The 270,433-nt window shown below is 41.8% G+C and overlaps 4 protein-coding genes, 2 long non-coding RNA genes and 1 other non-coding gene across 13 annotated transcripts in view; 3 read left to right on the forward strand and 4 right to left on the reverse strand.

Annotated features, from left to right (window-relative positions):
- UTRN (utrophin) overlaps positions 1–54,076 on the reverse strand; it is a 344,046-nt gene extending 289,970 nt beyond the window's left edge. For 3 of the 6 annotated variants that reach the window (XM_048937878.1, XM_048937880.1, XM_048937876.1), the window contains exons 1-2: positions 23,065–23,195; positions 784–845 (exon numbers count right to left, since the gene is read on the reverse strand). In XM_048937878.1, the coding sequence (XP_048793835.1) occupies positions 784–845; positions 23,065–23,158 (156 nt within the window). In that variant the 5' untranslated portion in view covers positions 23,159–23,195. Of the gene's footprint in view, positions 1–783; positions 846–9,349; positions 9,604–23,064; positions 23,196–36,635; positions 36,664–53,484; positions 53,640–53,865 lie in introns of those variants that run through there. The other 3 variants (XM_048937877.1, XM_048937879.1, XM_048937881.1) reach the window with 3 other exon arrangements.
- Positions 54,077–72,462: 18,386 nt separating this feature from the next.
- TRNAL-UAA (transfer RNA leucine (anticodon UAA)) lies at positions 72,463–72,545 on the reverse strand. The gene has a single exon. It is a non-coding gene; the product is annotated as a tRNA-Leu (tRNA).
- Positions 72,546–76,220: 3,675 nt separating this feature from the next.
- Positions 76,221–92,927, reverse strand: STX11 (syntaxin 11). 2 transcript variants are annotated; one of them, XM_048935877.1, is made up of 3 exons: positions 92,857–92,927; positions 82,237–82,426; positions 76,221–79,301 (listed from the first exon to the last, which is right to left on the reverse strand). In XM_048935877.1, exon 3 carries the CDS (start codon positions 79,294–79,296, stop codon positions 78,430–78,432), a length of 867 nt encoding a protein of 288 aa, XP_048791834.1. In that variant the 5' UTR covers positions 79,297–79,301; positions 82,237–82,426; positions 92,857–92,927; the 3' UTR covers positions 76,221–78,429. The 2 variants fall into 2 exon arrangements, with proteins under 2 accessions (XP_048791834.1, XP_048791836.1); XM_048935879.1 differs by lacking the exon at positions 92,857–92,927 and adding an exon at positions 92,668–92,803.
- Positions 92,928–112,228: 19,301 nt separating this feature from the next.
- Positions 112,229–113,423, forward strand: SF3B5 (splicing factor 3b subunit 5). Its single transcript, XM_048937193.1, has one exon. It carries the CDS (start codon positions 112,283–112,285, stop codon positions 112,541–112,543), a length of 261 nt encoding a protein of 86 aa, XP_048793150.1. The 5' UTR covers positions 112,229–112,282; the 3' UTR covers positions 112,544–113,423.
- A 17,614-nt stretch (positions 113,424–131,037) lies between these two features.
- Positions 131,038–196,414, forward strand: FNDC1 (fibronectin type III domain containing 1). The gene is made up of 20 exons (XM_048936315.1): positions 131,038–131,139; positions 155,879–156,082; positions 157,883–157,981; positions 159,099–159,213; positions 159,529–159,716; positions 160,006–160,113; positions 162,109–162,297; positions 163,082–164,887; positions 165,620–165,735; positions 167,543–167,654; positions 169,889–170,260; positions 174,790–174,858; positions 176,711–176,863; positions 179,524–179,754; positions 181,004–181,112; positions 187,885–187,964; positions 189,846–189,875; positions 192,083–192,244; positions 193,103–193,225; positions 194,511–196,414. The coding sequence occupies exons 1-20, from the start codon at positions 131,049–131,051 to the stop codon at positions 194,624–194,626; spliced, it is 4,473 nt and encodes a 1,490-aa protein (XP_048792272.1). The 5' UTR covers positions 131,038–131,048; the 3' UTR covers positions 194,627–196,414.
- A 10,664-nt stretch (positions 196,415–207,078) lies between these two features.
- Positions 207,079–224,076, forward strand: LOC125689196 (uncharacterized). Its single transcript, XR_007375112.1, has 4 exons — positions 207,079–207,159; positions 215,721–215,995; positions 221,964–222,013; positions 222,246–224,076. It is a non-coding gene; the product is annotated as an uncharacterized LOC125689196 (long non-coding RNA).
- A 36,450-nt stretch (positions 224,077–260,526) lies between these two features.
- On the reverse strand, positions 260,527–269,615 carry LOC125689747 (uncharacterized). Its single transcript, XR_007375413.1, has 3 exons — positions 269,566–269,615; positions 262,528–262,588; positions 260,527–260,811 (listed from the first exon to the last, which is right to left on the reverse strand). It is a non-coding gene; the product is annotated as an uncharacterized LOC125689747 (long non-coding RNA).
- Between the last annotated feature and the right edge of the window lie 818 nt (positions 269,616–270,433).

Below are 270,433 nucleotides of genomic sequence, written 5' to 3' on the forward strand. Positions count from 1 at the left end.
AGAAAATAAGAAAAAAAAAAAACAAAAAAAAACATGGTTGTTCTCTGATTGTAACCCATGTTCCTTTGCACTTCCTAACTGTAAACCAGAGAAATCTCCCACAGGCACCACACTCTTGGGCAATGCTTTTTTTTCCACTATTAAAATGGCATTAAAAGTGGGCTTTAAATAGCATCCCAAAGCAACCACCGCTTCCCTTCTCATCCTGAAATATAAAACAAGAACCTCAGTAAGTGTCAAGTCAATACAGAGAATTAAAACGAGAAATGTACAGCATGAGAGCCAGAGAGAATTCGAAATGAGCAAGCAATTAAACAAAATTTCAGTCAATACTTAAAGTGGCAACACCAGGTGGCCTCAGATAGAGGTTTCCAGAGTGTTTTAGATGTGCAAAGCTGACACAGCAGCACAGAGTAAACACAGTGACTGCTGCTCAGAATCTACTTTAATACACTCAGAAAACTGCATGCAAAATAAACTGTTTAAAGATGACTAAAAACTAGACACCACCATGCAGATAATGGTGTATTTTAACAACAACAAATAGAATCTATCATTCTGAGATCTTAAACAAGGCATGCAGTATGTTGGTTTTGTGGAAAATGCTTATGTGTGTGGTGAAAATGAAGAAATAAACACTGTTTTGCCTAGCAGATGTATGCTTTCATTAAATATTTTGACACATTTTACTAGGCACATTCTACAAAAGAGCCAAGTATATTTAATCAATACTGTTCTAAGCAATGAATAAAAAAGAATAAAGTGTTTTCAAACCAGTGTTACCTTGGAAAACCGAGCATTGATCCATTTCGTAAACGTCTTTTTCTGTACATCATTGTGTTCATCTGGAGAGAGACAAGAAAGCCAAGAGTGAGAATGTATTGTTCTTCATCTTAGCTTGTTAAAAACGAGTAAAACTAAACACCACCTAAACTCAATAGCAGAAATATCTTCATCTGTAGAAGCCTACACAAAACTCTGGTGTAGTTTCAGCTTTGATGGAAATTGTGTCTCTTTCGCGTTAAGCTCAGCTCTGCAGTGCTCCCCCGCTCTGAGATGGACAACAACACACATACCAAAATCACAAACTTCCAACCTGGTGAAGAGCAGCAGCCTACGAAACCACAGCCTTCTAATCAACAGTCTGTCAACACTTCTTTACTCTGATGCATTACTTCACAAGCTGCTAAGGTCCTTACTGAAGCTTTTGATGCAGATAATAGCCTCCTTCAGCTGCAAAGCTGCTGGGACAACCCTGGAAGCACTCACGTGCTTACCCACCTCCAGCTTGGTTTTACAGCTGAATCACAAACGAGGTGAATGAACTAAGCCGTGTGTGAAAGGGCTGGGCAGCCAGGCAGGCATCTACTGGTGCAGCAGCAGCACACCTCAACCTGGGACCCAGCGGGATGAACAGGAAGGAGAGAATCTACAGGTCAAAGCACAGGGAGGAGCTGCAGCCTGCAACTCAGCAAAGAGAAGACTGCTTTCCAGCCTGTTTTTAACAATGTCATTTGGCAGTCAGCTGTAATTTTAGACATAGTCTCTTATGAGGTGCGTGCTTGACACAGAATATCAGAATCAAGATTTAAACTCCATATATGTTAAACATTTTGATTTTTTTCCTGCTCCAAGTTGGTGTTGTGGGTTTATTTGTTGTTTGTTTGTTTTTTTCTTTGAGACAGGACCAATCTGTATTATTCACTGATATTGGTAGACCAAAAAATTAGCCTTATACAAAGTTCAGTCCCAAATTCTGTCCACCTACTAATAATGCTTCCCATTCACATTAATTGCAAGTACTATCTGTATCAAACACACTGAGATGTAAAAATGTCAATCTCTTTTTAAACATCAGTCAGTAAGTTTCATCCTTCTACTGAACCCCTCCTCCCCTCCAAGAACAGTACATGGGAAGTCTCTTACTCCCCAGCATTATATTAGCTTCAGCTGGCCAGGCCATGCTCCTGCACCTGTCCCCCAGCTCTGGCTTCCAAAGCTCAGGCTCACTTCAATTTATGTGCTTAGACTGTCCATTGCCGTAGTATGTGTGACATTTACTAAAAATCCAGCCCCTTTTTCCCCCATTTCAAGAAAAAGCTTCCTAGGGAGAGAGAGAGAAACAAACAAAAATCCCACAACTGTCACAAATTAACTTGATGTGCAATGAAGGCAGAAGTGATATGGATTTATGGATCCCATTATCTCTCAGTGTCCTTTCCAGTTGAGCAAAGAAGGAGAGTGCTCACTACCCTCATCTCTCCAAAGCATTCTTGCTCAGCAATAAAACCAACAGGAGATGCTTTCCCACTTAAACTACACTTCCACATTTGCGTTATAAAAACCCTCTGAAACTAGGGTTTTTGTAATTGGCCATTATAGCTAGGGTCATGTCAAGCTTTCTGCTATAAATCACTGGAAAACAATCTGAAACCAATATAGTGCTGCTTAGTTAACAACAGCGACAAGTTATTTTATCCCTCAAATTAATTTTCTTTAGATTCCTATGAGTCTGTGAAGTTAATCCCTGGAGGCTGACATAAGGATTCCAATAACAAATTAGTCAAAAAACAGTTATTACCATTCAGTGAAGCACATGGTACTACACGCCATTTTTCACACAAGACATTAAAAATGTCAGCAAGTTGTAGCTGAGTGAAAAACAAATTTACCAAGTTGCTGAAACACTTGTGTTTCCTTTCACACTGCTGTAGCCTCACACTGAATAGAACTGCATAACAGCAAAGGACAGAGTGTGGGCCAACTTTTACTTCATCATCCTACCAATTGTTTCCTCTGAAAAAAATATGGCTCTGCATGCCCTCCAGTCACTTAATGGGCTTTTAACAGTCAATGTCAGAACAGTTTGTTCCTTTAAGAGGAAGTAAAAAGAAACCAACACGCACACAAAATTAAACTCTTGTGATGACAACAGAAGGAAAAAGCTTCCTATTCTGGATGTTGCCTTCTGTTATACAACATGATGCACATCTATGCAACAGAGGTACTCCCAAAACAAACAGCTCATGTGAGCTAACGCCCTAACTCTCTCCAACTCTGGCAGTTGATCACCCACAGTAGTCACGTTTACAGTCTTACATACCTCCTCCACTCTGAGCACTGTCCCTTAATTCCACTGAGACAGCCGAATGTGCAGTTCAGGTTCAAGCTGTTACCTTACAAATATGTTCAGGAGCAAAAAGGAATCCCAGTGAACTAAACACAGAGAGATAAAAAACAAAAACCTCACTGGATTCTGCTTTGCCCTTTATTTAACCTCTGCTTCATACTGAGAGCCAGCTCCATTATTCCCCCAAAATGCATTATGTGGTTACATGACGAAACCATGCTATTCAGTTTTTGAAAGACAAAAGTTTTCGCACCCAAAGTAGCTGGCAGAGCAGCACTATGATGAAAGTGCCCTGGAGAAATGAACAGACTGAACTAGGTAAATCCTGTATCTCACCTGCCAACCAGTTCAAAACAAGTTGCCAATGGCCAGCTCACATTTTAAGACTTAAGTTTGCCTTCCTCACTTCTTTAAGTTCTCACTTCAGTGTAGAGAAGGAATTTAGAAATAAAAGAAGGAATTAGCCTGTGGCTTCCAGTTAAGGCTCTAGGAATGTAACAAAGTCAGAAGCAACTCTTTGCCTATACCTCTGGGCAGGCAAGAGTATCTATCACAGGGACAGCCCCACCCAGGACTAGCACATCTGACAACCTCGTACTAGCATAAGGAATAGGTGCTCCTATTCTTGTGTGCAGGATTTTTTTGACTGAAAAGCAATCTTGAAAGTAACCATCCTTTTGTCAAAGCAACTCAGACTAATTCACATCTAAAGACACACAACTAAGCATTGAAAATTTGAAGCTGGAAACCAGAGCAGTTTTTATCTCCGCTAGAAGCAAAGCCAAGCAAACTACAAAGCACTGGAGTTCACAACCACATGGCTTAAAGAAGAACTTCCAACAGTCAGCGGTGTATACTGGGTCCTGACTTCATTAAAACAGAACAAGCTTCATAAGCAGCTCTTTCCTGTGTTGTCAATGCTTTAAAAAAAAAAAAAAAAAAAAAAAAAGCAAAACTTAGGGTTGTTGTGCAGATCCCTTTCTCTTGCACTACCATTAGAAACCAATGGCTGCAGCAGCAAGCTGTTCACTCTAAGTTTCTGCCTTCCCACTGCATCTTCAGTCCCCACCATCAGTGGCCAGCACAACGGTTTTCTTCATTCATTTCAGCAAATTTCAGCAGCTGGGCAAGAACTCAGCTGTAACAACAGTTCTTCTAACAAAAGAGTAATGGCACCTGCCTACGGCAACAAAACGCAGTTGCCCAATTCATAAATTCTCTGTAGAGACCAAACTATGAAATAAGCACTACTAAAAGAAACACAGATCAAAAAAAACCTTATATCTCAACTCCCTGGTGTTTCCCAAACACCAGCCGAAACAAAGCGCTACAGAGTAGTAACGAAGAACCCCTGTGGTTTTCACTCAAGTGTGCTGTGAGTATAAGCTAAATTGGATTTACTTCACAATAAAAAAAATCCCCCAGCAACTGATAACTAAGAAGAAGGAATCCTCACAGCTGAAGCAATATTAAAATAGTCGTTCCCATACCTCCCAGCAAAAACAATCCAACGCTCCATGCTGCTGGCCTCAGCACATTGGAATGGTATTTAAAGAGAGCACAAAGCTCTCAGACAGAAATAATGCTGTAACACCACACCACAGGCCTGCTCAAACTCCCACACTCACCCGCCAGCCACCTGACTGCTTCCATGTCATGATTCTGCAGAACCAAGGCTTCCAGGCAAAGCACCCCCAGTACGCACACAGGGCTGCTCTGGAGGGCGCATGACAGCTTTCTATTCTCAATGGGACAAAAGAGAGTGACAGGAGGCCAGGGCGTAGGTGGAAACGGGTTGAAGGAACACACCTTAGGCCCAGTCCCTTCCCAACCAGGCCTCACAGGTCAGCCCCAAGCTGACCCAGTTTTGGCAAGTTGTGGATGCTGACAGTGGTAAGCCAGCTACAAATGAGAAAACAGAGACACTAGAGTGACAGCAAGTTCTATGCTCAGAAGAAAACTCCTGATCCTTCAGGCAGAGCTTTCCAATGACACATTCCCCATTCCGGTCCAACAGAACCTGAATTTGTGGTCAAGCTAACCAGCACTACCTCTCAGTGGAAGATTGCCCTACAATATCTTTGGATGTGATACAAATGCATTTTGATACACACTTCACAAACAGTCAGTGATCACATATCTGAAATTGAAGTTGGAAAAGTTTCCAATAAAAGCTTAACATTTTAAAGCAAGTTTCTGAAATTTTCTTACAGCAATTTGTTAGAGTAAATCGTATGTCAGAGCAAAGGGTTTCAGCTACCAGCAAAGAGCACTGCAGGGGGAAAAAAAGAATAAAATAAAGGTATCTCAAATACCTTTATAATGACAGCAATTGCCTTGGATAATATGTGCCTTGTAGATATCTTAGGACAAGCTTCACCCATAGAGACAGAAAGATGAAGTTCCTCTTATCACCATGACTCAAAGTGGTCACGACAGGGAAGGCAACTGATGTTATCTACCTGGATATATGCAAGGCCTTTGACATGGTCCCTAACCACATCCTCATCTCTAAATCAGAGAGATTTGTCCAGTGGAAGCCGGTAACAAGCAGCATCCTCTAGGGGTCCATGGTGGGTCCAGCACTTCTTAACATCTTTATCAGTGAAACAGATGGTAGGATTGAGTACACCCTCAGCAAGTTTGCTGATGACACCGAGCTGAGCAGTGTGGCTGATACAGCAGAAGGAAGGGATGCCAACTAGAGGGACACCGATAAACTCAAAAGATGGGCCCTTGTGAACCTAATGAGGTTCAACAAAGCAAAGTGCAAGGTTTTGCACTAGGGTCAAGGTAATCCTAGGTATGTAAACAAACTGGGAAAATAACTTCTTGACAGTAGCCATACTGAGAAGGACTTAGGGATCCCAGTTGACGAATAACTTAACATGATCCATCACTGTGTGCTTGCAGCCTGGAAAGCCAACAGTATCCCAGGTTCCATTCAAAGAGGACTGGCCAGCAGGGCAAGGGAAATGATTATCCCCCTCTACTCTGTCCTTCTGAATCCCCAGATGGAGAACTGCATCCAAGTCTGGGGCTCCCAACACAGGAAAGATGTGGAGCTTTTGGAGAGGGTCCAGAGGAGGACCATAAAGATGATCCAAGGGCTGAAGCATCTCTCCTGCAAAGATAGGCTGAAGGAAATGGCCTTTCAGCTTGTTAAAGAGAAGACTTCAGGAAGACCTCATTGCAGCCTTCCCGTATTTAAAGGGAGCTTATGAGCATGCACGAAATCCACTTCTTACAAGAGTAGATTGTGATAGGACAAGGGTAGTAGATTTAAACTAAAGGAAGAGAGATTTAGATGAGATTTCAGGGGGAAAGTTTTTTCTGTTTTGTTTTGTTTTTTATTTATTTGTTTTTTGTTTTTGTTTGTTTGTTTGTTTTGTTTTGTTTTTTACAGAGAGAGCGGTAAAGTGCTGGAACAGGTTGCCCAGAGACCTTGTGGAAATTCCATCCTTGGAGGTGTTTCAGGCCAGGTTGGAAGGGGCCCTGAGTAATCTGATCAAGTACTTGATCTAGTTGTTGGCAACCCTGCCTGTGATAGGGGTGTTGGAACTTGATCCTTGGGTTCCTTCCAAGTCAAGCCATTCATGATTCTATGATCCTAGCCAGCATGTCTGGCACATGCGAAGAAGAGGGAAAGGGGAATAAATTCCTGACCAAAATTTGGCAATTTAGATGTTTCCAAGCAAACAGGATGGCATTGAAAGAGGTGCAGTAAATCAGAAGGCATAAATAAGAGAGTAGTGAATACAAACTACATTTACTACAGCTCATTTTATTAGGAACACAAATTAGGTCTTCATATTTCTGAGTGGTTACAAACAAAATAGAATTACTTTCTACAAGTTCATGTTAGCCATCTGCTCTTTCTTCTCCGTCCAAATTAGAACTATTATTAGGCTCGCTTGCATTTGTGGAGGTGATTCACAGGATATAAGGTCATAGGGATCATTGTGAACATCTAGTACAATCTCCTGCATAACACAGGAGCCATTCCCACAAAAGATCCATCTGCATACCAGAAGGCATCAGACACATGACAGACTAAAGATCCTGCACAAACCTAACCAAGCAGCACTGCCATGGCAGAGAAGCAAGCCAAGCCACAAACTGTATGCAGATCTCCCTGCTACTTACAGCAGTTTCAGAATGAAACAACATCCCAAACAACCTTTTTTAATGGTCATGATACAGAAGACTTAGTATGATTTTCCCATTATGTCATACCCTATGACAAAATTTCTTAAAAAGAATAACAATCTTGCACGTAAGAAAAAAATATTTTTTCAGAAGTTTTAATAATTGACTGAAAAAAAAAATATATCTGATGTGGCAGAAGAAAATGTAGAAATATCCAGAGACAACTTCTGAGAAGTACTATCAGAGCTGCAATATACTCCATGTGCTGTTCTTCACACTCCTGGAGCTCTGCCCAGAACCCACATCATTTGCGCCAAGCCAAGAAAGCTGACTTGCTGTTAGCTTCAGATGACAAAAAAATAGCAGCTGGATAGATTATGTTTTTTCTTTGACAGGCAGATAAGGACAAAAGCACATTGCAAAATTCTCATTTGAAACAGGGAACCTTCTATTCCCTCATAGTCCAGAGACTTTTATCCCAACACCGTTAAACCAGACATTTTCCTATCCTCCTTTTTCTAATTTTAAAGGCTGCAATTTCCAATTCCCCTCCTCTTCTATTCTGTCTTCTCACAACCTTCTCTTCAGAGACATCAATCTTTTTCCCAGGCTTTCCCATCCATCTCTCCCTACCAAAATCTCCTACCACCAGAGCCCTTCATCTTTCCTGTTATGAGCCTCTGTTGGTCAACAGCTTTTCGTAGACAGATAGAAATCAATTCCTGAGAAGTAAACTGATAGTAACCAGCTCAGACGTACCATGCTCCAAATTCTTAAGCAGACAAGCCTCCTGCAGATGACTATGGGGAGCCTCACCATTGTCAGCTATTCCTCATTCCTCTGTCCTCTCTCTGCAAGCTCCCATCCACTTCTTGCACACACCAGGTTCTGACAGCACATGGTTGGGTATGCGCTAGATTGTACCCCCTCTACACACAGGCCCCTCCACACAAGGCAAGAGAAAATACATCTACATGTTTCAAAAAGGGAAAAAAAAAAAAACCCTTAGAAGACATGTTGCAGTCACTTCATCAGCACTGCGGATCTTTGCTGGACACTCTTTCCAGTATAACCATATTTCTTTTATACTGGGGAGTTCAGAACTGGACTTAGCACTCTAGGCATGGCCTCACCAGTGCTGAGAAAAGAGGAACATGTCCAAGAACACATAACATGCTTATGGTAAAGAATAAAAAGAAAGCAAGTTCCTCACAGACTGAGCATTGCTTCTGCCAAGTACACTGCACGACCTTCTTTCATAAACCTGCCAGCATCCACCTTAAAGCTCATCAAGTCACTTGCTGGAAAGCTGCTCATTTACACAGTTTCACCAAACTGGTAAGAGTACAGGAAAGCTTCTACATTCTTCTGTAGCTAACTTGTAACACTTGCAACACAACTACACATTCAGGACTTACACCAAACCATATTACTCCAACTAATCCTCAGTGCAAGTAATGCTTGAAGACAAAATACAGACAGAAAGCTCCAAATATGAGGCGTTCCTCAACTCAAACTACTGCACACTGACCTCAACAACACAGCTGAACTTAGACGTTGCAAAAAATCAAAATAAACAATCTATACTTTATTCCTCTACTTGCTTTCAGATATTTTAAGTTTGAGCTTCATTAGCTATTCCATTATTTTGTCAAGGAACAGAACCATGCTGATGCCTGTAAATTATTTACCTCAGCCTATTAACCTTTGTAATTACTAAGAGGAAATCTGAAACGCAGAAGGCTTAGAGGAAGTTCATAAAATCTATGCGGTGTTCTAAACTTAAAGGAGAAGCAGATGAAAAAAATGAATTGGATAACTGAAGAATCAAAGTCCAAAATCTGTTAGAGCAAGCCATACCAAGTATTCTCTCATTCCTGCTCCTAAAATGCTACAGCAATTCACTACAGAAACAGGGACCATTAGTACACCCGTTCCTGTATTTGTGTGATCTACCAAAAATAAATTCAGTGTTGTTCTGTCACCTGTACTACTAAGAAAGAAGAAGCGAAAATATGTCTACGTCTCGAGATAAATTATTTCATTTCACAACCACATTCTTTTGCTTACCAAGGAAAAGTGATACTGCGTCACTGGGGATTAGGAAGTCTTTCTGCAGAAAACATGATCCAGTGCAGAGCTTTGAACAGTCTGCTTGGAAGAAAATAACTGTTCAGCTTCAGAAAAAAAGAAGTACCTCAGTCAAAGGTGTCTTATCCAATTTATGTATTTACTGAGACATCTTAATGTGGAAAAAACAAAAGATAAAGCAGAATGAAGTATTATGAATGGTCTTTTCTTACAGCTTCTAGCAAATCTGTGGTTTTATCAGTCCACCAGAAGGCTGAGGCACTGCTAGTTCTGCATCCAATTAAACTCCAACTTTCTTCTCTGGCTTAGTTATTAATTAGCCCCCAGAGTTGAACCCCTTCCTGATTAACTGCTTTGAAAGTACATGAATTGTTTAACAATTGCAGGATGAGTATCGGAATGCAGTACAATAGTACTTATGCAAAGAAACAAGACAGTGATCTTCAGTATGAGCCTACGTAAGATTTCTCACTTCATTTCAGAAAGCTCTTGTGGGACACACCATTCCAAATGCGGTACCCAAAACTGAGAAGATTCAGAAACACAAGAGCAGAGCAACCTAAGCTCAAAGTTTGTCAGGCTTTGGTAGAATCTGAGCCAAGGAACGTCAATAGCCAGCTGTTTAAGTAAAGGATTATGTGTGTACTTAGTCCCAATCTCCATGCTTTTATTATTTAATGGCCAGCTTTTAGGAAGACTGTGTTGAAACCTGTAATAATGTGGATTTTGAGCACTGTCATCAGAAGGTTTTGTGAGGGCATGTAAAATCTGGAACAGATGTTTCACCGTTACCTACCTAGAAACAGACTATATAGAAAGCAAGCTCACCTAATGAAAGCAGGCAATTACAAATCAGATTATTACCACTGCCTCCAGCAACAACTCCAATAGATCAGTTATACTCACAGGCGTTACCCTCTTCTTGGTGCATTTTCCAGAAGGGTTTTGCACACCTTTCTGGGTGTTAAGCAGTCATATACCATGCAGGCTCAGGTTCAGACCTCACCTGTAGACAGCTGCCAAGCAGATCCAACTCCAGAGCTCAGCATCCCCAGCTCTCTCTTTCACCCACTGACAAAAATTACTGCAGCAGAGAGTTCCCTTGACTCAGCAAGGCTTAAGTTTGCAGCCTCAGTACCAAAATTAATGACAATAAAGACCAGTGAAAGCAACACAAATGAGGGCACTGATATAAATGAGCTAAAAAAGCTACAAGATAAGCTTGTGGAATTAAGAGTCCACAGAAAGGTGGTTATAATTTATGAAGAAACGCAAACCACTGAGAAGTAAGGTATATAAGAGGAAGCACTGCTGAAGATTTAATTACGGAAGAAGTATAAGCATGTGGCATCTATCTGTGGACATTACTACAGGTACCACATTGGGCTGAAGGGGGCTTCTGCTGCACCTAGAACAGTGCTCCTTCCAGGAACACTGTCCCTTGACCAGCTCAAGGGACATCTAAATTCAACAGGAATAGTGAATCAGAGCCCATGGTTCGAAGAGATGCAAGTAGAACAAATAGTCCCATCGCACCAATTTCAATCTTCAAACTGCCGGCAGAAGATTATTATGAGACTACTTTGATAAGCAGTCAAGACCTTTTAAAAACATACCTGCAATGTAATTTGCTACCTAACCTAGACAGGAACTCTACCTAGGAATTTTCCTAAAGAAGGAATTATTTCTACAAAAACCTTGTACCTCTGATGACCTCTGCAATGAAAATTAGCTTTCAATATAGGAAGAAACACTTTTTTTTAAGCACTAATGGGGCATAAGTCAGCATCCAAGCACTGACGTACACTGCTAAGTTTTGGTGGCACCACTACTTTGGTTTGATTTATGGAAAACACACATGGATGTCAGTAATAACAAACCTCTAATATAGCCAAATCTGCGTCAAGGAAAAAGAGCTTTGACTGGCTTAATTCATTTATTTTGAGGAGAAAAATACAACTGCATAGCAAATTAACTCTTACGTTCAGGGAGAAAGGGAGGCTCTACAGCAGAGTAGAAATAAAACACAAAATGCAACCTCTGTAGCTGACAAAAGCACTGACATAACCTAAAATGGTAATTTGCTCAATTCAGAAGTTCATCTTGAAATTCAGAGCATTTCACCTAAGATATTTTAACCCATACAAAATGTTTCTGCTTTTCCAGAGTAGTACTGGATTAAAAACAAGATCGGTACTTCAAAAAAAAAAAAATGAAAAGAAGCCAGGATGGCATTACCATTGCTGACTCGCATAATGCAAGGGAGAATTTCCTCAGAAGCTTTCACACCACCACCCTCACTCTACCACCCCCCTAAAAAAAACATTATTTGCAAGTAGCAACAAATAAAATTTCTTACTACAAATAGTACTGGGAAGTATATATATACATATATTTTATATATATATATCTCTCTCCAGAAAACACCGTGGGAGCACTCCTCAGCAACAAACAGCAGTGGTGAAGCAAAGCTAGATCACGTTTGAGCAGGTTGTGAGGGGTTTGGATTAATGTTTATTCATCCAGAGGCGAAGGGGAAAATAAGAAAGGGAGAAGACATGGAGAAAGCAGGCATACAATCTCAGAAGCATGCAAAAGGATTGGCTCTTTATCAAAGTAGGGAGAATCACTTTTACGTGGTTTCCGAATGAGGAAGACTTTCTATTTAACTGCTTTCCATTTAACATGTATTTACACTTCCCTGAATGAGAAAGCTACTGCAACAAATTAACTTCACAGATATTTACAACATTTTTAAATTTCAAAGTCTCAACAAAATGATGCACTTAACCTATGACAAACTGCAAAGCACAGTATTAAGAATATCTGGCTACTTGGTGATTGCCAAGGATTTATGACTCTTAACAGTGTTATAAAGACTACAGCTAGTTGGATTCTATTTTTCACCTACATAGCTCTTTTGAATTGTTCCATTTTACCATATTATCTTAAATACAATATGAATACAATTGAAAGCTTTGAATGCCTTAACTCTAAACAGGCATTCCAAAATTTTTCTTCAGCTGTTTGTTATTTCAGAAAACAGTCCAAAAAGGAATCACAATCCGCTGAATCCAGAATCCAGTGTTTGGAGCTTTCTTTTTCATGATTTTTTTTTATTTTGTTTGAAAAAAACATACATGCATACAGTTTGTCTACAACACAACGTAACCCACACACCACAAAGCAGATCTTCACATCTGAAGATTCTGTAATTGAGTGCCATCCACCACTTCTGATTTTCCACACTACTGCTATGCTAGGGTACTCCTGAAAGTGAAAATATTTTGTTAACCATAGCACACAAGCAAAGCTGCTGAACAGTCATAATGACTTACAGTAGAGCATGTGAACTCATGCACACAGCTGTCTGAAACATCACAGAGCACGCCGCTGTACACTGCTCATATTTCCCTGCTGACAGATACGACCAATCTGGGGCAGAAGCAGAATTGTTTAGAAGACCCAAACATTCATGAAGCTTATCACCTAAAAGAGGCTAGGAAGGCATTCCTGCAGCTACACATTCAGTCTGTGCGTTGGCAGAGCAGGACCAAGGGCCCTTGGAATACTCACAGTGACCTGCTTGCTATTTGCTCAGATAGCACAAGAAACATCACCACCGTTCATAATGTTTGCAAACTGAAATTCTCTCTTGTAGGGTAAATCAAGTGATCAGAAGCAATACAGTCTTCCCTTTGTTATACAGCTATATTACTAAATGCTTCTATCATTCCCCCTCAAAATTATGCAGCTCAACTATGGGCTGGCAAGACTAGCTTCAGAAGAACACTTTTGCAAACTTCTGTTTATTCAGATAAACAACTCCCAAATGTTTCAGGTAACAAGTGAAAAATCGACTGAAAGACTGAAAAGGATCACCTGGATGTCAAAGAGAAGAGCTCCAAAGAGACTAAGACAAGGACTACATAGCAAGAATTTTGCTCTCAAAAGAATTAGTGCAACTAAGCACTGACTTTGCAAGCTATTATGTCAGTTTGAATTTTGGTGCGTTTAATTACAGCCCTCTATATGCAAGAGGCTTCTCTGTAGTCCTGCAGAGATAAGTATACAATAAAAAAAAAATAACTTGCCAAAGCATAATAAGTAAAAACTCAGAAGCTCTAGTCTTGTCTATAATCAGAGTCACATTGTTCCACTATTTCTATTCATGTCATGCTTCTCTATTATTCCTCAAGTCTTTATACAGCTGTAGAAAGAAAGGAACAGCAACGAAGGGTGACTACAGCCCTTCTGCCCTCCAAATGCACAATGTAATTTGGGATCAGTAAGGGAGCATTAGAAGATGACAAAGAACTCCAGCTGCCAAGCTATGCTATCTAGGGAAGGAGGGAAAATAGGGTCTTTCCAGAACAGAATGAATTCTACTGCTAGCAGAGTGAAAGAGACCCATACAAGAAAGTACCAGGTGAGAACACCCATTAGGGATGCAGAGGGATTTACAGAACTTTAAGAGTGGGTACAGATGAAACAAGATGTTGTACGCATCATCTCCAGCCAAGTTCAAGTCCATCACCCAGCTCCCAGATTACGTCAATTTCCAAACCACAGAACAGTAGAAAGGAATACAGGAAGGGATAAGACAGAAACAAATTAAAATGCACTATTTTATGGAGTTAAGAAATAAATACAGAAATATAATTTTACAGTATGAGGAAAGAGTGGATGAAATGAGAACCTGAGAAACTGAGGATGTTTATTGAAGAGATTCAAAGAGATACTTCAATGTAACTGAACAGGAGGAAAAATAGAGATGACAGGAAAAAAACACCATACCCAGCTGTTAGCAGTGTCACTATTGAGGAAAAGTTTTTTAAAGACATCACTTACACCAAGGAGCTTTTCCACTCAAGGATATTTCTTTGATAACATAAGTCACCAACTTGGAACTGTTTCAACTCTTCCTCCATCTTATATTTGGTTTGTGTTTCTCACAAAGGTAAAGGCTAGCACGTAAATACCACAGGTGAATGAATAAAGAGATGGAGAAAAAATAAGATTTCCAAGATTTATTAAGAGAGTATTCTTCCATTTCCAATAACAAAATAAGTCCATCAGACGATCTAGCTGTTTCGAAAGTTTTCATGAGTACTGCTAAAACAATAAATCTTTTCCCATAAAACCTGTTGCTTTCTAGGCTGAACCATTTTAAAAGAACTTCTACCAACTCCAGCCACAACTCTGATGTGCTCCCACAGACTACACTATGAAAAAGATGGCAAATCCAGATTTATTCATATTGCAACATCCAATTTGTGATTGAATTGGGATACGTGACTGAGGCAGGACTGCATGCTAAACTACAGATCTGCTGAGGAAAATTTAGTTACCTAAAATTTTTCTAGACTCCAATAATTTGTGTACACAGATGAATACGCGTGCCTTTTGTTTTATTTTTAATAGCTACAGTCAATTTTTTTAGGCTAGCCAAATGTCTCCTATCTTACAGAAAAAGAGTGCTTTAACACTGTCAAAACAATAGCTAATTATTTGCCAGTGAAGACTCCGCTGCGTATAATGTTCAAGAATATTTGCTGGGACAACACTATCATATGAATACAAAAGTTCTGTCACTGTGACCTGACTCACCCCACATCGCCCTGGAAAGGACCAGCTTCAGAGCTCATAATTTTGCACACTGCAATAGGGATCAGAGAGAGGGCAGAGAGAAGGAAATAAGACATACCATGAGACTTCAGCAAGAGGGCTGGAAAGCATCTGCTTGTCCTGTATATCCTTGGATGCAAACCAGTCCTACTGCTCCTGCAGGCTACTTCATTTGAAGCCATTAAAAATAATAGTACCGTGATTAAACACAGCACAGCGTAACATTTCAGCTTAGCAGCTGATCACTACTGCTTCAAATACTGCCAAATATTTAACACTAGTCTGCTTGCCTCTAAATAGGTCCAGTTTTTGTTATTTTTTTAGAATCATACACCATAAAGGAAGTTAGATGAAAACATTAAGTATCAGCTAAACCTTATTCCCACCAGTATTAATATATTTGTTGAATCACATTTTGAATTATTTTCCAATCTACTTAAACTTATTTGAGAATAAGAGCCAAATTTTTACCATCTGGAAATTTTTGGACAACAGGTTTTAAGCTAATGCTCTTGCTAAGGGTTAGCTGTACACACCTGCCAAGAAAAGCTAGCTTTTCTCATAAATAAAAACCAACTCCATTTAAAGACAATTTAAATACACAGGCTTTTTCATTCCCACTGATCTTCAAATTCCCATAATATATTAAAAGACTAACTCCTAAAACCTCTACTATCAAGATACACCAAGTAAGCCGAGGTCAGTGCAGAAGGGGGACAGGAGGTGCTCTAGACACCAAGTGGAAGCTTTCCTGCAGCTCATGAAAAAGACTGGTGGAAGATGCTGTCCCCCTCAGCAAAAAGACTCCACAGGGAACACAGTGACTATGCCCTGAACGACTGCATCCCATGGAATAAATGCCTGCTGGAGCAGGAAATTGTGAAGATTAGGAAGAAGTGGCAGAGAGGAGCTGCTTGGGGGATCACATCCCCATTCCTCATCACCCTGCAGTGTTCAAAGGGTAGAATAGTCAGGAGGGAAGGAGTGCAGCACAGTTGGAAAAAGGAGTGAGGTATAGAGAGGCATTCCAAGTTTTGTTTCTCACTATCCAACTCTAATTCATTTCATTGCTAATGAAAATACTTTTCCTCAAATCAAGTCTGCTTTGCTTACAATGGTAAGTGGCAAGCAAACTCCTCGTCCATATTTCAAGTCACAAACTTTTCTATCCTTTTTCTTCCCTCTGTCCTGCTGAAGACTGGGGAATGAGAGTGCAGCTGGGAGAGCACCCGACAGCCAGCCAGGTCAACCCCACACAGGGGGTGAACAACAAAGCTGTTCTGCATTTTAAAAAAGATATTATCAACTGCCATAAAGCATTCTTTCTGCCTTTCATACAGAAAAATGCTTTTCCATAGCTCAAGGAAGAATGTCAGATAAGACAGCATAACAGTTTACCTGGCCATAAAATAATTCCAGCTCAACTCTTGAGAATACCACTCCTGAAGCTATTTTTATTGCTAAGAAATTTAAGAAAAATATCCCAGAGAGATGAATGTTCTACACACAAAAGAAGTGCACTCTTGTATTGCACGCTATCATTCATATAAATCATTTGATGCTAACATTGAATTTAAACATCACTGTTTTCTGATATTCATCTGTCACCAAAGTGAAATATCACAGGACTGCAAATTGTGGTTGACCTACAGTTTTTGGGTTTCTCTTTCAATTGCAAAAACAGCAAAAGAGACTTGGTTAAAATCTCGAGTAAGTTACTCAAAAATTAATAAATTTCCAATAGGAGGTTGGCGCTGTACATTGGGAAAATAAATAACAATTCCCAAGAGTACACTGCTTGATTTTACCAAAGACAGCAATGAAACCACATCAGCCACCTAAAACCATAGGAGAGATACTATAAATGGTTCTATTCTGCATTAGTATTACCTGCAGCTCTCGCTGCTAACATTAACTTTCGCACAATCAGCTCTGTCTACGGGCAGGGGAGTTTAAAAAAAAAAAAACACTTCACTTCTATTTAACTGTCAAACAAAGTACACTGCCAGCAAGTCATCATTCAAGTTTAAGTTCATCAATAACATTTTCTCTCACTTTTATTAAACCATCAAATGAGCTTGGTCACTGTGGATGACTCAAGGTTGCCAAAGAATAGATTGAAGGAAAGTTATCTGTGAAAGTCCCAACGCTTACTGGGAAGTTTCTTTTTTTCCCCCCTAAAGCCATTTATTTCTTGTAGATTAGATAACACTGACATGAGATTTTAAGAACACAGATACAGGAATGATGGTGAGACATCAACGGACAGTATTTTCCACTTTTCTTTTGCAAAGTACTAAGAAGATGAAAGCATAATTTTGAATCTCAATTTGTCATAAACAAAATGAATTTTAAAACACATTAATTGAAAAGTACTAAAGAATTCATAGCAAGTTATAAACAGTTCAAGACCTCCATAACAGAAAATCAGAATAACTAAAATGGATGTTAATTAGCTTCACAGATTTGTTTTCAAATATTCAATTCCAGGTTTTCATTTCAGCTACTAGAAAGACCACAATCTCATTTACTTGCTCTCTGAGTTAGAAATGGAGAAGCAGCAACTAATGTTTTACAAAGCGGTATATCTGACAGATTTGACAAAAATTTGCATAGACACTGCTGCTATCAGTGGTAATATAATTTCATCAGTTCTTTATTTAGGGGGACTTGTTCTCCTTTCAGAAAGTACAGACTTTGTTATCGCTTCGCTACCTTGAAAACTGCAATGAAAAAAAATATTTTCCTTTATATATAAAGAGACTTAGGTCATATAGGTCAAGTAAATATTAGTTTTATTACAGCTTGGGGCAGAAATTGATTTCAGTAGTCTGGACTGTGTGTTTTGTGAATTGCTTTAAAAGTATTCTGTGTTGCAGCATACTAAACCAGCTAAGAACCTTTTAAAACAATCTGAAGCTTAAAGTGATTGAGTGATACCTTTCCTGCACTAGAACAGCACATATGAAAGAAAATAAGTGATATTACAGGTTCTGCTCCACAAAACCATGAAACATGGCATGACTTTCTCTCCATCCAAGGAAGGTAGATGATGGGTGTGAGGATGGACACACAGCTCAGACTCGATCCTCCAAAGTGCCAGGTTCAAACCAGCCACCAGCACAAGCAGGGACACATAGGGACAGGACCTGTCAGATCATCCCACCACATGTTGTATCCTTATGAAGTTATCCTTAACTAAAAACTCGGTATTTTCCCCTTTTAGAGAGTTTACTAGCACAATGGAAAGCATACAATCTTCTACTAAGATGATCAGTCATAGTTCCAGTATCTGCCCAGCCCACTTTGCATTCCAGCCATAAAACATAACATTGCATCTACATGCTGTAAATTAGCACATCTCAGGCTCTAATTTCAAGTTGATCACACCCAGAACAGCTAAGTAAGCCTGAATAATATTTTATAGCAATGAAAAAGGAAAGGTTTCTTAGGCTCATTATGAAACCCACAATTAGAAAAAGACAGCTAAAACCCTCCTGCTGTAATCCATAGAGATGATAGTGAATGTCAAATACTACGTGAAGTCATCAGTGAGCACTGCTCCATGCCAGGCTTGGTCTGGGTAGATAGGAAAGCTGCGGGCTGTTGCTCCACTCTGCAGAGGCTCAGCCACCACCCCTCTGCTTCTGAATTTCAGAAGAGAGCCTTTTAACTGTTCTTTTTGCTGCTCCTCTGAACGCAGCTCACAATTCCTCTTCACCCTCATAGAACAAGTGCACGTTCCTCTGCTGGAAGGGTCGGTGAGGGAACTGCTCGGGCTCACATTCTCAGCCGCCTGCTTGCTGACAATCACAATGCACTCCACCCAGACGCCGCACAAATTAGGTCACATAGCAGAGCATATTCTTGCCAATTCCTGCCTATTCATAAGGGACCACAACAGGAAGCATACGGAGCCCTCCAGTTAAGGGTCAGAACATTTCAGTGAAAACATAAAAGTGAACCAACATCAGATTATTCACATTTTCTCCATACGGCAAGAGTGAGTCATGGGCACCGCCGCATCCGACAATGCAAAGGGGCACAGACTTCATCCAACTGCAAAAACCTCCCCCATGGCCTGGAGAAGTGACTGGGTTACAGGAAAACAGAAAATGTTACCCACTTTTTCAGCGTACATATGCATGCAGTAACTCAATGTACATGGGAAGAAGAGAGCTAAAAAAAAGTCCTTAAAAACAGTTCATGGGGAGACTCAAAATATAACTAGGTAATTTGAAAATGATCTGTTCTTGTGTGCTTCATCTATAACTACACTGTATTTCAAAATGCATTTAGCATCATCTGTTGCCAAGAAAGAAATATACAGTTTCCATGTGTTCAAGAGCCAGAGTTGTTTTAAATGAAACAAATTTGATCCTTCAGCATAACTCTGCTAAGCAAACTGACCAACCCAGGGCTTTGCAACTGTTCACGGTAACATGAGCAATACAGTAAATATTATTTTTACTATTGTTGCAGCTTATGGCCTCATGATAAAACAATTTCAAGCTGCCATCAGTGCAAGTATCTTGTGAGATCACAGATAAATTCCTTCCCACCTGACAGGAAGTTATTAATTCATAATCTAGCATTCCTAGGATTTCCAAAGGGAGGCTGTGGGAGCAAGAAGGAATACCCAACTGTTAACAGAAGACAAATGCACAATTAAAAACAAAAAAAAAAAAAAAAAAAGAAAAAAGAAAAAGAAAAAGAAAAACCCACCACCAAGCACTGTTGAACTATTATTAAACTCTTAGGAAAAGATAACAGAGTGGGGGGTACTGAACAACTGTTAGCTCACACAAAGTGTAAACTGATCTCTTTTACTTCTGTTCACATCTTTATGAACAAGGAGTAACAAAGGTTATCACCTATTGCACAGTGCTACATGAGTTGGCATTTTATGGAAGCTGAGCCACGAGGCGATCCCTTTAGAAGGCTTCCAATAACCAGCAACTTTTCTCTACCTCCTTAATGTGGGGTAAGGAACCCCCCTTCAAGTGGCAGGGTGACATTCACCCAGATAATGAGGCAATTAAGGTAGGAAAAAATAAAAACTTTAAAAGAAAAATGATTGAAAATGCTGCTAGGTAAGGCATGTATACATAAATATGAACAGAGCATAGCCCAGTAGCTTTCCAGGAACAGTTTCAGAAGTTTTCCTGAAAGAACATAAATCCTTTTCCATGGTATGGAACAGCAAAGAACAGTAGAGCCGTGCTCATGCCCCCTCAGGTGGAGATCCAGCTCTGGTGTAGCTGGGCACCACACAGACTACAATTGCTTCCACATTCACAGCACTGACCTGTGAGCTTTCCTGGTTTTTAGGAGATTGAACCTCCATACACAAATAAGGACATCCCAGGACACGAGCTAAAATAGTATTTAGTGTGTTTCCAACTCAAACATAACATGCTCATTTTAAAGATTTGATGCTACAGTTTTCACTACAGGCTTCCCTGCACTGTTTTCCAAAGCATTTAACACTACTTCACAAGTAAGAGGCCACATCAGAAGTACTTCTGGTTTTGACAAATTCCAAGATGAAGCAAGTCACTCACATTCAAAGGACAAGAGCAGACAGCCTTATGACAATCTCAGTTTGGATAAGCAATGCTTACATAAACAAGGGGACAGGAGAACGGTAGACAGTTGTTGATACTGTCCATGCAACCAAGAAATGTCGAGCAGGTTCAAGACTACTCAAAGAAATGAAACTCTCTTTTGCATGTCAGGTTTGGAGCAGAGGAAGAAAGCCTCCCCCAACCTTTTTTTTTTTTTTTTTCCTATGGCATTCAGACTTGAGAGGATGGAAAATTTTTATCCAGTGAGGCTTCACCTCAACTAACTCATCTACATGCACACGTTTTTCCAGATATGAACTCCCATCTCCCTGCTCCCAGCCCCCACCACCTCTCACACAGCTGTGTTTCTTGCCATTCAGGAAATCCAGAGCATTTGAACAAACAAACCAACAAGACCAGAGCTGCACCTCTGCCAACACTGCAAACTTTACAAGCTAATAAATAACCCCTAAACCTTCTGGCCAAAGAGCTGCCTGCACACAAGGTGTGCATAAACTTCTCTAAACGTCTCCCTGTTTACATTCTGGATTTATGTGAATGCTGATGAGTGTGAAGAAGAAACAGATACACCACTAACAACTTTTTTTTTTTTTTTTTTTTTTTTTTTAACCTCCCCCCCCCCCATTTCTAGTACTGAATTACTAAAAATTCACTCTTCTCTTATTTGGAGAAAGATCTCTTCTTGATCCTGCACAGAGACTTCACCTTTCACTTTCGGTTTTTTCTTCTCTAGTCTTCTCTTCCATGACTCTCTCCTTCTACCTTTTCTTTGCTTACTTCTCAATTATCTAAAGTCACAAGTCTGTCAAAGCCTCATAATACGTAGCAGAAAAAAAAAATGTTTAAGAGTGAACAGACAATAGTGAATTTGAAAACATCAGTCTCTCAGAAAGCAAGTTTACAGCCCTCCACTTTATGAAAAGTTTACAACATTGCAGTACAGGAAGTTTCTTAGAAAAAGTCCTGATGTTTGATGACAAAACAACTCCAGTTGCAATATACCAGCCATGACATATATGCTTTTAAAAACAATGGGCTCTCAGCTCATAGGGAGCTATGCTGGCCTTAAGAAACAGTCACTAAGCAATTTCTGCTCAAGCATATAGAGCACATCAACAAATGAGTAGCTGCTCTTAACACTGAAAGTTTCACACACCAGCCTAGCCCCAGTTAGGACAGGAACCACCCAAGAAATCCAACATGCACAAAAGCATCACTTTATCTTATCTGCATACAAAAGAAACCAACTGAAGTTAAACCTCTTTAGCAGATGAATACACAGATTTTAAGAACACCAGGTATCTGAACAGCAATGTAACAAGTTGTCCAGAGTCACTACGAAAAGCCAGCTTACTCACTTTACACAGTTTTCTCAACATTTTCAACAGTTCTAACAGTTCAGTTTGGGCCATAAAGGAAAAGTTTCTGATCTCAGCTCAGCTGGCATAAATCCAAACACGCTTCGTTGTTATAAAAGCTAAGACCTCACGTAAGACCAGAGACTCAGCCCATCATTTTATTTATCTAAAATTAGCCATTTTGTCACTACATCTCAAGATGTTTTTCTTTTCTAGCTGTAAAAAAAACAAAACAACACACCATACTAGTCTCAGTTTTTGTACAACTACATATATCACATCAGAATTCAAGATAATGAAACTGACCAAAGTGGGTTGGTCAGTTCTACATCAGCACAGTCCTAATATCAATTCAGAAAATAACCAGCCCTCATCTGACAACTACTCTCTCTAAAATGCATACTTTCAAGTATTAAGAATCCCCAAATTCACTTCTACCATGCCAGCCTAGTTACAGAATAATGCAATAGTTAACCCACGAAATTTCAGTAGGGATGGGTGGGACAGGATGGCCGAAAGAAAAGGAAAGGGAAACACTCCCAAATTCTTCTCCTCTTTGGCATCATGGCCCAAAAAATATTCCTTCTATGTTGCAGGAAATCTTGCTTCCTTGAAATACCATCAAAATTAAAAGAAAAAAAACCTCAGGGTTGAAGGAAGTGTTGTAAGTACGTAGCATCAAAAGTCCCAGAATACACATTAAGCAGAACTACACAGAATAAAAGCATAATCAATACTGCAATCACCATAACAATGCATAGTTTAAGAAAAGTGCAGGCAAGTCTTCCACGTAAGGAGCTGAATTGGCTGAAGAAATCACATTTCATACATGAAAGGAAAAGCTGTGACAAGCATTAAGGAGCAGGTCCTGCAGCAGTAGCTGTTGAACAGCCATGGTTCTCAGTGCTTGCAGCAAAGCAGCATCCAAAACTAAAAGAGACTATTAAAAGTCTTTCCCTTGAACTGCTTCCTGCCATACCTTCAACTACCTGTTCCTGCTATATCCAGTGAACCTGAAGAAAGTCAGTAAAAGCAGCTTCTACAGAAGATAATAACAGATCCATGCAGCTGGTGCTTTTACCCAGTACAGCTGTGAAAATACATTTAAGCAGGCTCTTACCTAGCGGAGGATAACAGCTCTGCATGGCACTGTCCCATGGCACAGCAACCTTGTACTTTTTCCACACGGCTTTTTTGGCTGTTTGAACGCTCATGATGAAGCTCGCTCTTTGAATAACAGGAAAGTGAAGATGGAGAGGAAGCGCACACTAATACCCGCAACAAGAACAGCATGCCGGGATCTGAGGGGGAGGGAAGCATTGGTTTTCCTCAGAGGGTTTGACACGTTCAGTTACACAGCGACTGACAAATCAAACAGGAAACAAACCTTTAAAAAAAAAAAAAAACTGTGCACAAACGAGTAACAACTTTCAACCAAATTAAAGTTTTTCCTATTTAAAAACAAACAAACAGTGCTTTGCTGCTCCTTATGAAAACAGAAGAACACTCGAGCTTTCAAGCACTGGCAAGTTACAGCCTACATTCAGAAAACAGGAAAGAAGGTGGCAACTTTTTCTGTTCAAATCAAACTGACTGGTCAAATAGCACATTTATTTGACAAATCCTGAAAGTTCTAGCATTTGCTTTGCAAAAAACTTGCAACATTACCTTTGCACTTTTTCCACATGCTTGATAGAATGTGGAACCACAACCAACCTGCAAGGTGAGTAGTTATCATTCAACTGTACTCCAAAATGGCGCAAGAAAATTTTGTCACAAGACTTCAGCATAAAAACTCTACACAAACCTCCATATCAAGGCCAAAAAAAACCCACAAACTTTGAGTAGTATGCAGGTACCACTGTCCAGTAATTCCAAATAAGTAAAAGCAGGAGGTTAATAAAGTAAGGCTATGACAGAAGAGTTATTTTACAAAGGGCCTTTAAACTATGTTTATCATCAGTACAGAAGGGGAATCTAATCCATCGACCTTCAACATCCTGCTGTCAATGTTATAATCAAATGGAGAGAACTTGCAATTCTATAGTTTTGAAAACCACGCCATTCTAACCTACACGTTAGGATACTGAGCTGTACAGGATCCCAGCAGTCACAAAAAAGTAATGCAAGAGAAGACCACACATAACACAAAAGCACAGGTATCACATTCAAAGAGAAGCTATCCATGAATGAATTGGTTTCTGCAGCAGAAAAGCAGATGCTATTTTATTTGCATGTATTTGTGTATTATGCAATAAGAACAGTTCTCACAAGCAGCTTGTGTGACACAGTTCACCGTATCGCATACCTGACAGACACAACTGGGGGACAGGGGAAGAAAACACATAAAAGGAAAAATCTTGATTTTTATTTACTGGGGTTAGGAGTCAATCTTGCTTTGTTTTGTGGGATGTTTGGTTGGGTTTTTTTTCCCCTTTTCCTCCAATTTTAAGAATTCCTCCAAATTGAAGACTGAAAAATGCACACAAAAAGAGTTTTGTTCCCATGAATAAAGACAATCATACATTCATGGGGCTAAATTGGGCTTTTGTGTCCAACCGTTCCCATGGAACATGCAAGCAAAGACAACCACGAAAACATTGCTTTAAATCTAGAATTCCTATTTTTGAGACAAAACAAAAATAATTTATTTTGCCATAGCAAATACAAATCTAAACTTTATATCGTACTTTAAAAGCACAAGACAGAGACACTACCAATTCTACCAAGTATACAATTAGCAGCCAGCCATGCATGCATGCTAGAAGCATTACCAACCCAACAGCCCCGCATTCCCTAGGAGAGCCCTCCTGTCAATCCAATACATCATCTCACTACTGCAGACTGTCTCTGCCTCTCCCCTCACAAGGCCCATAACCCAAATTAAGACCTCCTCCATCAGGCACATGAAGGATATGCTAAGTAGCAGAACGGTCAATTCCTGAAGCAACACTTCAAGCTTTCCCATTCCTTAACAAAGGAGTGCAGCCTGTGAGGGCAGTTAGACCCACACCATGCCTGAGCCTCTATCTCTTTAACTTCAGCATTAAGATATTAGAGGTATTGAGGGAAACTATTAACTCAAGCCGCTTTCTGGAGCTTTGACTGCCACTGCCAATTACATACCACATATAGGATAAATTGGTTTTTTGTCTAATTGCAAATCTTACTCCAAAAACCAAATATTCCAATAAAAACATTCAAGAAATAAGAATATTTATTACCTTAATGAAGTATTGAGGGTGACGAGTTTTGGAAGGGACAGTTTCTCTGCAATTTTAAAACAAAATGTGTCTTGCCTAGATGAAAAAAGAACTAACAATATGAATTTTCATATCAGATACAATCTACAAAGAAGTTAGCTTTAGGAAGTTTTTTTTTTAATGCTGAATTTTAGAAAGTGAGGGTATGACTTCTGCCAAAATCTGCAATATTGGGTGTGAAATTTGTGCATTAATCACAAAAGCTGATAAGCAAGAAAGAAATGCGAGCTCTAGAAGAAAGCAACTGAAGAAGGCAAAAGAGATTATTTCAAAAAAACCTCAAGAGTTCTACACACTTGCACACATTATCCATAAACACTTCATTCATTAGAAGGTCTATTCCTACTACTACTGAATTCAATAGGCCATTTGTTTCGCAGCTCCCTGCCTAGAGTACATGCTCTCTTTTATTCACATTGGTGTTGACAGCAGTAATCAAATTTTGTACATACCACCAACTCTATTATAGTTCAGCAGTAGATGGCTGCCTGCCTAGTCTTCTTATCATCGTGTAAGATAAAAAAAGACCAACCAAACAGACCAGCTGAAACTGCAGTAAGCAGCAAAAAGTAGAGTCAAGCCTATGTAAAAATATCTCATCAGTAGAAACCACACACTTACTTACCCATGCATATACCCATTACACACCTGCTTACCCACGTATTACAGATCATGAAGAACAAGGCTATGCTCAACACAAGAACACTTTTAACAGTTTTCAGGACTGCAGCTTAGAGGGCAACTCAGATCTTAGAGAAGGCCTGAATGCCACACTTCCTACACAAAGTACTACACAGGAATTGGGAAGAGAGAAAGCACAGCATTGGGAAAAGAAGAGAGGAAAGAAAAAAAAAAAAGATAATTCATCCATTCATTTGAAGATGAACTCAGAAATACCTAAGACCACTTCTCTATCCCATCTGAGAACAACACGAGCACTAGGTTCAAAGTGAAATTAAAGCTGCAAGCAATAATTAGAACAGAGGGTAACATCCTTTAATTACAAACAAATCCCCTTTAAGCAATGAAACCATCTACAGTGAGATGGGTTTCCACTTCTTTGCCATCTGGTTCCGGGAGCATTTCAAGAGCCCCAAATGCTTTCACTTGGAGAAGAGGAAATAAGCTTCTTTTTCACTGCATCCATACTTCCAGCTGTGTTCCAAATAGGCAAAAGGAGAAGAAAAACAACCAAAACTGAGACTGTTTCTTACCAAGGGAAGACAAAAGAGATAAGGACTTCCTTATTCTTCCTAGAGAAGGAGCAAGCTTCTGCAGGGTTTCTGCACTACCTCTCTAGCTAGGCCCCTCCTAACACTGCTACAGCGAGCTTCTAATTAAGTGCTATTCATGCTGTATGACACTAACACCCCATAATTTTATTCAGGATTTTTAATTTCACCACAACAACATGACAGGCTATTTTTCCACTGCCCTGACAAGCCAGTGCTTTGAGTTAGCAGGTGATCCAAAGCTGGACCTTCACCAAGGAAACAGAGAGATTAGAGGACAACAATAAAGAGAAGGATGCTGAAAAGGCAACGACAAACTCAAACAGAAACTAATTTTTTGAGTCAATTTTGACAGAAACTGTTATTAGTTTAAGCTCTACTCCCTAGAACCCAAAGCAACAGCAACTTCAGACTGAAACAAAGAGTTTTTAGCATCTCCATTGCAACCTTCTTTCACACAGCAGGTTCATATCAGCAAAAAGCACTCTCTGAAAAGGGAATAGGGATACAGGAAGTAGCACTGCCCTCACTACTGTAGGAAAGAAAGATGGGTTTGAGTATTGCAGCTGTGGTACAGAGAGCATACAGACACCATCACAGTTCTCACACACTGAGGGCTTCAACACCAACCACTTCCAGCACACAGCATTTTAGTTACATGAGGTTTGACATATGTGGACAGCTCTTGTAAAATAGTACTTACATGGCTGTTGCAACTAATAAACAGGATTATCCCAGAGGATGAAATATCAAGATTTACAGATAAAATGTGACACCCTCGAGAGTAACTGAAAATACAGAGACTCTTTATCTTCAAAATGGGGCTGTAGGGGGAGGTCTCTTTTTTTCCTCTTGTACAGACCCCAAAGGGAGCATTTAAAATGTAAACTCAAGGCAAACTTTCAGAGCACATTAGTCTGTCAGATTTATTTACGTTGCAGTCATACCTGGGAAACACAACCAGCACCACCCTTTCCACAAAGCACCCTGAGTCACCAGTTTCCAGCAGCACCAGAGCAGCCAGAGCAGCTCAACAGGAGGCGCAGGTGCCTTCTGCATTTTGTTTCTCATTCAAAATGCTGAGCACTCCTACTGAAAAGAAGGTTCCTTCCTATTTACAGGCACCTTTATAAAAAGAATCACAGCCCCTGCCACACAGCTCAGTACTTGCACTCCAGTCAGTGTACAACATGTATTTCAGTGGGAGCCTTGTGCTTGCATGGAATAGTCACCCACTTTCTAAATGCCGGTTTCCGCCTCCAAAACTGAAACATCTCAAAACTTTCTTCGGAATTTCATACAGATTTTTCATCAGAAAATGTCTTTGGATACATTCTTTTATATCTACATAGAAAACATTGGCTGGAAGAACAGCAAGCCTGTAAAATTTTATTCTTAATTGCAGTTAATGCAAGTTGATTTTATTTTGAGTAGACTTCCACAGGTATCTCATTCTAGTCCACTTCAACTAAATGGTTTTACGACAACAAATGCTGGCCAAGGTGTGCATACCTGCAGAACAGTCCCAACAACAGTGTGAGAGCAAACAAGTACTCTGAAGTCTATAGGCTGATGGAAGGAGCCTACTCCTTTCCTCTCTATCAGTTACAGCAGCAGTACCAACCAGCTTCTACCTTTTGGTTCCACATGCTGAGATGGATGAGTGGCTGAAAGCCATAGGTACAGCATACGTACATATGCACACTATATATATATATATATATATATATATATATATATATATATGCACTCCAAACAGCAGTAGACCTTACTAAGCCAAGAGCTGTTCCATGCCTGTCAGTGTTCAAGAGGCATTTGCATAATGCACTCAATACCATGCTTTACCTTTTGCTTAGCTCTGAGGCTGTCAGGCAGTTGGACTACATGACTACTGAAGGTCCCTTCCAACTGCATTCTATAAACACGAACAAGCTCTACCCAGGAAGGCAGGCAAGGCTGTGCTGAGATGATGGGTTCAGCCTCGAGGCAGCAGAGAAGAGAAGGGCAGAGAAAGAAGCCCTTCTGGAACAGCACATGGCCCTCAGCTTGCCAAGGCCTTCGGGCCTCAACTAAGGAAGCTTCCATCATCCAACTCTGCTTTCATCCTGAAAGCACAACCACACTCCTTGATCTCCTACTGTTGGGAAAAAGGGAAGGAGATGACTGGGTTTAAATTTATCCCAGGCACATTTCCACAGCAGTATTGGTCACAGTGATGATTGAGGGGATGGCAGTTAGCAGAGTGCAAGGAGTAACTGCACCATCAAACATCCCGAAGGTTGTTGGTTTTATTTTTATGCCCTTCGAGGACACTTGAGTGATCAGACAGTGCCCTGCAGGATGTTAACTTTTCAATCATACCATTTAGAGCACATAATATTTATTTTTCCATTGCCACTGAGCGAGCATAAGTACACATTTTATTACCAGTCTTCGTAAAATTAGCATTAAATTCCTTGCACCCAGACAGTCTACTTCCCTCCCCATTTGTAACAACGTATTTCATTCATTCTCTTCCAAAAAGCAAAGCCATGCAGAAAGGACAGCATTTTGCAGAGTCGTTCCGTCCGCTGCAGCACCTTTACCAAAGTGCTTAAGACTTCTACAATAGCGACACAGTGGACAAATGGTTTAATTAACCTGGAAAAAAGGGAATTGCAGAAAGCCACTAGGACTTCCTGGCCACTCCAAACCTTCCCTGAGCAGCAGAAATATTGTAAAGAGCTCCTCTCCCCAGAAGATAAACCTGTCTCCTGACAAGGACTTAGCAAAAGCATCTCTTTCCAAAATAGCACTGACTTTATCAGAGTCAAAAGAAAGACAAAAAAATAGCATGCCAACTCAGCTCAGAGCAGAAAGGCAGTGCTGGATGCACAGGAGCTGGCACAACTACACAGCACAAAATAGAAGGCTTTCCTTTCATGAAAGACTCCTTTACCACAAAAGCACATCACCAATGTATGTTCCAGCTCGAATCTCACTAAAGCCTTCAGCTAACTACAGGCTTACTGTACCTCTTGCTAATTTGCCCTCGTAAAGGCCACTCACTGCTCAAAGCTTACACACCATCTCAGAGCCTTAGCCTCTGATCTCCTTTTAACAACTACTAACCACAAATCACTGTGTTTAAGGTTGCCAAGATTGCAACAAGGCCAGAGAGTACACTTCAATAGATAACTCAGCATCAGACGTTTTGCTTGGTATAGCACAGTACAAAGATTTGTGATAAAATATTGTTGCAGTGAAGTTGTCAGATACTAGAAGTGTGACATTAAAAGGACCATTAAAATGCATGGCCTTTGTTTTCCTCTCCTTCATACAACTACAGCTGCAAAAAAAAGTGAGGTGAAACCATGTCCTTCATTAAACAACGGACCTATTGGAACCTACAAAGTAGCAGCTTGTTAGGTTAGCCCATGATCAAGGTCACATTATGGAGGGCCATCACACAGCCACTGTGCCATGCCACTACTTGGCCACGAGGTCAGATGGGAGCAAAAAGAAAAACAACAAAAGCCGTTAGTCTGCCTCATAGCCAAAGAGCAGAGAACTGAAGCTTCTGTAGGGCGCCCTAAGTATATTGTTTCTGCATGCACTAGGAAAGGAGACGAGGGTGGAAACAAGTACATGAAGTAGTTACCTAGAGGGGAAACAAAACAAAACAATCCTCTCTAAAAGTTACTGCGCACACAAAGCCGTGGGCAGAGATCCAGCAGCAGTGAGGACAGCCACACATCCTTTCCAAGCATAGTGCATCATCTCAAGCCACTCACCCCAGCTCCCAGCCAGCTCAGAGATCAGCCCATCCCACAGTGCATGACAACCAGGCCAGCTGACACCTCACCAAATAGAAAAGCTCAGGCACACTGCACCAACTGCAGAAACGTGGTGGGAAGCAGCCACAGGACAATGAGGGATTCAATTCCGCAAGCCAGCAAAAGGCTGTGTGTTTACACTCTCACTTGTTTTCAAGGACTACCAGCAAGCTCTTTTGTGCATATCTTTTGCAGCCTTCTGTCAGGTCAGATGGAAAACACTGGGCTCAGTTATTCAAGCTCAAGTGTGTGGAGGAGTAATTACCAAAGCTTCACTGGACAGAAGGATTGCATTCTTTTATTCTCTGCATGCCACCACCCACTAAGAAATCATAATAAAATTCCCTAGTAACCTCCTAAGCAAAGTCAGCATAACCACGCAGGAGTTCACCTACCATCACTCAGTATCAGTCTCAAGAACTCTACTTAGAACCTCTCACAAGTATAATGATGCTGGGACACACACTGCTACTGTGATACCAGTGTGGCTTGTGTCACAAGCAGAACCAAGCATTAGTTGAATTTGAAGATTAAATCACATGCAAAAAGTGGAATACAGCCAAAGATACCATAAACTTCACGAGTCTTCCTGGCCAAGACAGTCATACACAGACATTTGGGAATGTGTGTGATTCCTGGCCAAACCTGAAACATGAAGCTCTGAAATTATTTCTGCTTCAAAATTACTGATACAGCACAGCACTCTCATAAAAATGTCATGTAAAAAAATATAAGTTTACCTGGACTTAAACCACTTCAACGGTTGAAAAAGATGCATGCACTATATTGACAATATTATCAGTCATTTTGCAAAGCACTGCACCTTAAACTCAAAGAGTAAACAGGCACAAGTTTTCAATGGTCTAAACATCACCTTTTCTGCTAATTCATTCCCTCCCTCTAGTCCATCTAGTAGCATTTATCATGAAACCACATGATATTTTCTGGAACAACCTTAAAACAAGCAAAATAAAATTTTACATTAAAATGTTTCTGTAGAAGTAAAGGAATGAAGCCATTAAATTCAGGAAAGAAAAAAAAAAAGGAAATTATATACAAAGCTTTAATGTACTTTACAGTATGTATTTAGCAAGTATATTTATACTTACAATTATGAGTTCATGAGTATGCAACACATAAGTAACTGATGAAAGGTCTTACACCAAAGTGGATGCAATTACAGTTCTGAAATACCACACACGACCTCTTGTGCTGGGGATCCTCATTCCACTCAGCTGATGGGAATTCCCAGCACCACAATCTCCATAGCACCACAAAAAGCACTCTGAGTGGCACACCATGGCCAATTTATTCCTTACTTTGTCTAGTCTTTCCTTCCATCTTAACTGCTCTTGCTGCTTCAAGCAATCACTGAGTAGGTGTTTTCAGGAGGATATTTCATTACTACAACAATTTACTCTTGAGGGGCAATGGCTGCTGCCACAAAGCAGTTCTGCTTTTTCTGAAAGACTGTCAACACATGGGCAACTGCCACGTTGAACCAACAAAGCTATTAGTGAGGCAACTTGCATTAAGGCTGTTCAAACATGTACTTTCAGCAGTCTTTTCCTTTCTCTCCTCCAGTATCCGAGAAAAAGCAGAACACCAAAGCAAGCTGTATTTATGCAAGTGAGTTGCAGCTGGCATACAAGTGTGCAACCCTCCCATTTCTGTTATTCTGCCTTCAGATCACCCAACATTTGAGTATTTCTGTATCATACCTAAATTCAATCTGACATCAGTGTTCATTACATAATTTGTAACTGTACTATTCCCATATACCTTCATATAAACTGTTATACTGCTTGTGTATCATTTAAGACAGTTATACAAATGATGCTCTGTAAAATATCACTGCTGCTTTTTTTTTTTTTCCTTTATATCACTATCACAAAACTAAACTTCTTGTTGCTTGTAGGTGCTTCTTCGGGGTTGCATTCTAAAATCACTGTTAGCTCTGACATACTCCACTCCTTGTTTTAGAAGTTTGACTCAGCGTCACTTCCTATCACAGAAGTACTTCAGATCAGCCACAGGAGGAGGCAGGAAAACAAACAAACCAATCCTCCTTTGGCATACAGCACTCCTAAACATGGAAGGACATACATCTCCATAATAAAGACTTTAAGAGCTTAGTTTGCAAGACAAGCACAGTAATTTAGGAGAAGTTAGGCTAAGCTTGTGGTAAATTAGAAATAGAACTCCATTAAATCGGTTTGGTTTTTTTGTTGTTTTTTTTTTTAATTGAGAAGTACCTCAGTACTAACTACCATTAGTAAAACTTGTACTACTGAGTGTACACGAGGTCAAAGGTCACTGAAAAGCAGCTCTGGTTTAGATACAGTCAAATGACTAGAGTCACACAGAGATGCATTACTCCACAGCTTAAGAAGTCTGTTTTGATTAAATTCTCTCCGTACAACTAACAATCCCCATCCACCATCATCCTTCTCACCACTTTTCTCCATACACTCAGTTACTCCTGCAAAAAATAAAAAAATAAGATAAACCACCTCTCTAGTATTTAAAAAAAAAAAAAAAATCAGCTCACAAAACAAATCACAAGAGAGTTAATTGACTCTTCCCACTCCCACGTGACCATCAGGACCTATTACACTAACAAGGTTGTTCCTCCCATTCCAGCATCATTAACATGGAAACGTCCAGAGCTCCTCTCAGTTGCTATGATGGCCATCCAGTTTCCCACACCCTCAACAACCAGTTCCAGCCAAAACCACCCAGGGCACTACTGATGTAAGTTGGCTTGACATTTGTTCCACTGCTTCAGCAAACCAACCTCAACAGCAGCCTGCTTCCAAAAAGGCTGCACAAGATAAAAACCACTGCTCCAACAAGGAAGCATGCTTGGAAGTCCTGCCAGAGCAGCAGTGACATCAGAAGGGGAGTCCCAAAATGCCACTTCTGAGTCATAGCCAATCCTATGGCCCACACACCCCAAGGAGCCCAAGGATGGGACACAGAACAGACCCTGCGAGCAGAAAACAAGGTTTATTCAGACATTTTTGCTTCATCTGAATCCCACTTTCTGTCACAGAATAGCCAAGATTTGGGAGGTACAAGTCATGGTCACATTTAGGCTGTTTCTGATAGGGAGCAAAAAGGCTTAAGCTGCAGCAATCTCAAAGCTTGCAGGGCTTGGGAGGTAGAAATCAAGCAGACAGTGAGCACTTTCAACACAGTCCACTACTAATAAAAATTACATGGGGAAAATAGGGAGCTTCACAGCTCCAGTCAAGCTTTTTTTCTGAAGATAAAAAAAAAAAAGACTGTAATAAAACTGCACAACTAAAACTGCTATAAGAATAAGGAGGTATCCATTTCATTTGCTTCAACTTGCACTGCCCTGAGAGCACCCATTGCATCACACTGGCAGTAGCATACAGTCACAGTAAGTCCAACGCTGCTCCTGTGCACCTCAGCTGCAACAGGGATTAACTGTGATCTATAAAAAAACTGACACATTTTAAGTCCATGCCAAAGAGTGCTTTATTAGCAAAAAAAGACCTACATATTGGAAAAATGTTAGAAAAGCTTTGTGGACATCCTAAGTAGAAAGTAATGATCTCATCCACAAGAACTTCACACAAATGCAACAGAAGTATTCCAAGCAGTCAGCTTGAGATGCTCTCCAAAATGGTTTTGTCATAACCCAAAACCTTTTTACAAAGCGCAGGCGACAAAGCCTGCACTGCAGAGACCAGCTTCACCAAAAGATCTTCCAGTGCACTGTCACTAGACTCCCAGTGCCTGCCAATAAAGCACTGCTTTACTGAGCTCAGCTATGCAGTCAGTTCTCCTTCCCTTCTGGCACTGAGCAGTGCAAAAGGCAGCAAGTGATAGACAAGGGAGGAGGGGATGGGAGCATCAGCACACATATAAATCCCATGTTTTTATATATAATCTATTGCAAAAGCATAAGCCAGGCAGACTACAGCAACTGTATGCCTCTTGTTTGGATTAGCAAGTTATCGTGAGACCTTTGTTTAGGATTTACGAAAAACGCATGCAGGAAATGGAAGCAAAAAAAATCATAAAACAATTCCCTTGTTCAAAAAGCCGGGTGCACAAGAGAGGTGGTAACTTGCAACATTGTACAAACAAGAAGCAATTGGAAGTTAAATCCATGATGCTTAAACGCTGAACCAGCTTTCAATTTCTACAAATACAACCTTAGAGGCACAAGCCTGGCACAGCCACCACAGCACGGCACATCATCCCAGCAGCAAGAGACCTCTTGCTAAAAGTAAAGCTAGGATTTTCCAGCCACAGTCCATGAAACCACCCCTCATCCTTGCTCATTTGGTTGAGCAGTCACCATTTACACACTTGCAAGTAAGAAAGTGTGCTGAAAAGGAAGGAGACAGCAATATACAGAAACTAAAACTCAAAAGTAGGTCCACCAAAAAAACAAAAGGACTTCAGGACTGCGTACACTACTTTTTAATTTTACATTTCAGTCACCAAGTTTATATTAACTGCTATCGTTCACAGATTCCATCAGTCCCACTCCCTCCATCCCCACAGCCCAGAAGCCTGCTACACAGTCTGAACGAAGCAAGGAGGTAAATCCATTCCCTTGGACAGGTCACAAGAACTCATATCCAGCGAGTGACAGACAAAGCATCAACAACAGATCTGCCCAAACAGAGAACTGGAAACACCCAGTTACAGGCTTTTGACCGAAATCTCAAATCCACGCACTGCTGTATGATTACTCTCAACTTGAAAGGAATGCAATTTCTCAGGAATTTCACTACTTCCAAACAGAATTCTTAGAAGGGACACGTGAATGTATATGCGTATGTACATACATGTGCACACAAAGCCCATACATACAGCTCCCTCACCTTTAAACACGCTGCAGTGATGATCTAAAAATGCCACTGCTTCAGGCTGCATTACTTGAAAACAGTATCTGACTCTCTGATTGGAATGGGTTTTTTAAAATACATTACAAAGAAACCTCCAGACCAAATACGTGTAAATATATTTTTTGTTATTTTACCATTAGTTTTGGTGCAGGGGAAGGGGAGGAACAAGAGCTTTCTAAACATGTCACTCCTTTCAGGGCTAAAACCCACGCTGTTTTGGTTTGGTTTTTTTTTTCAGAAACGATCTTTTCTACCCTGAAGCTCTCCCATCTCCATTCTCCTATCTCTACGACAAAGCCAATTATTTTGCCTATCCTGGACTGACACATATAATACACTGTGATTTGGGCCAGTTGTGCAAGGCAGCAGCAATCTTCTTGCCCTTCTCTCAAAATCCCTATCCTGGAAACATTTCTACATCCAATTACTGCTTATATGAAAATAAAAGTAACTATAAGATTACATTCTTACAGTCTTTAAAACCTGTCTTCTTTCCATCATGGAAGGTCTAGTCCACATTTGCAGTGATAAAAGAGAAAGGAGCAGGAAGTCGTGGCAAGCTTTTTTGTTTGCTTTCTTTTATGATTTGTTTGTTTTCTTAACTAAAACTAGGCTGCAGTGTAAAAGGTAAAGGCTGATCTTCCTGGACGTCATTGATGTTTCCCTGGACAAAGATGCAGATCTAAGTTACAAATAACCTAAACATCATATGCATCTGTCAAGCTCTATGACTACTGAAAGCACAGAAAAGAGGCACAGAGGAGATTCATTTTATGGCTTTTCTTTTTGATTGCTAGAGGGAAGAAAACAACACCACTATTCAGCAGAATAAGCACGCCTCGTTTGCAAGGAAACCAGTACCTTGAAAATCAGTAAGTGTTGTGATAGTGTTCCAAAACAACAATGATAACATAAAGAGGTCTTCAGCACTTCAAATTTCAGCTGCATATGCATTCTGAAGTACAGTCTTCCTTTCCAGCATAAAAAGATCATCTTGATAAGAAGGTTCTGACACTAAGAGCTGCACAGGTTGAAGAAGACAGTCAAGAATAAGTTTTATCCTATGAAGTGGGATCACTCTGGTTCGTTCACTTTAAGGAACCAAAGACCTGCAGTCAGATTACAAAGAAGCAAACAATTGCCAGCAGCCAACTATACTGACAGATCACATCCAACTTAAATTAAAAGGTTTTAAAAGCAATTTACTGGTCTAAGAAGCTCCACCAATAAGGAACCAAATTCAGGAAAACTACACACAGACAGTCCCAGTTGTTTCAGTGCCATCTTCTCAGAGTTATTTCTGTTGATAAATTACAAAGGGAAAAAAGGGACAGAGTAGGATGAAAGAAGGACACACAAACCTATCCATATTAAAATTCAGTGTCTAGATCAGGTTTAACCATTTGGAAAATGAGAGGGTTCCTAAAATGAGTAAGTGGATCCAAACTCAATAATAAGTGTTTTAAACAGACAAGCACACAGTCCATACCAAGCAGCTGCATTGCCGATCCAGTACCTGCTGGACACAACTGCATATAAACTTGATATAACAGATGTAGAAAATGCTTTTCTTTTTTCCAGTTTTCTGTTCTCTTAAGCTGGAAGAGTTTTCAGAAGCTTTTCAAGCACGTTCACTTACTCCCCATTTTTATGCATCAACACTGATCCTTCCAAACTAGAAGGCTCACAGAGAAGTCCTCACTTGGGGTTAAATTTTAAACAGACCAGGTTTCATTTGCATAGGTCTGGTTAATGAAGAAAAGACTGGCAGTGGGTACAACATCCTTCCTTCTGTTCTGAATTTTAAGTGCCAATAGTTGGCTGACCTTAGCCCAGCCTTCCCACCTGAGAAGACCTGCATGGATAACTTCTCCTTCAACTGCACGCCAAGGAGTCCACATTCACTTTTTCTCCTGACTGTTGTATCTCCATCGCTTTTCTAGATTTGCCAAGCTTCATTCTCAGATGTGAGCTTCCCCTCACCCGTTCCGCAGGCTCCCCTCAGTCTGGGCAGGATGCCACAGGAGAACAAGGCCATTTGAAGAAGAAAGTCAACTTGAAAAAATTAAGAAAAGGAAGCAAGCACTCCTCAAATGTCTCCACAAAATGAAGAATTTCACTTGAATTGGAAAGAGAAAATCCTTCCTTCTCCAGCACATTAATATCACAGACAACACAGAACAAACCACAGGAGATATATCACTGTTGCAACCAAGTGGCAATTTATAGAAACTTTTAATGAATGCTTTTTTATCTTAAAGAGAGTCTACAATATGACTATTTGAATTTCAGTGAAACGTAGATATCCACTGGAGAAGGTACGAAGCTTTTCCCCTGCGTAAGCAGTTTAGAAACTGCAGATCTGACAGAATAAATGACAATCCATAACACAAGATGCATTTACAAAATCAAACATTGCCAGATTCAACTTCAGACATCCTTATTCAGCTAATTTTGTATGTGCTTTTTTTTTTTTATTTTTGAATATAAGCTTTTGCAAGGAAACCGCAAACTTTGCATAGAGCAGCTTGCAAGATACTGCAAAAATCTCCTGCCAAAGCTCTGTGACACCATGTTGTAATCCACCATATAAATATTCAAATATATTCATGAGTAACCTCTCTAAGGCAGTACGTGTGGTTATACAGCTACAGGACCACATCCACACTTTGCTCACTGCAGTACTGCTCCTCCCTGGGATGGAAACGCACAGTCAGGTTGTAAGAATTTTTCTGAGAATTCATCAAAGTTCCACTGAAACAGGGTGGGGAAACCACCAATAAAAAGCACATTGGCCAGCCCAGGGTACTCTCAAGCCAAGTTATATAGCTATCTTGAGTAAAGCAGCAACATCCAATTTTCCTTGCAGATAGAGCGTATATAAAAACTCCATTTGGAACAGGGTAAGCTACTGCTTCCAGACTTCTACCCAACAATGAATCAAAAGCAGACCTGAACAATTCCTGTCAGAATGAAATTCCACATATTTGCAGTGCGATAGAAGAAAAGTCGACCACTCTGTCTACCAAGCATCCCTTAAGTACTAACAAAACTACCAAAAGACTATCGTGAGAGCTTAGAGGATCACATCACAGCTAAACATGGAAGCTCAAAGAGGCTAAAGATAGCCATCTGCATCCTCCACAGCTGATCACCAGGTCAAGAACTACACAGGCAGCAGAGCAAAGCTAAAATAAGTTTGGGAACAGACAGGCTTGTTTTATACTAACACAGAGTCTGGGACTCTGGCTTAAGCATAAAGGAAAAATGTAAGATCAGATGTCATTTTTTTTTTTTTTTCCACATTTTTCATCCATGGTGAAGAGCCAAATGTCATTTTAGGAAGAAAAAAAAAAGCAAAAGAACTCAGGGCCAAGAAGGTATTTTTTACTATTATTTCACCTAGCTGTACATTTTATATATATATCTTCCTCAAAGCTGACATTTTAAAAATTAGTCACTCTTGCATATATATATATATATATATTCTTACTCAAGAATTTAAAGTAAATTATCTTTTCCAAAATTAAATACGTGGTTATTCATATTGAATTTAGTTGTTTATTTTACAGAAGGAAATTTGAAAGAGGACTTTAAGAAGCTACTTAAAGCTGAAAGGACTTGCTTAACTAGTTCTGCTTATTATGAAAAGGAAATTACAATCACCGAATCAGCTTTTGTTTAATTTTCAGCAGAGAAAAACCACACACCTCGATTTAATGCACAACCTTTTATTATAGAGATGCAATTAAAGTTGCTTCCTCTTACTTAGAAAAAAAATGACACTTTTTTTTTTTTTTTAAACACACACTGGGATTTCATAGCAGAAGGTTACATATTTATTTAAATAAACAGTAGATGATTATTTGTTATGAGCTGGATGACTTTCAAAGATGTGATCTGGCTGACCCACCCAGGCTTCTCAGCCCTATTCTCGTCTCTCTAAATTCTGCAAAGGAGGGTTAGAGAAAGAGTCTGAAGGTTGTTGTATGGATTTTTTATGCAGTAAAAACATTTCTTGTCCCCCTTGCTTAAGGCTGCATTATTTGAAATAGTAATTTAACCAAAAATTCTTTGTTCTTGCTTCGTGCACTAATTGAATAATTGTGTAGGAAAACAGTCAGACAAGTAGGTTTTATAACACTTTTAAGCTATATCCAACCTTACGTAGCAGGAGAAAATGGTATATTCTCACTGAAATCAGATTGCACAATTTGACAGACTTTGAGAAAATCTTTCATGATACCTTGCAGATTCCAAACTGCAGCAGAGTTCAATTTATTCATCCGATGACGATGATGGACGATGACGAAAAGACGATGGAAAAGGAATTTTAAAAGAAAAAAAAGAGGATATGTTCTCTAAGTATGCAGTAATACAGAGATACAAAGCAGAGGAGAGTCCCACACAATTCACACACATTATTTCTTCACTTGCAACATTGCATCCCAGAGAACAGATGCAGATTAAAATCCATCACAACAGCCATAGATTCTCACCAAGATCAAATATAATTCATTCAATTGCTTTTTAAAGACTTTCCGTAATGTAAGTTTCGATAATCACAATTCACCCACTCTGTCAGCTGATAACCTTTTGGCTCTGCTAAATTCTGGGCAGCCAAGACTCCATTCTTTGCTTCTCTTCATTGTGCTGTAGATGAGAGCTGAGCCCCAGATGCCTGCAGCCTCTTCACATTTTTCTGGCAGCACAAGAGGCTCCAAATAGGATAGCAAGTTAAGATCCTTTCAGAGTGCTGGAACAACATGAAAGGAGCCTCAATGCAAGTGGGAATACCAGGCAGAAATAATATCTTGTAAAGAACAAAACTTCTTTTTCTGCCCTCTGTCTTCCAACCCCAAAAAGGAAAAAAAAAAACGATTGTGTGCATTTTTACACAAAGGTAGAAAAAAATCAGCAGTTCAGTAGACATAAGAACCCAAAACAAGAAAAAAGATAAGTTACACAAAACAACAACGTAACATTGCACAATTTCCCTCCTCCTTCCCACACAAATTATGCAGAACACTTTCACCAGCAGGTTGCCCCATTCCAGGCCATGTAAGTTAATTCAGACGACTGCTACAGTATGTTAGCATCTTTCAGCCATGTATTCCATCGCAGAAATTCATATCTTTCATACCTTTTTCTCTTTCCCCAGGGAGACTAAATAGACTTCCAATTTCAAGAATTTTTATTATGTGGGCACATAACTACAAATTAAAACCAGAGACAAGGCCAAAATAAGATCGTGTAACAAAAGGTGGCAAGACGCAGAGTGGAAAACAAATATATCAGCAAAGCATTTCTCAGCAGTTAGTCATTCTACCTGGGTACTACATACACTTCGTCACCACCGCCTGATTATGCCCCTTCCCTGACAGCAGTAGGGGCAGCGCTACAGGGAAAAGGATGCACCAGGACTTCCCAGGTAAAAGCTGGCAGTAAATTCTATTATTTCATTTTTAATTCCCAAATCACGCTAAACCCAGAACTTCTACAAAAACAGATCATGCAGTGTGAATTACTCATGCTTCTTCCTAGCCAGCTCCAGTGGTACGATTTGCAATGGCTCCTATCTCCTCCAAGGGACTGTTCAACACATTTGTATTAGCTCAGAAAAGCCTTCACAGTCAAGCACAGGCTTCATCGTGAAATTAAATTTAATCACCTAAACTTGAATCCTTTAAGGATGAATCTAAGAAGGCACAGAATTTCTTGAAGTTCATATCGGAAGGAGGTGAAGGACAATAACAAATCTGATGTGTAAAATAGATCAAGGTTTCTAGGACCTTCCATTACTCTCATTCTAGCTTTCTCAGTTCCAAAGGCATTATATCCAGCCCATAGACAAACCAACCACCACATCCCATGTGACACTTCATCCTGGGAAAAAAAAAAACACACATAAAAAAAAAAGCCCACTGAACTATATTTTTATAAAGCTAGAAGCATCAGGATCCGCTAGGTATTATATGCAACTCTTCGATCACATTTTCTCCTGAAGAAAATGCATTCTGCCTTAGAAATAAGGATTATATGCTAGAGTTGGCCCCAATATAACCCAATAACCGCTCGCTTCGGGTATAGCATCAAACAAACAAGAAGAAAAAAAACAGTTTCAAGAGAAGCACTGAAGTAGAAGCAAAAACCAGAAGCTGCTGCAATGGGAGCGTGCCCTGGAGCAGACGTTCCACTCGCACATTCCTCTGTGAGGCTGGGACCTTCTTAGCTGCACTGACATGCAACGCACCCTAACATGCGACTCCTGGGGGAATTCAGAAGCCCCAAACAGCAACCTCACCAAGCAAGTCACCAAAAATCAGACCTCAACTGCACTAACTGTAGCATGTCATGTTGTTCAAGCGACTGACCACATCATACAGATCCAACTAGGAGCGCACCTGCCAGATCAGTGCTACAACTCCCATCCTCAACGTAACAAGCTCCGCACCACGCAGCACCAGAGCTCAACACTCACTGGCCAGCATCATCCATTATTTTTTTTTTTCCTCCTACATTGGGTTTCTGTTCAAAAATGTTATCAGAACTGTTCCTGTGTGTAGGCTAGTCATTCCACAATACAAGGGCTGATATCACGGTAATGCTGAGTTCTTTCGCGGCCATCAACCACTGCAGTGGCCAGATGGTTGCTAATGCCAGCAACACAAGGATTTGTTTGGGTTGTTTTATTTTTGTGGGGGGAGGGGAGACCAACGTTCCTTTTCTCTACTTCTTGATTTATGACCTTGCAATGCCTTTCTCCTGGGAAAAAATATCATAGGTTGCTACAAGTCCACCCTTCAGGTCAGATGAGCAACTTTCAGCATCGAATTTTAGTACAGAGGTCTCAATGTAAGCTTCAGCACACAGGCAAGCTTCTTAAATCCTCTTTGGCTTTAAATCTTGGACACAGTCATCAAGCAGTACAGCTCTCTACTGCAAAAATATATACAAAAACCTCTCCCCAGAACATGTTTGGATTTTGTGCTTGACTTAGTAAGAACACCCTGAATGTTCTCTAGCCTCTTCTGGCCCATTTTCACAGTGCAACACAAGAACACACTACAGCTCACCCTACACTCCCACCTGATGCTTGGGGCAACGGTCAGTGGTTGGAAGCCATTTGAAAATTTGGACTGGCATTTCAAGAGTGACAAGTCAACACAAGGGCTCTAATTAAGAGGCAATTACAAGAAAGATGGGCACCACCCCAAACTCCCCCCACCCACCTGTGACTACTTCGGAAAAAAATAACACCTGCATGTTTGTTATCATCTCTGACAGCTGGGGCCTTAAGACGTCAGGAACAGGGACACCGCACAGGCTTCAGGCAAGACAGAACTCCCTCAGCATTCCTGTAACAATACTGTAATAAACTGGTAGCAAAGTTCAGGAGCAAACAATAGCCTTTCAATCAAAGTTATAAGGACGACACTTTAAAACAGTCAGGTTCTGCATAGATAGCTAAGGACTCTTCCCTACTCATGGCTCTTGAAGCACCAGGTCTATAATTTCTCATTAGATACCCGAAAGGTTTTTTAGTCTAGGCCTACATGATAACTGTCCTCAGCTCTTTCTGCACCAAGCTTTCTCTGTATGAACATTTACAGCAGCATCTCAGCAAGTAACTCAAGTCTTCATCGGAGTTATCTCCCACAAAGATAGCAGCTAAATCCTTTTTCTTCTCCCTGCAGATGCCTTCTGGATAAGGGAGCTGAAAAGAGAGAGAGGCAGCGGAGTGAAGCGTGAAAGCTGTATCATGACTTCCTGCATCTAATTCACTAGATTTTTAGACTGGCTCACTGAGCTGTTTTCTATCCACACTGCAGATGAGATGGTACCTAGAACACAGGAGCAAAGATGTCCCCAGTCACAGCTCTGACATAGCTGCAGGGGCACAGTCACAAGGCCACATCCCAGAGCAGCAGAACCCAGTGCTATTGCATCCATCTTTCACTCACATAAGATTGAGGATAGTATGGAAAAATGCTTCTCCAGTTGTGTTAGTCTTCCTCACATACACCATGCGCTAGTCATGGCCTCATTCACAGTAGCCCTCCTCCAGCCGAAAGGAAAAATATGGAGCTAAGGAAGATACATACAAGGGGAGCAGAGCACACAGAAAAAGAGCAACTGCTGGGAAGAACGGAAGTTATGACTTTCAAAAAGCAAAGTTTGGAGATACTTGGTTTGTTTTGGGTAATTATTTTTAACTGCATATCATGTTCAGAAATCATCTCTCTGGTACTTGGAACTCGACAGGACATCTATTTTTAAATATTATTCATTCCATAACCAATCATCTAGAGAGACGAGACAACTGGTAATAAATCAGGGCCACAAACAACTACAAAATGCCCTTGCTGGAAATCAGCTCAGCTGGCCATTCTCTGCTGTCATCACCTTTCACATGAACCTTCCAGCTCCTGGCTCCTATGTGCCACAACACCTGTCCTGTATAAAACAGGCTGCATCACATCAGATTCAGGATAATACATCTTAACTCCAGCTACTCCAGAACACATCTTAAAAATACAGATTGTGCCGGCTCAGACAGATACATACAGAAAGGCAGGCTTAGATACTTAGAAAAAAAAGTGCTATTGTACTTTGCAGTTGTAACATTGAGCCTAAGATGCATCAGTGTCACAGCTTCATTACTAGTGCTCATAGGAAATGGGTGGGAAAAGTTTGCTTATGTCTAACACATATTCACAATTCAGCCCATCTATTCTGGAAGCTGTTTTACAGCATGCAACACAAAGACAGCACACACAGCCTCCAAGTCTTCCTGCTACATGACTCAGCTTGGCCAGACCAAAGAACCTCACTTTTCTCTCCATGTTTCTAGCATAGTTTAGTTTCTCTGAGAGGGAACAGAACTCCTACTTAATTTTGACTGCAGACAATCTGGAAGCTATCATCACCCAAAAACCACCCATTTCATGAGACAGCAGCAAACCATTCCATCTCCTCACTTATAGGATGCAAAACTTTTTGTTTAAAGATCAATCCTTCTTCCTTTCTTCTCAATTATGGCACCTTAAGACATGCAAAGAGCTCTGTCACACCTCAACCGCACTGAACGCATCGCTCAAAATTCAGTGATCTTTCAAACAAAAGGATTTGGAGATTTACAGGTTTGTTTTGTTTTTTTTAAACATTAAAAAAAGTGGGTTATGACTATTTTTCAACCCTTTGAAAGAGTGGATAATAGCAGGACAAGGGGAAATGGTTTTAAGATGAAGGAGGGAAGATTTAGGTTGGATGTCAGGGGGAAGTTCTTTACTATGAGAGTAGTAAGGTACTGGAACAGGCTGCCCAGAGATGCTGGGGATGCCCCATCCCTAGAGGTGTTCAAGGCCAAGTCGGATGGGGCTTTGGGCAACCCGGTCTAGTATTAAATGTGGGGGCTGGTGGTTCTGCTTGTGGCAGCAGGTCTGGGACTTGATGATCTTTGAGGTCTCTACCAACCCAAGCCATTTATGATTCTATGATTTTCTTCACGGAGATGAATACACACAGTACTGCCAGCATGTAAACGTTGTTTATAGACTGTACTATCATGCTGAAGTTTTTAATACTGTCTAGTGAGAAGAGTAGGTAATTACCACAGAGAGACAGGAAACCTCCAGCAATTCACAGGTAGAGGAAAAGGCCTCCAAGAACAGTCAGGATTTTATTTATTTATTTTTTGCTCTGAAAGAGTAGGAAAAACAAATAGCCTTCATGACCTACTACGGAAGTTATTTCCCCTCTTAAAGCAAACACAAACAAAAACATACAATTCACATGGAATTCATTAACATCAAGTTTCCTGAACTTTAGAACCACTTACTTTATTACAGACTAAATGAAAACATTTCAGAAGAGCTACAAAAAAAGATTCTGAGAAATCAGTCCAGAGGCCTTGTGGTAAGACCTCACACTCTCCCTGCCACACACACAAACACGGAACAAGATGCAGACAGTGTACTAATCCTTTTGGCATAAAATGCATTTTGTCCAGCTCTGAAAAGGTGCCACTTAGAAGCTCTGCTGTAGGACAGCAGTGACACCTCAAGTGACTCTGTAGTTACTCCTCCCTGACACCTCAACAGCCCTGGATGTTTTGACAGATTTGGTTTTCTCCAGATCAGAGAGTACTGAGAAAAGCATCCACGTGGAAAAATACTGCAGATAGTTGCCATCAGTTTCCCAATATCCATAAGCAGAAGAAAAAGGGGAATGAAGTACCCTGGCACCTGAAGCAGTCTCACTAGAACTGGAGCACAGTTGCGAAAACTGCACCTCTGTTCAACATTTCATGTGGGGAAAAAGGATCAGGGAAGCAGGAGCTTATTAAGGCACAGAACACCAGGATAAGAGCCCAGCACCCATTACATGTCTGTAAAGCAGCCCAGTAAAGTCATGGAAAGTGAAGAACCTCCATTCCTTTAATACTTTTTTTTTTCCCCTTTAACTGACAATGAACTTTCAGTTAATATTCAGAGGGTAGGGCAAAAGTGAACTTCAATTAGATTTCAATTGCGTAGAAAAACAAAAGAGGGAACTGAGGGAACAAACCCAAAGTGGCATGACGTGTGACAGAGGAGCAACCCCATCTGAGCTTTTCCTTTCTCTTTCCTATGTTCAATTTTGAAACTGCTGGTTGTGCAGTCCAGTACAGAACTCACTTCCACATTGATACTACATTCAACATTTGATTTCTCTTACCAAGAGAGCAACGTGACCTTCCTGAACCTATGGTATGCTTCACAGCTTCAGTAAATCTTCAAATGGCCAATGAATCTAGAACAGCATTTGCTTAGGTTTTTTTTGGGTTGTTACCACCTAAAGGGTCCTTTTGCCTTGAATTTTCTCGGTGTTCAAACAGTAGAGCTCAAGTTGTTAAAAAAAAGAAAAAGCTACAGATGAACTCCCTGAAATGCAGCCTCTTCTGAGGCATCAGTCAGAATGAAGAAGCACAGTCCCAAGGATGCGATGGTGCTGTGGACCTAAACCAAAGGGAGCTTGTAGCAGTCTGGAGATTTTCCTCCTGTCCTCAGCATGCCAGGAGCAAGCTGTGTCCCTGTCTGCCTCTACCTGGGCATCGCATTTATCAGATGCCACACCAGACACACTACTCTACACACAGATGACAAAACATGTAAGCATTTTCTTGGGGAGAAAGGTCAAAGCAAACATTTCACATCTGTACTGTGACTTTTAACAACTCTCAGATTGCATTCAATAAACACTGTTCCTACTGATCAGTGCATTAAATTACCTAAAAATATATTAAAATCGTATTTCAAAAGAGCTGAGAAAAATAAACCAGGAAGCTCTGAAGTGGGCACTACAGCCAGGTCCAACAGAAACATTCCTGAACACATAGGAGAAGCATCCAAAACAGAAGGATTACACACCCAGACGGCAAAACAATATTCAGAAAAAGTCTGCTAGACTTTGAACTTCCACAAAGTCTTTTCTCAAGAAAGAGGCACCACATCAACAAAATGCATTCCCATGAAGCTCTACAATAAATGTCACCCAAGAACAAGATGTACGTGTGGAAACAGAAGAGAGTGAGAGCAATGAACTCTGAAAATTATTTATGCTGATCATAGCTGTTGTTCATTATTAAGTCATAACAGAAGTTAAAGGCTAGAAAGAGAAAGGTCTTGGTCTACCAGCATTTAAATACTACTTTACTTATTCTCTTAATGTAATCATATTTTATATTGTAACAATTAAAGTAACATAGATACCAAAAGGCTCTGGCCTATACCAAGCCTGATCCCATAAATTTTCAAATAAATCTTCTCTGTATGTAATTAATACACAGAGAGTTCTTTGTTCATCCAGGATACTGTGGTAATTCAATAACAATTAAAAAAAAAAAATCTAGCAAAGCACTTCAGAACTTACACATCACATCACTTTCTCCAATCAATAATTTGTAACATTATGTCAGGAGCATATTCCACCTTCAATCCTCTGCCGTGATCCAAATTGGGAAGGGAGCAAAAACGACATTTGATGCTAGATAATAAAAGCAGAGTACAAAAGAATTAACTGAAGTTATTTGTGAAATGAATTACACAGACCCATCAAATAATGCTGTTTTACAGCTTAAGTGCATGTTTCTCCACAGCTAAATGCATGAGCCAGAGACTGTTCATAATGATGCTGAATTCTTCTACAGAGGATTAGGAAACAGTTTTTGGATGGTGGACACTAATTCCGTTTTCCACTAGGCAAGAGGGAAAGCTGTCAAAGTCCAGAAGGGATCTTTGTTGCCAATAATTTCTGGCTGCTGACTCCCTAAAGTTAATCACTGAAGTAACACTAAGAAAACACATCTACCTAATCTCTGACATTCAGCCACATCTTTCCCTAATAATGTGTATCCAATATTTCTGAGACAGAAGTTACTCCTCTACCAAAACAGGGAGCCACCCTAGCTCCCACAGATGAAGACAGCAGTGCTTCACCACTTCTCTCCATAATCACTGGGAAACACCCACTCCTGAAAAGCAGCCAGATCACCAGAGAAAGCTTCATTTTGACAGGAGTAGTGCGTTTAAACTTCAAGAGAAATCTACAGATGAGCCTAAACAGTGCTGACAAACAGGGCCCACTGCATCCCTGGATTCCCACACAGGGCTGACGGTCAGAGGGAAGACATAGCCTGAACACACCCAGACAGCCTTACACCTGCTGTGGGCTCCCCGTGAGCCAGGCAGGAGGAACCACAACTGCCTGCATGCTCCCTGCTGCAGCCAGCCCCTCCTGGCATATCACAGCACACCAGGCCTGAGCAACTGCAGAAGGCAAAGGCAAGTGTTTGTGTGCTGCTTGGGGTCCTTCTTGTGCCACTGCGCAACACGCTCAGCTCAGTTACCATGATCAAAATGATTTGTTCTTCTCACTTCCTCACTCCAAACAGATCATGAGATGTACTGGTAGTCTCTTCGAAGAAAAGGGCCCCAAATGTCACATTCTAATAAATAAACAGCAATTTCTGACTTTTCTTTTTTTGAAAACAGATGTTTCACCAACTTTGCAGCTGTGTCTATTTACAAGGCAGTCAACTTTGGCTTCACTTCCAAAACTACAGCTTGCAACAAAACCATATTGTTGCCTTCTGTCAAACCTGAAGATGCTAGAGGGTTCTTCTATTTACTTAGCCTGTTATTTTTGTCACTACCTTCAAAGTCCCAGTTTTCTTCTGAACGTACACTGTCACTTTTGGAAATTATAGCTCAGCTCACTTCCTCATTTAGTTCCAGAAACATGAGAGAGGGAAGGAAGACATAAAGCAGACTTCTGCCAAACTACGGAACACTAAAACTTAATCTTTCATCAACACAATAAGAAGTCAGACAATGGAACTCCTCCCTCCCACCTCACCACGTTTAAACCCTATTATTCATTCCTCAGGCTGTTATTTAGTCATCCAAACTAGATACAGTTCTCCCCAACTTTGGGTAACAAACATCTCTGCTCCCAAGACTGGTGTGGACAGCTGTGGGCTTCTCACGGGGAATTTTCCTTCAGAGAAAAGTCATTGCATCACAAAAACAGTACGTTTTGCAGGCTCTGAGCACACTAATCCATACAGCTACCTGGCAGCAGCTGCACTTTCCCAAAACAAAACTGGCTCACTTGGAGTATAACTTCAATGCCTTCCCCACATGCTGCCACGCATACACTGAATTACATATGCCAGTCCATCCCCCCATTTCTTCACATACTGAAGGCACGAATACAAATACTGCCTTACTCTTTCCTGCTCACAACAGTCATCATACAGAGGTGATTCTGTCAGGAGAAACATCCAAGGAGAGGCAAGAAAGTGACAAGCCATTGTGGAGAGATGGCTAAATCTTTGTTAAACTGGCCAATGTTGTGAACTTGGACTTTTTCTTTACACACACGCACATTGCTTTCTTTAGACTTCTTGATAGTCTTCCATCTTTGTCAGACTCCAGGACTGAGGGGGAGGCAGTGGAGGAATACTGCAGGTCTCCAGATCTGCTGCTTCCTGTCCACCCCTCCCCCCACAGTCATACTTGACACTGGGGGTCTTGCACAGCAGCAGCCACTTCTCCCCACTGCAACTTCAGACCCCTTCAGAGGCATTCAAAGTGCAACAGGCAGCGAGTGCCTTGTGCATCAGCTCCTGCCCAGGGTTATTTCTTCATTTCCTGGCAGAGCACACACAGATCAATGGGCTGCTTTTATGGTTTGGGTTTTTTTCTTTCCCTGAGGAGCCTTGCTTTCTATTCCCAGGCAAAGTCGTGCTTCAAGCACATGGTATGGCATATGTTATTTCTTTAGCTACCAATCAAGAGACAAGAGGAAACTAGTCTGGTATATATATATTTGCCATTTCATGAAAGCTATAGCATCACCCTAGAACTGTCTTCATCGCAGTACCCCATCTGTCCACACAGGACAAGGCAGCAATAGCTGACAGAAAGGAGCCAGCCTAAAGCAACCTTGAGGTTTATTTTTGACAACTCCGTTTTAGCAGCTAGAAATAAGAAGCTGTGGAATTTACCACTCGTCCGTGTCACCTCACCGGTACATGCTCTGTATGAACACCCCTGGAAAGATCACATGATGCAAAAGCAGCTGTGCCCATCCTGCATGCACCAGACAGATCTGAAGAAGGGCATGCCTGCAGCCATTTCACACAGATGAAACCGAAGTGACAGATGAGAAATGGCCACATAGGGCTGGGCTGAACAAACTGTCTCCAGAGGCAAAGCTGTCCCGGGGCAGGGAGGTCCCAAGGCAGGGCAGCTGGAGGCATCACTTCGTGAGGACAAGCAGTCCTTCTCAGAAGAGTTGCTCAAGAACTACAAAAATAAGTTACAGTTTCTCAAAGCAGTCTTTCACCAAAATGTATTAAATGCAATTAAAAATGTAAGTCAGATGAGAATTAAGTTCCTTTCCATTTAGACAGGAACTCATATCTTTAAATGCACCAGAGGTATACAGTAATCTTCTAGAAATGTTTTTCCTGTCATGTCTTACTGTTTAATTACATATTGCCATTCCAAACTACCACGACAGATTTTAAGCAAGTTCTTTTTTTCCATAATTAATCATAGCAAAGATTCATCTGTTCTTCAAGCACAGTGATGACAGCACTGCTTTCACTACTGCAAGGCAATCAGCCCCCAGCACTCCTTCCCATAAAGCAAAAAGGGAAGATCACCTATTTGTATGAGAGACTGTTCGAAGATACAAACTGGCTTTGTACGTGTTACTTCATAGCACAGGGAAGCAGGACAGAAAAACTGCTTTTCCTCAGCAAGCAGCCATATAGAGGCACAGGCATAACACAGACTACACACATGCTGAATATCCAACCTACAAACTCAGCAAAGCCACCCAGGAGCAAGCACACCGCCAAGCGAGTCTCCAGCCCTGGCTCCCAGGAAGGGAGGCAAACATGAGGCAACCTCCCTTTGGATTATCACAGCAACACAGCTATTTTAGAGACAGCTTTAGTTGCTGCTGCAGTCTATTCTAAGTGCAGAAGATGTCTCATCAAAACCAGCTTGTATCTGCTGCACTGAAACTGTCTGGTCAAAGAACAGCCACATCCAGGGCAGAAAATAAAGGCTAACTGTACAAGAGAAAAGTCCTACTCTCTTTCCTTAGTGTCACAAATTACAGAAGTGAGACCATTGGATAAACCCAATGCTTTTCCTTTCCATAGTCAAGCATTTATCATTTGCAACAGCTACAGCATATAGCACTCTCTCAAGTTTCCTTCTGGAACACTGAAGGAGAAAGTATTTTCAACATAATCAATAACATACAAGGATCTCTGTTCAGAAGCACAATTTCTTCATCCTCTGTTTGGGGATGAATTAGATAACCTGCAATATTACTTCTTCTATCTGTGAAATCTTGTGATACAGGATTGCACAAGTAATATACACAAAATCCCAACCCTCTGTTAATTTATTTTGATTGCTCTACAGAAAAATCATGATTTGCTGCAACACTCTTCTAGTCCTCTCGTGATCTGCTGGCAGCTTTCCCACGGCAAGTCATTAAGAAAGAAGTTACGCAGCCCATTCCTCTCATAAGAATGGGTGCAGATGGGCACCATGCAATCCAGGGCAGCAGCAGCAGAACTTCACAAGTCTTAACTGCATTCTCACAAGAGCAGCATTAGATCCACACTCAGGTTTTCAGTCAACCACCACTGTGTTCCTGCCATTTTTATGACTTCAGATGCTCCCCAGTCCCCCTACGCAAGACAACTGAAGCACAATGACTACAAAATACAACAGTATTTTGAGTCTGATATGTTGCCAAAGTTTAAGATTACACATATATTTAAATATAAATACATTTATAAATATTCTTACCAGTTAATGGCCTATCTTTGGAAAACACTTCAATTGCAAATGATTCTTTTTCCTCCAAATTAAAACAAAATAATTTAAATGCATTTTTGCTTGCTTTCTTGATTCACTGCTAGATATGGCCCACATTACTGGTTATGAGCTTACAGAACTGTAGAATCATTAAGGTTGGCAAAGACCTCTAAGATCATCTAGCCCAACCACTGACCCATCACCAGAATGCCTACTAACCCACCTCCCTTGCTGCCACCTCTAAATGTTTCTTGAACATCTCCAAGGACGGAACACCACTCGTCTTCTATTACAAAAGAAAGTAAAGCAGAAACAATAAACCTTAGCTGACCCTGTGCTCCGTGTCCTCAAACAGAGGCAGACTCCAGAGACCTCAAATAGCAGCAAGTTATAAGGTAACGCTCCTACTGTTCTCCTGTGACACAGTGAAGGCCATCCCACACTGGAGAAATCAGACCAGCAATGAACAACTCTGTTTATTTTGACACTTTAAAAGGAAGAACTCCCTCCTTTCCACGTACCTAAGAAAAATGGAAGCAGATACAGCAATATTTTCCCCAGTCCTGACAACTGGCCTTTAATTTGCTGCCAAGGGTACTGCAGTGAACTTCAGCCCTTTCATTAAGGAATTCCTACCATGGGTTCACTTGATGGGAAAGGTTCAGACCCAGTCATGCTGTATAGTGATTAGCTTCACAAGCTCACACACCCAGATCCAAGTCAGAGAATCATTTTTGTAAAAAGATCAATTATTTAAGAGCAATCTCTGCTCACAATTTTTAGTCCAAGTCTAAGAACGTACATAATTTTCTCATTGAGAGAGAAAACCTACAGTGATTTTAATGGGACAGCTACAATTGGCCTCCCAAACCCAAACAACAGCAGTCAACTGCACCATCCATGCATCCAAGGAAAACCTCAAACACAGCTATGCTTCCATGGATGCACCATGGATAAATAGCACATGTTGCACACAGGCACACAAACTGCCTGCATGCTGTTCCCAAACCCAGAGCACTGACAGGTTCTTCCTACATGCCTATAGTCAAGTAAAGTGACATCCAAAGCTTTAAAAGTAACAGAAGAGAACGTACACAAGCACTACAGCATTCAAAGCTTCAAGCCACAAGCAACTGTTTCCTAAACTGCACTTTCGGAAGTTAAGAGACAGACTCCATCCACCACAGCTCTCATAACAGAAACGTCTGGGAACTGTCTATGCATCCAGTTTCAAATCCATCTATGTTCCATCTGACAGATCAAGTCACAGTCGGTGGAGGACTTACAGTTTTTAAATGTAAAGAATTTCATTATTTTTTTTTAGAAAGTGTGTTTTAAAAGTTACATATATAGAATAAAACTCTTCCTCTGACGCAGGTGGCACCTAGCACTTTAGAAAGCAAAGAGCCTTTGAGGCTAAAGCTGTGGGCACCAGACCCCGGACACACACAGCTCTCCATCAACGTGTAAGCGACACATTTCTGCACCTGCTGAGTCTCCACTGCTGATAAGAGGGTGGTCCCTCAACTCTCCGGATCCCACCAGAGCCTCAGAAAGACTGACACGTACCAAAACAAAGCACAGTCCTCGTTAATCTTCGTATCTGCCAGAGGAAGTACCCGAGCCGGGAGACTCAGATGGCTGCTTTACGTGGAGAGGGAAACGCACCGGTTTACTGCCCGGGCACCACCGGGGCACGCTGCACGACATCGCTGCTTCGTGCTGGGGTAAGAGCTGCCAACGGCAGGTTGCATAAGAACACTGTAAGCACACGGTTATTTACAAAAGCAGAGGTAATTACAACGCGGGAGGTGGATCGCAAACAGACTTGACTAACGATTTAAAAAAAAAAAAAGAGAGGGAGAAAGAGACGCACAACTCCTGCTACTCAGCGGCGAGACAGCCGCGGGACACTTAGCGCTCAGGACTCCGCCGAAAGCCGCTTACCGGAGCGGGACTTAATGATGTCTCCGAACTCTCCGTGAGTCGCGGCGGCCCCCTCCTCGGGCGGGGCGACGCGGGCCATGCCGCCGCGCTGCGGCTCCGCTGCCGGCACTGCTAAGCCCTCCGCCCGGAGGCTCCCATGGGTCCCGACTCAGCACCTGGGGGCGAGCAAAGAGGCGGCGTGACGCGGCCGCCACACCCCCGCCGTGACTCGGCCCGGAAGGGGGTGCCGGGGGCGGCCGGCTGGAGGCCCGCCCGCCCCGGCGCTTCCCGCCCCGCTTCCCCGCGGCGGGGCCCCTTCTCCGGCGGGGATCTGGGAACGAACTCGGCCCCGTCCGCCCCCGTCCCGCCCCGCCCCGCGCCTCCCGCCCCAACGCCGCTCACCGCTCGGACTCGGCGGCGGGAGCGGCTCCGCTTCCCTCCGCACGGCTCCTCCCGTCCCGCGGCGCCGCCGAAGCCACAACTTTCCTGCCAGCCACCGCCCCTCCTCCGGCCCTCGCGGCTCCTCCCCCGGTCCCCTTTGTTAGCCGGGCAACGCGGCGGCTGCGGGAGAGCGCCCAGGGCTCGCACCGAGGGGCGGGGCGGCGCCCGCCGCGGGACACGGCCGGGACGGGGCGGGGCGGGGCGCGGCTCCTCCTCCGGCCCCCGCGGCCCCGAGGCCGGGGCTCCCGCGGGGCGGGCGCGGCTCGGCGTGGTCAGCGCGGCCCCGCCCACGGCGCTTCCCCGGCCGCACCTGAGCGCCGCCCGGCCCCGCCCCACGCCTCAGCAGGCGCGCGGGGAGAGCGGCAGTTTGCGCTGGGGTCTGCCGCCGTCCTGCTTTGGGGGCGTCGAGGACGAGTCGGACGGGGCCCTGGACTGCCTGACCCGGTGGGTGGGTTGGATTTGGGTGAGCTTTAAGGTCCCTTCCAACCCAAGGGCTCTTTGAAACAAGGATGAGATAGATGTATTTTAGCCCGAGCTGTGATACTTAGCCACATTTTCCCGTTTCCCGTAAGGGAAGAAAAAAAAGCAAAAAAGCAGTCCCGGCAGGAGCACGGAGCGGCACGAGCGGCTGGCGTCCCGCCGAGGCTGCGCCAGACAGCGGCACCCTGCGATCCACGGGCTGCGGGAGGGAGCTGCCGTGTCCCACTGCCAACCTCTGCGTCTAAGCCCAGGGTCGTGATTTTTATAAGCTCGCTCTGAAAGCACCTACAAATTATTTGGAAGTACGTTGCAGTTTAACCTGGTAGCGTTTCCTTTTTCTGCTTTAGACAGAAGCAGCGTCACTTTCTCCTTTGAGCTGCGCAAAGGGAATCGAACGAGGCTGAACGCATTTTCCTGGTGCGCTTCAGACATACCTCTTTCCACAGCAGTGCTCACTCGGCTGCTGATCAAAGTCTGAGCTTTCCGAGCTAGTTACTGAGGCTGACGGCTTCTAAGTTGCAAGGGCTGTAATTTCTATATTCGGGTCTTTAGGCACAAAGTCTATCGAGGAAATAAAGAAAAAAGATGAGGTGGAAAAAAAGGCACCCAAATCTTTAATACCCTGTACACGTGCACCTACAACCATCCTGGTTGCTGCAGACCATTAATATCATCTGTATTGTGTGCCACGGTTTACCTTTCTGCATAATGCAGAATAAATTAGGAAAATAAAGGAAAAGCCCCTGAAGCCCTCAGAAGACATTAAGAAGGCAAAGACAAGCAGAATGCAGAAAGAGAAACTGAGAAGAAATGTGCTGATGTGGAGCCCTTGAACTCTGACCCGAGAGTCAATAACACCTCATTCCATAATGCATGGAAACAAGAGAGTCGCAAGACCGAGCGCGCCTTGCCTCGGCTCCTTGTCTTTGCTCTCAGCATTTCTATTTTTGGAAAACACCCACAACTGATAGGACTGCTACAACCAAGAATTCTGTGTATCTCATTACCTGGAGATTGACTGCTGTAATAATGCCTGTCCTCATTGATCTATGTTTCGTCATGATTTCAGAAAACCATTCTATATTCGGGAAGAGAGGAGATACCAAACAGATTGCTGTGTCAGGAGACTGTCCCTTACGTCCCACCCCACGTACCCCGGTGTGCCATCACTCCCAGGTACCAGGCTCAGCACGCTGTTGCTCTGCAGACATTTCTTGCACAACTTGCATCCCAATCGACATAACAGCGCCTTGGTGATTCTCTGTCACACCAGCTGCTCAGAACAAGTCCCTCCCTGTTTCCATTTCCTCTCATCTGAAGGAAAAACTATAGAAAAAATATATATTAATTAGAAATTCTCTCTGTATGTTTCCTCTGTGAGCAAAATTGTCAGGTTTTTACAAAAGCTTGGGTTGGTTCTATGACTTCTCTGGCAGCAGCTTCCACAGATCTTAGTTAGTATACCAGAGAGCCATCCTTTGCGTGTTCCTTCTCCTTTCTTTTCCTGTAATCTAAGTGCCTGAGAATCTCTTTATTGTTCAATTAATTATCTGAAATATTGAAAATCAGTCCTAGCACTTGTTTTTTTAAAGGTGGGCACAGTACTTTCTACCCTCTCTTGCTCAGTTGGGGACCTGATTTTAACATTAGGTTGCTTGTTTTTATTTGAAGTTTGGCTGCCTTTGTGTATAAACTCCCTCAGAACTCCTCTACATCACTCGTCTTATTAATATTTAATGTACTTGTGTTCCATCACTTTTTCCGCTACTCCTGCTCACCACTGTTACCAGGAACTGCCAGGGACATGGACATGGAGCAGTCCTGGGCATCCACCTCTCTTCTGAGCCCCACAGCAGCAAGCCTGGCCCCACTGCCTCACTCCCAGCTGCAGTGAGGAAGGCACCCGACTCCTCTATTTGCATGGGAGATGCTGCAGACATGACCCCTTGCTTATAGCCCCCATCCAGCAGCACCCAGTCATACTTCGTGATGAAATTCAGAATTGTTTTGCCACAGAGAGCAAACCACGCATCAGGAAGTGTGTGTCAGAAAGCTGCTGGTACAGAAAGCAAGGCGGTGGACCCACAGCCCAAAAAACAGACCAGGTCGGGGGTAGAGCACCCTTCAAGCAAAGTGCCCATCACCTTCACCATCACATTGCCCTCTGGTCATCCCCGCACTGTTCACGTGACTATATTTCCACATCCACAAGTCGGGATGTGAAATCTTCAGAGGTTCTCTCAACTCTGTTTTTATCATCTCATTAGATTTGATACATCACAGAATCACAGAATTGTAGGGGTTGGAAGGGACCTCCAGAGATCATGGAGTCCAACCCCCCTGCCAAAGCAGGTTCCCTACACCAGGTCACACAAGTAGGTGTCCAGGTGGGTCTTCAGTATCTCCAGAGAAGGAAACTCCACAACCTCCCTGGGCAGCCTGTTCCAGTGCTCTGTCACCCTCACCATAAAGAAGTTCTTGCGCATGTTTGTGCGGAACTTCCTATGCTGCAGTCTTCTTTCCTCCAGGCTGAACAGACCCAGTTCACTCAGCCTTTCTTCATAGGAGAGATGCTCCAGGCCTTTCCCTATCTTTGTGGCCCTCTACTGGACTCTTTCCAAGAGATCCCTGTTTTTCTTGTACTGGGGAACCCAGAACTGGACACAGTACTCCAGATGAGGCCTTACCAGGGCAAAGTAGAGGGGGAGGATCACCTCCCTCATCTATTCATTAGATCAGAATCAAGGCAATATTGTGTGCATAAAGTACACTGGAACTTTGTATCTTAAGTTTCAGCCATTTTTAATAGCTTCGTTATAAAACCCCCCAAAATTACCCTATATTAATAGAAATGCTGACATCCTTTTAACTGCAGTGACATTAATTGCAGCTACCATAATTTATCATCATTCTGAAGAATATAACCCTAGAAGTACATTAAACAAGAGTGCATTAATGAACAATTACAGTAATCAATTTAACCTCCCAACATAACTCTAAGCTGGAGCAGAAAACCACCATCATCAAAAAGATAGAAACCTTTGGTCAACATTGTGCTGCCACAGCCTGCAAGGGCAGGTGAAAGCTGTGAGTCAAAGTCACTCCTGGTACAAACTGTTTTCTGTTTTGGGTAGGTTTTGTTATTGTTGTTTTTTGTTTGTTTGTTTGTTGTTTGTTTTTGTGATGCTTCACCCTCCTTTAACCAGCAGTGCTATGAATCAGCACAGGTTTGTTTAGTAGCTAAATGAATACATGCAGCTTTGACAATGGCAGCATTTATCGGTTAGTGGTTAGAATAGGAAGCAGGGTTCTTGTGTTAATACAACATATAAACTTAGGGAACTTGCCTCATTCCTGTAGCAACTTGGCTCACTCTTGGTTCACAAATAACATTTTCCATTGTAGCTGCATCAGTTTTTCAATTAAATCATACATTAGTCAGAGAGGCAGTTTGGAAACATTTTCAAAAGGAAAGCACTCAGCACTCTGCAAAAATTGGTGGAAATGCAGACGGGGTGTTTGTACACCTTTTTATTTCAAAGGCAGGCAGTAGAAGAAGATGAAATTTATTCTTACAAAACATGAAAAGTAACTCTACTATTCTGTGAATCTTCTCAATATACAATACATACAAACCAATTTAAACAACCACAAAAAAAGCAAGTGAAACAAATATACTTTTCCATAAATGACCATTATTTTTTTTACTTTTGTCTTACATTAGACCAGGCAATCCAGTATGTGTTACTATTTCTTCACTGTATCCTGTTAAATGATCATAGCAGATGTTTTGTACTTGCCCCCTTAAGAAGTTCCCCGACCAGAAGAATAATTTAAGATCTTACATATGAGATCGCTCAAGTGTTAATAAAAGTTCTTTCTGCTACAGAACACGGTTCATTAACTTCCATATCAGGACGATGGCACAGCCCTTCCCACCAAAAGCAGCAGCAAGAAGCTAGTGCTGTGGATGGCATGCTACCAAGCACTTCCTATCAGATCCAACCCTTGCACAGACTGCACTGGGTAGACGGTGGCTTTTACCCTCCTGAATCATGCAAGGACACGGGTGGTTACCAAAGTGGACAAGAGCCAGCCTAGAAATTCCTTGGCATTGATCTCTGCAGCTGCAGTCCAGAAGCTGTGTAGCTGCTCTCACAGCCCTGAACAGATGTTCACAGATTTGGCCTCCAGCAAGGAGAAGTCTGACCAGGATGTGCCATGCCTACCAATGCAGCCCTTCAGAAATCCCCACTTTAGTGGTTCAGTCTGGGTTCACACGACTACCATAGGTATCGTATTTTCAAATACAGTCAGTATCAGTTTCAAATACTCAGTCACCTTGCTTTGCACCGCTTCACACTTTCATGCTTGCTTCAAGAAAAGCTGGCCTGAGTAAAGTCAGTGACCACCAGATGTAGTTACAGCTACTCCAGTCAGTAGTTTAAGACTGAGGTTTGAACCTAGTGAGCGCTGAGGGTTTTGCAGTGGGACAAACACGCTGATTTACACTGTTACGAGTTGCATGGAAGGAGCACATGGCATGGCCTGCAGAAGCAATGCCACCTGGGGCACACCTGGGGCAATGATGATGCTCTGAGTAGCAGCCTGCGAAAACAACACTGGCTCTTCCCATGCTCTGCACGCATGAGTGCAGCAGGAGCTGTGCGCTCAGTTCCAGCAGAAGGGTTTGGCTCCAAATCTGCAGTTCTTCAGGGCGCAGGAGTGCTTCTAAGAGATGTTTGTGTCAGTTCCTAGTTAAATAACTGCTGTGTTAAAATCTCTGTAGGCAGTAATTACTGTTCCATTTTCTTCTATTAGGCAGTCCTGAACGGAGCCGTGAAAATTGCTTTGAAATCACAGCAGACAAAGAAGAAACTTCTGGACATCATTTATTTCAGGATGTTCCAAACCAAAGCTATCTTTGAAATCAAAAAAGAAGCCCAACCCTGCCAAGTCCCTAATCACTGAAACGAAGAAAGAGACCACGAAACTGAATGAGAAGATGATTTAAACAATTTTCCTACTCTGAAAAAAAGCCTTTTTTGGAATTACTGTCAAAAGAAAATGAGGGAACAACAAAAAACCTTAATGCATCAGTGCTGTATCTAACTGGAGGTGGCATGCAGTGGCCAAGAGCTTGAGAAGGGAACAATGCTACTTTGAAGGGAAGAACTCAAACTTTCTATCTCAGAAAATAAAATCTTACTGGTACATTTAAAGAATTTTCCAAGCACGTTAGACCAAGATTTTTCTTACAGTGTCCACTATACCGTGCCATTACAACATAATTGTAACATAATACCCAAGCACTTACACTTGAAGCACTTACAGACTAATCTTAAAAACACTTACCAGATACATCAGAGCCAGATTATTTATAGCACAGTAGTACCAAAGGGTTCTGCCAGGATGAGCTGCCGATGTGAGAGACAAAATGTAAACATGGAGCAGCAAAGTGCCTTACCCAGAAAGAGTGTGTCTGGGCTGGGGCAGAGGTGTTGCAAAACTCTGCCCATGTCATCTAGCAAATTCAGCTACTGCTGGAACAAATGCATGTTTAAAATACAAATGCACTGAAGGAGTTTAAATCTAGTCTGAAATATGAGGCTGTGAACGTGAGAAAAAAAAAAGAAAACTGTACAATTAGTAAAGATAGTTCAGGAAAAAAAACAATTTTATCAAATCTTGTGAAACATTTGTTATGAAATATAAAATCCTCTGCCCTTGCCCTGAGGTAGCAATCATCAGCTGGCAGCGCTTTGCCAGCACAGAATAGAAATGGTCCTGACAAGGGGTGTGAAGGGTGCAGAGGGAGGTGCAGATGGAAAAAAAAAATAATGGTTCAAGGGAGTCTACAGTGTGCTCTGGTCGCAAATGTCTGCGGGAGAATTTCACTGGGGTTACCAATTGCAACAGCCCAGTTCTCAGCAGGGAGCCCTATGAGTTCAGCCCCACCTCGTCGTTACTGTCCCTTGAAGCTCGCCCTCGCTGTAGTGTACACGGTACTGAAGTCCACACAGTGCTATTCAGCAGTGTTTCTTCCCTCAGGAACTGGGAATGTACTTTTCCATAGAAAGAGCCATGCTATTTTGAGTGTGGAATGAGGTGTGTGACTGCTCCTGTTCGTCCTGCTCTTAAAAAGAGAGGCAAAGGCCTGGATGCCTTTTCCATGCAGCGCTGAGCCCGAAAGGGTCTTCTTTGCCAAAAACAACCAGCGAAGCCTCAATTAAGTGTTAATGGAACACAGAGAGAGCTATTAAAATTCCCCAGTTAAGAATGCCACAGTAGGCCCCCAGATGGATGCTACAAGGTGGCCAGAGCCTGCCATGCTCACAACTATTGGTGCAGAGGTTCTTTAAACGAGACTGCCTCCAGCACTGTCTGCCAAGCCCCACAGGAGCAGAAATGGCCTTCAGAGGCCAGCAGATACAGCCAGACAACTAGATTCATCAGCAGCTCCTCACCTCCTGATATCTTCTGGGTCTCTGTTACTGCTGCTGGTCAGCCAGGCTCCTCCTATGTGTACTCTTTGTACCTGCATGGACACAAATTCTAACTACAGCAGGTCAAAACTACAAACCCAACTTTTAAAGTTCACGACTCTGAATTCATACACCACTAAAATATTCTGCCCACTTCAAAGAACAAACGATTTGTGAAAACTAATGATTTATTTATAAAATATTGCACGTGCCTAAGTGTGCTGACATCTCAGAGCAACAGAGTGAAATAAGCAGAATGTTATAAAATCCTCCATCGAGGCCAGCAGAAGATAAAGCATGCAGCAGGGGGATAAATACCACGGGCAGAATGTCCTGAGCCTCACAACAATGCGGGTAAGAACTTTTTTGGCCTCCACTATTTTTGATACAAATAAACCAATTGAATAGTTCTTTTTAAAATAGCTGTTGGCCTTGTTTGTAATGTTATTAAATGCCACAAATCATCCAAAAGGCTTTCTGCTGTTTCTCTACTCCACATCTTTTTCCCATGAAAATCTAAGCCTGGGTTGTTTTTTTTTTAGGAACAGCAACCCATAAACAGAGCACGGGAGCACTAGCAACGGGAAAGGATCGTTACCAAATTAGAAGATGAAAAATGAAGGAAAACAATGACTGAGGAAGCCTACAGTCCTGGAGCTGATGTAGAAATCCTGTAAATCCAAGGATTGCTTTTCGCCTTTAGGATATACTTTCAAATTCAGCCAAAGCTATCACTAATAATTAAGGTAATAATTTTTGGGTGCTCCCCCCTATATACATTCATGATTACATCATTTCAGCATGAGCTTTATGATTAAACAACACTTTATCTGCAGAGCATTTCAGTGGGTGGTGAAGTGATTCAGTCGCTCTCCTCATTTCCCTCACAGAGCCTCCCCTCCTGAAGTTCCATGATCAGCTTGGCTTTGGTGCTGAGTTCAGATTTTCTTCTGATCATCACTTGGTGCAGCAAGAAAAGAACAACCAGTGAGGATCCCTGCATCACCACTCTGCAGCCTGACAGCAGTAGAAGCACCCATGTGTCCCTCAGACAGCATAGGCTCAGTGGGATGGCACCACTCCAAGCCTCAGCTTTATCAGGTTTGACCCCAACCCATCATTAAGGCTGTTATGAGAGTGAAGTCCCTACTTTTTCTTCCTTAGCAGGAATTTTCCATCAAGTGTTTCACCTGGAAACCCTCCTGAACCAGGACAGGCAGAAAAAGCAATCTGGGAGAAAGCCCCAAAAACTACATCAGGCTCTGTATGTGTCAGACACCCCAGTAACGTAGCTGGTCTCCCTCAGCTGCAGAGTACAGGAAAGCCAAACCAGCTGGCAGTGGTGTTCCTGCTGGCACCCACAGCTCCATCCACACTGGCACAAAGAAGCTTTTCACAGAGGCCTTGATGGCCTTCAGAGCCTTCTCCCTTATTTACAGGAAAGCTCTTAGGTTTATTCTGGGGAGGTCTACAGATTGCAAGGGAGCTTCAGGGGAGTAATTTTTTTTTTTCTCAGAAAACATATGTTTGCAAGGCATTCTCAAGAGAGCTTTCTGGTGCATTTCTGAATTATTTAATCTTCCCTAGAAACTTCACTGCCTTGACTCCCTTGACTGTGGAAGCTTTATATTCACCTTTGTAATCCATATTGTTCCTCAACAACTTGATTGTTTTGGATCTGTAGAGACAAAGAACTGGCACCTTGCAAGGCCAGGCAGGTGTCCAGACAAGCAGCTCCATGACACGGCTGAGCCAGACAGCAGCTGCCAGCCAAATAGATGCTCCCTCTCTTCTCACCTGCATGTTTCCACTGGATCTGCTTCTCCAGCACAGCTGTTCAGCTGACTCCAAAGCAAACTGAATCAGCACTGAGAGCAGCAGTGGGAGAGTGATGCCAAGGGCAGAGATGGAAAAAGCATTATCCTTCTGGCCTCCATTTAAACCCACTCAACCATTAAACTGCACCATGGAAAAAGCAGAATCAAAGGATCATAGAATCATGGCAAAGACCTCCAAGATCATCCAGTCCAACCATCAGCCCATCACCACCACAGCCACGTCTCTCAGTGCCACATCTATGCATTTCTTGAACACCTCCAGGGATGGCGACTCCACCACCTCCCTGGGCAGCCTGTTGCAATGCCTCACGACTCTTTCTGAGAAGAAATTTTTCCTCATATCCAACCTGAAAAGTATAATGACATTTGAAGAGACTGCAAGTAGATTTTATTGGACCAACTAATACACTCAGAAAAGTGTATTATAAAACTTTTCAGGCACAAAAAAAAAAAAAAAAAAAAAAAAAAAAACCACCACAAAATCAAGAAGCAGTCGCTTCTATGACAGAACAGCATCTGGTACAAAATGCTGGCAGTAGCAGTATGGAAATGAAAGGGAAAAGCATTACGGAAGAAATCATCCGAAGATTCTCATCGAATAAAAAAATTCTTACATTATCATGGTGGGATAACCTGGGACACTTCTGAATTTTGCAAGCCCTGCACATGCCATGATGAAATTGCTTCTGTTTTAAAACAGTCTTGCGTTATAGCAGGATGGGCTGAATTTCTAGAAAGATTTCTAGTCTTAAATTATAGTGTAGATAGAACTGCAGCATTAAGATTTCATTTTAATGAAACTGCCATTAATGTTTTACCTAACGTAAGCCAATTTTCTATTTCACTTAGGAAAATGTATCCTGTCATACTCTGTATTTTATTCGATTGAACTAAGAGAATTCTATATCCCCCTTTCAAGGCAACTCAGTGGTGCATTTCTTTAATGAAACAGATAAAACACTTGTCTTTTTTTTTTTTTTAATATAACTACATGATTGTATTTTTATTAAGAGTAAAATTAAGGCAGCTCTGTACTAACTTAATTGGAGGAAATCCCTTTAAATCAGAGAGACAGTAACATACAGCTCCACTACTTCATGGATTAGAAGTCATTCTCAAACTGAGGTTACACTGGGTGGGACAGCATTACAAGTGTTTAAAAACATGAGAACAGCATTCTTCATATGGCTGTTTGCAGCTAACACAGTGGGTGGGATTCCCAGAGGAAACTATCAAATACTGTTACCATATGTTAAAATAACATCAATTGGAAGTCCCAAAAGCTATAATCACTTATAGGACTCTGCCTGAACAACTGAAATGCTGAGAAGCAATTGTTTTAATGGCAAAATCTTCACAAAGCAGGCATCAAATGCTCACATAATCAATTAAAAAAAAGAAAAAAAAAAGAGTGAAAAAGGCTTCATAATAAGTAGAAAACAAAAATAAAGGTAAACTGAAGAATGAAAACAACTACAATGCACAGTACTTTTGAAAATTACATTCTGACTATCCTTTCCAAGGAGCTATCAGGCTTTTACCCATTCCTCCTTTCTTATCTTTAGAGACTGGATGTGCATGGAATGCACCATGTTTTATCTAAAAGTGCCAAATCACTTAAAACACCAGACCTTTGATCTCTCTGACCTGAAGTGAGAATAACAGAACTTCAGCATTCTGCAGAACACCATTAACTATGGCTCACTTGCAGTAACAAATGCATGTGTATTGCAACTCTGAATGACTCAAAAAGTTATTCAAATGTGAGGCCAGGTTTGAGGACTAAGTCATATGGAATCAAGTTTTTTATAAAGAAAAACACGCAAGAAAGGTGTTTCTTTTAGTAGCTATATCATACATTAACTATGAAGTTAAACAAAGTGCTGTGTATCTGTATTTAAGATGCCACCTATGGATATTATTTAGTCAGGAGTCCTGAAAAGATTTCCCTTTAAGTACAGCATTTGACTAAGTTACAGAGTATATACACAAAAATCTTGACAGCTTTGTCACATGTGCTGAGGCACCATCCCGGCCCATTAGGCATATGAGAACTGGATACAGGTAGGCATCACAAGCCATAACAAAACACCCGCTGCACATGCACTTGCTTCCATGAACCCTACTACCACCTGCCTCAGCTTGTATAGAAGGCAATCCTCTGTGGATTGTGGCAAGGGAGGAAGAAACCAGGAGGCAGAATCAACTGAACCAGAGTGTCTTCAATCTGATCGGGGTGGTGGTCAGCCATCCTTAAAGCTGCTGGTCACCTATCAGAAGCCACCAACACTCAGTGAGTGAGATGGTTTTCAGTATGATAAAAGAGGGCTACAAGCCAGGAACAGACATTCCTCTGGGAAAACAGCTGATTTGAAAACCTGGGAAAGATATTTAACTGCAAAGTGATAGGGCTCAGAGGCTGAGTGAACAAGAGGCAACAGCCTTGAGTCACAAGAGAAAACAGCCAACTTCCATAAATAGTTCCACTTCTAATGGAGTCTGACTGGTTTGCTGTGCCCCAGGGCTGCCCCCTGCTTCTGTGTAATGCAGGATACGCCAGAAGCCACACGCATTTCCCAGACTTTGTGCCAGTATTCTTAATACACAGGCAGCCTTCAGACCCCCTGAATTGTGATCACAGACCCCTAAATCAAGACAATTACGCAGGTATCAGATTCCCACTGCAAATCGCACTCTGCTTCCTTCTACCGTGAAGGAACTAGAAAGCAGAAATTGGCCAGTAGGTCTGAAAGCTGGATGGTAATTTTTACTAATGACCAAGGCCCTGACTGGCCATCCTTCCAGCTTTCTGGGGACATTCACGCCGACCAGAAAACTGGTGGACCATCAGAAACTTCTCTGGGCAAAAAGAAGGGTAGATCAGCACAAAAGCACCATTCAAGGAGTGAATTATCCTACTGACTGTGGCAAGAGAATCATACAAATAGCATGGGACTGATACAAAACACATTAGGATTTTAATTGCACCTCTCTCACTAACCTGCACGGAAAACTCACCTCAGACATGGTAGCTATGCCATGGAATTTGTTTCCATACTCAAAACCCTGAGAGAAACACACTTCTGCCACCTAACAGAGAAACAGTGCAACGGTTCAGTAATTGAGCCATACTGACATGTAAGTGAGGAGTCGTGTCACCCAGCCTGCCGGCCCCTGGCCAGCTCTTATGGCCTTTCTGTAGCAGAAATGGCTGCATGTGTGAAAGGGGCAGAACTGCTGCCTGCAAGGCAATTCATCAGGAACTGTTTGCACCCCACAGACTAAATCTGGAATTCAGTAAAACACATCAGAAAGGATAAATCAAGAACTGAAAGAAAGACAAGTGGCACAGAACGCATGTTCAGAGCCTGACCTGTCCTGCTAACAGTCACCTGAAATGCATCAGGGCTTCTGTGTAAAACACAGAGGAAAGAATCCAAGTGTTTTTTTCCAAAAGTCATCCAGCTCAACCTTGTTAATGTTAACTGGGCCTTTATTTTTCAAACAGTCAAGATTAATAGTTGTATTTCATTTCTGTCTTACACAAAGTTAAGGCCAGTCTATTCTTTGCAACTCTAGAAATTCCCAAAAATTCATTATTTAAACGACCTGGTGGTATGGGAGAAGGGCTTTCCAAAGAGCTTACAACCTATGACTCTTTTTTTCTGCAGAGGCTAACTGCTTATGCATATTTCTTGTTTTTCCATGTAGATTTATGTCTCCTTGCATCTCATAATACTATAATGCCTCTTAAAAATTCCTGTGAGATAGAGAAAACATTGTAAACCTGCTTTTGCAGAGAAACTGCCAAACCCCATACTCTTTAAGGGCCATGATGGAATTTTGCTGGAGCTGCTTACGTTTTCAATTTCATTTCGTGCTGGTTTGAAGATCAATAGAGGGAGGTGATGTTGAGGCACAGTCATTTTAAGAATATAACCACTGTGCAGACACCACAACTTTCATTACATAAGCAGGCTTCTGTGCCTGTCCAAAACTTCAGCGATAAACAATCTGCTTACATAGACTGTCACAGCATTAGCGTTCTTGAATTTATATCCATAAACACTGGCTGCAGCAACAGAACTAATAAAGTATATCCTCAGAAGTGCCTCACATGAGTACCTCCCTGTGGGAAGTCAGCTATCTGGTTAAGAACTAACCGAGTTATATTTTTACATGGATATTGATACGAATGAAATAAAAGTCTTTAAATTGCTTTCACGAGCACACGGTTACAAAAATAAGTTGTACATAAGTACAAATAAGTACAAAAATACAGAGGTTTTTTTTTTAGGCAAAGTAATGACCTATGCACATGGACCAGAGCAGATACCTGTATGTATTGCAATGGTCAGGCATGCTGATTCAGAAATACACAACCAGAAGTACTGGTTTACAGATAAACAGCAGTCAGTAACTCCTCGATTAGTTCCCAATGTCTCCCTTCAGAGATATTATCTCTGAGGTTTTGTCTGCAAAGGAAGCTGAATGCTTTAATTATACCAGAACACACTTACGACCTGGGAAGTAGTAATGCCAACATCATTAATGACAAACAGTAGATTAAAGGAACAATGTAAAACACATTACTAAGTGTACATATCCCAACCTGACAGCATCTTAATTCTGTAGTAATTCTGTTTTGTTTTTTTTTAAAAAAACAGCATTCTGACATAGTTAACATTAAGATTCATTCTTGGTTGTGAAGACAAGTCTGCTAAGCATTGTCAGATGTCCAAAAGGCATTCTCAAACAGGCTCAAGAGGACCTTTAGAGGCTGCTTTTCGGGGGTGTGAGTACCACCACCATGCATGTTAATATCAGTTAAAGCATTCTCTGCAGTTCTCAACCTAAAATAGGTGTGCTCCGAAACTCTACTGAAATCCCTCTTGGAGACAACCTACCAAGAAAAGTAATAGAAGCAGGCATAGGAAAAGATTTTCTGACCACAATAAAAAGCTCTAAAAGAAACTGACTACAATTCTGAGATGCTCCATTCCACTCCACTACAAGTGCTAATGGATGAGTTCTCTCCCTAATTCTTTTCTACAGAAAACTGACTTTATCACATGCGTGATGTTTCTATGTTTCATAGACTGGGAGGCATTAACTACTTTCTCCTCTCACAGGAATCTGGCTCATGCATTCATACCATATCATTCTTATCCTATCCAATCATCCTTTGTAGAAAAATATTTTGTTTGGAAGGGCTGGACATAATTTTATATATATATATATATATATATATATACACACAAAAACAGATAAATAAATAGATATAATAAAAAATAACTAAATAACCCTGAATCCACTTGCTTTCAGTATCTCTTCTTTACTGATGTGTCAAGTGTCTTCTGGGGCAGGTCATCAGCATGAATGCAGTACAACAGGTTAGACATGTTTTTTCAGTTACAGAACACCATAGGATTTGTTAACTGGCATAGATATATCTTGCACTGTTACAGTGCTATCAAAATATACATTGTGAAAATCATTGCTATTAAATTAGCTGAATAAAAATTAAATGTACATTTCATCAATAAATCAGCTACTCTCATAGCAACGCAATCTACAAAACCATAACAAAAAGATAAAAATACTATGACAAAAGAAGTCAGTACTAAATACAATTATTTGTGTTCCAAATATAGGAACAAAGAAAATAGCACGGGATGAAGGTGAGAGCTACCAGCAGTGTCACCTTCCCTCAACTCGGTGGACAGACATAGCTTGTTAATACTACAGCTGTGACACCACTTTAAAGAACTCAGACTAAATTACAGTAACTTAACTATGCAGATGACAAAGCTGAATTCTGACACCAGAAAGGTCTGATGAGTAATGTTCTAACAGGCATCTGGATTTCAATAGGCTAAAGCCAGACTTGAGTACTCACCCCTTAAAGGAAGCAAACTGTACATATCTGCCAACAAAATAATGCACTTGTCTTGATGCAAATAAAATTATGTGAAGAATGGCTTTCAATACCTAAAGCTAAGCTCCTGCTTAGATCTTTGCAGGGTTTTGTATTGTGTTTTTTTTTTTATTCAATAGAGGTCTCAGTAAAATGCCACAGCAATAAACCATATATCCAGTGTATGTCCTAACATCTATGGTGCCATGAGTAGCTCCTTCATTTTACCTTGGGGTGTTTACGAACACAAATCTAAGCACTGAGAAAATACACAATCATGTGAAGTTTACAAGCAAGCAGATCAAAGATCTGTAAGTTTGAGATAAGCTTCAGTATAAGAAAATGCTTTAAACACAAGAAAATACTGTATTCTTTATAACATATAAGAAAACTCCTTTGTTTTTAAACATGAGGGTGGTCAAACACTAGCACAGGTTCACCAGAAAGTCTCAATTCCTGGAGATATTCAAAACAACTGGGCATGACTCTGGCCAACCTACATGAACCCACCCTGCTCTGAGCTGGGAGCTGGACTAGAGGATCTCCAGGGTGGCCCTCCAGCCCCTGCCATCCTGCAGGGAAGAAAACCTGCTAACTGATATCTACTGCCTATGCTTAGGAGCCCAAAACACAAGAAATTATCTCATTTTAAGAACTTTCCTGTGAAGAAATGAGGAATTGCAGGCAATCTCAGCAGTTAATTTTAGATCCAAGCAATGGGAAACTGACAACAGAAGACTGAGGGAAACAGTGAGAAGGTACAGTACAGACAGGGCAGGGGAGAGACAGCATCTCTGCCTTGTTCTGCAGCAGCTAGCTGCTAGACCAGCTGATCTGCTCCTTGATGCGCTCATAAAAAGCTAACAGTGGGGGCAGAAAATAGCAACAGATACAAAACTGGACACGTGAAACATATGCATGACAATCATTAAATATGGATTTAGCCAGCAAACAGAGTTCACTAATGCAAACTACACTTCCCACCAGCGGCACCACACCGATGCAAGTTTACAATGAATAATGAGAAAGCAAGAGACGGGCATCAGAAACTCACCAAATCACATATTCAGGGAGTATTCTCCAGCCAAGAACTGCATGAACAGCCTTAGCCAACACTCAGGAAAAAAAAGGTGAGGCAGAGGAGGTCAGAAGGAGAGAGGATGAAGCACTTCCAACCCAGAAAAGCAGTCATGGTTAGGCACAGACAGCGAAGGAAAAACAACTGAGGAAAATGAAGAAACCTGGTGAGTGCATTCCCTTCCTAAGTTCGATAGGGAGATTAAGGCATTTTTCTAATTGCAAATGTAAGATCACCACCACTACCGTTATGTAAATTTTCTGTGCTCTTCAGACAAAAGCTCCTCCATCCTTGAGAGAAAAAAAATCAATTCATTCGGATTATTTTAACGCAATTAAAAATCCCAGAAGAAGGCATGTTAGTATGCTTTATACAGCATCATACAGGAGATCAAGAACTTCATAGTTTTTTTATATCCTCTTCTTCAACTTGAGGTACTGATCACCTGGAATGATGGAAAATGGTTTAACTAAAGTAACAAAAGATACACTCCGAAATGTAACTGAAGAAAGTGATGGCCACTCAACATTTTTAAAATGGAACAAGCTATACTGAAACAATCTCAAAGACTGCTTCCCCAGCAGGTTGCCTTCTTAATGATTTGGTCTCCCGATTATGAAGTGAGAAATAATTTTTACTTAAATTATGCCTTGCTGTTTCCCTATAAAAAAACACACTTTGTTCAGCACTTATCACATTGGGCTTGCTGGTTAACCAGTTCTTCCATACTTCACAAGACTTTTATAGCCCAAAGTGTGGCTCCTAGTCCTATTTATTTCATATTATTTTCTGAATTAACTGATGTTCCATTCATGGGCTTTTCTAACATAACTGGATTACTGAAGTGTCTGAACTCTCTTCACAAAAAAAAAAAAAATGAATATACTTCAGAGCAAACCACTTTGTAGACAGTAAATCTCTGCTATCTCTACATTACATTGGAAAAATGAGGTATAGGAAGATCAGCGTCAAATAACTTCAGTAACTTGACTGCTCACTCAGAGACACATAATATGCATTTTTTCAGATAATGCTTAAAATACAGCTGACCGTTGGCTTCACCTGTGCTCATGAAAGTTCCACATTTCTGCAAATCAAGACGGAGGCTCTCAAGATGCATACCATGAAATGAGGAACATTAAAATGAGTGATTGCTTGTGGAAGATCTGTTTTAATCTACTGATTCCTCTTCTGACGGCAAATATGCAGTGGCCAAATACCTAATTCTGTAGAGTAGCACTCAACTGTCTTCATAAGCTGCTCTTTTCTTATTCCAGTTTTTAGCATTAGCTACTATAAATTTTCATTCAAATTCTTCATAAAATGATGCAAGGATCCTATAGATTATGATCTTTCTAGAAAAGCAACTTATTCACAGAACAGAATCCAATGGAAAGCAGTACCATTTTAACTAAAGGCCAGAGCACATAAGACTGTCAAATTACAAAGGCAGCAACCAATAATTCATGAAATTTTAACAAGGCAACTAATGAAGAATAAAGAAAAAAACTAGTTGCTTGATAAAATAAAAACCTTAAATGAGAATCAGTCAGCTCCACAGCTGAAAGCCATATTCACATTGCACCATTCTGTCACTTCACTTAAAATAGAGGCCAATAAAGCAGCAGATTATCCTTTTCTACATGGAAACGTGAAGGATGGGATTGGGACAGGTATTGGGAAGGATGGGATTGGGATAGTAGATTTCAAGGTTATTTCATGAGAGTAGGAAAGGGTAAAGAACCCCAGATTGGTATGTGCTCCAGCAAGTCATGGCAGAAAGCAGGGAACACAGCTTCACCACAAGACCAAGTAAAGCTCCCTGCAAAAGAAATCTCTTACAGGAAGGACTGGGCCTGTAGCGGAATTTGCAGTCTGGAACTCTGGGTCTTCTGTATCTCTTTAACATGAAGACTGTTGTGTTGTTTTGTTGTTTGTTTGTTTGTTTGTTTGTCTTGTAAAAAAACCTGCAATTACTTTTACTTTTCATTTCCCTTTCTTTAAACGTTGAATAGTGGCCACTAACCCATCCTGTAGCTGACACAGTCGGACTTTTCATCACAGCCGGTGCTGCATCAGCAACGTTTACCTGAGGATTTGCAGTTTGCACAAGCAGGCCGGTAGGTAAGCACACAGACAGAATTACCCCATTTGTATGCAAACATGTGGGTTTTCAAGGGCAGCCATTTTCCATCACAACGTTAAAAGTAAAAAGTGCATTCAAACACAGGCCCATTTTTACTAATTTGTTCCTGAATGCGTAATAGGAATGAAGGTTTACTGAATAAAACAACCCAACAGTTCTGCTTTTCAATGAACAGTTCTAGAAGGGGATGTTTGGCATTTAGAATTGCGGAAACAGTTAAATAGGTAAATAGTAAAAAAAAAAGAAAAAAAAAAAAAAAAAAAGACAATGTGCCAGCCCCTGTACTGTGTGATACATTGGGACTGAAAGCTCAGAAGCATTTTTTCAGCTGCAATTACAGCCAGCGGGGGGGCTCTACAAAAATAAGCCGTGAGACCAACTTTAAGATGGTTACGGAGTTTAAAGCAAAACAAAACAAAAACAAAACAAAACGAAAAACCGGCCGCAGCAGAGCGTTCAGCCTGGCCGGCCTCAGCACCACTCGCGCAGGCCCCGGCCGGCGCCCGGTGCCCGGCACAGCCCCGCTACTCGCAGCCCGCTGCCGGGACACGCTTCCGCCTCGGCCCGCGCCCTCCCTGGCAAATTCGCAGCGCTCCCGAAAAAAAATCGTTATTTACCAGGAGTGGGGTTCGAACCCACGCGGACATACGTCCATTGGATCTTAAGTCCAACGCCTTAACCACTCGGCCATCCTGGTGCACATACAGGAACCGCCCGCAGACGCTCCTACATACAAGGCCGCGCTCCCCTCCTGTCCCGCACCCCGCCGACCCTCAGGCAGCCGCTGCCGCGCTCCCCCCCCCGCCTTCATTGCCAGCGCCGGAGGGCGCAGAGCGAGCAATGTGCCGCGCGCGGGCGGCCCCGTTCGGCTGCTTCAGGAGAGGCGGGCCAGGCCCGGCGGATGGGGGGGGGGGAGGGCAAGTGGAGCCCGTCACCGCCTCGGGCCTGCGCCCCTCGCGTAGCCGGGACCTGGCGGCCGCCTCACCCCTACGCCGTGCCTTTAGCGGGCGCCGGGGCCCGAGCGGAAGGGGGAAGCGGAGAGGCCGCGAAGCGGGAGGGTTTGGAGGCGCGGGGCCGGGGCGGGGCCGCGCCTGAGGGGAGAGCGCAGGGCCGTCGGCATCCAACGCGGGCGCGGGTCGCATTGCTCCGCTGTCGGGGCACGGGGAAAGCGGCCGGGCGGCTGCCAGGCGCCGCGCAGGCAGGGGGAACCGGCGGGGCGCGGAGCCGGCCAGCAGCCGGGCTGAGCCAAGCGGCACCACCCCGGCCGTGGTTTCTTTTCCTAGACGGCTCTGCCTGTTGGAATGCCAGCTGGCAGGTGCTCCTGGGAAGAGTCGGTGCTATATAGCGACGTTGTAGTTATCCTAATCGGGTGCTTGCTGGGCAGGTGGCCGGACTGAGATCTGCCACTCTTCCAGACTGAGAAGATTTGGAAACATTCCCTGTATCCATCCTTCCCCGGGCTCCCGCTCTTGCCGTGCTTACTTTTCCTCTGCAAAATTGACATCCCCCTTGCCACACCACCAAACCTGGTCACATTTGAGCCAGCCCAAAGGGGTATGGGATGTGGAGGTTGTGGATGCCCCGTCCCTGGAGCCAGATTGGATGGGGCCCTGGGCAGACTGGTCTAGTATTAAATGGGGAGGTTGGTGGCCTTGCATGTGGCAGGGGGGTTGGAGATTCGTGATCCTTGAGGTCCCTTCCAACCCTGGCCATTCTGTGATTCTGTGTGACGTGCATGGAGAGCTAATGTAAAGCACACAGCCTCTTTTTCCCTAATTTTATCATTCATGAACTGATGTCCATAGATGAAAGAACAACTCCTTGACTGGCATTTACCATGCTGTGTTACTTGCTAGTGGTGTTCCACATTCAGAGTGGTGGCGTGTCTCAGCAAATGCCTTCAAGAAACATAGTCTAGGTTATTTTCTTTCCTGCTCATGTGTGAAATTATTTCAGAGACAAAATAAAATGTTAGTTTTTCCTGTGAAGGTTTTGCGCATGCCTTCCTTGGTCAAGAGGAAGAGGATCCAGATTCTCTTAATGTGTCAGGCTGTGCTTTGGTGACTGATTACTCTAAAATATACCCAGAAGTATCCTCTGTCAGAATAGATTCTACTTTGCAGATCAGATGCTCTTCAGATAGCGACTGCACTGAAAATGGTAACCTCTTCTGGGCCAGGCCAAGGTCATTTCTCAACCTCGTGTCAAGGCATATGGTATGTTTGAGGTAACTGAAAAGTGGAGGGATGCATTAGTGAAGGCAAGTTTCTACAAAGAGAACAAATAATAGCCTGCAACATACCCTCTTTCACTTAAGAGATTCTTAAATCAGAGCCAAGAAAAGCTTTCTAACAACAACAGAAATTATGACTGGCAATGTGTTACCCAGTAAAGTTACAGGATCCTGATCATTAGGAAATTGCAGGAAGCAACAGTTCGATAAATGGTAGGGTGATCCTGACACACAGGTCCTGGCGTGGTATTGACCAAGGAGCAAAAAAAAAACCCAAAAAAACAACACCCTCATAAGGTAGGCACTGTAAGATAAGGTATGACAGAACAGGATCTGTCCACTGTTACAGGCTTCAACTCAGCTATTCGGAAAACACTATGTATTATGATATAAAAATGGAAGAAGATGCACCTGTTAGTGCATTCTTACATATGAGAGAAACAAATATATTGGCTTCATGTAAAAATCATATTACTTCTGATTAACTGTAATCACCACGTACAGTATCTTAAAAGACAGTTTCCTGCTTTAATCACATGTGGCATTGTTGTAGATACAAACACAATCATGTGTAGCTCTTTTTCAGATCTATTTCAAACATCTGCCATGGCCCAAAACTCTAGAGAACTTATTTTGTTTTCAAGAAATTAGAAAACACAGCTGAGGGCATGCTTTCAACAATTCTTGATGAAGGCTGGCCTCCACAGATTTGGATTACAATAACAGCAGTTCAGATGCTCAGCTCACCCTCAGGTTTTCTCCTCTTAAATAATAATAATACCTGTATCTTAAAGTAGGTGCTGTACCCTTACTTCCAGAAGTTTCTCCCAAGACACTTGCCAGAGAGGTGCCTTCCCACTGGGGTAACAGGCTTCTCAACTTCTCTAAAATTAAACTTGTGTTTCAAAATAAAATAAGACTAAAAAAAAAAAATTAAAAAATTAAAATGCCACAAGATGAAATGGAAACTCATACGCTAAAAGTTCAGTGTTGTTTACCATATATTACGTTTTGCCATTGGGGATGTTTTTTTCTTTCATTTTTATACAATTCTCTCTCACATTTTAATAAAGAACAATGGAAACCTGTCTGTCAGTCCTCCTTTCTCCTCAGAAAGATCTGAAATGAAAACTACCAGCAATCCTAAAAGCTAAAGTAGTTCATCTCACTTTTTCCTAAACCCCCTCAGACCCAGCTATAGGGTTTTTCACATCTTGGAAAGGAAAAAAAGTTCCATAAGTTATACTACTTGCATCTCCGTAAGAGTTGTGCTGACTTTGAGAAGGCAGCTCTCCTTAGCAAACATGAAGTCGTCCATCTGCAGCTTCTTTTAGCAGTATGTTAACACAGTATCAGGCTTTTACTTTTATCACCTTCTTCCACTCATCCTGTGTGACATTATTCTTCACAACTGTACTGTAATCAGTGTGGTGTGTTGTTTCTGTTTTTTTTCTGAAGCCTGTTTGGCTGTTCATGGAGTTCTTACACAACAACAGAAAAGAAAAAAAACAAACAAACACCTTTTGTATTAAGCTGTATTAAGCGATGAACAAGTGTGAAAGGAAAATAATTATTTCTTTAGTTACTGGAAGTAGCTTTTCAAATGCCTCTAATTCACAATGCAACTGAGAGATAGTTTTATGGGTACCAAGCTGATTCCAGTGACTCTTAGTTTCTTCCCCACAGCAACAGCCTGAGGTCACGTCAAGGACTCTAATTACCTTTTTCCTCATGCTTTTGCTCTCTTCCCCTGTGCCTCAAATCAGACTGAAGATTTGAAAATAAGCTTTGTATTTCCAATAACAAAATCATCAAGATCTTTCAGAACTGTCAGAATAAATTTGTATTTTTTCTTGCAGTAGAGAATTGTCTTAGAATGTATGAAACTCATACTTAATGTTTTTTATAGGAAAAATTATGATAAGTCTATCTCAATACAAAATATATTTGATTTACTGTGGCAAGAAATATTCTGAGGACATTCTTTTAGACATTAATCTTCTTTCACTAATTTACAGTTTAGTCCAGAAGCTTTTCAACAAAACTTTGACTACGTGAGCAACTATTCAGATCTGTTGACTCAACACACAACACTCCACATTTTCAGTTTTTCTTATTAAGTATTTTATTGCTTTTGTGAACATACACATGTGCAAAAAAGAAACCATAGGTACTTTTTTTTTTTTTTAAATCAAAAGCAGGTACATATTTTTATCAAAAGCATTGTTAAGTGCTAAGAATATGTGGATAAAATGAAATACGTATTTTAATTCCATACGTATTTTAATTCCCACTGATTTACATCCATATTCTGACTGTTGGTTCTTTAGGATATTTCTCTACAAACACAGTTCCACTGACTTGAATGTCAATACCTGTGGAGCAAATGACTTTTGTCTTCTTGAGTAGCACCAAAGCAGTAAATCAACGGTGCCAGCTCAACCTCCACTCTTTCTTCTCCCACTTCAAGCCTGAATATTGGGTTGTTTGAGAGAGTCTCAGGCAAATGTAATACTGATATCGTCAAGACATCCCTGAATATCAAAATATCTTCTAGTCTAGAAGACCAGTGCTCTTCATGCTTCCATGTTACCACAGACAGGTGCTTTAGCTAAAGAGATTTTCCGTTCCTGAAAATTGTTATCTATTTAGCTTCTATTTGTGTAAAAAGTCTATCTGGCAAAGGAGCATTTCCCACAAGGATATAAAAGCTTGGAAGCTGAATTTCTTTCGTTGTTTTGTTATATATCAATATAAATAGTACGAAATGTGAGGGTATTTTTTTAAAAACATATAAAATTAGTGTGCAAAAGTTCAGAAGGAAAAAAATTCATTGTGATTGGCAAGGGAAGATGGCTATGCACATTTAGGCAAAAATCTAAATACAAAAAACTTGAAATGTTTAAATATATTTGTTAAAATAGCTATAAATATGACAAGAATTTTAAAAAAAGTCACTAACTTCTGAAAAAATGTCCTGCATTAATTCAAAGGATACCAATAAATCACAGTGTAACAGGAAGCCACCTAGAAAATATCAGAGTTGGAAAACTTCCAGTAGTAGGAGCTATAATCACTCCCCAGACCTTGTGAATATATCTTTCACTGACAATGCTCAGTGGTTTCCAGGGCTGCAGTGTTCTATTCCCTCCTCATGTGTCAAAACCAACTACGGGCAGACTCCTCTTACACAAAAGGAAAGATTATTTTTAAGCTTGAAAAGGGTACTGAAATGACATAAAAATGTTTATTCTTCACGTGCACTGAAGAATACATCTGAATTTTTCTTTCCCCAGAGGAGATTTTCTAATGATGAGAGAAAAGCCTTAACTTTTGTGAACCAGTAAAACTGAATGTCAATAAATGTAATTCTTCATGCTATTAAAAATATATATAAAATTTCCAAATTAAAATCAATGCTCATTAAAAGTGTGTTGATAGGGTAATCCTTCCACTAAGACTCTTGTGTGCATGTACCAGCACAGGAGACTAAAATGCTTTCTTTGCCTCCCAGCTGTTGTCTTCTTATGCATGCTTCTACAGAGGGCCACTGCACACATCTCTTTTGCAGTCTGTCAACTGGCAGAATCATGTATTTGAAACCTAAAAGCATGGCAGTTTTTAAATCAACATTTTCAGTATTTCAATTTAAAAGAGTCGGTGCGATGCCTCCATATTGCAGTTGTGGGTACTGAAATGGAGAAAAACAATCACCTGAACACAAACAGCAAAACATGCCTATTATGCTTTAAGGTACAGCTTACTTCTGTTAAAACCAGTAACAGATGGAAATAAAGTTGAAACAGAAACTAGTTTTGCATCCTGCTCTTGGTAACAGGCTCAGTATTTTGTTGCACAAGCAGAGCAAAAAATCTCTTCAAGTATTTGCATCAAGCAGGCTCCAAACTAGTTAGAATTCCAACCTCCTGATTTGTGTTGTATTCTGTCACCGCAGGCATTAAGCATGCGCTGCCTGCAGACCACTTTGACTCTTAAACAACAAAAGAACTTTCTGAAATTTGTTCTTTTCCCTAGGCTTTTAGCCTATCCTTCATTCCTCTTTCTTGACTGGAACAAGTATCATTGCACAGAGATTTTCTGAGTACTTGCACCTCCAGTTACAGTAAGAGAGTAGTTGAAAATAGTTTTATCAACACTTCTATTAGGCCATAAATAGAATGATTTTTCAGCACATTTAGGAACACATTACCAAACAAAAACTGCGCAACAGCTCCCACACTTGTAGGGGTTGTCATTAAGGAAAAATCATTGAAAATAATATCTTTATATAAAATAATATGATTTTGAAAACATTCCATGTCGGTCCATGTTGGCTTCAGTAGAATAGTCACCTTCTGCAAAATGAAAAGCAGCAGCAGAGGATTGTCATGAGAGGGTGTTTTCTTCTGTATTCCAATGCTTTCTTTATTTGCTCTTTGGATTCTCCTACATAGTCCTCGACATTTTGCACATTTATCTCAATGACGTCAAAGGTGTCTGCCTGTTCTTCCACTAGCAGGGCTACCTGCAGAAAGAGCTCATGAACCTCCTTAATACGACCTTCTAATTTCACCAGCTCCTTGTGACGTGTCTCTAACTCATTCAGGGCTGAGCGAGCTCCCTTCACATCCGACAAGAGATTCTCAGAGAATACATCCCACCTGCCTTGCTCAATCATCTCCTCAATCTGGTTGCTAGAAACATCTTTGCCCATGATTTCTAGCTGACGCTGAATTCGGATCTTGCAGTTCTCCCGTTGGTTCATCTCTGTTGCATTGTATTCAAACATAGCTTCCTGAAAGGCGTGCATGAGGTCAACATAATGGTTCTTTGCTACCCTGGCAATCACAGACATAACTCCATATTTTGTTATTGCATCTTCGCAGAAATCTCTCATTATTTGGAGTTTCCTGTGGATGCTTTCTCCACGGGCCTTGATGTCTCTGGCAATACCATTAGTATCTCGTTTAATGCTACTAAGACGGCGCATGGAAGTAAGGAAGCGGCTGTTTTGCTTTTTTAGTCGCTTGACATCCTCTTTTAGGAGGTTATTTTCAGTCCGGATGTTCTCTATGTCCTTATGAAGATTTTCCAAGGCATAATCAGTCTCATAAAGGAGAACGTCACGGGGTGAATTTTCATCATCCTCACTATAAGAAAACTCTTGGTTGTGCAACCTGGCAAGTTCACGCATCTCATTTAGCCGGTCTTTCATCCTGCCTGTAAAACAGAGGAAAAGTAGGAAAAAAAAAATCACAGTAAGTGAAGTATTGCTTTACAAGTTCATAACTAATGATACATTAAAGATAAACCAACATATTGCAGATCCTCTATTGTTCTAAACTTGCTTTTCATGGAAGGAGAGCAGAAAAGCATACAGCTTTAAGCAATATTGTTGGGAAAGAAAAGCTTTGAGGAGCAATGTGAAAAGAAGCAAGAATACACATATATACATACATATATTCTTTTTTAAATTATTTTTTAAGGAAAAAAAAAAAAAGGAAGAAAAAAGCAAGTTTAGGGTCTTCAGATGCTATTATTAATCATATTGCACCAGGCATTAAAAAAAACAAAAAACCAAAACCCAGCAACAGCTCCATTTTCTAAGTAAAATCAACCAACTCAAGCCTCATTTGTTTTAGTGTAATGGAAGCATCTTACAGAAAGAATAAAGTAACAATATTGTTACAGGTCAGAATCTGTTCTTTTTGCCTCAGACTTACTTAACTATAAATTTCACTAAAGCACTAGTTAAGTGGTAACAAGACATAAGTCTCCTCTAAGTATGTTATTCACTTGAAATTCTAGAGCTAAAATCTTTGCAGAAAGTAAGACTGAAAGCTTCAGTGAGAACCCTGTACTAAATATTGCAGCAAGCAGGAAGCTGAAAATTTCCCATCAAAAAACCGTATCTCCCATGACATCATTTAAGTTAATAAGAAAGAGAACCAAATTAAGAAGTAATAACAAGCACGACATCGCCAAATCTCTGTGTCTAAAAGAATCATCTTTGTTTTTCCAGGAATTAGAGCACTTTCACAAGCATTTACAAACATGGTATCTGTTCTGGACACATCCCTTTGTAGGTTTATCAGTTACTCTAAAATTAAAGTCCCATGTGAACATACTCAGGATAACAGGCCTGACTCCATTGTGAATTAAGACTTCCATTTTGATAGCCAATTTCATGGGATTGTTGGATATGTTAAAGGTGTTGGGGAGGAGAAGGAAGATTCCACCACAGACACAGCCTCTTCAGCTCAGTGAGACTATATGCTGATCTCGAGAAGCATCCTGATTATAATCTTGTTTACACTGGTACAAAAAAGGTTTGTCAACCTAAACTAATTCTGTTCCAAGCAACATAAAATGAACAAACAAAAAAGTCTAGGAATACAGTGAAAAAGCGAGCTTTCAGTCAGGAATCTACATTTGTAACAACTGTTTGAATTTAAACCAGAACCCACATATGTGCAATTAAATTACACAGGGAAAGCTTTCAGATATCAAAGGTTTTCCACCACCTCCCACAGCAATAACAAAATCAAGACCTACACCTCATGCCACAGCACTGAGATGAAAAAATCCCCACCTACAAGGAAAACAAAGTCACATAGGGCAGCTTTAATGTCTGGTTTACTTGACTTGAAAAGTGTACGGCCAAGATTTCCTACAGGAACCGTAGCTACAATAACTGCTGTTATTTGGAAATGGTTATTGTGGAAATGGTTATTGGAATCTAGACAGCATGGTGGAAAGAGAAAGAAGAGCCATCTTACAATCTCTTCTAGTAACCAACTGTTTCTGAGTTTTTCACCTGAAATGTAGATGTGGGACTGAAAAGTAGTCACATTGCTAGTCTGACTGCATTCCTGACTGTTAGTGGCTGCCCCAGAGTTTAAAATCCTCCCACTTTTAGCTTCCACCCTTTAACTGGCATGTGCTGTGCTCAGCGATTTATTCATTTTGTGTTTAACATCTGCATTTGGAAACAATAATTTTTATTTTCCAAACCTCAAAGTGATGATCTATTTTATGCAGATGGCATCTCACTTCTGTGTGTCATGTGTGTGCAGGCTTACATCACCCCTGTGCTGGAAGGAATGGCTCTTTGACTTGAGGAAAAGTAAATTTCAGTGGACTTCCTAAAGAAATCCTCACAGCAAGCAGTCTGACAAGTGGCTCAACAATAATTACTTTTGTGTGTGTGTATGCACATGCTTAATAAGGTTGGTGAGCTTCTCTGGAAAAATAAGAATAGCTCAATCTATTAGCCACTACACTGTGTTCTTCCAGGCTTTGAGGAACATAGGCATCTACCTATCATTTTAATCCAGAGATGCTCTCAAGTATGCACACAAAACATGAGTTTGGTATGAATAATAACTGGTTTTTGTTTGTTCAAAACTTAAGCAAGAGTTCTAAGACTGAGGAAAGTTTACATTTAAACAGAGAACTACACTGAATAAGAACACTTGCACAATAACTTGCAAATAACTTTTCCTTCCTCTACCCTCGAGGATGCACTTTGCAATTTGTCTTTCTTATTTACCACTATTTTAAAGCATTAGATAAAACAAAAATAAGAACAAATGGAGAAGTAGAAACACAGTATATTCATAGCATGATGATTACTAATGCTGTAATAAATTTACATTGATATGAACTCTGCAGCATCTCTGTAAAAGTACTGGTCTTTTTGTTTGTTCATTTAATACAAAGTACATGAAAAGTTAGAAAGCACCAAAATAAGAGCAAAGACCTCCCAAGTATAGCCTCAGATTGCACTGTAACATTGTCTATACACAGAATGATTGTGGCATTAAACACTGGCCTACATCCTACTACTTCCACCATGTCTGTCTACAATCTATATGTGCTGAAAAAAAATGTTCTACAACCTAAAATTGAACACTCATAATTCAACTCACGGTCAGATATCTCATTTACTGTGTTACTACAGCTCATTTCTTCAGGTTTTTTTCCTGTGATACCCCCAGAATGCTCTATACATTCTTCAGAATCCTTTGGGGAAGGGCAATTCTAACAGCCCAGTCCACAGACATAGATTTCAGCAGAGTGATTATGGACAACAGTATCATTCTTGATGAGTTACAATGCCAACTTAAGACACTTGAAGCACACTGCTCCATACCTTGTAGATTTGGAAGTCAGTGCCTGACTTCAACCACTGCAGCTGGTTTCAAGCACTTCACCACGTAAGATCCCAAAGTAACAAGCTGGACACTGGCGAACAAACACATGGGTCTAGGCCACTCACGAGTTCATCTCCAAAGACACATGCAGCATCTCCTACGATCTCCGTAATCCAGTAGAATCCAATTCTAAATATGAACAAAAGGATCAAATTAATATTTTGTAGACAATCTTCAGCCTGGATTCCTACTTTCTTATTGCTTTGCTCTAAAAGCCTACATTCCAGCCCTTCAGGGAATTTAGTCAACAAAATCCCCAGGGAATCTGTCTTCAAGGACAAGGGAGCTGAACAGAGCTAGCAGACCTTTAAAGAAGCTTTCCCTAGAGCACAAGAGCTCTCCATGCCCCAAAAGTACGAAGTCACAAAAGAAAGGCAAGAGACAAGCGTGGCTGAACCAGGACTGCTGGTCAATATGGAGAGCAAGAAGAAAATACATAGGCAGTAGAAGCAGGGACAGGTAACCTGTGAGAAGTATAGGGATGCTGCTAAGCTGTGTAGGGTTGGAGTCAGGAAGGTTGGAACTGATCTTGGCAAGGGGTGCAAAGAAGGATAAGAAAGGCTTCTATAGATACAGCAACCAGAAAATGAAAGTCCCAGAGTCCGTAGTGAGTAACTACAGGCAAGGAAAAGGCCAAGTAATTCAACAACTTCTTTGCCTCAGTCTTCACTAGCAGTGGCTCTACACACAACCCTTGGAGAGGATGGTTCAGAACGTGGGGACTGGGGGAGCAATTCCCCTCCCACTGTAAAGTGAAGATCAGGTCTGTGGCTGCCTGAGGAACATGAACATCTGTAAATCTATGGGTCCCAATAAAATGCACACTAGAGTCCTGAAGGAATTGGCTGAATTAATCACCAAGCCACTCTGTGATATCTGACTAGTCATGGTGGTCAAATGAAGTCCTTGCTGACTGGAAAAACAGTAATCACAGAACAGCTTGGATTGGAAGGACCCCAAGGATCATCAAGTTCCACAGGTAGGGCCACCAACCTCTAAATCTGGTACTATACCAGGTTGCCCAGTGCCCCAACCAACCTGGTCTTGAACACCTCCAGGGGCAGTCAATCAAACTGATCATTCTGAGTTGTTATATTCCCTTTAGAACAGTTTTGCTCCAAAGATTCCTGAGCTTGACAGGTATTATCTTCCCCATTTCACAGATAAGGAAGCTGATGTCAGCAGGGTTATGTAACTCACTCAGGTCACCTGTCACCCTGTCACAGCTAAGTGACAATATAAGGCTTTAAGGTCATATCTCCTTGAACTCCTGATTTTTTAACACTGCTGCTTCGGGCAGGAGGCGGAGCATGCCTTATCCAATACAAGCAGAGATGGAATTTAGAAAGGCCATTGCAATGGTACATGTCAAAATATGGTAAATGAAGCAACTATACCTTCTGGAAAAACATGACGGTACGTTTAATCACCAGAGGTAAATAATGTTAGCATTACTCTTTAAAGTCACAGTTCTACAGATGCCATGGCTGGGTACATCATTTCTTCTACTTCATGCAAATGAAATTTGCTTGATTAATACAGCACCCATTTTTAAGAAGGGTAGAAAGGACGACTCAGGGAACTACTGACCTGTCAGCCTTACCTTGGTACAAGGGAAGATCATGGAGCAGATCCTCCTGGAAGCTATACTAAGGCATATAGTAGAGAGGGAGGCAACATACAATAACCAGCATGGCTTCATCAAGGGCAGGTCCTGCCAGATCAACCTTGTCACTTTTTGTGAAGGTGTAACTGCGTCAGTGGACAAGCAAAGGGCCACTGATATCTCTATCAGGAGTTCTGTAAGGCTTTTGACACATTCCCCCACTACTGTACCCAGAGTGGCATTCAATGACTTGATGTCCAATGGAGATCAGTGATGAATGGCGTCCCTCAGGTCAGTACTGGTACTGACACTCCTTAACATCTTCATCAATGATACTGACAGTGGGATCAAGTGCTCTCTCAGCAAGATTGTGATTAATGTCAACCTGTGTGGTGCGGTTGACGTGGTTGAGGAATGTGATGCCATTCAAAGAAACCTAGACAGGCTTCAGCAGTGGGCTCAGGTGAACCTCATGAGGTTCAACAAATCCAAATGTTGGGGGATGTAAGGATGGAACACAGTCATCCTTAAGGACTTGGGGTACTGGTGGATGGCAAGCTGCACATAAGCCAGCAATGTCCTCATAGCCCAAAAACCAACTGTATAAGCTTCAGTCTTCTGACAAAACAGTGAACCCATCTGGAACATCTGCAAACTGCTATTTTGACAGATCCACAGTTCAGTGAAATTTTAGGAGATTCTCATAAGAAAAACAGCAAACTCAAATACAATGGCATTACAGAAGTTTTTCCCCCATTTCAAACAAAGGGGAAGAGATCTTCCCAGGAGAGGCTAATAACTTCCAAGTATTCCTTTGATAGAATCAGTGACAGAATTGACAAAAAAGAGCTGAAACAAACAAACAACAATGGGAAAGCAGAGGGAACCAGCCATTTGAAAAATGGGAACTTAACTGACCAGTATTTAGAGAAGTTGACCTCCTTTATCAGTTGCTGCTGTTACTCAGGACAGTGTAGTTACACTTACTTACATGTTGGTAGCACTGTTTGTAATTAAAATAGACATATGTTAACATGTGATATATAGTACAATTTGTTAGGGATAGCCTCAGCAATCTCTTCTTTTATATAGAGCCCCATGCAGCAGGAGAAACTGAGCCTCTCTGGCTGGAAAGCATCTTTGCAAAGAGAACTTTGGGGTTCTGGTGGACACCAACTTGAACATAAATCAGCTCTGAACCCTTGTGGCACATGACACCAGCAACATCGTTGACAGGAACAGCAGAAAAGGTCGAGGGGAATGATCCCTCCCATCTGACACCTGAGAGTCTGTATCTGGAGTGCTCAATCTGTGGCATTGCAAGAGATATGAACACCATGGAGCGAGCCCCACAGAGGCCACCAACTTGGTTTGTGGTGTTGGGTCCCTGCTGTGTGAGGAGAGTCCAGGAGAACTGGAATTGTTCAGCCTAGAAACAGAAAGTTCTGGGGACATCCTACTGCTGGCAGCATCTATCAAATGTGATGTGGACTGCTGCCCCTGCTGTTGTACAAAGTGGGAACCAGAAAATAGAGGAAACAGGCAATACCACAAAAAAAAACAAAACAAAACAAAACAAAAAAAAAAACCTATAAACTCACAAATATTGGAATGGGTTCCCAAAGAAGTTTTGGAATTTACTCAGCCAGGGCCTTCAGCAACCTGATCTACCCATGTGTGGTTTGAGCGTGGCTGGGTTAGACAACCTCCAGAATTTCTCTCCAGTGTAATTTTGTTGTATTACACAGGCTCAGGTCTGAAGTCTGATAATTTGAATGAGGTATAAATACTACGCTACTTGCACAAGTTTATTTAAGATATGTTTAACACATTATTGTATTGAGAACCAGCTACTCTGCACCTCGGAATAACTGCCCCAAGTATATAAATAACTTCATTCTACAAATACTGTTTTAATAGATAAGCTGCTGGTTTGATTTTATTTCAAAATACTGTCCGTGTTCTCAAAGTGCAACATGTACCTTCCTGTTCGCATTTTTGGGGTAGATAAATCTGTCCTTGTAAAAATTAAGTTCCTTTTGCAACTCATCGTGGTGTATACACCCAAACACACGCACACAGGAAATACAGGCTAGGTAATGACTGCAAAGTTTACTGCTTTGAAGCCAAATACCCACCAAGCACAGTCAGGGGGGATGTGTTTAGCATTCACCTCTTCATGTTAGCACACTGCTTCTTGGTGTTAATCACTATGACTAACTTTCCCATGATGCATGAGAAATTTGCAAGCTATTCTGTCGCAATAAGAGTTCATGACATGGGATTTCAGACAGAAAAGGAAATCCACTCTGAAAGTTAAAAGCTGCACAAAACCTGCTTCCCAAAAGCCCCATGTACAGACAAGAAGTCCTGAATTACTGGTAAAATAAAATGCCTAATAAAATAAGCTATTTGTAGTAACAAATGCTGGCTGTAAGAGCAAGTAATGCACAGCAGCACTACAAGCATGTATTTCCACTACTGTGCTAATGTTTTGCTTCTAAATAGAAATAAGAAAGGATGGAAAGAAATATATAAAAGCAAACAAGTTGCACACCTTTATTTGTCTCAGCATTAACATTTGTATATCCACATCACTGGGCTTGGTGACAAGCAGTGAAATAAACCAGAAGGTTCAACACAGCATCCACATTTGCATCACAAGCAGCTAGGAAGGAAGCCAGTGTGCATTTTTTCTTTTTACATCATTCCCAGAAGGCAGCTGCTAGCTAGAAGCAGTTTGTAGGTTAACAAAAGTCTAGTCAGAAATTGTTTCATCCTTGAATAAGACCTTAAAAGATGAAAGTCCTACTTCAATTCAAGTGGCCTATTTGAGGAACAACAGCTACTTCAAAACAAGCCATTTAAAACCATTTCTATCTGCAGTTCTTCACTGGTTGGAAGGTAAAAGTCACTAGCTGCTTCAGTATGAGTGCCTATGGCTCAACTGGCCCGGTATCCTACTCCTGAATGCCACGTGCTATTGCTTGTATGACACACCACAGACATGACACAAGAAACAAGTGGTGAACAACTGGAAAACAATCTACTCCTAGGCATAATTACTTACTAGCCTGCTGTGTATCAGCACATTCCAGTGACTTTCCATGCTTTTTATGGACCATACAGTATTGACAGAAACTCATACGGACTGTTGGCATCTAAAATACTCAATTGTGAGGCAAATAATGTGCTACACAAAACTGAATAATTTATAGTAAAAAAAAAAAAAAAAAAAAAAAAAAAAAAACCAACAATAAAAACCCAAAGTCTTTCTTTTCAGAGTTAGAGTGTCAGATTTAACAATTATATTTCTGTTTTAGGGCAGATTCAGTCATTTTTTCTGGTATCTATTCTCAAGTAACAGGTTAGACAATAGTAACTCAGACAACAGACTATTGTTTGCAATAGGATTTCCTCTATTAAAAAAGAAAAAAAAACAAAAAAAAAAACTTCAAATTGAATCAGAGCATAATGCAAAACATATTTCAAGACTAAATTCCCTGACATCTAAATCATCTCCATCACTGGTGACTGGTGGAATGGCTTCTCTTTTTCTTGCTCCTCGTCTGTGAAAGCTTGAAGAAAGACCAAAAAATCATCATCTAGCAATGAGGACACTGCACCTTCTGGAGCTGTTTAAGATCACATACATATATTCTGCTCCACTATTAACAAACACAATAGAGGTCAGCATGTTGAAATTTTTTTGTAGCCTCACTGAGAGGAAGTTATCATTTTCTCTGGAGTTTCTTATATTTGGTAATGTTTTAAAATACACCAAATGTGTTCAGGATTGAAACTAACACAGAACACAGGCCATAAAAAAATACAGAAATCCATCACAAAATTGAAAATTTACCCAGAGAATATTAGACACAACTACTTTGTATTGTAGTCAACACTCGTTCACAGCAGAATACTCCCTTCCTATTTCCAGTCACATTAGTGAGATGCACGACACTGCAGGTGTCTCAGGGCAGGTTTGTTTCAGATCATACATGTAGTGTTGACTTCTGTTTACATCACATGAAGTTGTTTATTACAAACTGGTATATTCAGGGAGAACTCCTTCTCCGTAGACTATGCAGTTATCTTAATCTCCATGTCTCCCTTGCTTTCTTTCATACCACAAAGGCTAGTAAGAAAGGCATAGTGTGAAAAAAAAAAATAACATTCAAATAGGTTGTTTCCTCTAACTCAAAGTAATAAGGCATAACTGCTTAACTGCTGATAGCTTTTGAGCTTCTTTGATTTACCTAGATTTCTTCTACGGTATTCAGCACAAAGCAATACTCAGTTTTTGCACCAGAGCATATTATAAATCCAGAGATCTAGAACATGTCTCCTACTTCCCAGATGTATTCAGCAGAATTAACTATTTTAGCATTTCCTACAGGCTGGTTATCAGGTTCTCCCAGACACCAACATGGGAAGTTGCCACACACATAACATGCATACCATTTTTCAGATTTTTATGAAGAAGCTGGCAAAAAAAAAAAAAAAATCTGAAGTTTTACCTTGCTACTACAGTTTACATGGTAATTAAACATCATCCTGGCATCAGAGAGAACAGCCTGTTGAGTGTATACCTGCTGTTACTATTTATTGGACAGTCTACACTTCTGCTAGGGAGCTGTGGATCACTACTGACAAGTCTTCTGTCCTGCACAGACAGTAAGATGGATTCTCAGCATCTTCTCTGGGCACTTTTCTCACAAGCACTGCTACTACACAATTATAACCAGCTTTGGTTTTGCCTGGTTGTAAGGGGGGGGCTACACCAGCACTATAGACAAAAAGGTTTCTCCATCTTCATGACATGGCTCATTAAAAAATGTTAGTCTTCACACGCATTATTTGAACTCTAATGTGTTGTCTAAGTCTAATTGCTAACTCCCTCTAACAGTCATCATATATGAAAGGAACGAAAACAGAGAAGTTTAAAATACACCCCAAATTTAACCTCTTTTTCCCCCCCTAAGGACTCTAGAAACCCTATGATTATCAGCCTCAGGCTCTGAAACTAGGTACAACTGCTAGAACCCTTACAGCCTGTGAGCTGTGAACATGCCCAGCTTTCTGAAAGGGGAGTGCCACTACAAGGAGCTGCTTGTGCTTGAGAATGTATTTTATCACAGAGAAAAAAAAATCCCACCATTGCTCTCCTTTAAGTCCTTCTCATGTGGTATATTATAGGCTAACTACTGCAGCATGTTCTGTCTTCCTGTGACAGGCAAATCTCAAGTCTTCAGTTAAAATAGGATGGGGGACAAGGGAGTATAGGCTATGCCTCCCCAGGCTTTGCAAATAGTCATACAGAAACATAAACAGTGAGATGGCCATCCATGCATTTCTGGCAATTACTGCAGCTGAACAGCATGATGAGTCACGGCACATGGAAATCTGTGATGCCATCACTGTGTGCTGCAGGTGGATCCTGCTCTGGTGAATCACCTCAGCAAACCTGACACAGGTCTGCCTAGCAAAACAACTGGGTACAGGCTGCACGTAACTACCACTGCTACTACCAGATGGTATTTAAGCACAATTAAGACATTAGGCTGGCATCTGCGTGGAAATACGAGGTTGCATGTGATCATCAGTCAGAAGCAAAGTGTTCTACAGGTATTTGTAAATTAGCACAACAGATTTTTTTTTTCTTTTTTGAGTATACATACATTTAGAGCTTACAGTTTTAACAATCTGATACCAAGTATTCAACTTAAAGAAAAAAAAATCCCTTTATGTTTTAATATGAGGTGTCTTATTGGTGTTTGCTCACAGGGGCCAGTACAGAAGGCTGAGTTCTGGGTCCTCCTGCAAAACCTATACACTTCAAACTGGACCAAAGAGGTTCAGCCAGGAAGCAACCCTCACACACACACGCACAGGCAAAGTCTCAGCCCCAGGACATGCTGGCCAGCAGTACAGCACTTCGGGCGCCTATAGGTGTTCACAGGCCTCTTCAAAGTACCAGGGACACTGAGACAAGGTACGGATGTAACTGGGGGAACAGTGCCACCACTACTTGGGGAATCTTTCCCCAGCTTTTGTTGATACAAGTTAATCAAGAATAATCTTACACCACATCGGTTAGATTTGCTTCCCTGTTTACTGCTCAGCAGATAGAAAAGCTGCTGCACACATGATTAGCCTCACAAAGTCAGGTCCTGTGATACCATGATTAACTACAGAAACAGGGTCTAAATGAGATGCGCTGAGCACTGTGTGCAGAAGGCTAGATGAGATAGCAGGATGGTGACACAACCAGCAGAAGATATCAAAACAGCAGAGCAAAAAAGGCAGAAGCTGAACCACACTGCTGGCTTCCCAGCAGCCCTCCTGCCAGCAGCGTGGCATGGCCACAGAGCATGGGCATGGTCAGGCCTGGAGCTGTGCCCCCAGAAATGGCTTCCTCTGCAAGGCTGCGTCAACCGGCATGTGGGGCTGAGGTAAATTTATCAGGTTAAATTAGCGTTATCTCTCAGATTTCTGCACTGTGTCTTGTCACCTCTGCACTGCAAGGATGAGCGAGGAATCAAAGGCTTTGATAGGCCAGCTGAAATATAAGGGAGGCTGTATTTGGTCAAGCACCTTCACGTTTGGTAGTCACCTTCTGTCATAACTGTTTTCAAATATGCCAACATTATGATGGCCTTCCATCAGTCTAGGAAGTTACCCATAATTTCAATCAGCAACTTGGACAATGGAGCCAGATGCGAGCCTTCACAGCCCCCAGACAATACTGAACTTGGAGGGGGCAGAGGCAAGCATTTGATGGCTGAGGTGAGGACAAAGAATTAGAATGTAGGATGAGCCTGGCAAGTCACAGCAAGTGCTGCCAAAAATAAAAAGAAATTCAGAGTATGACACTTCTAGAACAAATTATTTGCACAGATAGAGAATAGGGCATACCTGGGTTAAAAGCAGGAAAGCATCAATGGGGTTATAGTAGATTACAAGCTAAAATGCAAGTTCACATTATAAAGCCACTGCAAACAAAACAAAACAAAAAATCCCACACATCACTTATATGAGAGGTGGCATGGGAAGCACCAATTGTACCCTACTTGGTATCAGTAAGGCCTTGGTTGGAATATTGCATCCAGCACCTATTACCAAGCTAGGAAAGTCTAGGATACTGAACAGTGTCTCCAAATGGTTTAGAAAGCAGGAGCTTGAAGGAAGAGGAGAGGGACACAAGTTTGTTCTTTGCAGATCAGTGAGAAATCACAGAATGGCTTGGGTTGGAAAGGACATTAAAACCCATTCACATCCAATCCTTAGCCAAAGGCAGGGCTGCCATCTACCAGGCCCTGGGGCCTTCAGTGCCTCAAGGGATGGGGCATAAAGCCACCACACTCTAATGCACAAAAGGAGTTCATAAAAAGAAATGGTTATTTGTTTATTTCCAATGTCATCCATTTGACTTACATGTGAGCTACACTGAACAAGCTGTGATAGAATAAAATGGGATCAGTTCTCCACAGGAACACCAGGGAGCCCTCTTTCTCAAAGGTCACCACCAGGCTACAGGAATACCCTGCAGGCCTGCTTTGGGGGCACCACTCTGCCATTCCAGAATGGATTGGGCCGTGCCTTTAAATCTCTCCATGACTCTATCTGTCCACGGTCTGCCAGCTCCCTTGCAGCCACCTGGTGGTTCTTGCCACCCAGAAAGTCTCTTCCCTTTCTATTATCACCAAGCACCTCTCCTTTGAAGCAGATCTAGGTTAGTTATGTTAGCATCGTGTCTTTCCTCACAGAAGGCTCTCTTGCTTCCCTCTCCAAAAACTGCATACACAGTACAACACAAGGTGTCAGATACAGAGCCTAAGCCTGCACCACCCCACATCTTCAAGACTGTGGGGCAGCATGCAGTGGCATTTTAATGTGTTGAGAGATTACCATACTTATTTTCTGGATAAAGATCATTTACGACAACAGAGGTTAACTTGTGGCTTTAACCTCAGCCAAAACACCATATGCATGTGCCTTATGGCTCAGCATGCAGCGTCAGTTTCAGAGCAGTGGTCATACAAGGCAGGCAGTGAGAAACATGAGGTAAGAAAATGGTCTTCAGAAGTGCTGAGCATCTAAAGCATCCTTTTGTAAGGATGAGTGTCACCCTGTTTTTCTTTAGGCTGTTAAACCTTTTGTCTGCTCTCTTGAACAAGGTTGTGCTCTTCCAGTAGCCTCACCACACCCAGAGAACAACATTAAAACAGCAAGGAGCACCATTAACAGAAAGCCAACATCCTCCAAATTGCATTCTCATCTAAGGTTCCAAAAATATCACCTGAAGCAGAAGAACAAGAAGCATCACTGTGCGCTGTAGGCCAGCAATACTCTCCCAGTCATTTCCTTCCCCAGTACTGGCTGCCACTGCTATCTCAGACACACATAACACTAACGCTCCTCCATAGGACAAGAAACTAACGTCAGTTTAATAGGAAGCAAAGAGCTGCCCCGCTAACAGACCTGGCCACAAGGATGCCCGAGGAAAACGGGAACACCACAAGCTGTTACCCCTCGCGTACGAAGCCAAGCGCATTCAGCCCGCTCGGCAGCCCCCAGCAGCACCACGAGGCAGGAGGACAGGCGAGGCAGACTGCAGCGCTGAGACCTGACCAGGAGGTTTTGAGAACGCCCTCGTTTCTCTGATTGTGCCAGAAACCCAGCGATGCCCTCTGCCCCATACAGGTGACCACAGTCACAGATGGAAATGAGCCTCCAGCCCACTCCCTGCTGCCGAACTCACACTTTCCTCTCGACTCACACGGGGCCGTTTCCTTTACTCTCAGGCAAAACCAAACTGCAGCATGCTCCTCACACTCCACGGATCCGACGCTGAGCGAGACACCGGCACTTGTAGCCAACGGCGACACCGAGAACCCAGCTCGGCAGCGCGGAAGACGCCGACCCTCCTCCCGCCCCGCGCAGCGCTCACCTCCAGCACCAAACGCACCGCCCCTGAAGCCGCAATCGCCGTCGGGCAGCCCGCGCCGTCGAAGCCAGTGCTGGTCCTGATGGAACGCCCCGCCCCGCGGCTCAGCTCACCGCCCATTGGTGCTGGGGACGGCGATTTGCATAGCAGCGCCCGCCCCCGCCCGTCGTGGGGCGGATCTGTACGGGAAACGTGGGCGAGCGCGGGGCGGCAGTCGGTCCCGTGGGCACCGGCGGCCCCTTCTTACCGGCTTCGGATGTGGGTGCGGAAATATCGGGGTGGACCGGCTACTGGGGGCACAGATCAAACCGCTGCTTCTGTTCAGTGTGTGAGAGGAGGTGAGCTCCGCGCAGTGCTGCAATAAGGGCTGCACTTAGCCCGTTCTTGAGTGGTGACTTGGTGTCTTTCTGGAAAAAAAAATAAAACGAAAAACATCCTTCTACAGCATTCTTTAAATTAAAAGTCTTTCTTTTAATTAAAACAGCAACAAACCCTTTAGCCACACAGTTATCAATACAAACCATGAGCTAAATAGCAAGCTGCACCATTAGTTATAAAGGCTGTTCGCATCCTGATGTGATCTGGAGTTTTTATTTCTGTACCCACTTTTTTCCTCCCTTTCACCAGAAAACCAAGAAATGTGAGTCTGGTAATTCCAAAACACAGACTTTTTGTTCCTGATGATGATACCAAGTAATGGCAGGAAGAACATCTGCGCTTTCCAAAGCTGCTCTCATTTCCATTGAAGCCCCCAGACCTCTTTCGCACTGCATGCATTCCTGTCTTGGAGCAGTCTGTTGCAAAGCCATGCAGAGCTTCCCATCTCTCTGTTTTCCCTGCTGCTGTAATTTAAAGAAGAAACACCTCAGCAGTAGGTAAATACTTGAGGTTTCATGGTTAACAACCAGTTAAAATTGTGTCTGACAGAGTGGCTGTGTCTGCCTGAGGGAAAAGGCAAAACATCCAAGACTGCACTCCTTGCCTCTTCCCACATGGAGTCTTTGGCCTCCAGGATGGTGGTATTAAATACAGGTGGAGCTGAAAATGAAGCTGCATGTTACTGTAACTGCGTGGGTAAAGACTGCTTAGAGTCACAGAATCATTAAGGTTGGAAAATACCATTAAGATCACCAGTCCAGCTGCCAGCCCATCCACACCATACCACTGGCCATGTCCCTCAGTGCCACATCCACATGGTTCTTGAACACCTCCGTGGACAGTGACTCCACCACCTCCCTGGGCAGCCTGTGCCACTGCCTCACCACTTTTCTAAGAAGAAATTATTCCTAATATCCAAGCTGAACCTCCCCTGGTGCAATTTAAGGCCATGACAGAACAGCAATGGCAAACTGAGCTGTGGTGTTCCAGCAAAAGCAATGCTATTGGATCAGTGATGGGCCTGGCAAGCTGTTCAGGAAGATAACGCTCATACAGAAACTCTGGGATCTTCCATACAGTTTGTGAGGAGAGTACCAAATGGAAGAAGACCAAATGGATGAACAGTGAGTATCCTTTCTTTAGAAGAGGCCTGTTTGGATGTGGTGTTCAGGGACATGATTTAGTGGAGGTTTGTTAGGGTGGTATGGTTAAGTTGTGGTTGGACTCAATGATCTTTAAGGTCTTTTCCAACCTGAACGATTCTATGATTCTATGACTCTGTATCTCTAGTATCTGACTAGTGGCAAGATACTATTATAGTTAAATTACTACTAACCCTCTGAGAGGGGAAATGGTAAGTATAGTTTCTGTAAATTCTGTCACTTAACTTAGTCAAGGCTCAAGAAATAGCTAGCTAATTAGGCTACATCAGTAAGTAATTAAAAAATGACCACTGGTGAACAAAGCCCCTGAAGTATTTGACCACATTGTATTACTGGATCCTACAAAAGGTGTCCATTTGCACAATGGTAAGAGGAACAAAACCAGGTATGCCATGTGTAAAGATTGTCTGTGTCATGAGCAGGAAACTTTCAGTGTTCATTTCTTATGAACGTTATTATTATGAGTACTTATTATGCTCATTTCTGTAATTTTTGAAATAATGGAAGTGACTAGACAAAGCGATTTACCCATAAATGAGATTGAGAGTTTTCATCCCTGTCAATTTATTTTTTTCCAAGTCCTGAGAAGCATTATTTGCAAAGCTACAAAAGTGACAAAGTAGGTTTTTTCCCACTATATACCATTTCTCATTATATGAGAGACATTCTGTGAAGGTTTTGTGAAAGGAAGTACTCTGTTCACATAGCTAAAGGCAAAATTGACTACTGTGGTGATACCCACTGTTTTTTTTAATAGGGGTTGGGCAACACAAGAGACAGTATCTCTGGGGACACGTAGCCTTGCTACCTGCTAAGGAGTTAATGTTGTTGATTAATAATGGATACTCGTGAAATTTTTTTAGTTCAGTTCTGCATTACAGAACCCATTCTCAGACACCAAAAATTTATGTTTGCTTTTGTGAGTGAGCCAAATAAGCCTCTTTTAAGCTAGAATTAGGTCTGATGTAACTCTGCACACTCTGGATTAATTGAATTACTGCTTCATGGTCCTGAACAGATAACTTGATATTAATGTCAACCTTTTTCTTTTCAAACTCATGGATTGTTAAGCAGTCCCAAAATCAAATGAGTTAAGAGTTTCCAAGATGAGTGCAGGAAGACTGAGACTGATGCTAGGAAATCCTCTCATTATATGCCTTCACTGGGGAGTCTCCAGCTGCAACACTCCCACCTCAAGCAATGCCCCTCAAGCAATTCTCCACTGAGCCATTCACAATCCTTGCAGCCTCTGGCAAAAGCAGGGAACTTCATAGAACAGCTTCTTCACTAAACATCAGTGATGCAGTGAGATCCTGCTCATTTGCATGAGGAATGGGCTGCTGACAAGAATTCAGAAGTCAAGGCTCTCCCCAGCTAGCTAAATCCAGCTTAATTTTTTGCTGAAGATCACAGAGTTGTTTGGATTTGCAAGGGATAGCAAAGAGCAGCATTGACCTCTGCAGCTCTTTTCCTTTTAGCTTTCCTTTTCTCTCCTTGACTGGGAACGAAGAAGGATGTTAGAAAAGGAAGGGCTGCTGAAAGCTGTGCAGACAGAGGCACGCTCAGAGGTGAAGGATGCCCCCATGACAGGGCTGTTCCTCTCAGTCCTTTGGGAAAGAAGTTAACATTCTCCAGTTATGCCAGCAAGGCATGTGGAGCAAGCCCTCAGCTTAATGCCCCTGAATTCCTTCTGAACCACAGCTTGGCTCTCATGCATGGATCTGAAAGTTCATTATACATTCACAAGTGCTTAAGGCACTGCAAATCTAGTTAAGATTGTATTAAATGCCAGATTGGATGGAGAGGGAATAGCCCTGTCTCTTATGTTGACTCTGGAGGTGATGGCATCTTCATTACTGAGCTATTAATTGATAAATGAGCATAGTTAAAGTATTTTCTCATGTGGACATAGAAAAAAAAATAGTTAACTGAAACCAGTGGAGCAAAACTGATTTCCATGAGCTGAAGGCTTGGTTTGTTATCAAGTAAACCACTGGCTGTCAATGTTCCTGTCATAGCTTTTGAATGCAAGAGTACAGTCCTACATATTCAGCATAGCAAGGATCCTATCACAGCTGTTGGCCTAACAAAAAGTGTTTCCTAACTCTGCTTCTGCGTTCTGTAAAGACATGTTCTGACACCTGTTATAAGATAGTGAGGTATCTTCTTTACACTTAACACACCCTTCGATTAACAGCAGGTTCAGCAACAGAGGAGCACTTTGTTACCTGGCAGAGCAGAGGCGAGGAAGTCTTTGTGACATGACTGACTGAAAAGCCCCGATGGGAAGCACATAGTAGGAGCTCAGATTTGGGTGTGAGGCCAGTAACAGTAAATGGTTCTAGGGCGGGTTCCCATTGCCAAAATGTATTTCTTCATTTTCCTCTCAACAGTGTTCTCTGAAAATGGGCAGGCTGTAAATTAGGAGTGAAGGAAGAAGTACCTGGGGGGCTAGGGAGAGCCAGGGGCTGAGAGCCTGGTAAGAGCATGACAGAGGCTAAACAGACATTCACAAAGAGAGCCATCAGAAAATGAGAATATATCCAGTTTGTGCGGAGCATCCATTTCAAATAATTAGTCAGAGAAAACAGGCTGTTTTCTTACAACCAGAAAGTTTCAATGCATAAAAACATCTCTGTGCTAGAACAGCTTGGTTTCACATTGCCTGAATCACCTAACCCATGCTGCCAGTACTTTTCAACAAGCAAGATACTCATATTCTTCCAGAAAGAGATGGTACAGTGTGCTTCTTCACCATGCAGGCTCTGAAAGTATGCTGCACAAATAGCTTTGTGGCTAGATCTAAATGCTCTGCAGTAGACCTACCCAAGATTAGCATGGTGGCGATGTGTGACAGATCTAAGGTGAAAAGATGCTTTTTAGTGAGCTGAAGGCAAAGGAAGAATTGCTTGGGATCCTCTCTAGCTTAGAATACGCAGCCCAAAGGCAATACATTTCATAGCACAAATTGATATCCAGAGGTCTCACCCAGTGGAGAATCTATAGACAAGTCAAAAGTGACACGCAATAGCATGACAGATTTCCATGCAATGAAACAAAGTCATTTTTACAGTTATACTTTACAGGGGAGTGTTTTAGCTGGGAAAAGTTAAAAATTAATGACGTGTCAAGGTGGAGAGGTATTTGTCAGATAACTGCAAAACCTATCTGAGGAAAGTGAAGGCATATATTTTATCTTTCAAACCTGTCTATAGATGTTGCAAGTGTTTCAGGTTTCCAGGATGCCGTTGTTGTCAGCCTTCAAGTCTTACAGTTAAGAAATGCAAAGACAGTAGATACTGTGGGCACCAAACAGCTTATACAAATGCCACTGGAGCTCATAGATTTGATTACTCCAGTCAAAGAGTATCTCTGTTTATAGATGCAGCATCTATACATGAAGGTGGGTATGGCAGAAGGGCATCTTAATGACAGCTTTTATTTGTTTGTTTGTTTTTGTGAATGACTGTTTTTTGATAGATGTATCTACCTTGGTGGTAGCTTAGAGAAAGATGAAACCTGACCAAATCTACTGGGGTCTTGTGTGGCTGCCAGATCCTGCTGGCCTCTCACCTGGCTCTGAGTTCAGAAAGCATTGCAAATAAGAGAGGTTCTGTAGGAGCCAAAGCATATGGTTATAGATTCCTAGAAAGCAACTATTAGTTTCCTGTTAATTGACTGTGCATATCTGCACCAGGATAGATCTGGACATTGGCACTGTTATGTACATCCTTTTACTCCCAGATCTTTGAAAGCATTGGACACTGGCCTTTTTGTTGGCTCAGTTCACAGCTGAGTGAGCAAATGTGTGGAGAAGTCCCAACAGATGAATCAGAACCAGAGCACAGATCCTCTACTCCAATATGTCTGTCTAGAGAATTATATGGTCTGGAAAGCATGTTATATACTTAAATACGTGTCTTACAAGTAGCATCTTTGCATAGGTTGTGTGCTGCCACAGCAGAAGAGGACTGTGCTGTGCATACATATTCCATTCTTATCCCTTCCTTGTACTTTCACCTTCAGTGAGCAACCTATCCTGGCTGTGGGACTTTTTTTTAAGCTAGGTAAATATCTGGTAGGAATAATTCAGGTATCATAGAATCATTTTGGTTGGAAGGGATCCTTAAATGCCATCTAGTCCAACTCCCCTGCAACGAACAGAGACACATACAGCTTGATCACGTTGCTCAGAGCCCTGTCCAGCCTGACCGTGAATGTCTCTAGGAATGAAGCATCCATCACTTCTCTGGGCAACTTATTCCAGTGCGTCACTAAACTTGTCATAAAAATGACTTTTCTTTATATAGAGAGCTGACTTTAAGTGGAGATGGTTAGTGGATTGTATGAATTCTTGAATTTTATTTTCTCAATCTTATTAAAATGTGTTAAGATGTACTTAAATACTTACAAAAATACAAAATATTAAAATACATTAAAACATAGGGCTAAGGCCTCAGATAGGTTAAATCAGTTCTCCGGAATTCAAATCAAAGGTTGAAAGTGCATATATCATTTTAAGCCAGTGAACAGTCACAATAACATTGTAAAGTTTTGAGAAATTACATAAAATCTGTTATTTGCATTAGATTTCAAAATATAGTAACTTCATACAGTCTAGGAAGCTGTATTTTTCATTCCAAGAAGTGAGTTCACAAATCTTTTTACTGAAATAAAATTATTTCTGAGAAGATATATCATCTAATACATATTTGTATAATGTCTAATAAAATAAACTCTCCTCCTTGGCTGAGGAGACAATTCCCCTAAGAGAAAAAGTACACTGAAAAGGAATATACACAGAAAATGATAGTGCAATTATACTGCATGACCATTGGTTTTATGGCAAAGCTGATAGATAATACTGGCAGTGCGAGAAGTGTACTGATAAGAAGGATGTTAAATATGTTTTCCATCTCACAGAATAAATCTTTTACAACACAGTAAGTTAAAGAAAGCAAGAGAAGATCCCCCATAAACAGTAATTGACAATACTGTTCACATTTAATATTAACTGTACATCATCTCAATTGCTGTAATAGTAATTTGGTGCAGACCTAAAATGAAATATAACTTAACAAAAGCATTCAGCATCAGATAAACACAATTAATCTCCTGAAATATCCAACAGCAAATTTATTTAAAGTTCACCAATAGTCAGTACTCTGTGTACACGCAGAGAAGCAAATCTATACTTCATTCCCATTCCAAATAACACACCAAATACCTGCATATCAAGTTTTATGTGCGTGCTATGTAAAGATGACAGGAGATAGACACATCAATTTGTGATGACAAATGTTTCTTTCATATGACAAGAAAATTTTCCAAGTGATATTTGAAATCTTGCCATATCTGCAGGTATACTGACAGTTAAATTAATTACATGGAAGACAATCCTTCTTTACAGAGGTTTTTTCTCCCCTTTCATTTCTCTATTTCTCCGCCTGCCCATTGTGCTGTGCAACCCCCTTCTTTAAATCCTCTAGCAGCAGATATGGAGAGATGCACAGGGAAGACAAATTCCCTACATTTCCATCTCCAGATATCTCAGAATATACAGTTTCCTTAAGGTCATTTCCTTACCTACACAGCTCTGCTTTAGTAACTGTCTTTTTGCTGTCTTACATTTTGTTTACTCTTAGGAAAGAGCAAGTAGATAAATAACCTTCCCTATTGCTATGGAGCTACATGAGCCAGGCTTCAAAACTAGTGCCTGCTACTGCGTGAATGTTGGCTCAGGCAGGCTATTGAGCTGGTACAGCAAGGCCTACTGGTCCTTAGTCAGCATTCTCACTGCAACACATACACATTTCATTTCGATCTCAGTTACCAATCTATTGAGCTTATTTTTCTAAGGTTTGTTGTTCTGATCATACACATCTCCAGTTTAAGAGTTCATAGCTTTCTTTGAAAGCAACTCTGTCTTCATCTAGGCGTCTGAGTGGAGCAACCTATCTGCCCTCTGTCTATCATGGCAAGACATAAAATGGTGACCTGGCTGCATATGTTACAAAATGGCTGAGGTGCATCCATGATGCATCCACATCTTGGTCAAAGAATATTAACAGGCAGCTTAAAAGTTTAACGAATGTTTCCATACAATACAAATCATAAAGACAGATTGAACAACAGGTGCTTCCTACCTGTGGCAGACTGGGAGGGCTTGTAAAGGACTCGCCACCATGGCCATGAGGTTTTCTTATTTCCTTCCAACAAGCACTCTCCAGTTTACCTGACACTCGGAGTAATATGCCCATCAGCCTTCAAAGCTGTACTACGTGGGAATTTTCAGATCCTTGTTCTCTGAAGATGAAAGGAGATAGACATGCCAGTTCTTGAATGCAACACTTTCACTTGCAAGGTGATTGCTAAGTAATCTTAGAAGCCTTGCCATACATGTGACATTGGTGACAAATTAAGTTGATGGAATAAAGTAGATTTTCAATTAATGTGATAACAAATATCATATTGCATTTTTTAACCATGTTCCACTTCAGGCTCTCTAAAGCAATTTGCAAGCAATTACTTTAAAAATACTTTCTATGTATATGGTTACCCATATATTATAGATGGGAAAGAAATCACAGAAAGCGTCAGAATGCCTGCAGGAGTACAGAAAGCCTTAATCTAACTGGAAGTTTCATCCAAATTCCCCCGAGTGCTAGACTCCTCCTTTCGCAAAAAGATTACATGTCTTTTCACATCTGTGCCTTTTTTCTTGTAGAAGTATTCTTCTCATCAGGCTTATGCCTCCATACAGTCATTTTTCTACTCCTCTCAATTTCTTAGATAAGAATACTATGCTGTTGGCATAGAAAATACTGTGTTACTTAATAAGAAACCGGTGCCAGTAAAAATTAATTGCCCAAACTCTCTTTCAGTGAAGTCAGTGGAAGCTTGACCATCAAAGGAGACAGAGTCAGGCCCAATATAAAAAAATACAGGAAGTTTCATGTGGAGGATAAGCTGTTGCCTATACTTACACTGCTATAAAGGAGAATAAAAACACAGCAGTTGTGTCCCGGTGAGTAAAGAGACTGTGCATTTCCTCTAGTCAAAGCCCTTAAGACAAAAGCCAGAAAGAAAACTCAAATTAATTATTCAAATGCTCTGGCAGCTGGCTTTGGCACTTCCAACATATATTTTTGATGAAATGCCTTCCAGATCCTAGAGACAAGCCTGAACTATCACCTGGAATTCACATACTTGCACATGGCAAATCACGACCTGACTTGTGACTGTTCCACCTTTCTGGGGGCTGACCCAGGCTGCCCCAAACTTTGAGAAGGTTTTGAGAAGGCTCACACCCAGAGATGGGGTAGCAATCCATCCCACTTCCACCCATCTATCACAGATATTTTATACCTGAGTGCCTTCATTCCTTAGAAAAGAGTGCTATCAAAGGCCTTTCTAAGCCTCAAGTTTGTTACTTTCACAAGCTGTTACCAACTTTCAGGAGAAAACTAAGAAACTGGTTGAACAACGCAGCTTTTTTCTTGAGACGGTCCACTGCAAAGACCTGCACATGCAAGGTGTTGTTTGTCTGGAGCACATTGGTAGAAGCACTTTGAAAGCATAGTCAGAGGCAACCCACTCCTTGGCCCACACCAACAGAGTTGTGTTTTGATTTGAGTAAGACAGCAACAATTATCAGATTTGCTATAAAGGTGATAGAACTCAGTGGCATTAAACCCAGGACTCTTCATGCAAATCAATGTGGGGATCTCAGAGAAGCTCAGCTTGCAGTGTGAGCAGGGTGAGAAATGTGTCAGCATGCATGCGGGCTCAGCAGACTCCACTGAAGAACGAGGGTGGAAACAGAAACTTAACTGACAATGAAATTTTCCAACTTAGCCCAAACGAACCGCCACATGTCTCACTTACATGCAATGTACTGAGTCAGGGAAGATATGCCAGGAGTGGTGGGCTGCAGTAAGGTGCTGAGCACTTGTGGGCCTGCAAGAGCCCTGCCCTGCTGCCATGGCACGCCTGGCAAGCAGTGTCACTGTGGCTTATGTCAGCTTCTAGCCTGTTCATTGCTCTAGCTTTATTTCCTTTCCTTGCGCAGCTATCAAGAATTAGTGCTTGTAGGACACAATAAAGATCCCAGATGAACGACTATTACACTTCCTAATCCGTTTTATAAAGGAAACAGTGACATCTGTAAAGTAGATGACTGTCCTCAACGCTATTTTTTCCCTAGATGTATAGTTCACTTTCTCTTAAGGCACAGTTACATGTTTCTGTTTCTTTGGTTGACAGAGCATTGGACAATCTCTCATTGCAGAGTGCTTTCTGATTCTTCTCAAGCATCAGGTCTGAGCTGGAAGGCCAACATTTTCTCCTTCCTCAAAGCAGTAGAAAGAAATACATTTATCTGCAAAAAAATTTTTGGCTTATGATTTCTGTGCCACCATTTCTGAATATTACAAATGCACAGAAGATTCATCCTCTTTTCTAAACCTAATGTACCACGGAAAGCAGCTTATTATTAAGCTCTTTAAATAGGGTGGTAATTGTTTCTTTAAAAAGTTGTGAAGTACAAATGCTGGTTTTTTTTGTTTTATTTTGTTTTGTTTTGTTTTCCCTTTTAGCTCTACTTGAGGATCAGTGAGGAAACTGTTGTTGATTGGTTTTAGATGTAAAGGAAAACATGAATTTATTTCCCTGGGGTTGAGTATTAAGTGTGCAGCTGGATGCCAAGGATTATGGAACAGAAATTGAGCAGAAGAGTGCTTCTGAAGGAGAAATTCCATGGGTGCCACTGAAATTATTCAAACTGTAATTACCTGTCCTCGCTATTTCAGAATACAGGTGCATGTGCATGTGGGAATGAGTATGGTATCAAATTGCAAATTGAGTCACTCAACAAACTTGTTTCACCCTTCCAATTATGCAGGCAAGTTTGTGACTCAGCATCTCCGCGGCTCTTCTCCACTGAGGAGACCAATCCATCCTGCAGCAGTCAGTCGAAGCAGCCCTTCCCTGTGATAAATTTAGCCTTTATTCTGCATGTCCTTACCTACGTGAGATAGAATAAATACATTTTAAAGTAGAATAATGTTCAGCTCATCTCCACACAAGAAACTAACTACATGAGGGAACAAAAAGCTGTCATGGGATTACACTGAGTGGTGCTCACAGTCCTGTATTAAAAGAGATTAGATTTTCTTTCCCATAGTGTTTTCTGTTGCTACTGGTGTATGTGCATCCCTTGTTCATAAAAATCAACTGGAAACTTGTAATTGCTACTGTAGTCTAGGATTAAATACATCACTATCTTTACCTTTTTTTTTTTTTCCAAGGGTTGGAAATAATTTCCTATATTTTATTGTCACATGGATTGAGTTATCATGCCAGTTAAAGGCAATCACAAACACATGCACATTGGCATGGGAATTGCTCCTCCATCCTCATCTTGGAGGGAGGACTTTTTTATTGGCACATCTAAGTTAACGATCTTTCCTTACCTGTGTATCCTTACCTCTCACATTTGATCCTTTTGAGGTGCCAGGTATGAATGATTGTTGCCAATTGTCTTCACATTTGAAATATCTGATCCTTAATGCCTAGTGTAGAGAAAGTTAGGCTTTATTTGGAGATGTAAGCAAAGAACAAAGTGGGTAGATTGCACTTCCCCCCCCCCCCCCCTTAGAGAATACTTATCTTTAAGTTTAATACTTATCTTTACTTTTGTTCAAAAAAAGGTATCTTCACACTCATGTCCAGAGGCAAACTTCACCAGCAGCAACATTAATTGTTATAATAATCCCACAACAAGGCTGTGAACGAGGCCCCAATGGGTGAATTACAGTGCAAACGCTGTGAGAATGTCTTACCCTAAAGGAGTACATTGTCAAGCTACATGAGGCTGAAGGAGATAGGAAAAAGGGATCAGAGATTTATGGTTGCAAACGTTGTAATTTCACGCAAGAGGCTTTTCCAAGACATCAAAAATGAGTTTCAATACACAGGTGGATGCAGTACCTGCAGTACGGGAGTATCAAAATGCTGTTCTTCATGACTGCTGTATCAGCAGTCCTCTGTATGACTGATGCACGTCCTGTTGAGTCCCAGATCGTACCCCCAGTGCTGACAGATTTCACAATGACTGCCACTTTTCTTAGAGCCTCTGTCCCCGCAGTCACTTGAACACAAGAAAAGTAAGGTTTTAGTTCTCTAAAACTAAGTACTTTCAAACATCATGTAAATAAACACTTTCTAACAGGGAGAAAAGCAAATACAAACTATGTGAAATACAGAAGCTAAAAATGCAACAAAACAAAACAACAACAAAACAAAGCAAACAAGCAAACAAACAAACAAAAAAACCCACAAACAAACATAATCCCCAACAGTTTTAAAAGCTCACTTAAAAGTTTGCAGGTTCAGGTGATTTCTAAGGGCCTGGATTTGACAGTATTTTGTTCAGCAGTTGCTTGGATTTTGTCCAGTTCAAGGTTTCTCAGTCTGCATGATGCTGAGGTGCAGAGAATGACTACATCTAAAACAGATAAAATCTTTCTGCTGCACTCCTTGCATATGTTTGCTTTCCAAAATCAACAATTCTCTCTCATGCTCTTAAATCACATGCCAAAATGTATGGGTGTGATGGCTATCGTCATACATTATGAATCTTGCCCAATCTTGATAACTCTCTTCCTTTCAGTGGCTTATTTCTTGCCAAGTCTTAACAATCTGAATTTTCTTTTTTTATATTCTCAGGGTCTGGTGCATTCCAGACTGTTCAGCTTCTGACAAAGAAGATATTCCCAGGAAATAAACCTGCGAGCAGGCAGACATTTATCTTATGTTCTTTGAACACGTGCGTTTTTTCATGGTGAAAAGTCTGTTCTATATGCCTTAAATTTAATTAAAAGCAATATTTTAATAAAGCTGAAAGTGGGATGAATTACATTACATTATTAGTGACAACTGAAGCTATTCTTTTGTACTAAATGCAAGAGGGTCGTGCCCATTTCTTCTTTCATGCAAGGAAGTTGAGAAACGAGTGGTTAGCTGACAGTTACTGGCTTGCCTCTTCCTAGAGATACAAGGAAGGAACAGTTAAATTCTTTCTTCTGTAATAGCATTAATTTCCCAAACAGCCACTACTGCTTCCCCTCCCCCCTCTCCTTTGCTATCTACTGCATGAGCAACCCACAGACTGGCATCTTTTAGCATGAACTACTGCAGTACCCTCTGCCAGCATCAGACAGATTAGTGGATGACTCCACGATGCCACTGTCTCCACGCTTCTCCTGCTGTTATTTTTCACCTTTAGAAACTCTTAGCTGTATATTAGCAGATGACCTTTACCCTTGCACACATGCTGGAGTTCTGTCGAGACAAGGTTTATGACATTGATGTTCTCCATGCTTATGCAGTGGTGAAATGTATGCATGTGTGCAGGGGGAGCTGGAATAGGAAAAAAAAAAACTAGTTACAGACAGGCTTCTTCACAGAGAAGTACTGTTAAGTACTGTTCTGTACTGAAGAAATCCATGTATTTAAAACATGATATTTACATAGTAAATAAAAAAAATTAAAAAAAATAAGAGATTCACTAATCAGCATCAAGAGTCAACCTTAGAAAAGGAAAATCACCTGTGTCCTTAATTCTACCCTGCACGTTGGAAGAAGATAGTAATATGTTACACAGAGCTACTCAATAGTCAAATCAGTTTCTTCTAATTTAAGCTCATATGAATTTCTGGTATCTTCTCTAAGGCTTATTTAAAGATTTGTCTTTCATCACTTCTACTCTTGCATACCTTATTGAACACAATTATTAATTGCGTGAGCTGTGACAATTTATGTGGAGTGAATGAAGCAAAGACAGAGGAAAATTTGGTCCGAGTACAGCTGCATCTTGGATAGTCTTGCAGTCTTTTCTAGTTTTGTTGCATTTACTATTATCAATTCATTTTATTTCAAAATGCATGGAAAGAACAATCCTTCCCCACAAAAAATGCATATGGAAAGAAGCAATTTCAATTCACTACGACAATTCCAACACACTACGAGCTCTGTATTCAGTTTGAAAGGGGCTCATATTAGTGGAGGGATTTTTATCTTCTTAAGTAACAGCTTTGGAAAACAAATTTTCCCTCTAAAATAGCAAATGACCACTGACTGTCACAGAGCCCGGATGTGCTCCTGGTAGCAGTGCTCCACATTTCTCAGCTTGTGATGTTTCAGAATCACACCTGTAAGTACTGTGCTAGTGACCCCTACTGTGACTCTACTTTTAAGGTGCTCCTTCACCATACTAGGAAATGGCTTTTAATTTCTAAATTCAGCTAATTGAACTGTAGAACAGACCAAAGGCATGTAGCTGTTACTCAGATGTATGCAGAAGGAGTACAGTGATATGCTAACATTCACAAGCAAGCAATGCAGTGCTGAAGCTACTAGACAGACCCTCTGCATTCTGTCAGCTACTCTGAAGGCAGGTCACACATCTGCTCAGTTTGATAGCAAAGGGTCTCATGCAGCATCAGGTCACATTATCAAGACTTTTAGACTCCATCCTCAATGTGCTGTAGAGCGTAGTATTTCAGAAATACTTCACGGAGTTTTGCATAAGGATATAACGCAATGAAAACAAAACAAAAATAATCTAAAAGTTCTGAAACTGACACTAACAGAAGTTTAGGATCTTCATTTCTACATTTAATTTTTAATAAGTTGCAAACCACTCAGTGCAGAAGCCTCCTGTCGCAACTGTAGACAAAACACATCAAAGACTGAGCATGGTGCTGCCCAGTACTAAATGCTACTTCTCCTGAGCCTCAGGACAAGATGGTTTTTCAGCAGTGAATTTTGTATCTGACAAAAGAAAGAAATGTTGCAGGCCGATTTAAAATATGATTTTCTTCTCCAGAACACTGACGCACAGTTTGAAGTGTATGCTTGAATGGCAGGATACACAGTATTGCTTCTTTTCCTATTGGCTATTTCCTGTTCTTCTTGGCTAGGAATCAGCAGCACAACTCTAAAAGCAGCTTTCAGATATTTGGGTATATCCACACTGTAAATTTATGCTTTCAAAACAATAGCAAAACACATTTTCTAGTGTTTGGTCTAGAGGTGAATGTTTAAAATTCAACAGTGCTTCCAGTGACTGCATTTCCCCCATCTCAGGATCACTCCCAAAGCCTGCAGGTCTTAGGACAGCATTAAGGCATTACTGTTGCACTGGAGCAGAACCACAGTTATGACAGTGAGGGGAATAAATTAGAGGAGCTTACGCAAGACAGTGTGAAGAAAGATACGTGCTTATGAAAAAGGTTTTTCACAGGACCTCTGAGAAAAAACAGTGAAAAGATCTTCCACCTGTTTCAGGGCCAAAAGAAGCATTACCTGAGGCTGTTTATGTTTGTAGGCTATGACAACACTTGACAAACTGCATACACTACAGAAAAGATTTCACGGCATATGTGATGTCACAGGAAATCTGAGAAAAAAAAATACATGCACACAAAAAGAACATGCAACCTATGATAGATAATTTCTGCAGCCTAAAATTGCTAATTTGTAATGTGACTTCTGCAAGTAAGGATTTAAGAATCCTGTTACAGTAGAAGCAACATATTTCAGAAGAAATGTCATTTCCCACATAAATACATTAATTTATTGCCCTTACTTAATTTCTACCACAAGAAATCTTCATTCTTTCTAGGCTACCAACAACTTCTTTGCTCTGAAATTTTATTTGCAGGGTAAATTGATACAGTGAAGAATAGGGGAATTTCTCAAAAAATTTATTACATCATTTGCTCCATTTCATCACCTCTGTGGGCATTTGTTGCATTTATCTTTTAAAGTAATCTTTTCCCCTTTTTGGAGGGGCAAAAGTCTTTACTCCTTCATCCAAAGAGTCTGAAGGAAATGTGAAAACCCGGTTACCGGTTACTGGTACCTTGAAGGGGACAGTCACTACCAGCCTCTGTTGGTGCATCCGCCTCACCTACTCCATTCCTTTTGATTTTGCAGGGGAAACTCGCAGCTCCCGTGCAATGAGTACTGAGTTGCTGCAGGTACAGCTCTGACACCCAGCGGCCACTTCACTCACGACCTGCTCCTGGATTCCAGACCGTTCCAAACTTGGCTTCATTTATCGCTCAAAAGATAATTTCTGCTTTAAAACCAATGCCTTTCAGTGATTTCCATAGGTAAGCTTCTGTTGTTTAGAACTCTAAAATATTTATTAACACTACAACAGGGGGCCAGGCAATTGCAAAATATTTTTATTTTGATAATTATATTTAATAGTATTCAGTATGAAAACTTTCAAACCTCCTTGAATGCTGAATTGTTCAGAAATGCCAACCACACAAGCACATTAGAACTCTGTAATAATTCTCACTTTATAACTCCACATCTGTGCATGCATATATGGAGAATTGCATATAAATACTTGTTACTTGCCTGTTGACTAATCATTTTACCTATTTTTTTTCTTCCTGGTTCTGGTTAGCTTGTCTTGTATTCACAGAGATGTTTTTTATCACAGCGAATACAGTGACATTTCTGTGCATATTTTCCCAGAGTTCTGGGTGTTTGAATTCAGTGTCTTATTCTGTCCCACTTTCAAGCTTGATGAAAAATTCAGTTTTAGACTTCCAGGATATATTTTTTTAAACTGGAATTCTAATGTTTATTTTATTAAATGCAGTTACTGATTCTACGAACGCCTGCAAAAGATGGATAAGCTCCTGGGCATCTTTCTATTAAAAAAAATGGATTCTTTTCATGAATACATCTCCTAGCTTGTTCTCAAGGTGACAATTTGAAAGCAACACAGAGGTCAGTCCTATATGTCATTGTGTTGTCTCTGAACATCTATCAAATGGTAGTCTCCTTCATAAAGTCCCACTCTTTATAAAGATACAATTTTAAAAAGAAACAAAAGTTTTCCCAAATTTTAAGTAGATTTTTTCCATTTCCTTATGTATCTCAGCACATAGTACATCCTTTCACCACAAAACAGTTGGCTCTCAAGCATCTCAGTGATGTTTATTCTAGTAAAATAAACCTTTATGGCTTTTCCTTTATGGAGGTCATCTCTGTTCACCCTACTCTCAGCAACTACATATGCAGTCTCTGAGATGTTCACCATGTTAAACTGCACCTCTTGTAGGACTAAGGTTGGAAGGCTGAGCCTGTAGTGAGAAAGAAGACATTATGGATAGTAATAGGGCAAGGGAGAATGGTTTTAAACTAAGACAGGGAGGTTTAAATTAGATATTAGGAGGAAATTTTTTACTCAGAGGGTGGAACAGGTTGCTCAAGGAGGTTGTGGATGCCCCATCCCTGGAGGCATTGAAGGCCAGGCTGGATGTGGCTCTGGGCAGCCTGGTCTGGTGGTTGGTGATCCTGCACATAGCAGGAAGATTGAAACTAAATGATCTTTGTGGTCCTTTTCAACTCAGGCCATTCTATGATTCTGCAATTCTAAGCTATAAACCAGAGTCATGTACAAACAATTCCAAGATGAAACAAGAGGCCACTAATATTAGAAAGCTTGGAGTAGATTTCTGAAAGATACTTTCCTTAGATTACCTCTCTAAAGTCCTGCTGAATACCTACAGTGCTCAGTCTCCCTATCATAGTCAGCATCTCAAGTGCTTAATGTGACATTTTTACATTTGTTTAACTTTTTTTTTTCTTCAGGAGAATAAACCCAACTTGCACTCTCTCTCATCTGACACAGGCTAGCCCCTAAGAATGTACCTCACTTCTTTGTTACATTGGTGAGTTTCCTTCCTGATAGTCTCCGGGCCAGATTTTTAAAATATATAAAATCACAGACAGCTTTTTCAAAGTTCCAGAAGGGGGATACCTCTGCCTTTTTCTGCAGGAGCGGTGTTTTACTTTTTTTTTTTCCCCCTTGGTCTCTCTGGAAGCAACTATAGAATGCAATTGCTGTATCCAGCTGTGTAAAACTGCTTCCTGCTAAGTAAGCCTTGATAATGACTCTACAGATCCTCATAAAGACAAAGCAAAACAAAAATTATAGTCCTCATTTAGTTCACTGCAATAAAACAGTTTAGGATATTGCTTTATTGCTTTGACACGGCTTTCCATGGCCTTGGCTTCATAAGCTGCTCATTTGTAAAGAAGAGGCCTTGAATCATCTGGATTCAATTTCTGTGGATTTCTTTGGACTACTCAGCATTTAGAAGGAAAGCAAGAAATAGCTTGAAGTGTCCTATCAGAAAATTTCTGGCTATGTGTCTTTCCTATTTTAAAGCAAGTAATTTAAGTCAGTGCTCCCATATGAAAGCATGTATAGTTCCACACCTTTTGTATTTAACATGAATTTTTAAATAGGTCTCTTGAAGAGAGTTAGAAAGACTACTTATTTGATGAATAATAGAATTTATTTCAGTCTCAACTTTGACCAAGTTAGATAGGTGATACAAATTATAATTTATGATTTTTATATCTACTCATGAGTTTAATATCCACATGAAATACTACGTGCATCAACAAAAGGAAAAAACAAATCTTTTCCAATGATAACATTTGATTTTGACTTAAATGTATCCCTTGTGCCTGCTTAGCTGCAAAGTCTGACTGAGGAAAAATAGGAGTTATGCTTATCATAATGGAAACAGGATGGGAAGTGTTAAGTAACCTTAACACTTACTGGAGCTGCACTGCCCTTACCAAAATATTTCTTTTGAGGGGACCCTCAAATTCAGTGCACTATTTTAGCATTTCTCAGTAAGGAGCTCCTGCAATGAAGTTATCACAGAAATGCACTCCCCTTTAAGCAAAGAGCTAATGACAGCGTTAGCACCTCACGGCTATTTTTGTTAGAGCTCTCTTCCTCCAGAGTCAGACTTCCTGTGTTACTTGTTTAAAAGCAAAATAAGACATAATCTGTACAGAGACAATGCCAGGAGCAGGGAAACATGAGCTTTAGGAGATGCTCCATTAATTTTGCTTTCTGGCATTTCCTGTTAAATGGAGATGTTCTGGTTTTGTTCCCAAAGCCTCATTATAGAGTTACAGGATCATTAAGGTTGGAAAAGACCACTAAGATCAAGTCCAGCCATCAGCCCATCCCTGCTATATCACTGTGTCCCTCAGTGCCACATCCACACAGTTCTCAAACACCTCCACGAGCAGTGACTCCACCACCTCACTGGGCAGCCTCTGCCCACTGCCTCACCACTCTTTTGGAGATTTTTTTCCTAATATCTACATAACTTACATGGATACTAAAATAATATCTAGGTAGCTTGTGGCCAGATGTGCTAGCAAATGCTCACGTGATCCTCAGATGGGTGAATTCAGCAGAATTTATAACACTTAAGCTGTGCTTTTCCTTTAGGAATTAACCTGAGGCTTTGGTGCTGGCTTCAGGGAGATTCAGCCTTGTTTCTGGCTTGGGAATACCAGGTCCTCAAGCACACCTTTAACAATAACGAGTAGTACAGACATTGGCCTGTAGTCATATCCTCGCCTGCCTCACTACTAGATTGCTCAGACATAGTAATGAATAAGAAGTTAATTCAGTTCATATGGTATTAATACTAATTACTCTAAGAGAGACTGACAGCAGACTCCGAGGGCTCCCCTAATGGGACAGCTGTTTAGTCTGTCGCGTTGCTCCGCAGCCGGGGCGCTAGCCGGGCTCTGGGTCCCTCGCAGCCCGCAGAAGCAGCCGGCACAAGACACTCGGCTCCACCCCAGCGCCACCCAGGACTACACCTCCCAGCACGCCTTTACAGGCGCGCATGCGCGCTGCGTCCCAGCCGGCCGATATGGTCGGCGAAACCCCTTCCGCTCTCGGTTTAGGGGAGCGGAAGTGGCGCATGCCGTCCGGTGATGTCACTTCCGTCCGCCATTTGACTTGACGGGGCGGCGCCATGACGGACCGCTACACCATCCACAGCCAGTTGGAGCATCTCCAGTCCAAGTACATCGGGACGGGCCACGCCGACACCACCAAGTGGGAGTGGCTGGTGAACCAGCACCGCGACTCGTACTGCTCTTACATGGGCCACTTCGACTTGCTCAACTACTTCGCCATCGCCGAGAATGAGAGCAAGGCGCGCGTCCGCTTCAACCTCATGGAGAAGATGCTGCAGCCCTGCGGGCCGCCCGCCGACAAGCCCGACGAGTCCTAACCCTGCGCCCTGCCCACCGGCACCGGCCTCGCTGTGACTCTGCACGCCGCGGGGAGATGGAGGGAGTCGCCTCGTCCTCTTGCCCGCGTCCTGTGTTCGGCGAAGGGTGTTGGAGGGAGAAGGAAGCTCTGTAAAACGCCCGCTCTTGGACACTTTGGTTTCTCTTAGTTGCACAGATGTTTGCCCTTTGTTTTTTTAATGGGAAATAAAATCTACTGGGCATTTCTAACGTGTTGTGTGGTAATCTGCTGATAAGAGCTCTTGGTTCGAAAGGGAATACTGATATATTAATTTTTTCAGTGCAGCTGTCCAAATGCTTAACAGATAACATGATAGTACCTTGCCAGCCCTGCTAGCTGGTGCTCAGTTGCCAGCATTGTTTGTTGGGAGGGAGAAGCAGAAGTCTGTTGGCACTGAAAGGCTTTGATTTATTGTTAGCATTTCTTGAATTGAGTGATCTGTGACTAAATACAGGCCAATTACTTAAGGGCCCTTAAACTCCAGAGTGACTTTTCTTCATGGACTGTTCTATGCTTTGTCTTCCTTTTCCCTGTATGTTGCATTTTCCAAATACTTATTGTATCTATTCCAGCTTAGTTTCTTTTTTACTTATGTTTGTAGCCATCCAGTGATTAAAAATGTTTCCGTGATTCGCTGCACAAGTGAGTATGAATGTGGGGCTTAGGCACTGTAAATAAGAGTGATGTGGAGACAAAGGAAAAACTAAGCCATTTGCCAAATGACTTCTCAACATTTCTTCCTGTAAGAGAGAAAAAAAATGAGTTTGTTACTACTTTGAAGTAAAATGCCTAGAAACTCCCATGAAGTGACTTTCACTTCAGTTATATTCAGGCTGCAAACAAGATGGATGTTAGATTTGTCACCTAAAATAGGCTTTCTCTTATTGTAGTAAAAATAAAATTTGATTTCTAATAGAAAACATCAAAGTAAAACATGGCTAAAGTTGTACGCAAATTTACCAATGGCATTTTTGAAGTTGGTGATCTCAGAACTTCTGAGCAATAGATGCCTCATACTTTTTACCGAGCCTTATAAACTAAGCTGTTCAAAATGCTGCAGTAAGAACAAGAGCATTCACTCCTGAGGTCACGTTCAAGCCACAGTATCCATCTGAAGAACTCAGAAGCTCAGAAATAGCTTTTTGTTGCTGTTACACGTACTACACTGAAGGCAAAGATGAAACGATCTTGAATAAATGTAACTTGTCAGATCTGTGGGGGACTACTGCAGTTTTCAAGAAAGTAGTTTGTAGGAGTAATTTTTAGAAAATGCCTCTTCTGCACTTTTCACTGCAATTCATCTTTAAAATTGGTGTTTTCTGAAGGGTTGTGTTGTACTTCAAAATTGGTGTAGCAGAACAGCTTGAAATAGATGTGCAAGCTGGTGTAGGTAATTGAAAGAGAATCAGTTCCTTACCAACGAAGAAATATGGCTGGAATATTTTCCTTGAATGAGATCAGATACTTCAAAGTAGACATGAGATACAGTTTTGCAAAAATCAAGCAAAACTCATAAATAAAGCAAGCTTTCTCGTTGCTGTTCTAAAGCAAAGCTTAGAAACTTGTCTTTTCTGTATATGAATAGTCAGTATGCTTGATGGAAGAGAACAGAATGGGAAAATTCTGTTTCTCTTGCGATACATACATCATACCAACTCTTACATTCTTACTCTTATACTCTCTTTGGGGGCTGGGAGGAGAACAAACAAGCCAGGAACTTGAGCCTCAGTGCAGTGACTAAGGAAAGAGTGAGAGTATGGAGGCTTCTTGAATGGATTGGAAAATGGATTTGCAATTTTTCGTTAGAAGGAATACATGGATGGAAAACCATAAGCTATGCAACTGAACCCTGCAAAAAATTAGACTGAAATACATTTCAAGGCAATTTTCTTTCAGACTAAACTGCTAACAGCTCTGTCCACGGATACTCAGTACTCACAGAATATTTAAAAATGTGAGCAAGAAGGGTCGGGCACGTGGGTGGAGCTGAACACCTCCCTCCCACAGGCCATCTCTTCATGATATAAGCCATGCTGCTTTCAGGGAGAAGTCTGAGTTACACGGTGAATTAACCTGTTTGCTGGTTCTGCTGCATACATACATACATTGGGATCTCAGTTAAGCACGTGTGTCTTTTTGTGCAGTTGGGAAAAGCTTTTTGAGAGGCTATATTAAGTTCTGATTGTGAAACATTACAAACACTTTCTTAGGAACTGCAGTAACCTGAAGGGAAGTTAGTATTCCTAAGTATTCCAGTCAGACTTGGATAAAACTGGGAGAAACTGAAGAGCTTGTTTCCAGCCTTTGGCACTTCCTAAGTCTCAAACCATTTTCACAACCATTCAGGGAAGGCAGTGAACTCTCCCATTTGATACTGTAAAACTGAAAAGAGTGGAGTTAGCTGCCAAACCCATTGGGATGCACTTTTTTTTTTTTTTTTCCTCAATCCTGATTTAAAGATGAAAGATAGATAGCATTTATCTATTAAATGGCTTAGTGCTTTGCATTCTGTTCTTCTATCCAAGCAGTATGCCTTTGATTTGGCTTTCCTTTGTGTGATCTCCATCTCATTTTCCTAAATTTATGTAGCTTAATATTAGATAAAGTGAAGTGTGAGAAATATAATTTGTTTCTAATGCAGATATGCCTTGTGTTTGGCACAAAGGAATTTCACCTGTTCCTGTTCTGCCAACTATCCTGTCTTTGTAAGTTCTCTGTGGAGTAGAATGTATACATTCTATTCTGTTGATATTGATATTGATATTGATATGCTATTCTATTGATATTTTTAATTTAAAATTCTAATAGATGTTATATGGTATTTAATAACTATTTAGGTAAGAATACAATACCAAAATGACTTAGGTAAGATTTCTAAATAAAGTGAGAGCTCTGAGGATGGCAGGTGTAAGTGAGGAGAAAAGCCTGCTCACAGTGCTTTAATTATGGATTATTCAAGAGAAGGAGAATCAAACTTGGCTCTTACAGAAGAAGGATGCAAAGCTTTGAGCTGAGAGGGTTCATTTTGCTTACAAATCGGATATACTCGATACAGGGAACATTACTATAGAAGTGCACTACTACCTTCATTTTTAATTCTGTTTCTTACTGTTCTCTTGGTAATGTGTATGCCTTACATATCAAATAGAAGTGTGAGGATTAATGAGTTATCCTGGGAATTAAGAAATCTTAACAGTTTGCTCAATTTATGTATTCCCAATTTCCAATAAAAGTGAATTTTCTTTTTTATGACACCAGAGGGCAGCAAATGACAGTACTGTTCAAATGAGGGCATGCCATTACTTGAAATAAATAGAATTGTGCGTTATCTTCCAAAGTTCCTCTGAAAGAAATAGATGGGTACTTTAAAAAATTGCTAAAACTTACCAGTAAGCAGAAATGCTGAGCTTTTTCCTATGGGACTGTTCTAAGGTTCAGAACATATATCATACCTTTTATTCTGAATAGGTAAATAGAGCAATATGGAAAACCTGGTACAGTACTACAGCTCTATCATTTCGAGTACCTTCCCTTCCCTTCCCTTCCCTTCCCTTCCCTTCCCTTCCCTTCCCTTCCCTTCCCTTCCCCTTTCTTATTTATTGGAATGACAGCAGTGCCTTAGTTAACACTTGCATGGTGAAGCAATTGCACTAGTGAGTTATTTCCTGCACACAATCCAACTGAAGTAACTTCTTTCACTTTAGTTAAATTCAGCATAAAACTCGAATTTGTTTTTTAAGATCATTTAAAGAAATATTCATGAGTAATAACGGTTTGTAAACATCACACAAAGTCAGGAGGTGGTGTTTAAACAGGCTTAAAGCCTGACTGCACATGATGTTGACATAGCTGAATCACGTGAGCTGCTGTCAACAGGCTGAGATTAAGCAACTGGAAGCAAAAACAACTGAAAGTCACTTTTGCTAAAGGAAGAAAACATAATATGTTTTATATTCCGAGCCAGAAATTTTTACAGTCTGTGTGGAAAGTTTGGAGTAACAGCCTGCAGACTGCTGTGCAATTGGATGCATGCATTGCTAAGCTCACATGTGTAAGGCCTGGAAAACCAGAGCACTGCTACTAAACGGTGATTGCAGTGGTCACATGCCATGGGCAGGCTTCTGGTGGCACAGGCAACCAAGCCTTGCTGTGTCTGGTGCTTAAGTAAAATCTAGGTACTGTTCTTGTAATATCAATTAAAAGTGTTTTGTTTTGTTTTGTTTTCAAAAGGGAAAATTACCCTAATATTTTCACTCTAATAATTTTCCCAGCATTTATCAGCAACTAGGGTTAATCCCTGCAGTTGTAGTATGCATTGCGCTTATTGTGCTTGCTGTTTGATCTGCAGCATTAATGAAGAAGTGTTATATAAAGGAGGTGGAAGTGCTATTGTTAAATGTAGTTTATCCAGAGCAATGATCTCCCAATGTCATGTTCAATATCTAGATAAAATTAGTTGCATTTTAAGCATCTTTTTTTTTCCTATCCCACCTTTTCCAGAGATAGCATGCGTCCAGTCCTTAAATATCCCTTATGAAGTTACTAGTCAGACAAAATTTCCTGGAGGAATTTTTCAAAAGAAATATTTTGATGCTGTACTAAGGGATATGGTTGTGTGGGGGGTTATTAGTAGTAGGTGGACAGTTGGACTAGACGATCTTGGAGATCTTCTCCAACCTTAGCAATTCTATGATTCTTCCTCGCTGAAATTATTCTGAGAGCTAACTCAGATAGAGGGGTACAAGCAGATTACAGATCCCAAGCTGCAGTTTTCTGAAGTGTCTTGTTTCTGTAGCATTTGCATCTGCTAAGACAGTGTTGCAAGTAAAACATTCAGGCTGTAGCTTTCTGAACTAGGTTTTGAAGAATGACTAGAGCATGAAATAATCAAACAAGGAGAAGAAGATCAAGAACAGAGCATCTGGTCCATTTTGCCCCTTAATTTTGCAAAAAGTCTTCACATTAGTCAGTGTTTGAGAATAGGCCCTTATTCAATCTCTATAGAGTAGTAAAAGCTGTAATAACTAGAGGGAAATGTTTCTTTAGTATTGTTTCCTTCTGTTAAGTCTGTAAAGCATCAGACTTATGAAAAACAAACTGTGAGACATCACTGGCTGGACCTATGGAGCTGGACCTCCACCAGCTGCCCTGAGAGTCTGCCCACAGGCTGGGAAAGTAGCTTACAGCCACACCAAGGCTTTGTGGCATTGCTGAGTAGATGCAGCAGGCCTTCACACAAGTGGCACTAAAGCCCGTTGTTTAAGGAGCCATATGCAGCTTTTCACTGCTTGTTAAAATGTTTTTCTTCTAAGCAATCAGTTCTGAAGCAGCTATGTGCAGACAGATCTGTGAGCAATTTAACTTGTTGTGTTGCAGAGCTAACTCCAGCTGTCCTGGGATGACCTGGGAGAGCTAGAGTGAGCCCTTTGGCAGACAGCTCCTTCCAGACTCTGCTTTATGATTGCATTCCCAGTATTCTGACCAGTTGTTTATGAAGAGGCTTTAAGAGAAAGAAATGATCCATATGCTCATCAAGCAAGCCCCAGAAAGCAACAAGGCCTGTGGTATCCCAGCAGCAGCACAGGATGACTGACTTGGAGGAATGTCAAGACATGGGGCAATGCAAGGCTACAGGCCTTGTAACACTGCTTACTTTCAGGCTAGGACTTCCCAACCTGAGCATGGCACTTGGGTGTTCAATATATTGGGCATCTGGGTCTGGATCTTATTCAGCTTTTGACATCTCACCTGGAGCTTCCCACTGAATTCTAGAGAGAGTTTCAAGTCCTCATCATCACTCTGGGTTAGATCTTTGTCTGGCCTCTCATCTCTGCTCATGAAGTCTTGTATCCCGCTGTTGAGTCCCAGCCTGTGGCACCTGGAAGACCATGGTTGATCTTGTAAATTTTTGTGGTTGGGAGGACCTTCACACTTCAGAGGGCAGCTGCAGCTTTTGCTGGCCTGTTTCTTTCCCCTGCCAGCTGAGCCCTCTCTGATTTGCCTCCTGCTGAGGTACTACTGGGTGCACAAGGTAAGTCAAATGACTGACTGTTTTTTCTCCACATTTCCTTCTTTCTGCTTTTCCTGGGGACAATTCTCATGTGACCCCTTCTCTTACTCTGTCTTTTGCCTGTGTTTTTCCTCTCACTTTTTTCTGTTAGCAGACAGCATAGCATTCCAAGCATTAGCAGTGTTATGCTACTGCTTGATGTCTCAGCCTAGCAACAGCTCCTGGTGCTGATACCACTGTTTCTGTCTTTCAGTGATGTTAGAAGAGAAAGGAAAAAAAAAACAAACTTACTTTGGCCAAGCCTGTTAACCTATGACTAATTGCTCTAATTTGAGCTGTCAGCAAGCAACTGGTTTGTATCAGATGCCCCGAGGAATAATCTGGGGAAGACTGCAGTTCCAGATAAATTCCATATATATATTTTGAGATACACATGCACAAGAATCACAGAATCAGGCTGGAGACTCTCCAGAGCTGAATTTTCCTCCATAGTCACTTGATGAACAATGTGCAGCTCTAATTGCTTTTTGTGCTTGTGGTGTCCCAGGAGATCATCCCAAATCCTCCAGTCAGACCCCAGTCCCACAGAGCTAAATGCAAATTCCACAACGGCAGGACCATCTGTCAGCTCCTCCCAGAATCATGGCTCATTTGCTCACATCTCCCAGCTTCTCCAACAAGGAAAGCATGATTTTACAGAGAAAGGTGGCCTTCAGAAACTGGAGCAGTTAGAAGATGTCAGTGTGAAAGCTAGAAGGAAGTATTTCCCCTCCTCATGGGTCTTCTGTGGCTGGGAGAGGGAGCACTAAGAGAAGGAGAGGAGTGGTGAGGGCAAAGCCCATTCCCATGGCACCAGGCTATGCAGCCTGCAGCCTGTGTGCTGTAATGGAAGACAGGCTCAATGTCCCAAAGGATGACTGGATCCAGCCCTTCTCCTACCTTCCCAAAAAACACATCCAAATTGCTCTTAGAAACAGTTTAATTTTCATTATTTTCTCTCTTGCAGCATAAAAAACCACAAAAAAAAAAAAAAAAAAAAACAAAAAACAAAAAAACAACCAGAGAGCCCTTGGCCTTTGAGCAGCAGTGGAAGAAAACTTCATGATGGACTGACACTGTGTGTATATACGTGTACATTATACGCAGACTGGGCCAACAGTTGGATAATGTATTTTTAAGTGCTACTGCTTCCAAGCACATCTTGGCACACCTCAGATATTTATCTTTCATTTGCTAACTGAACGGAAAACTGGTTTGTCTTGAAAATCTGTTTTCTAGACACTGTAAATTGTGGCTCACAAAAACATGCTGTTCCCAAGGATGCAACTTTGTTTTCATTTCACACTGTGTGGATGTTCTGTGGATGTGAATAGCCTACAAACAACTCCCCTCACCTTCTTTAAGAGCACTGCAGCAACTTCTTGGATGTGCCAGGAATAAGCATGTGCCAGAAACCAAACTTGAAAAGGACAAGGATCAGCACTGCAGACAGCAGAACTCAAGCACTCATAAGCAACCGTAGCTCTTGTCATGTTGATTTTTAACCTTGTTTTCCAACTAGCCAATATAACGCATTAAGATTGTTGTACCCACTGGGAAGGCTACTCTTCCATTGTGATTTCTCCTTTGTTGTCCTGTCACCTAGAGGAAAACCCTGTCATATTAATATCTCCTTTCAGATTCCAATCCTTCCTTAAAATATTCACTGGTAATAATGTGAAAAAGAGCTGCCACAGTTCCTGCTTTTCCCACCTTTCTTCCCAGTACAAGTGCATAGCTCCCTTCTGAGACCTGTGGAGTAAGATCACCTCACTGATGTTTACTGTTTGTTTGCTGATGAGCCAGGGAACACCACATCAGTAACATCTGCTGGGGCTGCATCTATTGCAGTGTGCAGAAAAGAGAAGTGGTTGACAGTGAGCAACATGAGACTTAAGGCTATGGGGTGTTGCCTGGGAAGCATTCTCGGTCCTTGGAGAAACTTTAACATTTCAATGTGTGTTTTTATTCGCTTTAACAAAATAAAAAGAAAAAATGCTGAAAGGTTTTGTGCAGCAGGGCATTTCAAATTGTTTTGTTTAAAATAGCTGAAACATAAAGTTTATTTAATAGCATGACAGTTTATACCAAGTGATGAACACGGAATGTAAGACATTAAAACCTCTTGAAATAAAACACGATGATGTTTTTTAAAACCTTCTTGTTGATATTTTGGTGGAAATCAGTGTATTTACTAAAATACTTAAGTATACTTAAGGCATTTTACTAATTGAATACCACTGTCTTGTAAAAATTCTCCAATTTTATTTAACCTAGAGCCATATCTCATCCTGCTATTTAGCCATTCACCAGAAGGTGGGGCTTAATGTCTTGTAAATGTACTACAATTATAATAGTTTTTACTAAGTCTTTTGGATTTGAGGGCTTGAAATCTGTCTTCTCTCCACCAGTTTTGCAGAGGAAATCCTTATGGATGATCATTTCACTGGACCATTAAACCTCAGACTCAGGAGTGTTAAATAGCTTGTCTAATCCCAGAACGATCTAATAAAGCAAAAATATTATCAACTAAGATATATTGAAGTCCGGAACATTTGTACCAACAGCACAAACAATTGTGTCACAGGAGATGCTACCAATTTTTTTCAAGTTTACTGGGAAATTAATGAATGGAAAGAGAGGAGTTTTGCCTCATGTTTGTGCCCCAGTGTTAGCAGGCTCTGGGCACACTGTGGATCTGTGGGTCACAAAGCAGCTGGCCTGATCCCCACATGGCCAACTGTGATGTTTGTGTGAATCTTGGTATCACACGAACTCTCCAGAAAGCCCTGTCTGATGCTCACTGCTGACTAGCAATGGGAAGAGCTCCTGTACCAAGGCATTAACTCATCAACTTCAATCATACTGCAGCAGTGGAAAGTCCATTGGATGGCATGGATCCAGATCCCACCGTGCCTCAGGAATAAGTGTCTCAGATATTGAATGTGAATCAGTTCTCTGTGGGGCTGTCAGGAGGATGGGTGAGTGTATCTACAGTGACCCGTGTTACTAGGATGCTGCACAGCAGCAGTCTGTACAAGAAGGAGCTTTCTCAGTGCTTTCTCCTTAGATGCACAGTGCTGCTTGAATCTATTCATGTTCATGTTAGATCATGCTTAGGTAGGTAACTGGAAGTTGGCAATCTTTAGCTAGTTACTTTATATATGTGCTTCGGAATAAGTCTTCATCCTGATCAGTACTTGACTAAAGCCAGAGCATATCCCTCAGCTTCCTCAGTGGTAGTTTGGGTGGAAGGAAAGCTTTCCTCTTTGGATGATGCAGGGGTTGAGTCAGAATAGCGTTTGTTCATCACCCTTTTTACAAACCAGAAAGATGCAATTTGGATTCAGATATTTTTGGGGCAAGTTCATTTAGACAATTTTCCTGGAGGACATGGGTGAGATGAGGCACAGATTCTTTCCCTGTCTGCATATTTACAACAAAATACTTTCAACTGAAATTGGGTGACCAGAGTAGCTACTCTGCTTAGCTGGAACTTACATCACAGCCATAGAAAAGTCTGGTTTGAATCACACACTAATTTTACTAGGCTAGTGTCTGATTTTTGGCAATGGCCAAAGACAGAACCTAGACAAGAGGACAGAAAATAAAGCCAGTATAGAGTGATTGTTTCCTGCACTACTCATCTGAGCAGCAGTGATCTCCAGCTAAGGGATTCACCAAACAAGATGTGACATCTTTATATTTGATTGACCTCTTAGAGATTTTTAGCACCTCAGGTGGCAGTTTTCTTGGTTCCTCTTTGTCCCATGTCTGAATTCCCACCACTTCAATTTAGAAACACTGTGAAAAATGTTTGGCTCTAATGAACACACTGGAAATCAACTTAGCATTAATTACAACAGATTCCTTTTGTTAACCACCTAGGTACTGGCTAAATTGATTAGTAAAGATCTAGTTCTTCCAGTTTTCATCATTCATCAACCATTCACTTAAGCAGTTAAAAAGCCAGAAATTCAATATATTGAATCAGAATCAATGCTTCAGTGTCCTCTTCTGAAAAAGAAAAGAGCAATCATTTTCTGTACTTCCAAACATTCCATCATTCCAAAAGCTCTTGTCTACAACAGTTTTATCTCCATTACAACTAGTGTGTAGTTGTTTAAATGTGAAATCCCATTGGATATTTAAAACATTGCTGTTTTTCAGCAATCAATAAACTCCTAGCAGTACTGGCATTGAGCTGAAGTTAACCACAACTGAGAGTGAGGTTAACACATCAAACTAACTTGCTCAGGAAGTTCTTGAGACAAATCTGAAATGCAGTGTTCCTGTCTGGCAGCAGAGGACAAATTAAGCATTTTTCTTTGCTTTTAAAATGCATTTAATTGCCAGCATTCTCATGGGGGAAATGGGTTTATGAGAAGAATTTCCATCAAAATTATCTTTGTACCTATTTCCCTAGAAAAGAGTTGATTGTCCTTTATTTTCATAACTTCTGTGCCAAACATCCCAAGTATGAGGAAATATTGAGTTTTGCATCCCTATTGCAACAGCAGTTTCCCTTCAGGCAATCTCTTCTACCAGAAAATTCATGCCAATTGCCTTTGCAGTGCTGTTTAGATGGAGCACTGCCACCCAGTTCTGGTGCTGCCAGTGCTGTACTGAGAGTGAGGCTGTGTTCTTCTGGCTGTTGTACAGCAGGAGAAATGAGATGAACCCTGCCAAGAGGTGCCTACAGGAGAAAAGAGAAAGACATACAATAGCTGGGCACCAGAAACTGCTAAGAATCAACCATGATGTGGTCTTTTTATTTTTAAACTTGGATGCATGCAGAAGTAATTTAGATTACCTGGAAGTATAAATGTTACGTGGATTACTTAAATCCTGTCTCCATCCATCTGCACAGGTGTTCTCCATTAAGGTGAGAATGACTTAGCTGTTGTTATCAAGACAGTTTCACTTCACTGACCATAGTACAACTCTTTCCCAAGCTGGTGCTGCAGGTGGGAAGTCATTCTGCTTTAGACAGGGTGTGAAATCAGGGAGCTGAGTCCCTTCTTTAAGAGATGAGACAGGAAACAGCCCTTCATGGCAAATTTTCACATGCAGAAGTTTTATATGGTAGAAAGCAAGGAAATGCCAAAGGCTGAGGGATGACAGATGCTAAAAATGGCCATCGAGGAGAGAGTCTGAAAGGTGAAAAGAGGAGCTAGTAGGTGCTGGGAAGCAAAAGGGTAGAAATGAAGAGAAAATGATTTAGAGTAGCATTCTGAAGGGAGTATGCACAAGAGCAATCAAAACTGGGAAAGAGAAAGGCTGTGAAATGATGTGAGTTAAGGAAGATTTTAGAGAGACTGCAGAAGGTGAAGAAAACTGAGACATAGAAGCAGTTTCATCCAGCAGTAGAAGCACTCCTTTCATGTAAAGGAGTGAGGGGAATTAGTGGAATCTTTTACTGACTTGCCAGACACAGGAGACAGTGCTAAAGTGGATGCCATCATCACATCCAAGCAGATCAATAGCAAAGTAGTCCATGGCAAAAGCAAGATCTGTTTCAGGGAGTCTGAAACATGCAGATGCTGGGCAAATCAAAGGAAAAGGGCAAAGATGACAGGTAATCAAATGGACATCAGTGAGGAGGTGAGAGTTGGAGAGTTAGGAGGTAATGAGGTAAAGGAAAGTCAAAGCTTGAGAGAGAACATCAAAAGGTTATCAGGGGACAGCAGTGCCAGGATGGGGCCGGAAGAAGCACTGGATGAGTGGTGATTATGGGAAAAGAGTGAGGAAGAGCGGGTAAGCTCTGGAATCAGTTATAATGAGAAGAAAAGTCCAGCAGCTTCTGTCTCCCTGGCGCAGAGGACTGGACCTGGTTGCTGAGAAACATGTAAGAGGGAAAAGGAAGAAGTAGAAGGAAACAGTGATATAGTATCATCTGAGAAGGAGGGATGAAAACTGAAAAGTGAGAAAATTTGACTGGGCAAAGGGAAAATGAGATATGACAAAACCACAGTGCTGGAGAAGAAAAGGGCAGTGGGTACAGCAGGAGGAGAGCTTCTGAAACTGCAGTGTCATCACTGACTTCTGTGGCCAGGCTGAACTTCAACTCCCTTCACAGTACCTGGATACCAATAGTTTGTAGTCCACACTCCCAGGCCAGGTATCTTAATAAAAGTACCTAATCCCTGAGGCAGAGAAATAATTTAATCCGTACAAAGCTGGAAGATAAAGCACCCTGAGTAAGATAAATGCTGCGGAAGAGTTTTGCCAGGGTGGCCTTGTGCCCTGTTTCCAAACCAGCCCTTAAATCATGTGGAGATATTGCTTGTTGGGAATATCTTTCTCCAAAGACAGTAACAGCAGGGCTGTCTCCTCTGAGCTCAGGGAACTTCACGTGCCAGCCAAGCATCCCTCTTCTTTCTGTGCCATGGGCAGAGCTGGAGCCTGTAGCAGGGCTCTCCAGCCCCACCGTGCAGCTCCAGCTGTGCCTGTGGGGTGTGCTGCCCTCCCAGCTGTGGATCCAACGGTGACACCACCTTTTGGCCAAGGAAAACTTAATAGGTGCTGAGCTCTAACAGCTGAACGCCAGCAGTGCTTGCTGCCTAGCACTTTAGCAGAAACATCCAGCTATTGCAGGGTGGTAGCCAGGGCTGGGGGTGGGGATCTGGCCTTCCTCATGGCCCTGGTGACAGAGAAACCATTCATGAAGAAATTGGGCACAACTTGTCAATGTTTGGGGGGTTGGCTTATGCAATAGCAGCATTGTTTCCAGTCTCTAGGCTGACACAGAGATTTAGGCAATGGAGCTCCTTATTGTTTGCCCAGGGGGACTCTTTCTGAAGAATAAAGGAAAGCACAAGCATCTTAGTGCTGCAGAAGATTTGCCTGAATTGTGTGAAGAACCAGGGGCACTGTGGCTGAGTCCCATGCACAAACTGTGTGGAAGTGAATAGCCCTGGTCAGGATCCCCCTTTAAAACTAGTGATACTCAGCCTGTGCTGTGCATAGGATAATAGGTCTGAATCATACTTTTTTCCTTATGGTTACCATGTAACATGATTTGAAGCTCCTCTGGAAATGTTGAATTGAAAATATATACAACATCAGAATTTTTTTTTAATTTTTTTTATTTTTTTTTTTTATTTTTTTTTTTTTATGGAAGGGGAGGGAAGAGAACATTATAGTTTTGTGAAGGGCTCTTAACTTAGAAAAAAGTTTTCCTGTCTATGTATTTAATGAGAAGTTGTGTCCGGTATTGTTGTAAAAAATAGGGGTTTTGTACTCCAGAGTTTCCAGGAAAATGAGTTTTTTAGAGGGTGCCTATCAAGAGTGGGCTTGTCACTTGCTTCCTAGTGGGGTGGAGGGGGACAGTTAGGGAAAATGAGCATGGACAAATTGCTAAATTAACAGAATTTACATGGGTCATGTAGACTTTTATGGGCATTGGGAGATAAGTCCTCTGAGACTTTCAGTTCCACAAAGCATCGCTAATCTTCACAAAATCCCTACAAATATGGAGCCTGAAGAGATGGAGAGAACAATCCCCATGAGTTCCAAGCCTGGAAAAAGCCCATTCCTCACAAGAGTGGAGCTCCTTGTCTCTGGGCTGGCTCCCTCTGAGTTGCTGGCCCTGAAAAGAGTGGTGAATATGGGCAGCTCCTTCTGTGTCCTCAGTGCTTCCAATTTCTGGCAGAATGCATAGCTCCTTCTACAGGACTTAGGGGGAGCTCCCTTGGAGCTGTGATGGAAACCAATTTATTTTGGCAAAGTGGCTAAAGTTGGGGTTTTGTGTAGAGCCCTAAACTCTGTCCCTCCTTGAGACTGTTCTTCAGTGTTGTCTCGATGTCACCACCAGCTTCATTGTGGAGATATGAAAGACAATCAAGAACAACAGCCTTGAAACTTGGAGGGCCTCTCCAATTAACTGATCTTCTGTTGCTGAGGGTTCAGTGCAGAAGTACAAGGCATCTTTCCCCATTTTAGCAGCAGCTACCATTGTGTTTAATTTGGAAGAACATAGAGTAAGAGTGGCCAAGGTGACACATTTTTTGTTAGACTGCTGCTTGCCAAGACAATGCTTACTGGACTCAATGCTGACTGTGAGTTTCAGCAGTTGAAATAACCTTAAACCCAGTTAGTCAAGTTTGACTCTCTCATGATGCCTGTCATTGGATTTCAAGTCAGTCAGTTTTTCTCCTGATAGTCCCCAAGGTGTGAACATTCCTCTCCAGGCATCACTCTGGCATAGGTCCTATACCTCTGATTACTGTATGCTCCAGGCAGGCAACAGCAACACTTGGGTTTGTTAAACTTTAGGGTTTGCTGCATTTACCCACCTAATTTTTGACTGAGCTGTCAATCCCAGAGCTAGACTTGGGTTTTGTGAAACCTTGCTAGAGCAAAGGAATCGTGTTCTTGAGGCTTTAAGCATAAATTTTGTGAACACTTTCAGAAACAGATCTTGCGTATTTTACTGCTGACTATAGTGCTGAAAGGTGTCTGGTGAAGTAGTAAAGATTATAACTCTATATGGTTGAATTATATCAACACAATCTTGTAAAGAAAATCACCAAGAGATGAGGAATGGGGAACCATGTCATCACATGCTCACTGTCATGACAAATCACATTTTAGAATAATACAGTGCTATCTCTATATCAATAAACATTCAAAGGTAATCATTCATTTATTCTAGGAGCAGAAGCTGTTTAATAAAGGGGAGCAGCATGCTCTTACTACCACTCACTCTCATTGTGTTGGATGAGTCTCTGTACAGATGAAGCACTGGGAGGAAAAGGAGGAGAATTGGGATTTGGAGGCAGCTGCAGCAGTAACTGAGACACACCTCCATAGATGGATTGATAAAAAAGAGAGAAAAAGAACCAAATGAAAGAAGCTTAGAATAAACAAACTGATATAATGAACTTCAGGAAATACACTGAAGGCAGAGTTGTTATTTTAGATCTGTGACTGGAGTTTGGGTTGGGCCTATGGCAGTAACTAATTTTTCAGTGTCTTTGTCAATACAGTGAATTGGAATTTGTTCAGATCAGCTACAGAGAATACTTTTTGGATCTTTCTTCCCTGGAAGAAAAAGCCAAAAAAGACTGAAAGGAGATGCTGCAGGAAAGTGCTTCAGGAAGGCAAGAGGAGTGTCAGGGTAGGGCTGTGAGCTATGGGAAGGAGGAACATCCAATGGAGCACAATGGCAGCAGTGCCAGGCATTTGGGTCCTGCATCAAAACATCAGGGTTTCTGTGATCAGGACAGCATGGAGAAGACGTAGTTGCAGACACGAACAACTCAAAAAGCAAGAAATGCCAGCTCCACTGCTGTCTGAAAAACCATGAGCACTGTGTGTCCACATGCAGACATTGTTTGACACAACCGCCTATTCTTTCATCTCTGCTTAAATGAATCTATGAGATGGGAACAGGAACCTAGACTACATTGACATTCCACCAAACAACTCACTTTAACATTTTACTTTTCAGAGGCCTGTGCCTCTACCACCTGTGTGTACACTGATGCTGAAGGAGGACAATCTGCAAGGAAGGGGGTGCTTACCAGGTGCTCACAGGAGTGTTAAGTGGCTAGAAGGCAATACCTGGCTCTCTTTCATCCTGTTTCTCTCCTCTGCAGCTGCTAGCCTCCAACAGGACTGTGCTCTTCAACTCAAAAGCATTAAGTGATTGACATCAGTTTTCTGTTCATCTTGAAGTGAGATAGGTGCTAAGGCTTAATAAGTACAGGTAATTCTTGCACTCCTCTCAGGTTTCAAACAAATTTCTTAATGCTGTGATGAAAACCATTAGAATAACTGCTCAGAAAGTCCTTTAATATAGCAGTCATATTTTCAGGTGTGTAAGTAAAGGAAACATTACTGTAGTTCATGAAAGCTGCTGTGTTCTCACTTGCATCCAGAATGAGACTGCAGCTTGTGTGGAAGCCAGCTCTCAGACAATTGCCAGGTGCCCATCCTACAGCCCACACTGCCACCTCCAAAACCACACCAATGCTGGGGCTGAAACCTGCTTGGTTCTGTCCAAGTCCATGCTCCGGATTGCACAGGATATAAACTGTCCAGAACCCTTGAGGTTTCCAGTAAATATCTGGGCAATTTTGCTCATTAAAGTTTTTCTTTAATGTGCCTCTGTCTGTCTTCTGCTTCTAAACCTGCCTTTGTGATCCCGTGGGATTACCACTCTTACCCAAAGATGCTGCAGATATCTTTCTTTTGCGCTGCTGACAAAAATTCTGGAAATCAGCAGTGAAGAAATTTGTCTGCCAAATGCACAAAGCTGTTTCATTACCTCATAATTAGCGGAGCGCAAAAGGGGATCAAAGGAGATGAGACAAGAAGCTCTGCTAGAAGCTAAGCTCTGCCAGCAAAGGATCTGCTCCAGTGAGTTTTTCAGAAATTCAAAAAGCAGGCTCCCAGTGCTGCATCTTCACTGCTCTGGGGCTTTCATTGATAATTTGCCTGGCTGCACATAGCTTGGAAGAAAAATGTTTGCATAAAGAAGAGAGGAAGAATCAGCAGTTCCAAATATCCCTTGTCTTGGTTTGGGCTATATGTTAATCCCAGAACTTACAGAGATGTCAGTTGGGCTAATGGATAATTACAGCAAACACCTTTACTGCAGAAAAACAAATTCCACATTACCATAGGAACAAATCCCTACTCATCAAAACGTGTCACCCTGCTTGATTCGTAAGTTATTCACCATCTCAGTGCAGTTCTGCCTTTCCAATGAAAGACCTCACTGATGTGCTGCACATGCAGGTGGGCTGGGAGGGCACTTCCATCGGGACAGATGGCCGCGCTGCTGCCCTCTACCTGTGCTGGATGCACTTGCATTGGGCAGGCGGTGAAGAAAGATGAAAGAGAAATGCGAAGCCTTTCAGTGGGTATGTGGGTGCTTGAGGAAGTGCTGAGTCTGTATGCCTGCCTTGCCAGCTACCGAGCATCACGTTTGCTCTTGAGGGCAAGTATCTGCCCGTCCATCCCACCCATATCCCTCGATCTGTGGAGCCGTGGCATTCATAATGAGTCCTCTGCTAGGGGAAATCAGGAAAAAAGTAACCCGTCCAAAAGGAAAATGGAAGTGAGGGGTGTGGGTATCACAGTCCTTGTCTGCTAAGCACAAACCAAAGCAAAACAAACGTCCAGCTCTGTGCACCAATCCAGCAGGTGCAACTCCCAGATGACTGCCTTGTCCGACACCTTCACAAACAAACATCTTTGCTGCAGGTATCAGGCAGGATTTGGTCTTTTCCAATCCTGAGATCCCGGACGCTGGGATCTGGATCGGAGGTGGTACTTGTGCCCTACCTCCAGCTGCCAGAACCCTGTCATCTGGAGGCTCCTTTCCTGCTTGGTAGGCAGCTTTGCTTCTAAAAGTCTCTTCTGTGATGTAGCAGTGAGGTTCTGGAGGAAATACTCCAGGAGTATTGAAAGGAGTTTTTCTGAAGACCCCCCACAGCCAAGGGCTGGGATCAGGTCCCTTGGCTGGTCAGTACTGCTGTGCCCATCTAACACACAGTCTGGGACTCCAGCTCACTCTTCAGCTACAGCTGCCACTTAACCATGGCCACATCAGGGCACAGGAGTCACTTTGCTGGGAAGCAAACTGGTACGGTTCTTTGGGGGGATGCCCCCAAACTGAGCAAGGACTAGTGGGCACCACCCCCAGTATAGCAGTGCAGTGTCCCCAGGGCATACAGCTCGCAGCGTTCTGCCATAAAACCACAAGCTGCTGTCTGTACTTAATTTCTGGCACCTGAGGCTTGAGAGGAACCGAGCACTGCTGTCGGCAGCACAGATCGCGCCGCGGCGCTCCCTTGAGCAAAGGCTGCGAGCAGCTCGGCACTGAGCAGCAAGCAGAGCGGGGCCCTGGAGCAGTACCCCAGACAGCAGAGGTGCGGGTGCGGTTTGGCAGCGCGGCCCCCGCAGCTGCCTCCAAGCCCATCCTGCACACGCTGCAGTAGCACTCAGGGCGGGTGTCTGCATAGGGCAGGTGCGAAGCAGGGCGTTTGCTTTGCTTTGCTTTGCTTTCTGCTTAGCAGGCAAGGACTGTGATATCCGCACCCCTCTCAACCATTTTCGTTTTGGTTGTTTTTGTTTTTTTTCTTTTCTTCCTTAGTTCCCCCTAGCAGATGAGCTATTAACGATTGCTACGGCACTGCGGATCTCGTCTGGGTGCAGGCGGGAGGGATGAGCACCAACCTGCGGATGGGAGAAGGAGGTGTCGGACAGCCCGCACGCCCCGGGGCGGGACGGGACGGACCGAGGGCCAGGGCTAGGGCCGGCGGGGGGCGGAGGGCAGAAGCCCGCCTCCGCGGGGCCGCCCCGCTGCAGTGTCCCGGCAGCCCGGGAGGAGGAGACGGCGGGGCGCGCAGGAAGGAGCGGGGCAACCCCGCGGAGACGGACGCCGGGCGGGCGGCAGCTCCGCGCCCCGCCGCTCCCCGGCCCCATGGCGGCGCCCCCCGCGGCCCCGCCGCAGCCCCGGGCCGCGCTACTGCCGATGCTGCTGCTGCTCGCCGCGCTGCTCCCCGCCGCCGCAGGTAGGCAGCACCCAGGCACGGGCGAGTCAATACCCCGCGTGGGGCCGCACCTGTCGCCGCCCCGCGTCTCTGTCGCTCCTCAGCCCGGGCGCGTTCTCGCAGTCCCGTAACTGCGCGAGGGGCTGCGGGTGGGCAGCCCCGCGCCGAACGTCCCTCCGGGAGGAGAGCCGAAAGGAACGCGGTGCGTTCCCTCGGCCCCGCGGGTCGCACCCTTGCACCCTCGGGCAGTGAGCGTGGCTGGGAGCGCTGCCGCGACCCGGTGTGTGACTGATGGCGCTCCGGAGGTGCGCGCTGCGGATCCCCTCCAGCCTTCCCTCGGAGGTGCGCACAGCGCTGCGGCTCTGCCGGCACCGTCGGCCCCGCGGAGCTGCTTCAGCCCCTCATCCCGTTCCCGAGACTCCTGAACGTGAGGAGAAGGGAATGGGGCGGGGAGTTGGTGTGCTTGGGGCATGGGCAGTGTCTGTGAGCAGTGTCACAGCCCGGGAGGGGAGACAGCCAGATGCCGAACGCTGCCTTCTGCTCGTCCGACTGCAACGTATGAAGTGGTTCTGGGGGAGGCTGAAGCCTGTGGGAGTAAATCCATCCCTGTTCCCCTTCCCTCGCTTTGGTGCTCCCCTGCTGGGAACCGGTCCCAAATTCACTCCGCGTTTGGGAGCCGTTGCCTTGAACTGTGCCCGGGGGGCGGGGAGGCTGCCTGAGCTCCGCGAGGGGGGACCGTGGCAAAGGGAGGGAAGGAGCCCTGCATTTTTGTCTGGAAAGAAAGAAAAGGCTTTCTCATCTGGCCTTGCACTGGCGCCGCAGACGAATTCGGGCAGCCCCTTGGGCCAAGGAGGCGACAGAGAGGGGCGTCGCGGCAGAGCCGGGCTGCGGGAGATGTGGCTGTGCGCTGCCCAGAGAGACCCTCGCTGCCCGCTGCCAAATCCCGCATGTGGAAAGGTGCCGAGCTCTTACTGACAGGCAGATGGAGAGCTGTCCTTCTGTGGGAACAACCCCTTCTTGGTTGCTCTCATACAAAGAACGCTGAAGCACCTTCCGTGGTGGACGGCGAGAGAAAATTGGGAGGAACGTTACGAAGCTGAGTTCAGACGGAGAGCCTTATTGACAGCAGAAGCTGCTCTCGTGCTCCCTCCATGTCCAGACTGTGTGACATACACACAGAGAGCTGTGAGGTCTCAAAGGGAACTTTCCACTTCATTTGACTGTATGCAGTGTATCTTCTCAGCTATTGAGGATGATGCTGTAATGGTCTTAACTGTGTAGCTCTGCACTAGCCTCTGGGTGTGCAGAAGTGTGAAAGCCCTGGTGCTGCTCAAGTGTGTAATTCCAGCGCTGCAGGCAGCACAAAGACCATGGCTGTCTTGATGTGTGGTTAAGGAGATACTTGTAGAAGCTGGGCTACGGAGGAGTAGATCATGGCACAGAAAAAGGACATGATGTACACTGTGCCTGCAGAAGGAACGGGATCCTGTCTGTATGATCCGGTGTACTGAGTGTGCATTCATATAGACAGCTCCCCCTCATGTACGTGCAGTGCCTGACGTTGGCATTTCTCATGCAGGGCACTGAAGTGGTAAACGTGGCTTCTGAGCTCCTGCTGCCTGCAGGTTCTCTGCTGTCTTCACAACACTGAAGCAGAGCAGTATTCTTACCAGGCTCCATTCCTGGTGTATTGGGGCTGTGGCTTTTCTGGCTGACAGCTGGTCCCAATGTCACCCAGCTCTCACTATCACTGGAGATAGGAGTGTGGCTGAGATGTCATGAGGATATGCTGCTACCAGGTGCTGTGTCCCTTAAGTTGGCACTGGTGCAGTTCCCTCCCTGGAAGTCCCACTCATCTCTTCTGCTTTCAGTGCTGTGAAGCAGCAGCTGTTTTGCTGATGTTACACCACAAAGTGCTTTTACTCCCCTGAGGAGGAGTGTGGCTCATGTCTTCAGAGCTGGAAAGGAGCAGTGGGGCTCCTGAAGCAACAGGAGGTGGCCTGGGAGGTTGTCTGCTGTGCATGACCAGCGTGAAGCCGCTGATCTCAGGTTTACATTTTTGTCTATGTGTTTGCTATACTTTCTCCGTGCTGTTGGCTCAGAAAGCCTGCAGCTTGTGTTGAGTGTTCGCAGTCTGCAGTGCCAAGATAAGCATTGCCAAGATCAAGACAGTGGCTTAGAAAGCCCAAGATTTAAAATTGAGAAGGGCTGAGATGTTTTGTTTTGCTGTCTGTTCTCTGGGTCTCAGGGACACACGTTCCTAAGCTTTTCTCCACGCCCTTGAATATTTGGGATCTAGAGGGTTGGCAGCTTAGCCTGCATCTCCACAGCCTGCCTCTGCACTAAAGGGGCACTTACACCAGCAAGGGGTTTTGCACTGGCTTGGTGTCTGTCTGAATTCCAGGAAGCTCTGATCCCAGCCCCGATTTATTTCCAACTGCAGCACTTGCTGGTTGCACCCTCTCATGGGATAGTAGCACTCAGGTGCTCTGGAGACTAACAGGCACCTGGGGAGTATCAGATTTCGTGGGTAACTTCAGAGAAGCCTATAATAAATAGGATTGTGTGCCTGAGCACTCAGCTGCTATCAAGGACAACATCAAAGGTGTTTTCATGGTGACTCCTTTGTTTTGTGGTGTTGGCAGCCTGGGGAGTGGGGAGGTTGTGGTGACTGCCACCATATCCCCAGCGGGACCTTTGATGTCATCTGAGTATCCTCTACCCCTCCATGCTGTGGGTCCTTTTCTCTCTGCTACTCACATCTCTGTGGACCTCTCCTCCCACATCCCTCTCTCCCATGGCGGGCAGCTGCTGGCTCTCTGATTCATGCAGCTCAGCCAACTTCAGTTCCTCTTCACCAGCTTCCAGGGTGTGCTCTCAGGGGTGTAACACAGGGCCCTCTCTCTGCTGCTCCTCCAAGCTTCTGCAAAATTTGCACATTTTATACAGCCCAGGATGGTGCTATGGCTTGTTACAGGGATAACAACAATTGTGTCAGTGACAAGGGTTCTCCAGTGCTTGTGTAGTGGCAACAGGACATAAACAGCTACCACAAATGAAGGGAAATGATCTATAAAAGCCAGAGCCTTTAGGATACCTGTAGGCCCTGGATTTCCTGGTTCTCCAAGTCCTTGTGGTAAAGGAGCCTGTGCAACTGCATTGTCTCTGCAATCGGTTTGTGTATGTAGCTCTGTTTCAGTGCAGGGCTTGCGTTTGGCAGTATTGGTTTATACTGGGAACAGGCAGCAGCAGCCCTGAATAGTGGAGAAAGTTAACAAAGATGAAGGAATGACCCTAGTCATGTAGAAATTGTATGCCTTAAGTAAAGAGCTTGTGCTAAACTAATGGATTATTATTGATTACCGCAGAGGAAATACTGAAATGGTGCTATAAGGAAGTTAATCCAAGCTTCTCCTTGCTGTGGAAGGAAACCTAACATGTGCATCCAAATTACATATGAACCTCTTAGAATGGGGTCTGGAGAAGTGAGCATTTTACATCACCCCAATTCAATGAGTAACTCGATCATCAAATCAGCTCTTCATTAAACAGAACAAATTACCCTTTGAGGACTATGGAGTGTGTTCCTACTACATCATTCCAGCATAGCTATTTCACTGTTACTCATCAAGTCTTTTTGGGCATCTCGCATCAGTCTCTGTTCCAGCAAATCTTTCCGACTGCTGTATTCTTTTGGCGTTATACTGATTATTTTTCCAGTAAAGGAGTCAGTCATTCTTAATATATATGTCTGCTGTAAAGTAAGAGGCAACTCTTCAAATGGATATTTGTCGTCATGTTTACTGTATAGTTGGCTGCAATATTTTTGGCTGAAATTCTTGTTTGGAAGAAAGTATGGAATTGCTGGAGCTGGAATGTTGGTTTTACCATTCGTTTGTCTCAAAAAAAAAAAAAAAAAAAAAGACAAAAGAAAGAGAAACTGAATAGTCAACATCATTTACCTGGGTGTTCTGTAAGGGCATGCTCCATCCCTCTATTCAGGCAGATGGAAGGCCAGATTTGGATGCTGCTATTCCTGCTGGATAGTGTCTTGCTTTATGTGGCAGCTCCACTGAAACACATCACAGCACCAGTATCATGCCCTGCATGAACAACTTAGCTGCGTTTTCGCATAGTCTGAATGTCTTTCCCTTTCATCACCTTTTGAAGCTGTGCTGAGTTTGGTGACATAATTGTGTGGGGTTTTTAGTGCTGGATCCTTTGCAGATGGCCCCTCAGCTCAAGAACAGAAGGGCTGCAGCAGCTTGAAGCCAGCTTGGCAGAGGGCACTCAGCATTTGCAGAAGTAGGTGCTCTGGGTTATGTGTTTGCTGTGCTGTGATCAGTGTCAGACAAGCTCTGTATCAGCTTCTCTCAGAACTGTGCCATCAACTTACTGTTACTGGTCTCCCAAAGTGAATGTATTATAAACAATTAAAGAGCAAATGGAAGTGATAGAAAGGCTCCATCTGGCTCAGATGGACTGGGGCTTTAATGTGATTTTGGGCTGTATATGTTTTTTATATATGCATTTGCTAAATGTCTGAGATCTTATCTCAGGGGCAGAAGGCTGGAGATAGCAGACTTGGTTGTATTTATGTCAGAGTCATCCAAACTTTCAGGGTGATAGCTCATATTTCCTTAGCTCCACTTTATCTGTTCTAAAGACCCAGTGCCTGAGTGATGCCCAGCCTCACCCTCTGTTCTCTTCCACTTGGAACTCTCCCTGGAGGACAATAGTGCAGGGATTGAGGTTCCCCTCTGTGTTAGGAAGCAGATTGTGATTTTTGTCCCAAATGTAGACTCCCTCTGTTTGATGCTATGATTTACTCAGTGCTTGCACACCTGCTTATCTGCTGAAGTGGTGGTCCTAGGCACAGGTGAAAGAAAAGGATCTGGTTGCAAGTTTGTATCCAGAGAGTGGTGGTCAACTGCTCAGTGTCTGGATGGAGATGAGTGATGAGTGGTATCTCTCGGGGATCAGACCTAGGACCAGTGTTACTAAACATCTTTATAGTGACATCAACATTGGGATTGAGTGCACCCTCCTCACCTTTGCAGATGACACCAAGCTATGTAGTGTGGTCAACACAGTGATGCTATCAGGAAGGGATCTAGACAAGCTTGAGGAGTGAGGCCAGGTGAAACTCACAAAGTTCAACAAAGCCAAGTGCAAGGTCTTGAACCTGGGTCATGGCAACCCCCACTACCAATACAAGCTGGGGGATGAAAGGATCGAGCACAGGACTTGGGGTGGATGGGAAGCTGGACATGAGCCAGCAATGTGCCCTTGCAGCCTGAAAAGCCAACCATACCCTGGGCTGCATCAAAAGAAACGTGACCAGCAGGTCAAGGGAGCTGATCCTGCTCTTCTGCTCTGTGTTGGTGAGGCCACATTCCAGAGATGTCCAGATGTGGAGTCCTCAGAACAGGAGACATGGACCTGTTGGTGCAGAGGAGGGCCACAGAAATTATCCAAGGTTTGGAACATCTCCCCTATGAGGACAGGCTGAGAGAGCTGGGGCTGTCCAGCCTGGAAAAGAGAAGGCTCTGGGAGGGCCCCTAATTTGTTTGGTTTGTGAGATGGTTTACTGTTGATCTAGGTACTGGTGGTATTGTAGGGTCTTAAAGATCTCTGTGATGCTAGAGCCCTCTCCTCAGTTACAGAGTGAATATAGAGCCCTCTCCTCAGTTACATTGTGCCAGAGGAGAAAGGAAGAGCTGCACTTGCTACGCGTGGTGTGAGGACCTGAATATCTTCACCTCTGTGGTGGGTCCACCAAGGAGGTCCTGAATGGCATCCCCCCTTCAAGAAATGGGTCAGTTCCCCCAGAAAAGAACAGAAAATGAAATGCAACAGAAAAAGTAGGCTCTTCTCTGGCTGCACAGCTACAGCAGTGAAAACCTAGAAAGTGTGAACAATCTTAGGAAGCCAAATATTCTCATTAGCTGTGCAAAGCAATGTAGTGTTTTGTTTGCAGTGCGGTGTTGCCCATGGCAGAGCTCTGGGCTCCTGCTGTTTGCTCCTCCTGGCTGCCATCACTTGAGGCAGCCCTGGGATATGCCACGTCAGGAATGCAGTGGGCATGGCGTGCATCTCAGTGTCAGCCTTTCCAGACCAGCATGTGAGTGGCTGTGCTGATGGTGTAAGGTAGGTGGGAATGAATGTGAAACCTTGGAGAAGTGTAAATAAATTTTTAAATCGCCACTATAGCAAAGCTAAAGGAGAAATGGCTTTGTATTTCTCACATCCCTCCCTGGGATGACAAGGGGGCTGTCCCACACTGTGCTGGCACAGGAAGGCTGCCTTGGACATGGCAGCGTCTGCACAGCCATGCACTAAGAGAGCTTCCAGGAGAGTATGTACTCTATGCTCTTCATTGGACTGAAGGAAGCAACACCCATATTTGTGTCAGGGCAAGAGGGAGTGAAAGAGAAAAGAAAACAAGTTTTTCTCCAGGATCAGCAGTGGGATGGGAGCATACTGATAGTGGATAATACAAGGAGAAGGTTGCATGCAGAGAAACTGAATGAATGAGTCCAGCTAACTGGCTTGGTTGGCTGTGATGGGAAGAGGTTTTGGGGTAGCTTTGTTTAGGATTCTTGTTGGTCTATGATCAGAGAGGATAGGAGGGAAGCAGAAAAGCAGTTCCTAAATTAGGGTGTGTGATAGATACGGGTATTCTGAGCAAACGCATGCGGAGAGCAAAGTGTGTTGATGTCTCAGTACAGTAAGAGATTTTTGTGGATCTTAAGAGTGCACTTGTTTTGAGAGCTGGCACCATGGAGAAATGGCCTTATTGGGAGCACTGCAGGGCACTTGTCTATTTGGGCTCAGCTGACTTGCCTAAAGGAGAGGGGAGATCTCTTGAGCATACATTTTAAGACAAAGAAGGAAAAAGGATGATTTTTGAACAAAAAAAAGTTTGGCATTGGTACTAATATTTGCATTCTGATAGCTTTTGTAGTGCTGTCTCTTTTTTTTCTCATCGGGAGTCAGGATTGTCATTTCCTGGAGATGCTCTGTGATTAGGTGGGTTTAGATTCTTTTGGGGTGTTTGTTCCCCAATGCAAAGATATCCTGGGTGGGAGAATGGCTCTGAGCTGGGCTTCCATCAGGACTTTTTGGTAAGAAGGGTGAGAATCTTTTTATTTTTTGATTCAGGCAGGCAACACAACTGCATACAAGCATCTTCATAGACAGTCATACACAAACCATGGGCTCATTTCTGAGCATCCAGAAGTAAGGATGTCAGTGCAGTGAGGAGTGCTGGAGTGAGAATTCAGACATTCAGCTCCTGTTGAAAGACCTCCTGATGCTTTCCTGGTGAGGACAAGCATCAGAGTAGCTGCTAAGTAGCATCATGTTTCTGAAAGACAGGATGCCTGAAGATAGTGGTGGGTCATGTTAGCACATTGCCACCATTCAACCTGTTGCTGTCCTTGGAGAGAAAGGAGACTTCTTCCTAAGGCCAGTGTCTTGCAGAACATGCTGCTAATAATTGCAATAAGGGTGGCAGAAACAGACTGTAATCAAAATCTAAGAGCTCCCATGAAATTAGCCAAAGGGTTTGCAAGATTTTGAGCACTGATAAAGGACCTGTTTGGTTCTTAGTGGGCCCCCAGAATTTATATCTTAAGCTGTTTGTTCTGTATTGATATTTTTAGGTTTTATTTTCTTACTTTTAAAACGTTTATTACTTCTACAAGCATTCCCTGTAAAAATGGAGAGGGCAAATATTAAAACTGAACTGTCTGCATGAGCCTTTAAGTATTTCAGGCTGTGAGAACTGTGTTTTCAAGGAGCTTCACTTCTTTAACAAAACGTTTGTGCTTCTGAATGGTAGCAGATGGCAAACCCAGATGACAGTCGCAAATTGCTTAAGCTGTGTGTAGAGCAGTGCAAACTTTGTTGCCTTGCCAGTAGGATGCAGCCTTGGTTAGAGGGACCCAAGGTAGGGTTTGCTGTCCCAGTAGAGCTGCTTCCTCAGTGTTGAGCATACAGAACTTCACAATCCAGGCTGCCTGTAACTATGTTGAACAGCATCTTGTGTATCATGCAGGTATAGTCAAAGCCCTGTGATGGTGGATTTTCCTGACATAGAGTTTTGGGGATGGTTTTCAGCAGGAGCTCATTTTGTTTTCTAGCTTGACACTGGGGTAAGAGCAGCTATTAATTACCATTTTATTTTTTCTGAGTTTTCTGACCACAGTTGTTCCTTTCCCTCTTCCTTACTCCTTTTGTTCAGTTTTTCTTTTCCAGAATCATGGCTCGGATTGTCCTGCCTTAGGGTGATTTTATTTAACCAACAATTACTGAAGTACTCCTTGAAGACCACAGCATAAGTTCACAAACAGAAACAGGGAGCAAAGAGCAGATTCTACTACATTTGCTCATGCATATTATTGTTACTCTGTTAGTAGATTTCCTGAAGCTAATGCTGGTACATGCGACAGGACACAGTCTTACTATCACTGAGTGGATATAATCTGAAACCAGATATAAAAATGGTGCAGAGCTCTATGATTAATTATCTTCTGGAATATTTAAAACTCCCTGTGTCTTTGGAAAGTCTAAAACCCCCATGGGAAGGCTGCTGTAGTATCCTAAAAGCCAACTTCTGCCCTACTTCCCTTCCAAGCAGCGTGGCCAGTGACTGTTTTGCTGAGGACAATGGCAGGAAATTGTGCTGTAGGCAAGATCTTGCTGGACGTTGTTACAGAGCCACAGCATTTCTGTGCTTAGGATGCAGTGATGCTGTCACAGCTCTATGTCCTGGAAATAGAAAACAGCTGATGCTGGCTGGCAGACCTGTTGGTGGTGATTACTGCCATGAATGGAGAGGACTTTCTTCATTATAAAAGCAAATACAAAAGAAGATTTTTATGAAGGGTATTCATGTCAAGAAAAAAAAAAGTATCTTCTGTCCTGTACCTCTACTTTCTTCTTTGTAGCATCAGTAACTCCTTTCCTTCCACTCCTTCTGCCAAATCTTCCACATTGGCTGCAATAGGGGTGCAATAATAACAGCAGGCCACTCTGCAGACTGATAACGTAGCAGTCTACAAATGGCTTTGTAGGACTCTGTATATAGAGTTGTAGATATTTCTAGGCTAAGCCAGGGGAGATGTCAATGGATTCTCTTTCACAAACTTGCAGAGATGTGTGTCTTTTCACTACATTCAGCTGCTCTTCAAGGGTTTTAATTGGGTAAAATCCCTGCTGAGTCACCCCAGCTAATAGTTGGCAGACCACAGTATGTAAAGTGATGTGACTGCAGGGGGCTGTGGCCGTTTGCCTTGACAGTATGTGCTCGGATGTTATAGGACTGGATATAGAGAAATGTGGAGTACAACCCTGGGCTTTGCACGAAGACATTACTTTGGATCTCACTGATGGTGTTTTCTTTCTGAAAATGAAATGAAATAGGAAGGTTGTTTATCACTAAGGAAAGTCTGTGCTTATCTGTTTCTTCTCTGAGTCCAACCTAGTGTAGAGTTCAGAAAGACAATGGTAAAATTATTCTGCATTTTTTTCCAGTATTTATGAGTTTCAAATTTTTGGAGACTTGGATTATGTGCAGCCAGTTTCCTGCTTCAGGGTACAAACCTGTGCATGTATTTTTTGAAAGGGCTTTTGCAATAAATAATGTGTAATAAAGTTATTTAGAAGAATCAGAGCTGGTATTAATTCAAGAGGTGAATTGTGAGCAGTTGTATATTACAGGTCATTAAATAATGTTTTAATGCTTTTTATTTATATTTCTTTTGTGAATGGGAAGAAGCAAGTTTAATTGTGTTATTTTAGGATGTACTTTTTCCAATCTTTTTGAAGAAACTTAATCTCTAAAAGCTTCTAATGAAAGAGCAGAGATTAGTGCAGAGGCAGTGTTTTGTTCTTAGCAAGCCTGTGCTTTGGAAAACTCAAACTTTTCTGATTTATGAAAGGTTTGTAATGTGGAGAATATGTGGAGAGTTTTAACTTATTTTCCTTCAGTGCATGATGAAGCTTGAATTCCTACTTTCTGACTTTGCGAGCTTGAGGAATTTTTGGCAATTTCTAGTGGAAAGTTAAACGTACATTTCAGCTAGAGATGGAATGGAAAAACTTTACATAAACATGTGAATCTCTGGTAGATTAAAAAATCTATGCTACTTTACAGGGTAAGGGAGCAGGTTTAGCATGTATTGTGGTGGGTTTAGGGAGAGGAGTAAATCAGCCCTTCTATATATGCAAGTTCTCCAGAGCTTACAGGGAGGGAAATTTTGGTGAAGTCTGTGATTTACATAAAGAAATGAGACAAAACCAGAGCCACACCATCCAAATTGACAAGACTTTGGGTCCAAAACTAGTCTTTGCTTCAGAAGTGCCTCACTGATTGTTTTTTTTGGGGGGGTGGGGTGGGATCAATATTATGGTGTAGGTACCTGAAGAACAGTTGAAGCTATGAGTTTTTGGCTAGTTACAGCTTAGCACTTAGTATTGTTTCCACAAGTGACTAGGGTAATTCATTTAGTGGGCATTAAGGTACCTAAGATGAACTCTTTCTTCAAAGGTTTTGGATAATGACATAAAGAGATGAATGTGGAAGAGAGGTGTTGATTCCCACTTAACATGGAATCCCAAACCAGTGCAAGAGGAGCAGCATTCGTCTCCTGCTTTGTGGATCTGCCATAAAACATCCCAGCAGCCAAGAGCTGAACAAAGTTTGGAAGGAAATTGTTTGAATGGGTGTATTTCATTGAATGAAACTAAGCGTAGAAAATGAGTAATGTGAACTGATGGTATAAAACCTTGAGCTTTATGAGTGTGAGTAACCACTACTTGGTGGGGATGGAGTGAAAGCTGGTGTAGGCTGGTGTACCACCTGCTGTGAGTTTCCATAAGCCTTGTCCATATTTCCCATCAAGATAATTATGTGCAATGTTTCCTTCAGCCTTTGAAGGAGCAGGAGCATGTTCTTTACTCCACTGCCTCTGTAATGTGCCAGTGATTTTAATGAAATGGCACTGATGTGAAAACAGAGCAATGGAATGGAGATTTAAGTTCATGAGAAATGATCCAGGTGTACAGCACAAAGATGCTTCTATGGTTTAGCTGGCCTCTTAATGAGCAGTGCAATTTTCATGGGTGTGTTTTACTGCTTGGAGATCGATGGCCATGGCTGCAGGCAGCAGGATGGGGGTTTGACTCATGAAATTACATGCTCAAGCTCTGTCCAACCTACTTCAAAGCTAACTGTGGGGATGTGGCATGGAGAGGGAATGCATGACAGCCTAGAAACAATAACCTCTCTCTTTTGTTACCTGGCCTGCAGGTATTTTTGGAGGCCTACTCCAGAGAAAGAGGCTGACTCACCTGCAGACAGGGATAAAGACTTGTGGACAGGCTGTGATGAAATGATGCCCAGATGAAGGTCCAGACTGGGCAGAACAGCATCGTGCAGGCATCAGTGCTGGAGAGAGCATCTATGTAGTTGTAGGATTGTTAGCTCTATGGCAGTATTTGCTTTCTTGGCAGAGTTTTTGAGGTTTCTGATGGGTGTAGCCACAGAGTGGATAACGGCTCTATGTCTCGGGCTGCATGGAGGAGAAAAGACTCTGGGAGGACCTTATAGCAGCCTTCCATTACCCGAAGGGGGCCTATGGGAAAGCTCAGGAGGGACTTTTTATACAAGCATGTAGTGACAGAACAAGGGGAAATGGCCTTAAACAGCAAAAGGGTAGATTTGGACTAGATATGAGGAAGAAATTCTTTACTGTGAGGGCAGTGAGACACTGGAATAGGTTGCCCAGAGAGGTTTTGGATGCTCCCACCCTGGAGGCCTTCAAAGCCAGGCTGGATGGAGCTTTGAGCAACCTGGTCTAGTGGGAGGTGTCCCTGCAATTGCAGGGGGATTGGAACTAGATCATCTTAAAGATCCCTTCCAACCCAAACCAGTCTATGATTCTATGGAGTACTTATTAAGGACAACCCTGCAAAGAAGAACTTAGAGGTCTTGATGGATGAAAAGCTAGACATGAGCCAGTAGTGTGCTATTGCAGCCTGGAAGGAAGGCCATCAGTATCCTGGGTAGTATCAACAGACAGGTGGCTAGCAGGGAGAGGAAGGTGATTGTCCCTCTCTACTCTGCCTTTTTGAGGCCCCATCTGGAGCACTGTGTCCTTGCCTGCAGCCCAAGTATAGGAGAGATGCGGAGCTGTTGGAGTGGGTCCAGAGGAGGTTCACAGAGATAATCAAAGGGCTGGAGTACCTCTCCTATGAAGAAAAGTTGAGGGCATTGCGCTTGTTTAACTTGGGTAAGAGAAAGCTTTGGGGACACCTCATAGGCAGCCTTCCAGTAGTTTAAGGGAGCCTTCAAGCAGGAGGGGAACGAATTTTTTTTACGCAGTCTGATAGTGATAGAACAAAGGAGAATGGCTTTAAGCTAATGAGGGAAGATTTAGGTTAGATGTTAGGAGAAAATTCTTTACTCAGAGGGTGGTGAGGTGCTGGAACAGGTTGCCCAGAGAAGATGTGGATGCCCCATCTCTGGAGGCGTTCAGGGCCAGGTTGGATGGGTCCCTGGGCAGCCTGATCCAGTGAGTGGCAGCCCCACCTATGGCAGGGGGTTGGAACTAGGAGATCTTTAAGGTCCTTTCCAAATTAAGCCATTCTATGATACTTCATTTTAGACTATTTAGATATTGAAGTTAATGTACTCTCAGGTTTGAGTGACAGGGGAATATGATTATGAAAACCACCATGGATCAGATGTGAAAATAATATGCAGACAAGAGTCATATCCACAGTGTCAAATGACACAAGCTTTGAAGGAGCTCTTTTTGTTCCAGACAATGTCCTGCAATGGCATGAGGAGCTTGATGTGGATTCATGTTCTGATTTCCTCCAGGACATCTCCTGGCTGTCAATGAATTCTGACTAGAGCTAGGAAACAGCTTGTGAGAAGAGAATCTAGAGGAAAACAAACTCTATTATCTTTATTCTTTGCTTCTGACGTGTTTCTGGTGCTGTCAGATTAAATTCAGACCTCACCACTTAGGGCACCTTTGGGCTCTAATTTATCGCAGAAACAGAGCTTGTAAGTTGATATTTGTGCTCTTTCTGTAGTTGGATGTACACTGAAGCTTAGAAGTGTGAATTTCTTGCCCATCTGGTTGGATTTGAGAGTCATCAGAGCCCCCAGCTGAAGCAGCCAGGAGTCTTGAGGAGCAGTACAGGGTCAGCACTGGGAAACCTTGGGTGCATGGCAGATGAGAAGCACCAAATTCCTTCCTTTGGAAGGATGGGCAACTGAAAGGATGTGCTTGGGAGAATAAGATGAAATTGATGGCTTTATCAGGTCCATTGACAACTTTTCTTTTAATCAGTGAGTTCCGCTTTTTGCAAACCTAATTTCCTGTGACAGGTGTGTTAAAAGGAGAGGTTTCCTCCCTGAGGTCAGGGAATATCAAGTCAGACTTGGAGTACCACAGAGTTCAGAAACTCCTTACCTGCTTCTCTTTTAAAGCCTAAAAAAGGTTAAACAAAGTCAGTAAATAAAGATTAAAAGGATACTTGCATATACAATTGAAAGTTGCTTGGCTACTAGAGATTTGAAATTTAATTGCTATCAAAAACTCGATGGTCGTAAGCCTAATTCTGTTGATGGTAACACCTAATAGATTTGTGCTCTTTGATGGTTCGCCACACTCGCAAACAGTTGATGTTGAATTTGTGGCTTTGTCCTCTGTGGGGAGAAGGAATTCTTACCTTCTTAGTCATTCTGATAGTGCTTCTGGCTGATATGGTTGAACCATATCTAAGAGAATGATATAGTAGAAATAAAGATTACTTTTGCCAAGTGAAGAACTTCAAATGTAAGCAAGCTAATAATATTACAACCATGAAGCATGCATTGAAGAGAATCCATACTCGAACTTAGAAAGGTTCTAGCATGGAAAACAGAATAACACTAATGTGCATTAAACAGCAGGTGGAGGAGATGCATCTGGACAAAGAAATGACTTGAGTGGTGGATTTAAAAGCCACTTTCCGGTACTGCTTTTGAAGTTGGTTTTGAAGCTGGTTTTAAAAACACTTCTGAAATGGTTTTGCCAAATGTTCAGCTTTTTCCATTTCTTGTCTGTTAGGGAGTTGAGAATAATTAAAGTTTTTATGACATACATTATTCTCTAAACATTGCTCCATTTTCTTTTCACAATTGAAGATTTTACTGTAGGTGAGTTACAGTTCTACATATCATGTCTAATTTTATAGTCTGTGCTGCACCCATCTCCATCTCATGATCAGCACCTGGAAGTTTTCATTAGGCCTGGTATTGGAAATGGTTTCATGTTTTATAATCCCAGACATGGCTGCTGAGTCAAGCAGGTTGCCATAGTTCTCCAGGAACTGAAACAGTGGCTTGATGTAAACCATATGCTCTGGAGCCCAGGCAGCCCGCTTTGTGTGGGTTGCAGCAGGGAGCCCTGGGGCCTGAGCCGTGCAGCCAAGAGAGGCCAGGACTCTCCTGCTCAGCTTTGCTGGACTGCTGGAGTGAGTTTTTTTTCATCTGCACCATGAATGGGAAGTAGCAATGATTTGCTGCCTCCTCCTCTCCCTCCAGAGTGGGAGTACCTTACAAAATAAACTGTGTGCTACCAAGGTCTCAGCTTGAAGAGCGCTGAAGAGCTTTGGATGAAGTCTTGAATGAAAGAATTCAAAGAGAGATACTTTTAAGTGCTTGTCAGACTGCCAGCTGCCATGTTTTTACCCCATTGCCTTGGTTGTTTCTGAGATGTTGTCAGTGCCTTTTGTAATTGTTATTCTTCAGGTAATCAGAGCTGAGCTTTAATCCATCCCTGCATTTCTTTGCTTGGTATAACATTGGTCTTGTCTTGGGATCTTTGTAGACAATCTCTTCCCAAAGGGTACACTCCAGATGGCAACTGAAGCTTCTCCATCTTCTGTGTTGACAGTTCAAGCCATCTGGTTAGAACTACCTATTTATCTGTGGATCTTGTTATCTGTAGATAATAGGGAATCAAACAATTGAGAAGGAAACATATTTTTGCATCCGTTAAAAAAAAACAAAAACAAGAACAAAAAAACCCACAACCTCCCTGAATATATTGCATTGACTTAAAAAAATAAAATCTAATAGAGTGTTGTATTGAATAGGGAACTATTGATTATTCCTCAGAAAATACTGATGTTCAATAGGAAGTGCCCCTTGTGGAGGTTTTGCAAGTGTTCCTTATGGGAATTCCAACTGCAATTTGGCCCTTTATTTTCAGAGACAGAACTTAGTGCCTCAGTCCCCAGCCACTGTGATGTTTTTTGTTTCTTCTAGTTCTGAGGTCATGTTTTAGATCTCTTAATGTCTTTATGTTTCTTTGGTGGACCTGTATCCTTCTTAAAACATAGTGACTGGCTGTAGAACACAGTTCTTACAGCAGCAAGGCTTCATTGCACTGCAGGTTAGAATAATCTCCAACCAATACAGCCAGTGTTACACTGATTTTTATTTATTTTATGGTTTTGTGTTGTCACTTTGGTCAATATGGGAGCAATGACAATGCTGCTGCTTTGCATGGCATTCTTCATTTCATGTTTACTTCTTTGTGATGTCTTTTTTAATCTTCCAGTGTATATTATAAATTTTGTCAGTGCATATAGATATATCTGCAATTTATATCCATGTATATATAACCACAGGGAAATGTTACACTTGCAAACACACACTTATTGAATGTCTTTATTATTATATGTGTACCTCATTTTTCATGAATGTTGGTGTTGAAAGCTTTGAATTCATGAAACTCCAAGTTAAAGTTGCAGTCTTATCTGCACAGCGGTGCTGAAGTCTTTCCTAGAGGAGCTGAGAGTGTTGAGTCTTCATCCTATATCAGAACAGCTTAGCACTGCTCTCACGGAGAACTTGTGGAAGTCTGCTTATGTGGTTAGTTCAGTAAAAAGTCAACTCAGAATAAATGTTAATAATACGATTTATGGACTTGGCTCTTTTTCACAGTCTGGAACAGCATTTGGAATTGTTTTAGCTGGTGGATGCTACCATAGTAAAAGTATGTACATCTGTCATTTTGGATTCCTTGGAAAAAGCAGGAATGATTCTGTCATCTGCGTGGATGTCATGGTCACACAGAGTTGTGCCACTCACAAATCTTCTGCCTTTTCTTCCAAACTTACTGATTGATAGCCAAGAAGAGAATGTCTCGCTGTAGTGCATCTTTTTGGTAAGAGAGATGTGAAGCTTGCAGAGCTGGACACAGATTGTGACTTTGAACACGATTGCTCACATAAGTGAATGGATCTAATGGTAAGGATGTGGAAAGGGGATCCAAAATGGAAAGTATTTTGAAATAAACTTGCAGACCCTTTTCTTTCCTTCTTCAATGGTAGATGTGCTTCTCATTCTCTTAAACCCCTCTGCTCTGAATGCACTGTGAGGTGTGTGTGCACATTTCCCCTTTCCTCCCAAACCTTCCCTCTGCTCTTCCAGCCCTCACTCCTGGGGCTGCTGGGGAAGTGGCCCTGCCTGGTGGGCACCTGCAGACCATGGCAAGGCTGTGGTGTGATTTTGCAACCCCTACAACGTTTTGGGGTTTTACCAGAGGAAGTTGGCCTTGGTGATTTGGTCACTGGAGATGCCTCAACTGAAGCCTTCAGTAACTTGCTCTCTGCTGTTCTTAAGTTGTAATTTGTCTGTTAAACACATAGAAGTATGTTGTTGAGTTTGCAAATTGCAAAGTCCTACTTTACTTGGCATTCAGAGGGCTCTTCTGAGAGTGCCCTGGAAACTTCTGTTAATGCTGTCAATTTAAGGAATGTCTCCTGGATGCTAGGTAACTCTTCTACGGATGTATAATAAATAGCTCTGTGTAAATCAAACATTACCGTTGGATAATGGTCCTCTGTCCAAAACTCCTTGCTGGAGCCTGGTGAATTATGGCACACTTTCTATTGTGCTTTGCAGGAACTAAAGTGTTCCAGTTCCTGCTTTCCATGGCCAAGCCCAAGTGTGTGGATACGGGTTGAATGAATTTTCTTTGTGAAACAAAGGATTTGTGTGTCACTTGCCTCTGCTACTTTAACTGTTTGGCTTATTTCCAGGAGGAGATCTGATGCCGAGCATATGAATTAGCGGCATTAAATAAGCCAATCAGTCCATGCAGGGTCAAGGTTGATGGTGCCTACTTCCCAGTAAGCCTGAGGCTGGATTTTGGCTCCCATTTCAATCCTATTTTCTCTAATTGGATAATTCCACTTTTCCACGCGTTAAGTACCTCAATGCAAGGAAGAGCCCTGCTAGAGTTAGTGCCACACTGTGTGATGTGGCTGAGCTAAAGTAAGTCAAGGACAAGGTCTTGTGCAGTTGGAGCAGGCAGTGCATCTCAATTCAGAGGGCCACATCAGCACTGCAAGAGCTGGCTCACCGACTGCAGGAAATATCTTTGAGGAGTGAACTCCGCTCAGGATGGCCTCAGTCCAGCCCTCGATGAAGCTAGTGGAATTGCTCCCATTTTCTCAATGAACCTTGGATCAAGCTATCAGCTCAAGAAAAAAAAAAAAAAGAAGAAAAAAAGGAAAAATCCACTAGTATTCTGCCAAAGTGACACGGTGCATTAATTTTTGGGTAGGAAACAAATGTCTTCCTGTATTATTTTGTCTGTTCTTTTCTGCTGATGTGGCTTTGGGATAGCTGTGTGAAGATAAGTAACACTGAGAGCATGTGAAAGCAGGGAACAAAGCAGCCGCCCCTGCACGGATTGCTGGATGAGGAAGGTAGTAGTGCTTTCTATGCTGCCACTCAGTGATGGTAAAATGTGGCTTTTCTTTTGCTGCTGGATAGAAAGCCTTGAGCTACACAAAGAATTGCAGAACTTTAGATGCTTGGCTCTGCTACTGAAGTTTTGCTCTCTCCTTTTTCAGATTCATACTCTATTTCAAATTGGATGGAAAAATTAAATGATGTATCCAAATTGTCCCAACCCTTAAAACCCATGCATTAAGTGGTTTACCTGCTGGAGGACTATGGAGAGCCATGAGGAAAACAACACCCATTGCGGGCATGAAATGATAGGAGATCATGTTGCAAAGCATTTTTGAAAACAATAAGCTCTTTTCCTGGCAGAGGTTTGGCTGTGATACAGGCCTTGGTGCATGAACACACTTTGGCTTTCCTGGTGCCTTCTGTGGCTGCGTTTGCCACACATTACAGACTTAAGTGTCACCAAATGTACATTTCTCAGCAGCTGCATTTAGGGGAGATTGATATAATAAGCTATAGAGTGTTGATGTTTTATGAAGAGTCTTGCCTCACAAATGGAATTCATTTTAGAGCTGCCAACTAAAGAATCAAAATATAGTGCCTTTCTTTTCTGTTTGTTTTCTGTCAATTTTTTTTAATACAACTACAACTGATACATTTATGTCTTCTCCTCACAATGGCAGGACTTGAACACTTAAGAGCGCATGGTATCCAACAGCATTATATCCTAAAGAATTATCTCAGAGATGTAGTAACCATAGCTGGTTTCTAGCATTGGTGATGGGTCTTGGGAGGGAAGCTGTAGGGCGTTGATAAACTGAATTGCTGAGCTCTGAAACTGGATAGCTCTTGCAATTTGGCAGTGGTGCAATGTTATTATCTCAGAGGACAATTGGTTGCGCTCAGGGAGCAGTTAAGGACTTCTTAAGACAAGGATCCACTCTTTCAGGAGGGTGAATGAACTGGGCAGTTTGGCACATTTTATTTAGTCTTCCTTGTTTTATTTTTTATTTTTTGGTAAAGGAGCACTGGTCTCAAATCCGGAGTACAGAATCGATCAGCCTTATCTGAAAACCTAACATATTAAATATCTTTCTATCTATAAGAAATTCCACCAGCTTACTGTTACAGTGCAGACATGATGATTTTTAGCAGAGCTGTCCATGTCAGGATTTCCTTCCCACCTGGCATTTTTGGTCTTTGCTAATACGTGCGTTTGATCACTTTCTGATGAGCTTGTTATCTCCAAGCAATGTCTCTTTTCAATCTGTTAGTTTGCTAGTTTGTGTCACTGTGCTTAGCCTCACAAACTTCTGCCTGGAATGAAGAGATTGGTAGATGTTTATAGACTGTATGAATGTTGTCTACCATCTCTGCCAAATACGTGTTCTCTCTGCAGCGGAACACATTTTATAGGTCCAGTTTTCCAGGGCTGAAAGTAATGACATATGGGGAGAAAATGCAGAAAAGTTCTTGCTGACTGCGAAAGGCAAAAGCAAACATTTTGCGCTTAGATTTGTGGTGGTAAATTAACAGCGCCCAATTTTTTTTTATTTTTTTATTTTTTTGGTGGATTCAGATTTCAGCTACTTTTTACATTCATATTCTAATTGGTTTGAATTGCTTGGGATATTTTTTCCCCACAGTTACAGATTGATTACTAGGGGTCAGTACTTTCCTTTTCATCTGGAGCTAATCTGTTTTTCCATTGCTCGATAATTGATGAGGCCTTCTGAAGAATCTGTGTGATTTGGCAAGTGCAAGCTGCCTCCTTGTGTGGTTGTTTAGAGGATGTTTTATCCTCAGCTTAGACCTCAGACTCTGGGCTTACATCATTTCTAAAACGTTCTCCCACAGTCCTGACACACACAGAAACTTTGGCAAAAGTAGCGAATGCTTCAACTATGATAAATCAGTACCAGCGCTTTAATCAGCCCTGCATTTTTGGGTCCAAGATACAATATACAAATTCCTGCAGCCGTAGCTAATATTTCTACACTGAAGACAGCACAGGGGAGTCACTCATTCTTATTTTCTTGAATGTAGAAAAGGACTTGATTTTGTTTTAATTGCAGATAGAACTTTAGATGAGGTCTTAAGATGGTTAGTAGTTAATCTTTGTAGTTTGCTCAGAATGGAGGTCCACAAAACTGTTGAATCGGTTTTCAGGCAATAAGCCTGGTCGTATTTGCAGGCACAAGTATTGGGGAGATGGACAAGTATAAGTTTTCAGTTCAGTCAATTGCTTGGTGGTCGATCCCAAAAATTATTAGAAAATAATGGTCAGGAGTGAATGCATTTGCAGTGTTAGTCTTTTCATTGCTATGCTTTTGGAACCTCATCAAGAGTTTGCTGAAATCCAGTTGAATTCCTGGTGTGCCGGAGTAGGTATAAACTGGGGAACAATAACTGCAGGCTTGTGTGCTTTTATAAATGTCAGATCTACTGTGTCTCATAGGAGAAGTCACAGGCACTGTCATAGCTGTCAGTTGTTCAGTTTTCACATTGATCTGAAGTATGTATCTTGTATTTGGACCTTTTGAAGTTATCTTTCACTGAGGATTCAAGCAACTTGCCTACATTTAGACCACTGCAAAAGACAAGGAGAGATGCCTGGCTGGATCAGCCTATAGGCAATCCAAGGAAGTGGTGGAAATGCCCCCACTCTCAGAGACCCTAAAACTGACTGCTCTCACTGTCCATTTTAGGAACTCCATTTTGAAAAGCCCATTTATCTGAGAATGACTCACCAGGCCTGGATGGAGCTGTAGTATTAATGTTGGGAGTGAGCAACAGTGCAAAGCATCCATCCATCCATCCTATGGGGGTATGTTATGCCAGGTAGCGAGCAAGAAATGGGAGTTTCTGTGTGTTTGGATCTCCTGTTGGTAAATGTACTACTTTCTGTATCACTGGAAATGAAAACTCCCAGTTGTAATCCAATGCATCTTTCCTCCCATTTGCAGAAAGAGGTTTAATTTACTGATCTCTTTACCATTTGTTGTTGTACTTGCATAACTGTTGGATTTTTGTGTTTAAGTGAACCAGTTCTTATTGTCACATTAACCTGTTTGGAAGAAACTAGAGAATTTGTACAAAGTCTGGTTGAACGTAGATGAAGCCCAGCATCACCCCAATGGATCCATTTTATAGTCGTCCATCTCTCATTTCCATCCATACTTCTCTCTTGTCCTTTTCTCAATTTCAGCACTGTTTCTTCTCAGTTTACACCAAATTTCCATTTGTATTCATATTTCCATGTTGTCTTTAGTATTACTATAATATCTAATATTGTTGCTATCAAGCAGTTACTTCCCTGGTTCTTCATCATTTCAGCCTCTCCTCTTCAAACCCCATTTCTTGCACCTGTTCTTGTCTCTCTTAGTCTATGACTGAAAACAATGCCTTATTTTTTTTTCCCAAGAGATTTTGCTTTCTTTTGTTTTCTTTAGCTCAGCAAGGCAAATAAACAAACTGCATACTCTCATAAATCCAAGTCCTGACATTTCCACGTGCACATCCAGCACCTGAACCCTAGAGACAGAAGAAGGTCATGGGATTTGACCTTCGTAGTGCTTTGACCTTTCTTTTTTCATGAACTGTGGGCTGTTTAGGACTCTTGTTCCCGAGGAGTTTGGGCTCCCCACAGGAATCACTGCTTTGGGAACTGAATTACTTTGAATGATGCTCCAGATTTATTTCTTCCTCCTACCTGATGTTTAGGAAAATGTTATTATTCAAGTATTTGGGTTTTTTTAATTTTGTGTGTTGGTTGTTTTTTGTGTTTTTTTTTTTTTTTTGATTGCTTGTTTGTTTTTTAAGACAAATGAGCCTGGCCAGCAGGACCAGGCTATGCTCCATAGGGCTAAGTTAGCTTTGCTTGTTCCTCAGCCACTGCAGTCTCTGCATTACTGTTCCCATGGAAATCCATGCTTCTTGCTGGGGCCAATGTGAGAGGAGAGACCAGAGCAGGAGAGTGCACAGATACAGGGGATGTGACAGCAGAAAGCAGTGACTTGCTGTCTATGGGGACTCACTGAGTGGGAAATGTCCTGACTGGTGGAGAGTGGAGAGTCCAGCTTTGTGGTGCAATTGAGCCCTTTGGGACAGCAAGTTTGCAGGTGCTTATATAAGATGAAGCAGTCTTTTTCTGTGTCCAAGGTCAGAGCCATCCGCCATATTCTGGATGAGGTTGATGGCTCCCAGGCCATGGGCTGCAGCAGCATGGACAAGTTTCATTCTGCTGCTCTTTGTTCTTAATGAGAAAGAACTTCCTTGCCTAGCTGGACACGTGCTTCACATAAAAATAGTGTTTTTGGTGGTTCCACGTTTACCATCAGAACTATCTAAACTGTTCTTTGATAGCTCTGCCCTGGATGCTTTCCTGTTGGTCAAACTGTAATGAGAGAAGAATAATAGGAGTGAAGCTAACTAGAAAAATAGAAGCAATGGGCAATAAATGTTGTGCTACAATGAGGAAAATAACTGAACCCTTAGGAAGCACTGGTTTTAAAACCTCAGCTGATCTCCTTCACTCAGCATCAGTGCCGGTAAAATTCTCTTTGCTTAAAGCCACATTTGTTTTAAATTGAATTCTTGCCATATGGCTTTCTGGCTAGGCTAGTTTATTTTGAATCCTTTGTCACTTACAGTTCTCTGTTTTAATTCCAGTTGGAAGCCATGGCTTTTGACTGGTGAAGCAGAGCTGATGCACTGCAGTGTTGCTTCCTGCTCTCCACACCAGCAGGCTCTCAGTTCTCAGCAGTGTACAGGACTGCTGAGAAGAAACCTGGGCTTTTATTACTGCCTTCTGGCCAGAGCTGGACAGCCACAATGGTTGTCCAATGGGACCCAGCTCGTGGAATCATAGAATGGCTTAGGTTGGAAGGGACCTTAAAGATCATTATGCTCCAACTGCCTGCCATGGACAGGGCTGTGACCTACCAGATCAGGCTGTCCAGGGTCCCATCCAGCCTGGGCTTGAATACTTCCAAGGATGGGGCTCAGGAGGGATGCTGAGATGTGAAGAGGTTATGGCTGCCAGCTGCACATGGACTGCTATTAGAAGCTGTGAGAGTGGGGCTTGCCTGGTCTGGCCAAGAGGAAGGTGGAGAATATCCCACAGCAGCCAGCCACTGCTTGAACCAGGACTACAAGAAAGCTGCTGTTTGGTGCTGTTAGGCTGTGTGAGCAGCCACAAGTTGCGGTTCGAGTGGGACATTTGGGAAAACTTTCCCTCTAGGCAGCTGGTGCAGCACAGGAGTGGGCCCAAAGGGAGACTCTGTGAACTCTGCCCATGGGGTTTTGAAGACTAGCTGGCCTTGCTCATTGTTGGAGGTGGTCTGGCTCCTGTCAGACAGGCCACCTCTAGGGCTTCCTTCCAACTTGGATTTTGCTGTCTTTTGTTTCTCCATGGTGATGCTGTGATTGAAGATTTCTGCCTGCATGATCCATGACTGGTGAACTTCCGAAATCTGTGCTCAACAACTGCTCAGGAGAGCAAGAAGAATAAACTCTGTGGGAGCAGGTGTTTAACAGCATGTGTGGCTGAACATTCCTTGAAAAGTGACTGGGGAGCCTCATGAAAGCAGTTATCTTTATTGTACTGATTTAATTGGCTGATTAATCTGGGTTTATAGCTGCTTCGTTTTGTTGGACTGGTGAGAAGCGGCTACCAGGGAGGCACAGTTAAGTCTGTGTGTTTAAAATGATGATCTTGTCTTTCTGTAGGTGAAATAAAAGTTTCAGCAAAGTTTACTGTGCTGAGCTGCTGCCGTTTTTCAGTGCAATGGCATAGATCCCTGGGAGTGTGCTGTTCTCTGCATGTGTTGTATACCTGTTTAGCACTGAAATCTTGCATTTCTCAGAGATTGCAAAGAGAGCTCTGCAAACAGCTTTGGGAGTCACTGTGGTCCTTTCCAAAGAATAAATTAATAGAATAAAAATTTATTGATAGATTGTGAGAAGTTGAAACTTTGTCAGCAGATCAGGACCCAGTGAAAAGCTCGGTTATAGATGTGTCACTGAGCAGGAACATCGCAAAGAATCTGCTTTTGGTGTATGTGGGGACATGGGGGCATTGATACACAGTTCAGGTAACATAACTGGAAATAAGTAGGAGCTCTCAAGCTGGTGCAGGAAAGAGAATTTCACTGCTGCTCTGGCAGGAGGTACTTCAGTGCACTGATGTCTGCCCAGGTCTCTGCAACTGGCTGCTGGTACAGTCCCAGGCTCTCGTTCTGACATTTCTGTAGTTACAGTAGCTGGCTTAGCCAATGGGTTAGAGGGTTTTAGTACAAGCAAACTAGCTGCTTGAGGAATCCTTGCCTTATAGCTTCTTAAAAGAGCACTGCTAACTTGCCAAATGGCTTGCATGAAGTACCTGTTACAGTACAGAATGCTCAAGTGTCATGTAGTGGGAGTTTGTGAAGTCAAGTGGAGGCATTTGTAGAACAGACCTGTTAAATGCAAGGCTGTCAGTGAGCAGAACCATTAGGGAAGGATTTAGGAGAAGAGAACCTGCTTTTAATGTAGATTAGTTTCTAAAAGTTTAAAAATAGTGAAATTGCTCTGTGCTTCATTTTACACTGACCTTTAGCACTTGCCAGAAAAATAATGTTCTTGTGTGCCTGAACTATGGAAAGGGGATTTATAAAAAATGGGGAAAGATTAAACAGGAAAGCTGCAAGACAATCCTGGTTTCTGGCAGCAGTTCTTGTACTACAGTGTGTTTTCACTTTGGGTGTGCTGTACCACTCTGTCTGAAATGCCTGAGAAAAGACATTGTGGAGTATTGTCTATCCTTCTAGGAAAGCTTCTTTCTGCATTTGGGTTTTAGAGCAAAATTAAAAAACTATAAAATTATATTCTTTGTTCTGATGTTATTTAATATGTGTGCTTCCAACAGATGTATGTGGGCTGCTATATATGTCATATGCTTTATAATAACTGTGGTGATGTTTGTGTGTGTTTGCTTACTTTCTGAAGAGAAGGACATGCCAAGCAGACCCCTGAGAGCTCGTGCCCAGTCTCCAGATGGCAGGTTTTCTTTTCGGTGGAGGCCACCTTATGGAGCAGGCTTCAGGGGTCCACGCAGCAGATCGCAGATCCGTGGGTATGGAGAGAGCAGCCGAAGGATGAGCTACGCTCCGCTGCCACAAGAACGGCAAAACCAGGAAGCAAGAAAACTTGGTAAGCCAGATTTTTATGATACCATCTGGGGGAGAACTGCTGCCAGACTGCCCTTGGCAGTGACCCCATCAATTCGTTCTGTCTTTGGTTTCTCTTGCTACATCCGACAAGGCTTTTCTCCTGGCAAAAAAACAATCTTTTGTAATTGCCTGTTGCTGCTACGTGGCCGTAGATGATGTTATTGTAGCCATCAGAATTATTTCCTCTTATAAATGAAAATGTTTGCTGTGTGTTTGGTGTTACATGAAAATGTGATTACCAAGCTGGAAAGCATAGTAAAATATATTAAAAAGAGGCCATGTGTAAGTTACCTGTGTGAATAGCAGAGGAAGGGCAGAGAAGAGGCATAGCTCAGAGTCTCCTCACATGGTGGGGGGGCACCTCTCAAATCCACTGTTTCTTCTTCTCTTCTTAAAAATTGTCCCTGCATTATTTCAGACCAGTGGATAAAAAACACTCACATGTTACCATGTTACCCTCATATGCCCATGTCCTCAGTAATTTCTTAGGGAGGTTCTGACCACTATCGTTGTATGTGTCAGATTGGTCTCTGCTGTGCTTCCTGTCCTGTCCTGCCATACTGTGATGATTTGCATTCCTTCATTAGATCACATGCTCTTGACCTAAAGGACTTCCAGCTAGCTGTAACAGTGGCGTTTGCAGCAATCTTGTTTCTCTATAGGCAGAGCATCTCTTTTTGGGTTGTGTCATTCTCCTACCCGTCTTTGTCCTGTATGCTCTCTACCTTGAGTGGGCTCAAGGTCTGCATTCATGGCTTTCATTTTAACCTTCTTCTTGGAAGTTTTAGCTGCTCTTTACTGCTTGGATGCATTTGCTTAAGGTTAAAATTCTTAGTCTCTCCTGTATATTGGAAGCCTGTCCCACAGACAGTTTGGTTTTGGATTACAAGACTGGTGATGGTTCAGAAATCACATATGACTGCCAGAATTCCTGGCGTTGTAATCTAAATATCTATTTCCTCTTTTATTTTGTTGGCTTAGTACAAAAAGAACATATTTATCTTGGTTTATCCAAGGAGAGAGAACTTCTAGGTCACCTTTATCAGTTATTCCAGGGTTTCACAGCCTTTCCTAGCTGGGATCTCCTAATTATTCTCATCCCTTCTCTTCACTTTTCATCTTTCTGCCAAGACCAGCTCTGGAAAGAGACTCACTGTAGCTGGAAGTTCTTCCACATCTGTACAAATGTTGTGTTGGCAATCCAGTTCTCTTCTGGTCCGAGTTTCTCTGTAGTCCTTGGCTGCTGTGTTTGCTGCTCCTGCTTCTGTTTCTTACGCTTTCATCCTTACTCTAAGTTTCTTCAGGCTGAGGTTGTCTCTAGGTGTTACGTACTGTGGGTTTTTGTTTTATCTTTTTTCTTTGGTCGTGATTTTAGAGGGAATTTGGTATCATAGTGCATCTTGATGAGAAATTCTTTGTAACGTGGTTTTAACCATCTTCTTGTTTTCGTTCTTGTATATTACAGTTTTTTCAAGATGGAGAACAAATGTTTTTTAAATAATCAAATTCTCAGGAGAGGAACTCAAGGCTTGAGCATAGAAATCTTGTAATGTGTTTTTTTCATGTTAATCATTTGCTTTCCTGCTTCTAGTACCAACTTTATTGTTCTTACCATATGCATTCTGAAACTTATGAAATAAATTATATGAATCCAAATAAATTACGTATCCTTTCGTATCTTAAAAAAGAATAAAATGGATTTTTGCCTGTAAAGTGTTTGTTGGTTTTTTTTACAATTATCAAGTTTACAGAAAAATCTGTTTTTCCCTCCCATGTACAGCCTCTGAATCAGTTCATGTGGTTTCTTTGCCATCACGGAGTACCCAAGGACGCAGTCAACCTGTCTATAGGTCATCTTTAACTAAAAGGAAAGTCATAGGTATGTTTCTTTCACATCAACTGTCAATTCCTGGAGACTTTTGAATTGAGATAGCTTTGTGTTTCTTGACTGCAAATGCTAGAGATAGGTTTCTCTATGTGGGTTAAAGTGCTTGGTGGTTGTCTTTGCTTCTGTGTCTCAAGCAGTATTAATAAAAAAACAGAATCCCATAATATGGTTGAGTTTTTGTTTTTTTTCTTCTTTATTTTTTAATCTCCTCTGCTGTAGCTATTGGCAAACATTATGAACTGCAATAACCCTATGAGAAGGCTTGATTAAATGGAAGCCAGCACCTCCACAACTAGATGCCTTCTTGTCACACCTCTGCCCTGTTTTCTGCAGGGTTGATTTCCAGTCAGCCCAGACAGCAAAGTCATAGGAAAGTGTTCACTTTCCTTTGGAGGGAAAGTGTTACATATACTGTAGATGGGATCAAAAAGGATGAGTGAATTTCTGAGTCATCTCCTTGCCTATGCCACCTTCTTGCTCCCTCGCATTATGATTAGAACAGTGTAGTGTGGATGGATTTGTTTCAAGTATTTTGATGGTGATAGAAAATGCCTTTGTCAGAACTGGGAGCTATGTCTTATTAAAATCCCATCTTCTCTATGGAGGTGTTGCCATCCACTACTCATGCTTACTTTCACTTTTCGCATGCTCCCATTGCAAGCAACCACTTTCAGGACAAAGGCAGAGATTTCCACTTCTGTGGCTTGTTTATGAGACACTGCTATCATGAGAGGTAATGAAAAATGTGTGTTCTTTGTGGATAGGTCCTCTAATCCACTTTTCAGTAGTAGATAAGAACTCTTTGCCAGTGTGCAGGAGAGTTTGTTTACAATGGAAAATCTTGTATTATCTACATTAATAGCCCATTTGAAAGAAGTGTGCTTTGCAGCTGCTTGCTTGAGCAAAATATTAAAGGACTACAGAATATATGAGTACTTAAGTCCTGTAAGCAAATGCATGTGCTTTTCCACTACTACTGTCTTTGCTATGCATCCATGCTGTCTGCCTATTATAGCATGAACTACTAGGGTTTTCGTTTTGTTTTGTTTTTTAAATGGGATCTCCACTATTCTTATTATTGATGTGCCATTTTATTTTCTCATTTCAGAGGAGGAAGAGGTGGAGGTGGTGCAGGACATAACTGTTCGAGTGATGTCCTCTCAGTCTGTGCTCGTTGCTTGGACAGACCAACAGTATGAAAGGCAGAAGGCTGCAGCAAATAGGTAGTTAGCCCGTGTGTCTTTGTCTGAATAGACACTGGAGGTGAAATGCTGACAGTGCAGCAATGATTAGTTCTGCATTTATTTAATAACAGTTGGTAGCGGGAGCAGTTTCACTTAGGGCACAGGAATGTGCATGTCTCTGTGACAGTGGCTGGTAGGGGGTGCTTCACCATCTGGAGGTAAAAGTAAGCAGAGAAACCACGGTGGGATGGTGACTAGGCAGCAACATGGGGCTGGGACCTCGGGGGCTGTTGCTTTCACTCTGCTAATGTGCTTTGTGTTTGAACTTTTGTTTCCTTGTGTGTCTGATCCCAGACAGTACAATGTTCGTTATCGAGAAAAGGGAGAATCAGCAAGGTGGGATTACAAGCAGGTGTCCAACCGGCGGGCGCTGGTGGAGAACTTGGCACCAGACACCATGTATGAGTTTGCTGTCCAAATCTTGGAGGGAGAAAAGGAAGGCAAATGGAGTGTGTCTGTCTTCCAACGAACCCCAGAGGCGGGTATGTATGGAGAAGAACTAGTGCTGCTGCAGTGAGATGAGACTGGGAGAGGTGATTTGGGTATATTAGAGGAACAGCACTGCAGCTTGGACTTGCCTCTTCCTTTGGATGCATCAGCCTGACAGAGATGCAATAGGGGCATGCATGGACATGAGCTCTGTATGTACTTTGCGTTTGTCTTTGAAATGACCATATAGGCATTTCTGCCACGAGAAGAAGAAGCAAAAAGCAAGTGCCACGTAGCTCATGCTTTCTTAATTGCCTTTTCTATTGTTTGTCTGTTTCACAGCTCCTACAAGTGCACCTGAAAATTTAGATGTTTGGCCCTTGAAGGGTAAACCAACTTCTGTAGCAGCATCCTGGGATGCTCTCCCAGAGAGTGAAGGAAAAGTCAAAGGTAAGTCGTCATTCTCAGTTTGTAACTCTGAATTGGATCTGGTCTTCTCAAAAGCAGATTGCCACTATGCAGCAAGCTGAAACTGCTGACTCTGCTGGGACTTCTTTAGATGTTAGTGGCTCACACCTGAGCAAGATTTCCTTGTTTCCAGCCCAGATTTTCTACTGCACTGCTGGGAAGCCATCACCTTGTTCCGAGGATATCACAGAGCTTCCTGAGATGTCACACATGCATACTTACCTCTTCTTCATCATTAAGCAGGTTGAAATGGAGCTCAGGAAGGGTTTTTCCCAAAGGATTTGTAATTGGATTGTTAGGCAAAACAAACAAACAAAAAAACTAAGGAAGCGTTGAGTGGCTGCCAAGAATGTGAGTGAGTTTGTACTGTGTTTTATTTGTAGATTACTGTGGAAGGAAAGCCTCTGCTTATAAAGCAAGCACAAATAGAGATTTCAACAGATTTCACACATAAGGCTTGTGCAGTGTAGCAGTGTCATACGTGGGTGGAAAGCTCATTTGTCAGTGAGTGGCCATTAACTTGCATGGGATGTTTAAAAAAAAAAATGCTTTCTTGGATTTTTTTCCCCTTTTTCCCTCCAAAAAGAAATAGGCAGGATTTTTGGATTCTCTCATTCCCACTGATTGATGGGATTGTGTTCTCCAGTTACACAGGTTTCTGGAAGTGCCTTATCAGCGCTGTAGCATTTCAGGATTTAAAAAGTCCCAGTCCTGGAGGGAAGTGTGCTGTGTCCCTGTAAAAGATTTGCTATATGCATTCTTCATTCTTCCAGGCAATGCTGGAATTCTTTCCTCTTTGAACTCAGAAGGAGTTTTGCCAATTACTTCAATAGAACTGCAATTCTGACTAAGAATTATTATTTTAAAAATATGGTCATGCAGGGACATTATCTGAAATTTAAAATCTGCTTGTAATTTTGAGCAGTCTGTAACCCTTCTTCCATATTTGGCTGCTGATCTTTAGACAGTTCATCTAGATGAACTATTTTAAAGATACCTGTGGGCTGAACACTTACATGCACATTTTGCTTGGCTATGAAGTGTTACATGAAGTGTTACGCTATGAAGTGTTATTTAAACTAAATAAACAGCATACATAATATATACACTAGCTAAGTGAAATCACTGAATTAGCACTTCTTAGTCATTTTGATAGCACGTGATAATCTGGGATTTTTGTCTTTCTGTCCTTTTGTTTTGCAGTCTTTCCTTTTTATGTGTTTATACCATATATTAAAGAACTGCCTTCTGGTAGCCATTTGAAAGCTACCAGAGTAACACCAGTTTTTCTGTAATTAAAACATCTCCTCTGCATTCTAAAACAAACAAAATCTAATTCAAAGTTCATAATACCTTCCAATACCATGTGGTGTTTGTTTTGTCTAAGCAGCAAATGCATTTCCATATTCATGACTTTTTTTTTTTTGTTTTGATGACATGTGCTTGGATTATTTCTTAATGCACTGAATACAATCTCATTTTTAGAAAAAAAATAATTTTCATGTTCTTAGTAGTGTCAGAGTTTTAGAGTTTTTCACTCATTCATTTGGAATTTATTCTCAGAATCCTGTTGTGGCCTCTTATAGAGGCTTCAAAAAACAAGGAAATCTACATGTGGCTAAGCTCCTCTTCATGCCCACAGTTATCCCTTCCTACAGACAACTAGCAGGGTGCATGTGTACCACTGTAGTCCTAATCTGAAAGACGAGAACAAGACAAATTTCTTAAATCATCTCAGTCATTAGATCATTGAAATGATTTGTTTTTATCTTTCTATAAAGATGAACAAATATTTATTTAACTTACCGATCTGTAGATATATCATTTCTTTGTACTCCAGCTGTTGACTCGACGTGCATTGCTAGTGTATTAATTTTAGTAATGCACGTTCTAATTCATCCTACCCATACAGTCTGTCCGCTGGAAACAGGACTGTTTTCAGTTTCCTCCTTCCAACCGTCTGCCAAATCATTTCAGAATACATTCTTTCATACGCCCCTGCTCTCAAGCCTTTTGGAGCAAAGTCCATCACCTACTCTGGAGCTACAACATCAGCCATAATAGATGGTCTGCAGGCTGGGGAGCGCTATATTTTCAAAATTCGTGCAGCAAACAGGAGGGGACCCGGTCCTCAGTCTAAAGCCTTCAGTGTCGCCATCCCTGCAGGTAAGCAGCAAGCCAGTCACTAATTGCTTAGTCTGTCTTTTCTTGCCTAGGTTCCAGTTACATTCATTCTCTGACTTTCCTTAGCTTCTCCTGTGCTCCCTCTATCTAACCTGGGGGATTTTACTTCTTCAACACTGTTTCTGCTAGCTCTTTTCATCATTATATTGTCCGAAGAGATGCTTATGGATAAGCATATAAGCTTATAGTAGATAAGCATATAAATGAACATTCATTGCTCTACCACATGTAATATTATGAACACTGTAATACTTTAAATAAAGGCACATCATACTTTATTTCCTGGTATGCTGCATGAATATATGCGCTTTTGTTACGCAAAGGCCAAATAAAACCATACTTGGTTCTTTGGTTGCACTATTCTTGACAACAACTGCTCTTTAAAGTCAGCTAAATTGGCCTACTTTCATACAACTCTGTGTTTGCCTCCTTGCCAAAGAGGTGCTGTTGTGGGATTTTGCTGAATCCTAAATTAAAAATGTGTCCTGTCTCAGACAGAACAGTGCAGCATGCTGTCATAAACGTGACTAAGTTCTGCTAAAGATCTGGTTCTGCTGACCGAATGTTGCAGGCCCCACTTTTAGATATTTGATTTTAATTGCCTGAAGTTTTACTCAAGTTACCAAAAAATCCACATAAGTGGATTAGCACACAAATAAATACTGTCTCATGTTCTCCTAAGTAGTCTTGTTCTTGCTACCTGACTGGTTTCTCTTCTTGTATTTTGTTCTGCTATTGTTATGAATAAACACTTTTTTTTTTTCAGCTCCTAATGAGGATTCAGTTGCTCAGCAACAAAGAAAGATTCAAGACAATTCAGGGGTTAAAAAACCTGTGAATGCTGGTTCATCTCCTTCTCAGAGTTCCTCTGTTTCTTCACAAGTGCAGATGTCACTTTCCTCTAAGCAGTCATCTGTTCATTCACCTGGTGTTGGTGATAAAAACAGTCTTCTTTCTGAATATAAGAATAAAGTCTTGACTCGAGGAGGTGTTCCAAGTAAATCCCAGTTACCCTCCAGAAAGACAGGAGAGCTGGAACTTGATCTCCAGTCTACTGAAGTGACAGAGGATCATAATTCATCTGAAGAAGCTCCAGTGACACTGCCAAAAGCCCAGGATCACAGGAGGACTGTTAGACCCCTGTCTTCTAGTCGGACAGTCCACCCTGTTCTTGCCTCAGGGAGGACCCCTGTTCGAACCCACACACCAGAGGCATCACGGCAGACTAGCGCAGAGAAACATGAGCCATCAGCATTGTCACCATCCTCAGCACAACGCTCTTCTGCCTCATCTGTTCCTACGTACTCAGATAACGAAACAAAGCAACTGAGGCAAAGTAATACTAATGTGCCTTCTCCTAAAGCCTCTTCCCATTCTCTGCCAGCTAAAAATAATGATCTCTCTGGCAATGTGGAAGAAAAGCCAAATCCCTTGCTGGTGAAAGTGCCTTCTAAAACTTCAGAGCCTGGACTCAGGGGTTTGCCATCAAATCGGCAGTCTGTTGTAACTCATGAGGTGAACCCAAGCCATCCAAGTGTGTCTTTGCCTAAAAAGACATTCTCTTCTCATCTTCCATTAAAAAAGACCCAGAAGACCTCCCGTTCGGAACCTCTGCAGAAGGTACAAACCAGTCCTTCCTTACTGCATTCCAGGGGCAGGCGGCTACCATCTCCTGTCTCATCCCAGAGTAATGAGGAATTGCAGGAAGATAATGATGAGGATGTAACAGAAGACAGTGACAGAGCCAGCAGTCGCTCTGTGTTTCCTAAGGAAGTGTCCACTTCTAGGGGATTACCTACATCTTTCTCTCAGGGAAGCTCAAGTTTGTCTCTATCAAAGCAACAGCAGCCAGGTTCTCAGGTACCTTCCCATAAATCAAAACTTAATCAGCCAGACTCTAGTTCTGCCAGTGATAAAGCAAAAGACAACCAGTATAATTCAAAGTTATCATCCTCTTCTTCAAGACAAACTCGTCCCTCATTATCTAGTCAATCAAGGGCTGCTACAAGAATAGTGTCCCATACAGAGAAAAAATATGACCTGTTACCATCTAAAATGTCCCAAACTGAACTTCCTCGAAAAGTTCCTTCCTTTTCCTCTTCTAAATCTCGTCAGTCCGTTTCTGATGAAGAGGATGATTATAACAGTGAGTATGATCAGAATGAGATGGAAGAGAAACCTACATCTTTGGCAGCAAAGTGGTCCCCTTCTCTTTCTAGAGGTAATAAAAACACATATGACACTGCTAGCAATAAGAGGAAATCTATGGACACTCTTCTACCTCACAAACTAGGATCCGAAGAGGAAGAGAAGGAAGAAACTCCAACATTAAAAATATCTTCTCCTGAATCTCCAGGCAGCTCTGCTGTGGCGTCACGAATTATTCATTCCTCTAACAAACATACCCCTTCTAAACCAAGCTTCATCTGGCCACGTTATTCTCAATCTACCACGACACACACTGTTCCTCCAACTGTCTCCTCTTCCACTTTGTCCCCTCGCCAGCGACTACTGAACTCCAGGCTACGGAGCCCTTCCCAGCGGCAGTTTGTTAGACCTCCTTATAGGCAAGGTATCTTGTTTTTGTTCTACTAATGTTACTGAATTGAGGTTTTCATAAGTTCAGCAATCCTTGAAAAGTTCTCTATCAGAATGCAAACTCAGTTGTTTAGTATAACATTCTACTTTTTTATTTCGGATGTTCTCAGGGAGCCCAGTTTTTGAGGACACTGTCTAATCCATGTGTGCCCTAGGCCTTTGGTCCCAAAGTCTGATCTGCTCAGGCTCCCATCATCCATAGTGATTTCCGGGTCTTCAGTTTTGTGTAAGGATAGATTAGGAAAGTTGTTCTGTTTAATAAGATTTCTTCTCTCAACACACACCCCAAATGTTTACAAAGTTCAAAAGTGTCTTGATGGCCATGTTTCCACCTCTGCTGCAATGCATGGCAGCCCAAATGGGCAGCTGAATAGGGTTTTGTACGGCTTCTCAGATCCAGCAATGATGTTACACATTGGTTCAGTTGCTCACTTTTTGAATATTGATTACAGATTTTGAGATGTATCATGAGAAAGTCCTGAATATCTGCATCTGTTAAACAAAGCTAAGGGTTGCTAGTGGGAGTCATCTTAGAACCTTCACCAGTAAAACACTTACACAAGATTTGCATTTAACAGTATATTCTTAAGAGGTTTTGTATTCCTTTGCATTTTAAACTGCATTTTAAACTATGTTATAAACTACTATGCTTTGTAGTATGCACAATTTTCTTCTAAACCACTGTTATTTCCTTCTCTTATTTCAGGTTACAATGGCCGACCTAACCTTACAACAAAGAATGGAAATGGAAAAATATTAACTGGTAATAATGGAAAACCAAGTGGACAGAGAGTAATCAATGGCCCACAAGGAACAAAGTGGGTAGGGTGACCTCTGCAAATTCGAGATGCTTTGGCCTTTTGTTTTACTTACTTTTTCTTTGAGAATAGAGGAGAAACAGTACCCCTAGTCAAAGAAGCTGTAAAATTAGGTGGTTTAATGATGTAATTCCACTGTTTTGTTTAAATCTAAATACTCCATTTCATTATTCAAACATTTCAAACATTTGATTTAAAACTTCGAATGCTTAACTGCATCAGTACTCCCATAGACTTAGCAAAACTTTTTTGTCACGGTCAGTGGAACTTATGCTCCCCAGTGACTCAGGATGCTGCTGCACAGTGTGAATGGAAATTGTCCAGAGCAGTTCCCATGAAAGATGAGCTCTGTGATGATGCTTCTTCCAGATGCATCTCCAGAGAGAGGCTCTTGAACAAGACTGTCAACATGAGAAGTTGCTCCATAAATGGCATGTTGCTCTAAAACCAAATATGTCACAGTAGGTTTTATGGGGTGACAGGCCTCAAAATGATACTTTTGAGTGTTTTGTGTTTCAGTCTAATTTCTAGTGATCTCACGCACTATTAATAGCAAGTCCTACTAGGTGCCTAAATACTTGACTTTTAAAATCCTTTCCAGTCAGTTTATGACCAACCATTGTAGTGAAGAAAATAATGTTTCATGCATGCCTGTTCAAACACTGGGTAGTGTAAGGCTCTGACCAGCTTCAGTGATGTCAGTAGAGCTGCTCATAGAGTAGAACACCACATGATACAAGTAAAAGAAGGGGCATAAAACCAATTATTCTATGGTCATTTCAGTCTTCTTTATTGCAATAGAGGAGCACAGAAAAGTGCATCAGGTAACTCACGTTCAAGGAAGGCGTTTTGAAAAGCAAGTCCAAGATTCTTCAGATAGACCTCAGAAAGTGGGCTAGAAAGGTCCTAGGGAAGCTGTGGGGCATCTGTCCCTGCTGCAGGAGAGGGAGACATTGCTGCAAGTAGAACGTTCTAAACATCTTGTAAAGCAAGAGGACCTGTGTCGTCATCTGTCATCATCTGGGGCCTGAAGGCCTCCAGAGTCTGCCTGACCTCTGCAAATCTCATGATTTACTGTTCCTACTGCTACAGTCTTTTCTGCAACACCAAATTCAAGCTTTTCTTGCCAACTTGAAAGTGCTGCTCTTGTCCTCTTCCCAGTTCTCGTCAGCTAGCAGCTTTTGTATTTTTGTGCTCTATGCCACAGCATGTAATAACCCAGGTTAAAACAGCACACAATTCAGCTGTTTTGGGTTGAAATAGCAATGAGGACTGGATTTTAATTGAAGTAACCTCTTAAATTCAGTCCAGGCTCTCAGACAGATTTGTTTTATGAGACAGAGGCTTTTCTTCAGTCTCCTACCTCAATTAAAATCTTAGTAACTTTGTTTTCACTGCTACTTCAATCTAAATTAGCTAGTTTAATATTTTTCTTTTTTTGATTAGCAGATGTACTTTTAAATACTGTTTTTAAAAGGACTTGGAGTCATACTCAAATAAGCGTTACATGAATCCACCTTAGGAGTAGTGCAGCCCAAAAAACTCAGTGCAGCAAGTCAAGGGAGTAGCTCCTGTACATGCCCGCATTATAGAGGTCAATATGAATATGGTTCTGATGCAACACTGAAGCTTCACTCCTGGGGATTTGCCTTCTTCAGCAGTAATTTATCAGTGATTCCTATACTCACTTTTAAAAGTCTGTCTGGAGGTGTTGTACCTATTCTTCATCACACTTACCATCAGAATTTCCCCAGGATTTCTTTTCGCATTCTCTCACACTAGCTAAATTTGAGTCCATCTATTGCTTTTAGATTGTAGATCTTGACCGAGGACTAGTGTTAAATGTTGAAGGAAAATACCTCCAAGATTCCCAAGGCAACCCACTTCGAGTGAAATTAGGAGGGGACGGACGTACAATTGTTGGTAAGTTGCTTCCATTTTACAGAAAAAAATTTAAAGTTTTTTGCACATGGTACAAATCTTTGAGCTGTTTGGTGCTCCAAGCATTCTTAGGTCCTGCACAAGCTATTTAGGATTACTGTACTTCAGGTCACCATCAGACAGTCACAGAATCACAGAATGGCCAGGGTTGGAAGGGACCTCAAGGATTGTGAATCTCCGACCCCCCTGCCACATGCAGGGCCACCAACCTCCCCATTTAATACTAGACCAGGCTGCCCAGGGTCCCATCCAATCTGGCCTTGAACACCTCCAGGGACGGCGCATCCACAGCCTCTCTGGGCAGCCTGTTCTGGCACCTCACCAGTCTCTCTGTAAAGAACTTCCCCCTGATCCAACATAAATCTCCCCTCCCTCAACTTAAAACCATTTCCCCTTGTCCTGCAGTTATCAACCCTTTCAAAGAGTTGATTCCCCTCCTGTCTGTAGGCTCCCTTTAGGTACTGAAAGGCTGCAATGAGGTCACCCTGCAGCCTTCTTTTCTCCAGGCTGAACAAGCCCAGCTCCCTCAGCTGTCTTCGTAGGGAAGGTGCTCCAGTCCCCTGATCATTGTGGCTCTCCTCTGGACCCTCTCCAGCAGCTCTCCACTGGGGGATGCCACTCATCACCAGCCTCCACCTGGACATAGAGCCATTGATGATCACCCTGTCTGCGGCCTTTCAACCAATCTCTTATGCATCCATCAAATCCACCCATCAAATCCACATCCCTCCAATTTGGATGTGGTGGGGGACCATGTCGAAGGCCTTACTCAAGTCCAGGTAAATGACATCGGTCACCTTTCCCTTGTCCACTGATGCCATCATTCCATCATAGAGGGCCACCAAATTGGTTAAGCATGACCTTCCTCTGGTGAAGCTGTGCTGGCTGTCATGGATCACACGCCCATTCCTCATGTGATCAAGCATGTCATCCAGTATGACCTGTTCCATGATCTTCCCAGGAACAGAGGTGAGACTCACTGGCTTGTACTTCCTGGGGTCCTCCTTGTTCCCTTTCTTGTAAATGGGAGTGACGTGACCCTTTCTCCAGTCATCCGGGACCTCACCTGACACAACTTTTCAAATATGGTGGAGAGCGGCTCAGCAACCACCTCAGCCAGCTCCTTCAAGACCGTGGGATGCACGCCATCCGGCCCCATAGACTTGTACACATTCAGTCTCATGAGGCGGTCTCAGACCTGCTCTGTCCTCACAGCGGGGGGGGATTTACCACCCCAGTCCCCACCTGGAGGTTTAGGGATGCAGGGCTCACGGACATGAGAAGTACTGGAATCCTGGCTGCCAGTGAAGGCCGAGGCAAAGAACTCACTCAGTACCTCAGCCTTCTCTTCATCCATTGAAGCCAGTTCTCCTTTTACATTTACCAAAGGAGATAACATTGCAAAGGAGGTAACATCACAGGATCTGGGGATGCCTGAGGGCACACTGCAAAGGTTCCCGAGCATGGGGCAGAAAGAATAACCCAAGTCTGTCTCACTTGTATCAGTATTAGAAGGGACTGCAGAAGTGAGCCAGAATAGAGATCAATACTTTTTTATTTCTGTACATAAAAATAATTATTCTTCTACTTGCACAGTGCCAGTCATAGATATGTGATGGTTTTTGTTTGTTTTCTGAAACTGACTACAGATAGCAAAAAACCCTGTGTATGATTTGTGAAAACACTGCTGGCTGAACATCACTCCATCTGAATAGATCTCTTGAATGCAGATTTAGTGCCTGCAGTTGTACTGGTGATCGTGAATACTTGCAGTATCTGGGACTTGGCACAAAAGTGGCAGTGACAGCACCTCACAAGTTCATTCCAGTCTTTCCTTGTGCATATTTGATAGGGAACAGAATATGGATTCATCCTACTTTTCATCAGTTAAAAGACTGATTAAATGTGGGTAAAGTCTGCATATTGTGATTCTGAAAGGAAATCTCCCTCTGCTCTTCCCAATAAACCCGATAAACATTCATCAGACAGCTGGTATCACTGAACAGTATTGTGATCTACCTAGAGATTCTTATGAACTTTTTAGTGATTTTCTAAGCCATGTGTCTTTTCTGGATAACAACATCCTTTTTGGCCAAATTAATTACAGCAGGTTGTTATTGCTTTCAGCGTTCATGTGCTTTTTACTGTTGCTAAGTACCATACTATAAGTCTGCAACAGATAATGAATGAGATATTTTGATTTTGTTCTCTCCTAGATGAAAAGGGTGCCCCAATGGTGAGTCCTGATGGAATACCTTTGTTTGGACATGGCAGATTTAGTAAGCCTGTAGCAAGTGCACAAGATAAACCTATAATAAGCCTTGGAGGGAAACCTCTGATTGGTCTTGAAATGATTAAGAAAACAACCACTCCCTCCACTACAACTACAACAACACTCCCACCAACCACTACAACAACTACTACAACTACCACAACAACTACTACAACTACCACTCCTGAGCCAACTACAACTGAACCTCCCACTGAGAAACCACCCCCAACCTGTCCTCCAGGCACCTATGCACAGTATGATGACGAAGGCAACTTACTATTAGGGTTCGATGGCCTGCCAGAGTGCAATGCAGAAGGTAAATTCTTTTTTTGCTATTTGAACTTGTTTGGTCATGCTTTTTGTACACCACACTTGCATAAATGTAAAGCAGAAAAGAATCTGCCTCTGAAGATTTTGGTCCTAATGATCAAGTAAGGAGCTGAGATTAGAGAAGCTAGAGAAGGGTTTGCGTATTAAATGGTTTTCCACTAAAATGCTAGCTTGCCCCAAAGCTGAAGTTTATCATGGAAATATGTTGATTTCAGAAAAACACTCATCTTCTTTTGAATCCAGTCTTTTCACATATGTTCGTGCACATATGCACAAACATAGGCAGTGTTTCTGTTGCTAAAGCAACCACCTAGAATCCAGTCCTCACTCCAAGCCAGGGAAGGACCCAAAAAAGTCTTTCTAGCTTATTTGTTTTGCATTCATTTCTCACAGTAAGTTCTGAAAAGTCTCTTTTGAGCTATAGTGGGATGAATATTCAAAAATTGGGATTTTTGTTACCTCGCCACACCTCAGAGGTAGAGATTTTCAAGCAGAAATGCAGCACAGTATGGATGAACTTGGGGAAAGACAACCTTGGCTCTGCACAGATAATGCAAAGATTTGTACATTAATTTCTTTTTCATCTGAAGATAAAAAAATGGTGTTGGTAGATGCCATTGTTTCTCTCATGCAGTTAAACAAGCTTAGGATGTTGTGCAAATCAAAAATCCAAGGAAAACAAACATAAATTCAACTGCAGTTGTGGAGTGTTGAGCCTGTTCTTTTCAGGTTTTATCCTTTTGTCACCTGAATGTTGCACTGAAAATCAGTTAGCTACTTACTTTATGAAACTAGATCAAGGAGCACCATGGCAGTCCTTGTTCTTTCCACTTATAGGTAGTCCCCAGCTTAGTCTACCCAGGGGCAGCAGAAGCATGGCTGTAACCTAAAGAAAGAGTTTGCAGTCAGACATCTGCCATCTGGAGTAGCTAGTTTCAATGAGTAACTAAGCCCATTTACCTTCTCTTATACACCTATGTCTCTGAAGCCAAAGTAGATTTACTAGTAGGTCATGTAACCATGGCCTGGAAGTCTGAACTATCACACTGAAGAGTAAAGAAGATAGGGAAAGATGTGGCTTCAGCAAATAGTAGTGAGTGTAAAGACAGCAGCTTTGGAAAGGATCTGAGAAGACAGAAAATTTCCTTACTAGTTTCACTGGGTAAGTAATAAGTTAGAGACGTTATTGCCTTGTACAGATGGAATTGCAATAACTTATGGTACTAATGTATATCTAATATTTAGCCCCGTGGTTGTCTGTGTCATTAAATATTTCTTTGAACATTTTTGGTTTTCCTTTTGGTACTTTCACTGCTCTCTTATGTATTTACGAAAGTGTTACAAATATTGCTGTACATGGTCAGCCTGCTATTTTGTAAGCTGTCTGAGTGGGACTATATTTTTTGGTTGTGTTAGTGTCCCTCCCATTCCTACCACTTGTGCTATTTGATACATGAGGGACCTCTTCTGAGAATATATATTATTTATATATATATATAAATAAATATATTATATTAAGAACAATAACATTTTGTGAAGCATAGCATAGCTAAATCTGAGCAGCTAAATCTGAGAAAAGGCTCCAGAAGCTGAACAACACAAATCATTTTTAGGAGAGGTGTGCATTGTGGAGCTTTCTTGTGAATTTATGAATGTGTAAAAACATTCTGTTTGGTGTTTCTGTGATTCTGTGTGTTTTGGGGCTTTTATTTTGCCTTCCATCAGGTAGCTTGATGATGCTTTGAACTTTGTTAGAGCCATGAATGAGAAAAAGTATTTTTGTACAGATTGTGTGTTCAGTGAGAATGACTCTCAAAGTCACTCCCAAACTGTCTGGCATTTCAACAGTAAGTCTGCAAAATGGACTGAGGTGTACAAGTACAAGATGATACTGGATTTCCACTCCTTACATAACTTGAGCAACCTAACAAGTATGAAAGTTTGTCTGAAGAGTGATTAGGATTTTCTAGCATCTTTTTTCTTTTTTTCCCTTCATCCTGGTGGCCAGCAATTTATGAATGCAGCAAGACAACCTGCCTGTTCACAAAGGAGCTTCCTTGGGAAAAAAGCACGATGATAGTATTTACTTAATTATTGCTGTTTGTTTGTTTAACAAGTGCTGTATCTGTTTCAAGAGAGATAAACAACTACTACTTGAACTATCAAAACATTTCATGCTGTTCTCCATTGACGGTTTCCAAATCATATTTCTGCTTTGTCTTTCCTTTTAATCTGCATCTGGAACATGCTCCAGTTCATTTAATGAAATGCTTATTCTTCCAAACCTTGTTATTTTGTTTCTAAGAGCTTTACTCCTAAACAGCCAGAGTCTGCAAGTGCCAAAAAACACCGCCACATGTTCTGCTTAAGCTTTGGCAAATTCTCTTACTCTCTGGCAGAATTCTTGCTTAACCCAGCAGAATTTATTATCAACTTTTCACTAGAATCAAAAGTCTTGAACTTTCAGGAAGGGGATTGACCACACTGGAGTGATTTGCCAGTGAAATTAGTTAGTTTTTTTTAGTGATCTCACATGGAATAAAAGTGGAACCTCAACCATTTGCTTTGTGTGATAAAATCAAGTGGTGGTTGAGCAGTCTGCTGTCTTCACAGATGGCAAAAGACCATGGCAAACTCAAGATGTAGCCTTACTTGGCACAGGTAGGGTTAAATGAAAAATGCAGCACGGGTGCTTGGAGCAAGCAGGAGAAATGCAGCTGATATATGGGGAGAAAATAATAGCGGCACGTCTTTTGGGTACTACCCCATCCTCTTCATTCCATGGCTAATGCAACAAAACACAGAAAGTAAAGTAGAATAGGCTGCACAGGCACAAAAATAGAAAATAGAATTCAGCATAAATAAATATATTGTATATGAATGAAAGCTCCTTAGCTAATAGGTGTGAATGAGTTGAAATCTACCATACAAAATACTTCAAATTTCTAGCTTATCTGAGTCTCCTGATTACTCTGATGGGGTCAAAGAAGATCTGCAGAATTCCACAGAAAATCTAGCCTGTCAAGGTGGCTTTCAAGTGGCTGATCTTCTGAAGAGTGCAGCCTAAACATACCATTAGAAAATGTCAGAATTGCTATGAAAGTCTGGTGAGATTTAACCAATTTCCTGTGTTTTTGTAGCTTATGTTGGAATTAAAATTACTGCTGTATTATTCATTTTTAAAAGAAACTTCATGTAGTAGAAAAAAATCCATCATTTCTTACAATAATTATTGGTTTTAAATTTTAAAAAAGCAATATAAAATGTATCATTTGAATTTGTAATTTATTTAGTGTTTGCGGTTGAAAAATTCCAGTATTCATAGTACTAGCCTAGTGAAAATCACATTTCTTTCTCTCACACCAAGTTCTGTATGAACTTACTAATTTAGCAGTTATCTTGAGGTCATTGCTGCCTGTCTGTTCTGTTTGCGTACTGCCCTCCCCTCAAACCCAATGTTTCATTGAAGACTTCTGATTTTACCTGCTGTGAATTTTGGCATCACACTTCTGATTTCTTTGCATTGCTTTTCATGGCTAGTCTGAGCCTTGTGTACACAGAATATTGTGGAGAAATTTCTCCAAGCATGCTGGGAAGCCTTCCAAATTCACAAGTTGAGCTACCTGGCAGTTGATGTATTGGGTGCTGGATACCTCATGTGCAGAGAGATTAAGATGATTTACATGTGATTTACATGAGCGGGAATTTAGGAAGCGTTTGCATTGGCCTTTGGTTTGAATTGGAGGGTTTCGATGTACACCTCCCAATCATCTCTACTTGCCATGCTTTTATATGCATTATGGGACAATTTCTGTGTGAACAATTTCAATTCCTTTTGGATGAAACCAAGGCAGAAACAGTACTTCAGAATTACATGTATATACCCTAACATGTAATGGCTGTTCAGCATACTGGATCAGACTAGAGCAAGTGCAGAGGAGATCTGGGTGCCCGATACCGGGAGACCCAGCACAACTTGCATCACTGCACAAATTCATGCCTTTTGGACTGCATTGGTGGATTGCTTGATTTTTTTCATACCTTGCGAAAGGTATTTGAATTGAAGTTTTCAGTTGTTTGAATTTCTTTGAATTTTTCTTTTTATATATATATATGAATTTCTTATATTTGCAACTCTTGAGACTACAGAATATTTTTAAATCCTGACATGAGTGCTATGTGGTCGTAGATAGTCTGCCTTTGCTCCAAGAGCCGTAGAGCCCAGGGCAGAGCCCCTGGAAGGTGTATTGCTCTCAGTTTTCAGAAGCAGCTCTCAAACCATTTTCCTCCAGCAGAACTCCTGGCTGTTAATATTAGTTAGCTACTCATCTGTTATTCTAAATATGCGGAATGGACTGTCGCTGTGTTATCTGGCAAACTTGGTGATTGTCTTATTTCTTTATAAATCATCCAGATAAATATTTTTATTTTAAACTTTATTTTAATATTTTAATAGGAGGGTGAGGATGAGACCATTGAATTTTACAACATTTGTTTTTTTTCTTTTTCCTGCAGTAGATACATTCTCAGGACTGGATTCAGAAGTGACAGCAACTCCAGAGGCATATGTGATATACGATGATGGTACAGATTAACTATAAGTATCTATTGCAAATGACACATTTTGGGTTGCTGTTTTTTTCCCTCTTCTTTCTTTGAAATTGAGTTTGCATGGCAGATTGATACACATGCACGGCAGTTTAAGTAAGCAGTGGTGAACTGGAAAAACTTTCCGTAGTTCTGCATCATACACGAAGGACAGTGGTACAAATGCAACTGTTAATGGACATGAGGGTCCCCTTCTTACAGTCCTGCCATCTAACAGGAGTCTATTCTGGAAATGAATTACATTCAGAGCTGGTTCATACACTCACTACTAGGCATTCTCTGGTACAACATCTAGTCCAAAATCACTGAACTGTTTTAAAATAGAAAATCAAAATACTGTCTGAGTCCTGGAAACATGTGTTTTTAGCACTAGAGTGCCAACGAATTATGAATCCAGTGTTATGAATATTTTCTTGTCTTTTTTGATGTGTAGTCTGCATTTAGACTATAAAATGTTTTCACACTGAGTGAGATCACCTAGGCATAAAATAAATTGCAGAATTTAAATTAAAAAGATTTGCAAACAGATAAAAGAAGAGGAAAACATTTTTGCAGTTATGTTCATGCCATCTTGGTGCTATAAGTCAGGACACACAAAGCTTAAGAGGAAGCTTCAAGTCTTAGCATTTAATTATTGATTTCCAGAAGGAAGGGAAATAATAAATTACCGGAACTAATATTCATTGTACACCACAGCTGGTTTCTGATGTTCTGCTCCTTTTATTTCTCATATTCTAGCTCCTACACCCACATATTAAAGCAGATAAGTACAGGCCTCTGCTGACCTCAGAGCTTTTAGTATCAGTAGTGTAATTTGAGGCTCTAGAATAAAAAAGTTTTTCTTTTGATGGATGTGGTCCTGGGAATTTAAGTCAAACCAACAGTCAAAAAAAGCTCTGGAAAGGGAGTGCAGCACCTGAGAGAAAAATGCCTGAGAGTTTTGTACTTTTATTCCAGAAGCTTCATACTGAGGCTGACATTTAGGATTTGAGGAGAAAATGAATTGAAACCTGCACGAGTTCTACAGCCTAAGTTCCTTACATCCCCACATCCTCAGCATGCAAGTCTTCTGCTGGGGCTCCCTATAGGGGCAGGTCACCTACAGGAGACTGCAGCAATTTTAGGAAAAAGAAATCCAAGTAATCAGATGAGTTTTCATAGCCCATATGAGGACATGGCAGGGATGTCAAATGCTTCTTTCCCTTCAATTTCTGTGTCAGTCTTGTAGTGTCATAGCTTTTCAGAGAGCGCTGGATTTAATGGTACTGAATATCAAGTACAGCTGAATATCAGGAGGTTCATATGTGCCAATTTGCTTGCCCTTAATGGGACTGCAAATGGCAAATACAAGACACCATGTCTGTAAGTTACTGGAGGGTTTAAAAGCAGTAGGAAACAGCTCTAAGATTTTAGATTAGTAACAAGGAGGTTGCTTAAAAAGCTGTGGCTGTGGATTCAATTACTGTGCTGTCTTCTTTTAGGGGTGGTAAGGGGAGATGGCAGATAACACACATTCAGAATATAGATTATATAAATATGTAGAATATACATTTGTTTATTGTCACCCTTTTTACCTGTGTGAATGACCTTTTTACCTGGTGATTGCTGTCCATCAGTGTAGTGGAAACACTTGCGACACTGAAGTATGATTAACTGTGACTTAGAGGCCCATAAGAAACGTGCAGTAGCTGTAGTAGGATACACAGCACTTCTTTGGGATTGTGGCTGGTCACGTAAATGTTTTCATTCTCATAATTAAGCCAAATCAGTGTGAAGTGTTGTGAATGTGAAAACAGGCTAACATTTGCATTTTGTGTTTCCTTTGAAGATTATGAGTTTTTCGAGAGCACTTTGCTACCGACCACCACTACTGTCACTACCACTACAACAGCAGAATCAGAAATTGTCTATCCAGAGACTAGTGTTGTTGGTACTGGCCCTGTATCAGAATATGACATTGCTGGAAAGAAACGGTTCACTGGTAAGGATATACTTTGTATTATGTAGCTTGCTGCTAGTGCTGCAAGTAATTCTTGTTCTAGGAAGATCAATCATTAAGCCAAGGCTATTTCATGAATATGAGCAACAGACTAGTGTGGGGTCCTTGTAATGACTGGCATCAGGGAAACCTAAACAACAGTACTTTGCTCATTGCTTTGATGCTTGCACGTTTGCATGTGGACTCGCACCAATGCTGTTGAAGCAGTGCAAACCTTTCTTTACTCTTGTAATGTAAGTACTCTGCTGTATATTCTGCATCATGTTCAGTTTACTTGAAGTCAGAGAAAAAGTAAGAGTATCTGCTTTGGTGCTCCAATAAGCTCAGCTGCATCACTTTAAATTCACACCGGGAGTGCATGCAGTACAAGTCTCCACATAGATGTGAATCATCCTCTGGAAGACCTAGTTCTTTTTACTGCCCCATGTAACGCCTGTAATTTCACCATGTATATCAAAGGTGTGTTTCATTTAGGACATATGGGGAAAGTCAATAAGTGAATGACATTTGAATCTGAACTTTCCAAAAAGTAAAGCCTGCAGATGTAAATTTGACTTTGCTATTTCTTTGCTCTGCAGAAAGAGCATAGGGAACGAACACACAGTATGCTGGCAGGAGGAATGAGAGTTGCTCCAGCATATGTGAGCCATTCAAGTGTGTAAATAGGCATTGCTGCTCTCATCTCAGAGCTGCTCTGGTCCTGTGTCAGAGAAGCAGCTTGAGATCAGACTGGAGGGATTTTGAGGTGCTAGGGCATTGTATTCCAGCCTCCAGCCAAGACTGCTTGACCTCTATCATTCTTTTGCAAATGTCTGGACTTTTAGCTGAGGTCTGGTCATATGCTAGCTTGCCTGGTGTTTCAGATGTGAGTTCAGGAGATGGAGCATCATTTTTGAATCATGTCTTGCTTTCCATTCCAACATCTGCAGGCTTCGTGGCTTATAGTGGAGCTCTGCTGCTGGAGTGAAATATTTGTTTTTATATTTGCCAAGACTTTTTCCAGTGAATCCTCAGTTTTACTGTCCAAACAATTTCATGATGTTTCTGTTCAGCTCTCTCACTGACAATGCTTCTTGATTCATTTAGCTAGAAGGGCTAAAATTAGCTTCATTGCAAGATCTGGAAAAAATTCCTAAGGGCATGAAATCCAATAAGGTAAACCAAGAAACATTAGAGCATTTAAAGGCACTAGGGAAAAAATAATACCTTTTTGTTTTAATTGCAATTGAATAAACATTTCCAAAAGCAAGTGTTATAGTCCTTATTTTGAATGTTGTGGTGACATTTAAATAAGTAACAAGATGGTCTAATCTATTTACTGAGCCAAAGTGAAATTCCAGTCAAAATAAGTATTCTAAAATTAGAGATTACAGGTCGTGTTCCTGGAAGGTGGAAACTCACGACTCCCAATCCTTTAATACCCAGGGGACCACTCTTAATTGCTTTAAGCGTTCAGACTTCACTTTGGAATTATTCTTCTTGTTCATTCTGTTGCTTCAACCTAGTTTCAGAATGTTTGTACAGGACATGGTGAAGTCTTAGATACTGATCAAAGGCCCTGGTAGGGTCTGTTCCCATGTGTAAAATGCCAAGAATCTGTGTGATGTTTCCACCCAACATCCCAGAACAGCAGTAGGTAGCGTGCAGAGGTTCTTGCAGCCAGACTGCTCTCCTCTGTCTCTTGCAGTAAAAACGGACCCCCTCTCTTTAGGTAATTAGGTACAGTTGTGAGTGTGGGCTCGCCCTGAGTGTTGGCATTCCATTTTCCCCTGTTTATGAATCAAATTGAGCAGGAGCCATGCTTTGTTGCTGCAGTGGTTTCTGATTACAAAGACCAGTAAATGGTTTCTTGCATATCTCCCTAGTGCAGATAACTTCTGTATGGAGAGAGATAACATGCATGAGAAGATTCCCGGCTGCCAGGCAAGGGCAAGGCTAAAGCTGTTGTGATTTGTACACTGCTTGCTTACCTGGAGACCACCAAAATCTTAGCTTTCCTTTCTAAATTCCTTTGGTAAAGTGCAAGAGTCTGGTCTGAGGGGCGTAAGCTAAGGAAAGGCTAAAGAGGGCTCAAGCAGCACTAATCATTTCTCTACCATGATATATACTTATGTTGTTCCTTTAGGTCAGGTTTACTGCCATAGCACAAGGAAGTCTACAGAACTTGGCAGAAACTGTCACCTTAAAGTACAAAGAAATGTGTAGAGGTTGGACAGCCAGAGTTGCCCAAGTCAGATTGGCTAGGTAGGGTAAGCAGAAATGCAGGAAGCCACTAGGGCCATGAAAGTGATGATGAAAGGTTTAGAGCATCTGATATGTGAGGAGAAGCTAGGAGAGCTGGGGCTCTTCAATATGAAGAAGAGAAATCTGTGTGGAACCTTGCCAATGTGCATAAATAGCTGATGGGGACTGTAAAGATGAGAGAGCCAGGCTTTACTCATTTGGTGCCCGCTGATAAGAGAAAGCAATGGACACAAACTGAGACATAAGAAATCCTGGTGTGATCCCAAACTGGCCGAGGCCACAGTGGTCCCTGTCTATTAGTCAGCTGTAGGAATCACACAGGGTATTGGCAGCCTGCGTGTTACTCTCTGAAATCTACGAAGTGCTAACTAAGTGCCACCCTTCCCTGTCTCTTCCAGCACCTTACGTGACCTATCTAAATAAAGATCCAGCAGCCCCCTGCTCCTTGACAGAGGCCCTGGAGCACTTCCAAGTGGAAAGCCTTGATGAGATCATCCCTAATGACCTTAAAGAGAAAGACACACATCCCCTCAAAGCCCCTCATAACATCACTGTTGTGGCAGTAGAAGGCTGTCACTCCTTTGTCATCGTGGACTGGGCCAAGCCTGCTCGGGGAGACATGGTAACAGGTACTGCAGAGCTGGTGTCTCCAGCACATGGGTAGGATGGGCTGTTCTCCTGAGGGGGAAAGGTTTTGCTGAATGACCATTTTTATCAAATTGAGCCAACTGCTCATGAAATTCTCTCTGTGTTAACAGTTCTCTGAAGGAGGTGAGCTGCTTTCTTAGTGGTGAAAAAGGTCCTTTGTCATCCTTCAGTGCCAGAGTTATCTGTTCATGCCGGGCCAGATATTTCAGATTTTGGCTCTGCTTCTGTGGCAGCAGTTCTGAAGGCGTTGCTTCTCACCAGTGCAGTGTCTGTGATAGTACTTAGTTTGACTGACTACTTCTGCTCCTGAGTAGCACTCTCAGCACCACTGCAAGCACTTCCCATATTTTTCTTTGGAGCATCTTTCACATTTGCATTCAGTCTCCTCTGAGCTAAGGCAACCTAAGACCTTTTAAGAGCCACATAAAAGCACAAACTGACTTCAAAAATGAATCTCAAAACTTGTTAGAAAACACTGAAATAAATTACTGAAATATTTTTAGAAGAAAATCAAAGTCTATTTGCCATTGGACCCAGAATATCTGAAGTAAGACATGGAAAAGGCCTTTGCTTTGGTGCTGCCACCTCTGTGGATGGCAGCAGTGGCAAGGAGATGGGAACTAGCAGAGCCAAATAATGTAATAAAGGTTTGTAAGGAATTGGGCTGCACCTGAACGGGCCACGTGGTGTCTGTCCTACAGCACTTAATTCTTCAAAGCTGTAGATCCAGTACCTCACAGAGCACAGTTTATCTAAAAATAAAAGAAATTAGACACCACAGTGTTGAAGTGGAGAATATAATTTATATATCATAAAATCACCATTATTGGAAAAGACCTCCAAGATCATCCAGTCCAACCATCCACCACCACCACCATTTCCCCACTAAATCTCATCCCTTAGCACAACATCTACACAGTTCTCATGTTTCTGCATAGTGAGTGTCTAACTTAAAGCAGTGGATAGGTTGAGTTTGTCATCTTTTTGTCTTCAGTGTCTTTTAAATCAGTAATTGCATATTGGTACCGTTCTGTAATACAATGCACTGTTGTTATTGGCTAATGATAGGAAATTCTTGTAGCCTGAGAGGTTCCAGGAGGGCTAGGCATTAAATCACAAATTCAAAGATGCTTACGTTCCTTCTAACTCATGAAATTTAACATGGCACCTAAGCTTGGGATACCACTTAAGTTTAAAATCCTCCCAGCTTTTTGTCTTTCCTTTTTACAGGCTATCTGGTTTACAGTGCATCCTACGATGACTTTTTAAAAAACAAGTGGTCAACTAGGACTGCAGGTACTACTCATCTGCCAATTGAGAACCTGAAGCCAAACACACGGTAAGAATTTGATCCATTCTTTTCAGTTCTGGAAGGGAAGTAAAACAAATTTGATTATTTACAAACTTTTTTTTTCTTGGCCTTAGTATAAATATCCATATCTCATACAGATTGTAGTCATTTTGTTTGGCAGAAAATTGTTCTGTAAATCTCACAGCAGTTTATGTGACGTATTTACCATGTTAATCCTAGAATAGATGACTGTGTGTACAAGTATATATGTTTGTGTATATAAAGACACTTATCAGTAAGAAAAAATATCATTTAAAAACTTTGTGTTCTAGTCATATGCATCATTGAATCAAATTTTGTGGGAAGAGTGTATTAAAATATACTCTTGTTGTAATGTGATGTGGCCATTCCAACACACCAGCGTACTCAAAATTTAGTAGCTATGGGGTGGTGGGAAAAGGTGCCAGCTCTCTGTGGCCTGTTTTTGCTGTCTGCTTACATCAGTTGTATCAGTAGAGGAGCCTTCACGGTGTAAAGAGGCCATGACACTTGTTCAGAAGTCAGTTTGGCAGGAGCTGTAGTGCTGTATCTTATCATATTTTATCAAAAAATCTCACAGAAGATGCAAAACAAGAATGCTTGCTATGCATGATGTTGGAACAGTTTATGGTGATTGGGTGGGAAGTGAATGGGCACAGAGGGAATATGTTAAAATCACTGATTTTGACAGATACGCAGTGTCTCAATCCTGTTCTCTCAAATTCTGAGTCTGAAAGACTTCTGTTGTTGCTGTTTGCTAGATGATGATTCTTCACTTTATGATGACTACAGTCTCTTAAGCACTGGTGTCATGTGCTGCTCGTGTATTTGATAGCATGGGAGATGCACTGGGGTTGAACCTGGGAACTAGCATGCCTTATGTGATGAGAAAGTATAAATCAGACCAGTCATTCCTAGAACAGCCACAGCAGCACAGAAGAGAGAAACAGTGTTCGTTAAAGGATATTTTTGTTCCAAAATGATTTATGTATGAGTGTTAAAAGCAATTGAGAGTAAGGTTTTACATCCCACTTGTTTTAACTGCTGTATAACTTCTCATATTATTCAAGGTTCTGGTTAATTGCTAAAACCATAAACCTCAACTTGGAAAACATAGAAGAATTATCTGAACATTCATCTGAACACTTAATTAACATATTTAGGAAAAGTCAATGCAGTGTAGTATTTGGGTCTCAAAAATGAGTTGGCATATTTTTTTCTGACCATGGCACAGTGCTTTTCAGAGTGATTTTCCCCAGCTATTGTTGATTCTCTTACTGTAGCTCCCAGGGACAATATTAAGGTACAAGATTCCTTGTCAGCAGTAGTAATGCTGAGCAGGAACCAGCTGTGAAATGTGAGTGAAGAGTTGCAGTATCCTTATTGACTGTTGCAGGAATGTGTTCAAGAAATAAGGGTCTATCTAAATAGCTTAAATATGTTACGCCTATATTAAGGATTATTTATCTAGAAATCTTAATCAAGTCCTTATGAGATGTGCATGGTGCATTAAAGCAGGATTATTTGTACAGCAGAGAGCTACAGCTGGATGTTCTGCATCTACTAGTGCCCTTATTATAAAACGTCATTATTATAAAAATATTGAGGAAAGTGTGGGGCACAGTTTACCTCTGGATTTCACCTGGTAGAACAAGACAGATGACATCTGAGATGACCTAAACTCTGTTCCTAGATAGTGAGAGAAGCAGATGCATACCTTCCTGCCTTTGTGTGTACATCTTCATTCCATGAGAACATCACTTCTCTCTTAAACTTCTCTTAAACTTCTCTTGCCTCTAGTACCTGCCTCCACACCCCAGACTCCTTTACGTCCCCAGCCTTTTTCCTTTTCACCAGTTTTCCATAGTTTCTTTCCCACTCCCCAACTCTCACTATGCCTTGTGCAGGCCAGGAAGGCACTGCCCTTGTGCCCCAGCTTCCCCTATGAAAGATCTTCCATCATTTGTTTCTCTGGCCTTTCCACTTGCTAGCCCCAGCTCCTCGTGCTCTTAATGTCTTTCATTCAAGCCTCCTTCTTCTGCTGTCCTAAGGACAGTATCAAATGTCTACTATAGGTCTTTCTTGTGCCCAAAACCTCAAAAGTTTTCCATCACCTAAATGAGCAATTGCAGTGAAAATCCCATGGAGCCGCAGCCATGCTCTGAGCAGAGGAATCAGTGGGAATGGAGCTGCCAACCAGCGATACGTCTGCTGAGATGTATGTGAACTCCATGCTTCAGAAGATCAAAGTAGTAAAATGATTTTTTTTACAGAAACAGCAAGGTTTTTGCATATCCACAAATCTACTGACTCCTTTGTTGAATATGAAGGCTTTTTCAAAGCAGAGAGATTCAAACAAAATCCATTTGTTATTTCTGAAGAGCAGGGTAATCCATTGGCCTCTGTTGTATACTCTATGAAAGAAAGAAAGGCATTGTGTGGGGTCTGTGGTGGAGAAGTAGGGTTCTTTACAAGAGAAAATTTGTGCATATCAGCCAATCTCATTCACATTCTCCCCATCCACAGGCTGAATTGACTGCATATTTTTAGTCTTAAAAATAACTCCCTAACCATTGGGAAAGAACCCCATCCTAATTAAAAAAACATGGCATGGCATCTGAAGTTGGTCTAAAAATGTTGTGTTTGCCTTAGGAATGCATAGTGTGAGATATCTCTGATTAAGTCAGATTGCTATATGCAGATGCTATGGAATGGTGGGTGTTCCTTGCAGGGTTATTGGTGGTACAATCTGTGGTGCAGTCAGAATACCAGAAAGGGGTTAGTATTGTGTCAGAAGTCAGCTCTGGAGAAGAGTTGAAGCTGCCAACATGTCCTGGAAAATGTCTGCCTGGTGTTCAGGTTTTACAAACAAAACTGAAGTCTAAATTTAGCCCACGCAATAAGCTTTCTTTGGAGGCCTGGCCTGGCCTCTGGTTGAGAAGTAGAAGTTTTTCCCATTTGCAAAACACTGGTCAGCTTTGGTGGGCACAGGAGTGCTTCCTCATGACATAGGAATATAGGTGCTAAAATAATTTTAAACCTTAAATCTTTAAAGTGGCAATCTTGACAATGTCCTTTTCCTAAGCTTAATTCTCTGCCATCACAGAAGAAGGGCAATGAAAAGGGCTGGAGAGCATCCACTCACCACTAAATCCAATCTCTTTCAATCACATTCATAAACATTTCAAACTCCTTCTTTAATATGGCTAGGCTTTCCTCTGTGTTTCTGCAGGAAAGCTGTGGCAATGCCTTACAGAAGGAATTAGGTAGCCTTCTGATGTTGAACAACCTCTTTTGCTGCTTTATCTTCAAACCTTTCGTTTCTATATGGTTTCTATTCCTTCAGGGCTTTTTTAACCCCAGAATGTCTGCTACCAATTTTAGTGGTGTTGCAGAGCATTTTGCAGGAGGCTGCTCAAACAGAGCAATTGCGAGATCTTCTGGCTCTGAGGGCCAAATGGGCTGAAAATTTCTGTTTCCTTTCTCTATCTCCATTAAACAAAGCATCAGCCACAACCAGCTGCTCTGTGTCACCAGAGCAGCATAAAAGAGGTAAGGTGTGGATGAAGCCCTCTTCTCAAGCAAGTGGTAGACCTGTTGATGCATGCCTACCTGACCGCAACCATGCAGAAAACCCCTCTTCCAGCCCCACTCTAGTGAATTATTATGTATTTAGTATACATACCCGTGATATATGTGATGCTGAGCCAATTTCTGACGGAAGCAGCACCCCATGTGGATTTCCTCCTTGCAGCCAGGTCAGGTGCACATGCTGGTTCCTCCCTGACAGAAGTAGGCCCTGTTCCCTGCATTGCCTCTGCACAATCACCATCACCCTCCTCCAGCACTGAGGGGGTATCAGCAGCCACAGTCCTTTTATCCATTGATGACATGCAGCTATGGTGTTGGGGTGCTCCCAGGTTGGCCAGAGTAGGCATGTACAGCCTACATGTCTCATCATCTCAGGCTGCTGCTGGTGGGACCTGGGAACTGATTTGTGAATGATTAATCTTTCTAACAACAACTGCTTCCCTAACTGTTCCGCTGAGCGATCATCTCCCTTTGTAGCTACAAGTTCCAGCAATTAATTTTCAGCAAGAGGGAGACACTTGGAATTAAGTCATAAAATCATTTTGCTCCAAGTGACATATATGGATAAGAATAGTCAAATGAACATAAATATCACACATTCATTGCTCTGTTGCAGTTTATTAAATGCCTTCTTTACATGTCAGTAGATGTGGTATATGAAATCTCAAAGGAGGTTTATTTTTAGCAAAAAAAGGCTTTGTGTACGTGTTAAAAACTCACAGTATTGCATCTCTTTCAGTGGAGACTCTTATATGCCTATTGATAACAATTTATTACGAGTCTGGCTGAGCAAAGTGTAATAAAAGCACAATCAACTTCCACACTACAGTTTTTCGTCATGTATTTATGTGATGAGGAACAGTTGAGTTATATCGATTTGAGACTTCCTGGCAAATCCATCAACTGTAATGCAAATAAGATCCTGACTAATGAAAATGTCAGACACCTGGCCTAGAAAGGCTTTGGCAATTTCTTCTTTATTTGTCATGTCTGAGAAATAAATATATACTGACTTCATTATTTTATTGATGCACTTAATACAGCAAGCATAGCATGGTCTATGCTTAAATCACAGGTCAGCAAGTCATGAGTCCTGGCTTTCTTTCTGGCACTGTGAAAGACTTCCTGTATATTTAAAGGCTTAGGAACTAATTTTCCAATTTAGTAAAGAGAAATGTACTCATAACTTCATCACATGTTTTTCCAGACAGTGAATCAGGCTACCCCAATGATCACGTATCTCAGATGGGCTTTTTGTGTGCACAGTAGGACACCTGGTCATAGAGGTGTGAGTGACAAAGGAGGTGTGAATGGAGTGTGGCCACTGGTGCAAGTGTCCCTTGGAAACATAGATAACTTGGGAATTAAAGCAGTCCTCTGCTTCATGCTCTGATCTGGGGTACAGGAGCATGCAGGAGGACTTTGCCTCCCTGTCCTTCCTCAGCCACACTGAACACTCGCAAGCTGCTGTCGGGAAAACAAGGCCAACAGTTGAAACCGCAGGACAAGACTTTTATCAGGATTATGCTGGGAATTATAAAAAAACACAGCCTTGCTAAATTTCACTATTTAATGTGGTTTCATTTTGCCACGGTGTGTATGTCTTTTAAAAGAAAACTGCAAGCCCTTTGTGTACATTCATGAATATTCCTGAATACTCCCACTCCTGCTGCCCACTTACTCCTTGCTAGAAAAAACAAGGTTCCTGCAGCTGGATGCTGTTGAATTTGCTCGCTTCCTGCTAGCTTGCAAAGCATGAGCATCTTATTCATCACTAAGCCACATGTTACGCACTTACATTGCAGGGACTACTGCCATTTCATGTGCACAGAAGTGAAGGAAGGGGAGCAAAGCTTTTGATGTAGATGGCTTCTGTACTTTGTACATAGACTGTACAGAAGCCTCCAGGGGATGGCAGACCATAGCTGCTATGAAGCTTTCTGTCTTAGCCCAGTGCACCCCATTGCTGGGCCATGCAAGCACAGCAGTGCCCAAGGGTTTGTCTGCAGGATGGGGTGGCCACCATGATGCTTTTCATGGGGCTTCCTATCAGACCTGCCACTTGGATGGAACATTGCCCATCAATGCTTGGTGGCACCTACTCCTGTGAGTAAGTGCTTGCCCAATATTGCAGGTCACACAGTGTGGTTTTGAAAATGTCTGCTTTTGGATGAAAAGCTAGCTCTAGGCTGTGTGGATATTACAGAGATTTTTTTTATTTTTACTAATTTATTTACAAGGGTGTAATTGAGCAAGCACGCAAGAAAGGGAAACCTAAACACAGGCACTTAAAAAATGTTGTGCTGGAACTTTTTACAGTAATCTTCCATTCTTGTTTGTTTCTGCTGGACTGGATAAAAACATAAAAATAAATATCAGGGTAGGCAGCAAATAAAAATCATGATATTTGGAAATGAAGTAAAAAATATGCTTATGCATTCTTCTCCCTGAGTCAGAATAATAATTTTGTTTCTGTCAGGCAAAGAATGGAGTTCTAGTGGCTAGTCATGTGCTTTAATTTAAGCATGTGATTTAAATAATCTCGATGCTGCTAGAGTTTGTGAAGAAAGGTCAAAAGCTTAGCTTCTGATCTTGTATAAACCTGATACAGTTTTAGTTTTGCAGCTTATACCGCTACTTTCTTAGGAACTAATCCGGATAAAGGTTCCCGAGGTCAAAATTTATTTCCTTGCAACCTTTTTCTTGTAGTCTACTGCTATTAGTTGTTACTTATAAAGTGAATGTAATTATGAAGATGATAAAAATAAATAAGAATTACAAAAAGATGAAATTTGCATGTAACAGCCAGCTCATAGCCTGGCTGAGTATCCAAGTCCAAATCTTTTTTATAAATGGAGATTACAAACAAGAGGGAAATAGACTTTTTACAGAGGTAGATAGCAAGGTTATGGATGCCCCATCGCTGGAGGCATTCAAGACCACGTTGGATGGGGACCTCGGCAGCCTGAGTGGTGGCAGCCCTGTCCTTGGCACAAGGTTGGAACTGAATGGTCTTTAATGCTCCTTCCAACCCAAGTCATTCTACAACTCTGTAGTATAGTAAAAAGGGCACTCAAACTCTCTGGAATTGTGTTGGTTTGATTGTCTCCCTATGTTAATATTATTTCTAATTTAGTCATTGCAGTGAAATCAATGGTTCAATCTTATTTTTCTTCTCACTGTGTTTCAGATATTATTTTAAAGTCCAAGCAAAGAACCCCTTTGGTTATGGACCTGTTAGCTCTTCAGTCTCATTTATCACAGAGTCTGGTACGTTCTGCTTTTTACTTTCATCACAGAATTGAATTCATAATAGAAGATGTGGGAGGGCATTTACTGAAACAAACATGGTAGTAATGGTGATTATCCTGAAATTACTACTTTGAGAGCTTTTAAGGTTAATTATTTGTTTTCAGTAAAGCTAGGAACATAATACACAGTCATAATGCCACTATGAAAATATAAGTGATGTGAAAGTTTCAGGGGAACAGGAAGTTAAGTTTAAAATACAAAAGATTACTAGTGTTCCAAAATACAGAAGCAGTGGGAAGTTTAATGTAATTGATAGATTGACCAAACATTTGGTAAATTGGTTTCCTAATTGTGAACAGCTGAGCAGTTGGTAGTGGCTGTCTCTGGAAAAAATATAGGAAGCAATTGTTCCATCAAATGGGCAAAGTTCTCTGTTCCTTTTTTGACAAAGCATGCTTCTCTTTCACAGGGCTAATAGTGTGCCCAAGAGCAACACCCCCTTCTAAAAATAGTGTGTTCAGTGAGCTATTTTTACCCATTTCTTCTTCCATTGAGCCAAAGGCCAACGATTCCACTGAAAGTACAAATTCTTTAATCTTTACTTGAGCCATAGGTCAGTTGTCTCTTTTGAATTTTGCCCTTTTGACAGTATGGGGTTTATGTTGTTTCTGGTTTTGCTCTTTAGCTTCAACCCGTAGTGCTCACTTCAGTGGAACCATTAAGAACCATGGAAAGTAAGCCTACACAAAAAGGAGACAAAGATGCAAGAAAAGTAAATGGTCCTGCATGACATGTTCAGGGTTTGTTTTTTCTTAAAAGGAGTAGTAGAAGCTCAAATATAAATCCCAAGAGGTCTGACATTGGGCAAATACAGCATGCTGTGCCTTGTGGGGAGTTCTGCTGATTAGCTAACTGCCAGTATGCAGTTCTGAATGCCTAGTTTTTCGAACCACAATCAGCCACCTTATGAACTTTCTGTAAGAAGTTAAATCCATTGAAGTTAAAGTTTTATTTGCAGCAGTGTTCTGCACTTGTCACGTGGCCAAAGATGGCTTTCCAGCTGGCACAAATACAAAAGCAGTTGCTAAAACTAAAGCCAAATGGTATAGTTACAGTGATTGAATAGATCAAAAGAGAGTGAGAAACTGCTGGTTCTAAGCACTGTTTGAGTACAATTGGAAGGTGTGAGCTGCTGAGAGTATCCCATAAAGAATGCTACCACGGGATCAAGTAGCTTACTGAAAATATCGCATCTTACCTTCAGTAATGTACAGAAGAGAAAAGAAAACCATTGTTTTCTTTAATCAAACTGTAAAATCCCTATAGTTTATTTTCCCCATCAGTATATAAGCACTATACTTTTTCTTCAGGTACTTTGTGTATAATAAAAGCCAGTTAAGAGACAGCGGATATGACAATGTAATGAACAAGAAGTTCACTTATTAGGTGCTGTTGATGTGTTATCCATATTCCACGCCTATTCCATCCTCCTTACGTTAAGAAAAAATTCCAAACAAGCAGAAGCTCCTGATGTGTTGGACAGAGCTCAGCACTGTCCAGTTGGCTCTTGAAAATCTTCTACCATTCTGACTTGAGAAGTTAAAATTATAAATTTCACATGTTAATGAATACCACTCAACAACAAGCTAAACATGATAAATGTCTGAGACTAAGGTTTGCATGTTAAAGGTAGCTTACCTTTCCCTTTGGAAGTTAGGCTGCTATGTGTCAGTCACACAGTTTAGCTCTGCAAATCAGTGAGACATAAATCCCACATTCACAACATAACTAATGGCAGTTACTCTTTGTTTTCTTGAGAGATACTCTATGTTTCATATGATAAAAAAAGATTTGGAATAAAATACTGAAATTCCTTTTGTATTTGTTTCCTTCTTCTAGATAATCCCCTCCTTATTGTCAGACCTCCTGGTAAGTCTTTTTCCATTTTTTTTTTCATTAAGGGCATGACATTTATGAAAAACAGAATATACATATGAGAGACATGTCCCAACAGACAGTTGAATTTGCAGTTTTAAGCAGGAGAGGGAAATAGTTCATTGTGCTAGTTTTAAGACCCCATACTCTTTGAAAAGAAACATGTTCTAAGTTTTGTTAGATTATGAGCTTTATTTGGGCCAACCTTCTGCCTGGTAAATCAGCCTTCATTGCTTTGTAAAAAGCATTAAACTGTATTGCTTCTTTGTGTCCTTTAGCTGCCTGAGCATAGCTTGGACAGCGTGACCAGTTTTTCCAATCTCTAGCTGTTATGATCATCTGCACTGTTTGTCAAACTCTTATAAATAATAACAAATTCCAGGATTTGTAACTGAACTGTATGACAGGGACATGCCATGAAGTTGCTGAGCTTGCTTTCTGTTTTCAAGCCTATCACTCTGTATCTTTTGTGGCTTATTGCACATTCAGCCTGTAATCAGAAGAGCTTGTATTTTGGTGCTAGGAACAGCCTTGCTGATATGTAACCCCAGGCAGTGCATGCTCTTGCAAAGGAAGCATGAAAAAGGCCTTCACAGCTATTACACTCTGTCAGCTTTCCTAAGCAGTTTAAATGGTTAGTCCAGGGGCTTTTCAACTACATTGTTCATACAAACAATGTCCAGCATGTCCCTCCCTCCTATTTTGGTTATGCTTACTAGCCTGTTTTTCACATGTCCACCCACATGTCTCTGATGATGTACAGATATGCTGTGTCTCTGGCAGCCAGTATGGGAGGCCTCTAATAGTGGACTTCCCATACTCCTGGTCACCTCCAGGTTTTTTTGCTGTCACTTAGTTTGTGGGTCTATTAATGGAAAGAAGATTTTTGGAAAGTAATAGAAGGGGAACGGCTGTTTACGAGGATTGATAGTGATAGGAAAAAGGGGAATGGTCTTAAACTGAGACAGAGAGGTTTAGGTTAGATACTAGGAGGGTGGTGATGCACTGGAACAGGTTGCCCAAGGAGGTTGTTGATGCCCCATCCCTGGAAGCATTCAAGGCCAGGCTGGATGTGGCTCTGGGCAGCCTGGTCTGGTGGTTGGTGACCCTGCACATAGCAGGGAGTTTGAAATTAGATGATCATTGTGGTCTTTCAACCCAGTTCTTTCTATAATTCCAAGATTCATGTTGTTGCAGTGTAGAAATAGGTAGAACCAAGACCAAGAAGAGGTCTACCAGAGCAGAAGTTTGGGAACTGTGGGCATGAAGAGCTGAGAATTAAGCTCTTAGAGGCCAATTTAATATTCATCTCTTACAGGAATTTGGAAGTGAGCAAAAGTGATGGGTGAAAGTGGACTATTCACAGCACTAGCATTGCATTCAAGAAATAGATAATACTTGGTTCTAAAGAAAAATCTACGGCCAAAATCCTGCAATCATTTTGCCATATGACTAAATGCATAAAGTCAGGCCAGTTACGTTTGTCTTCATACTGGTGCGGTTTTGAGGGTTACAGATCAGTGATTGCTTCTCACCTGCATGTGTCTGCAGGATTTAAATCATGTGCCTAGAGAAAAGGAGGAAGAATGACTAACAGAAATACCTTCGACCTCAAAACGGAACAGTAAAAACAGGGCTCTGCTCTGTAGGTAGAGAGAAGAATACCGATTACCGCATTGGAGCTTCTTTATCTCATTCTGTACCCATTAATGCAAGAAACATTTCAATAAGTTAGTATAAAGCAAACATTTAAGCAAGCCAGTAGAATATATTTAATCTTTTGTGATATAATTAAACTGTTGCTGCAGTGCTTTGGGCAGAGTTCCCCACGAAAGGACTCGCTTGTCTTTTTATTGGAACCTCCACTGTTTTGATGTAATGTGAGAAAACAAAACAGAAAAGTAGGTTTCCAATTTCATCTTTTTAAGACAATAGCAAGAAAAAAAAGACTTTCTTTCACATCACAGGATGTTAGCCACCAGAGAATTTTTAATATCTGTTTAGCAAAGGAGTTAAGCTTTGTACATTCTGTTAAAATGCAAATGACTATTTAGACAGCTTCACTGTCAGAACTACTGTCAGGCTTTGTTTAGAAAGGGAACTAAGAATCTGTAGGTAGAGAAGTCTCTTAATAAAATCAGTGGGAATGTTTACTTAAGACTGATGATGTCTGTCCTTAATGTTGAATTTTTTTCTTCAAGGTGGTGAGCCTATCTGGATTCCATTCACTTTCAAATATGACCCCACCTATTCAGATTGTAGTGGCAAGCAGTATGTGAAGCGAACTTGGTATCGCAAGTTTGTAGGAGTGGTTCTTTGTAACTCCTTAAGGTACAAGATTTACCTCAGTGATGACCTGAAAGGTAGGCACTGAGATTATTTTCTTGCTGTATGATTACTTGATATTGTCTCTGTATTCTCACTTTCTTTACTTCTCACTGAGTCTTGTGCGGTGGTTATCTGAGAGTCCTCTTGAGAAGGTCCAGTATGACAGCCAGGCTGCCTTGCCTCTGTATTTTGTTCCTACAATAGCATTAGCTTTTAAGCAGAGCTCTTGAGGCAGAGGACAGAGAACAGGAGAAAGTTTAACTTGAAAAGTGTACGCACAGTTGTATTGTAAAGACATTGTACTTTATCCTTTGAAAGCAATGTTCTGCTCCCCGCACGTCTTCCTGGGAAGATTCATGCCTGCCCGATAGGCAGATGGTCACTGGGTGCACATGGCCAAACAGAGCAATATGCCCTTGAGATATTCAGGGCAGATTCAGATAGGAATGGAGGAGAAGAAGGCTGGTATCACAGTGGCTGAGTAAGTGGTACTCCCAAGGGTTAACAGTATGGATCTGTTTGCTGAGAGATAATGAACCAAACTTTCCCTGTTGTTGATCTGGAGTACTGGGACCATCTCAGTGGCTGCTGTTGTGTTACATGTATTGCAGTGAAATTCTCTGTATCCATCATCATTGGTGCAGTGCATCCATAAACATGTAAAATGGAAAATGGTCCTTACTGAGTTATGAAACATTTTTGTTTTCCATAATTTCTATTTCTGTAATGTGAAAGTAGCATTTTCTCTCTTTTCAGCCTCTGTTTGTTCACAGGTGACATTGCTACATTTCTTTTTTAACTACATTTCTTTTACATCTGTTTCCACAGTGATAGAAGAGCATTCCAAACAAAAATAGTGCTGAATCAAATAATGTGTCTCTATTACTCTCCAGATACCTTCTATAGCATTGGGGATAGCTGGGGAAGGGGTGAAGACCACTGCCAGTTTGTGGATTCACACCTGGATGGAAGAACAGGACCTCAGTCGTACATTGAAGCCCTGCCCACCATCCGAGGTATGGCAGTGTGGGAGTGGGATGCTGGCCAAGTGCCTGTCACTCTATCTATAGGGTTCAGGGGTAGGGAGCATTGCACAGGAAGAAAGAGAAAGAAGGGCATATAATGCAAATAATTTACAGGAACAGAGTACAAAAGTAGAAAGAAAGAAATTGTATAGTCTTATGAAGTCTTTTTTTCCCAATTTTAAGACATCTTTATTGAATCAAAGGGCAGAAACTCTTCCACTTAACACAATGGACAGCTACAGCTCAACAGACTGCTCTGCAAATGGTTTCTGACCAGTTCATTCGGTACAAAACACATAGGAGTGTGTCTAAGTCAGTCTGCAGCACTTTTATTCTGCCCTCGTAGAAACTTCTTTCCAAGTGAAAATTCTCGCTTTGAGGGAGCTCCTCTGAGACACTGCTCAACTAACGTAGCCAACAGACTGATGTCTTACTCCACAAAAGAAAACCAATCATGAAATTCAGCCAGTCCTTTCAAAAAAATCAGTTGATATAAGCTATTCAGCTGGCTTTAATAGTTTCCATGCTATTTGTTTATATTCATGGTGGTGTTACCAGGAAGAAACTGAAGTACTCACTGATATTTATATATTCCTGAGAAGTATTGCATTTCTGTGTTCAGAAGGGGAATGAAGAATTGTGTATTAGTAGGTCTAGGAGACTGAGATAAAGAGCACACAGGAATTACGTTATTGGCACAACATATCAGTGTTTCAGATGTTCCAGTGCACAAGCTATGCAGAGAAGAATGCTGAGCTTCCCCTAACGCATTAAGCAGTTGCATTCTTTCTACAGATGAAGAAGTCTATCAGATGGGTCAGAAAGGGCTTAAATTCATATTTACTGCATGAAATGATACCTTTTTATTTTGTAAAAAGCTGATGTTTATTGATAGTCTCTTGAGCCTGATGAGATAATACAATTTGATGGTAATTTTTGCCCTAGAGTACTTCATATATTTAAACTGATCTGCAAACTTCATAAAAGTTGTTGAAATATAGCCACCTTTGGAGTGAAATGCAGAAGCTCTTTGGCAGACCATAGCATTACACAATAGTTGAAAAGATTTAGAACAGTAAAACTGATCAAAACTGCAGGAAATATAAAAGACCGGAGTTAAATCATTCAACAAAGACCTAGGCCAAGTACCAGGCCTAACAAATAGCCTTTTGATGAAGCTCACTAGCAGACAGCTTGTGTGCTTTCACTTGGACTGTAGGATTGACTCCCACTGTGTCTGTCACTTTTGTTAGATTCCTGTGTCTTTTCCCTACAGGGTATTACCGCCAGTACCGCCAGGAGCCTGTATCATTTGGACGCATTGGATACACAACTCCCTACTACTATGTGGGCTGGTATGAGTGCGGTGTGCCCATCCCAGGGAAATGGTAGCAGTCTGCTTCTCCGTCTTAGGCAGGACAGGCTGACCACGCTTTTCAAATGATTTCTACCAGAGGACTGTGAGCAGCTGAGTCAGAAAAGGAAAAAAAAGAAAAAGAATCATCACAAATTAAGCAAACCAGTGAAGACCGTCTGCTCAAGAAACCTCTGCAAAACCAGACATGGTCCTACCTTCATGAGCCTAAATCTTTGGTACTGTTTGACTTCCACTTGGAAGCATGGACAGGATCTAGGTTTGGTGTCCTACCTTCCTACTCTTGGTCATTAAGGCAGAGAGAGGTGGTTGCAACATGTGCGACCTGTGAAAACTAGAACTGTGTTAGCCATGAAAATATGGAATTTTCTTATATCTTGCAGGAATGACCTAAGCATGCTGTGCTTGCTGAATGGAATGCTAAACTGTCCCTCATTGCCAGCAGCGGGTGCTGCTAGAGCTCTCCTATGCAGGCATGCCTTGTAGCTGGCCTCCCACCTAAGCAGTATATTTTCCTGAAGACTTACCTGTGGGTTCTTATGGGTTCACTCGTTGCTGGACTAATCACCAGGTCACAGTGTAAATTCACTTTGATATATATATCTATGTATATCTATATAAATACAGTACTGTACATCTGCAGAAGTACGCTTAGAGATGCTGAGATTTTCTTGTTCACTAGATAAATATATTTGGAATTTTTATGTAAAAGGTGCTGTTAATTCTTTGAGATAATGCTATGAACAATATATTAACCAAGGAAAGATCTATATTCTTCTTGTGAGTATTCTTGATCTGATATATGAATTATTGATCAAACACCCGTGTCCCATTTCCTTGGCAACCTACGGACTGGATGTTCAAGAGGAATCTACTCCTCTGTCCATATTAGAGTGGCAGTGTATATTCCAGAAGAAACACTTATCCAGCAGTTTATCAGCATCAGTTAAACTTTCTCTGCTTTACAGTTGTGGTCGTTTGACACCAATAACTAGCTAAGCTTCACCACACCACTCTCTCATTCTCTCTCCTCAATGATACAGGAGTGAAAACACAATGAAAAAATAAGCTTGTAAGTTGAGATAAGGACAGGTTTAGTGCAACCTTTCTTCAGTCAGTTTTCATCAAATGAGTATGTTATTTATTTCTTTGCTCCTTCCTTATCTTTCACTTCACTTTGTGGAGGCATGGGACAAGTTACTTGCAAATGGGAAGCTGCTCTTATTTGTCTTCCAAAAGGAAGCCAAAGCCATCAAGCCATTACAGGACTCCAATACTAGGAAACTCCTCTGACTTTGATCCATCCTAAGACAAATCGGGATACACTTCTTTTAAAATGCTACCAAAATCTCTTCCATCCAGATCAGAAAGCAAAAGCTGACATGGCTGAAAGCTATAATGATTTTTAACAGGCATTTGTAGGCTTGTAATAAATGCAAGATTTGAGTAGTCTTGGGCAATCTAGCACTAATGGTTTACCAAATAACTTTTGTAGTCTTACCATTTCTTTGTAACACCTCAATACCTTTGCTCATCTTAGTAAGTCTCCACTGTTCTAACAGCCCAGATCTCTTTCCAGCTTACATTTAGTATAGCACTAATACCTTCTGAGTTCCTTCCAGTAGTTATTATAAATTGTATGGGGAGAAGAGGAACTGAAGTGATTAGAGTACATTTTATTTTTCATGATGACTTGAGTTTTAACATTTTAATTGTTCTCAGATACTTTTGCTTCCATACCATGCCAAATATATGGTCTTGAAATATACCTTCTTTCCCTAATAAACCTATGATAAATCGTTCCATTTCTATTCCATCCTTTTTGGTCATCTGTGTCAAGCAACCTGACAATGTAACAAAGTATTTACTTCATTGAAACCTTCCTTGGGAGAAGAGGTATTGATTTTTTCCAAGGGACTAAACTCAAAGGGTTGTGATCAGAAAGTCCCAACAACAGCTGATTACAGGCACAACCCCTTCGAGGCCAGGACTGGGAGCAGTACAGTCTAATGACCTGGATGATGGGAAGGAATGCACCATCAAAAACCTTGCAGCTGATACTAAACTGGGGCTGGGAAGCGGATGACACATTGGAGAGCTGAATTGCTGTTCAGAGAGACCTTAGCAGACTGGAGAAATGAGCTGACAGAAGTCTCAGTTCAGCAAAGGGAAATGAAGTCTGGTGTGTGGGATGGAATATCTCCTGCAGCAGCACGGCCTGGAGCTTACTTTTTAGGCAGCAGCTCTGCTAAAGAGGACTTGAGGTCTGTGTGAACAACAGATTGAATATGAGTACTGCACAGATCCATTCCAATATAAATTATTCAGTGACTTTTCATGATTCTAGAGCAGACATTCCATAATAAAACATAGTTTTTCTGTTATTAAATCAAAATCATGCCTTGGCCTAGAGCCCAGTGTTCAGTATGAGTGAATGGAATGTGCCACTGACTTGGCAGAGCAGGACCTGGTTTCACCAGTCATGGTCTGGTTTACTGTTTGAAGATCAATGTTCTCTTCTACAGTCAATGCATTCTGCATTTTCACCCTCAGAGACCACAGGGTAGGTTTTGATTTCCTCACCTGCAGAGATCCGTTTCCTTAATTCTGTGCTGGAAATACTCCTGAGGTTGGGCAGTCCCATTCAGGGATGTTCCATTCAGAGTGAAGAGCTCAGGGCATAATTTTTTTTTTCCCACAGCCTCAGCTGAGGAAGAATTGGGAAGTGCTAGGGATAAGGGGTGAAGGGTGTTGCCCATTGTTACTCTCCAATGCAAATCTTTGACAAGGCTAACCCAGCCAGGACAGTCAGCAGCAGAATACAAGAGAAAAACACTTGAGATGCCACAGTATCACAGAATCACCAAGGTTGGAAAAGACCTCTAATACCATCCAGTCCATCCGTCCTCCTATCACCAATATTTCCCACTAAACCATGTCCCTCAGTACAACACCTAGACATTTCTTGAACACCTCCAGGGACAGTGACTCCACAACCTCCCCAGGCAGCCCATTCCAGTGCCTGACCACTCTTTTGGAAAAGTATTATTTCCTAATGTCCAACATGAATCTCCCCTGGCACAAATAGAGGCCATTCTCTATAGTCTTATTGTTAGTTACATGGAAGAAGAGGCTGACCCCCACCTCGCCACAACCTTCCTTCAGGCAGCTGTACTAGCAATATGTTCCCTTCACCTTAGGGTCAAGATGAATTGTCTGTGCTGTGTGAGTTGATCTGATCAATGTATTTGCATGCTTTGCACCATGAACAAGGTAACACATTACTATGATAATAGGTAGTTCTCTGAAGAGACAACTCTATTTCTGGATGATAGTATTTCTGCACACTGCTCATTGTTTATGTACAAGGTGGTGGGATCAGAAGGAGGAAACTGAAGACACATGAATCAGGAAAGCCACTTCTCATCCAGGTCCTCTTCCTCAGGCTCTGGCAGTGCCCTCACCCTTTTACTGCATCCTTTCCCCATTGTCCCTGTGACACACTGGTCCTGAGGCTTCACAGAACAAACAGTAGGACAAATGGTGTGCCCATGTGCCAGGTAAAAACTTACACTTTTAAAACATCTGTGCAGCTTTGTGACTGCCCTATCTGCAAAGGGATGTTGTACTGCTCTGGATGTTGCTAAAGGAAGAGGGATGGGTTTTTCCCTCCATCTCTTCTCCCATGCCCCTCCCACTGGCAAATCCTCATCTTCATCTAGTCTCCAAGCCCTTGGTGTCAGACTGGTGAATACCATGTCCATTCACAGGCTCTGAGTGGTGTTGCACCAACCTTGTCTTCTCCTCTGAGTAGTCCTTGAGGGAATGGAATGGAAAAGAGGGAGGATCCCTGCAGAGAGAATATACACACAGATTTTTCAGACACTGTCTCTTGTCCAAGTCTCTCCAGGGTGGAGGATGCCAGGGCCCTGCCTGGTGGGGAATTCTATAGAGCTAGCAAATAAAGGGAGAAAAACACAGCAGGGAAGGGGTGGGGAGGAAGAGACAGGCAGAGAAGTTGCTTGAAGCATTGTCTGACCCTGGTCAGTTCCAGATGCTAATCTGTGCTCGCTGCACCGTATTTTTTTGTGAGAATTGGGATTTTTGCCTTGAAGGCAACAGGAACAATTGTCAGCATGTGAGAAATGCCAAGAGTTCTTGGGGGCAGCCAAAGCCCAGCATGCAGACCCAGGATGCAAACAGAAGAGCTCTTTGGTGATGAAGGAAGCATTGGGCGTCACTTGGAAAGATAATTGAAGGCCTTGGCAGGAGGTAACCCAGCCCAATGAACAATGTAGAATGCTCCTTGTGGTTTCTCCCTACAAGAAGCTTCATGGTTTTCTATCCCCTAAGCTCATGTCCTTTTTTGCAGCCTGGCAGATATCTTCTTGTGAAGAACTGCCTTCCTCCCCCAGAAGAGAATGAGGTAAATACAAAAGGGAATGAGGTCAATGCTGCAGCAGCGTGGCTCTGCTTCCCCCCAAGGTGAAGCTGACATCAGCAATTGTCTGAAAAATCCCACCCCTGGAGAGCAGCCAGCCTGTCTGAGGGGTCATAGCTGGCAACATTTGAAAATAGAGCCATGCCTTGTATTTCAGCTTCCTTTCTCATTGTGCTTCTGTGTCTCATAAAGTCAGGAGCACTCCCACAGGATTTGTGCCACATTGCCATACCCATTGCAGCACAACTGTTAGTGAAAAGGATGGCAATGGTGAGAAGGAGAACTTGGAGCAGAATATGCACAGGATATACAGGAGATGCTGAGTGCTTCAGTTATTTGGTCTTGGGGTGGGAAAGCTTGGCAGGGAAGTGGATCTAACTGATATCTCTAACATCCTAATGAGGTTGTATAGTAGATGGAGCCACACTTTTGTCAGAGGCACTGTGAAAGGAGAGAGGACAACAGAAACAAATTGCAACATGGGAAAGTTCAGTGAAGTTTTAGGAAACTGTTTTTAGTATGAGTGTGATCAGGAATAGGAGCAGCAGTCCAGAGAGGTGAAGGGAACTCTAAACATGAAGGTTCTTGTAACCTGCTTAATGTAGCTTTGTCATTCCATAGAGGTGTGCTAGGAAATGTTTCCTTGCTATGAAAAACCAGTGCCTTTAAATTTGTCTACAAGACCACAATGTCACATTTATTTTCTTTTAGGAAATCAACACTTTATATAAAGAAAAAAAACATAAAACTTTTTATTGATCTTTTTTTGTAAATGTAAGTTGCAAAGTGGCTCACAGATAAAAGCTTAAGTGCTTGTAAGGAAGGCTGTGACAGAATAGAAGGAAAGAGAAAAGTCTTGTAGACTCCTGTGAAGAATTTCTGAGCTTGGCTTGCTCACTATGAGTAGTTCCTGCACATGCTTCTCCAAATATGATCGGTGCAAGCTCACAACTGCCTCTGGGAAGCAGGTGACATGTGTTAGTGATACCCTCACACTTGTGCAATAAGCCTCTAGATGGCAGGAGATGCTATTTGGCCAGGTCTTGCAGCAGTTCCCTACAGGAGAGACGAGCGAAAGCATTGGAGATGGCATATACATTCAGCATTGCACATGCATAGCAAGAAAACAGTATTAACAGGACCCTGGTTTTGATTCAGGTGTAATAACGTCCTTTCCCAGCCCTTAGAGACAACATCTTAAAAAAGATTGCCCATTCCTCACAAAATTTAAGATCTGTTAAGTCTACAAGGTTATAAGCAGAACCAAAGTGCAAATAGACAATGTGCTCTTGCCATGTTTTCTCAGGAGATGTTGCTCTTAAAACTACCATCGCTGTGATTTTTCCCTGGAGTACTGTGGGCAGCAAGAACCAGTTTATCTTGAAGTAGAAGCAAAAACATCTCTGGCCATTTCTAGGAGGGAAAATGCGCTTTCAAAACTCTTCTGGAATATGATTGTAGTGGTGTTTCTGCTTAGTGAATTGCTTTCAACAGTTCATCGTTTTGGAGGTCATTGTTCCCTGAGCTGCAGGTCCTCTTCATCCATTAAAAGCATAGACTGTGTTTATTTAAACTGTTAATAAAACCCCCATAAGCTTTTTCTGATCCTACATTATAAACCTCGTAACTTCCCTCCCTCTCTCCCTGACCTCTTCCATCTGCAGCTGGATATTCTTGGAGATAAGTGAAGTACTGTGTCCTAAAATTATGTTGTGAAGTATGTCCAAAAATGCTTCACAGTGCTTTCCCTCCTTGCAGCGATGGATATTGTCCCATTTGATATCTTCTAGCAGATGCTTAACCTGCCTTGCCCACATGTTACTTCATCCATAAACAGTGGAGATGCTAATGCTACAACTCTGCACGTCCCCCAAACCTGCCAGTAGCAGCATTCCCACCTTTGCTATGGCAAGTGGCATCAAGAGGGAATTAAACGGAGGTGATAAAAGACTGGACATGACCTTGGATCAAAGCTTCTCCATTCCTCCATCTCACCTGGCTTTTCTGCCTTCATGCTGGCCCCTGTTGGGCCTGGTCCACACTGCAAAACTTGCCTTGGATGAACAATTCCTATGCTATCCATGGGTCTCCTTACAGTGTAGGACATCCCGTGCATGCTTCAAGCCCTTGCACTACAATCAGGCACCATCAGATCAGCTCCTTCCCCCATGCCAAGTTTGCCATCAGACTTGGAAGGCTGGCATTCCTGAATAGGCTGTGGTGAGGAAGGAAGGGGCTATTCCAAATGGCTTCTCAGAAGTTCCTGGTTCCCCCGCTTTCTGGCTGGAACAGCCTTCAGAAAGGGAGAGGCCATCTGCAGAGCTGAACCCCTTGTACCTCCAGGCCTCCATAGGCATATGCTGACAGTCCTGTCCCTTATGGTAGGGCAGAGTCAGAACGCAGTCTCATATGATATGGTCACCCTTATAGGAAGAGCTGCCTAAAGGCACCAGCACATGGATAAAAGGTCCACAGGCTGCAAAGGGTAAACGTGTGTGTGTTTGTGTTCTCTGTCCCAACAGCAGAGTATGTAAGTACAAGTCAGCAGTGGTCCTATTCAGTTTATACTGCTAATCAGCAGTGAACAAACAAGAGAAAATGATTCCAAGCTGTGAATGTTACCATTTCCCCCCTCTGAATGTGAGAAAAGTGCAACCTATACAATGAATAAAATCATCAGTACTGCTTTTAGGCAGCATCACCTGTTAATATGACTATTTGGAATGGGGATATGTCTGTACATTATAAGTTATAAAGTTAATGGGTTATTGTTATTTCTGCAATTAATTTTTTTAGTACTTTCTGGCTGTTTTCTTTTTAATACTGCACACTAGTATATTTTTCTGCTGTCCTGCAACAGACCAGGCTCCTGCACAGAGCATCCATGCAGCCTACCAGGTCCCCTGCCAGATACTCTACTACTCCTCAGCCTGCAAAGGCTCAGAACTGGTCTTTCTGACAAGCATGACATGACTTCCAAGGTGATGGGAAATCTTCCTCTGGCAGGAAACAGTGAGATTTCTGATACCCAGTTTTCCCATTTGCTTTTGGCACTGAGATGATCCAGGTTAGGTCAGAGCTTATTTGAGTTATCCATAGCTCAACTGGCCAACCATCTTCCAGTTGTGTTTACTGCAAGATCCACCACCATGTATTTCTGCAGACTTTGCAAGGTTAATGGACCTGCCTTAGAATCACAGCAGCAAGAAGAAAACTATCCTCCTTAGACAATGGAAAGATAAGCTAACTGCCAACAGAGGGAGGATGACTTAGTGCACATGCAACCTGTGTTCACATTGAAAGACCTTGGAAAATTCTGAAAACATCTGGGAATCTTTCAGTGGTCCACCTGGTCTGGCATTCTCAAGAGGTTGCACAATGTCCCTTGCAACTAACTATCAGTGACTCCAAACAACTAAGTCATCAACATTTGACGCTCTTCTTGTGATCCCTTAGACTTCTGAGATTCCTAGGCCTTTGGCTTTCTCTGCAAAAAGGAAGGGTTGAACCACAGGCTGACCATGCAAGCATTGATTCAGAGATCTTTGCTCTGTCATAGCAGAAGCAAGCTGCTGGAGACAAGTGTTTAGATTCTCCAAGCTGAAGGGCATTCCTATCACCCTGGTGCATAACTGCAGTTTTCCATTCTTGCCATCCACATTTTCATTTACATAAACGTTCTGTTTATCTGAGGTATCACCGTACCAAGTAAGAGCTTCAAGCTCATGAAAATCATTTTCTTGGAATAACCAAGTTGTGTATCAGTTGAGAGATAAAAGTACTGTAATGTAGATTAATGTCTATAGATTAATGTCTATATGAAATATTGGGATTTTTATAACTTTTATAGCTTAAAAGGAGTAGCTTCTCTCTATTCAAGGCTTTATTTGTTGGCTCTATTTTTGTTAGAAGGCATATACTTCTATAAGGGGAATGTTCATTTTTCTATGACTATCAGCTGCTATAAAGCCAAATTAAACATGACGTTCATTTGCTTTCCAAACAGAGAAAAAGACAGGAGCCAGCCGACCTCCATTTTTTTGTTGACTTTGTCATCACTCCTTCATTTGTCCCTTTATGATGGCAATATATGTCTTTAATATGCAGCCAGACCCGAGGTCTTCCTACATCCAACTTTGATATTTCATTCAACAGCAACACCCAAAGCATAGCCTACTTTGGTCCTCTTGGATCTCACACTACTAAGGAATAACAGCAAAGGAGATTGCAATCATGTCAATGACTGGGTAGTTTCCTATATCATAGAATCACCCAGCAAATATTATATCTGTCTTAATGTTGCTTTATGCAATTAGAGAAGTATAAAAGGGATCACCTAGAATCTCCACCATTTTAAGATGTTTCACAGGGCTGGACTTAGTGATTCTGGGAATCCTTCAGAGTGGATCAAAATCTGTCTGTGGGTTTCTTGAAGTCTCACCTCTCCTGGGAGATTGGTGCATTTTTTGTGAAGTCCAGTTGCAAGCAAAACTACTTAGCACTGGATCTTGTTTTCAATCTTCTTGTGTCTTTTCCGCAATCTTTTGTTTTTGTAATGTGCCTGAAATGTTTCCGAGAAGCCACTCTGGTACAGGATCTGCATGTTTCACACACATCTGTATTCCTTCAGCAGGAATTCAACTAACAGCCAGAATCACAGGCTCCTAGAGACATAGGGTGTAGATCACCCATCTGCTAACAGCCACAAAGAAAGAGGCTGGAGCTGAAAGCTCCAGAAGAGCTGCATAATCTCCACCTCCTTCCCTAGATGATAGCAGAAGATGTTTTCACTTCTTGAAAATGCAAAATATGCCTTCTGAAATCTGAGGTTTCCTGTAGAAATAGGGCATTAATTAGGAGAACTTGCTTGCCTTAGAACAAGGTTGGAATTATGGTTTCACATCAGCTGTCATCCTTGGGAGGAGAACATTTAGTGGTCTTGAGTTTGAATTGGTGTATAAAATTGGACAACAAACTGTTTACAGATGCAATAAACTAAATGATGGTGCTTGGATTTACATTGCAGTTTCAGCTCCCATGTGCTGCCAGTAAGGCAGAGCAGCCATGTCAATATGCCAATGTGGTGTATCAGTAGAGATGCCTCTACTGATGCCTCTGGGACTCATAATTTTTAGGGTTAGAAGTGACCACAAGTAAATCTGTCTTTTAGAAAGAATGAACGCTACCATGTAAGGGTATGTAAAGGCTCCCCACATAAGCTCTTTCCTCCAGTTCTGACTAATTTCAGGAGTCTATTCTACTCACACAGCAAATGTTCTTGTGCCTTCTTTTCAAGCACATTATCTGTGTCTTATCCTATTTTATGAGAAATGTTCATTTGGCTACTGCTATGTTGTTTTGTGTCTTGTGATGCTGAACTGTGATGTGATTCTCCCCCAAGATATGAGTAGATCTAGCAGGAAATAAACAAGGCTTAATGCACAGATATGGTTGGATAGAGACAGTCAAATCCCAGATGAATCACAATTCTTCTACTTAGGTAGGAAATGGGGATCTTAATATCTGGAACAACCACAGAGAAGCTGACGAGCGGTGCCAGGTTCATATTTGGCTCCCTTGCTGTGTCGATATTCCATGTGCTGGCTGTGTCAACATGGGATGCTTAACCCAGTCTTGAACTTCAGGCAGTATCTCAAGGAGTGGTGCATCCACATCTGACATATCTTGATTTCTGAGATTTGTCTCCCAAAGTTTTTAGATTTTTATACTGAGTGAGAATAGGCCACATTCAGACATGTCCATTTACTCATCCCTGTGAAACCAGCAGTAGCTAGCCAGCTGTAGAGGGGCTGAAAGCCAGCTACAGAAGTGACTTTGCTGTTTCTGAAAACAATTAGTCAGTGTCAAATGTTTTTTGGGGGGATGTTATGTGATAATACTTCACCTTACCGTGCCAGAGGGGGAAATTCATCTTGTAAGTGCTGCAGTTACCAACATTTTATGTTTTGCTCTTGCACATGGTCTTTAAAACAAACTGCACTGTACTTTTTCTGAACAAACTCAGCCACTAAGTAACTATAATTAGTATTGTAGGAAAGTGAAATGAAGAGTAGAAGTCATTCCTCATCCTCCAGAACATAAAAGGGAACAAAAAAAAAAAAATTTGAAAAGGCTAATGTGTGTGTTCAAAGGAGGTGTGTTGCAGGTCTGCCATCAAGAGCAAAGGAGGGATGGAAGCTAGAAAAGGGTTGGGGCTGGATCACAGAGAAATGTGAGAATTAGCTGAGGCCATGGAGTTTTACTATAACCTTTTTGTGTTCCTGGAGCTAGGCAAAAGCACTACCAAATGAATGCCCAGACCTTCACCTGAATACTGATTTCAGGAACCAGAGTGTTCACTTCTTTCTAAATCAGCAGCATAGGTGATAGTCAGAGAGAATAAGCATGTAGGTTGGGTAAGATATGTTCTTATCTGAGAAGTCCTTGAAAGGATGTAGATTTGAGTATCCTATGGCCAAGAAAATCAAGACAAGTCAGTATCAGACTGCAGATGTCCCAGGAGAGACCCAAAGATGAGAAGGACACAGAATAATCAAAGGAGAGGATGGTTAAAAATCTCTTCCCCTTCTCCTGAGGTTGGTGTGAAAAACGAGTAGCAGGAAACTTGGCATTAAGTGTGTGGGAAGCTGACTTCTATGTAAGTGAGGGGAAGAAGAGTTAATTGCTGAGTGGGAGGGAGGCAGAATATTACACTGGGAGATTTTACTTAGTTTATGGAGCTTGCTCTGGGCTGTAGAGCTTTTATGGGTCTCTGAGGAAACATCCGAGCTGCCTAAAAGTTCTGCTGAGCTGGAAAGAGGACAAAAGTACAGTGAGTTGAAAATAAGAAAAAACATTTAAAACAATTTGTATTACCCTTTTTGTAATCCACAAATTATTCATATGCCAATATTCACTCCTTTTTCCCCACTACCAATAAAGCTTTAAAAACTGAAGTGTCTGAATGGCTTTTTTTTTTCCCCCCCAAAGAGCACTGCAAAAGTGTTTGGAAATTTTAAACTGAAAATAAATTTTAAAAGTTATGTTCCTAAGCCCCGCCATTTCCAAAGCCCTTGGGAAATGAAAAGTCATTTGTTTGGTTCAGAGTTTCAGTGGTTTCATTATTCAGCTTGTGCTAAAAAGGCATTCCAAAATATACAGCACCTGGTACTGCCACTTCTGGAGCATTGCTCCCTCATCCACACTTCGTTTTCTCAAACCTATGAAGTATAAGAAAGGGTTGAGAGGGAAAAGCTGAAGATCTAACAAAACTAGAAAGTTGAAGGCAGATTCCTACATTTGTCATCCAGACCATGGCCAGTTGTGCAGAACAAACCAGTACTGGGCAGCTCTAATCCTGTGCTTTTCAAGGCTCGTCACTTCTCTTTGCAATTAAGACATTCTACTCAGATCTCTGTTAGCTCCTGGAAGCATGGGTAGATTTCCTGAAGTATAAAGGTTCTACTACTGTTGTACATTTTCCACTTCATGGATATAACACAAAAGCTAGAATGCCATTGAAATGTAGACCCACATTAAACACCCTGAAGAGCCCAAGCATTCCCACTCCCTGTAAGTCTCATTTAGGAATCCACTAGATACAAAAGACCTGATATGAAGTTAGCATTCTCTGATAGCAAAATGCTGAGCTACCTGAACATATTCTTTTGGAATGCAGTGTTTCCTTCAGGATAGGGGAGAGGAATGTTTCTTTTGCTGAGAACCAAATAACTCCCTGGAAAGCCAGATGTCTCAAAGGTGCCTGCAGTGTCCTTTAGACCTTCTGATTTTTAACTGAATATGGTTTAAGACAAATTAATACAGTGAACATGATCTCCAGATCAGGCAGGAACATGGAAAACATGAACTAATTCTGAATATTTCAATGCTCAGTGTAGTGGAAATGCTACATCGTGATCTGAAACAGTGATGGAGCACCTAGTGGGAAGGCAGAACCAACCCAGAGGAGCTCAGGTGCATGCAATATACCTGAGTGACCAGAAGGGGTGTAGCCAGGATCCACACCTTCCCAGACCTCATTTAAGGGTTGGCAGTGGTAGTAAGGGCATCTGTTGCTAGAGTTCCCTGCTTATCTGAGACCTTCTAAAGGTAAGCAGCTTTTTTCCTTCATTTCTGTATTTATGGCTGCTGTATTTGGGCTTATTCTCATTTGCTGTAGCTAAAGACATTGTTACTCTGCTATTATCATCCCATTATATCATTACACTCAGCAACCTTTCCAGTCTGTTTTCAAATCACATCTGTAACAGAAGAGTAACAATCCATTTTCAGTCATCAAGTAATAGATCATAAGTGTGTTCCAAATCCCCCATGAAAGAGTGTTATATTTGATACAGACTCTAGTGAGAGCTACAGAGATAATTCAGTTTTCTTATTAATGCTACGAGATTTGGAAAAAAATTAAAAATTAAAATAAATAAAACAAAATCACTCACCTTCTGTTTACAATACTGTCAAGCTGTCAGTAGTGCACCAACCACCGGTTTTGACTAAGCCCATAAAAAGTACTCTGCAGACCAAGATGTCATTTCATCTGGGTGATGGAGCAAGTTACCAGCTCCAGAGCCAGGGTCATTCTCTAGGGGTGAACTAATACAGGGTTGACTGCATCAAAATAGTTTGTCAAAACCCATGTAAATCACCTCAAAGCTGTTCCTGATACTTCCAGAGGTTCAGAATAGAAGACAACTTGCTTCATACCTAGGTTATCTACAAGACTGCAGAAGACAGAAACAAACAAACAAAAAAAACTAGTGGTGGGCACATTTCAGCCCTTCTGTTGACTTGTTAGTACAAATATGATCATATTTATTTAACTAGTTCTCTCTGTTGCATGACAGCTTTGGCAGTGTTATCAGATAATATTTTCTTGCAAGAATGTCCAAGCTTTGTGTTTCATAAATTCGAGGATCCTGGAAATATCTCTATGCAACCAACAGAAGAACTGCTTTGGCATCTTGTATAAACTGGAAGAAAACAAAAATTAACATAATGAAAATAATTAAAGTGTCCCAATAAGAGCTGCAGCTGGCTCTCCTAAAATATCTGAAAAAGTCAAGTAAGGCCTGTCTCATACTGGCTTCCTCTCAGACTGCTTCCTTGTCACTTCTATAGATCCTTACATTATGTAGATGATTCTGTTCCGGACTCTCAGACTTCTGTACCATACTTCTCTCTATCTTTGTACACACTTCTATCTCTAAAGAAGACCTTCAGCAATTCTAAAGGAGTTACTTTCAGTTGTGCTTACAATAAGCAGAACAAAATTAAATCAGATATTAAAAACTAACAGCTCTTATTTTTCTCTTTTGCTTCAGTGCCAGGAAATACAATTCAATAAAACTAAGAGTAATAAAAAAGGAACTCTATGGTAGAGTTAGGAAATCAATCAAAGAGATTATTATGCATCAATGTGTCTGGGCCAAATGTTTTTAATTTTGTATTTAATTACCAAGTAGTGGGCAATCTAATATACCTTTTAACATCTACAGTGTCTACGAATCTCTATGTCTTAACTATTTCCAAAAATGTCCCAATGAAGGGATTCTGGAAGATTATATTTCTTTTAAGTCATTCTTACTGATGGTGGTTGTAGAACAGTTGATGTTATTAAGTAATAATTAGTAATTACCCAACTCAATTCAGAATGACCCCCCAGAATAGTCATAAAAGTTTTGCTGCTATACCTGAAATAGATACTGCTTTAATGTACAAGCATTGCATAGGCATGAATAGAAGGGCTCCTCTAACTGTCTCCAAGTCCTAGCAATAGACAGGCTGACAGACAGACATATCAGTCAGTCCATTGACAGAATGATGAAATATGTTCTCTTCTTACTTCAGAAATAATGGGCGATAAGCGGCCCGCAGAAGGTTCAGAGGTCAGGTCTGACTTGGGGAATCACTTAAAATACCAGGCCTCCCTTGTCATAGGATCACAGGAAAATTCAGAGTGGCATAACTCCGGGAGGTCTCTAACCCAGCCGTGTGCTCAAGGTAGGAGTAGCGTTGAGGTCAGAGCAGGCTGCCCAATCTGATCTTGAAAACTCCCAAGGACAGAAACTGCACAGCCTCTCTGGGCAACTTCTTTTCCTGCCTGACTCCCTGAAGGGTGAAAAGGCTTCTCCTTAAATCCAACCTGAATCACTTCTATTTCAACTTATGCCTGATGTTTCTCATTCTCCCATCATGCACCTGGCTCCATCTTCTTTCTCCCCAAAACTGTTCTGCAGAAAGCCCCTCAACCTCATAAGGCAAGTATTTCAGCTCTGGTCATGACCTTCCACTGAAATTTCTTCAGATTACTAATCTCTTTTATTGTACTGGAGTACCCAAAACTGCACGCAGTATTTTGGATGCAGGCTACTGAGTAGGAGTGGTTGCTTCACTCATTCTGTTGGCTGTGCTTCTGCCTCTGGCCTTCTCTACTGTGTTTGGGCAGAAATGGCAGAGAGAATGGTCCATACTCTGCTCACACTTAAATTAGCCACTAATTTTATCCTGGTAGACTTGAGAGCATAAGAGAGCATCAGACTAAATAGCCTTCAGCTTCAGTACTTGGGTTTTGTTTGCTCTCATGGGCTGAGGAGGGGGACAACAGAGGGATGTAGAAGCCTGTTTTAAAAATATGTAAAATATGTCAAACCACAGAAAAAATACATTTTTTTAAAATAAATTAAAAATTAAAAATAAATTAAAAATAAAAACTAACCACTAAACTTCAAAGGATGAAAGTAGGCGAAACAGCAATTTATCTGATCCATACAGCTAAATCCATGAAGAGGCTGCTGGGCAGGCGCTTTCTCCCTGTGAGCACCAAAGTCCGTAGTGTTCGCAGCCGGAATCTTTAACTTCATTTCAGTTTTCATACATCCATATGGCCAGTGCACCTGATAAGATGCATGAAATTTCTGGCACTTAAAGGAACCGCATCACTCTCCTTGACTGTGCTGCTCTGAAGGGCCCATACGTTCCCTTGCAAGGGGTCCCATTTCCAGATGCACTGCAGAGTTCTTTGTCATGATGGAGCTGTATCCACAGTTGCACTGGGAAAGTGATAAGGAAATACAGGCTTATAGTGAAATAGTGGCTTTATGAAGTCATTGAGAGTCAAAGGAAAATACTTCGTTATTCCTTCATTAAGCTGAACTGCCTGTTTAGATATATGATTTCTCCCTTACATGCTTTGTACCTATGGTCATGGTTCTGACTGTGAAACGTGCACCAGCTGCAGGTCAGCTGCCACAGTGTCCTGGAAGCATGGTAGGATAGATGCCATCAGCTTGTATGATGCTGGCAGCAGCATGACTGCGCTCAGGATCTGGAGCAGTGACACATTCAAATTCATAAGATAACAGCATTCAAGTTACAAACATGCCGAAGCATTGGCTGGGATGGACCTGGGAAGACTAATCATTTCTGGTAATGTATCATATTCTTTCCATCTGCAACAAGCTTTTATTGCCATTTCAGCAAAGTTTGGTTTATTTCATTTCCAGTGTTTTTTCTTCTCCATGATGCTTTCTGCTCTTCAGGGGTCTGACTAATGGTAGAAGTGCTACAACACTTTCCGCTGTCTTACGCTGTGTATTTGCAGCCAAGTGATGTCAATCCAAAAGGTTTACATAAGTATAATAAGCATCCAAAATTCTGCACTGGACCTCTATCCATTATTTGTTGATTATTACTATGAAGATCATTTCTGGGGACCCAGTTCTGCAAACAGTTATGAGCATGAGCAGCTTTCTCCGATTTATTGACTCATGGTCATTTGCAGGATAAGAATATGGAATATTTGTTTTCTATTCAATAAATTTCCCTCTTAAGCGCAGGAGTTATATCTTCATGGCTCCAGTAAAAGACTTTGGTCATTCAAGATTAATGTCTTGAACTCTTCTCATTGTTGAGAATCCACTCTCGAACAAGGAGACAACAAGCACAATGAAGAGAAGTCAGAGCAAGAGTTTAGCTAGTCTTTAACCTGTCTAATTGTTGCAGTTTACACCAAACCATGAAATGATCATGCCTTTCCCCAGGTACAACCCACTGAGATTTGTGCTGCAGACTGGTCTCAAGGAGCTGGGCTGGGCTTCAGTTAGGCAAGCCCATGAGGAGAGGTGCTGCCCACCAGCACTTTTGGTGCATGTGGTCTTCGTGGGCACCCAGACAGGTGGAGCTGGACTAAAGGGAGCTCTGAGCAGCTGTGTGGTTGAGGCTTGGTCCTCAGCACCAACTCACTTCAGAGATCTGCTCCAACTGCACCACACTGCTTGTGGGTGCAGGCAAAGATGTGGCCTTCCTCAAAACCCACCTTGGTGATGAAGCCCAGAATTTTGAAAATACCTGAATATTCTTCAGGATAACTGCAAAAAGCAAAAGGGAAACAAGGAAACGGTAACTAAAAAATAATTCTGCACAGGGAGAGAAATAGTTAGGAAAATCTGATTTGGATAAAGGCAGCACAGCCCTCAACTTTTACCCACTTTCAAGCTGAACTTTCACACAGTTTAGAGAAAAGCCTTTGCTTCATCTTCCTCTAATCTCCTCCAAATCTTGAGTATTCTGTTCAGTTTTGGGCCCCTCAGTACAGGAAAGACGTTGAGGCCATGGAGGATGTCCAGAGAAGGGCAGCAAAACTGGTGAGGGGTCTGGAGCACAGGTCTTATGAGGAGCAGCTGAGGGAACTGGGATTGTTCAGTCTGGAGAAGAGGAGGCTCAGGGGAGACCTCATTGCACTCTGCAACCTCCTGGAGGGAGGCTGGGGTGAAGAGGGGTTTGGCCTCTTCTCCCAGGCGACAAACAGAATCTGGGGAAAAGGCTGCAAGTTGTATCAGAAGAGATTTAGGTTAGACATGAGGAGAAACTTTCTCTCAGAGAGTGGTCAGGCACTGGAATGATCTGCCCAGAGAAGTCATGGAGTCGCCATCCCTGGCAGTGTTCAAGAGGCGTCTGGATGGAGGAGCTACGAGATATGGTTTAGTAGCTTGTGGTAGCAGTGATAATGAGAATATGGTTGGACTAGATGATCTTACAGGTAGTTTCCAACCTTGTGATTCTATGACTCTGTGAAAACCCTCTCCATCTCTGGCAGCCTCCTCTGGCTCCTCATTGTGCTGCTATTTGCAGAACCTCTTGCGGCATCCCTGGGCAAGTCCACAGCATTTGAGAGGGTATTTCTGATCCACTTTGAGACCTTAGAGCTGCTCAGTGTTCCTGAGGTGATCCACCTTGGCTAGGGGCCCCCTACTTGATAAGAAAACAATAGAAATAATTGGACCACAGAAATGAAGGGTGAAGCCTTACTATACTGAAGTTAGTAGGAGGTTTTCCTTCACCTTTGGCTGGACAAGATTTTTCATGAGTGCTACTTGCCTTTAGCATCAACATGAGGGAGCAGTGTGCAGCTACAAAACTTCCAATTGGTTGCAAAACTGAACTCAGAAAGAAGAGTTCAGGGCCTGGTCCTTATCCAGGCCTAGAGCAATGCCAACCATGTGGTGAATGTGGCTGGGGCACCTTGCCCTCAGACCCTTTCCCAACTTGGAGAGAGCTCAGGCTGCAGGTTGGGAACTGTGAACTTACATGGGCACACCCCCTCAGCAGCTGCTTGAGATCGCTGCAAAGCCAAAGCTGGTTTCTCTTCAGTCCATTTTTTGTTGCTTGGATATCAGAGCCTGATGATCCAAAATGAATGACTAGGGGTGTGAGGGGGTGGCCAAGCACAAAGAGCCCTGTGTTTGTTTTGAGATCACACATTTTGAGCAAAGCTAATAGCTTGTGATGTGCCATCTGATGTGCCAGTGTTGGGCACAAGGGATCCCTGCTTCTGGGAATGTCAGACATTTGATGCATCTCTGAAAGCCCATCACATAGGGAATGGATTTAGTACGTCTTGTAAGATAAAGAAAATCAAAAGAGTCCTGAAATTGTGCATGGTAGCATCCCAAGTGCATGAGGAGCACAGCTGGGAATTTGGAAACCTGCACTACAGAGAACAGCATTTGACATGGCTTTGTTGCATTTAGGATAATTGAGCCTGTACTTACCAACAGCCCTGTGTGTGATACTCAGGGATATCACAGTGTTCTCAACCTACTCCCTTCACTGGGCTATGGAGAGGGCACCATCAACACCTCAGAAATCCCCTCTTGTCAGAAGATAACTTCTGAGGTAGAGATGTTTTAAAAATAACACCAAGGGCAACAAATGCATGAAAGCTAAAGGACAAATGGGAGGACAACTGCCGATTTCACACTTCTCTTTTTACTTTAGAATCCAAATGCTGTAAGGTTTGTTTTCAGTTTCAGAGTTCAATTACTGTTTTTTTTTTTTTTTTTTCCTTGACTGAGGAGGAATGATGAAAAACAAGAATTTAGTAATAATGTTCTACATCTGTTTGGCAAACAGTTTCTCGTTCTTGCTTTTAGTGTGTTCAACAGCTCTACGTCTCTGCTGATCTGAGAATATTTAGTGAGCGGCAAGGGTGAAATATATTGACTTCTCAATGGCTACATTAAAATTGCAATGAGAAAAACAGAAAAGAGGGAAACTTCAAAGTTTTAATTCTTGTATGGCTTGGCACGTTCCTCTTTGTTTATTATCTGTACTGGTGTAGTGCCTGCATCAGGGAGCAGTAGCCTGCTGTGCTTTGGAAAATGTGTAACAAAAGTATCCTGCCCGTGGACCTGCCAAGCAAAGTCAGAGAGACTGCAGGGAGCATAAAATTCATAGAATTCAAGTGACACACAACCAGGAGAAAGATAAGCTTTAGGTCAAGTCTGCGGAGGAGAGAGTGGGATCTTTGTTTCTAGATGACAAAGCTGTAAGAGATGGCATGCAGTGGAAGCTGTTTTCAACACTGATTTCCTTTATCACATTAAACAATAACTTTTGTTCTCAACATCTTTTTCTACTCTGGTGGTGGTTTCCTTTTGGAAGCAAATTGCTCAGCTGGTGTACAATCCAAGGGCCCATTTCTCATATGAACATTGCACACACAGAAGGGCCGGGTGGGAGAGGTTCCTCCAGCCCCACAGGAACTGTCAGAATCTGACATTCTTTTCTGACCAGAAAAGAAGAAATGTTGAAGCCCTGGAAAAAAAAAGAAATTATGCACAGCAAATCCAAAGGAAATGAACATTTCAGACTGGGTGACCAGATTCTTTATTTTCCAAACGTTTATTTTGATTTTGACCTTTTTAAAATGTTTCCAAATTTTTTTTTTTTCCTCAAATAACTTCCCAAACCTTTCAAACGGAAATGCCATTATAAATGTTAGCAAGTAAATCCTTGGCATGCTGGAGTGGCCAAATATTCCAGCTATACCCAGACTTCCTTTTATTTTGCACTGTGATGCTACAAGGGTGTGGGAATTTTGTGCACCAACATCAGTGGCACATGGGAGTGGACAAAGTGGTGGGGATTCTACCCATGGCATGGTGCTGGGGCCAGGCTGCTGCTAGCTGCTCCTGTAGGGGCCCTGAGTACCTGCACTCACTACTGAACTGTCTCCCACTCCATACAGAAGGTACGTGCAAGTGAGGTTTTGACTTAAAGCCATATGTACTTGTCTGTACGTGTCAGCTGAGACAGCTGGAATAGTTATGGTTCTCAGTAGTCTCATTTCATGCCTGGCCTATCCCAGTTTGCTTCTGGCCAGACCAATCCTTCTTAAAAGACTGGTATTGCCTCCTGTCCCTTTCAGCCATGTCCCAGATACTCACTTGGTGAGGAGATGGGTGCTCTCTGCAAGCTCTGCTCATGTTGACTGGCTACTTTATAACGTGAGAAAAAACTGGCAAGAGAGCATGGACCTCTCCATGCATGGAAAGGACCTTAGTTCTTGGGGAAAAGCAGATATCTAATGGATTTTATACGTATGAAAGATTTTTGGAGCTCATCACACGATAGAGCTACTTGGCTTTAGGACTGTATCTTAAACTGACATGTAAAACTAACAAATTTGAATTTTATTGACTTGCCTATCAGAAACAATGATTCTCTAGCTCTTCCTCTCTGGAGCACAACTCATGACAGCCAGAAGACTCTCATGTGAATTACACCACATTATAAGCACTTTCCAGGCATCTCACCTCCGGGTTCCCAAAACGTTTCTCCTCTAAATCCTCCCAAGCCAGACTCCCTTGCTCAGTGGTTTTGGCTGCTATGGGGAATTTATGGCTTTAATTTTGATGGAGCCTGAGTTGTGCCATCAATCAAATGATTTTTTTTTTTTTTTTTTTTTTTTTTTTTTTTTTTCTTCCCTCACACACACAAAAGGAAAAAGTTTAGTTTGATGGGATAGCATGTTAAATCGGGAAAGTTTTGTGACTGGTGAAGCAAGGACAGCCCACCCAATCTTTATCACAATATTCTGCCCTTCTGAAAAGATGAGGACAGTAATGGCAGAATGTATCCCATGAAGAGCTACTGGCTCAGAGGTGTTTATAGTAATAATAATCTTGATTACAGACATGTCAATGCCAGAGGGACTAAGCCTATCTCTTCTAGTTAATGGGAAAAATTCAAATCAGCTGAAGGAAGATGAGACCTAACAGTAATCAGCAATTTTGTAGCTCGTTATCTTTTTTTTTTTTTTTTTTTTTTTTAAATCATAAGACTGTATTCCTCATAACTATTTCTGCATTCAGGAAATATCGTCCCTGTTCTTCTGCCAGTAGAAAATGCAGATCTTTCTGTTCTTCCTACTCCTGTGCTACAAGAAACAGGACACTGATGAATGTGAAACCTTCAAGCAAAGCTTTTGCCTGTTCAGAGAATGGTCAACTTCCTCTGAGTTGCTCCAAGCAACTGGAGAGCGAGCAGGAGCCTTGGAGAAATGACAAGACAGGACATGAAGGCTTAAAAAGTTCTGTAGCTAGTCAATCTGAGCACTACTTCCTGCGTTTCCTGCTCCCTAGTAGTGGTAAGTCCTTGTGCACCATTGCTACCTCTACTGTAGAAGCCTGAGTTTGGACACACTGGTGAGTAGTTGGTGACTGGGATGGTCACTGGGTGAACAATTCCATGCCCTCAGGGTGCCTTCATTGGTCATGTCAGGCATCTTTGATGACCTGAAGCTCTGGGTCTGCTTGGAAGGGGAGAAGATAAATACTGCCCTTGCAGCACACGGGGAATCAGATGGGCATTTCTAGCCCAGTTTCACAGCTGGGACATTTTTTTTTTTTTTTTTTTTTTTTTTTACTCTCCACCTTGCTCCCAGCCTTCACAGGGCAGAAAGGGGAACACAAAGAAAGAGGCAGATATTCCTCAGACTTTGAAAGGTGCAGGACAGTAGGGATCAGTAGCTGTCCTAAGGCCTTCCTCAATACCTTCTTCAGGCATTCCCTAAGGCACGTCCTGACTCATCCTTCTAATTTGTGCAGGATATTCTTGGAATGTGTGTGACAGAGTATAACATATTTTCATGCTGGCTATACATAAGTTGTCGCTCACACACACACATATATATATATATATATATATGTTGTTAATTATTTAACTTATCCTCCTTTAATTCTCTATTACTCATGTCCTGTCTGTCCAGCACCAAAAACTAGTAGTCTTCCAACATCAAGGGGTTTCTGATTTGTAAAGATATTTACTGTATCTAGTTTACCTTCAAGCAAAGGCCCAGAAGTTTATCAGATGGCTAGACAGACAGGAGATGCAGTCCTCATGCTTGTAACTTATTCCATCTGCCTAATCTCTATGGGTATATATATATGTATATATTATTTATTTACTGAGTATGTGTTGTTGAGGAAGGTTTATCTAGAAGATAAGTAATGAAAATTATCAGAGAACCCCAGTGAAGTAGAAAGACCCCTGAAAAGAACTATTAGTTCTAAGAAGGGACCCAAATGGTAGCAGAGGCCATGAAATTAAGAAAATTATTATCTTGTTCTAACGCAGAAGCAACATTCGATTCCCTAGCCTCTTCCATGGTGTCTGAACTCATACATGCAGATGTCCAGCTGTTTGTTTGCTTCATGCCTTTCAAGAATCATATTTAAAGATCAAAAATACTTACCATTTTCATGTATCAAATGTTGTTTGGAAAACTGACAAAAAGTAATGAGCTCTGAGTCCACAGAGAAGGAAGGTATCTGTAAGGAAGTGAAAGCCAAATTAATTTCTCCTTCAGAATGTGATTATATATAGCAGGGAGGGGTCCTGCTCGATTCTGGGCTGTTTTTGACCACACGTAATCATGACAACCTTCTTCACTGCTTTTGAACTGCTCTTGTAACATCTTTAGGCATTTTTCTGTTCTTCTAGTTTACATCTAATGGTCAACAATTTGAGGTCACATCTGTAAATACAATGCCAGAAAGCAATAAACCACTCAAGGATTCAGAGATCTGGTCCCACTGCATTTTCTTCTAATTGTTTTGTCCAAACATCAATGGAATAAGCTGGTTGTGACAGTGTGCCTTATTGCTATTCATGAGGAGCTGCTCTGCTTGCTGTGTGTTACTGGCCCTGAAGTGTCTAAAGACAGGAGGAACAGAACAGCTCTCAGTTACAAGAGGACAGAGTCCCAGAAAGGGGGCATAAAACTCCAAAATCTCTATGTGAAGTTTTCCCAAGAACTGTATTTCTTTTTCTTTTCTCGAGATTTCATCTACAAGATTTTAGGTACTTCTGGTGCACTTCAAGGTGAAAACACATCCCAAAGTACCAAAATTGCCAGCAGACCAGAAAACTTGCATGTCAGACAGCATAGGTCTGAATATATAACTGCTTGCTCTTCTGCAAGAGGGTGAACCACTAAGAGGACTTCTTGGTTAGAGGCAGTGCAAAAGGCATTGCAGGAGATGATGGCAGTTAAGCTACTGCCCAGTCCTCAGCATGCAGCAAGTCAGAATCATTCACAGCTACTTACTGCGAAGCTGATTCTTGGCATGAGCTGCCAAGTAAAAGAACTGGCTTGATTAATGGAAATCTTCCTTCCTAGCCATTAAATGCAGGAGTTCATTGCTGGCTTTGGGAGATAGCCTTTCAAGGACCAGCAAGAGTTTGCCTGTATTTGGAAGAGATGATCCAGTATATGTGTTACCTGTTGGCACGATAATGTGAACAGGAAGAATTTTGCAGTGGACATAGCAGAAGGAAGCAGCATGGTGATAACTGATGTAGTAATTGGATTTCTGCAAATGCAGTCCGAAGTATGGAAGGTAAGCTGTTAGAATTACCCTGGAAAGCTGTTTAAGCTGTTATTCATTCAGAGAAGTGCATCATTGTACTAGGCCAGTTCATGCTCTTTTTTACACTGCAAAACTTTCATGCCAGGATTTAGTTCTTACGGAATCTTAATACCTTGAAAGAGCACTCTGAGTTTGCATAGTGAGGCTGTCTGAGCCTTACAACGATCTTGTTGCAACTTGTTGACTCAAACAACTAGGCAGAATGGAACTTGCATTAATGACTGTCAGTTAGCCTTAATAAGTATCTTCGAATGAAAGAATGGAGCCTTAACACAAGTTGGAAGCTGTAAGATCTATGGAACATCACTTCACAAGGGCAGAGTGATTGACTGTTTATGTTCCTCTCATGGCTACTCACAGCAGATAAACATCAGAAAAGGGAAGAGGGGGTGCATAATCACCAAAGATCCTCATCAGATACTCTCAAATCTAGACACAAGTGGAGTGCCAACTCAAAGGGATGTTTTGGACCAACCAGACTATATAGGAATGAACTCTTATACAAAGGCATGTTTGTCTTTGTTGACCCACCATCCATAGATCCCAGACTTGAGACAGTGCTGGCTTCAGGCAGTGTCTCTGCCTCTGTTTCTCTCTCTTCTCTTTTCTCTAGGTTTTGTTCCACTTACTCTTCTTCAAGTAAGCATTGTCTAAATTTCCTTTAAAGTGGCTGCTAATTGCTGAAAAATATTTTTGCCTCAAAGTAGTTGGTTAGTTGTTAGAAGTCTCAATAAACTGCCTTGTATTGATCCTCTGGGTCACTGTCTGACCCTGCTGCTTTGGCGATCCCTGTAGAGTAGGGACTGCCCTGTTCAGAGGGATTCCTAAGATTCACCTTACTGACAACCCACTGAGTGGGATGAAACAGAGGCCATGAATGCTCGATCAGGCCTTAAAGTGTCAGTTTAATTTAATTTAGGTCTCAGACTAAAGCTAGGTAGGACATGCTGAACTCATTGTGTCTTTGATGTCTGAAAAACAATTATTTGCCATTTTTGCTGCTTATGATTTCCATGTGCAGTTCTGCACAAGACAATTAGAGCAATGTCCTCCAAGGTCCACCATTTTGTCTATTTAAGGTACTTGCTGTAGCTTCTGTATATATTGCTTATCTATGATAAATGTAAACAAGGTGGAAACCAGGTGTCCTTGAAAACCCTGTGCCCATATACAGACAAAATGAGCATGGGGACACCTCCCCAAATGATCACTGAAGGAAGTGGAGACAATCACAGAAGTTTCAAATATGTTCGTGTAACCTTGTAACCACAGTAATCTCATGAATATGAGATGGGTGTGCCCTGTGTATTAGATAGGCATGTATTGAGAACTTCTGGATTTTAAGTAGCAGATAGTGTGATGAGTTGGATACACTCAACTTGTGGAAATTACCCACCCTATGCTCTGCACAGAAATAAAGCAACATCTCCTCTCTAAACACTTTTTCAATGTGTTCTAGGAGATTTTGAATCTGACAACATCTTGTGACTTAGGTAAGGTAAAACCCTTTATCTCAGAGTATTCTTAGCTGCCAGGTATGGAGGGAGAAGTTCTGCAGTGACAAAACCTGTGTGGATTTCTGGGATAGTGGGGGAAACTGGCAGTTGGACTGGCTAGACCCTATACAGGGTATTAGAGACTGGGATGCATGTGTGAATTCCCACTGTAACTTGAGGATGTTGGAGGTATGGGTGAGAACCAGAGTTGAGGGGCCAGAGGGCCAGTGTGTACACATGTGCCATTCACTCACTGTTGTAACATCTGCGTCCATTACAGTATGCTTTCTAGGATTCTTGTTCCCTAGGAGCAACACACTAGTCCCCACACTGAAGTGACAGACTACAGAGGATCATTTTTACAAGAACCAGAGAGGGAAATCTCCTTGCATGTGAACCATCTGGTGCGCAAGCACTGCGCAGAGGACATACTTTATTGCAGTCTATGCAGGCTGTGGTAAACAGAAATACCCAGATCTTGGTAAAATACACTGCTTCTTACAAACAGATGGAATAATGGGGAAGTCTTATCCTTGGTAATTGATCAAGATGTTTAACGAGATTTTATATGTGAAAACATCAGAAATTGGCAGCTGTAATGTCAGTGAAAAACATTTACAAAAGGACTTATGAATATGATTTTAATCCCATATAAAATTGTGGTGAGAAAAAGGAAATTTCTGTTGGAGTCTCTCCACAGCAAACCTTTCATTTTGGTTGATAAAAATCTTCCCTGAATAGCTTCTGGTTTCATTACGTTTTACAACTATGTGGAAAGGCATAGCAGGACAACCAAGCACTGTGCTTGGTCCAGGTAGTCTTTCACATGAAAGGAGAACAGGAAATTAACACTGAGGAAAAAAATACATATCTTGATATTAATTGGATTTTCCTGATCCTTATAAATGTTCCACCATCATGGAGGAGGAGGAGGTGACAAGTGAGCTATTCCTCCACTGGCACACTGCTACATTTCACAAGCAAGACCTAGCCCCTCTAATGGAACAGAAATTGTGAGGGATAGCTTCTGTCTTGATTTTATTTCTTTCCTTTGGGGGGATAGTAGTGTGTGACTGAAGTTTCGATTGAGTTTTTGCAAAGCTAATGCAGAACTACATATAGCTAGGAGAAGGTTTCAGAAATTTAGCTTTCAGTTCTGTCCTCCTTAATTGGGAAATTGGATTTCCAGGGTAACATCTACACCACAGACTGCAGAAAGCATGGATAAGTCTGTCTTGAACTAGGTGATCAAAGTACAAGAAATAGTAAAGCCATTGCAGCACGAAGTTCCCCACACACTGCTTTGCAGATGCCTGGCTTGGGTGGAGTGAAGCCAGCAGCAACATCTCTCAGTGTCTCTATGGGCTTTGGGGTAAACACGCTCCATATCAGTTCCTTCAGCTTCTTCCCCATTGTCCACCTTCTGCTTTTTGGAAGAGATTGATTTTTTTTTGTGACTGATATAAAATATGTTTATATATTCACTAGTATGTGAATATAATAGTACTCCTTTCTGTGCAAAGCTCGCTGTGGATCTTACACTGGAGTCTGAGGTCCCAGAAAGTGTCATAATTACAAGATACAAGGACACAGCAGTCAAATTCCTTACTGCTAGGACTACTCCTACAACCATGTAGACAAACTTTTCACCTTATGTTTTTTTTTTTTAATATGAGAAGAAAACTCTGAGGAGATCAGACTGGAAATGGCAGTGATCTTTTGAATTATTAATTAAATTTTGTTCCAAGGGCACCAGAAAAAGAGTATCAGCAGTTGTACATGCTGACATGTACAACAATTTGGAATTATGCACATTTTTATATAGATACTCACTTTGATCACAGCATGCTATCAAGGAATTTCACACTGGGATCTGACCTCTTCTACATGAGAGCTGTGTTCCTAATACTGAAACTACTTGTTAGTGGTGTTGGCTGACCTTGTAGGTGGAGCTGATGATTCTGCACATTGGTGGGTGGCAGTGCTGTCAAAAACCACGAAGTCCTGTGTAAAGTTCTTTGATTCCAGGCACCTGTTTCCCTTGGATTTATTTCTTCATCTGTTTGTGCATAGTTTCAGCTTTTCTTTATTCCTCATGTGCAGCAACTTTCCTGTGGGAAAACAGAGCAGAAAAAAAGGTCTCTTTTATAATGCCTCAGCTAACTGTGTTTGTTCTGTCCCTCTACAGCTCAGCGGTGGCCATTTTAAAGCCCTACAACAAGCTGAAGTTTATCAGGTGTAAGTACATATGGTTTCTCTTGTTACTTAAAAGCTTGTAATGGAAGTAATAGAGAGAGATGTGTAAAGCTGCATCTCAGATTTGGCCTTCTTCGTAGTACACATCTGCAGGGAGTTTTTGTTTTCTGCTATCTTCTGTTCCCACACAGCACACGCAGCATTACGACTAGTACTAGAAAGAGTACACTGTGACATGATTCACTGATAATTTATTACCCTTTGTTTTCTGCAGTTGTGTGATATCTGTTAAAACGTGCATCTGGCCAAGCACTGTTGAGCAATGGGCACTGCAAACTCCAGGCCTTCAGACACAAAAAACAGATGCTACAAAAATGAGCATGTGCCTCAGAAAAGCAGAACACAAGATCAAAGGTAACATCCATGTCCTCAATCTGTGCAACACCAGAGAAATGATGAAGTAGACCTGGGCACTTCTCCTGTTTCTAAAGTTGTAAGGAAGCAGTTTATAAAACAACTGAAGTTGCCTTTCTTCTGCCTTCAAGTCTGAAAACTGGAAGATGGAGTTGTGTGGGGCCTCTCTGAGTGCCAGGAGTGAGGCAGGAGCTGCCTAGCCACTATGTGCATCAGAACACCCATTGGCAACTCCTTGCTGGCTACTGCGGGTGAAGTCATACAACTGTCTGCAGCAAGAAGGATCTCCAGATACCAGTCCAGTTCTAGTCTGTGAACACATTTGTCTGAGGGCTGTTGTCACCAGCATGATTAAATAGGGAAAAATGGAGAGAGACAAAATATTTGTAGAAGACTAACTTGATGAAAAAGGAAAAAAGGAAAAACAAAGATCTTGATTAATGGACTTGTGTTTAGGCCAAGGGATACATACACTGAAAACAGTTATAATTCATTTCTGATCATTTCCCATTTTACAGGTTCAGGTGGAGGGGAATGTGCATGGGGATGAGAGTACAAACAGACCTTGGGGTTGTCTCCATTTCCAACATAAAAGTTTATAATTCCTTGTGTCCCTAAAGTGACTGTGGCCCAGAATGTGCAGACAACTCTGACACAGCAAAAGGTACAATGGAAGCCACTTTGCAGTCACTGGCAACACATTCAGTCATATGTGCCAGCCGCACTTTTCTTTCCCAGGCTTATCATTAGCGTGAAAAAAGGCATCTTCTCCACATCATCCCAGAAGTGATAAAAATGTGGAGCTCTGTGCTTCTCTTGGGAGAACTTTCAGCTCATATATCTATAAGAAATGATGAGCCCTTTTTCAGAGAACCTTTGCAAAGGACTTTCTTCTCTGTATGGGCCCTACTGCCTACCTGGATATTAGCTGTGATGGATAAGGTAAGTGTGAGAGTCACTGATTGCTGAAAGCAATACTATTGAAATGTTCCATAGCCAAAACTTGGCTGGATAGCAAAGAAGTGACAATCTTTGTCACAAAACTTTGGCTTGATTCACAGACATCTGCTGAATACTCTTCTTGTTGGCCAAAAAGCATAGGAGTCTGGTGTTGCAAGCTGAAAAAAAATGCCATTAGAGTTTTAATCAGAGATTTTGCATACACTTTTTCTTTTTTAAATGTTTGATCTGTTTTCCACGTAAAGAGACCATGTTGTAACTTGGACAAAAAGAGCAGATAGGCTCAGCCATATTCAAAAGTGGTTTTTGAACTTTCCATTTGTTGGGAGGACTCACTTCTTCACTCCCATGCCAGTGCCTGGGAGTCCTCTGCTGCTCAGATTAGCATAGGAGATAGTTGTATTAGCTTTATAGTGAATAGATGAGTCCTCAAAATCCTCTTCTTGCAATAGTATGTCAACAATATATTGAGAGCCTATTTTCACTAATTGATTCCAACTTTGGAAGACATACAGTCAATTTATGAAAAGAATATCTCATGGCTTTTGCTTTTAAAGAATCTGCAAGAGGCCTGGATGCCCAGAAGAACAGATGCTGAGGCTCATCAGTTGCTTGAAAGCGAGGATCCACAGCTGGCAAGCGGAGCTGTGAAAAGTTAACATATTGGAAAAAACAACACATTTTCCATGTAAAGCTGCTGTCTTAAATAGAACACGGCTGCACAAATTTTTTAAGCATTAAATATTCTTCAAACTCTATTTCATGTCCCAGACAAGAGGAAGTATACAAGTTTAACACTTGAAAGAAGGAGGAGATGGAATTGATGGCCTGTGGTCTCGCTGTAAGGAGTCCTCCATGCCGTGTCGATCACAAGTGTTGTACTGAGCATGCACTCTTCAGCATTTCACCTGGCAGGTGCAAGCCTGCCATCTGGCTGATGTGAGACCAGCTGAACCATGGCATGCTCATTTCAATGTGTTAAGCCATCTATCTCAGTTATTTTTGGTGCAGAATGTGTGTCCTAACATCCCCTTCGCACCCCCAAATTACATAAAGCTGTTCTTGTACTCTTTAGATGCCTGTCATTGCCCAGCCAATGACACTGTCAAGCTGTAGGAAATCAGTGCGTGTGGAGGATGGTTTCCATGAGGAAGAGTGCCATTGTGAGGTCCTTGATCCTTGAGGTCCCTTCCAACTTGAGTAATTCTATGATTCTATGTATACAAATGGAGGCTGTCTGACATGGCTTTGCCAGACATTGCTAGGTTATATGGGAGCCCCATCCCCAAGAGGGCCCAGGAGCAGCAGCAGTTCCTGCCCATGCAGCTGTTCCCAAACCTGCCTACGTGGTGGCTCTTGAAGCTTGAGCTGTTGCCTACTTTGGGCACAAATCCACCTGGCTTTGCCGTTCCAGCACGCACACCATCCCATTGCCAGAGGAAAGCCTCGCTCCTTTGCTGGGGCTGCCTTTAGCGTGGCTCACAGCAGCCTGCAGCCTTTCACTCTCTCCATAGATGAAAGGCCTGACAGCTCTTCAGTCTGACAGCTCATTTTCCCATGGTTTTAATGAAGCAAATAATTGTTTTGGACTACAGCAGTTAATTTTGGACTATAGAAGCAGTCAGTAATTGGACAGGCAAATAAAGGTTCTTTATATTGCTTGCCAAACTGACCCCCTTTATTGGGCACCCTCTTTTCTCCTACAGAATCTTCATTGCAACTTTCTTGTCAGCCTGCTCCCCTCTCTGGCTCCAGACTTCTCCTCACCCTCCTGCACAGGTTCACACAACTCTCCCTTCCTTTGCCTCCCCCTGCAGCTCCCCCTCACCTCTCCAGCTTCTGCTAGCTGCCATACCAGCCTGGGGCATACAGCAGCAGCAGGGTACTGCTCCCGCCATGGATCTGAAGCACCCACTGCTGCAGCAGGCAGATGCAGGTCTTTGGCATAGCTCTGCTACCTTTGACACTGCCAATGCAGCCTGATCTCTCCTCAGCATAGCTAGTGCACACGGAGCACTGTCCTACCTCTGTCATGGCCTTTCATCAGCTTCACTGTGGATAGCATAACCAGATTTGATCCATGCCTGCTTCATGGTCATTTTCCAAATGTCCTTGTGTACAGTAATGTGACTTCTTCCACTTCTCCACACAAGAATGTTATGTTGGCCACATTTGATTATGGGCCAGTAATTATCCCAGCAAGAATCCCATGGATTAGAGACACGGGCCTGAATTCCTTGCTAACAAAGGCTGCTTGTTTTTACAGAGGTGCTTCAACATGAAGACAATATCCAGCTCTTAACGCTGAGAAGTAACTTATTTCTGGATAAGCCTTACTTTTTCCTGTGTACTGTATGCTCATAGCTCCCAAGCAGACAGGAAAGTTTGGACTCAAGGAGTGGAATTTTTTGCTCCAAGAAGAGAAATGAATTTCTAAAGGCACATGACACTGGATCACACAAGCAAAGAGTAAAGCATGAATTTCTATTTTAAAAAAGTGCTATAAGAAATTGCTCTCCTAGCAACAAAGCACCTTTGTTTGCCAAATGCTGAACCTTAACAACACCAGATTTGTGCTAATTCCATCTGTTTCAGTTCAAGATGAGAGTAACTAAATGAATTAACAGCAAGCAATAGGCCAGCTTCAGGGACTTAATAAAGAGTGTAATATCATTGCCATGTAATCTGTCATCCATATAAAAAAAGTAATTACAGCAGTTGTCTCAAAGCTTCTGGATCATATGGAAGAAGCATGCAGAGGGGGAACACTGGCACAAAGTGTTAATTACATTATGTTGCTCACGTTGGACTTGATACATTTACAAACCTCAGTTCTTAGGTATTCCTCCAAAGTCTTGGCCAATGTAAACAGAAACAGGATGGCTAGATGCACAGAAGAAAAGCTTTTCTCCTCTTTGTATAATGCTTCTTAAAGTAACTTTGGATCTCTGCTGGTTGCACATGCTACATCCCAGAAAAGACTGGGATAGGCTTTCTAAAGCCTGCAGAAGAGTGCGGTGCTGGAAACAGCTTCAGCCATGGGTGCTGGGACATTGCCTACCTCAGAGGGAGCTCCATGCAGCAGAGCAAAATCTAACGAGAAGCAATTCACATTTCCTCTGGAAACTCCTTCAATCTTCTCCCTCTTTCAATTGTTAATTCCAAGTAACAGCAAGCAGCTTCCTTCTCATGCTCTGTGGCGACTCATGCTCCTTCTTAAACTGTTAAACATATTGCTCTGAAAAGAAATGAGGACAGAATGGGAAGTCACTTAGTAGTGAAAATTTTAGTACTGGCCCAGCACCCTCTAATCTAAAGCCTTGCTGCATATTCTGGTTTCTCTCTTCAAATTTCCTGCCTGCTAGATGGCTTCTGACTCACAAAGGCCTAATGAGGCACATGCTGCAAAGAGTTGAGGAGAAAGGTGCTAAGTCCAGAGATAGATACGCTGAGGACAGCAAGGGTCTCTTCCTAGAGCTGCTCTTTCCATCTGCAGATTTTTCTCCTCGTAGTAAACCCATAGCAGCATAGGCACCTTTGCTAAGAAACCTCTTGGAAACCTAGGTTGGGGCACAACACAAAGCACTTTTCCCCCAGGGTCTTCTGGCAGTGAGCCACATGGGGGCTGACAGCACTGCAACACACTCCTGGGCAGCTGTGTCAGCACTGTGCAGCCAGACAGGAGGGGCCGGCAGTCTCTGAGCACTTGCAGAGCTAGGGAAGGAAGCGCATGCCTGTGGCATCTCCAGAGGAGCAGATTTCACTGATGTTATAAATTATAACCTTATGTTTGTTATTGTTGTTTATTTCCTTTTAATACAAAGACTACAGAGTGATACTAAGCTGTAGCAGGAAATTATTATGAGCATAATAAGCCTAATTTTGCAAGTGTCAACTTGGCAGAAGCAGGTTCAAATACTTCTTCCCTCTGCCCTGTCATCCCCAGTCAAGAAGAGCTAGGAATTATTTGTAAGAAAATGTCATAGGTCAGGATATGATTTTCAAATGTTCACACATCAAATAAAGTGAAGATCTTTAATAATGCCATTGTTAAGAGGTGTCTTTTTCCATAGGAAGGCATGATTTATTTATTTGATTTATTTATTTACATTTCGAATTTACATTTAGTCATATACACGGCTGCAAATGTCAAGTTGTGTGCCTGCATGACCAAACATTGGTTGTGACAAAAGAATTGTTAAATACTTCTTACCCAGCATAAATAGACTGGCATAGTAAAATAACCCTTTTTAATTTTATCCCAGACAAAACTCAGCTTATCCATATTGCTGCCCATCATATGTACAGTAATAATTCTTAAAGTCTATTTCCAGAGAAACAAAGCAAGCAGCTGGGTATAAGGAAAATGATTCATATGTTCTCCATACAGTTAAACATGTGCTCTCTTCGCAGACCAGACAAACTCTTCCCTTTCCCCCCAGCAGGACAGGAGTGATTCACCTACCTGGTGCTCACAGCCCCCAGCAGTGTGATGTGGAGCTCTGTCACCCGGGGTGAAGCAAAATCACCACTCCTGCTATGGATAGCAGGTGGTCCCTTCTCCTGCATGGTGTGAATGCTGACGAGGGGCATAAATATCAGCAAGTATTTCTGAAGGAAGAAGGGATAGGAATAATTTTGGGGGAAATACCAATGAACTGTTAATAAGTTGTGATGCTGAATACTTGGGTCCCTCTCTGTGCGTGTTCTAAAATAAAATGGTAAAGTTCAGTGGCAGAGGGTCTATACTAAGTGTTCTTGATGATAAAAGCACCAACACGTGCCTTTTGTGGCCAAAGGCCAAACTGTTATTTGAAGACAGGTGGACAACCAAGTGTTTTTATGCAATGCTGTACTGAATTTCTGAGCTTGCTCAGCAAGACCTGGGCAGCCCTACTCTGTACAGTGTTCACCTAGTATGATTGCTCTGAATTCAACAAAGAATAACACTATTTTGGTCCTGCTCTGACACCCAAAGCTCTTCTACAGCTAGTTATACTTTCTTGCACTACTGACCTACAACCATCCCATCTCTCTAGCATTTCTTAGAGTTTAGGCACCTGAGATGACGACATGACTTGCTTGGTCTTTTCCAAATGTATTTCCTGCTTTTTTTTTCCTCACAGTTTTCCTATGTATTTTTGAAAGCTGTTTCTAAGAAGTAATTCTTTCCTGTATTTTTTCCTGCTCTGTATCATCACATACTGATTAATACCAGCCTCCACAAGCTCCCAGCTTCTGAGTCACTTTATAGTCCACATGCAAAACTCCATACCAACTCCATTAATAGAGTGTATATTACTGCCTTGTGAGGCGATTCCCAGCAGATTATAGGCAAATCTTTGCACTTCAGAGTATGAAGGCTTCATATGCATCCTTTTAATTGTACATTGTGGTACACAGCAGAGATCGTTCAAGACTGCTCGTTTTCAGCCACGTGGCATTGCTAGCATAAATTTTTCATTTAACTCCCATCTGTTTTCAAAATTGTTTTTTCTGGAAAAGTGATAGGGGTTTTAATGAAGCCTGCAAAAGGTCAAAAAACAACCTTTCTAATTGAATGCGCTCTTGGGAATTCATTTGGAAATAATAATGCTCATTTTCTGTCTCTCTGGCTGGCTGCCAGTGTCGAACCACAGAATTAGACAGCCCAGCTAAAATAAGCCAGCTTCTGTGTCAGGTCCAACCACAGTCATCTCTAAACATTTTCATTTGCTGATACCAGAAAGATAACAAAGGGAAAGGGTGCAACTGCAGTGGAATATAAACATATACTGGAGGTGGCTTAGGTGGGTATTAGAAATACCTTCCTTTTGGTGATAATCCCATGTTGTCCTTCTGCAAAGAACCACAGAGAGAAAGGAAAGGGCAAAAGGCAATTGTTTCAGAAGGAAGCTGTACAACTTACTCCCCTGTCCAGGACACACAGGGTTTGGCTTTTCTTCTAAGTGTCCTTTATGGTGCCATCTTGCAAAAAATCACTATCTGGTGGAGACGAGCATGTCAGGCTCCCAGAATTAAAATAGGTGGATGGCAAACAGTACCCAAGAACCACCATCTCCATTGCTGGTGGGCCTTAGCTGGGCAGGGGCAGAGGCACTGCTGCAGTCTGAAAAGGCAGGGGATGCCTATGGCACCACAACCAATCCATGCTGGCCAAGTCTGCCAAGATGCTATGTTAGTATCTCCCACAATTGCTTTGTTAACAGTTACTGGAAGATTGACACATCCCATGCAGTCTCTTGAAAACCATTCCTTCAGCATTTTTGGTGTGGCTCCAACCAGCAACAGCTATGGTAGCCTGTCCTTAGCACTGAGCTGAGAACTAGGCATGATGATCGCTTGTCGCCTTCTGACAAGTCCCATGACACATCCAGTCAGCCTCAGACACACCCCTGGAGGGATAGGCCTTTTGAAGTGTTGTGCTGGCAGACCAGGAAAGAAATGTCATCAAATTAGATCATTTTAGGTTGCTGCTAAACTTTTTGTTTATTTGAAAAACTTATGCATGAATGAATGAGCAAGCATCCTCATGTACCAAAATGGATTGTATAGGAATATTTGAGACTTTACATTTTCTAGGGAAAACTTATTTTTAACAAGTGAGATTGACCTGATATGCTTTCTTTCAGTTAGTTTGTTCTCATTTTTAAAAGGCCTCTTGAGAATTCTGCTAATGGAGAAAAACAGAGGGCTGTCTTAGTTTCAGCTGGGATGGAGTTGTTTTTCTTCACAGATCCATAAGATTGTAAGGCATAAATGAGTTTTTTTGTTAATTGTAGGAATACAGAGATTTAGAATACTTCTAAAGGCTGTTTTCTTGCACTGTGAACATAGATACTTGAATGTGCCCAGGAAACACCATTCTCCCAGAGTGTAGTGCAGCATTTGAAAGCCCTTAATTTAGCCAGGCACCATGTTACATGCAGGAAATCATGCTATTTGTAGCATTTGTTTTGGGGCTAATTAGTTCCCACCTTCTGCAGCTGGTGTTGACTGAGTTGTCCTAGCAGGGCTCTCACAAGGGCTCTGACAGTGCTGTGGGGCTCTGTTCAAGCAAATGTGACAGGAGGATTGTGTGAAGAAGAATTCAAAAGTGCACACGTAACCTATGACTGGGGGGAGACTGGAAATGTATTTTAGAACAAAACCTAGCTATACTTTTTCTTAATTCTATAGCTCTTCAAGTATATAGTATCTTCAAGAGACACGTCTCATAAAGTTAACCACAGGAACACAGGGCTGGAAGAGTTCTCAGTCTTGTCTGCTTCAGAACTTTGGGACCAGATCTGAAAGATGCTCGTCACATTGCTTTTCAAAGCTACTTGTAGAGGGGAGTCCATCACCTCTCCTTCCCTGAAAGCAATATTTCCCCATCCCAGAAGTCAGTCTTCCCTGATATTGATCTGAAACTTCCTTTGCTGCAAATTTCTTCTTGTCCTCCACTTTCCACTATGAAGGAAACTGGTAAAAGAGGAATGAGTTCTGCAAGCACAGACATAAAGAGGAAAATAACAGCCAGACAGGAACGTTATAGAGAAAGGTCAAACAGCTATGTGCAAACAAAATAAAACAAAACTTAAAGAGAGAGAAAATAGTACACTTTTGGTACCATCTCTCTGATTTATTAAAATAATTCCATTTGATGTCTGTTCTCTCCTTTCTTTCCATCTTGCTAATAAGTTTCACAGAAGTTTTCTCTATACTCAGATTCAAACTGCACGTAAGAGAAAGATATGGAGCAGACCTCTGGATTTTGCAGGACTGCAAAATCTGCTGAGGTGGACAGCATGACACAGATAACTGTTGCTTGCACATGGTTAGATATCCACATGTGAGTGGTTCCACTTGGACAGTTTTGATTGGGTTAGCGTAAGAAAATTGGACTAGAGAATGACAAGAACTCAAGCTTCTCCATTATTCTCCAGGAGAATTATCCCTTCAGTGGAAGAAGATAGATTAGTCTGAGGCAGTTGGGTCTTGATAACATCATGCTGATGGCTTTTATCATTTCACTGTTTAAAGCTATTTTAATTGTTTTGTTAACAGCCTAGGCACCATGGACATCATGCTGATGCCTAACTTATTTAAAGAGCACAGGAATATCTGTTGTCTTTTGATTAAGGGGTCTGAGTGCTCTGTGGCTAAAACCACAGATGCTGGTGAAGCACCTGTCAAAAGGGCAGGAGGGGACAGAGTGATGCATGCACCACAAAACTAATGAAAAACAGATCCTGGCTGCTTCATCACTTCAAGAGAAGAAGATCAGAGAGTATCATGACACATTCTTGTGTGATATCCCAAGCTTACTGCAAGTGTCTTTCCAAACCAGGCACTTCTCTCCAGAAGGATGCTGGTTTGGACGATATTTCTCAGTAAACACAATTTTCAGTGCCACAGATGACATGTGCTCTGAGTCACTCCAGCACAGCATATTTACCCAGCTCACCACAAAAGCCATTTCACTGTACATCTTGCTCAATGGGGAGGCTTGGCTTGCTCGTGGTCCCTAAGATGGTGGAGCACAGGGCTGAGGACCAGCAGAGCTGCTAGGGGCTAGGCTGCTGCCCCTCGCCAACTCAGCCCAGTACCCTTTACATCCCCCCAAACTCATGGGGACTGTTCTCTCTCTCCAGACTTGAAAATATGTAAACAACCTGTAATGGTTTTTATGCCATGTGACATAAAGTATCTTGGTCTTTGTAATTTCCCTGTTTTTGTGCTCTCCTTAAACTCACTGGGCTCTCTGCCAGAATCAGTTTGGACTGCTGTGGGCTTCTAGGTGGAAAATACTCCCTGACACTTGCAGTTTGCTGAGCTTAGACAGCAGTGAATTTAAATGGCTGGATGGCCTTTGATTTGGCTGTGACTTTGCTAGGGTTTCCAGGCTGCCAACACACCTTGGCAAAATTTCAGAAGATGAAGAACAGAAACTTCTAATAATTTATGTCCAGACTTCTCAAAATGACTCAGCCCACTACCATCATGGGTGTGGAGGGAATGGAAGGGAGACTTAGACAAAATAAAATAAAATAAAAACAAAGCAAAATAAAAAAAATATGTCTCTAGGCAAAGCGACAAGATCTGCTATTGGAGACTACTAAATGTGTCTCAGCAGAGTTTCGCCAGGATTTGCTCCAAATTTGTAAATGTAAACTGACCCAGGCTCTTTCTCACAGAATTGCTGAAATGAAAACTTCCAAAATAAAATTGCTAATAATTCAAACAGAAATTTTACTAATGGTCACTCCTAATTACTTAGTTTTAAAGAAGCTGGAGTCCCAATTTATACTCAAATATTGGCATATAAATTTTCTGGAATAACTGTAATGGGAGATTCCTGCCTCTCTATGATTCTGCTGACAATGTCTTTAAAAATAAGCTACCTTCTTCCTGAAACAACTTGTCGATTAGGCAGGTTCTGGGCCAAGTCCTTCACTTACTCATTATTAACTGTCCCATTAACTTTAGTGGGTTGGAATGGGCACAGTTCTGTCCCTAAAAACAAATTTAAACTCTTGCTTTCAGAACACAGACTTGCAAGGACAGAGAAATCCAAGCCTGCGGTACTGGTAATTCTAGGAACTTGAGGTAAAGAAAGCCAAGAAAACCATCCAAAAGTCCTATCTGAATATTTGCACGACTTAGTAGCACCATATATAAGTAAAAAATAGAGTTAGTGTTTAAAGAAGACTAGGTAACCAGGACAGCAGATTTCAACATGAAACTTACATAGTTCTCAAAGGCAGTATTTAACAATGCTCAACAGTTTGTTTTGTAGGTTATGAGGTCCTGAAATTTCTGTCACTGCCAAAAAGCTGTTCCATGGAGGTTGTGGTGAGGTGGGGAGTCAGCCTCTTTTCACAGGTAACTAGCAATAGGACAAGATGGAATGGGCTCAAGTAGCACCAGGAGAGGTGCAGGTTGGATATTAGGAAAAATTTCTCCTCCAAAAGAGTCATCAGGCACTAAAATGTGCTGCCCAGGGAGGTGGTTGAATCCCTGGAGGTGTTCTAAAAATGTATGGATGTGGTACTAAGGAACATGATTTAGTGGGCAGTATTGGTGGTAGGTGGATGGTTGGTCTAGAAGGATAGTTGGTCTAGAAGATCTTAGAGGTCTTTTACAGCCTTAATGATTGTGAGTAAACTGGAACAATATAAAATAACACTGTGAAAACCTGGGTGAGGTTTTCAAAAATATTTGGATCGAATCCATCTCAGTTCGTTCCTGAATTGCATTGCATCGCAACATGAGAACAGTCACAGACAAACAAGGCTTTTGAAAAATCCTTTATCTTTTCTCCAGTATTTGTTTTCAGTTCTCCCACTTAGGGAAATAACATGCTTTCTTGCCTTCAGACTGAAAAATCATGTATTTCAATCATAATTATTGAAAGCAAGTCTAGTTATACTGACAACAAAGGCTGATCTTGTTCTACAAAAGTAGATGAGATCTGCTTGAGAAAAAAACAGCCAGAAAAGATGATAATTACGTAACGCTTCACTGAAATGTTTAGCACAATTTCTGAAACATAGCTGGAGCTCATTCATACTGCAAGGTCGTAATGGCTTTATAACCAAGTTCCTTCAGCTTTTGCTTGTGGCACTTGAAAGGGCCAGAACAACAAGTGTATGCTTCATAAAAGCTTTCAGTACAAGATCCATTACTCAAAGCCTTTAAATGACAGGTAGCACATGTTGTTAACAAAAGTACGGCAAATTAAGCAGAAACCAGAACCTAGTGAAGAATTTTTAAAATATTTTAGTTAATCCTTAAATGTATTATGATTTATTTATGTTTGCATAAATCCAGTGACTAATCTGAAGTGGAAAGGGACAGATCCTCTGTTTTTGACGGCATTTGCTGCAAGACAGTGGTGAATGATCATATAAATGTGGAATTTTCAATAAGCATTGTGCTGAAGCTGCTTCTGTAAACATTCAGATGTGGCTGAAAAGACAAACAACACAGTATGGCTTATACTAACTAATCATGTAGCTCAAATACGTGAACAAATAGTTGTGGTGAACAGCTTGTGAGCCAGTCACAGACAGATGTTTACTGGTGGAAAACATGCAGCTAATAGTAAGTATTTCAGAAGTCATGATCTTTTTACAGGCAATTTCTGGCATTAAGGGACTATATTAATAACTAAAATGTTTAGACTGAATTGATTTCCAACTCTAACTGAATCTGAATGAAGAACTAGCTTCTTTTAAAAAGCTCCAACACATACGCCTTTCCTTGATATGCCACTAACTATGCTTGAATTTACCCAGCATCGTCTTTACTCAAGAGTATGGAAAGCATGCTCTTTTTCTTGTCCCTTCCTGCTATTTGATAGCTTATTGGTGAAGTCTCTTAAGACTTAAGAAAGAAGGAAATCATAAGAGCATGAAATTGCAGCATATCCAAATAATGCTAATAATATCATACAGATCTGTCACATCAAGATTAAGGAGTATCCTCACCTTGCGGATGGAAGATTTGCCCTAATGAGACCTTCCTTGGGTCAAAGCAGGCTGCACCGCTTGCTCTGCACAGGTTAGATCACTCAGCCAGGGTAGGCATCAGGGTGTTGAATGAGTGCAAAATCACTGTAAACCAAAAAATATTACTGACAAGAGCCTTGGTGTAGGAGGGCAGAAGGACTCTCCGGTTTATTTTCGCTGCCACAATTCATGGCAATCTTTGAAATGAAAGCATTTTGAAAGGTCTGCCCCTGAAGAGAAATGTCATTCTAGGTATGGGTTAAGACTCAGATTCAGGTCAGAGATGAGAACACCCATCTCAATTGCAGTTCTGGATATGCTTTGAAGAACGTGCACAATGAAACTCTGCTGTCCTTTCATAGGAGTATGAACAGCACACGCACTACCTGACTCCTTGCAGCACAGGGCTCAAGCAAATCTCAGCCCACCACGTGGTGTTCTTCATCAGGAAAATCCAAAAGGACTTCTATCTGGGGCTGCCCATAGGCAACTGTCAGGCCAGAACAAAATGAGTGGGTGCTCATTCCTTCTTGTCTGTGTTTTCATGCAAGACAAGCTCAGGTTAGATGGGAGAAGAAGTCTGCGCTCTCAAGACAGTTAAGGCCACTGCCTATAAAATGGAGCTACTGAAGGTTCAGATCAGCTGGTTCTGGCAGCCAAATGAGTAGTGTTGATGAACTAACTATTGTGGCTGATCACCCTTGTGATTTTCCAGGCACTTGAGAACAGCTGGATCTGTCTATAAGGGAAATGCGACACGCTGTCTCTTGATGTTATTGTTGTTTTTGGCAGCATGGAAATATCTTCAGAATGCTCCATTACCCAATACCAGAAGACATGCAGCCTTCTAATACAGATTATAGTTTCAGCTTGTATCTTATACTGTAATGAGCAAGACAGATTTTAAAAATATGGCATTTAATGGCAGTTTAACTGCATATACAGTCTTTGGAAAGCATCAACAGTTAAAGAGAAAACCAATATTGGTACTCAAATATCTCTAAAACCACAGAGTCTGTGACTGGAGCCAAGAAACAAAGCCAGCATTCCTGCTCTAAGAGGATTAAAGCAGAAGTCATTCAGGGAATCAGTGGTGTTGACCAGGCTTTACAAACTGTTGGAATGATAGGGTGTGTTGAAATAGTCATGGACAAGCTAATGTCTCATAAAGTAAGAATTAGCTGGTGCTTTTTGGATGAGTTTGTTACTGAAATGCTATAAATGTCTTTGTCTTGTGTTTTTACGGGCAAGCCAGATGCAGTAAATTAGGTAGGTTAGCTGGGGTGCTGATCTCAGAAAAAAGATTTTCCTTTGTGCCAACTTTATTCAGGTTTTCTACTGTGCTAATGATGACAAATATCAGAGGTCTCAGGTGACCAGAAGAATGCAGCTAGACTTCCACAAGTGTTTCTCTCAACTCCACAGTGGAAAATGAATGTAGGAAGCAGAAAGAGCAGTCACAGTTTTGGTGCAGTATCCAATGACATTTCTTCAATATGCAGTCCCATGGCAGCGAGGAATGCTGGCCTTGATCGCCTTTAGAAAATGATCCAAAAAAAATGCAGACCAGTAAAACAGTCTTGAAGGCTTAAAAACGTGGAGGCAAGGAAAAGAAAAACCATCACACATAGTATTTTTGAAAAAGAATTACAAAATAAGTCAGATAAATGAACCTAACTGACTATTTCTGAGTCCAAGGCTTGGCTGCATAGCAGGCTCAGATAAGCCATGTGTCAGTGGGAGAACTGGTGACTGAAAGGGTGCAAATTCCTTCACAGAAGTGCAGTGGTTCTGGTTCTGTGGGTAACACACTGAGTGGGTAACGCTGAATCCTCTGCTTTTCGAGTACTTCTGGGTGAAGACAAAAGCCTAAGCTTCCCAGGCAGAAACAGCGAACTAAGGAAAGTCAGAGCAGAAATTCCTGTGGGAAGGCTGTCATCCATAACGGATGTTGATTACGATCTCAGGTACAAACACCCTTCAGTCAAATCCTGTTAAAGTGCTGCTGACCTGCATCCCTAAAGAGGCCCTGCATCTCTCTGTGCTGAGAGCTGGCTCCATCAGTCTCCAGTCAAACATCTCCATACCTACTGGTGCTGTGGCAAATTCAAGGCCTGGTTAATTAAAGAGCAGGCTGTCGGCAGCTTGGAGAGTATGAGTGGAACACCAGCACTTGGAAAACTGATCAATGTTTTCCAGCTTGTCCATGGCTCCCTGAGAGAAATGCTCCCCAAGCAAAACTGTAAGGCTGGATGTATTGTAAATGATATAAAATAATTGTGAGATTGAAGAGCCAGGACAAAAATATAACTGCGCAAAGCTTTTGCCCAGACAGCTGGAAGTGTGCATGCATGTTAAAGAACTTCATCCTTTTTACAGCTCCAGCACCTGCTTCCTCCCCATCTGGGCAGGGAGAGCAGAATAAGGGCTGAACAGAACTCAGGTACAGTCTGTCCCCAGAAGGTATTTTTGGAGACTATGCATCCTCAGGGAGTGCTGCAGATCCTGAACTCTGAGTGCGCCTTCCCGCTTGGCACCAGACTTCCCCATTAGGTTGAGTGACAGGGGCTGTGCTGCCAAAAGGAGATAGTTTAATTACTGCTTCCCGTCCTCCTCCCTTATGAAGTGGCTGTAAAACTGCTCACTGCTGAGACTGAGCTGCCCAAGGAATTGAGTGAGTGAAATATTTAAGAGGGCTATTTACTTAGGCACCAAATCCATACTCTTCCTTTGTAATTGTCTGCACAGCCATCAAGTGTTTCCACAGCAAATAGTATGATTTATTAGGACTGTCTTGGGTCCGTATGCACTCTCAACCACCTCCATGGACCAAGTCACGGAACAGGATACCAGAGGAGCTGGTTCAAATCAAGGGACAGCAAATTGAAGCCTCCCCAGGCTGGAAAGAGCTTGCACCAGGCTTTCTGAACTCCACCATTCTTGAACAAAACAGCTTGCATGGAATCTTCAAGGGTGGGACAAGATGAAGTTATTTTATAGGGAAGCAAGGAAGTTTGCTTATATGTACTTGCTCAGAGTGCAAGCTTGATCATAGCATCTCCTGAAACTTTTGTTTCAGTAAAAAGCCAGCTCTGTTTTTGCAGGATGGAAATTCCCTTGCACTGTCTGTCAGCATATCGTTTATGAAACTGCTGGTAGCAATAGTCTGGTGAACCCCACAGCAAGGATGTTGCTGTGATGAATAGACAAAAGAAGAGGCAGATGGGAACAGACAGCATGTGATGCTCAGAACACCAAGAAGGCTGATTTTCAAGATTAAAAAAAGTAGAAACCATGAATACAATGTAAGCAATACTTGATTCCAGTTGCAAAGCTGATATTTGAGAAGGATGATCAGTTTAAAGAAAATGAAAGGAAAGCTCTTTTGGAAAGGTTTTTTCTATACAGTCAGCAAGACAGGGAAATAAATGAGACATTGATACTTGCAGAAACACTTGAAACACCTTAGAAGAACAAATAGGAGCACAGGAGTATTGGGATTTGAAACAGAATTCAGTATCAGAATATGTTAAAATAGTGACTTTTTTTAACCCTAAAGAAAGAAATGAAAATGGATCACAAGTTCAGAAATCATCATTATAGTCTGGCTGCCATCTCTATATGTATTTTAGTATATTTGGGGGTATTAAGTCTTCCATCTTCTGAAGCTGGGTCATATATGGGAGTGCAACTACAGCATCCAGGGTGAGAATAAATCTAGCCTATATGAGTCTTCCAGATGGCAAGGAGAATCCCAACAATGATTATATTGCACATAAGGCCACAGACCCGATCTGGAGAAATCCATGAGGCAAGACAGAGATAGACCAAGCTTACAGAACCTGAGGGAGACAGTCTGTGTTCCTGGAGACTGAGAAAAAATAGTGACCTTCCCTTAGAGAACAAGATTGAAGGAATGACAAACTGAACAGCAGAATTTTAGTTATCCAGAGAAAGATCTGAAAATCATCAAATAGTTTATGTTCAGATTCATAGAAGATGAAAAGAGCTGAAGAAAAATTAACTCAGATAACTCAGTGGCAAATCATTTCATCCCTTCATCTCATCACAGACTAAGAATCAGGGAAAAGCAGGGATGTAATCCATCTTTACTTTGTAAAGTTTTGTCGCAGTATTTTGCAAATTATTCTTATAAGACAATTTGGGAAGGAGGAACAAAGTGGATACAAAACCAGCTGGAAAACTGAATAAAAGGGTAGCAGTTACAGAGGCAGCATTGTATTGAAAGTTGGGTACCGAGTTGGACAATTGGCGACAGCACTATTCACTGTTTCAGTGACTGTAAAGATGGAATAAAGAGTCTGCTTATTTAATTGGATTTGCTGCCAAATTTCCAAAATGCTGAAAGAGAGACAAGCTGAAGCAGAGGTCTGAAATGATGTGGGAAAAACTCAGCAAACAAAGTGCAAAGTGCCATGTTTGGATAGGAAAAAAATGTCTGGTTCAATACAAGATGTAATAATTTGGCAAGACTGTAGATCTTTAGAAGAAGACCTGGGAATTATACATGGTGATAGACTGAATCAACAGTTGCAGAAAAAAATAGATGTTTTATTGGGATGAATAGCCAGAATTGTTGTAAGGCATGAAGAATTGAGGAAGGTTAAAAGAAAAGTAGGAGTCTTGTCAGAGGAAAAAACTGAGAGGAAAAATAATAACTGTATCCAGACATCTAAAACTGCATAGAGGAAGAGAATTTGCTCTTTTGTCTGCTTCCTCCAAGTAGGATTGTGGGTACTGAAGGAAACTGAAGGACAAGAGGTTTGAGGTTAGTTAGACGTTAGGAAATGTTTTCTCAACAAAGGCCAGCAGACACTGAAATGGATTCTCTAGGAGGGCTGTGAAATCTCCAGAATGATGAAAGGCTGGAAGTAGATGGAGTTGATCCTGCCCTTAGCAAAGGAGATGGATACATGGTTTTACAGAAATGCATTTTCAGCTTCATTTTACATTCCTCTGGAACCAGTGAAACAATGATGCAAAACAGTGGCAAAAGCAACTATCCAAGCTGTAGTGCTGCAGATACGGTGGGAGATAGCTGCGGGCTCCAAACTGTGAAGCGTAAAACCGAAGCCAGCAGTAGTAATGTGAAGATGAAAAGCGTACAATCCTGGCAAGGTTCTCTAAAGGCCAATCTTGGTAGGACTTCAGGGCCTGCAGGCAGTGGTGCAGCTCACAGCTCTGACCCAGGCAGCACACACAGCCCACCTCCTGCCTCAGTGCCTAAGGAGTATCTGAAAGTTCCCTGTCCTCAGTCTGCCCCAGCCTCCCTGCAGCCCACACAACAATCCTGTCACTAAGGGATGTTTCTGGCCACTATCTTGTCACCTTTGCAGTTTCCCTCTGAATACAGACCTAGCTGAAATTGTAGCTTCTACCCCCTAGATATACAAGTTAAAAGTAACATCTCATGAAGCACCTGAGGACAGAGCATGTCTCATTGCTTTTCACTGCATTTTGGAACATGCACACCATGGGTTGTGGACAAGTCCAATATACAGTAAGTGTCATCTGCTGGCAAATTTGGATAGGGTATTGAGTAGGGGCATAAATGGCATAATGCACCCAGCATATGTTCTCCAGCCATTGGTACTGTAATGCTGTTTGCTCTCCTAGCTCCTGATGTGCCATGGCTGTAGATGGAACCAGCCTTGTGCTATCTTCATGCCGACATGAGATCAGGGGCCTGGATCTGCAGGAAGATGCCAAGGAGGATGCTGAGCCAGCACGGGAGAAAGCAGCTCTGGGCAAGGCCGTGCCTCCATTCAGAGCAGAATCCTCATTTCAGGAGAGGTGTAATATTACTGCTTATCCAGTAAGAAATAAAACTTCTGTTACAGTATGTAGTGGAAATGCCAAGTAGTGGAAATGCCTGAAACAGTGATTGAACACCTGGTGCGAAGGCAGGGCCAACCTGGGGGAGCTCAGGTGCATGCAATGGCTGGCTCCATCCCTTCCCAGGGCTCATTTAAGGGTTGGCATTGGAGGCAAGGGTATTTTTTTGAGATCTCTGCTTACCTGAGGCCTTCTGATGCTAAGCAGCTTTTTGCCTTTATTCCTGTGCCCGTGGTTGTTGCATTTAAGCAAGTCCTCCCTTGCTGCAGCCTAGGACCTCACTGCTCTGCTGTCTTTACTGTGCTTTCTATTGCATTACACAGTATTTATAGATCTGTGAGACTGTTGTCTAATTCTGGGAGTTTTTATCTTCTGACCATGGTGGTAGGAGGAAGTTGTACAGCACTCTGTAGTATGGGATCCTTGCAGACTGTAGTGTATGCACAACGGTCAGATCTCGTAACATGGCTTGTGAGCTTTTTCACAGTATTTACTGTGTTACCTGTATAAGGAAATAGAGACCCCAAACAGTAGCAATTTTATAGTGTATGTGTGGGTGTGTATGTGGTTTCTACTTGCCTTATTATGTTAAAAAACAAACAAAAAAACAAAAAAACAAAAGCACAATCTAAGTAAATCTGTTTTATCTATCTTTGTTGGCGAGAACTCTGAAAGATATGAAAATAAATACTGGTCAGTGAGTATAAATTTTTTTTGTGCAGTTACGGAGGTAGCAAAACCCAATCCTTTACTGGGCAAAAGTATTTGTGTGTGGATACTTCCAATCAAAGTGCCATTTAAATGAGAATTCTGTAGGAATCTTTCGCTACTAAATGTGAAAACTCAGCAGGACTTAGTTGAGGTTGCTTTTTTCCACTGGTGAGATGATGTGAAGTCCTGTAGAAAACAAGATAGTCGTGTGTTATCTATGAGATAGTGTGTTATCTATGAGATAGCTGTACTCTTTGAGGAAAGACAAAAGCCTAGCTATAATACGCCTTATCAGCTAAGAGAGATGAAGTATGGTGTCCATTAAGAGGACAATAAGCTGCAAAGCATTATTTCTATCATAACATGCATATATTACCCTTTTAATTTGGCAAAATAATTGTTTCCTTCCTGACATTTTTCCAGGGACACAGCTGTAATTGGTCTGCCTGAGGATCCTTAAAATTCCCCACAGAATAAAAACACATGCAATGCATATGAAAAGTGCTGTTAATGGTTTTCAAACCAGCCTAAGTTAGGCATAGCTTCCTTTTCCGGAGAAAGTAATCACTAGAGAATCCACCAGTGCCATAGAATTGATATTGAAATAGACTTTTCCCGCTTGAAGGTTGAAATCAGATGTAATTTTTAAGACCGAACTTGAAGAAACTTGTCAACCTCAGAGACAATTGTTCTTGCAAGAGCCCTCGGGTGTGAACAAGAAAGCTCTAAGGAATGAAAACCATGTGCAATATTTCTGCTGTTTTGGCATGAAGTCTTACTGGGATGGTTTTTCTGAACTTTCCATGCCAGAATTAGTACAGCAAACACTTGCTGAGTTAAGATCTCCAATGGACCTGTGAAACCATAAACTTACAAAATGGGAAAAATATATGGAATTTCTCAACAAAGTTCTCCCAATGCCAGTTCGGTCATCTGCTATGTTAATATGTAATGGGCAAGATCTATAGCATTGCCACAAACATACCTGGATATGTGGCTTTTGAAATACATTATAAAGCCAATAAAAACTTAAAAAAGGAAAGTCAAGAAAAATTATTTAAACCTGCTTCCTAGGATATAAAGTAAGGAAGAGAAAAAAAAAATCACATTCCAAAGAATTATCACAATAAGAGGAACTCAGTGCAGGCAAGCTGGAGGATATTTTATTTGTGTTCTCGGAGATATAAGAGCTAATCATGTCTGAAATCTGTAAGACTCTATCAGTAAACTAGACAGTGGGAAGGGAAGGCAAGTGAGGTCCTCAGAGATACCCTGAGGCTTTGTGCTAATAAAATAGTACCCAGAAAAATTCTGTGGAAATTTCTGGCTATGAAGAGAGAGAAATGATGAGCAGCAACACTTTGGAGTGCTGTTGAATTGGCTTATTAATGAACTAGAAGAACCTAAGCACACTGAAAAATCTAGGGAAATAATCTCAGATTATGTCTATTTCTGTATCTATAATTGTTTTGAGATATAGAATTAAGAATTCAGCCAACTATTTTCCATACTGAACATATAAAATTGTCTGGTTTTGCCAGGCTAGTGGAATGGGTATGTCTGGCATGGCTGCTTGGAAGCTTTTGTTATTTGGTGAGTGTACAGTGTGATCTCAGGTAAGAACAAAGGAAGAACAAGATTAGCATTGCTCCTATAGCAGCAGACTTAAATAAACCATTGTGAACAAATAAGGCCCTGGAGGTGCCTGTCTTTGGAGTGGGAATTTCAAATTATGGTCTACAGATGCCATTAATCTGCAAAGATAAGATTAAAGGCAGGAATCATCAGGTGCCAGCTGCTGGGAAGAGAGCTCCTCTGGCAGAGGGAAGGACCACCTGGCTATAAGATGATGCTGAGACTTCTTATAGCTCTGATGCAGGCTGTCCCATGGTAGCAGGATCATGCCGAAGTCTGGACACTCATGATAGTTTTAGACCTGGAGAGCTAGACTCAGCCATCTGCCTTCTCACAGAACACAGGGTTTCAAGCCACTTTCAATTTGTCTTTACTTTCTTGGTGAATACAAAATACTAAAACAAGCCTTGACGTTGTTCTCCATCAATACTTTTATGTATACTGCTCTGACCCTTTAACTATGCTCTTGCTATAGCAGACTGGCTAATTAACTTCATTATTAGCAGCCTGTCTGGGAATGAAGTTGGACACTGTTATACTGTGCAATATGTCAGGTGCTCAGATACATAGCATTCTTGGTTCACTTGATCTAAATTACTTTAGCTTTGGGAATGGAGCTTAAAATGGCCAAACCACAGAGTTCAGTAGTGGTGAGAAGGTACAAAAGGACTGAGGAGACACTGGGCCACACTTGGCAATAATGACTTCAGTGCCATTTGGCCTTGGCTTGAGTATCCCCGTCTGGAGTACTGGGTCCAGGTCTGGGCCTCCAGTAAAGGAAGGATGCAAAGCTGTTAGAGCGGGTCCATTGGAAGCCATGAAGATGATCAGAGGGCTGGCGCAGCTCTCCTATGAAGAAGGGTTGAGGGAGTTGGGCCTGTTTAGCTTGGAGAAGAGAAGGCTCTGAGGAGACCTCGCTACAGCCTTCCACTACTTGAAGGGAGCTTACCAGTAAGAGAGGGACTGACTCTTCACATGGTCTAATAGTGATAATACAAGGGGGAATGACTTTAAACTAAAAGAGAGGAGAATTGGTCTCTTAGGGAGAAATTCTTTGCTTAGAGGGTGGTGAGACAGTGAAAAAGGTTACCCAGACAGGTTGTGGATCTCTGGAACACATCTCTGGAAGTGTTCAAGGCCAGGTTGGATGGGTCCCTAGGAGCCTGATCTGGTGGGTGGCAGCCCTGCCCATGGCAAAGGGTTGGAACCCAAACCATTCTGTGATCCGCAACTCTGTGGTGAAGAGGAGCTGGATGCAGAATGTGCGTATTAAACTCCAGCACAGTCCTTAGCTTTGCTCAGGAAATCAGGCAAGATCAGTAAGAGGGGTGGCCAGCAGGGACAGGGAGGTGATTTTCCCCCTCTACTTTGGTCTTGTGAGGTTCCATCTGAGTACTGTGTCCAGGTCTGGAGCCCCCAGTACAAGAAAGACAGAGAGCTGTTGGAGAGGGTCCAAAGGAGAGCTACAAAGATGATCAGGGGACTGGAGCACCCTCCCTATGAAGACAGGCTGAGGGAGCTGGGCTTGTTCAGCCTGGAGAAGAGAAGGCTGAGGGGTGACCTCATTGCAGCCTTTCAATACATAAAGGGAGCCTACAAACAGGAGGGGAATCAACTCTTTGAAAGGGTAGATAACAAGGAGTCATGGGGAAATGGTTGTAAGTTGAGAGAAGGAAGGTCTAGGTTGGATGTCAGGGAGAAGTTCTTTACTATGAGAGTGGTGAAGTGCCAGAATAGGCTGCCCAGAGAGGTTGTGGATGCCCCATCCCCAGAGGTGTTCAAGGCCAGATTGGATGGGGCCTTGGGCAGCCTGGTCTAGTATTAAATGGGGAGGTTGGTGGCCCTGCATGTGTCAGGGGATTGGAGATTGATGATCCTTGAGGTCTCTTCCAACCCTGGCCATTCTGTGATTCTGTGAAGGCCTGTTAGCAAAATGTAACTTTCACAAAGGTTGCATCTGTGGGTGTGCATTTTGCACATGAGATCACAACTGAGAGGGAAGCCTGTCAGTGCCCAGTGTTTGTCCTTGCACTCTGAGCTCTGCAGTTACAGAGACAAGATGGATTAAGTCAGCAGCTTGCCGGCTGCTAATGCAATAGCCTCTTTTGACCCAATTTATTTATACTTGGAAAAATGAGAACGTAAGCATCTTCCACAAATATTTACTGTAGACTTTTAACCAGATGTGTTTTTTAAAAATAATTAATCTCCAAGTGCACTTCATGGTTACTACAGTAGTACTTATGTTCAGGTAATAATGCACATGTAGCAAAGGTAGGTGGATTGTAAAGGGGACTTCTTTTTTTGAGATCACTTTGTAGGCTAGCAGCTCAAACTGAGGAAATCACAGATGTTTTTAAGTGAGAGGGAAGAAGGAAAGGCAATCCTAGATATATAGCTTCTATTAAACATCTGGCAATGGTTTTCTTAGAGATCACACATAAACAGATTTCTTTTTTATGAACAGTCACCTTCAATTCAGAAAAATATGCATCTACTTGTAGACAATAGTAAGGTCTGCAAGAGGTTTCTGCTCTTGCTTTTCTGATCTTGCGTACTTGAAATGACACCCATTTTCCTGCTCCTCTATACTTAGAGTTTGAAATAATAGCCTATGAAATCTTAAGTGGTTGAGAATAAGAAAGGGCAAAGGTGGTGTATGTTGGATTATGGTGTTGCAACTAATTTCCTCCACTTGGAATCTGTGCTGGCTGAAAGTGGAGTGACTGGATTCAGTGTAATATGGATCAATGTGTGTAAATTGCAACTTTTCAGGAAAGGAGGTCTGAAAAGCTGGACTTCTGGAGCTAGTTTCATTCTGCTCCACCTTGCATTTGCACAGAGCAAATCTAATTTGGAAGCTAAATGAAGTCCTTTTCTCAAGGTGTAAAGGTAGCCTCACCTGCGTGCTCAGCTGCTATGTGAAATAGATCCTACCGTCACTCTGTTAATGCACATGAAGTCCCCATACTCAGAAGTAGGAAGCCCCATGCTTGCTTGGGATTGTTGCCTTCAGTTAGCTCCTGCAAGGGAAGCAGGCAGTGCAGTCTGTTCTGCATTATGCAAGGAGAGAATGGCTGCTGTCCTGCTTTTGATGCAGCCCTTGTTGGGAATGCCATGCAGTGGCAGTGGAGGATCTGGAGTCCATCCAGACTCTCCAACTCTAGTTTTGTTTTCTTTTGACAGGGTCTGGGCTATCCCCTGCATTGCTGGTGAGCTGTGTCTGCATCACATCCTCTACTGGTGTGTCTGCCCTGGCTCTATGAGCTCTGACTGCATGGAGCCACCTGGGATTAGTTCTGCATTTTGGCAGTTGACATCCTGAAAGACAGGGAGGGCTCTAGAGACAGAGGTGCAGATGTGCTCAGAGGGCTGGGTGGTACAGACCTCAGTGTTACTGCTGGCATTATTTTCAGCTCAGTGCCAGCCATGCTGGCTGAGTTGGGCTTCCCAGTGCTTCTGGCCAAAGGAGGTGCAGACATCCCACATGAGCTCAGGCTTGGTAGGGCTGGTAGCACAACCAGCACTGATACAAAGCCACAGAGAGCAACACTGCTGCCATCCATGGAGTGTGCCACTAAATGCCATGCTGTTTTTTATGGCTGCTGTCCCCTGCTTCAGCTGAGCCCTGGGAACCCCACTGATACATCCCACCTGGGAAAGTCAGGTATGGGAAGGCAGTCAGCCCACACACACAGAGAACCCTGCTTTCCACCAGCATCACTCTGGAGAAGGCCCTTCATAGATGAAATCCTCCTGCTGTTCTCTGTTTTGAAAAGGCTTCTTTGACACATCTCTCACTGAAAGAGTGGGAAAATGTTTCCAGACGTATGACCTACATTTCTTTCTCCCTCTCCTCCTTTGCATATAGATATTCCTTACACTGCCCCATCTCTACCCCTCACTCTAATCTTCCTACTTGTGAAGGACCAAAAATGGAAAATTAACATGATTTGTTTAATTTTGTAATGACAATTTAACAAATATTGTTGCTTGGCTAGCTGGGTCTTCTGGGGGGATTTGGAATGTTGGAAATAAGATTGTTTTTGTTTTGGGGTAATATTTTTGGACTCCAACAGTTTTCCCCATGACTCTTGGCAAGAAGACTTAAACAAGATGAGAGAGAGCTCCAGATGAGTGAGCCTGTAAAGTTAAAAGAATTGTTGTTTTTTTGTTCAATGAAGGCTAATTAATTAGTATGTTGGAATGATCATGGTGGATCAACTTCTCAGTTCCAGACATCAAGTCTGGATATTGCAGAAGAGTGTTGTACACAGGTCCTTGTTTTGAAGACTCTTGGATGATATGGAAACAGAATCCTGAACATATTGGGATCACTTTCAATGTACTTGTGTTTTTCACAGCAGATGTCTGAATGTTTATAACATGCATATATTTATGATGCACTTAAACATCCTCAGCTTACAAAAGAGAAGCTCTCTCAGATAAATAGAGCATCAGCTTGTGCTACTCTGGCAGTTCTCTTTGGGAACTTGACACATCACCTTCTGTGTCAGGGGGCTCTCTTGCATTGAATGAACTACCTTTAAATGATCCTCCTGAGTATAATGCCAGCTTGAAGAAATGTCATCCAACAAAAAATGTGGATTCTAGATCCTAACCAATAAAACTAGACTTTAGAATCTTCACAAGGATGAAAAGGAAAGGAAGATAAGAAAAAAAAAAAGTAAGTGAGAAGGTAAATTCCAAGAATATTTGGTAAATAAAGAGAAACAAAGTCCACATCTGGGTTTGAACTAAAATTTAAGGAGTTCTGGCAAGCAAACCTTCTACACCTTCAGTATTGACTCTTGTAGGTAATAAGAGGAAAATGTTCACCCTTTTAACTGAGCTTTTTGGGTGATGATGATTCAGATAACTGGAACTAGCAGCTCAGTTGTCCTTTAGATATGTAAGAATCAGATCTGTAGGGCTTCCTTCATGCTACTGTGGGCTAGCACTGTGATGGATCATGTCAGTGCTGGGAGGCAGATTAGAAACTAGGACAGGAAATTCACCCCTCACAGAGTCCCAGTTGATCCACCTCTCTACATGATGGAAGAGGAAAATGGAACTGCTGAGAGTGTAGTCTGGGAATAACTGTGCTCAGGACTGGACCTCAAGGACATACTGGCTGCCTCCTATCTCTGCTGGCTTCAGCCCTCAGACTCTTCGGCATGGAGAAGTATTGCAGACAGAGGAATGTGGTGCAGGAGATACCTCTCATACCCACTGAAAATATTAGCACAGAGCTTAGGTGAAGGAGTTGAAATCTCCTCACACTAGAAAGTGCAAAGCTTGAAACACCAGTGTGGAGTCATGCAGTGTGAAAATTGCAGTGCACAGCTGGTAAATGTGCATTGTATGTAAGCATTAAAATATGGAGCTATTTATTAAACTGGACAGGAAAGACAGGGATCATGCAAGATAAAATTCATGTCTCCTTTAAATTAGAATGAATGGGGTGCATCTGTGCATTGAATGGCTGGAAGTGACCTTATTAAGCAGCTTAGTCAGGCTAACATTACTACTTGAAGCCTTTTTGCTACACATCTTTCCGTTTGCTGTTGTTTTTAACTGTGCAACTCTTATCTTAATTTCCTAGTTAATCTTAAAAATCAAAGAAGCCAAAAGGAAAGACGGGGCTTTACATTCTCATTACTGCATCATATCCAACAATGAGGAGAAAGTGGTGGGCACCTGTAATAGAATCTAGTTGGTAGTGAAAATCTCTCCATATGCACTATGCTTTTAAGGTCCCATTTTAGCTCGTGGACCTGAAATGGCAATCAGCACCTTGATAACATTTCAGCTAACCAGCAGGTTTCAGTTGCCAAAACACAAATATCTTGTGATGCCATCAGAGATGCTACAAAGCATGTGAGAAAACTGCACAGGACTCATAGATACAATGCAGAGCTACAGGAGCCCCACACTGTGATAGAGTGGCACAGGGGGTGCAGATGAGATGCAGAAGGAAACATAAAGTGACAAGTTTAGGCAATCCTAAATGTCCATTTACTAGCTTATATCTGTACCTACACAAGAAAATCTCCACATATGATGTATCTCCATTAAATTAGGCAGTTTTCAGACATTCATGAGCCCAAATATTTCTAGCAGGCTGTGTTCAGAGCATGCAACCTCTGAATTGATGTTGCGTATAGATATTTGAAAGCAAAGTTGGAATGAAAAATTTTCTGTCTTGGACTGGAAGTTACTGGATATAATTCCTCCAAAAAAAAAAAAATTAGACTGAGGTTCTTTGGTGGTATGAAATCCCCAAATAAGAAATTACTAATGCCTGAAAGTATTCTATAGTCGTCTTCTACTTCTGTGTCCTTTCCAGCCACCTACTGTTGGAGAGAGGCATGCATTAGTCCATCTGAGTAGGTGGATTCTAGGTCTCATCCAGTATGTTTACTCATATTTTTCTTTCAGAATTTAATTAGGGAATTTTCATATTAACTTCAGACATTTCAAAGTTCAGTGGTTTGAAACTGATGAAGGCACCCAACACTCCTTCTATAGCCAGTGGGCATCCAGATTTTATAAGGCAAGTAGAACTGCACGTGAAGGAGGCTTTTCTCCCCAGTAGACTTGAGGTGACTGACTTGGGCTTAGATTAGCTTCACGTATATAAGGGAGGGGATGAGACTCCCACTCATCATATTGCATGGCCTAGAGAGTGGTCTGGATGACTCTGAGGAGAGGGTTTCAAGTGCTTACAGCTTCCACACGCATCACTCAGAGCTCTTGGCACCCAATAAAAAGAATAAAGAGTACGTTTGATTCAAAGCCTTTCCTTCCCACCCCCATTCACTTGCCTTTTGATTTTGACTTTTCCTGCCAGGATCTGAATAATCTACAACATACTGACTGGCATGGTTCCCTCCAGCTGAAAGACAAATGGGAGGGAGAGGAGAGATCAGCTTTTGCTCTAGCCAGCAGGCTTGTTTTAAACAAAATCACCACATTGGTCTCTTGTTTCAGCAACACTCCTGCAAACTGCTGAGTGTGCAGGCAGGGCAACACAACCGGTGCGTGATGCCGAAGCCAGCCAAGTTATGATATTAACTAGTAATGGTATCAGTGATGCACTGTTTCCCCTCTTATCTCATTGCTTGGAAAGCAGTATGCTGCAAGCTGAACTGCAGTGAGTCCAACAGGGCTATGTGGGTGTTTCCATGTAGTTAGCACCTCCATATATGCTAACTGCAAGTCAGTGGGATTGTTCATGTGCTTTAAAATGTGTTTAAGACCTGATAGTCCCTCCTTGACCATATGAGGCCCTGGATGCTGCTCAGGGCTGCACAACTTCTAAAGACCTACCTCATGGCTGTGCAAGTTGATGGTGCTCAGCTATACTGTTCAGGCCCTTCCCTGGAGAAAACATGCCAGCTCTGCAGTGTTAGTGTGTCTTCAGAGCCCTTGTGCAGATTGTTCAGTGATCCACTGCTCCCAGTGTTTAACTCGAGCAGTCCATGAATTAATTTTCCTACAGCCTGTTCAGGCAGCCTTCTAGGAGGAACCTCTCTGCCCACACCCAGCAATGTGATGTGGTGTGGACTCAGGGACAAACACACCTAGTCAAGTTGGTGTAATGCTGAAGAACCTCAGGTTCTCAAGGTTTAACCCATTGTAAGGCAGGCCTTCAAGTACAAGCACAAAGTGTTTACTGGATTTCTTTGACATCCCTTACTGCTGTGAAATGCTGTAGCTCCAACAAAAGCTACAGAGGTTTGTCAACGGGAAGTTCAACTGTCTAAACCAGACTTTGTGAAGAAGATAACAGCTTAATCATTGCAAATCATGATAGTTCTATGATTCTACTGGCACTTTAAAATAAGTGTCAATAGCTAAAATAGGGTTTGCTTCATCAGGAAAAATCAAAAGCTGGTTTCTTGCCCCTAAGTTAAAGGCATTACTTTTGTCAGTGTATAAATAATAAAAAAGGAATGTCTGCCTTTCTAGTTGATCAACATTTCTTAGATGTGATATAAGAAAAAATGCTTGGTTCCAGAAAGCAGCTTAAATAGCACATGAAGCAAGATAAAATCTGAAGTGTGGGGCCATATGAAATTTGCACGCAAAGATTCTTTCAGGCAGCAGCCTTCTTAGATTGTACATCATTTTGATTGAAAGGTTCAACAAAGGAAATAGAAAATAAGCTACCCATAAATATTTTTAAAGCTATTTTTTATGTCTTATATTTAATATAATAGCAATTCACAAAACCTTACTTTTCCAGGTATCACTGTTAATATTCAAATCATATTTACCTACAAAGGTCACCTAATGTACACATTTTTATTTCAGAAAAAATGTTCAAATATAACTGCCCTACATACATTTGCCTTCTTTTCTGCATGTGACTGGGTGTGCCAGTTGATTTTTTGACCGAGAAGTAAAAGCAGGCAAGCAGCATCCAAAGGGATAATCTGCCTAGTCTGCTCAACCCATCTGGATCACATCAGCTTTTTTTTTTCTTTTTTTTTTTTTTTCCTTCACATGAGGATATAGGACAGAGGCAAAGGGAAAACCTGATGAATTGCTCCCTCAGACTAGCTGGCCACTTACATAAACTTTGGGCTCACTTAATAAAATATAGCCCTAACACCCTTCTAACTTCTCCATGATGCAGGTTTTTTGACTCAGTGCACTCAAAAGCCTATTTAGCATTTAGGGTGCCTAATTAAGCATGTGAGCAAAGTATCCCCGAGGATTTCATCACACAAAGTGCAACTAGCAACCTTCAATGAATACTTACTGACTTAGCTCAGCTACTTAAAAGTTATGTTTAACAGTCATTTAAATAATCCTCTTGATTATTCAGGACCTTTTCTGCAATGAGATCATTGATGAGAACAACACATGAAATCGCTGTCCTATTTGTTTCTGGCTGAACATTTGTCCTCTTGCAGACAGAGAACAGAATGACCATCCACTCTATTGCCCTACCCTTGAGTAGGAAGAACTGCGTAATTCCTGACTGCTTTTTGTGTAACTTCTTCCTACATTGTTGAAAAATATATGGACTCACCAGGAAATCTGTTCTATCTGCTTCACTGTCCATAATGCTGCAAAGTTCTTCCTAATGTCTTTTTCTAGTTAAGTACTGATCAGTTCAGTCAAGAAATAGACTCAATTTTTCTTGAACCATTTCAAGAATCCCTAGAGTAAACTTTCTGGTGATTTCTTCTGTGAAAAAGCTACAGTTTTTAGTTTTCATACCAGAACTAGAATTAACAAAATGGTGGGAGAATGATCATGTTACATATTTGTTGGAACAAGATAACAATAATCTGCTTTGACAAGTCTGCTTCCGTAAGATGTTGTGCCACAAAGCCAAAGGAGAATGAAGCACAGCAGAAAGGAAGGAATCACACTTGTAGCTGCTAATCTGGAAAGATCTCCACACCTCTGAGATTTGCTATGGTCACTGTAGAGATAAAAAAGAACGAATAGATATTTGATTGAACAAATGACAATCTAAAGCTTTAAAACATTGTTCCCTAGCCTCTGGTCTCATGAGAGCAAGAGAGATGGTCCTTCTTGTCACAGGATTCCTGAGGAATGGAGATGCTGTCTAAATTAAAGAGGTTTTGTCCAAGATGTTTCCAAGCAGAAAGAATGAAAAATAGCCTGTGTTGCGTATTTTCACAAGAGTTAATAAAGCTGTGTATTTCTGGCCTGTTTTTCCCTTGTTCCAGTACTAAGCCCTAACAAGCACAAAATCAAAGCTCACCATTCCGGAGATGAGAAACTTGAATATACTTGCTGACCTGCCAGCTCAAGCTCTTCTGAGGGAAGGCAGTGTCCTTTACAGGCCGCTTGCTCCTCTACTGCTTCTTCCAGATTTTTATTGCCTGTCTGTCCATACTCTGTGGAGTAACAACAGGACTTTCACTCCACAAGTTCCTTAAATCACTCCCTTTCCATGGTCACCTCTACCTCGGCTCATCATCTTCCAGAGGGCCCAGAGTTAGGTTCACTCTTGCACTTTCTTCTCTGCCCGTGTCTCCTCAGGGGATTGCAGTTGCGATTATGGATTCACACTCACTGATCAGTACCTGCCTCCAGAACTGCAGCGTATGGGACAACCTGTGCCTCTCTTTTCTCCATCATGTAGCGCCGTGTGAGATGCATAGTTACTCATATAATTGAGGAGTAAGATGAGTCTCAAGGATGGATCAAAGCTTAGGGACATCTGCTGTTTTGTGGATGGCAATTATTGGCACATACGTCTTTGCACATAATGCCCCAAATTTGAGTCTTCTGTATCAACAAAAGACAACATACAAAGAGACAGATATTTTCACAAAGCTTTTTTTTTTCTTTTCTTTTCTTTTTTTTTTCAGTCCTGAATAGTCTGGAGAGAAATTACTACTCTAAATACTTTCTTTTCAATTCATACACAGGTAAATACAGGATTTTGAAACACATTTTGAAGCTAAGATGACCTGCATATAAGCCATACCATAGGATTTATTTTAGGTAATGTGTAAATGAGTCACAAATGTAGCACCTAACAGTGAAATACCTTGTGAAATCAGTTTGTAAGATTTACTCTTGTCCTTTCCAAACATAGATTGGAATCTATGGATATCCTTCTGCATAAAGATGTGGAAGATGGCAGATGTGTCAGCAGAGATTTACCAGCTCCCTGTTACTGCTGGGAGCTCTTTTCTGGGCAGCTCTGGGCCAGAAAGAAAAAAGTTCCACAGCACTATTTCTCATCACCTCTGAATAAATCTCTCCTTTGCCACATCAGCCTTAAGCCTAGCCAGATAGGGGCTGATCCATGAGTGTTTCTGACAAGAAAAGCTGGTTTGCTTCAATATGTGCTTTGAACAGCAGTATTTGAATTGCTGGGCTGCTTGTTACAGTTAATTCCACATGTCTATCCGTAAGGTAGAGCAGCCTGTGGTGCAGCTCCCTTCCCACTAGCATCTAACACTCCCAGCAGAACACTTTCCACTGTATTTTAAAGTATAAAGATACAGGTGACAGCCCCTCATATGGATGAAACTTACTGCTGCATAATATTTTTATAGAAAGAGAAAGGTATAATCTGTAGCGATTTAGAGATCATAGAATCATAGAATCATCAAGGTTGGAAAAGACCTCCAAGTCCCTCCAGTCCAACCATCCACCTACCGCAGATATTTCTCACTAAACCATGTCCTTCCGTACAACATCTAAATGTTTCTTCAACACCTCCAGAGACAGTGACTTCATCACCTCCCTAGGCAGCATATTCCAGCTCCTGACCCCTCTTTTGGAGAAGAAATTTTTCCTGACATCCAACCTGAATCTCCCCTGTGGCTTGAGGCTATTCCCTCTTGTCCTTCTCTAGTTACGTGGGAGAGGAGACTAACGTCCATCTCACAACAACACAGTTTCAGGTAATTATAGAAAGCTATAAGGTCTGCCCTGAGCTTCCTCTTCTCCAGACTGAACAATCCCAGTTCCCTCAACTGCTCCTAATAAGACTTATGCCACACCATTATCTTTACCCCTACAGCCACATAGACTGTACAAGTTCAAGTCTCACATTGCAGCTGCTCTCTCTCTTTCATTTTACAAATTTCAGCTGGTTGTGTATCAATTGGAGACTTCCTAAGTCTCTCTTAGACAGGTTACCTAATCTTTCTATTTTTTCTCCCTTAGTCTATCATTGGGCAGAAACTCTATATGTTGCGACAGAGCCAAAATAATCCATTTTCAATGCCTTCTTTTAGGGAGTGGAGACCAAGCCACTCTCCAGCAGAAAAACATGGAGCCAGGCAAGCACCAAAGCTCTGCATGAAGCAGAGCTCCTACCCCTTGGGAGGAGATGCTCTGGCCGTGGTTCTCTCATAGTGCACTGATAACTTTTGCCAACACTGGTGTGGAAACTTTTCTTCTTCTTTCCTCTCAATGAATCTGCTACTGTGCCAAAACTGAAGTTAAGAACATGCTTCTGCCAATGTACTCTGTAAAGCTATTTCAAAAATAGTCATCTTGGTCAAAAGACATTTCAGTACTTTGGTTCAAATGCAGATGATCTCATAGGGAGAATTACAGCAAAACACAAGCACTTATTAAAGACAGAAGACCTGGAAATCAGTTAAAAACATAAAACTCTGGAAAACGTATTTATATACATTCATTCAATGTACATATTTTGTAATTGTTCCCAAATCCCCATTCCCTTGCTCAGACATAATTCAAAATCTGATGTTATCCCACTTCTATTTAATATACCAGGGGTCAAATAACAGAAAACTATATTCTTCCAGAGATTACATAAAAACAGGTTTCAGTTTATGGTAACAAGATGATTAAAAAATGGTGATAACAAATAGCTCAACCTCTGATACTTCATATTAGTCTTGGCAAGTTTTGTAAGTTGCATTTTACTATCAATTAACAGTAATGGATTTTTAGACCATAACTTACTGCACTAGAACTTCTTGGGATATGGGATGTGCAGATTTAATATCAGGATTGCTCAGTGTTCACTTTAAAAGAAGACTAGATCTAGTCACGTAAGAAAACTTTGGCTTTAAAGAGATTTCTTGTTAAAAGAAGTACAAAATTGGCCCCACTAAAAACAATGGAAGTTTATTGCTTCTAAAGGCTTGGTGTTTTTTTTGTTTTTTTTTTTTTTTGTTTGGTTTTTTTTGCTTTGTTTTGATTACTCACCCACTTGAGTATGCAAAAATAGGAGATGAAGTAGCCTAAAATTTTTGAAAAATCAAATATGGGTGCAATGTTCACTCTAATCAGAACTATTTTGCTCCCACTCTTACAAGAACTATTGGTAAAAGGAATATAAGTTGCTGTGCTCTCTTCTTGTTTCTACATCTTTGAATGCTTTTGCTATTGGTTTGTCTATGAGGGGAAAAAAAAAGAAAAAGAAAAAATTACTGTCTCTCCGAGGTAAAAATAGCAAATACCATTTTATTGTCATTATCTCTGGCTTTATTCTGACAAAGAAAGTCCCTTTTTTTCTCATTGGTTTTATAAATAAAACCTGTTTTATTAAGCTCACTGCTCAGTTCGGAAGGAAATAGCTATAGATGTTGCATGTAATAATGTGGGGTTATACAAAAATTCTTCAGGAGTGAAACATTACGAAGCTGCAACCTCATGGAAAGATGCCTTAAGTTTGTCACGTTTAGTGGCTTCAGAGATGCTCATGAATTCCAAGTTGAGAGTCTTGCTCAGAGAGAGCAAGAGAGCAGAGAGATCAGGTGTGTTGGCAAAAGTGTGTGCGAAAGGATACATTCCATTTCCCACATCTGCCTGCTGCTTGAACAGTCAGATGTTTTGATAGCAGCTTTTGGACTTTTCTCTGTGGCAATGATGCACTAACACATATAGGTGCATGATAGACTTTTCCAATGTTTCTGGGGTGTTGCTGTTCAAAAATAAATATGCTGCAAGTACTGACCCAACAAGGGTGGCCATTTCTCATTGTAAATGAAAATGTTTTCTCTTTGACATAAATACCATCCCAAAGTCTTTTGAAATCTCAGATTCTTCTCAGACCACTTGTAATAATGAAAGATCATTCATGCCTTTGCACTACTCATTAAGATTTTGCACAGACAATAAAATTTTATGCCTTAGCTTAGGAATTGCTGTAGCCATGCAGATTTCCATGCATCGAACTACAGCTTGCACACTAGTTCACCAATCCTTTCGAAGGAGAAAAAACACAGTTCCACTTTTTATTTCTAATCAGTCAGCTGCCCACAATATGTTTGCACTGAGAACAATCATACTGGAATCCTTGATCTAATGGGATCCAGTGTGCTCAACAGACCTGATGCTGATAACTCTCTAAGTCCAAAATCCCTTTGATAGATTGATAAATCTCTTGTTCCCATTATACTCATGTAACAGGAAGGATGCAAAGGTTTCTGTGAACATATGAAAAAAAACATCCAGAATGCTTACCAGGATTCTGGTAATTATGTTTGCTGGTAAAAGAGAGTATGTGGCAGAGCTATCATCACTTTTTCATAACTGGAATGCATCACAAGCAGTGATAGCAACAAAGCTGTGAAACAGTGTCACTGAAGCCTGGGGTGAGGGTAGATTTTTAGTTTCATCATCTATATCTCCAGAACTCAGGTACACAACAAGCTATATAATTGCAAAGGACCATAACTCTGGATTGAGAAAGATTAGGAAACCTAATCACAGGCTGAGGAAATGAATACCCGGGAATCACTTTGAAAAGATTTTTTCTCCCTGAGGGTGAGAGCGTGCTGCCTGCAGAAGAGGAAGGATTTCTCCCCCTTAACACCTGGGTTCCATTCAAATGATCACTGTAATAAATATTGTGGAAAATGATAAATTATACCTACTTGAACTGTGTGTCTTAAGCAGCTGACACTTGCAATGCACAATTAAATCCCCTATATGAAAGTTGTACATTCATACTTCTGTATGAAAAGAATTATACCATTTCCTAGTTTCATTCCAGAGAAAGGATACTCAGAGTTGCAGTGTATATGCTGCAAAATGTGGATCATTTACTTTTTCTTTCCTGGTGAGCAGAATTTTAAATAATAATGTTTGTGAAAAGAGCACTCTGCTCTCTCTGAATCTTTGAAGCAGATCTAGGGAGACATCTTCCTCTCTAGTAGAGAAAGCACAAATTCTAAAAAGCATATATATATGCCTACAGACTGCTCTCAGGATTTCTAAACAACTAGATCAATGAAAATGTAGATTGGGATATCTAGTATTGTATGAGAGAGAAAAAATACCATCAGACAATGTTTTTATGATAGCATTGTTACTACATGAGGGATAGATGAATTAGTTTATTTTTGTTCCCAACAAGGTTAAAACTCTTACTACCAGCAGGAGGGAGGACAAAAATAATACAATATTGCCCAGATTGGATGGGGCCCTGGGCAGCCTGGTCTAGTATTAGATCTGGAGGCTGGTGGCCCTGCATGCAGCAGAGGGGTTGGAGCTTGATGATCCTTGAGGTCCCTTCCAACCTAAGGCATTCTATGATTCTATTATATAAATAGAATAATAAATATTACATATTATATTATATTATATTTATAACATGCTGGTTAGTGTAAGTTAGCTACTGTCACTATTCTGAAGTTCACTGGTCCTAAAACAGAGTGAAATAAATGATCTTACAAGTAGGCTACAGAGCTAGGAAATGCTCATGTTGTTTCTGTGATAAAGGTTTGAGATTCCCCAAACTGGGAAGCCTAAAGGGTACAGCATCATCTGATGTGAATAAAGACACCATGGCCCTGCTGTGGATGTCTGCATTCCCTGCAGCCTCACATGAGTGAGGGAGCACTCTTCCTCTCCCAAAAGCCCATTTTCTCAACCTGAATGTGAGAGCTCTGCAGTGGCACAGGAGTGCAGTGGCAAGTGACACACAGCCCCTTCACCTTCCTTTCCTCCTTGGATGAGGCAAGAGTGGTTGTGGGACCTTGAATTTCTACCACCTGTCTTCCTGGCTTTCCAGAGGGGATGATCAGAGAAACTCCCAAAGAAAAGTGCACGTGTGCAGCAATGACACTAGTGAGGATTTTCTGGGGTTGCTGAAAGAAATGCATGATGAGCTCTTACAAAGGGATTGGCTTGCTATGTAGTCACAGCACTTAGCTGTTGTAAATTGGTTCCTGGCAGAGGGGAAAGTCTTATCTCAATTCACGCATCATGCCAAGTGTGGGCTCAGCTCCACCTTTCCATGTAATCCAGCTAAAGCCTATTTCACACGCTCTCAGCAGAGGCTCCAGACCCCAAGTGGCCAATCCCTTCGCTTTGCAGGCAGGGAGAAGGGGAAGGGGATCACAGACAGGGGAATGGAGTGGACCTTTGTTCCTTTGTTTACAGCTGTTTCGAATCACTGTTGCTTTGCAGACCTCCTCCAAATGGACTCTCATAACACAGAGTGAGGCATAGGGGTTAAACCCAGCAGAGGGGGTCCTGGCTGTCAATCCTATTTCAGCACCAGACATCAGCTAGCTGAGTGCAGAGTGCAGCCATCATTTCTGCATCTGCATCTCTCTGTGATCCAAGACATGGCCTTCTGTGAGTGCGTACCTCCAGGTGCTGACTGCTCACCTCCAGAGTCTACAAAGTGTAATGGCAGCAACCTGAGCCGTTTTCTTGCTGTTGGTGTTAGCTGAAATTCCCTAAGCCAGGGAATCCCACAGCCTTCCAAGTGCTGAAAGCCACAGGAAAACTATGAGGCACCTGTATATCATCAGAGAAAATGCCTATGGCACCCAAAAAGATAGAGTCAGGTCTGGCATAAAATGAATTGGACCTAACATTGAAGATGAAGGCTTCCAGAAAGTTTACATGGGCTCTGACACTCTTTTTTGTAGTCTGTTCCAAAGATTTCTCAAGGATCTGCTAAGAACAGAACACCTGGCTTGTGCTGTTATCAGATTCAGCAATAAATAATACTGCTACATGGCAAATGTACACAGGAGTGTAAAGCTGTTTTTGACCCAGACTGGGAAGAAGAACAAATGCTCTCACAAAGCAGAACACAATCGTAACTTCCATCTCCTTATCATACTTTTTTCTCTCAGTGCCTAAGGAGTTATCCCATCAAAAATACTTTTGCAAAATGTTTTCAACATCAAGCCAGTATCTGGATATAAAATAAAAAAACCGTCATTAAAAGTTTCAAACCAGGTCTCATCTATAGGTTTACCTAACTACAAGAACAGGGTCTGCCTTCTGCTTCATAAGTTTTAAGCACATTTTTTTCAGATATTTAATGGAAAAATGTAGAGCATTTAAACACTAGCAAATCAATTGGCACCATGGACATTTGGGTGCAGTGCAAAAGCACCTGAACAGAGGAAATGCTTTTCAGAAAAGAAAAACCTTTTTTGGTCAAAAATGCTGTTTTGTTAAAAACCAAACTGCTTTGCAGATGCACGTGGGCACTGACCAACCTTGTATTGAGTGTAGAACAGAATTTTTGCTGGAGAAAATTGTAACCCCAGAATAGCTGATAATTGCCACATACTATCATGCCTAGCCAGACCAGACAGGAGCTTGGAGCAGACCAGATCCCATTTCTTGGGGTCCTGGTAAGGAAAACAATCATGTGAGAAAATTTTCTCTGCTCTTTGGTAGTTTTTTTTTTTTATTAAAAGCTTCAAGTTTCAAGCAGATTTGTGTTTTCAATTTTTTTTTTTTTTTTTTAGCTACAGAAAGTAATTAAAGCCTCTTAGGTTTTCCCAAAGCAAAGTTATTCTCAGTGTACTTAATGAGATTTTGTTTGTAGGGCAGGTCCCAGTTTCTCACTGCCATCAGGAACTGTGACAGCAAGGTCCTAGCATGTTCACGCTTGCTTACAGCAGCCGTTTGAAGCAGCAAGCTGCACCTCCAGACATTGAGTAAGACCCTTGTAATTCCCCTTGCAAACATACACACTGCTGCCACTGCTGGAGGCACGTTTCCAGTCCCAGCATGACCGTCATCTTCATTTATCTCATATGCCTTGATCAAGTTACTCTTCGATAGCCCACAGGGGAAATGGGGCCTTAGCTACTAACTGTCAGGCTGTTGACAGCAAAACACAATATATTTCCTTTGGGTTTGTGGTATTTTGGTTGGGTTCTTCTTCACTTTCACATATCAAAGAGCCAGCCTTGACCATGACATTCCATCAATTCAGTATGATAAACACCTGCTGTGGGAGATGGCCTCACAATGAGGATAAGATTGCCCCATCAGGTCTGGGGAGGACACTATCTCATTCCTCTCCTGTCAAAACAAGAAAGCAAGAACATTTAGAGATGGAAGAGGAGGGGAAGTAGTCAAATTTTTAAAAGCTTGTCTGTTGTTTCATTTTGAAATCGCAAAATTATTTTGAAAATAAAACACATGCTCACCTATCAGTCACGTGTCATTCAAGACGTCATTCCCCAGACTTCTGAGGGGTTCTGGCATTGAGGTGTGCAAACAATGACACCACATTCTGATCTGAAGCTGTGGAGTAGGATTGCAGACTTTGGCCTGACGCACATTGCTGTAGGGCAAGAGGTCTGTCTGAACAGTGCTGCTGGTGCTATACTTATCTATAGGAATTGCAGCGTAGTTGCATTTCTCTTAGACATTTCTCTTTTTCCTTCCCGAACTATACTAGAAGGTACTACTTTGTCTACCATGCTCTAGGAGTACCTGTATGGACAATTACTATGACATTCACATACCACAGTCCTTTGCATGCCTTCTCCTCACTAGCCTGGCTGCTGATAAAAGATTTGTGTCACTCATTTTTCCAAGCAACTGTATTCACTGCACAGTGAAATAAATGATGAATAACCTGGTTAATCCTTTGCTGCTGCAGTAGTTACAATCACTGTTTTTATTACCATTATTGTGATTATTTTTTGTTTAACAAAGTTTTGCCAAGCAGTAAGAAAGTTTCCTTGTTCAGACATTGATATATGTCTCATAGAAGCACTGCCTAAACAGATGATGTAGAAGACGAAAACTAAAGAAATGAGTTTAACACAGAGACAGATTTGATGGCGTGATGGCAGCTGGTGTCATATCAAGTGTGCAGTGTGATGGCTGTCAGGGTTCTGGAAGGAAGGAGGGATACACCAAAGGGGTTGGAAGGGAGGGGAGGTGATAGGAGAGGGAAGTCATTTAGGTTTGCATTGGTGGGCTCTTACTCATACAGTCCCTCTTTCCAAGGTGATGAATGCCAATTTTATTGTGAGAAAAAGTAGAAGACTCTCCATGCAAAATCAATAAATATAAAATTGGTCAAACGATAGTGTCAGCATAGATAAACCTAGAGACTTTGTAAGAGAAAATAAGCATTGCTAAAAATAATCTCAGATCATTTCTTATCCTTATATGTCACCCATTCCTCAATTGGCAGCATAGCTACAGTGGGCTGACTACTGTGATGCTGTGCTACAGAAATTACTGGGAGCATCTGGAAATACCATCTGCTTGCATTTACTAGCTGATTTTTTTGTCTGGGTTCATTATCACAGATGCTTCATACAGAAGTGGTGTTCCAAAAATACTTTTGTGTAGTAAGCCTCACCATTTCCTCATGGCTTATCTTCATAGCATTTGGCTGTACACATTCACTCCCTGCTCCTGCTGGGATAGGCAGTGACAGTCACTGGAAATCTGGGCCATCAGTTAGCAGGCAAATGTATTTTTTTTTCCTAAATGACAGGAATCTGATCTTTTGGCACTGGATTCTTTCTTCATTACCAAAACAGTGCATCAGGGTCCAATGGATCAGGTAAAAACCTAGCCAAACACATGTCAGCAACATCTCAAGACATTTTAACACGCGTGCTTATTCTGTAGGCTATTACTTCAATAGGGCTATCCAATCACAATCACCACTTCAGCCTCTTGGAGGGTCACAATGGTATTATGCATTTATACTCTTTAAAAACTGGAAAAAAGTACAGATTTTATAGCACAGTACATGTTCTCAAAACCCACCTGGAAAGTAGTCAGTTTTAGCTCTGCTCTATTGTGCCTTCCAAAGTTCTGTATGTGATTTCTGTAAACCCAAATATGAGCATAGGTTATCGTTAGCCCAGAGGCTTACCTGTGCAATCAGTCAACACAAAAGTTCTCATGTCAGCAGCAAAATATGGGATGGATCCCATCACAGACACCAAGAGAAGATTGCCACTGATTTCAGTTGGCCCACTAGAAACTCACTTGCAGGTCATGGGAATCTTTCCACAGAAGTTGATTACTGCTTGATGGAACCCAAGTGGAGAGAGGATGGTTACATAGACAATGAATAGTAGGTGGCAAAGGACAGGGGGATGTTGTTATAATCTTCCATAATTCTTTAATTCATTTTACTTATCAGGTTGTGAGCTCAGGGCTAGGATTGGGTTTTTTTTCCACAGCATTTCAAGTACCAAAAGCAAGGCCCAGAAGCTCAAAAATCAATTATATGAGGGAAAGAGAGATCAACTTTACATTTCTCTAATTTTCTCTGGGTACAGTGTTTATTTATTTCTGAGAAGAGCTGCCTTTACTTAGTTTCCCATATGACAATCCTCTGCTCAGTGTTATCTTGGAGTGACTCACAGGATGAGTCAAAAGGTGAAGAAAACTTTATGGTAACCTCTCCATAACCCTCTTGTAAAGTCTGTTTTCTTTGGACTCTCCATTTGTATTTGCAATCAGCGGGCAATTTCCCCTCATCTCTCCATTTCCCACCCCCTTTTGTTTTTAATTGAAAATTTGGTAAAAGTAAGGTTCCTTTTGCATGAAAAACCCTTCACCTTCCTTATGTGCGTTCATTCAATTCCCTTCAGGCAGTATCCTCAGCTACTGAAAAATGGCAAAACTCCATTGCCCATGTAAGGATGTCCATCAGCATACAGGGAGGACTGCTACCCTGGGGGTGCAAGGGACGTTTCCTAGCCTTCTCCAAAAACAAAATTATTATTGCCTGAGATAGTGTATTCTGATACCCTGAAATAATTCTCAGTTTAGGTTTGAACTGAAGAAGTTTGTAGTTAACAGCACAGCCTTTCAAACAACATTATTGGGAAAAGTGCCAAGTGGTTCCCAGCAATGCCTTTGCCTCAATTTCAATTTCAAATAAGGTCTCCACCCAGAAGTTCACCCAACACAGATCTCCAAAGCAAGCTGCTCAGTGTCCCACCCACTCCATTCCATGTACATCTGTTTGTTGTGTGGGACTGACCACCACCCTTCCATGTTAGCAGTCATGAATAATTTCTGCTGACAGAAGACAAACTACCTGGTGACCAGGTCAGTCCTAGTTCCCAGGCTTATGAATTCCCAGGTAAGCCATAACTCTTCTGAGAATCCTGAAGTGTGCATCTGTTTTTCAGAGTGTATTTAAACACCATTAAAGCGAATGGAACTAAGCATGTGAATGTCATTAATCTCGCGGCTCAGTGCTTCACTGATGGATTTAAATAGGCGTGTAAGTATCTTATTGAACACCAGCCTGGCAGGATGCTTTTATTTATTGTTCAAATACTGAGAATTGATCTTGGTCATACAGAACTGTACTTGTCTGCAGAAACAGACAAGTTTGGAGAGAGAGAAGAATACAGAAAGAGTATTTCCTAGTTGTTATTTGATCAATGACCAAGCAAATGACCAAACTCATGTAGACGCCTTGGGGAGGAATCCTAAAAGTGCAGGCAATGCTGAGCAAAATAGAAATGTACTTTTGCATTTAAGTGCAGCAGTATCACCTCAGTGTTAGCAGCAGCAAAGTTTTCCACTCCCCATCTGCTAGCACTCATTTTAATTCCTGTATTAGCGCACCATGGAAAATTTGGGGTCAAGGAGTCTTTGGTTTTTTATCATTTGTTTCTTTTTTCACTCATAGAGGAAATGTTTCTGTTTCTATAGAATGTTCGTTTTTAATGGTTTGTTTTTAATCACCAAAGGAAAAAAAAATGTATATTTTTTCCTAAAGACCTAATGTCTGAGTCACAGTAAAGAAGAGTGTAATGCACCTTGTTCCAAATAGCATTAGTGTTGCATCTTTCCAGACAGTATTTTTCACTTGGCCAGTTGTAGGAAAAGTGGAATGTCAGTTAAAAAAAAACAACAGCTTTCATGTTTTCCATACATAATTTTACTTCAAGAGACAGACAAATGTCCTATGAAGCTGACTCTCTCTGAAGCAGCTATAATATATCAAGGTAATTAATGGCAACTGAGCCATTTCTTGCAAATAACCTTTGTCATTGCAAGCTTTGATTTGAGAAATACGGTCAATCAGGTCTGCAAAAGCATTTACATTAAGCACATGTTCAAGTGTGAAAGGAGTGTTCAGGAGTGAAACCTAAGTTTATTTATAGTCAGAAAATATTAATGAACAGAAACTGATTTGGGGGAATCTTTCTCAAATGTTGGCTTCTTAAGGAGACTCCCTTTTTAGTACTTCTGCAGGCAGAAGATCCTCAATTACCGAACACGTCTCAGGGGCTGGATGCTGGAACAAACGTATGCCAGAGCAAAAGCCTATCTCAGAAGGATGAAAGAGTACAGTGGCTGTTCAGTATCTGCTGAACAGATGAAGTTAAAGACCATGAGAGGTCACGAATTAGAAAACACCACTTTCTTCCCTGTATTACTTTGCCTTCAGAGCCATTATTCTCTCCACCAGGTGTAACATGAGCTGACCACCTAATCTGTTGCACAGGTTTGCTGTCTGAGTGCCAGACCCTTTGCAGCTCCTTTGAAAGGTGATACAAAGAAATGAGAAGGAACCAAACAACTGTGCATAGAGATTTGAGTGGTTAATTTTAGGAAACTGTTGGTATCAGCAAATTAAACAAACACATGGACCATGTGGTCTAAAGGGGCTGGTTTGACTACATAGTGCACTGTTGTAAAGAATTAGCGGCAGAAAATAGTGCAGCAGACTTGAAATCTCTGGAGATTTCCTCTGGGCTTGTGCCCCTGAGAGGGACATCAGACCCATTCTCACCAGGAAGAGCAGGTAGCAGATCCCACAGAAAGAATTTCCTTTTGTTTAAAAAAAAAAATTGCTCTCCCTTGAATAAGGGCATAGAGGCAGATTAACAACTACTTAAGGAGTCAGTTTTTAAAACCTCCATTACCTCCGCCTATATCAGAGGAAAGAGCCTTTTAACTGGCTTTATATTGTCTGCCCCTTGTCTCCATGGCCAAAGCACAGCCCCAGGCACTGGCATGAGAAATGGCCAGGCCTGGACCTGGAAACCTGAGAGGTGGCCAGGCCTGGATGGAGAAATGTGAGATGTGTCCAGCCTAGACCTCAGAGCCTGGGCACAGCCAGCAGCCGCACCCGTGGCTGGGTGCCACCTGTGGGGAGGCTTTGGGCTCTTCTCCCATGCATGTGGTGTCCGCTGGCAGCCCCAGCAAGCCCAGAGTGGATGTAAGCACCACTTACATCTCAGCTGAGGCTCAGGCTGAGGGCTTTTCTGGTTAGGAGTAACAGATAAGAGTAATAGAAATTAAACTTTATCTGTTACACATGTTGTGCACCTCAAATATTTGCACAACACATATATGCGGTTGTGAGAACAATCATCTGAATGCCTACACATTTTCCAAACCACTGTGTAAATTCCAAAATGCTGTATAAACACAGTGCTGACAGTGCTTGTGGGTGAAAGTGAGGTCCTCCTCAGGACAAGGAGCCTATTATTTCCTGAGAAACAAATGTGTGCCAGAGGGTAGTAGCTAAAAAGAGATGTTAGAAAAACCTAAATACGAAGCTAAGGGAAAGACATCAAGGATAAACACAAGAGGCCCAGTGAACAACTTCATCGACTCCACTGACAGGAATGTTGTTGTGGCAGAAGTGAAATTTAAGCTAACAGGAACACATATATTCGGCATTTAGTTATCATGGGAATTTATTCGTTGGCTGCAGAGCAGGTCTGTGAACAGCTAGTCATGGCTGTATGTTTCCATAAGCAGGGCTCTAACTCCCCAGCTTTGCCCCTGCTCCCACACATCCCAACGAACACTTGCTGTGAGCTGTAGGATCACAGAAAGCCCCTGACTGGTGCTGAATTTAGTGCAAGGGCTCCACAAACACCAATGCTGAAGGGGTTGCCACTTCAACAAGCTACTCAACCAGTGCCGTTCTTACTTTTCTGAAGCAGAAGGGCTTGCCATGATTTTTATAATGGTTTCAATAGGACTACTGGAACAATTTTTCCTATACAATTCCCTTACAATTAAAACTTACAAAAACAATCTAAAATCTTTCTGCTTTTTCTGCCTTTAAACAACATTGTTTTCAGGTCCCTTAAATAAAAATTTCCTTTTTTTTTTTTTTTTTTTTTTTTTTTTTGCAAAAATAGATGAGTTTTCTATAGAGTTCTCAGTTCTGTAAGTATATACACCTGCTGTGCTTTACTACCAAGGCAGTCCCATAACAGCCCACACATTGTTCATGATCACAAGCAAGTTCACAGATCTTCTGGGAGGGTTCATAAGTGAGTGGATTGCAGCCAATCTAACACCACATTGTCCTGCTAGACACATAGGTGTGATTTGTTTCCAAATCTGTCACCTCCCCTATGAGGACAGGCTGAGGGAGTTGGGCTTGTTCAGCCTGGAGAAGAGAAGGCTGCGGGGTGACCTCATTGCAGCCTATCAATACCTGAAGGGAACCTACACCCAGGAGGGGAGTAAACTCTTCAAAAGGGCTGACAACAGCAGGACTAGGGGAAATGGTTTTAAGTTGAAGGAGGGAAGATTTAGGTTAGATGTTAGGGGGAAGTTCTTTACTAGGAGAGTGGTTAGGCCCTGGAACGGGCTGCCCAGGGAGGTTGTGGATGCCCCGTCCTTGGACGTGTTTAAGGCCAGGTTGGACGGGGTCCTGGGCAACCTGATCTGAATATGTATGTTGGTGGCCCTGCTAGGCAGGGGGGTTGGAACTACATGATCCTTGGGGTCCCTTCCAACCCGGGTGATTCTGTGATTCTGTGATTCTGTGATAACTGTCCAATGAACAACAATAACTCCTGTGTCAAAAATGCTCCAAAATGAATAAAAGAATCGAAAAATATACATATACTTGTTTCTTTTTCTCAGTCAGCAAAAGAGAGCATGCACCAAAACTTTGCTTTCGTGGTGCTTTGTATGAACATGGGTTAAGCACATACTTTCCTGGAACTCTATGTTCTGCACTGTTTGGTTTTCCTTTTTGTAGTTACTCACTGTGTTATTTGTGCACTCATGGAAAAAATGTGAGTCCAAAGGTGAGCAAAATCACAGCACTAACTTTCCAGGGATTCTAGGAAAAATCTTCTGGCTGTGTTCTGTTTCAAAGGCCTTCATAAAGTAGTGTTTGTGTTTGGTCTTCTTGTTTTCACCTCACTTGCTGCCCCTGGGCCAGGGTGACTCAGATGTGATCAGGGAGCAGAAAGGAACCCTTCACCTAAAGAAAAGCCAATGCAGATGTAATCACTGGGAGCTTCTTGGCCTTTGGGCTCAGCCCTTCTTCTTGGGCAGTGTCCAATTCCATGGATATTGTCCTGGAGATGCTACAGGGCTGTGGCAGTTCTGCTCCCAACAAAGAACAGGATGAGGCTACAGCATCCCTTGGCCATGGGCTGAAGATCTGCAAGAGCAGCTCCAGCAGCCCAGGTCACTTCCAAGAGCTTATGGAATGGGAACATATCGCTGTGCGTTACCACTGTATCATGGTGTGCTTTTCTGTTCTGAGATTTACAAAACCAGCAGAGCAGGAGGCTAAACACTTTTCAACTGACATTGTTAAGCTCTCTCTTCCTCCAAGTTACAGGTACACAACTTCTAGACTTGGATCACTACGAAGGTGAAAGCTTTGCAGACTGTTGACAAAACAACCAACACAACAAAGTGGAAATGACAGGTACTTCATGATTTAGTACAATTAAGTCATAGTCCTGGCTAATTTTTCAGCCTGATGCACATACTAAGTGCATTTACCAATGGTACGAAAAATAAGAAGCAATTTATTACAGAGGTCAGCTTTTGAATATGTACTCATTTTTCATAGCAACACTGGTGTCAAGCTCCAGATGGTTACTCAAGAGGTAACTCCCATTCCCACAATGGATAAGAATAACATGTAGAAGTTCTGGCATGAATTTGTAAAATTTATGCAGATGTACAGCCTCCAGCTGCATCACTTCCACCCTAGAGAGTCCCTGATGACCACCAGGTGAGCAATCAATTGCTCCAGCCCATTCCAGAAGACTGGGCATGCCAGAGACACAGTCTCTTCCATTTGCTTATTTACTTCTCCACAGTCATCCCACCAGACATAGCAATACAAGCTGGGGTTCCTGACAAAATGCCACTCCAGCAACCACAGTCTCCCTTACTTTTGGAGCCCTCTTCTCAGCAATGGTGAAGATGTTTTTGCATCACTGTATGGTAACTGTTGAGTCATGGCCCGAACCACTGATTGAACACCTGGGGAAAGGTCAGCCCTAGGAGCACAGGTGAAGGCAATTCAGCTGTGCGACTGGAAGGGGGTGGAGCCTGGCTGCACCTCTCTTAGACCTCATTTAAGGGCTGACTGCCACTCTAGAAGGATCTTTGGTTGGGCATCTTTCCCTTGTGGACTCTTTCTTGCAAGCCTGGATCTTTGGAGATGGGTGAGTACTCTTCTTTTGTACCACCATTCTATCCATGCTAGTCCCTCTGCTGATACATTCCTCTATTGCCTTTCTACTGCACTGACTTCTTTGATTCTAACAATCATCCTTATGGCTGAGCTGCACCACTCCTATAGCCTCACCAAATGGATGGAGATTCCCCTGGGGGAGGCATTAATGGTCCACACCACACAAAAGTACTGGTAAATATCCACAAAAGTGATAGCATCCCATGAGCTTCCCTGTTATGCTGGGCGTCTGAGAACCCTTCCCATAGGAAGAACTGGGAAGCAGGCAAGCCCTGTCTGAACAGGAGGAAAAGAGGTGAAAGGGAAGGACTGAGAGAGGAAAAGGGAAGTAGCAGAATAAGGCTGAGCTGTACCTGGCTGGAAAGTGCCTCTTATGTGCATGCATGAGCAGCGTAAATGTGAGCTCCTCCCAACAATCCTCTCTCTCTCTCCAGTGCAAGGGGACAGGGATGGGGTTGGGAGCCTGCTCTCAGTGAGCATGTAAATGACTCAGCTTGTTTATTCATGCTGGATCCTCCCAGTTTCTCTGGGAGAAGCCAGGTGTCCTAACAGTTAGCTCAAACAAATGGGTTTGCTCAGGGTCATTGTTCATTTCCAGGTCAGATACAGACCGTCCAGAGGCTTGGAAAGATGTGGGAAAGCCAGGCTGCTTTCCAGTCTGAGCCTGAAAACAAAAGTGGGCAGGAAAAAAATGAATGCCCGTTACTTTCAAACAGTTCAGATCATCAGCAAAGGAAATCTGCTATTCAGTTTTCTGCTGCAGCTTGAAGGACTCAAAGAGGCACTCCCAGTGACCCAGTCTATAGTCTGTAGGAGTAGTGATGATCTCTAGATAGGGTGCAGCTTCATAAGATTAACCCTCCCCTCCCCCCCAACATTAAACTGCAACTGTAAGGACTTGGCTTCATCACCAGGGTTTTGGAGTCCTGTAGGAGTCCTATAACAGTGTCAAAAAGGACTCCAACAGTCAGTAGAGGAAAGGTTACTGGGTTTTCCCCTTTATCATCTTGTCCCAGTCAGTCTCATGTAACTGTGAGACAGTAAGTACCTCCAGCTGCCATTCAAGCATATATGTACATCAGGGCTGCAGTATCCTTTTCTAAGTGGTTATTTGACCAGAAATCGATATCAGAGCACATAAGGAGATAGGGAAAGCAAATGATGCCAGCCAAATGAAACACTAAGACAGCACCATTTCTCAGAGCTCAGTACTTCACTATG

The sequence above is a fragment of the Lagopus muta genome, chromosome 2 (genome assembly GCF_023343835.1).
Source record: "Lagopus muta isolate bLagMut1 chromosome 2, bLagMut1 primary, whole genome shotgun sequence".
NCBI lineage: Eukaryota > Metazoa > Chordata > Aves > Galliformes > Phasianidae > Lagopus > Lagopus muta.

Excerpts from the sequence above, each read along its gene's own strand:
- STX11 (XM_048935877.1), bottom strand. The coding sequence starts at position 79,296 with ATGAAAGACCGGCTAAATGAGATGCGTGAACTTGCCAGGTTGCACAAC.
- SF3B5 (XM_048937193.1), top strand. The coding sequence starts at position 112,283 with ATGACGGACCGCTACACCATCCACAGCCAGTTGGAGCATCTCCAGTCC.
- FNDC1 (XM_048936315.1), top strand. The coding sequence starts at position 131,049 with ATGGCGGCGCCCCCCGCGGCCCCGCCGCAGCCCCGGGCCGCGCTACTG. Across the intron at positions 167,655-169,888 it reads GGACGGACGTACAATTGTTG|ATGAAAAGGGTGCCCCAATG; the intron begins GTAAGTTGCTTC and ends GTTCTCTCCTAG. Across the intron at positions 189,876-192,082 it reads CCTTATTGTCAGACCTCCTG|GTGGTGAGCCTATCTGGATT; the intron begins GTAAGTCTTTTT and ends TTTTTCTTCAAG.